We start from the raw sequence: 285014 nt of genomic DNA, 5'->3' as shown, positions 1-285014 counted from the left end.
CTGGTCTTGCTCGCTCTGGACGGGAGCTGGTTCCTGTGGGGCCTGGTCCTGGTGTAGCCCCGCGTGGACGAGATTGGCGGCGATCCGGGGATCGTACGGTGTCGCCGGGAATACTCTCGAGGGTCTGGCCGCGGGGCGGGTCTCGGGATCTCCCTGTGTAATGGCCGCCGGTTCCTCGGGGGAGCGGGGTCTCTTCGAGGGGCGGGTCTCAGGATCTCCCTGTGTAATGGCCGTCGGTTCCTCGGGGGAGTGGGGTCTCTTCAGGGGGAGGGGTTTGGGATCGCCCTGTGTAATGGCCGCCGGCTCCTCGGGGGAACGGGCCCTCCTCGAGGCGAGGGTCCTGGCTGCGGCCTGCCGGTGGGCCTGCATCGTGGCTGGGCCCTGGATTGGCTCCTTCCTCTTCCCAAGCCTGTGGAAGACCTGAACTGACTCCAGGATGTGACGGCTGAGGTGGGAGTGGGGCCTCTTGGCCAGGCTCTCCTCCGACGGCCACTCGCACTCTTCCGGAAGCTTCCTCTTGCGCCGGGTACCTCCCGCCTCCTTGGTGCCCGCCTCGCCCTCCGCTCTGCCTTTCCTGGGCGGGCCCTGGTTGGAGTTTCCCTCCGGGCCCTTACCTGCCTCAGACTTTCCTTGACTTGCCCGGGCAGCCTCGCTGTGGGGCGGCCCCTCCGAGCCGGCAGGGCTGGGCGAGTGAACGTCTGCAGCCTTCGGGGCGCTGGCTTGGGCATGGGGCGCCCAACGCCCCCTGTCGGTCGTGCCCGCCTGCAGCACCGCCTGTGGGGAATCAACTTCCAACTTCCTCCCCCTCGCTGCTCGGCCCGGCTTCGTGTCACCGCCATTCTCATCCCCGCCGGCCCCCTGGGTTTGCCCGCTGACCTTGGCGAGCCCCGTGGGCCGGGGTGGGGATCCCGGGGGTTGGCTCTCTCTCTGGGGCCCACGTTGGCAAACACAGGTGTGGGAGGAGGGGTGAGGGTGGGTCTGGGGCAGCGTGGGGGGAATCCTGCAGGAACACGTCCACTGTCGCCAGCCCCGGAAAACCTTCAGCCTTGCCTTGATCAGGCTCTCCGAGTGGCCGCTTAGCAGATTGGGAGCAGAGCAGAGGGTCACGGGGCCACGTCCAGGGGAGCTGAGGGTCACAGGACACCTTCCGGTGGACCTGAAGATCAAAGGGCATCTTGCAGTTGAGTCCAGGGTCACAGAGCGATTGGTCGAGCTGATTCTTCCAGAGTCTCCTCTTGTAGAGTTGGCGGCTACGGTGTCGCTGGTATTCCCCAATCCCCGAGCGGAGACGTGACCTAAGGAAAGAGGAGTCAACACAGTCAGAGGGTCAGTACTGAGGGAGTGCCGCACTGTCAGAGGGTCAGTACTGAGGGAGTGCTCACTGTCAGAGGGTCAGTACTGAGGGAGTGCTCACTGTCAGAGGGTCAGTACTGAGGGAGTGCTGCACTGTCAGAGGGTCAGTACTGAGGGAGTGCAGCACTGTCAGAGGGTCAGTACTGAGGGAGTGCCGCACTGTCAGACGGTCAGTACTGAGGGAGTGCCGCACTGTCAGAGGGTCAGTACTGAGGGAGTGCCGCACTGTCAGAGGGTCAGTACTGAGGGAGTGCTGCACTGTCAGAGGGTCAGTACTGAGGGAGTGCCGCACTGTCAGAGGGTCAGTACTGAGGGAGTGCCGCACTGTCAGAGGGTCAGTACTGAGGGAGTGCTGCACTGTCAGAGGGTCAGTACTGAGGGAGTGCCGCACTGTCAGAGGGTCAGTACTGAGGGAGTGCCGCACTGTCAGAGGGTCAGTACTGAGGGAGTGCCGCACTGTCAGAGGGTCAGTACTGAGGGAGTGCTGCACTGTCAGAGGGTCAGTACTGAGGGAGTGCCGTACTGTCAGAGGGTCAGTACTGAGGGAGTGCCGTACTGTCAGAGGGTCAGTACTGAGGGAGTGCCGTACTGTCAGAGGGTCAGTACTGAGGGAGTGCTGCACTGTCAGAGGGTCAGTACTGAGGGAGTGCCGCACTGTCAGAGGGTCAGTTCTGAGAGAGTGCTGCACTGTCAGAGGATCAGTACAGAGGGAGTGCTGCACTGTCAGAGGGTCAGTACTGAGGGAGTGCTGCACTGTCAGAGGGTCTGTACTGAGGGAGTGCTGCACTGTCAGAGGGTCAGTACTGAGGGAGTGCCGCACTGTCAGAGGGTCAGTACTGAGGGAGTGCTGCACTGTCAGAGGGTCAGTTCTGAGGGAGTGCCGCACTGTCAGAGGGTCAGTCCTGAGGGAGTTCTGCACTGTCAGAGGGTCAGTACTGAGGGAGTGCTGCACTGTCAGAGGGTCAGTACTGAGGGAGTGCTGCACTGTCAGAGGGTCAGTACTGAGGGAGCGCCGCACTGTCAGAGGGTCAGTACTGAGGGAGTGCCGCACTGTCAGAGGGTCAGTACTGAGGGAGTGCCGCACTGTCAGAGGGTCAGTACTGAGGGAGTGCCGCACTGTCAGAGGGTCAGTACTGAGGGAGTGCCGCACTGTCAGAGGGTCAGTACTGAGGGAGTGCCGCACTGTCAGAGGGTCAGTACTGAGGGAGTGCTGCACTGTCAGAGGGTCAGTACTGAGGGAGTGCCGCACTGTCAGAGGGTCAGTACTGAGGGAGTGCCGCACTGTCAGAGGGTCAGTACTGAGGGAGTGCTGCACTGTCAGTGGGTCAGTACTGAGGGAGTGCTGCACTGTCAGAGGGTCAGTACTGAGGGAGTGCCGCACTGTCAGAGGGTCAGTACTGACGGAGTGCCGCACTGTCAGAGGGTCAGTACTGAGGGAGTGCTGCACTGTCAGAGGGTCAGTACTGAGGGAGTGCTGCACTGCCAGAGGGTCAGTACAGAGTCTGTGTCTGGAGTCTGGGGGCAGAGTCTGTGTCTGGGGTCTGGGGGCAGAGTCTGTGACTGGGGTCTGGGTGAGGGGCAGAGTCTGTGTCTGGGGTCTGGGTGAGGGGCACAGTCTGTGTCTGGGGTCTGGGGGCAGAGTCTGTGTCTGGGGTCTGGGGGCAGAGTCTGTGTCTGGGGTCTGGGTGAGGGGCAGAGTCTGTGTCTGGGGTCTGGGGGCAGAGTCTGTGTCTGGGGTCTGGGGGCAGAGTCTGTGTCTGGGGTCTGGGGGCAGAGTCTGTGTCTGGGGTCTGGGGGCAGAGTCTGTGTCTGGGGTCTGGGGGCAGAGTCTGTGTCTGGGGTCTGGGGGCAGAGTCTGTGTCTGGGGTCTGGGGGCAGAGTCTGTGTCTGGGGTCTGGGGGCAGAGTCTGTGTCTGGGGTCTGGGGGCAGAGTCTGTGTCTGGGGTCTGGGGGCAGAGTCTGTGTCTGGGGTCTGGGGGCAGAGTCTGTGTCTGGGGTCTGGGTGAGGGGCAGAGTCTGTGTCTGGGGTCTGGGTGAGGGGCAGAGTCTGTGTCTGTTGTCTGGGAGAGGCGCACAGTCTGTGTCTGGAGTCTGGGTGAGGGGCAGAGACTGTGTCTGGAGTCTGGGTGAGGGGCAGAGTCTGCACCATCATGTCTGTGTCTGCGTCCTGGAAACCTCCATCAGTAGTAAAATGGCGGGGTATTCAGCGTTGTGGGACCCCTGATGTAAATGTGGGGTGGGGAAGCTCTGACATTGAGCATTTCGACTATTTTACGCAGGGAAACAAAATAAGTGAAGGCTTTACGAAGCTGCCTTTCCTGAGCGCGATGGGGAGGCACACGTTTAATCTCCTCTGCAGTTTAATGCAGGCTGAGTATCCCGGAGCCGAGGCTGACAAGCTGACTGCAGATCATTCACATGCATGTTTTTTACTGAAACCCTTGGGGGAGGGAGCGGGGGTTGGTGCAGGGGGAGAGGGGAGCATGCGGGGAGCGGCGGTGGTGCAGGGGGAGAGGGGAGCATGCGGGGAGTGGGGGTGGTGCAGGGGGAGAGGGGAGCATGCGGGGAGTGGGGGTGGTGCAGGGGGAGAGGGGAGCATGCGGGGAGTGAGATTGGTGCAGCGGGAGAGGGGAGCATGCGTGGAGCGGGGGTGGTGCAGGGGGAGAGGGGAGCATGCGGGGAGCGGGGGTGGTGCAGGGGGAGAGGGGAGCATGCGGGGAGTGAGATTGGTGCAGCGGGAGAGGGGAGCATGCGGGGAGCGGGGGTGGTGCAGGGGGAGAGGGGAGCATGCGGGGAGCGGGGGTGGTGCAGGGGGAGAGGGGAGCATGTGGGAAGCGGGGGTGGTGCAGGGGGAGAGGGGAGCATGCGGGGAGCGGGGGTGGGTGCAGGGGGAGAGGGGAGCATGCGGGGAGCGGGGGTGGTGCAGGGGGAGAGGGGAGCATGCGGGGAGCGGGGGTGGTGCAGGGGGAGAGGGGAGCATGCGGGGAGCGGGGGTGGTGCAGGGGGAGAGGGGAGCATGCGGGGAGCGGGGGTGGTGCAGGGGGAGAGGGGAGCATGCGGGGAGCGGGGGTGGTGCAGGGGGAGAGGGGAGCATGCGTGGAGCGGGGGTGGTGCAGGGGGAGAGGGGAGCATGCGTGGAGCGGGGGTGGTGCAGGGGAAGAGGGGAGCATGCGGGGAGCGGGGGTGGTGCAGGGGGAGAGGCGAGCATGCGGGGAGCGGGGGGTGGTGCAGGGGGAGGGGAGCATGCGGGGAGCGGGGGTGGTGCAGGGGGAGAGGGGAGCATGCGGGGAGCGGGGGTGGTGCAGGGGGAGAGGGCAGCATGCAGGGAGCGGGGGGGTGGTGCAGGGGGAGAGGGGAGCATGCGGGGAGCGGGGGGTGTTGCAGGGGGAGAGGGGAGTGGGGGGTGGAGCAGGGGCGGAGGGGGCGTGGGGGGAGCGGGGGGTGGAGCAGGGGCGGAGGGGGCGTGGGGGGAGCGGGGGTGCTGCAGGGGGAGAGGGGAGCATGCGGGGAGCGGGGGTGGTGCAGGGGGAGAGGGGAGCATGTGGGGAGCGAGGGGTGGTGCAGGGGGAGAGGGGAGCATGCGGGGAGCAGGGGTGGTGCAGGGGGAGAGGGGAGCATGCGGGGAGCGGGGGTGGTGCAGGGGGAGAGGGGAGCATGCGGGGAGCGGGGGGTGGTGCAGGGACGGAGGGGGCGTGGGGGGAGCGGGGGGTGGTGCAGGGGGAGGGGAGCATGCGGGGAGCGGGGGGTGGTGCAGGGGGAGAGGGGAGCATGCGGGGAGCGGGGGGTGGTGCAGGGGGAGAGGGGAGCATGCGGGGAGCGGGGGTGGTGCAGGGGGAGAGGGGAGCATGCGGGGAGCGGGGGGTGGTGCAGGGGGAGAGGGGAGTGGGGGGTGGAGCAGGGGCGGAGGGGGCGTGGGGGGAGCGGGGGTGGAGCAGGGGGAGAGGGGAGCATGCGGGGAGCGGGGGGTGGTGCAGGGGGAGAGGGGAGCATGCGGGGTCGGGGGGTGGTGCAGGGGGAGAGGGGAGCATGCGGGGAGCGGGGGTGGTGCAGGGGGAGAGGGGAGCATGCGGGGAGCGGGGGGTGGTGCAGGGGGAGAGGGGAGTGGGGGGTGGAGCAGGGGCGGAGGGGGCGTGGGGGGAGCGGGGGTGGAGCAGGGGGAGAGGGGGCGGAGGGGGTGGAGCAGGGGCGGAGGGGGCGTGGGGGGAGCGGGGGTGGAGCAGGGGGAGAGGGGGCGTGGGGGGTGGAGCAGGGGCGGAGGGGGCGGAGGGGGTGGAGCAGGGGCGGAGGGGGCGTGGGGGGTGGAGCAGGGGCGGAGGGGGCGGAGGGGGCGTGGGGGGAGCGGGGGTGGTGCAGGGGGAGAGGGGAGCGGGGGTGGAGGGGGCGGAGGGGGCGTGGGGGGAGCGGGGGGTGGTGCAGGGGCGGAGGGGGCGTGGGGGGAGCGGGGGTGGTGCAGGGGGAGAGGGGAGCGGGGGTGGAGGGGGCGTGGGGGAGCGGGGGTGGAGCAGGGGTGGAGGGGGTGTGGGGGGAGCGGGGGTGGAGCAGGGGGAGAGGGGGCGTGGGGGGAGCGGGGGTGGTGCAGGGGGAGAGGGGGCGGAGGGGGCGTGGGGGGAGCGGGGGGTGGAGCGGGGGCGGAGGGGGCGTGGGGGAATTAGTCAATCATACAATTCAAGGCTGTGTTAATTGATGACTTGCAGAATATATTCAGTTCGGAGCTATGTTGAATGACACTATTCGGGACAGATTGGTTTGCGGTCTACGCAGAAATGTTTACTCAGTGAGTCAGCTTCCTCTGCAGACGGCCAGGCAAATCTCTTCCTATGGAACTGGCTGCAAAAGGAAGCTCAGCAACTTAGTTGGTCTGCTCGAACACACAAAACGGCTGCTGCGTCGACACCCAAGAATCTCGTGGGTCGCACGAGCGCAAAACCAGGGTGTGCGTTTCTGCTGCTGAATGTTGGTGTAAAGACACGGGGCGGGATCCTCCGCCAGCGGGATCCTCCGTTTCGCCGGCAGCGCACTCACGCCCACGGTTTTCCCCGACGGCGCGGGGATGCCCACGGCGGGAAACCCCATTGGCCGGGATGGAGGAGGGGGGCCGCACCGCACCCGGAAACGGGAGCGGCCGGACGGAGAGCAAAAAATAACACATCTAACTTGTTGTTTCCTTCCTGCAGGGAAGCCCTCAGTAAAAACAATAAGCAGGAACAAACCAAGACAGCAGTTAAACAAAATAAAAGACATGTTGGTGCTGGACAAAAGGTTCGGAGATGAACAAAGTGAGTCACAGTCAGAGGAGGGGTTGTGACTCAATGTGTTCACCGTTACGACACTGTGATACTGGGTTACACCACTGCTGGATGGGCAGCCAGGAAGGATGGAAGTTGGCACTGTGGTAGCAGTCTCGTTGGTGCCAGAAACTCTCGACAAGGAGAAACTTAGACATATTCCCTGAAGGCCATCCAGGATAGTGCTGAAGACAGAGGCAGGAGAAGTGGTTCCCCTGAAGGAGCGCGTTGATGCACCTGAGCAACTTAATGGGCCAACAGCAGATTTGTCTCGACGCGTAGCAAAGGGAAGCCATCCAGCGTTGATGGGTGGACCATGGCTGGAGAAGATTCGACTGAACTGGGCTGAAGTCCACACGCTGACCAGTGGAGAATCCGTCCTTGGGGAAGTGTTGAAGTGTTCGATGGTGAATTCGGAAACACATGAAGATAGGAGGAGACAAAGCAAAACGCTCGAAGGCAAGGACTGCACCATCTGCTGCGAGGCCGAAGGTGGAGGCTGACTTGTGAAGACTGTTAGAATCAGTGATTGGACCACACCAATATCTCCAGTCCTCAGGAAAGATGGATCCGTAAGGATTTGCTGATCAACTCCCCCAACATCAATTGGGATAGTCGCAGCGTAAAGAGTTCAGAGGGGACGGATTTCTTGAGATGCATTCAGGGGAGTTATTTGTATCAACATGTCGAAGGTCCAACGAGAGATGGAGCAGTTACTGGATCTGGTTCTGGGGAATGAAGCTCGACAGGTGTTCAATGTGGCAGTGGGGGAGCATTTTAGTGATAGCGATCACAACACGGTACGGTTCGAGTTTGGTTTGGACAAGGTAAAAGATGTCCTGTAAAAGGCGGTTTTGGATTGGGGGCAAGGCAGATTTTACTAAAATAAGGCAGGATCTCCCAAAGTTGACTGGGCACAGCCTCTTGCGGGAAAATCTACAGCGGAGGAGTGGAGGGCATTCAAAAATGGGGAGAGTACAAGGTTCCCTGTCAGGGGAAATGTAGGAGCAATAAGTTCAGGGAAGCTTGGATGTCGATTGGATAAAGAGAAAGAGAAATGCTTTTAACAAGTCCAAAGAGAGAAATGCAACTGCGGCACTCGAGAAAAATGGAAAGTGCAAGAGGGAAGTTACAAAAGCAATTAGCGGAGCAAACAGGGCCATGAAAAAGGACTTGAGAATGAGGTCAGGGAGAACCCTAAGATATTCTACAAATACATTAAGGGGAAGAGGTTAACCAGAGAAAGAGTTGGGCCCATTAGAGACCAAGGGGGCAATCGGTGAAGCCAGAGGACGATGTGAGGGTGTGAAATGAATACTTCTCATTGGTCTTCACTCAGGAGAAGGATGACGTAGGTACAGAATTCAGGAAATGGGACTGTGAGGACCTTGAGAAGTTTGACACAGGAAGTGAGGAGGTCTTGGAGGCTTCGGGCTCAACAGTGGACAAGTCTCCAGGCCCGGATGAATTGCATCCCAGGATGCTATGGGAGGCGAGGCAGGAATTTGCTGGGTCTCTGAGGTGAGTTTTTAAATCCTCCCTGGCCACGGGGGGAGGTGCCAGAGGGCTGGAGAACAGCGAATGTTGTTCCACTTTTCAAGAAGGGTGGGAAAGATAAACCAGAGGATTACAGAGCGATGAATCTCACGTCAGTGGTGGGGAAACTAATGGAGGAAATTCTGAAGGAGAGAATTAATTTCCACTTGGAAAGACAGGGGTCGACCAGGAATAGTCAGCACGGCTTTGTCAGAGGGGGGTCGCGCCCAACAAATATGACGGAATGTTTTGACAACATGACGGAGTGTGTAGATGAGGGGAGTGTAGTTGATGTAGTTTATCTGGATCTCAGCAAAGCCTTTGACAAGGCCCCACATGGGAGACGGATTGAGAAGGCTGAAGAACACAGAATTCAAGAAAACGTTCCGAGGCGGATCTGAAATCGGACACAGAGGGTGATGGTTGGAGCTGGTTGGGTAACTGGAGGCCGGTGTCCAGGGGCGAACCCCAGGGATCAGTCTGGCTCACTTATTGTTTGTTAGAGATGTAACTGGTCGAGAGGAGAACGTGGGGGAATGATAAGTCAGTTTGCAGACGACACCACGATTGATAGGATGATTAACAGTGAAGAAGAGGGTTGTAGGTTACAGGAGGAGACAGATGGGTTAGTCAGATGGGCAGAGAAGTGGCAGATGGCGTTTAACCCGGATAAGAGAAAGGTGATGCACTTTGGAAGAAGAAACAGGGCAAGGGAGAACGTACTGAATGGCCAGACACAAGGAAGCTCAGAGAGAACAGATGGATCTTGGGGAACTTGTGCACAGACCGCTGAAGGTGGCAGAGGAGGTGAATAGGGTTAAGGAGGGCTATCGGACCCAGGTCTTTATCAGTCACGACATCGAGGACAAGAGCAGAGAGGTTATGATGGAGCTGTACAGAACATTGGTGAGACCACAGCTGTGACCAGAACTGTGTGCAGTTCTGGTCACCTCACTATCGGAAGGAGGTGACTGCACTGGAGGGGGTGCAGAGGAGATTCACCAGGATGTTTCCTGGGATGGAGCGTCGGAGCTAGAAGGAGTCTGGATAGGCTGGGAATGATTTGTTCAGACCAGAGAAGGCTGAGGGGGATAGGATTGAGGTGGACAAGAGTGTGAGGGGTTTGGACAGATAGGAAGCAGCAGTTCCCCTTGGGTGAGGGGGTCAATCACAAGGTGGAATAGCTTTAGGGTGAGGGGCAGGAGATTCCGAGGGGATTTGAGGATTTTGAGGGTGTTGAGAATCGGGAATGTGCGGCCTGGGGAGGTAGTGGAGGCTGGAAACCTCACAGCCTTTCAAAAGCACTCGGATGGACTACTGAAAGCCCCTCACATTGAAGGATACGAGCCAGTACTGGGAAGCAGGATTAGTGCGGGATTTGGGGGAGTTATTGTGCTGACTCGATGGGCCGAATAGTCTTTTCTGCTCAGTACGATTCTGTGACTCTGTGACTTCAAGGCCGCCACAAATCCATTGGAGTGAGCTGACCAAGCCCTTCGATCCCATCGAGGGAACGTTTGTGGGATTGGCTGGGGGGTCAACATTCCAGCCAATCGGATCCGAGCCAAGCTTGGCGGAGGAACGTGGACAAGCGGTCAGAGGAACCTCCGGACATTGCGACACATAGAGACCGTTTGGTGACACACCAGTGCCGGGAATGGGTCAGTGCCGGGAATGGGTCAGTGCCGGGAATGGGTCAGCGCCGGGAATGGGTGATGCCGGGAATGGGTCATGCCGGGAATGGGTCAGTGCCGGGAATGGGTCAGAGCCGGGAATGGGTCAGTGCCAGGAATGGGTCAGTGCCAGGAATGGGTCAGCGCCGGGAATGGGTCAGTGCCGGGAATGGGTCAGAGCCGGGAATGGGTCAGTGCCGGGAATGGGTCAGTGCCGGGAATAGGTCAGAGCTTGGAATGGGTCAGTGCCGGGAATGGGTCAGCGCCGGGAATGGGTCAGTGCCGGGAATGGGTCAGAGCCGGGAATGGGTCAGTGCCAGGAATGGGTCAGAGCCGGGAATGGGTCAGTGCCGGGAATGGGTCAGAGCCGGGAATGGGTCAGAGCCGGGAATGGGTCAGCGCCGGGAATGGGTCAGAGCCGGGAATGGGTCAGCGCCGGGAATGGGTCAGTGCTGGGAATGGGTCAGCGCCGGGAAAGGGAAAGTGCCGGGAAAGGGAAAGTGCCGGGAATGGATCAGCACCGGGAATGGGTCAGTGCCGGGAGTGGGTCAATGGGTCAGTGCCGGGAATGGGTCAGTGCCGGGAGTGGGTCAATGGTTCAGCGCTGGGAATGGGTCAGTGCCGGGAATGGGTCAGCGCCGGGAATGGGTCAGCGCCGGAAATGGGTCAGTGCTGGGAATGGGTGATGCCGGGAATGGGTGATGCCGGGAATGGGTCAGCGCCGGGAATGGGTCAGAGCCGGGAATGGGTCAGTGCCAGGAATGGGTCAGAGCCGGGAATGGGTCAGAGCCGGGAATGGGTGATGCCGGGAATGGGTGTTGCCGGGAATGGGTCAGCGCCGGGAATGGGTCAGTGCCGGGAATGGGTCAGCGCCGGGAATGGGTCAGAGCCGGGAATGGGTCAGTGCCAGGAATGGGTCAGAGCCGGGAATGGGTCTGCCGGGAATGGGTCAGCATCGGGAATGGGTCAGCGCCGGGAATGGGTCAGCATCGGGAATGGGTCAGTGTCGGGAATGGGTCAGTGCCGGGAATGGGTCAGTGCCGGGAATGGGTCAGTGCCGGGAATGGGTCAGCACCGGGAATGGGTCAGTGCCGGGAGTGGGTCAATGGGTCAGTGCCGGGAATGGGTTAGTGCCGGGAATGGGTCTGTGGCGGGAATGGGTCAGTGCCGGGAATGGATCAGCGCCGGGAATGGGTCAGAGCCGGGAATGGGTCAGTGCCGGGAATGTGTCAGAGCCGGGAATGGGTCAGTGCCAGGAATGGGTCAGAGCCGGGAATGGGTCAGTGCCGGGAGTGGGTCAGTGCTGGGAATGGGTCTGTGCCGGGAATGGGTCAGTGCCGGGAATGGGTCAGGGGGGAATGGGAAAGTGCCGGGAATGGGTCAGTGGCGGGAATGGGTCAGCGCCGGGAATGGGTCAGTGCCGGGAATGGGTCAGTGCCAGGAATGGGTCAGTGCCGGGAATGGGTCAGCGCCGGGAATGGGTCAGCGCCGGGAATGGGTCAGTGCCGGGAATGGGTCAACGCCAGGAATGGGTCAGTGCCGGGAATGGGTCAGTGCCAGGAATGGGTCAGTGCCGGGAATGGGTCAGCGCCGGGAATGGGTCAGTGCTGGGAATGGGTCAGTGCCAGGAATGGGTCAGTGCCGGGAATGGGTCAGAGCCGGGAATGGGTCAGGGCCGGGAATGGGTCAGTGCCGGGAATGTGTCAGCGCCGGGAATGGGTCAGTGCCGGGAATGGGTCAGTGCCGGGAATGGGTCAGAGCCGGGAATGGGAAAGTGCCGGGAATGGGTCAGTGCCGGGAATGGGTCAGTGCCGGGAATGGGAAAGTGCCGGGAATGGGTCAGGGCCGGGAATGGGTCAGTGCCGGGAATGGGTCAGTGCTGGGAATGGGAAAATGCCGGGAATGGGTCAGTGCCGGGAATGGGAAAGTGCCGGGAATGGGTCAGTGCCGGGAATGGGTCAGTGCCGGGAATGGGAAAGTGCCGGGAATGGGTCAGGGCCGGGAATGGGTCAGTGCTGGGAATGGGTCAGTGCCGGGAATGGGTCAGTGCCGGGAATGGGTCAGTGCTAGGAATGGGTCAGGGCCGGGAATGGGTCAGTGCCGGGAATGGGTCAGTGCCGGGAATGGGTCAGCGCCGGGAATGGGTCAGTGCCGGGAATGGGTCAAAGCCGGGAATGGGTCAGAGCTGGGAATGGGTCAGTGCCGGGAAAGGGTCAGTGCCGGGAATGGGTCAGAGCCGGGAATGGGTCAGTGCCGGGAATGGGTCAGAGCCGGGAATGGGTCAGAGCCGGGAAAGGGTCAGTGCCGGGAATGGGTCAGAGCCGGGAATGGGTCAGTGCCAGGAATGGGTCAGGGCCGGGAATGGGTCAGTGCCGGGAATGGGTCAGGGCCGGGAATGGGTCAGTGCCGGGAATGTGTCAGCGCCGGGAATGGGTCAGCGCCAGGAATGGGTCAGTGCCGGGAATGGGAAAGTGCCGGGAATGGGTCAGGGCCGGGAATGAGTCAGAGCCGGGAATGGGTCAGCGCCGGGAATGGGTCAGAGCCGGGAATGGGTCAGAGCCGGGAATGGGAAAGTGCCGGGAATGGGTCAGTGCCGGGAATGGGTCAGTGCCGGGAATGGGTCAGCGCCGGGAATGGGTCAGAGCCGGGAATGGGTCAGAGCCGGGAATGGGTCAGTGCCGGGAATGGGTCAGTGCCGGGAATGGGTCAGTGCCGGGAATGGGTCAGCGCCGGGAATGGGTCAGAGCCGGGAATGGGTCAGTGCCGGGAATGGGTCAGAGCCGGGAATGGGTCAGTGCCGGGAATGGGTCAGGGACGGGAATGGGTCAGTGCCGGGAATGGGTCAGAGCCGGGAATGGGTCAGCGCCGGGAATGGGTCAGGGACGGGAATGGGTCAGTGCCGGGAATGGGTCAGTGCCGGGAATGGGTCAGGGCCGGGAATGGGCCAGTGCCAGGAATGGGTCAGTGCCGGGAATGGGTCAGCGCCGGGAATGGGTCAGAGCCGGGAATGGGTCAGCGCCGGGAATGGGCCAGTGCCAGGAATGGGTCAGTGCCGGGAATGGGTCAGTGCCGGGAATGGGAAAGTGCCGGGAATGGGTCAGCGCCGGGAATGGGAAAGTGCCGGGAATGGGTCAGCGCCGCGAATGGGAAAGTGCCGGGAATGAGTCAGTGCTGGGAATGGGTCAGTGCCGGGAATGGGTCAGTGCCGGGAATGGGAAAGTGCCGTGAATGGGTCAGTGCCGGGAATGGGTCAACGCCGGGAATGGGTCAGTGCCGGGAATGGGAAAGTGCCGGGAATGGGTCAGTGCCGGGAATGGGTCAGTGCCGGGAATGGGTCAGGGCCGGGAATTTTTCAGCATCGGGAATGGGTCAGTGCCGGGAATGGGTCAGTGCCGGGAATGGGTCAGTGCTGGGAATGGGTCAGTGCCGGGAATGGGTCAGAGCCGGGAATGGGTCAGCACCGGGAATGGGTCAGTGCCGGGAATTGGTCAGCATCGGGAATGGGTCAGTGCCGGGAATGGGTCAGTGCTGGGAATGGGTCAGTGCTGGGAATGGGTCAGTGCCGGGAATGGGTCAGTGCTGGGAATGGGTCAGTGCCGGGAATGGGTCAGTGTCGGGAATGGGGCAGTGCCGGGAATGGGTCAGTGCTGGGAATGGGTCAGTGCCGGGAATGGGTCAGAGCCGGGAATGGGTCAGCGCCGGGAATGGATCCGGTCCGGGAATGGGTCAGTGCCGGGAATGGGTCAGTGCTGGGAATGGGTCAGTGCCGGGAATGGATAAGAGCCGGGAATGGGTCAGCGCCGGGAATGGGTCAGTGCCGGGAATTGGTCAGCATCGGGAATGGGTCAGTGCCAGGAATGGGTCAGTGCCGGGAATGGATCAGTGCTGGGAATGGGTCAGTGCCGGGAATGGGTCAGAGCCGGGAATGGGTCAGCGCCGGGAATGGATCCGGTCCGGGAATGGGTCAGTGCCGGGAATGGGTCAGTGCCGGGAATGGGTCAGCGCCGGGAATGGGTCAGTGCCGGGAATGGGTCAGAGCCGGGAATGGTTCAGAGCCGGGAATGGGTCAGGGACGGGAATGGGTCAGTGCCGGGAATGGGTCAGAGCCGGGAATGGGTCAGAGCCGGGAATGGTTCAGAGCCGGGAATGGGTCAGCGCCGGGAATGGGTCAGGGACGGGAATGGGTCAGTGCCGGGAATGGGTCAGAGCCGGGAATGGGTCAGCGCCGGGAATGGGTCAGGGACGGGAATGGGTCAGTGCCGGGAATGGGTCAGAGCCGGGAATGGGTCAGTGCCGGGAATGGGTCAGGGCCGGGAATGGGTCAGCGCCGGGAATGGGTCAGAGCCGGGAATGGGACAGCGCCGGGAATGGGCCAGTGCCAGGAATGGGTCAGTGCCGGGAATGGGTCAGTGCCGGGAATGGGAAAGTGCCGGGAATGGGTCAGCGCCGGGAATGGGAAAGTGCCGGGAATGGGTCAGCGCCGGGAATGGGAAAGTGCCGGGAATGAGTCAGTTCTGGGAATGGGTCAGCGCCGGGAATGGTTCAGCGCTGGGAATGGGTCAGTGCCGGGAATGGGTCAGTGCCGGGAATGAGTCAGTGCCAGGAATCGGTCAGGGCCGGGAATGGGTCAGGGCCGGGAATGGGTCAGTGCCAGGAATCGGTCAGGGCCGGGAATGGGTCAGCGCCGGGAATGGGTCAGTGCCGGGAATGGGTCAGTGCCGGGAATGGGTCAGGGCCGGGAATGGGTCAGGGCCGGGAATGAGTCAGTGCCGGGAATGGGTCAGGGCCGGGAATGGGTCAGTGCCGGGAATGGGTCAGCGCCGGGAATGGGTCAGGGCCGGGAATGGGTCAGGGCCGGGAATGGGTCAGGGCCGGGAATGGGTCAGTGGCGGGAATGGGTCAGGGCCGGGAATGCATCAGAGCCGGGAATGGGTCAGTGCCAGGAATGGGTCAGTGCCGGGAATGGGTCAGTGCCGGGAATGGGTCAGGGCCGGGAATGCGTCAGAGCCGGGAATGGGTCAGTGGCGGGAATGGGTCAGAGCCAGGAATGGGTCAGTGCCGGGAATGGGTCAGTGCCGGGAATGGGTCAGTGCCGGGAATGGGTCAGTGCTGGGAATGGGTCAGTGCCGGGAATGGGTCAGAGCCGGGAATGGGTCAGCACCGGGAATGGGTCAGTGCCGGGAATTGGTCAGCATCGGGAATGGGTCAGTGCCGGGAATGGGTCAGTGCTGGGAATGGGTCAGTGCTGGGAATGGGTCAGTGCCGGGAATGGGTCAGTGCTGGGAATGGGTCAGTGCCGGGAATGGGTCAGTGTCGGGAATGGGGCAGTGCCGGGAATGGGTCAGTGCTGGGAATGGGTCAGTGCCGGGAATGGGTCAGAGCCGGGAATGGGTCAGCGCCGGGAATGGATCCGGTCCGGGAATGGGTCAGTGCCGGGAATGGGTCAGTGCTGGGAATGGGTCAGTGCCGGGAATGGATAAGAGCCGGGAATGGGTCAGCGCCGGGAATGGGTCAGTGCCGGGAATTGGTCAGCATCGGGAATGGGTCAGTGCCGGGAATGGGTCAGTGCCGGGAATGGATCAGTGCTGGGAATGGGTCAGTGCCGGGAATGGGTCAGAGCCGGGAATGGGTCAGCGCCGGGAATGGATCCGGTCCGGGAATGGGTCAGTGCCGGGAATGGGTCAGTGCCGGGAATGGGTCAGCGCCGGGAATGGGTCAGTGCCGGGAATGGGTCAGAGCCGGGAATGGTTCAGAGCCGGGAATGGGTCAGGGACGGGAATGGGTCAGTGCCGGGAATGGATCAGAGCCGGGAATGGGTCAGCGCCGGGAATGGGTCAGGGACGGGAATGGGTCAGTGCCGGGAATGGGTCAGAGCCGGGAATGGGTCAGCGCCGGGAATGGGTCAGGGACGGGAATGGGTCAGTGCCGGGAATGGGTCAGAGCCGGGAATGGGTCAGTGCCGGGAATGGGTCAGGGCCGGGAATGGGTCAGCGCCGGGAATGGGTCAGAGCCGGGAATGGGACAGCGCCGGGAATGGGCCAGTGCCAGGAATGGGTCAGTGCCGGGAATGGGTCAGTGCCGGGAATGGGAAAGTGCCGGGAATGGGTCAGCGCCGGGAATGGGAAAGTGCCGGGAATGGGTCAGCGCCGGGAATGGGAAAGTGCCGGGAATGAGTCAGTTCTGGGAATGGGTCAGCGCCGGGAATGGTTCAGCGCTGGGAATGGGTCAGTGCCGGGAATGGGTCAGTGCTGGGAATGGGTCAGTGCTGGGAATGGGTCAGTGCCGGGAATGGGTCAGTGCTGGGAATGGGTCAGTGCTGGGAATGGGAAAGTGCCGGGAATGAGTCAGTTCTGGGAATGGGTCAGCGCCGGGAATGGTTCAGCGCTGGGAATGGGTCAGTGCTGGGAATGGGTCAGTGCCGGGAATGGGTCAGTGCCGGGAATGAGTCAGTGCCAGGAATCGGTCAGGGCCGGGAATGGGTCAGGGCCGGGAATGGGTCAGTGCCAGGAATCGGTCAGGGCCGGGAATGGGTCAGCGCCGGGAATGGGTCAGTGCCGGGAATGGGTCAGTGCCGGGAATGGGTCAGGGCCGGGAATGGGTCAGGGCCGGGAATGAGTCAGTGCCGGGAATGGGTCAGGGCCGGGAATGGGTCAGGGCCGGGAATGGGTCAGGGCCGGGAATGGGTCAGTGGCGGGAATGGGTCAGGGCCGGGAATGCATCAGAGCCGGGAATGGGTCAGTGCCAGGAATGGGTCAGTGCCGGGAATGGGTCAGTGCCGGGAATGGGTCAGGGCCGGGAATGCGTCAGAGCCGGGAATGGGTCAGTGGCGGGAATGGGTCAGAGCCAGGAATGGGTCAGTGCCGGGAATGGGTCAGTGCCGGGAATGGGTCAGTGCCGGGAATGGGAAAGTGCTGGGAATAGGTCAGAGCCGGGAATGGGTCAGAGCCGGGAATGGTCAGTGCCAGGAATGGGTCAGCGCCGGGAATGGGAAAGTGCCGGGAATGGGTCAGCGCTGGGAATGGGTCTGCGCTGGGAATGGGTCAGAGCCAGGAATGGGTCAGTGCCGGGAATGGGTCAGTGCCGGGAATGGGTCAGTGCCGGGAATGGGAAAGTGCCGGGAATGGGTCAGCGCTGGGAATTTGTCTGCGCTGGGAATGGGTCAGAGCCAGGAATGGGTCAGTGCCGGGAATGGGTCAGAGCCGGGAATGGGTCAGTGCCGGGAATGGATGAGAGCCGGGAATGGGTCAGTGCCGGGAATGGGTCAGCGCCGGGAATGGGTCAGAGCCGGGAATGGATCAGAGCCGGGAATGGGTCAGCGCCGGGAATGGGTCAGAGCCGGGAATGGATCAGAGCCGGGAATGGGAAAGTGCCGGGAATGGGTCAGCGCCGGGAATGGGAAAGTGCCGGGAATGGGTCAGCGCCGGGAATGGGAAAGTGCCGGGAATGAGTCAGTTCTGGGAATGGGTCAGCGCCGGGAATGGTTCAGCGCTGGGAATGGGTCAGTGCCGGGAATGGGTCAGTGCCGGGAATGAGTCAGTGCCAGGAATCGGTCAGGGCCGGGAATGGGTCAGGGCCGGGAATGGGTCAGTGCCAGGAATCGGTCAGGGCCGGGAATGGGTCAGCGCCGGGAATGGGTCAGTGCCGGGAATGGGTCAGTGCCGGGAATGGGTCAGGGCCGGGAATGGGTCAGGGCCGGGAATGAGTCAGTGCCGGGAATGGGTCAGGGCCGGGAATGGGTCAGTGCCGGGAATGGGTCAGTGCCGGGAATGGGTCAGTGCCGGGAATGGGTCAGCGCCGGGAATGGGAAAGTGCCGGGAATGGGTCAGCGCTGGGAATGGGTCAGAGCCCGGAATGGGTCAGTGCCGGGAATGGGTCAGTGCCGGGAATGGGTCAGTGCCGGGAATGGGAAAGTGCCGGGAATGGGTCAGCGCTGGGAATGGGTCTGCGCTGGGAATGGGTCAGAGCCAGGAATGGGTCAGTGCCGGGAATGGGTCAGTGCCGGGAATGGATCAGAGCCGGGAATGGGTCAGTGCCGGGAATGGGTCAGCGCCGGGAATGGGTCAGAGCCGGGAATGGATCAGAGCCGGGAATGGGTCAGAGCCGGGAATGGGTCAGAGCCGGGAATGGGTCAGTGCCGGGAATGGGTCAGCGCCGGGAATGGGTCAGTGCCGGGAATGGGTCAGCGCCGGGAATGGGTCAGAGCCGGGAATGGATCAGAGCCGGGAATGGGTCAGCGCCGGGAATGGGTCAGAGCCAAGAATGGGTCAGTGCCGGGAATGGATCAGAGCCGGGAATGGGTCAGCGCCGGGAATGGGTCAGAGCCGGGAATGGATCAGAGCCGGGAATGGGTCAGTGCCGGGAATGGGAAAGTGCCGGGAATGGGTCAGAGGCGGGAAAGGGTCAGTGCCGGGAATGGGTCAGTGCCGGGAATGGGTCAGCGCCGGGAATGGATCAGCGCCGGGAATGGGTCAGCGCCGGGAATGGATCAGCGCCGGGAATGGGTCAGTGCCGGGAATGGGTCAGCGCCGGGAATGGGTCAGAGCCGGGAATGGGTCAGAGGCGGGAAAGGGTCAGTGCCGGGAATGGGTCAGTGCCGGGAATGGGTCAGCGCCGGGAATGGGTCAGAGGGGAATGGGACTGTGCCGGGAATGGGTCAGTGCCGGGAATGGGTCAGTGCCGGGAATGGGAAAGTGCCGTGAATGGGTCAGTGCCGGGAATGGGTCAACGCCGCGAATGGGTCAGTGCCGGGAATGGGAAAGTGCCGGGAATGGGTCAGTGCCGGGAATGGGTCAGTGCCGGGAATGGGTCAGGGCCGGGAATTGGTCAGCATCGGGAATGGGTCAGTGCCGGGAATGGGTCAGTGCCGGGAATGGGTCAGTGCTGGGAATGGGTCAGTGCCGGGAATGGGTCAGAGCCGGGAATGGGTCAGCGCCGGGATTGGGTCAGTGCCGGGAATTGGTCAGCATCGGGAATGGGTCAGTGCCGGGAATGGGTCAGTGCCGGGAATGGGTCAGTGCTGGGAATGGGTCAGTGCCGGGAATGGGTCAGAGCCGGGAATGGGTCAGCGCCGGGAATGGATCCGGTCCGGGAATGGGTCAGTGCCGGGAATGGGTCAGTGCCGGGAATGGGTCAGTGCCGGGAATGGGTCAGTGCTGGGAATGGGTCAGTGCCGGGAATGGATAAGAGCCGGGAATGGGTCAGCGCCGGGAATGGGTCAGTGCCGGGAATGGGTCAGTGCCGGGAATGGATCAGTGCTGGGAATGGGTCAGTGCCGGGAATGGGTCAGAGCCGGGAATGGGTCAGCGCCGGGAATGGATCCGGTCCGGGAATGGGTCAGTGCCGGGAATGGGTCAGTGCCGGGAATGGGTCAGCGCCGGGAATGGGTCAGAAGGGAATGGGTCAGAGCTGGGAATGGGTCAGTGCCGGGAATGGGTCAGTGCCGGGAATGGGTCAGTGCCGGGAATGGGTCAGTGTCGGGAATGGGTTGGTGCCGGCATTGGGTCAGTGCCGGGAATGGGTCAGTGCCGGGAATGGGTCAGTGCCGGGAATGGGTCAGGGCCGGGAATGGGTCAGTGCCGGGAATGGGTCAGTGCCGGGAATGGGTCAGTGCCGGGAATGGGTCAGTGTCGGGAATGGGTCAGTGCCGGGAATGGGTCAGTGCCGGGAATGGGTCAGAGCTGGGAATGGGTCAGTGCCGTGAATGGGTCAGTGTCGGGAATGGGTCAGCGCCGGGAATGGGTCAGTGCCGGGAATGGGTCAGTGCCGGGAATGGGTCAGCGCCGGGAATGGGTCAGTGCCGGGAATGGGTCAGTGTCGGGAATGGGTTGGTGCCGGGAATGGGTCAGTGCCGGGAATGGGTCAGTGCCGGGAATGGGTCAGTGTCGGGAATGGGTTGGTGCCGGGAATGGGTCAGTGCCGGGAATGGGTCAGCGCCGGGAATGGGTCAGTGTCGGGAATGGGTTGGTGCCGGGAATGGGTCAGTGCCGGGAATGGGTCAGTGCCGGGAATGGGTCAGTGCCGGGAATGGGTCAGAGCCGGGAATGGGACAGTGCCGGGAATGGGTCAGTGTCGGGAATGGGTTGGTGCCGGGAATGGGTCAGTGCCGGGAATGGGTCAGTGCCGGGAATGGGTTGGTGCCGGGAATGGGTCAGTGCCGGGAATGGGTCAGCGCCGGGAATGGGTCAGTGCCGGGAATGGGTCAGCGCCGGGAATGGGTCAGTGCCGGGAATGGGAATGTGTCGGGAATGGGTCAGTGCCGGGAATGGGTCAGTGCCGGGAATGGATCAGCGCCGGGAATGGGTCAGAGCCGGGAATGGGTCAGTGTCGGGAATGGGTCAGTGCCGGGAATGGGTCAGAGTCAGGAATGGGTCAATGCCGGGAATGGAAAAGTGTCGGGAATGGGTCAGTGCCGGGAATGGGTCAGCGCCGGGAATGGAACCGCACCGGGAATGGGTCAGAGCCGGGAATGGTCAGTGCCAGGAATGGGTCAGTGCGGGGAATGGGAAAGTGTCGGGAATGGTCAGTGCCAGGAATGGGTCAGTGCCAGGAATGGGTCAGTGCCGGGAATGGGTCAGCGCCGGGAATGGGTCAGCGCCGGGAATGGGTCAGAGCCGGGAATGGGTCAGCGCCGGGAATGGATCAGCGCTGGGATTGGGTCAGTGCCAGGAATGGGTCAGTGCCGGGAATGGATCAATGTCGGGAATGGGTCAGTGCCGGGAATGGGTCAGTGCCAGGAATGGGTCAGAGCCGGGAATGGGTCAGGGCCGGGAATGGGTCAGCGCTGGGAATGGGTCAGTGCCGGGAATGGGTCAGCGCTGGGATTTGGTCAGTGCCGGGAATGGGTCAGTGCCGGTAATGGATCAGCGCCGGGAATGGGTCAGTGCCGGGTATGGGTCAGCGCTGGGATTTGGTCAGTGCCGGGAATGGGTCAGTGCCGGTAATGGATCAGCGCCGGGAATGGGTCAGTGCCGTGAATGGGTCAGTGCCGGGAATGGGTCAGCGCCGGGAATGGGTCAGCGCCGGGAATGGGTCAGTGCCGGGAATGGCAAAGTGTCGGGAATGGATCAGTGCCGGGAATGGGTCAGTGCCGGGAATGGGTCAGCGCCGGGAATGGCAAAGTGTCGGGAATGGATCAGTGCCGGGAATGGGTCAGTGCCGGGAATGGGAAAGTGTCGGGAATTGGTCAGTGCCGGGAATGGGTCATCACCGGGAATGGGTCAGGGCCGGGAATGGGTCAGTGCCGGGAATGGGAACGTGTCGGGAATGGGTCAGAGCCGGGAATGGGTCAGCGCCGGGAATGGGTCAGAGCCAGGAATGGGTCAGTGCCGGGAATGGGAAAGTGTCGGGAATGGGTCTGTGCTGGGAATGGGTCAGCGCCGGGAATGGGTCAGTGCCGGGAATGGGTCAGAGCCAGGAATGGGTCAGTGCCGGGAATGGGTCAGCGCCGGGAATGTGTCAGTGCCGGGAATGGGTCAGAGCCGGGAATGGGTCAGCGCCGGGAATGGGTCATAGTCAGGAATGGGTCAGTGCCGGGAATTGGTCAGAGCCGGGAATGGGTCAGTGCCGGGAATGTGTCAGAGCCGGGAATGGATCAGCTCCGGGAATGGGTCAGTGCCGGGAATGGGTCAGCGCCGGGAATGGGTCATAGTCAGGAATGGGTCAGTGCCGGGAATTGGTCAGAGCCGGGAATGGGTCAGTGCCGGGAATGTGTCAGAGCCGGGAATGGATCAGCTCCGGGAATGGGCCAGAGCCGGGAATGTTCAGTGCCAGGAATGGGTCAGTGCGGGGAATGGGAAAGTGTCGGGAATGGGTCAGAGGCGGGAAAGGGTCAGTGCCGGGAATGGGTCAGTGCCGGGAATGGGTCAGCGCCGGGAATGGGTCAGAGGGGAATGGGACTGTGCCGGGAATGGGTCAGTGCCGGGAATGGGTCAGTGCCGGGAATGGGAAAGTGCCGTGAATGGGTCAGTGCCGGGAATGGGTCAACGCCGGGAATGGGTCAGTGCCGGGAATGGGAAAGTGCCGGGAATGGGTCAGTGCCGGGAATGGGTCAGTGCCGGGAATGGGTCAGGGCCGGGAATTGGTCAGCATCGGGAATGGGTCAGTGCCGGGAATGGGTCAGTGCCGGGAATGGGTCAGTGCTGGGAATGGGTCAGTGCCGGGAATGGGTCAGAGCCGGGAATGGGTCAGCGCCGGGATTGGGTCAGTGCCGGGAATTGGTCAGCATCGGGAATGGGTCAGTGCCGGGAATGGGTCAGTGCCGGGAATGGGTCAGTGCTGGGAATGGGTCAGTGCCGGGAATGGGTCAGAGCCGGGAATGGGTCAGCGCCGGGAATGGATCCGGTCCGGGAATGGGTCAGTGCCGGGAATGGGTCAGTGCCGGGAATGGGTCAGTGCCGGGAATGGGTCAGTGCTGGGAATGGGTCAGTGCCGGGAATGGATAAGAGCCGGGAATGGGTCAGCGCCGGGAATGGGTCAGTGCCGGGAATTGGTCAGCATCGGGAATGGGTCAGTGCCGGGAATGGGTCAGTGCCGGGAATGGATCAGTGCTGGGAATGGGTCAGAGCCGGGAATGGGTCAGTGCCGGGAATGGGTCAGTGCCGGGAATGGGTCAGCGCCGGGAATGGGTCAGAAGGGAATGGGTCAGTGCCGGGAATGGGTCAGCGCCGGGAATGGGTCAGAAGGGAATGGGTCAGTGCCGGGAATGGGTCAGCGCCGGGACTGGGTCAGTGCCGGGAATGGGTCAGTGCCGGGAATGGGTCAGTGTCGGGAATGGGTTGGTGCCGGCATTGGGTCAGTGCCGGGAATGGGTCAGTGCCGGGAATGGGTCAGTGCCGGGAATGGGTCAGAGCTGGGAATGGGTCAGTGCCGTGAATGGGTCAGTGCCGGGAATGGGTCAGTGTCGGGAATGGGTCAGCGCCGGGAATGGGTCAGTGCCGGGAATGGGTCAGTGCCGGGAATGGGTCAGAAGGGAATGGGTCAGTGCCGGGAATGGGTCAGTGCCGGGAATGGGTCAGCGCCGGGAATGGGTCAGTGCCGGGAATGGGTCAGTGTCGGGAATGGGTCAGCGCCGGGAATGGGTCAGTGCCGGGAATGGGTCAGTGCCGGGAATGGGTCAGCGCCGGGAATGGGTCAGTGCCGGGAATGGGTCAGTGTCGGGAATGGGTTGGTGCCGGGAATGGGTCAGTGCCGGGAATGGGTCAGTGCCGGGAATGGGTCAGAGCTGGGAATGGGTCAGTGCCGGGAATGGGTCAGTGCCGGGAATGGGTCAGTGTCGGGAATGGGTTGGTGCCGGGAATGGGTCAGTGCCGGGAATGGGTCAGCGCCGGGAATGGGTCAGTGTCGGGAATGGGTTGGTGCCGGGAATGGGTCAGTGCCGGGAATGGGTCAGTGCCGGGAATGGGTCAGTGCCGGGAATGGGTCAGAGCTGGGAATGGGTCAGCGCCGGGAATGGGTCAGTGCCGGGAATGGGTCAGCGCCGGGAATGGGTCAGTGCCGGGAATGGGAATGTGTCGGGAATGGGTCAGTGCCGGGAATGGGTCAGTGCCGGGAATGGATCAGCGCCGGGAATGGGTCAGAGCCGGGAATGGGTCAGTGTCGGGAATGGGTCAGTGCCGGGAATGGGTCAGAGTCAGGAATGGGTCAGTGCGGGGAATGGGAAAGTGTCGGGAATGGTTCAGTGCCGGGAATGGGTCAGCGCCGGGAATGGAAAAGTGTCGGGAATGGGTCAGTGCCGGGAATGGGTCAGCGCCGGGAATGGAACCGCACCGGGAATGGGTCAGAGCCGGGAATGGTCAGTGCCAGGAATGGGTCAGTGCGGGGAATGGGAAAGTGTCGGGAATGGTTCAGTGCCGGGAATGGGTCAGCGCCGGGAATGGTCAGTGGCGGGAGTGGGTCAGTGCCGAGAATTTGTCAGTGCCGGGAATGGGTCAGCGCCGGGAATGGGTCAGAGCCGGGAATGGGTCAGCGCCGGGAATGGATCAGCGCTGGGATTGGGTCAGTGCCAGGAATGGGTCAGTGCCGGGAATGGATCAATGTCGGGAATGGGTCAGTGCCGGGAATGGGTCAGTGCCAGGAATGGGTCAGAGCCGGGAATGGGTCAGGGCCGGGAATGGGTCAGCGCTGGGAATGGGTCAGTGCCGGGAATGGGTCAGCGCTGGGATTTGGTCAGTGCCGGGAATGGGTCAGTGCCGGTAATGGATCAGCGCCGGGAATGGGTCAGTGCCGGGTATGGGTCAGCTCTGGGATTTGGTCAGTGCCGGGAATGGGTCAGTGCCGGTAATGGATCAGCGCCGGGAATGGGTCAGTGCCGGGAATGGGTCAGTGCCGGGAATGGGTCAGCGCCGGGAATGGGTCAGCGCCGGGAATGGGTCAGTGCCGGGAATGGCAAAGTGTCGGGAATGGATCAGTGCCGGGAATGGGTCAGTGCCGGGAATGGGTCAGCGCCGGGAATGGCAAAGTGTCGGGAATGGATCAGTGCCGGGAATGGGTCAGTGCCGGGAATGGGAAAGTGTCGGGAATTGGTCAGTGCCGGGAATGGGTCATCACCGGGAATGGGTCAGGGCCGGGAATGGGTCAGTGCCGGGAATGGGAACGTGTCGGGAATGGGTCAGAGCCGGGAATGGGTCAGCGCCGGGAATGGGTCAGAGCCAGGAATGGGTCAGTGCCGGGAATGGGAAAGTGTCGGGAATGGGTCTGTGCTGGGAATGGGTCAGCGCCGGGAATGGGTCAGTGCCGGGAATGGGTCAGAGCCAGGAATGGGTCAGTGCCGGGAATGGGTCAGCGCCGGGAATGTGTCAGTGCCGGGAATGGGTCAGAGCCGGGAATGGGTCATAGTCAGGAATGGGTCAGTGCCGGGAATTGGTCAGAGCCGGGAATGGGTCAGTGCCGGGAATGTGTCAGAGCCGGGAATGGATCAGCTCCGGGAATGGGTCAGTGCCGGGAATGGGTCAGCGCCGGGAATGGGTCATAGTCAGGAATGGGTCAGTGCCGGGAATTGGTCAGAGCCGGGAATGGGTCAGTGCCGGGAATGTGTCAGAGCCGGGAATGGATCAGCTCCGGGAATGGGCCAGAGTCGGGAATGTTCAGTGCCAGGAATGGGTCAGTGCGGGGAATGGGAAAGTGTCGGGAATGGGTCAGTGCCGGGAATGGGTCAGCGCCGGGAATGGGTCAGCGCCGGGAATGGGTCAGCGCCGGGAATGGGTCAGAGCCAGGAATGGGTCAGAGCCGGGAATGGGTCAGTGCCGGGAATGGGTCAGCGCCGGGAATGGATCAGAGCCGGGAATGGGTCAGCGCCGGGAATGGGTCAGAGCCAGGAATGGGTCAGAGCCGGGAATGGGTCAGTGCCGGGAATGGGTCAGTGCCGGGAATGGGTCAGAGCCGGGAATGGGACAGTGCCGGGAATGGGAAAGTGCCGGGAATGGGTCAGTGCCGGGAATGGATCAATGTCGGGAATGGGTCAGTGCCGGGAATGGGTCAGTGCCAGGAATGGGTCAGAGCCGGGAATGGGTCAGGGCCGGGAATGGGTCAGGGCCGGGAATGGGTCAGCGCTGGGAATGGGTCAGTGCCGGGAATGGGTCAGCGCTGGGATTTGAACAGTGCCGGGAATGGGTCAGAGCCGGGAATGGGAAAGTGTCGGGAATTGGTCAGTGCCGGAAATGGGTCAGCACCGGGAATGGTTCAGAGCCAGGAATGGTTCAGAGCCTTGAATGGGTCAGTGCCGGGAATGGGTCAGCGCCGGGAATGGAACCGCACCGGGAATGGGTCAGAGCCGGGAATGGTCAGTGCCAGGAATGGGTCAGTGCGGGGAATGGGAAAGTGTCGGGAATGGTTCAGTGCCGGGAATGGGTCAGCGCTGGGATTGGGTCAGTGCCAGGAATGGGTCAGTGCCGGGAATGGATCAATGTCGGGAATGGGTCAGTGCCGGGAATGGGTCAGTGCCAGGAATGGGTCAGAGCCGGGAATGGGTCGGTGCCGGGAATGGGTCAGTGCCGGGAATGGGTCAGCGCTGGGATTTGGTCAGTGCCGGGAATGGGTCAGTGCCGGTAATGGATCAGCGCCGGGAATGGGTCAGTGCCGGGAATGGGTCAGGGCCGGGAATGGGTCAGTGCCGGGAATGGGTCAGCGCCGGGAATGGGTCAGTACCGGTAATGGATCAGCGCCGGGAATGGGTCAGTGCTGGGAATGGGTCAGTGCCGGGAATGGGTCAGTGCCGGGAATGGCAAAGTGTCGGGAATGGATCAGTGCTGGGAATGGGTCAGTGCCGGGAATGGGTCAGCGCCGGGAATGGCAAAGTGTCGGGAATGGATCAGTGCCGGGAATGGGTCAGTGCCGGGAATGGGAAAGTGTCGGGAATTGGTCAGTGCCGGGAATGGGTCAGCACCGGGAATGGGTCAGGGCCGGGAATGGGTCAGTGCCGGGAATGGGAACGTGTCGGGAATGGGTCAGTGCCGGGAATGGGTCAGTGCCGGGAATAGGTCAGAGCCTGGAATGGGTCAGTGCCGGGAATGGGTCAGCGCTGGGAATGGGTCAGAGCCGGGAATGGGTCAGTGCCGGGAATGGGTCAGAGCCGGGAATGGGTCAGTGCCAGGAATGGGTCAGAGCCGGGAATGGGTCAGTGCCGGGAATGGGTCAGAGCCGGGAATGGGTCAGAGCCGGGAATGGGTCAGCGCCGGGAATGGGTCAGAGCCGGGAATGGGTCAGCGCCGGGAATGGGTCAGTGCTGGGAATGGGTCAGCGCCGGGAAAGGGAAAGTGCCGGGAAAGGGAAAGTGCCGGGAATGGATCAGCACCGGGAATGGGTCAGTGCCGGGAGTGGGTCAATGGGTCAGTGCCGGGAATGGGTCAGTGCCGGGAGTGGGTCAATGGTTCAGCGCTGGGAATGGGTCAGTGCCGGGAATGGGTCAGCGCCGGGAATGGGTCAGCGCCGGAAATGGGTCAGTGCTGGGAATGGGTGATGCCGGGAATGGGTGATGCCGGGAATGGGTCAGCGCCGGGAATGGGTCAGTGCCGGGAATGGGTCAGCGCCGGGAATGGGTCAGAGCCGGGAATGGGTCAGTGCCAGGAATGGGTCAGAGCCGGGAATGGGTCAGAGCCGGGAATGGGTGATGCCGGGAATGGGTGATGCCGGGAATGGGTCAGCGCCGGGAATGGGTCAGTGCCGGGAATGGGTCAGCGCCGGGAATGGGTCAGAGCCGGGAATGGGTCAGAGCCGGGAATGGGTCTGCCGGGAATGGGTCAGCATCGGGAATGGGTCAGCGCCGGGAATGGGTCAGCATCGGGAATGTGTCAGTGTCGGGAATGGGTCAGTGCCGGGAATGGGTCAGTGCCGGGAATGGGTCAGTGCCGGGAATGGGTCAGCACCGGGAATGGGTAAGTGCCGGGAGTGGGTCAATGGGTCAGTGCCGGGAATGGGTTAGTGCCGGGAATGGGTCAGTGCCGGGAGTGGGAAAGTGCCGGGAATGGGTCAGTGCCGGGAATGGGTCAGTGGCGGGAATGGGTCAGTGCCGGGAATGGATCAGCGCCGGGAATGGGTCAGAGCCGGGAATGGGTCAGTGCCGGGAATGTGTCAGAGCCGGGAATGGGTCAGTGCCAGGAATGGGTCAGAGCCGGGAATGGGTCAGCGCCGGGAATGGGTCAGTGCCGGGAATGGTAAAGTGCCGGGAATGGGTCAGCATCGGGAATGGGTCAGTGCCGGGAGTGGGTCAGTGCTGGGAATGGGTCTGTGCCGGGAATGGGTCAGTGCCGGGAATGGGTCAGGGGGGAATGGGAAAGTGCCGGGAATGGGTCAGTGGCGGGAATGGGTCAGTGCCGGGAATGGGTCAGTGCCGGGAATGGGTCAGTGCCAGGAATGGGTCAGTGCCGGGAATGGGTCAGTGCCGGGAATGGGTCAGTGCCGGGAATGGGTCAGTGGCGGGAATGGGTCAGTGCCGGGAATGGGTCAGTGCCGGGAATGGGTCAGTGCCGGGAATGGGTCAGTGCCAGGAATGGGTCAGTGCCGGGAATGGGTCAGCGCCGGGAATGGGTCAACGCCGGGAATGGGTCAGTGCCGGGAATGGGTCAGTGCCGGGAATGGGTCAGTGCCGGGAATGGGAAAGTGCCGGGAATGGGTCAGGGCCGGGAATGGGTCAGTGCCGGGAATGGGTCAGTGCTGGGAATGGGAAAATGCCGGGAATGGGTCAGCGCTGGGATTTGAACAGTGCCGGGAATGGGTCAGAGCCGGGAATGGGAAAGTGTCGGGAATTGGTCAGTGCCGGAAATGGGTCAGCACCGGGAATGGTTCAGAGCCAGGAATGGTTCAGAGCCTTGAATGGGTCAGTGCCGGGAATGGGTCAGCGCCGGGAATGGAACCGCACCGGGAATGGGTCAGAGCCGGGAATGGTCAGTGCCAGGAATGGGTCAGTGCGGGGAATGGGAAAGTGTCGGGAATGGTTCAGTGCCGGGAATGGGTCAGCGCTGGGATTGGGTCAGTGCCAGGAATGGGTCAGTGCCGGGAATGGATCAATGTCGGGAATGGGTCAGTGCCGGGAATGGGTCAGTGCCAGGAATGGGTCAGAGCCGGGAATGGGTCGGTGCCGGGAATGGGTCTGTGCCGGGAATGGGTCAGCGCTGGGATTTGGTCAGTGCCGGGAATGGGTCAGTGCCGGTAATGGATCAGCGCCGGGAATGGGTCAGTGCCGGGAATGGGTCAGGGCCGGGAATGGGTCAGTGCCGGGAATGGGTCAGCGCCGGGAATGGGTCAGTACCGGTAATGGATCAGCGCCGGGAATGGGTCAGTGCTGGGAATGGGTCAGTGCCGGGAATGGGTCAGTGCCGGGAATGGCAAAGTGTCGGGAATGGATCAGTGCTGGGAATGGGTCAGTGCCGGGAATGGGTCAGCGCCGGGAATGGCAAAGTGTCGGGAATGGATCAGTGCCGGGAATGGGTCAGTGCCGGGAATGGGAAAGTGTCGGGAATTGGTCAGTGCCGGGAATGGGTCAGCACCGGGAATGGGTCAGGGCCGGGAATGGGTCAGTGCCGGGAATGGGAACGTGTCGGGAATGGGTCAGTGCCGGGAATGGGTCAGTGCCGGGAATAGGTCAGAGCCTGGAATGGGTCAGTGCCGGGAATGGGTCAGCGCTGGGAATGGGTCAGAGCCGGGAATGGGTCAGTGCCGGGAATGGGTCAGAGCCGGGAATGGGTCAGTGCCAGGAATGGGTCAGAGCCGGGAATGGGTCAGTGCCGGGAATGGGTCAGAGCCGGGAATGGGTCAGAGCCGGGAATGGGTCAGCGCCGGGAATGGGTCAGAGCCGGGAATGGGTCAGCGCCGGGAATGGGTCAGTGCTGGGAATGGGTCAGCGCCGGGAAAGGGAAAGTGCCGGGAAAGGGAAAGTGCCGGGAATGGATCAGCACCGGGAATGGGTCAGTGCCGGGAGTGGGTCAATGGGTCAGAGCCGGGAATGGGTCAGCGCCGGGAATGGGTCAGTGCTGGGAATGGGTCAGCGCCGGGAAAGGGAAAGTGCCGGGAAAGGGAAAGTGCCGGGAATGGATCAGCACCGGGAATGGGTCAGTGCCGGGAGTGGGTCAATGGGTCAGTGCTGGGAATGGGTCAGTGCCGGGAATGGGTCAGCGCCGGGAATGGGTCAGCGCCGGAAATGGGTCAGTGCTGGGAATGGGTGATGCCGGGAATGGGTGATGCCGGGAATGGGTCAGCGCCGGGAATGGGTCAGTGCCGGGAATGGGTCAGCGCCGGGAATGGGTCAGAGCCGGGAATGGGTCAGTGCCAGGAATGGGTCAGAGCCGGGAATGGGTCAGAGCCGGGAATGGGTGATGCCGGGAATGGGTGATGCCGGGAATGGGTCAGCGCCGGGAATGGGTCAGTGCCGGGAATGGGTCAGCGCCGGGAATGGGTCAGAGCCGGGAATGGGTCAGAGCCGGGAATGGGTCAGTGCCGGGAATGGGTCAGTGCTGGGAATGGGTCAGTGCCGGGAATGGGTCAGAGCCGGGAATGGGTCAGAGCCGGGAATGGGTCAGTGCCGGGAATGGGTCAGCGCCGGGAATGGGTCAGAGCCGGGAATGGGTCAGAGCCGGGAATGGGTCAGCGCCAGGAATGGGTCAGTGCCGGGAATGGGAAAGTGCCGGGAATGGGTCAGTGCCGGGAATGGGTCAGTGCCAGGAATGGGTCAGTGCCGGGAATGAGTCAGTGCTGGGAATGGGTCAGTGCTGGGAATGGGTCAGTGCCGGGAATGGGTCAGGGCCGGGAATGGGTCAGTGCCGGGAATGTGTCAGCGCCGGGAATGGGTCAGCGCCAGGAATGGGTCAGTGCCGGGAATGGGAAAGTGCCGGGAATGGGTCAGTGCCGGGAATGGGTCAGTGCCAGGAATGGGTCAGTGTCAGGAATGGGTCAGGGCCGGGAATGGGTCAGTGCCGGGAATGGGTCAGTGCCAGGAATGGGTCAGGGCCGGGAATGGGTCAGTGCCGGGAATGGGTCAGTGCCGGGAATGGGTCAGGGCCAGGAATGGGTCAGTGCCAGGAATGGGTCAGTGCCGGGAATGAGTCAGTGCCAGGAATGGGTCAGGGCCGGGAATGGGTCAGTGCCGGGAATGGGTCAGGGCCAGGAATGGGTCAGTGCCGGGAATGAGTCAGTGCCGGGAATGGGTCAGGGCCAGGAATGGGTCAGGGCCGGGAATGAGTCAGTGCCGGGAATGGGTCAGGGCCGGGAATGGGTCAGTGCCGGGAATGGGTCAGTGCCGGGAATGGGTCAGAGCCGGGAATGGGTCAGAGCCGGGAATGGGTCAGTGCCGGGAATGGGTCAGTGCCGGGAATGGGTCAGTGCCGGGAATGGGTCAGCGCCGGGAATGGGTCAGTGCCGGGAATGGGTCAGCGCCGGGAATGGGTCAGAGCCGGGAATGGGTCAGTGCCGGGAATGGGTCAGAGCCGGGAATGGGTCAGTGCCGGGAATGGGTCAGGGACGGGAATGGGTCAGTGCCGGGAATGGGTCAGAGCCGGGAATGGGTCAGCGCCGGGAATGGGTCAGGGACGGGAATGGGTCAGTGCCGGGAATGGGTCAGAGCCGGGAATGGGTCAGTGCCGGGAATGGGTCAGCGCCGGGAATGGGCCAGTGCCAGGAATGGGTCAGTGCCGGGAATGGGTCAGTGCCGGGAATGGGAAAGTGCCGGGAATGGGTCAGCGCCGGGAATGGGAAAGTGCCGGGAATGGGTCAGCGCCGGGAATGGGAAAGTGCCGGGAATGAGTCAGTGCTGGGAATGGGTCAGCGCCGGGAATGGTTCAGCGCTGGGAATGGGTCAGTGCCGGGAATGGGTCAGGGCCGGGAATGGGTCAGTGCCAGGAATCGGTCAGGGCCGGGAATGGGTCAGCGCCGGGAATGGGTCAGTGCCGCGAATGGGTCAGTGCCGGGAATGGGTCAGGGCCGGGAATGGGTCAGGGCCGGGAATGAGTCAGTGCCGGGAATGGGTCAGGGCCGGGAATGGGTCAGTGCCGGGAATGGGTCTGCGCCGGGAATGGGTCAGCGCCGGGAATGGGTCAGGGCCGGGAATGGGTCAGGGCCGGGAATGGGTCAGGGCCGGGAATGGGTCAGGGCCGGGAATGGGTCAGTGGCGGGAATGGGTCAGGGCCGGGAATGGGTCAGTGCCGGGAATGCGTCAGACCTGGGAATGGGTCAGAGCCAGGAATAGGTCAGTGCTGGGAATGGGTCAGTGCCGGGAATGGGTCAGTGCCGGGAATGGGTCAGCGCCGGGAATGGGTCAGTGCCGGGAATGGGTCAGCGCCGGGAATGGGTCAGTGGCGGGAATGGGAAAGTGCTGGGAATAGGTCAGAGCCGGGAATGGGTCAGTGCTGGGAATAGGTCAGCGCCGGGAATGTGTCAGTGCCAGGAATGGGTCAGAGCCGGGAATGGGTCAGGGCCGGGAATGGGTCAGTGCTGGGAATGGGTCAGTGCCGGGAATGGGTCAGGGCCGGGAATGGGTCAGTGCCGGGAATGGGTCGGTGCCGGGAATGGGAAAGTGCCGGGAATGGGTCAGCATCGGGAATGGGTCAGTGCCGGGAATGGGTCAGGGCCGGGAATGGGTCAGTGCTGGGAATGGGTCAGTGGCGGGAATGGGAAAGTGCCGGGAATGGGTCAGCATCGGGAATGGGTCAGTGCCGGGAATGGGTCAGTGCCGGGAATGGGTCTGTGCCGGGAATGGGTCAGTGCCGGGAATGGGTCAGTGCCGGGAATGGGTCAGTGCCGGGAATGGGTCCAAGCCGGGAATGGGTCAGAGCCGGGAATGGGTCAGTGCCGGGAATGGGAAAGTGCCGGCAATGGATCAGCGCCGGGAATGGGTCAGTGCCGGGAATGGGTCAGAGCCGGGAATGGGTCAGAGCCGGGAATGGGTCAGAGCCGGGAATGGGTCAGAGCCAGGAATGGGTCAGTGCCGGGAATGGGTCAGAGCCGGGAAAGGGTCAGTGCCGGGAATGGATCAGAGCCGGGTATGGATCAGAGCCGGGAATGGGTCAGAGCCGGGAATGGGTCAGAGCCGGGAATGGGTCAGTGCCGGGAATGGATCAGAGCCGGGAATGGATCAGAGCCGGGAATGGGTCAGCGCCGGGAATGGGTCAGAGCCGGGAATGGGTCAGTGCCGGGAATGGGAAAGTGCCGGGAATGGATCAGCGCCGGGAATGGGTCAGTGCCGGGAATGGGTCAGAGCCGGGAATGGGTCAGAGGCGGGAAAGGGTCAGAGCCGGGAATGGGAAAGTGCCGGGAATGGGTCAGAGCCGGGAATGGGTCAGTGCCGGGAATGGGTCAGAGCCGGGAATGGGTCAGTGCCGGGAATGGGTCAGAGCCGGGAATGGGTCAGAGCCAGGAATGGGTCAGAGCCGGGAATGGGAAAGTGCCGGGAATGGATCAGCGCCGGGAATGGGTCAGTGCTGGGAATGGGTCAGCGCCGGGAATGGGTCAGAGGGGAATGGGACTGTGCCGGGAATGGGTCAGTGCCGGGAATGGGTCAGTGCCAGGAATGGGTCAGTGCCGGGAATGGGTCAGCACCGGGAATGGGTCAGAGCCGGGAATGGGTCTGCGCTGGGAATGGGTCAGAGCCAGGAATGGGTAAGTGCCGGGAATGGGTCAGCGCCGGGAATGGGTCAGAGCCGGGAATGGATCAGAGCCGGGAATGGGTCAGCGCCGGGAATGGGTCAGAGCCGGGAATGGGTCAGTGCCGGGAATGGATCAGAGCCGGGAATGGATCAGAGCCGGGAATGGGTCAGCGCCGGGAATGGGTCAGAGCCGGGAATGGATCAGAGCCGGGAATGGGAAAGTGCCGGGAATGGATCAGCGCCGGGAATGGGTCAGTGCCGGGAATGGGTCAGAGCCGGGAATGGGTCAGAGGCGGGAAAGGGTCAGTGCCGGGAATGGGTCAGTGCCGGGAATGGGTCAGCGCCGGGAATGGGTCAGAGGGGAATGGGACTGTGCCGGGAATGGGTCAGTGCCGGGAATGGGTCAGTGCCGGGAATGGGAAAGTGCCATGAATGGGTCAGTGCCGGGAATGGGTCAACGCCGGGAATGGGTCAGTGCCGGGAATGGGAAAGTGCCGGGAATGGGTCAGTGCCGGGAATGGGTCAGTGCCGGGAATGGGTCAGGGCCGGGAATTGGTCAGCATCGGGAATGGGTCAGTGCCGGGAATGGGTCAGTGCCGGGATGGGTCAGTGCTGGGAATGGGTCAGTGCCGGGAATGGGTCAGAGCCGGGAATGGGTCAGCGCCGGGAATGGGTCAGTGCCGGGAATTGGTCAGCATCGGGAATGGGTCAGTGCCGGGAATGGGTCAGTGCCGAGAATGGGTCAGTGCTGGGAATGGGTCAGTGCCGGGAATGGGTCAGAGCCGGGAATGGGTCAGCGCCGGGAATGGATCCGGTCCGGGAATGGGTCAGTGCCGGGAATGGGTCAGTGCCGGGAATGGGTCAGTGCTGGGAATGGGTCAGTGCCGGGAATGGATAAGAGCCGGGAATGGGTCAGCGCCGGGAATGGGTCAGTGCCGGGAATTGGTCAGCATCGGGAATGGGTCAGTGCCGGGAATGGGTCAGTGCCGGGAATGGATCAGTGCTGGGAATGGGTCAGTGCCGGGAATGGGTCAGAGCCGGGAATGGGTCAGCGCCGGGAATGGATCCGGTCCGGGAATGGGTCAGTGCCGGGAATGGGTCAGTGCCGGGAATGGGTCAGCGCCGGGAATGGGTCAGTGCCGGGAATGGGTCTGAGCCGGGAATGGGTCAGCGCCGGGAATGGGTCAGGGACGGGAATGGGTCAGTGCCGGGAATGGGTCAGAGCCGGGAATGGGTCAGCGCCGGGAATGGGTCAGGGACGGGAATGGGTCAGTGCCGGGAATGGGTCAGAGCCGGGAATGGGTCAGTGCCGGGAATGGGTCAGGGCCGGGAATGGGCCAGCGCCGGGAATGGGTCAGAGCCGGGAATGGGACAGCGCCGGGAATGGGCCAGTGCCAGGAATGGGTCAGTGCCGGGAATGGGTCAGTGCCGGGAATGGGAAAGTGCCGGGAATGGGTCAGCGCCGGGAATGGGAAAGTGCCGGGAATGGGTCAGCGCCGGGAATGGGAAAGTGCCGGGAATGAGTCAGTGCTGGGAATGGGTCAGCGCCGGGAATGGTTCAGCGCTGGGAATGGGTCAGTGCCGGGAATGGGTCAGTGCCGGGAATGAGTCAGTGCCAGGAATCGGTCAGGGCCGGGAATGGGTCAGGGCCGGGAATGGGTCAGTGCCAGGAATCGGTCAGGGCCGGGAATGGGTCAGCGCCGGGAATGGGTCAGTGCCGGGAATGGGTCAGTGCCGGGAATGGGTCAGGGCCGGGAATGGGTCAGGGCCGGGAATGAGTCAGTGCCGGGAATGGGTCAGGGCCGGGAATGGGTCAGTGCCGGGAATGGGTCAGCGCCGGGAATGGGTCAGTGCCGGGAATGGGTCAGGGCCGGGAATGGGTCAGGGCCGGGAATGGGTCAGGGCCGGGAATGGGTCAGTGGCGGGAATGGGTCAGGGCCGGGAATGCGTCAGAGCCGGGAATGGGTTAGTGCCGGGAATGGGTCAGTGCCGGGAATGGGTCAGGGCCGGGAATGCGTCAGAGCCGGGAATGGGTCAGTGCCAGGAATGGGTCAGAGCCGGGAATGGGTCAGTGCCGGGAATGGGTCAGTGCCGGGAATGGGTCAGTGCCGGGAATGGGTCAGTGCCGGGAATGGGTCAGCGCCGGGAATGGGTCAGTGGCGGGAATGGGTCAGAGCCGGGAATGGTCAGTGCCAGGAATGGGTCAGCGCCGGGAATGGGAAAGTGCCGGGAATGGGTCAGCGCTGGGAATGGGTCTGCGCTGGGAATGGGTCAGAGCCGGGAATGGGTCAGAGCCGGGAATGGTCAGTGCCAGGAATGGGTCAGCGCCGGGAATGGGAAAGTGCCGGGAATGGGTCAGCGCTGGGAATAGGTCAGAGCCGGGAATGGGTCAGAGCCGGGGATGGTCAGTGCCAGGAATGGGTCAGCGCCGGGAATGGGAAAGTGCCGGGAATGGGTCAGCGCTGGGAATGGGTCAGAGCCAGGAATGGGTCAGTGCCGGGAATGGGTCAGTGCCGGGAATGGGTCAGTGCCGGGAATGGGAAAGTGCCGGGAATGGGTCAGCGCTGGGAATGGGTCTGCGCTGGGAATGGGTCAGAGCCAGGAATGGGTCAGTGCCGGGAATGGGTCAGAGCCGGGAATGGGTCTGTGCCGGGAATGGATCAGAGCCGGGTATGGATCAGAGCCGGGAATGGGTCAGTGCCGGGAATGGGTCAGAGCCGGGAATGGATCAGAGCCGGGAATGGGTCAGAGTCAGGAATGGGTCAGAGCCAAGAATGGGTCAGTGCCGGGAATGGATCAGAGCCGGGAATGGATCAGAGCCGGGAATGGGTCAGCGCCGGGAATGTGTCAGTGCCGGGAATGGATCAGAGCCGGGAATGGGTCAGTGCCGGGAATGGGAAAGTGCCGGGAATGGATCAGCGCCGGGAATGGGTCAGTGCCGGGAATGGGTCAGAGCCGGGAATGGGTCAGAGGCGGGAAAGGGTCAGTGCCGGGAATGGGTCAGTGCCGGGAATGGGTCAGCGCCGGGAATGGGTCAGAGGGGAATGGGACTGTGCCGGGAATGGGTCAGTGCCGGGAATGGGTCAGTGCCGGGAATGGGAAAGTGCCGTGAATGGGTCAGTGCCGGGAATGGGTCAACGCCGGGAATGGGTCAGTGCCGGGAATGGGAAAGTGCCGGGAATGGGTCAGTGCCGGGAATGGGTCAGTGCCGGGAATGGGTCAGGGCCGGGAATTGGTCAGCATCGGGAATGGGTCAGTGCCGGGAATGGGTCAGTGCCGGGAATGGGTCAGTGCTGGGAATGGGTCAGTGCCGGGAATGGGTCAGAGCCGGGAATGGGTCAGCGCCGGGAATGGGTCAGTGCCGGGAATGGGTCAGAGCCGGGAATGGGTCAGAGCCGGGAATGGGTCTGCGCTGGGAATGGGTCAGAGCCGGGAATGGGTCAGAGCCGGGAATGGGTCAGAGCCGGGAATGGGTCAGTGCCGGGAATGGGTCAGAGCCGGGAATGGATCAGAGCCGGGAATGGGTCAGCGCCGGGAATGGATCAGAGCCGGGTATGGATCAGAGCCGGGAATGGGTCAGAGCCGGGAATGGGTCAGAGCCGGGAATGGGTCAGTGCCGGGAATGGATCAGAGCCGGGAATGGATCAGAGCCGGGAATGGGTCAGCGCCGGGAATGGGTCAGAGCCGGGAATGGATCAGAGCCGGGAATGGGTCAGTGCCGGGAATGGGAAAGTGCCGGGAATGGATCAGCGCCGGGAATGGGTCAGTGCCGGGAATGGGTCAGAGCCGGGAATGGGTCAGAGGCGGGAAAGGGTCAGTGCCGGGAATGGGTCAGTGCTGGGAATGGGTCAGTGCCGGGAATGGGTCAGAGCCGGGAATGGGTCAGAGGCGGGAAAGGGTCAGTGCCGGGAATGGGTCAGTGCCGGGAATGGGTCAGTGCCGGGAATGGGTCAGTGCCAGGAATGGGTCAGTGCCGGGAATGGGTCAGCACCGGGAATGGGTCAGAGCCGGGAATGGGTCTGCGCTGGGAATGGGTCAGAGCCAGGAATGGGTAAGTGCCGGGAATGGGTCAGCGCCGGGAATGGGTCAGTGCTGGGAATGGGTCAGTGCCGGGAATGGGTCAGAGCCGGGAATGGGTCAGCGCCGGGAATGGATCCGGTCCGGGAATGGGTCAGTGCCGGGAATGGGTCAGTGCCGGGAATGGGTCAGTGCCGGGAATGGATAAGAGCCGGGAATGGGTCAGCGCCGGGAATGGGTCAGTGCCGGGAATTGGTCAGCATCGGGAATGGGTCAGTGCCGGGAATGGATCAGTGCTGGGAATGGGTCAGTGCCGGGAATGGGTCAGAGCCGGGAATGGGTCAGCGCCGGGAATGGATCCGGTCCGGGAATGGGTCAGTGCCGGGAATGGGTCAGTGCCGGGAATGGGTCAGTGCCGGGAATGGGTCAGCCCCGGGAATGGGTCAGAAGGGAATGGGTCAGTGCCGGGAATGGGTCAGCGCCGGGACTGGGTCAGTGCCGGGAATGGGTCAGTGCCGGGAATGGGTCAGTGTCGGGAATGGGTTGGTCCCGGGAATGGGTCAGTGCCGGGAATGGGTCAGCGCCGGGAATGGGTCAGTGTCGGGAATGGGTCAGCGCCGGGAATGGGTCAGTGCCGGGAATGGGTCAGTGCCGGGAATGGGTCAGCGCCGGGAATGGGTCAGTGCCGGGAATGGGTCAGTGTCGGGAATGGGTTGGTGCCGGGAATGGGTCAGTGCCGGGAATGGGTCAGTGCCGGGAATGGGTCAGAGCTGGGAATGGGTCAGTGCCGGGAATGGGTCAGTGCCGGGAATGGGTCAGTGTCGGGAATGGGTCGGTGCCGGGAATGGGTCAGTGCCGGGAATGGGTCAGCGCCGGGAATGGGTCAGTGTCGGGAATGGGTTGGTGCCGGGAATGGGTCAGTGCCGGGAATGGGTCAGTGCCGGGAATGGGTCAGTGCCGGGAATGGGTCAGTGCCGGGAATGGGTCAGAGCTGGGAATGGGTCAGCGCCGGGAATGGGTCAGTGCCGGGAATGGGTCAGCGCCGGGAATGGGTCAGTGCCGGGAATGGGAATGTGTCGGGAATGGGTCAGTGCCGGGAATGGGTCAGTGCCGGGAATGGATCAGCGCCGGGAATGGGTCAGAGCCGGGAATGGGTCAGTGTCGGGAATGGGTCAGTGCCGGGAATGGGTCAGAGTCAGGAATGGGTCAATGCCGGGAATGGAAAAGTGTCGGGAATGGGTCAGTGCCGGGAATGGGTCAGCGCCGGGAATGGAACCGCACCGGGAATGGGTCAGAGCCGGGAATGGTCAGTGCCAGGAATGGGTCAGTGCGGGGAATGGGAAAGTGTCGGGAATGGTTCAGTGCCGGGAATGGGTCAGCGCCGGGAATGGTCAGTGGCGGGAGTGGGTCAGTGCCGAGAATTTGTCAGTGCCGGGAATGGGTCAGCGCCGGGAATGGGTCAGAGCCGGGAATGGGTCAGTGCCGGGAATGGATCAGCGCTGGGATTGGGTCAGTGCCAGGAATGGGTCAGTGCCGGGAATGGATCAATGTCGGGAATGGGTCAGTGCCGGGAATGGGTCAGTGCCAGGAATGGGTCAGAGCCGGGAATGGGTCAGGGCCGGGAATGGGTCAGCGCTGGGAATGGGTCAGTGCCGGGAATGGGTCAGCGCTGGGATTTGGTCAGTGCCGGGAATGGGTCAGTGCCGGTAATGGATCAGCGCCGGGAATGGGTCAGTGCCGGGTATGGGTCAGCGCTGGGATTTGGTCAGTGCCGGGAATGGGTCAGTGCCGGTAATGGATCAGCGCCGGGAATGGGTCAGTGCCGGGAATGGGTCAGTGCCGGGAATGGGTCAGTGCCGGGAATGGCAAAGTGTCGGGAATGGATCAGTGCCGGGAATGGGTCAGTGCCGGGAATGGGTCAGTGCCGGGAATGGCAAAGTGTCGGGAATGGATCAGTGCCGGGAATGGGTCAGTGCCGGGAATGGGTCAGCGCCGGGAATGGCAAAGTGTCGGGAATGGATCAGTGCCGGGAATGGGTCAGTGCCGGGAATGGGAAAGTGTCGGGAATTGGTCAGTGCCGGAAATGGGTCAGCACCGGGAATGGTTCAGAGCCAGGAATGGTTCAGAGCCTTGAATGGGTCAGTGCCGGGAATAGGTCAGTGCCGGGAATGGGTCAGAGCCGGGAATGGGACAGTGCCGGGAATGGGAAAGTGCCGGGAATGGGTCAGCGCCGGGAATGGATCAGCGCTGGGATTGGGTCAGTGCCAGGAATGGGTCAGTGCCGGGAATGGATCAATGTCGGGAATGGGTCAGTGCCGGGAATGGGTATGTGCCAGGAATGGGTCAGAGCCGGGAATGGGTCAGTGCCGGGAATGGGTCAGCGCTGGGATTTGGTCAGTGCCGGGAATGGGTCAGTGCCGGTAATGGATCAGCGCCGGGAATGGGTCAGTGCCGGGAATGGGTCAGGGCCGGGAATGGGTCAGTGCCGGGAATGGGTCAGCGCCGGGAATGGGTCAGTACCGGTAATGGATCAGCGCCGGGAATGGGTCAGTGCTGGGAATGGGTCAGTGCCGGGAATGGGTCAGTGCCGGGAATGGCAAAGTGTCGGGAATGGATCAGTGCTGGGAATGGGTCAGTGCCGGGAATGGGTCAGCGCCGGGAATGGCAAAGTGTCGGGAATGGATCAGTGCCGGGAATGGGTCAGTGCCGGGAATGGGAAAGTGTCGGGAATTGGTCAGTGCCGGGAATGGGTCAGCACCGGGAATGGGTCAGGGCCGGGAATGGGTCAGTGCCGGGAATGGGAACGTGTCGGGAATGGGTCAGTGCCGGGAATGGGTCAGCGCCGGGAATGGGTCAGAGCCAGGAATGGGTCAGTGCCGGGAATGGGAAAGTGTCGGGAATGGGTCTGTGCTGGGAATGGGTCAGCGCCGGGAATGGGTCAGAGCCAGGAATGGGTCAGTGCCGGGAATGGGTCAGCGCCGGGAATGTGTCAGTGCCGGGAATGGGTCAGAGCCGGGAATGGGTCAGTGCCGGGAATGGGTCAGCGCCGGGAATGGGTCATAGTCAGGAATGGGTCAGTGCCGGGAATTGGTCAGAGCCGGGAATGGGTCAGTGCCGGGAATGGGTCAGCGCCGGGAATGGGTCAGTCGGGAATGTGTCAGAGCCGGGAATGGATCAGCTCCGGGAATGGGCCAGAGCCGGGAATGTTCAGTGCCAGGAAAGGGTCAGTGCGGGGAATGGGAAAGTGTCGGGAGTGGGTCTGTGCCGGGAATGGGTCAGTGCCGGGAATGGGTCAGCGCCGGGAATGGGTCAGAGCCAGGAATGGGTCAGTGCCGGGAATGGGTCAGCGCCGGGAATGGGTCAGAGCCAGGAATGGGTCAGTGCCGGGAATTTGTCAGTGCCGGGAATGGGTCAGTGCCGGGAATGGGTCAGCGCCGGGAATAGTTCAGAGCCAGGAATGGTTCCGAGCCTTGAATGGGTCAGTGCCGGGAATGGGTCAGAGCCGGGAATGGGAAAGTGCCGGGAATGGGTCAGTGCCGCGAATGGGTCAGTGCTGAGAATGGGTCAGAACCGGGAATGGGTCAGAGCCGGGAATGGGAAAGTGCCGGGAATGGGTCAGTGCCGCGAATGGGTCAGCGCTGGGAATGGGTCAGTGGCGGGAATGGGTCAGAGCCGGGAATGGGTCAGAGCCGGGAATGGATCAGCGCCGGGAATGGGTCAGCACCGGGAATGGGACAGTTCTGGGATTGGGTCAGTGCCGGGAATGGGTCAGCGCCGGGAATGGGTCAGCGCCGGGAATGGGTCAGCGCCGGGAATGGGTCAGTGCCGGGAATGTTGTCCGGGCCGGAAATGGGTCAGTTCCAGGAATGGGTCAGAGACGGGATTGGGTCAGGGCCGGGAATGGTTCAGCGCTGGGAATGGGTCAGTGCCGAGAATGGGTCAGCGCCGGGAATGGGTCAGTGCCGGGAATGGGTCAGCGCCGGGAATGGGTCAGCGCCGGGAATGGGTCAGAGCCAGGAATGGGTCAGTGCCGGGAATGGGTCAGTGCCGGGAATGGGTCAGCGCTGGGAATGGGTCTGCGCTGGGAATGGGTCAGAGCCAGGAATGGGTCAGCGCCGGGAATGGATCAGAGCCGGGTATGGATCAGAGCCGGGAATGGATCAGCGCCGGGAATGGGTCAGCACCGGGAATGGGACAGTTCTGGGATTGGGTCAGTGCCGGGAATGGGTCAGCGCCGGGAATGGGTCAGCGCCGGGAATGGGTCAGCGCCGGGAATGGGTCAGTGCCGGGAATGTTGTCCGGGCCGGAAATGGGTCAGTTCCAGGAATGGGTCAGAGACGGGATTGGGTCAGGGCCGGGAATGGTTCAGCGCTGGGAATGGGTCAGTGCCGAGAATGGGTCAGCGCCGGGAATGGGTCAGTGCCGGGAATGGGTCAGCGCCGGGAATGGGTCAGCGCCGGGAATGGGTCAGAGCCAGGAATGGGTCAGTGCCGGGAATGGGTCAGTGCCGGGAATGGGTCAGTGCCGGGAATGGGTCAGCGCCGGGAATGGGTCAGAGCCAGGAATGGGTCAGTGCCGGGAATTTGTCAGTGCCGGGAATGGGTCAGCGCCGGGAATGGGTCAGAGCCGGGAATGGGTCAGTGCCGGGAATGGGTCAGCGCCGGGAATGGGTCAGAGCCAGGAATGATTCAGAGCCTTGAAAGGGTCATCGCCGGGAATGGGTCAGAGCCGGGAATGGGTCAGTGCCGGGAATGGGTCAGAGCCGGGAATGGGTCAGTGCCAGGAATGGGTCAGGGCCGGGAATGGATCAGCGCTTGGAATGGGTCAGAGACGGGAATGGGTCAGTGCCGGGAATGGGTCAGGGCCGGGAATGGGTCAGCGCCGGGAATGGGTCAGCGCCGGGAATGGGTCAGGGCCGGGAATGGATCAGCGCTTGGAATGGGTCAGAGACGGGAATGGGTCAGTGCCGGGAATGGGTCAGGGCCGGGAATGGGTCAGCGCCGGGAATGGGTCAGAGCCGGAAATGGGTCAGTGTCGGGAATGGGTCAGTGCCGGGAATGGGAAAGTGTTGGGAATGGGTCAGTGCCGGGAATGCGTCAGCGCCGGGAATGGGTCAGGGCCGGGAATGGGTCAGTGCCGGGAATGGGAAAGTGTCGGGAATGGGTTAGTGCCGGGAATGGATCAGCGTCGGGAATGGGTCAGAGCCGGGAATGGGTCAGGGCCGGGAATGGGTCAGCGCCGGGAATGAGTCAGTGCCGGGAATGGGTCAGGGCCGGGAATGGGTCAGTGCCGGGAATGGGTCTGCGCCGGGAATGGGTCAGCGCCGGGAATGGGTCAGGGCCGGGAATGGGTCAGGGCCGGGAATGGGTCAGGGCCGGGAATGGGTCAGGGCCGGGAATGGGTCAGTGGCGGGAATGGGTCAGGGCCGGGAATGGGTCAGTGCCGGGAATGCGTCAGAGCTGGGAATGGGTCAGAGCCAGGAATAGGTCAGTGCTGGGAATGGGTCAGTGCCGGGAATGGGTCAGTGCCGGGAATGGGTCAGCGCCGGGAATGGGTCAGTGCCGGGAATGGGTCAGCGCCGGGAATGGGTCAGTGGCGGGAATGGGAAAGTGCTGGGAATAGGTCAGAGCCGGGAATGGGTCAGTGCTGGGAATAGGTCAGCGCCGGGAATGTGTCAGTGCCAGGAATGGGTCAGAGCCGGGAATGGGTCAGGGCCGGGAATGGGTCAGTGCTGGGAATGGGTCAGTGCCGGGAATGGGTCAGGGCCGGGAATGGGTCAGTGCCGGGAATGGGTCGGTGCCGGGAATGGGAAAGTGCCGGGAATGGGTCAGCATCGGGAATGGGTCAGTGCCGGGAATGGGTCAGGGCCGGGAATGGGTCAGTGCTGGGAATGGGTCAGTGGCGGGAATGGGAAAGTGCCGGGAATGGGTCAGCATCGGGAATGGGTCAGTGCCGGGAATGGGTCAGTGCCGGGAATGGGTCTGTGCCGGGAATGGGTCAGTGCCGGGAATGGGTCAGTGCCGGGAATGGATCAGAGCCGGGAATGTGTCAGAGCCGGGAATGGGTCAGAGCCGGGAATGGGTCAGTGCCAGGAATGGGTCAGGGCCGGGAATGGATCAGCGCTTGGAATGGGTCAACGCTGGGAATGGGTCAGCGCCGGGAATGGGTCAGGGCCGGGAATGGATCAGCGCTTGGAATGGGTCAGAGACGGGAATGGGTCAGTGCCGGGAATGGGTCAGGGCCGGGAATGGGTCAGCGCCGGGAATGGGTCAGAGCCGGAAATGGGTCAGTGTCGGGAATGGGTCAGTGCCGGGAATGGGAAAGTGTTGGGAATGGGTCAGTGCCGGGAATGCGTCAGCGCCGGGAATGGGTCAGGGCCGGGAATGGGTCAGTGCCGGGAATGGGAAAGTGTCGGGAATGGGTTAGTGCCGGGAATGGATCAGCGTCGGGAATGGGTCAGAGCCGGGAATGGGTCAGTGCCGGGAATGGGTCAGCGCCGGGAATGGGTCAGAGCCGGGAATGGGTCAGAGCCGGGAATGGGTCAGTGCCGGGAATGGGTCAGTGCCGGGAATGGGTCAGCGCCGGGAATGGGTCAGTGCCGGGAATGGGTCAGCGCCGGGAATGGGTCAGAGCCGGGAATGGGTCAGTGCCGGGAATGGGTCAGAGCCGGGAATGGGTCAGTGCCGGGAATGGGTCAGGGACGGGAATGGGTCAGCGCCGGGAATGGGTCAGCATCGGGAATGGGTCAGTGCCGGGAATGGGTCAGTGCCGGGAATGGGAAAGTGCCGGGAATGGGTCAGTGCCGCGAATGGGTCAGTGCTGAGAATGGGTCAGAACCGGGAATGGGTCAGTGCCGGGAATGGGTCAGTGCCGGGAATGGTTCAGCGCCGGGAATGGGTCAGCGCCGGGAATGGGTCAGAGCCGGGAATGGGTCAGTGCCGGGAATGGTTCAGCGCCGGGAATGGGTCAGCGCCGGGAATGGATCAGCGCCGGGAATGGGTCAGCGCCGGGAATGGGACAGTTCAGGGATTGGGTCAGTGCCGGGAATGGGTCAGCGCCGGGAATGGGTCAGCGCCGGGAATGGGTCAGCGCCGGGAATGGGTCAGTGCCGGGAATGTTGTCCGGGCCGGAAATGGGTCAGTTCCAGGAATGGGTCAGAGACGGGAATGGGTCAGAGCCGGGAGTGGGTCAGCGCCGGGAATGGGTCAGAGCCGGGAATGGGTCAGTGCCGGGAATGGGTCAGTGCCGGGAATGGGTCAGTGCCGGGAATGGCAAAGTGTCGGGAATGGGTCAGAGCCGGAAATGGGTCAGTGCCGGGAATGGGTCAGAGCCGGGAATGGGTCAGTGCCGGGTATGGGTCAGCGCCGGGTATGGGTCAGCGGCGGGAATGGGTCAGAGTCAGGAATGGGTCAGTGCCGGGAATGGGTCAGAGCCGGGAATGGGTCAGTGCCGGGAATGGGTCAGTGCCGGGTATGGGTCAGCGGCGGGAATGGGTCAGAGTCAGGAATGGGTCAGTGCCGGGAATGGCAAAGTGTCGGGAATGGGTCAGAGCCGGAAATGGGTCAGTGCCGGGAATGGGTCAGAGCCAGGAATGGGTCAGTGCCGGGAATGGGTCAGCGCCGGGAATGGGTCAGAGCCAGGAATGGGTCAGTGCCGGGAATTTGTCAGTGCCGGGAATGGGTCAGCGCCGGGAATGGATCAGCGCTGGGATTGGGTCAGAGCCGGGAATGGGTCAGTGATGGGAATGGGTCAGTGCCAGGAATGGGTCCGAGCCAGGAATGGGTCAGAGCCGGGAATGGGTCAGTGCCGGGAATGGGTCAGAGCCGGAAATGGGTCAGCACCGGGAATGGGTCAGCGCCGGGAATGGGTCAGAGCCGGGAATGGGTCAGAGTCAGGAATGGGTCAGAGCCGGAAATGGGTCAGTGCCGGGAATGGGTCAGAGCCGGGAATGGGTCAGTGCCGGGTATGGTTCAGCGGCGGGAATGGGTCAGAGTCAGGAATGGGTCAGAGCCGGAAATGGGTCAGTGCCGGGAATGGGTCAGAGCCGGGAATGGGTCAGTGCCGGGAATGGGTCAGCGCCGGGAATGGGTCATAGTCAGGAATGGGTCAGTGCCGGGAATTGGTCAGAGCCGGGAATGGGTCAGTGCCGGGAATGGGTCAGAGCCGGGAATGGATCAGCTCCGGGAATGGGTCAGAGCCAGGAATGGGTCAGTGCGGGGAATGGGAAAGTGTCGGGAATGGGTCAGTGCCGGGAATTGGTCAGCGCCGGGAGTGGGTCTGTGCCGGGAATGGGTCAGTGCCGGGAATGGGTCAGCGCCGGGAATGGGTCAGAGCCAGGAATGGGTCAGTGCCGGGAATGGGTCAGCGCCGGGAATGGGTCAGAGGCGGGAATGGGTCAGCGGTGGGAATGGGTCAGTGCCGGGAATGGGTCAGAGCCGGGAATGGGTCAGCGCCGGGAATGGGTCAGAGCCGGAAATGGGTCAGCGCCGGGAATGGGTCAGTGCCGGGAATGGGTCAGCGCCGGGAATGTGTCAGCGCCGGGAATGGGTCAGAGCCAGGAATGGGTCAGTGCCGGGAATGGGTCAGTGCCGGGAATGGGTCAGAGCCAGGAATGGGTCAGTGCCGGGAATGGGTCAGTGCCGGGAATGGGTCAGTGCCGGGAATGGGTCAGCGCCGGGAATGGGTCAGAGCCAGGAATGGGTCAGTGCCGGGAATTTGTCAGTGCCGGGAATGGGTCAGTGCCGGGAATGGGTCATCGCCGGGAATGGGTAAGTGCCGGGAATGGGTCAGTGCCGGGAATGGGTCAGCGCCGGGAATAGTTCAGAGCCAGGAATGGTTCAGAGCCTTGAATGGGTCAGTGCCGGGAATGGGTCAGAGCCGGGAATGGGACAGTGCCGGGAATGGGAAAGTGCCGGGAATGGGTCAGTGCCGGGAATGGGTCAGTGCCGCGAATGGGTCAGTGCTGAGAATGGGTCAGAACCGGGAATGGGTCAGTGCCGGGAATGGGTCAGTGCTGGGAATGGGTCAGTGGCGGGAATGGGTCAGAGCCGGGAATGGGTCAGAGCCGGGAATGGATCAGCGCCGGGTATGGGTCAGCACCGGGAATGGGACAGTTCTGGGATTGGGTCAGTGCCGGGAATGGGTCAGCGCCGGGAATGGGTCAGCGCCGGGAATGGGTCAGCGCCGGGAATGGGTCAGTGCCGGGAATGTTGTCCGGGCCGGAAATGGGTCAGTTCCAGGAATGGGTCAGAGACGGGATTGGGTCAGGGCCGGGAATGGTTCAGCGCTGGGAATGGGTCAGTGCCGAGAATGGGTCAGCGCCGGGAATGGGTCAGTGCCGGGAATGGGTCAGCGCCGGGAATGGGTCAGCGCCGGGAATGGGTCAGAGCCAGGAATGGGTCAGTGCCGGGAATGGGTCAGTGCCGGGAATGGGTCAGAGCCAGGAATGGGTCAGTGCCGGGAATGGGTCAGTGCCGGGAATGGGTCAGCGCCGGGAATGGGTCAGAGCCAGGAATGGGTCAGTGCCGGGAATTTGTCAGTGCCGGGAATGGGTCAGTGCCGGGAATGGGTCAGCGCCGGGAATGGGTCAGAGCCAGGAATGGGTCAGTGCCGGGAATTTGTCAGTGCCGGGAATGGGTCAGAGCCGGGAATGGATCAGCGCTGGGATTGGGTCAGAGCCGGGAATGGGTCAGAGCCGGGAATGGGTCAGAGCCGGGAATGGGTCAGTGCCAGGAATGGGTCAGGGCCGGGAATGGATCAGCGCCGGGAATGGGTCAGTGCCGGGAATGGATCAGAGCCGGGAATGGGTCAGTGCCGGGAATGGGTCAGAGCCGGGAATGGGCCAGTGCCAGGAATGGGTCAGTGCCGGGAATGGGTCAGTGCCGGGAATGGGAAAGTGCCGGGAATGGGTCAGCGCCGGGAATGGGAAAGTGCCGGGAATGGGTCAGCGCCGGGAATGGGAAAGTGCCGGGAATGAGTCAGTTCTGGGAATGGGTCAGCGCCGGGAATGGTTCAGCGCTGGGAATGGGTCAGTGCCGGGAATGGGTCAGTGCCGGGAATGAGTCAGTGCCAGGAATCGGTCAGGGCCGGGAATGGGTCAGGGCCGGGAATGGGTCAGTGCCAGGAATCGGTCAGGGCCGGGAATGGGTCAGCGCCGGGAATGGGTCAGTGCCGGGAATGGGTCAGTGCCGGGAATGGGTCAGGGCCGGGAATGGGTCAGGGCCGGGAATGAGTCAGTGCCGGGAATGGGTCAGGGCCGGGAATGGGTCAGTGCCGGGAATGGGTCAGCGCCGGGAATGGGTCAGGGCCGGGAATGGGTCAGGGCCGGGAATGGGTCAGGGCCGGGAATGGGTCAGTGGCGGGAATGGGTCAGGGCCGGGAATGCATCAGAGCCGGGAATGGGTCAGTGGCGGGAATGGGTCAGGGCCGGGAATGCGTCAGAGCCGGGAATGGGTCAGTGGCGGGAATGGGTCAGAGCCAGGAATGGGTCAGTGCCGGGAATGGGTCAGTGCCGGGAATGGGTCAGTGCCGGGAATGGGAAAGTGCTGGGAATAGGTCAGAGCCGGGAATGGGTCAGAGCCGGGAATGGTCAGTGCCAGGAATGGGTCAGCGCCGGGAATGGGAAAGTGCCGGGAATGGGTCAGCGCTGGGAATGGGTCTGCGCTGGGAATGGGTCAGAGCCAGGAATGGGTCAGTGCCGGGAATGGGTCAGTGCCGGGAATGGGTCAGTGCCGGGAATGGGAAAGTGCCGGGAATGGGTCAGCGCTGGGAATTTGTCTGCGCTGGGAATGGGTCAGAGCCAGGAATGGGTCAGTGCCGGGAATGGGTCAGAGCCGGGAATGGGTCAGTGCCGGGAATGGATGAGAGCCGGGAATGGGTCAGTGCCGGGAATGGGTCAGCGCCGGGAATGGGTCAGAGCCGGGAATGGATCAGAGCCGGGAATGGGTCAGCGCCGGGAATGGGTCAGAGCCGGGAATGGATCAGAGCCGGGAATGGGAAAGTGCCGGGAATGGGTCAGCGCCGGGAATGGGAAAGTGCCGGGAATGGGTCAGCGCCGGGAATGGGAAAGTGCCGGGAATGAGTCAGTTCTGGGAATGGGTCAGCGCCGGGAATGGTTCAGCGCTGGGAATGGGTCAGTGCCGGGAATGGGTCAGTGCCGGGAATGAGTCAGTGCCAGGAATCGGTCAGGGCCGGGAATGGGTCAGGGCCGGGAATGGGTCAGTGCCAGGAATCGGTCAGGGCCGGGAATGGGTCAGCGCCGGGAATGGGTCAGTGCCGGGAATGGGTCAGTGCCGGGAATGGGTCAGGGCCGGGAATGGGTCAGGGCCGGGAATGAGTCAGTGCCGGGAATGGGTCAGGGCCGGGAATGGGTCAGTGCCGGGAATGGGTCAGTGCCGGGAATGGGTCAGTGCCGGGAATGGGTCAGCGCCGGGAATGGGAAAGTGCCGGGAATGGGTCAGCGCTGGGAATGGGTCAGAGCCAGGAATGGGTCAGTGCCGGGAATGGGTCAGTGCCGGGAATGGGTCAGTGCCGGGAATGGGAAAGTGCCGGGAATGGGTCAGCGCTGGGAATGGGTCTGCGCTGGGAATGGGTCAGAGCCAGGAATGGGTCAGTGCCGGGAATGGGTCAGAGCCGGGAATGGGTCAGTGCCGGGAATGGATCAGAGCCGGGAATGGGTCAGTGCCGGGAATGGGTCAGCGCCGGGAATGGGTCAGAGCCGGGAATGGATCAGAGCCGGGAATGGGTCAGCGCCGGGAATGGGTCAGAGCCAAGAATGGGTCAGTGCCGGGAATGGGTCAGTGCCGGGAATGGGTCAGTGCCGGGAATGGATCAGAGCCGGGAATGGGTCAGCGCCGGGAATGGGTCAGAGCCGGGAATGGATCAGAGCCGGGAATGGGTCAGTGCCGGGAATGGGAAAGTGCCGGGAATGGGTCAGAGGCGGGAAAGGGTCAGTGCCGGGAATGGGTCAGTGCCGGGAATGGGTCAGCGCCGGGAATGGATCAGCGCCGGGAATGGGTCAGCGCCGGGAATGGATCAGCGCCGGGAATGGGTCAGTGCCGGGAATGGGTCAGCGCCGGGAATGGGTCAGAGCCGGGAATGGGTCAGAGGCGGGAAAGGGTCAGTGCCGGGAATGGGTCAGTGCCGGGAATGGGTCAGCGCCGGGAATGGGTCAGAGGGGAATGGGACTGTGCCTGGAATGGGTCAGTGCCGGGAATGGGTCAGTGCCGGGAATGGGAAAGTGCCGTGAATGGGTCAGTGCCGGGAATGGGTCAACGCCGGGAATGGGTCAGTGCCGGGAATGTGAAAGTGCCGGGAATGGGTCAGTGCCGGGAATGGGTCAGTGCCGGGAATGGGTCAGGGCCGGGAATTGGTCAGCATCGGGAATGGGTCAGTGCCGGGAATGGGTCAGTGCCGGGAATGGGTCAGTGCTGGGAATGGGTCAGTGCCGGGAATGGGTCAGAGCCGGGAATGGGTCAGCGCCGGGATTGGGTCAGTGCCGGGAATTGGTCAGCATCGGGAATGGGTCAGTGCCGGGAATGGGTCAGTGCCGGGAATGGGTCAGTGCTGGGAATGGGTCAGTGCCGGGAATGGGTCAGAGCCGGGAATGGGTCAGCGCCGGGAATGGATCCGGTCCGGGAATGGGTCAGTGCCGGGAATGGGTCAGTGCCGGGAATGGGTCAGTGCCGGGAATGGGTCAGTGCTGGGAATGGGTCAGTGCCGGGAATGGATAAGAGCCGGGAATGGGTCAGCGCCGGGAATGGGTCAGTGCCGGGAATTGGTCAGCATCGGGAATGGGTCAGTGCCGGGAATGGGTCAGTGCCGGGAATGGATCAGTGCTGGGAATGGGTCAGTGCCGGGAATGGGTCAGAGCCGGGAATGGGTCAGCGCCGGGAATGGATCCGGTCCGGGAATGGGTCAGTGCCGGGAATGGGTCAGTGCCGGGAATGGGTCAGCGCCGGGAATGGGTCAGAAGGGAATGGGTCAGTGTCGGGAATGGGTCAGTGCCGGGACTGGGTCAGTGCCGGGAATGGGTCAGTGCCGGGAATGGGTCAGTGTCGGGAATGGGTTGGTGCCGGCATTGGGTCAGTGCCGGGAATGGGTCAGTGCCGGGAATGGGTCAGTGCCGGGAATGGGTCAGAGCTGGGAATGGGTCAGTGCCGTGAATGGGTCAGTGTCGGGAATGGGTCAGCGCCGGGAATGGGTCAGTGCCGGGAATGGGTCAGTGCCGGGAATGGGTCAGCGCCGGGAATGGGTCAGTGCCGGGAATGGGTCAGTGTCGGGAATGGGTTGGTGCCGGGAATGGGTCAGTGCCGGGAATGGGTCAGTGCCGGGAATGGGTCAGTGTCGGGAATGGGTTGGTGCCGGGAATGGGTCAGTGCCGGGAATGGGTCAGCGCCGGGAATGGGTCAGTGTCGGGAATGGGTTGGTGCCGGGAATGGGTCAGTGCCGGGAATGGGTCAGTGCCGGGAATGGGTCAGTGCCGGGAATGGGTCAGAGCCGGGAATGGGACAGTGCCGGGAATGGGTCAGTGTCGGGAATGGGTTGGTGCCGGGAATGGGTCAGTGCCGGGAATGGGTCAGTGCCGGGAATGGGTTGGTGCCGGGAATGGGTCAGTGCCGGGAATGGGTCAGCGCCGGGAATGGGTCAGTGCCGGGAATGGGTCAGCGCCGGGAATGGGTCAGTGCCGGGAATGGGAATGTGTCGGGAATGGGTCAGTGCCGGGAATGGGTCAGTGCCGGGAATGGATCAGCGCCGGGAATGGGTCAGAGCCGGGAATGGGTCAGTGTCGGGAATGGGTCAGTGCCGGGAATGGGTCAGAGTCAGGAATGGGTCAATGCCGGGAATGGAAAAGTGTCGGGAATGGGTCAGTGCCGGGAATGGGTCAGCGCCGGGAATGGAACCGCACCGGGAATGGGTCAGAGCCGGGAATGGTCAGTGCCAGGAATGGGTCAGTGCGGGGAATGGGAAAGTGTCGGGAATGGTCAGTGCCAGGAATGGGTCAGTGCCAGGAATGGGTCAGTGCCGGGAATGGGTCAGCGCCGGGAATGGGTCAGCGCCGGGAATGGGTCAGAGCCGGGAATGGGTCAGCGCCGGGAATGGATCAGCGCTGGGATTGGGTCAGTGCCAGGAATGGGTCAGTGCCGGGAATGGATCAATGTCGGGAATGGGTCAGTGCCGGGAATGGGTCAGTGCCAGGAATGGGTCAGAGCCGGGAATGGGTCAGGGCCGGGAATGGGTCAGCGCTGGGAATGGGTCAGTGCCGGGAATGGGTCAGCGCTGGGATTTGGTCAGTGCCGGGAATGGGTCAGTGCCGGTAATGGATCAGCGCCGGGAATGGGTCAGTGCCGGGTATGGGTCAGCGCTGGGATTTGGTCAGTGCCGGGAATGGGTCAGTGCCGGTAATGGATCAGCGCCGGGAATGGGTCAGTGCCGTGAATGGGTCAGTGCCGGGAATGGGTCAGCGCCGGGAATGGGTCAGCGCCGGGAATGGGTCAGTGCCGGGAATGGCAAAGTGTCGGGAATGGATCAGTGCCGGGAATGGGTCAGTGCCGGGAATGGTTCAGCGCCGGGAATGGCAAAGTGTCGGGAATGGATCAGTGCCGGGAATGGGTCAGTGCCGGGAATGGGAAAGTGTCGGGAATTGGTCAGTGCCGGGAATGGGTCATCACCGGGAATGGGTCAGGGCCGGGAATGGGTCAGTGCCGGGAATGGGAACGTGTCGGGAATGGGTCAGAGCCGGGAATGGGTCAGCGCCGGGAATGGGTCAGAGCCAGGAATGGGTCAGTGCCGGGAATGGGAAAGTGTCGGGAATGGGTCTGTGCTGGGAATGGGTCAGCGCCGGGAATGGGTCAGTGCCGGGAATGGGTCAGAGCTAGGAATGGGTCAGTGCCGGGAATGGGTCAGCGCCGGGAATGTGTCAGTGCCGGGAATGGGTCAGAGCCGGGAATGGGTCAGCGCCGGGAATGGGTCATAGTCAGGAATGGGTCAGTGCCGGGAATTGGTCAGAGCCGGGAATGGGTCAGTGCCGGGAATGTGTCAGAGCCGGGAATGGATCAGCTCCGGGAATGGGTCAGTGCCGGGAATGGGTCAGCGCCGGGAATGGGTCATAGTCAGGAATGGGTCAGTGCCGGGAATTGGTCAGAGCCGGGAATGGGTCAGTGCCGGGAATGTGTCAGAGCCGGGAATGGATCAGCTCCGGGAATGGGCCAGAGCCGGGAATGTTCAGTGCCAGGAATGGGTCAGTGCGGGGAATGGGAAAGTGTCGGGAATGGGTCAGAGGCGGGAAAGGGTCAGTGCCGGGAATGGGTCAGTGCCGGGAATGGGTCAGCGCCGGGAATGGGTCAGAGGGGAATGGGACTGTGCCGGGAATGGGTCAGTGCCGGGAATGGGTCAGTGCCGGGAATGGGAAAGTGCCGTGAATGGGTCAGTGCCGGGAATGGGTCAACGCCGGGAATGGGTCAGTGCCGGGAATGGGAAAGTGCCGGGAATGGGTCAGTGCCGGGAATGGGTCAGTGCCGGGAATGGGTCAGGGCCGGGAATTGGTCAGCATCGGGAATGGGTCAGTGCCGGGAATGGGTCAGTGCCGGGAATGGGTCAGTGCTGGGAATGGGTCAGTGCCGGGAATGGGTCAGAGCCGGGAATGGGTCAGCGCCGGGATTGGGTCAGTGCCGGGAATTGGTCAGCATCGGGAATGGGTCAGTGCCGGGAATGGGTCAGTGCCGGGAATGGGTCAGTGCTGGGAATGGGTCAGTGCCGGGAATGGGTCAGAGCCGGGAATGGGTCAGCGCCGGGAATGGATCCGGTCCGGGAATGGGTCAGTGCCGGGAATGGGTCAGTGCCGGGAATGGGTCAGTGCCGGGAATGGGTCAGTGCTGGGAATGGGTCAGTGCCGGGAATGGATAAGAGCCGGGAATGGGTCAGCGCCGGGAATGGGTCAGTGCCGGGAATTGGTCAGCATCGGGAATGGGTCAGTGCCGGGAATGGGTCAGTGCCGGGAATGGATCAGTGCTGGGAATGGGTCAGAGCCGGGAATGGGTCAGTGCCGGGAATGGGTCAGTGCCGGGAATGGGTCAGCGCCGGGAATGGGTCAGAAGGGAATGGGTCAGTGCCGGGAATGGGTCAGCGCCGGGAATGGGTCAGAAGGGAATGGGTCAGTGCCGGGAATGGGTCAGCGCCGGGACTGGGTCAGTGCCGGGAATGGGTCAGTGCCGGGAATGGGTCAGTGTCGGGAATGGGTTGGTGCCGGCATTGGGTCAGTGCCGGGAATGGGTCAGTGCCGGGAATGGGTCAGTGCCGGGAATGGGTCAGAGCTGGGAATGGGTCAGTGCCGTGAATGGGTCAGTGCCGGGAATGGGTCAGCGCCGGGAATGGGTCAGTGCCGGGAATGGGTCAGTGTCGGGAATGGGTCAGCGCCGGGAATGGGTCAGTGCCGGGAATGGGTCAGTGCCGGGAATGGGTCAGCGCCGGGAATGGGTCAGTGCCGGGAATGGGTCAGTGTCGGGAATGGGTTGGTGCCGGGAATGGGTCAGTGCCGGGAATGGGTCAGTGCCGGGAATGGGTCAGAGCTGGGAATGGGTCAGTGCCGGGAATGGGTCAGTGCCGGGAATGGGTCAGTGTCGGGAATGGGTTGGTGCCGGGAATGGGTCAGTGCCGGGAATGGGTCAGCGCCGGGAATGGGTCAGTGTCGGGAATGGGTTGGTGCCGGGAATGGGTCAGTGCCGGGAATGGGTCAGTGCCGGGAATGGGTCAGTGCCGGGAATGGGTCAGAGCTGGGAATGGGTCAGCGCCGGGAATGGGTCAGTGCCGGGAATGGGTCAGCGCCGGGAATGGGTCAGTGCCGGGAATGGGAATGTGTCGGGAATGGGTCAGTGCCGGGAATGGGTCAGTGCCGGGAATGGATCAGCGCCGGGAATGGGTCAGAGCCGGGAATGGGTCAGTGTCGGGAATGGGTCAGTGCCGGGAATGGGTCAGAGTCAGGAATGGGTCAGTGCGGGGAATGGGAAAGTGTCGGGAATGGTTCAGTGCCGGGAATGGGTCAGCGCCGGGAATGGAAAAGTGTCGGGAATGGGTCAGTGCCGGGAATGGGTCAGCGCCGGGAATGGAACCGCACCGGGAATGGATCAGAGCCGGGAATGGTCAGTGCCAGGAATGGGTCAGTGCGGGGAATGGGAAAGTGTCGGGAATGGTTCAGTGCCGGGAATGGGTCAGCGCCGGGAATGGTCAGTGGCGGGAGTGGGTCAGTGCCGAGAATTTGTCAGTGCCGGGAATGGGTCAGCGCCGGGAATGGGTCAGAGCCGGGAATGGGTCAGCGCCGGGAATGGATCAGCGCTGGGATTGGGTCAGTGCCAGGAATGGGTCAGTGCCGGGAATGGATCAATGTCGGGAATGGGTCAGTGCCGGGAATGGGTCAGTGCCAGGAATGGGTCAGAGCCGGGAATGGGTCAGGGCCGGGAATGGGTCAGCGCTGGGAATGGGTCAGTGCCGGGAATGGGTCAGCGCTGGGATTTGGTCAGTGCCGGGAATGGGTCAGTGCCGGTAATGGATCAGCGCCGGGAATGGGTCAGTGCCGGGTATGGGTCAGCTCTGGGATTTGGTCAGTGCCGGGAATGGGTCAGTGCCGGTAATGGATCAGCGCCGGGAATGGGTCAGTGCCGGGAATGGGTCAGCGCCGGGAATGGGTCAGCGCCGGGAATGGGTCAGTGCCGGGAATGGCAAAGTGTCGGGAATGGATCAGTGCCGGGAATGGGTCAGTGCCGGGAATGGGTCAGCGCCGGGAATGGCAAAGTGTCGGGAATGGATCAGTGCCGGGAATGGGTCAGTGCCGGGAATGGGAAAGTGTCGGGAATTGGTCAGTGCCGGGAATGGGTCATCACCGGGAATGGGTCAGGGCCGGGAATGGGTCAGTGCCGGGAATGGGAACGTGTCGGGAATGGGTCAGAGCCGGGAATGGGTCAGCGCCGGGAATGGGTCAGAGCCAGGAATGGGTCAGTGCCGGGAATGGGAAAGTGTCGGGAATGGGTCTGTGCTGGGAATGGGTCAGCGCCGGGAATGGGTCAGTGCCGGGAATGGGTCAGAGCCAGGAATGGGTCAGTGCCGGGAATGGGTCAGCGCCGGGAATGTGTCAGTGCCGGGAATGGGTCAGAGCCGGGAATGGGTCAGCGCCGGGAATGGGTCATAGTCAGGAATGGGTCAGTGCCGGGAATTGGTCAGAGCCGGGAATGGGTCAGTGCCGGGAATGTGTCAGAGCCGGGAATGGATCAGCTCCGGGAATGGGTCAGTGCCGGGAATGGGTCAGCGCCGGGAATGGGTCATAGTCAGGAATGGGTCAGTGCCGGGAATTGGTCAGAGCCGGGAATGGGTCAGTGCCGGGAATGTGTCAGAGCCGGGAATGGATCAGCTCCGGGCATGGGCCAGAGTCGGGAATGTTCAGTGCCAGGAATGGGTCAGTGCGGGGAATGGGAAAGTGTCGGGAATGGGTCAGTGCCGGGAATGGGTCAGCGCCGGGAATGGGTCAGCGCCGGGAATGGGTCAGCGCCGGGAATGGGTCAGAGCCAGGAATGGGTCAGAGCCGGGAATGGGTCAGTGCCGGGAATGGGTCAGCGCCGGGAATGGATCAGAGCCGGGAATGGGTCAGCGCCGGGAATGGGTCAGAGCCAGGAATGGGTCAGAGCCGGGAATGGGTCAGTGCCGGGAATGGGTCAGTGCCGGGAATGGGTCAGAGCCGGGAATGGGACAGTGCCGGGAATGGGAAAGTGCCGGGAATGGGTCAGTGCCGGGAATGGATCAATGTCGGGAATGGGTCAGTGCCGGGAATGGGTCAGTGCCAGGAATGGGTCAGAGCCGGGAATGGGTCAGGGCCGGGAATGGGTCAGGGCCGGGAATGGGTCAGCGCTGGGAATGGGTCAGTGCCGGGAATGGGTCAGCGCTGGGATTTGAACAGTGCCGGGAATGGGTCAGAGCCGGGAATGGGAAAGTGTCGGGAATTGGTCAGTGCCGGAAATGGGTCAGCACCGGGAATGGTTCAGAGCCAGGAATGGTTCAGAGCCTTGAATGGGTCAGTGCCGGGAATGGGTCAGCGCCGGGAATGGAACCGCACCGGGAATGGGTCAGAGCCGGGAATGGTCAGTGCCAGGAATGGGTCAGTGCGGGGAATGGGAAAGTGTCGGGAATGGTTCAGTGCCGGGAATGGGTCAGCGCTGGGATTGGGTCAGTGCCAGGAATGGGTCAGTGCCGGGAATGGATCAATGTCGGGAATGGGTCAGTGCCGGGAATGGGTCAGTGCCAGGAATGGGTCAGAGCCGGGAATGGGTCGGTGCCGGGAATGGGTCAGTGCCGGGAATGGGTCAGCGCTGGGATTTGGTCAGTGCCGGGAATGGGTCAGTGCCGGTAATGGATCAGCGCCGGGAATGGGTCAGTGCCGGGAATGGGTCAGGGCCGGGAATGGGTCAGTGCCGGGAATGGGTCAGCGCCGGGAATGGGTCAGTACCGGTAATGGATCAGCGCCGGGAATGGGTCAGTGCTGGGAATGGGTCAGTGCCGGGAATGGGTCAGTGCCGGGAATGGCAAAGTGTCGGGAATGGATCAGTGCTGGGAATGGGTCAGTGCCGGGAATGGGTCAGCGCCGGGAATGGCAAAGTGTCGGGAATGGATCAGTGCCGGGAATGGGTCAGTGCCGGGAATGGGAAAGTGTCGGGAATTGGTCAGTGCCGGGAATGGGTCAGCACCGGGAATGGGTCAGGGCCGGGAATGGGTCAGTGCCGGGAATGGGAACGTGTCGGGAATGGGTCAGTGCCGGGAATGGGTCAGTGCCGGGAATAGGTCAGAGCCTGGAATGGGTCAGTGCCGGGAATGGGTCAGCGCTGGGAATGGGTCAGAGCCGGGAATGGGTCAGTGCCGGGAATGGGTCAGAGCCGGGAATGGGTCAGTGCCAGGAATGGGTCAGAGCCGGGAATGGGTCAGTGCCGGGAATGGGTCAGAGCCGGGAATGGGTCAGAGCCGGGAATGGGTCAGCGCCGGGAATGGGTCAGAGCCGGGAATGGGTCAGCGCCGGGAATGGGTCAGTGCTGGGAATGGGTCAGCGCCGGGAAAGGGAAAGTGCCGGGAAAGGGAAAGTGCCGGGAATGGATCAGCACCGGGAATGGGTCAGTGCCGGGAGTGGGTCAATGGGTCAGTGCCGGGAATGGGTCAGTGCCGTGAGTGGGTCAATGGTTCAGCGCTGGGAATGGGTCAGTGCCGGGAATGGGTCAGCGCCGGGAATGGGTCAGCGCCGGAAATGGGTCAGTGCTGGGAATGGGTGATGCCGGGAATGGGTCAGCGCCGGGAATGGGTCAGTGCCGGGAATGGGTCAGCGCCGGGAATGGGTCAGAGCCGGGAATGGGTCAGTGCCAGGAATGGGTCAGAGCCGGGAATGGGTCAGAGCCGGGAATGGGTGATGCCGGGAATGGGTGATGCCGGGAATGGGTCACCGCCGGGAATGGGTCAGTGCCGGGAATGGGTCAGCGCCGGGAATGGGTCAGAGCCGGGAATGGGTCAGAGCCGGGAATGGGTCTGCCGGGAATGGGTCAGCATCGGGAATGGGTCAGCGCCGGGAATGGGTCAGCATCGGGAATGTGTCAGTGTCGGGAATGGGTCAGTGCCGGGAATGGGTCAGTGCCGGGAATGGGTCAGTGCCGGGAATGGGTCAGCACCGGGAATGGGTCAGTGCCGGGAGTGGGTCAATGGGTCAGTGCCGGGAATGGGTTAGTGCCGGGAATGGGTCAGTGCCGGGAGTGGGAAAGTGCCGGGAATGGGTCAGTGCCGGGAATGGGTCAGTGGCGGGAATGGGTCAGTGCCGGGAATGGATCAGCGCCGGGAATGGGTCAGAGCCGGGAATGGGTCAGTGCCGGGAATGTGTCAGAGCCGGGAATGGGTCAGTGCCAGGAATGGGTCAGAGCCGGGAATGGGTCAGCGCCGGGAATGGGTCAGTGCCGGGAATGGTAAAGTGCCGGGAATGGGTCAGCATCGGGAATGGGTCAGTGCCGGGAGTGGGTCAGTGCTGGGAATGGGTCTGTGCCGGGAATGGGTCAGTGCCGGGAATGGGTCAGGGGGGAATGGGAAAGTGCCGGGAATGGGTCAGTGGCGGGAATGGGTCAGTGCCGGGAATGGGTCAGTGCCGGGAATGGGTCAGTGCCAGGAATGGGTCAGTGCCGGGAATGGGTCAGTGCCGGGAATGGGTCAGTGCCGGGAATGGGTCAGTGGCGGGAATGGGTCAGTGCCGGGAATGGGTCAGTGCCGGGAATGGGTCAGTGCCGGGAATGGGTCAGTGCCAGGAATGGGTCAGTGCCGGGAATGGGTCAGCGCCGGGAATGGGTCAACGCCGGGAATGGGTCAGTGCCGGGAATGGGTCAGTGCCGGGAATGGGTCAGTGCCAGGAATGGGTCAGTGCCGGGAATGGGTCAGCGCCGGGAATGGGTCAGTGCTGGGAATGGGTCAGTGCCAGGAATGGGTCAGTGCCGGGAATGGGTGAGCGCCGGGAATGGGTCAGGGCCGGGAATGGGTCAGTGCCGGGAATGTGTCAGCGCCGGGAATGGGTCAGTGCCGGGAATGGGTCAGTGCCGGGAATGGGTCAGAGCCGGGAATGGGAAAGTGCCGGGAATGGGTCAGTGCCGGGAATGGGTCAGTGCCGGGAATGGGAAAGTGCCGGGAATGGGTCAGGGCCGGGAATGGGTCAGTGCCGGGAATGGGTCAGTGCTGGGAATGGGAAAATGCCGGGAATGGGTCAGCGCTGGGATTTGAACAGTGCCGGGAATGGGTCAGAGCCGGGAATGGGAAAGTGTCGGGAATTGGTCAGTGCCGGAAATGGGTCAGCACCGGGAATGGTTCAGAGCCAGGAATGGTTCAGAGCCTTGAATGGGTCAGTGCCGGGAATGGGTCAGCGCCGGGAATGGAACCGCACCGGGAATGGGTCAGAGCCGGGAATGGTCAGTGCCAGGAATGGGTCAGTGCGGGGAATGGGAAAGTGTCGGGAATGGTTCAGTGCCGGGAATGGGTCAGCGCTGGGATTGGGTCAGTGCCAGGAATGGGTCAGTGCCGGGAATGGATCAATGTCGGGAATGGGTCAGTGCCGGGAATGGGTCAGTGCCAGGAATGGGTCAGAGCCGGGAATGGGTCGGTGCCGGGAATGGGTCTGTGCCGGGAATGGGTCAGCGCTGGGATTTGGTCAGTGCCGGGAATGGGTCAGTGCCGGTAATGGATCAGCGCCGGGAATGGGTCAGTGCCGGGAATGGGTCAGGGCCGGGAATGGGTCAGTGCCGGGAATGGGTCAGCGCCGGGAATGGGTCAGTACCGGTAATGGATCAGCGCCGGGAATGGGTCAGTGCTGGGAATGGGTCAGTGCCGGGAATGGGTCAGTGCCGGGAATGGCAAAGTGTCGGGAATGGATCAGTGCTGGGAATGGGTCAGTGCCGGGAATGGGTCAGCGCCGGGAATGGCAAAGTGTCGGGAATGGATCAGTGCCGGGAATGGGTCAGTGCCGGGAATGGGAAAGTGTCGGGAATTGGTCAGTGCCGGGAATGGGTCAGCACCGGGAATGGGTCAGGGCCGGGAATGGGTCAGTGCCGGGAATGGGAACGTGTCGGGAATGGGTCAGTGCCGGGAATGGGTCAGTGCCGGGAATAGGTCAGAGCCTGGAATGGGTCAGTGCCGGGAATGGGTCAGCGCTGGGAATGGGTCAGAGCCGGGAATGGGTCAGTGCCGGGAATGGGTCAGAGCCGGGAATGGGTCAGTGCCAGGAATGGGTCAGAGCCGGGAATGGGTCAGCGCCGGGAATGGGTCAGAGCCGGGAATGGGTCAGCGCCGGGAATGGGTCAGTGCTGGGAATGGGTCAGCGCCGGGAAAGGGAAAGTGCCGGGAAAGGGAAAGTGCCGGGAATGGATCAGCACCGGGAATGGGTCAGTGCCGGGAGTGGGTCAATGGGTCAGTGCCGGGAATGGGTCAGTGCCGGGAGTGGGTCAATGGTTCAGCGCTGGGAATGGGTCAGTGCCGGGAATGGGTCAGCGCCGGGAATGGGTCAGCGCCGGAAATGGGTCAGTGCTGGGAATGGGTGATGCCGGGAATGGGTGATGCCGGGAATGGGTCAGCGCCGGGAATGGGTCAGTGCCGGGAATGGGTCAGCGCCGGGAATGGGTCAGAGCCGGGAATGGGTCAGTGCCAGGAATGGGTCAGAGCCGGGAATGGGTCAGAGCCGGGAATGGGTGATGCCGGGAATGGGTGATGCCGGGAATGGGTCAGCGCCGGGAATGGGTCAGTGCCGGGAATGGGTCAGCGCCGGGAATGGGTCAGAGCCGGGAATGGGTCAGAGCCGGGAATGGGTCTGCCGGGAATGGGTCAGCATCGGGAATGGGTCAGCGCCGGGAATGGGTCAGCATCGGGAATGTGTCAGTGTCGGGAATGGGTCAGTGCCGGGAATGGGTCAGTGCCGGGAATGGGTCAGTGCCGGGAATGGGTCAGCACCGGGAATGGGTCAGTGCCGGGAGTGGGTCAATGGGTCAGTGCCGGGAATGGGTTAGTGCCGGGAATGGGTCAGTGCCGGGAGTGGGAAAGTGCCGGGAATGGGTCAGTGCCGGGAATGGGTCAGTGGCGGGAATGGGTCAGTGCCGGGAATGGATCAGCGCCGGGAATGGGTCAGAGCCGGGAATGGGTCAGTGCCGGGAATGTGTCAGAGCCGGGAATGGGTCAGTGCTAGGAATGGGTCAGAGCCGGGAATGGGTCAGTGCCGGGAATGGGTCAGAGCCGGGAATGGGTCAGTGCCAGGAATGGGTCAGCGCCGGGAATGGGTCAGTGCCGGGAATGGGTCAGGGCCGGGAATGGGTCAGTGCCGGGAATGTGTCAGCGCCGGGAATGGGTCAGCGCCAGGAATGGGTCAGTGCCGGGAATGGGAAAGTGCCGGGAATGGGTCAGTGCCGGGAATGGGTCAGTGCCAGGAATGGGTCAGTGCCGGGAATGAGTCAGTGCTGGGAATGGGTCAGTGCTGGGAATGGGTCAGTGCCGGGAATGGGTCAGGGCCGGGAATGGGTCAGTGCCGGGAATGTGTCAGCGCCGGGAATGGGTCAGCGCCAGGAATGGGTCAGTGCCGGGAATGGGAAAGTGCCGGGAATGGGTCAGTGCCGGGAATGGGTCAGTGCCAGGAATGGGTCAGTGTCAGGAATGGGTCAGGGCCGGGAATGGGTCAGTGCCGGGAATGGGTCAGTGCCAGGAATGGGTCAGGGCCGGGAATGGGTCAGTGCCGGGAATGGGTCAGTGCCGGGAATGGGTCAGGGCCAGGAATGGGTCAGTGCCGGGCATGAGTCAGTGCCAGGAATGGGTCAGGGCCGGGAATGGGTCAGTGCCGGGAATGGGTCAGGGCCAGGAATGGGTCAGTGCCAGGAATGGGTCAGGGCCGGGAATGAGTCAGTGCCGGGAATGGGTCAGGGCCGGGAATGGGTCAGTGCCGGGAATGGGTCAGAGCCGGGAATGGGTCAGAGCCGGGAATGGGTCAGTGCCGGGAATGGGTCAGTGCCGGGAATGGGTCAGTGCCGGGAATGGGTCAGCGCCGGGAATGGGTCAGTGCCGGGAATGGGTCAGCGCCGGGAATGGGTCAGAGCCGGGAATGGGTCAGTGCCGGGAATGGGTCAGAGCCGGGAATGGGTCAGTGCCGGGAATGGGTCAGGGACGGGAATGGGTCAGTGCCGGGAATGGGTCAGAGCCGGGAATGGGTCAGCGCCGGGAATGGGTCAGGGACGGGAATGGGTCAGTGCCGGGAATGGGTCAGAGCCGGGAATGGGTCAGTGCCGGGAATGGGTCAGGGCCGGGAATGGGCCAGTGCCAGGAATGGGTCAGTGCCGGGAATGGGTCAGCGCCGGGAATGGGTCAGAGCCGGGAATGGGTCAGCGCCGGGAATGGGCCAGTGCCAGGAATGGGTCAGTGCCGGGAATGGGTCAGTGCCGGGAATGGGAAAGTGCCGGGAATGGGTCAGCGCCGGGAATGGGAAAGTGCCGGGAATGGGTCAGCGCCGGGAATGGGAAAGTGCCGGGAATGAGTCAGTGCTGGGAATGGGTCAGCGCCGGGAATGGTTCAGCGCTGGGAATGGGTCAGTGCCGGGAATGGGTCAGGGCCGGGAATGGGTCAGTGCCAGGAATCGGTCAGGGCCGGGAATGGGTCAGCGCCGGGAATGGGTCAGTGCCGGGAATGGGTCAGTGCCGGGAATGGGTCAGGGCCGGGAATGGGTCAGGGCCGGGAATGAGTCAGTGCCGGGAATGGGTCAGGGCCGGGAATGGGTCAGTGCCGGGAATGGGTCTGCGCCGGGAATGGGTCAGCGCCGGGAATGGGTCAGGGCCGGGAATGGGTCAGGGCCGGGAATGGGTCAGGGCCGGGAATGGGTCAGGGCCGGGAATGGGTCAGTGGCGGGAATGGGTCAGGGCCGGGAATGGGTCAGTGCCGGGAATGCGTCAGACCTGGGAATGGGTCAGAGCCAGGAATAGGTCAGTGCTGGGAATGGGTCAGTGCCGGGAATGGGTCAGTGCCGGGAATGGGTCAGCGCCGGGAATGGGTCAGTGGCGGGAATGGGAAAGTGCTGGGAATAGGTCAGCGCCGGGAATGTGTCAGTGCCAGGAATGGGTCAGAGCCGGGAATGGGTCAGGGCCGGGAATGGGTCAGTGCTGGGAATGGGTCAGTGCCGGGAATGGGTCAGGGCCGGGAATGGGTCAGTGCCGGGAATGGGTCGGTGCCGGGAATGGGAAAGTGCCGGGAATGGGTCAGCATCGGGAATGGGTCAGTGCCGGGAATGGGTCAGGGCCGGGAATGGGTCAGTGCTGGGAATGGGTCAGTGGCGGGAATGGGAAAGTGCCGGGAATGGGTCAGCATCGGGAATGGGTCAGTGCCGGGAATGGGTCAGTGCCGGGAATGGGTCAGTGCCGGGAATGGGTCAGTGCCGGGAATGGGTCCAAGCCGGGAATGGGTCAGAGCCGGGAATGGGTCAGTGCCGGGAATGGGAAAGTGCCGGGAATGGATCAGCGCCGGGAATGGGTCAGTGCCGGGAATGGGTCAGAGCCGGGAATGGGTCAGAGCCGGGAATGGGTCTGCGCTGGGAATGGGTCAGAGCCAGGAATGGGTCAGTGCCGGGAATGGGTCAGAGCCGGGAAAGGGTCAGTGCCGGGAATGGATCAGAGCCGGGTATGGATCAGAGCCGGGAATGGGTCAGAGCCGGGAATGGGTCAGAGCCGGGAATGGGTCAGTGCCGGGAATGGATCAGAGCCGGGAATGGATCAGAGCCGGGAATGGGTCAGCGCCGGGAATGGGTCAGAGCCGGGAATGGATCAGAGCCGGGAATGGGTCAGTGCCGGGAATGGGAAAGTGCCGGGAATGGATCAGCGCCGGGAATGGGTCAGTGCCGGGAATGGGTCAGAGCCGGGAATGGGTCAGAGGCGGGAAAGGGTCAGAGCCGGGAATGGGAAAGTGCCGGGAATGGGTCAGAGCCGGGAATGGGTCAGTGCCGGGAATGGGTCAGAGCCGGGAATGGGTCAGTGCCGGGAATGGGTCAGAGCCGGGAATGGGTCAGAGCCAGGAATGGGTCAGAGCCGGGAATGGGAAAGTGCCGGGAATGGATCAGCGCCGGGAATGGGTCAGTGCTGGGAATGGGTCAGCGCCGGGAATGGGTCAGAGGGGAATGGGACTGTGCCGGGAATGGGTCAGTGCCGGGAATGGGTCAGTGCCAGGAATGGGTCAGTGCCGGGAATGGGTCAGCACCGGGAATGGGTCAGAGCCGGGAATGGGTCTGCGCTGGGAATGGGTCAGAGCCGGGAATGGGTAAGTGCCGGGAATGGGTCAGCGCCGGGAATGGGTCAGAGCCGGGAATGGATCAGAGCCGGGAATGGGTCAGCGCCGGGAATGGGTCAGAGCCGGGAATGGGTCAGTGCCGGGAATGGATCAGAGCCGGGAATGGATCAGAGCCGGGAATGGGTCAGCGCCGGGAATGGGTCAGAGCCGGGAATGGATCAGAGCCGGGAATGGGAAAGTGCCGGGAATGGATCAGCGCCGGGAATGGGTCAGTGCCGGGAATGGGTCAGAGCCGGGAATGGGTCAGAGGCGGGAAAGGGTCAGTGCCGGGAATGGGTCAGTGCCGGGAATGGGTCAGCGCCGGGAATGGGTCAGAGGGGAATGGGACTGTGCCGGGAATGGGTCAGTGCCGGGAATGGGTCAGTGCCGGGAATGGGAAAGTGCCATGAATGGGTCAGTGCCGGGAATGGGTCAACGCCGGGAATGGGTCAGTGCCGGGAATGGGAAAGTGCCGGGAATGGGTCAGTGCCGGGAATGGGTCAGTGCCGGGAATGGGTCAGGGCCGGGAATTGGTCAGCATCGGGAATGGGTCAGTGCCGGGAATGGGTCAGTGCCGGGAATGGGTCAGTGCTGGGAATGGGTCAGTGCCGGGAATGGGTCAGAGCCGGGAATGGGTCAGCGCCGGGAATGGGTCAGTGCCGGGAATTGGTCAGCATCGGGAATGGGTCAGTGCCGGGAATGGGTCAGTGCCGAGAATGGGTCAGTGCTGGGAATGGGTCAGTGCCGGGAATGGGTCAGATCCGGGAATGGGTCAGCGCCGGGAATGGATCCGGTCCGGGAATGGGTCAGTGCCGGGAATGGGTCAGTGCCGGGAATGGGTCAGTGCTGGGAATGGGTCAGTGCCGGGAATGGATAAGAGCCGGGAATGGGTCAGCGCCGGGAATGGGTCAGTGCCGGGAATTGGTCAGCATCGGGAATGGGTCAGTGCCGGGAATGGGTCAGTGCCGGGAATGGATCAGTGCTGGGAATGGGTCAGTGCCGGGAATGGGTCAGAGCCGGGAATGGGTCAGCGCCGGGAATGGATCCGGTCCGGGAATGGGTCAGTGCCGGGAATGGGTCAGTGCCGGGAATGGGTCAGCGCCGGGAATGGGTCAGTGCCGGGAATGGGTCTGAGCCGGGAATGGGTCAGCGCCGGGAATGGGTCAGGGACGGGAATGGGTCAGTGCCGGGAATGGGTCAGAGCCGGGAATGGGTCAGCGCCGGGAATGGGTCAGTGCCGGGAATGGGTCAGGGCCGGGAATGGGTCAGTGCCGGGAATGTGTCAGCGCCGGGAATGGGTCAGCGCCAGGAATGGGTCAGTGCCGGGAATGGGAAAGTGCCGGGAATGGGTCAGTGCCGGGAATGGGTCAGTGCCAGGAATGGGTCAGTGCCGGGAATGAGTCAGTGCTGGGAATGGGTCAGTGCTGGGAATGGGTCAGTGCCGGGAATGGGTCAGGGCCGGGAATGGGTCAGTGCCGGGAATGTGTCAGCGCCGGGAATGGGTCAGCGCCAGGAATGGGTCAGTGCCGGGAATGGGAAAGTGCCGGGAATGGGTCAGTGCCGGGAATGGGTCAGTGCCAGGAATGGGTCAGTGTCAGGAATGGGTCAGGGCCGGGAATGGGTCAGTGCCGGGAATGGGTCAGTGCCAGGAATGGGTCAGGGCCGGGAATGGGTCAGTGCCGGGAATGGGTCAGTGCCGGGAATGGGTCAGGGCCAGGAATGGGTCAGTGCCAGGAATGGGTCAGTGCCGGGAATGGGTCAGTGCCGGGAATGGGTCAGAGCTGGGAATGGGTCAGGGCCGGGAATGGGTCAGTGCCGGGAATGGGTCAGGGCCAGGAATGGGTCAGGGCCGGGAATGAGTCAGTGCCGGGAATGGGTCAGGGCCGGGAATGGGTCAGTGCCGGGAATGGGTCAGTGCCGGGAATGGGTCAGAGCCGGGAATGGGTCAGAGCCGGGAATGGGTCAGTGCCGGGAATGGGTCAGTGCCGGGAATGGGTCAGTGCCGGGAATGGGTCAGCGCCGGGAATGGGTCAGTGCCGGGAATGGGTCAGCGCCGGGAATGGGTCAGAGCCGGGAATGGGTCAGTGCCGGGAATGGGTCAGAGCCGGGAATGGGTCAGTGCCGGGAATGGGTCAGGGACGGGAATGGGTCAGTGCCGGGAATGGGTCAGAGCCGGGAATGGGTCAGCGCCGGGAATGGGTCAGGGACGGGAATGGGTCAGTGCCGGGAATGGGTCAGAGCCGGGAATGGGTCAGTGCCGGGAATGGGTCAGGGCCGGGAATGGGCCAGTGCCAGGAATGGGTCAGTGCCGGGAATGGGTCAGCGCCGGGAATGGGTCAGAGCCGGGAATGGGTCAGCGCCGGGAATGGGCCAGTGCCAGGAATGGGTCAGTGCCGGGAATGGGTCAGTGCCGGGAATGGGAAAGTGCCGGGAATGGGTCAGCGCCGGGAATGGGAAAGTGCCGGGAATGGGTCAGCGCCGGGAATGGGAAAGTGCCGGGAATGAGTCAGTGCTGGGAATGGGTCAGCGCCGGGAATGGTTCAGCGCTGGGAATGGGTCAGTGCCGGGAATGGGTCAGGGCCGGGAATGGGTCAGTGCCAGGAATCGGTCAGGGCCGGGAATGGGTCAGCGCCGGGAATGGGTCAGTGCCGGGAATGGGTCAGTGCCGGGAATGGGTCAGGGCCGGGAATGGGTCAGGGCCGGGAATGAGTCAGTGCCGGGAATGGGTCAGGGCCGGGAATGGGTCAGTGCCGGGAATGGGTCTGCGCCGGGAATGGGTCAGCGCCGGGAATGGGTCAGGGCCGGGAATGGGTCAGGGCCGGGAATGGGTCAGGGCCGGGAATGGGTCAGGGCCGGGAATGGGTCAGTGGCGGGAATGGGTCAGGGCCGGGAATGGGTCAGTGCCGGGAATGCGTCAGACCTGGGAATGGGTCAGAGCCAGGAATAGGTCAGTGCTGGGAATGGGTCAGTGCCGGGAATGGGTCAGTGCCGGGAATGGGTCAGCGCCGGGAATGGGTCAGTGCCGGGAATGGGTCAGCGCCGGGAATGGGTCAGTGGCGGGAATGGGAAAGTGCTGGGAATAGGTCAGAGCCGGGAATGGGTCAGTGCTGGGAATAGGTCAGCGCCGGGAATGTGTCAGTGCCAGGAATGGGTCAGAGCCGGGAATGGGTCAGGGCCGGGAATGGGTCAGTGCTGGGAATGGGTCAGTGCCGGGAATGGGTCAGGGCCGGGAATGGGTCAGTGCCGGGAATGGGTCGGTGCCGGGAATGGGAAAGTGCCGGGAATGGGTCAGCATCGGGAATGGGTCAGTGCCGGGAATGGGTCAGGGCCGGGAATGGGTCAGTGCTGGGAATGGGTCAGTGGCGGGAATGGGAAAGTGCCGGGAATGGGTCAGCATCGGGAATGGGTCAGTGCCGGGAATGGGTCAGTGCCGGGAATGGGTCAGTGCCGGGAATGGGTCAGTGCCGGGAATGGGTCAGTGCCGGGAATGGGTCCAAGCCGGGAATGGGTCAGAGCCGGGAATGGGTCAGTGCCGGGAATGGGAAAGTGCCGGGAATGGATCAGCGCCGGGAATGGGTCAGTGCCGGGAATGGGTCAGAGCCGGGAATGGGTCAGAGCCGGGAATGGGTCTGCGCTGGGAATGGGTCAGAGCCAGGAATGGGTCAGTGCCGGGAATGGGTCAGAGCCGGGAAAGGGTCAGTGCCGGGAATGGATCAGAGCCGGGTATGGATCAGAGCCGGGAATGGGTCAGAGCCGGGAATGGGTCAGAGCCGGGAATGGGTCAGTGCCGGGAATGGATCAGAGCCGGGAATGGATCAGAGCCGGGAATGGGTCAGCGCCGGGAATGGGTCAGAGCCGGGAATGGATCAGAGCCGGGAATGGGTCAGTGCCGGGAATGGGAAAGTGCCGGGAATGGATCAGCGCCGGGAATGGGTCAGTGCCGGGAATGGTTCAGAGCCGGGAATGGGTCAGAGGCGGGAAAGGGTCAGAGCCGGGAATGGGAAAGTGCCGGGAATGGGTCAGAGCCGGGAATGGGTCAGTGCCGGGAATGGGTCAGAGCCGGGAATGGGTCAGTGCCGGGAATGGGTCAGAGCCGGGAATGGGTCAGAGCCAGGAATGGGTCAGAGCCGGGAATGGGAAAGTGCCGGGAATGGATCAGCGCCGGGAATGGGTCAGTGCTGGGAATGGGTCAGCGCCGGGAATGGGTCAGAGGGGAATGGGACTGTGCCGGGAATGGGTCAGTGCCGGGAATGGGTCAGTGCCAGGAATGGGTCAGTGCCGGGAATGGGTCAGCACCGGGAATGGGTCAGAGCCGGGAATGGGTCTGCGCTGGGAATGGGTCAGAGCCAGGAATGGGTAAGTGCCGGGAATGGGTCAGCGCCGGGAATGGGTCAGAGCCGGGAATGGATCAGAGCCGGGAATGGGTCAGCGCCGGGAATGGGTCAGAGCCGGGAATGGGTCAGTGCCGGGAATGGATCAGAGCCGGGAATGGATCAGAGCCGGGAATGGGTCAGCGCCGGGAATGGGTCAGAGCCGGGAATGGATCAGAGCCGGGAATGGGAAAGTGCCGGGAATGGATCAGCGCCGGGAATGGGTCAGTGCCGGGAATGGGTCAGAGCCGGGAATGGGTCAGAGGCGGGAAAGGGTCAGTGCCGGGAATGGGTCAGTGCCGGGAATGGGTCAGCGCCGGGAATGGGTCAGAGGGGAATGGGACTGTGCCGGGAATGGGTCAGTGCCGGGAATGGGTCAGTGCCGGGAATGGGAAAGTGCCATGAATGGGTCAGTGCCGGGAATGGGTCAACGCCGGGAATGGGTCAGTGCCGGGAATGGGAAAGTGCCGGGAATGGGTCAGTGCCGGGAATGGGTCAGTGCCGGGAATGGGTCAGGGCCGGGAATTGGTCAGCATCGGGAATGGGTCAGTGCCGGGAATGGGTCAGTGCCGGGAATGGGTCAGTGCTGGGAATGGGTCAGTGCCGGGAATGGGTCAGAGCCGGGAATGGGTCAGCGCCGGGAATGGGTCAGTGCCGGGAATTGGTCAGCATCGGGAATGGGTCAGTGCCGGGAATGGGTCAGTGCCGAGAATGGGTCAGTGCTGGGAATGGGTCAGTGCCGGGAATGGGTCAGAGCCGGGAATGGGTCAGCGCCGGGAATGGATCCGGTCCGGGAATGGGTCAGTGCCGGGAATGGGTCAGTGCCGGGAATGGGTCAGTGCTGGGAATGGGTCAGTGCCGGGAATGGATAAGAGCCGGGAATGGGTCAGCGCCGGGAATGGGTCAGTGCCGGGAATTGGTCAGCATCGGGAATGGGTCAGTGCCGGGAATGGGTCAGTGCCGGGAATGGATCAGTGCTGGGAATGGGTCAGTGCCGGGAATGGGTCAGAGCCGGGAATGGGTCAGCGCCGGGAATGGATCCGGTCCGGGAATGGGTCAGTGCCGGGAATGGGTCAGTGCCGGGAATGGGTCAGCGCCGGGAATGGGTCAGTGCCGGGAATGGGTCTGAGCCGGGAATGGGTCAGCGCCGGGAATGGGTCAGGGACGGGAATGGGTCAGTGCCGGGAATGGGTCAGAGCCGGGAATGGGTCAGCGCCGGGAATGGGTCAGGGACGGGAATGGGTCAGTGCCGGGAATGGGTCAGAGCCGGGAATGGGTCAGTGCCGGGAATGGGTCAGGGCCGGGAATGGGCCAGCGCAGGGAATGGGTCAGAGCCGGGAATGGGACAGCGCCGGGAATGGGCCAGTGCCAGGAATGGGTCAGTGCCGGGAATGGGTCAGTGCCGGGAATGGGAAAGTGCCGGGAATGGGTCAGCGCCGGGAATGGGAAAGTGCCGGGAATGGGTCAGCGCCGGGAATGGGAAAGTGCCGGGAATGAGTCAGTGCTGGGAATGGGTCAGCGCCGGGAATGGTTCAGCGCTGGGAATGGGTCAGTGCCGGGAATGGGTCAGTGCCGGGAATGAGTCAGTGCCAGGAATCGGTCAGGGCCGGGAATGGGTCAGGGCCGGGAATGGGTCAGTGCCAGGAATCGGTCAGGGCCGGGAATGGGTCAGCGCCGGGAATGGGTCAGTGCCGGGAATGGGTCAGTGCCGGGAATGGGTCAGGGCCGGGAATGGGTCAGGGCCGGGAATGAGTCAGTGCCGGGAATGGGTCAGGGCCGGGAATGGGTCAGTGCCGGGAATGGGTCAGCGCCGGGAATGGGTCAGTGCCGGGAATGGGTCAGGGCCGGGAATGGGTCAGGGCCGGGAATGGGTCAGGGCCGGGAATGGGTCAGTGGCGGGAATGGGTCAGGGCCGGGAATGCGTCAGAGCCGGGAATGGGTTAGTGCCGGGAATGGGTCAGTGCCGGGAATGGGTCAGGGCCGGGAATGCGTCAGAGCCGGGAATGGGTCAGTGCCAGGAATGGGTCAGAGCCGGGAATGGGTCAGTGCCGGGAATGGGTCAGTGCCGGGAATGGGTCAGTGCCGGGAATGGGTCAGTGCCGGGAATGGGTCAGCGCCGGGAATGGGTCAGTGGCGGGAATGGGTCAGAGCCGGGAATGGTCAGTGCCAGGAATGGGTCAGCGCCGGGAATGGGAAAGTGCCGGGAATGGGTCAGCGCTGGGAATGGGTCTGCGCTGGGAATGGGTCAGAGCCGGGAATGGGTCAGAGCCGGGAATGGTCAGTGCCAGGAATGGGTCAGCGCCGGGAATGGGAAAGTGCCGGGAATGGGTCAGCGCTGGGAATAGGTCAGAGCCGGGAATGGGTCAGAGCCGGGGATGGTCAGTGCCAGGAATGGGTCAGCGCCGGGAATGGGAAAGTGCCGGGAATGGGTCAGCGCTGGGAATGGGTCAGAGCCAGGAATGGGTCAGTGCCGGGAATGGGTCAGTGCCGGGAATGGGTCAGTGCCGGGAATGGGAAAGTGCCGGGAATGGGTCAGCGCTGGGAATGGGTCTGCGCTGGGAATGGGTCAGAGCCAGGAATGGGTCAGCGCCGGGAATGGATCAGAGCCGGGTATGGATCAGAGCCGGGAATGGGTCAGTGCCGGGAATGGGTCAGAGCCGGGAATGGATCAGAGCCGGGAATGGGTCAGAGTCAGGAATGGGTCAGAGCCAAGAATGGGTCAGTGCCGGGAATGGATCAGAGCCGGGAATGGATCAGAGCCGGGAATGGGTCAGCGCCGGGAATGTGTCAGTGCCGGGAATGGATCAGAGCCGGGAATGGGTCAGTGCCGGGAATGGGAAAGTGCCGGGAATGGATCAGCGCCGGGAATGGGTCAGTGCCGGGAATGGGTCAGAGCCGGGAATGGGTCAGAGGCGGGAAAGGGTCAGTGCCGGGAATGGGTCTGTGCCGGGAATGGGTCAGCGCCGGGAATGGGTCAGAGGGGAATGGGACTGTGCCGGGAATGGGTCAGTGCCGGGAATGGGTCAGTGCCGGGAATGGGAAAGTGCCGTGAATGGGTCAGTGCCGGGAATGGGTCAACGCCGGGAATGGGTCAGTGCCGGGAATGGGAAAGTGCCGGGAATGGGTCAGTGCCGGGAATGGGTCAGTGCCGGGAATGGGTCAGGGCCGGGAATTGGTCAGCATCGGGAATGGGTCAGTGCCGGGAATGGGTCAGTGCCGGGAATGGGTCAGTGCTGGGAATGGGTCAGTGCCGGGAATGGGTCAGAGCCGGGAATGGGTCAGCGCCGGGAATGGGTCAGTGCCGGGAATGGGTCAGAGCCGGGAATGGGTCAGAGCCGGGAATGGGTCTGCGCTGGGAATGGGTCAGAGCCGGGAATGGGTCAGAGCCGGGAATGGGTCAGAGCCGGGAATGGGTCAGTGCCGGGAATGGGTCAGAGCCGGGAATGGATCAGAGCCGGGAATGGGTCAGCGCCGGGAATGGATCAGAGCCGGGTATGGATCAGAGCCGGGAATGGGCCAGAGCCGGGAATGGGTCAGAGCCGGGAATGGGTCAGTGCCGGGAATGGATCAGAGCCGGGAATGGATCAGAGCCGGGAATGGGTCAGCGCCGGGAATGGGTCAGAGCCGGGAATGGATCAGAGCCGGGAATGGGTCAGTGCCGGGAATGGGAAAGTGCCGGGAATGGATCAGCGCCGGGAATGGGTCAGTGCCGGGAATGGGTCAGAGCCGGGAATGGGTCAGAGGCGGGAAAGGGTCAGTGCCGGGAATGGGTCAGTGCTGGGAATGGGTCAGTGCCGGGAATGGGTCAGAGCCGGGAATGGGTCAGAGGCGGGAAAGGGTCAGTGCCGGGAATGGGTCAGTGCCGGGAATGGGTCAGTGCCGGGAATGGGTCAGTGCCAGGAATGGGTCAGTGCCGGGAATGGGTCAGCACCGGGAATGGGTCAGAGCCGGGAATGGGTCTGCGCTGGGAATGGGTCAGAGCCAGGAATGGGTAAGTGCCGGGAATGGGTCAGCGCCGGGAATGGGTCAGTGCTGGGAATGGGTCAGTGCCGGGAATGGGTCAGAGCCGGGAATGGGTCAGCGCCGGGAATGGATCCGGTCCGGGAATGGGTCAGTGCCGGGAATGGGTCAGTGCCGGGAATGGGTCAGTGCCGGGAATGGATAAGAGCCGGGAATGGGTCAGCGCCGGGAATGGGTCAGTGCCGGGAATTGGTCAGCATCGGGAATGGGTCAGTGCCGGGAATGGATCAGTGCTGGGAATGGGTCAGTGCCGGGAATGGGTCAGAGCCGGGAATGGGTCAGCGCCGGGAATGGATCCGGTCCGGGAATGGGTCAGTGCCGGGAATGGGTCAGTGCCGGGAATGGGTCAGTGCCGGGAATGGGTCAGCCCCGGGAATGGGTCAGAAGGGAATGGGTCAGTGCCGGGAATGGGTCAGCGCCGGGACTGGGTCAGTGCCGGGAATGGGTCAGTGCCGGGAATGGGTCAGTGTCGGGAATGGGTTGGTCCCGGGAATGGGTCAGTGCCGGGAATGGGTCAGCGCCGGGAATGGGTCAGTGTCGGGAATGGGTCAGCGCCGGGAATGGGTCAGTGCCGGGAATGGGTCAGTGCCGGGAATGGGTCAGCGCCGGGAATGGGTCAGTGCCGGGAATGGGTCAGTGTCGGGAATGGGTTGGTGCCGGGAATGGGTCAGTGCCGGGAATGGGTCAGTGCCGGGAATGGGTCAGAGCTGGGAATGGGTCAGTGCCGGGAATGGGTCAGTGCCGGGAATGGGTCAGTGTCGGGAATGGGTCGGTGCCGGGAATGGGTCAGTGCCGGGAATGGGTCAGCGCCGGGAATGGGTCAGTGTCGGGAATGGGTTGGTGCCGGGAATGGGTCAGTGCCGGGAATGGGTCAGTGCCGGGAATGGGTCAGTGCCGGGAATGGGTCAGTGCCGGGAATGGGTCAGTGCCGGGAATGGGTCAGTGCCGGGAATGGGTCAGAGCTGGGAATGGGTCAGCGCCGGGAATGGGTCAGTGCCGGGAATGGGTCAGCGCCGGGAATGGGTCAGTGCCGGGAATGGGAATGTGTCGGGAATGGGTCAGTGCCGGGAATGGGTCAGTGCCGGGAATGGATCAGCGCCGGGAATGGGTCAGAGCCGGGAATGGGTCAGTGTCGGGAATGGGTCAGTGCCGGGAATGGGTCAGAGTCAGGAATGGGTCAATGCCGGGAATGGAAAAGTGTCGGGAATGGGTCAGTGCCGGGAATGGGTCAGCGCCGGGAATGGAACCGCACCGGGAATGGGTCAGAGCCGGGAATGGTCAGTGCCAGGAATGGGTCAGTGCGGGGAATGGGAAAGTGTCGGGAATGGTTCAGTGCCGGGAATGGGTCAGCGCCGGGAATGGTCAGTGGCGGGAGTGGGTCAGTGCCGAGAATTTGTCAGTGCCGGGAATGGGTCAGCGCCGGGAATGGGTCAGAGCCGGGAATGGGTCAGTGCCGGGAATGGATCAGCGCTGGGATTGGGTCAGTGCCAGGAATGGGTCAGTGCCGGGAATGGATCAATGTCGGGAATGGGTCAGTGCCGGGAATGGGTCAGTGCCAGGAATGGGTCAGAGCCGGGAATGGGTCAGGGCCGGGAATGGGTCAGCGCTGGGAATGGGTCAGTGCCGGGAATGGGTCAGCGCTGGGATTTGGTCAGTGCCGGGAATGGGTCAGTGCCGGTAATGGATCAGCGCCGGGAATGGGTCAGTGCCGGGTATGGGTCAGCGCTGGGATTTGGTCAGTGCCGGGAATGGGTCAGTGCCGGTAATGGATCAGCGCCGGGAATGGGTCAGTGCCGGGAATGGGTCAGTGCCGGGAATGGGTCAGTGCCGGGAATGGCAAAGTGTCGGGAATGGATCAGTGCCGGGAATGGGTCAGTGCCGGGAATGGGTCAGTGCCGGGAATGGCAAAGTGTCGGGAATGGATCAGTGCCGGGAATGGGTCAGTGCCGGGAATGGGTCAGCGCCGGGAATGGCAAAGTGTCGGGAATGGATCAGTGCCGGGAATGGGTCAGTGCCGGGAATGGGAAAGTGTCGGGAATTGGTCAGTGCCGGAAATGGGTCAGCACCGGGAATGGTTCAGAGCCAGGAATGGTTCAGAGCCTTGAATGGGTCAGTGCCGGGAATAGGTCAGTGCCGGGAATGGGTCAGAGCCGGGAATGGGACAGTGCCGGGAATGGGAAAGTGCCGGGAATGGGTCAGCGCCGGGAATGGATCAGCGCTGGGATTGGGTCAGTGCCAGGAATGGGTCAGTGCCGGGAATGGATCAATGTCGGGAATGGGTCAGTGCCGGGAATGGGTATGTGCCAGGAATGGGTCAGAGCCGGGAATGGGTCAGTGCCGGGAATGGGTCAGCGCTGGGATTTGGTCAGTGCCGGGAATGGGTCAGTGCCGGTAATGGATCAGCGCCGGGAATGGGTCAGTGCCGGGAATGGGTCAGGGCCGGGAATGGGTCAGTGCCGGGAATGGGTCAGCGCCGGGAATGGGTCAGTACCGGTAATGGATCAGCGCCGGGAATGGGTCAGTGCTGGGAATGGGTCAGTGCCGGGAATGGGTCAGTGCCGGGAATGGCAAAGTGTCGGGAATGGATCAGTGCTGGGAATGGGTCAGTGCCGGGAATGGGTCAGCGCCGGGAATGGCAAAGTGTCGGGAATGGATCAGTGCCGGGAATGGGTCAGTGCCGGGAATGGGAAAGTGTCGGGAATTGGTCAGTGCCGGGAATGGGTCAGCACCGGGAATGGGTCAGGGCCGGGAATGGGTCAGTGCCGGGAATGGGAACGTGTCGGGAATGGGTCAGTGCCGGGAATGGGTCAGCGCCGGGAATGGGTCAGAGCCAGGAATGGGTCAGTGCCGGGAATGGGAAAGTGTCGGGAATGGGTCTGTGCTGGGAATGGGTCAGCGCCGGGAATGGGTCAGAGCCAGGAATGGGTCAGTGCCGGGAATGGGTCAGCGCCGGGAATGTGTCAGTGCCGGGAATGGGTCAGAGCCGGGAATGGGTCAGTGCCGGGAATGGGTCAGCGCCGGGAATGGGTCATAGTCAGGAATGGGTCAGTGCCGGGAATTGGTCAGAGCCGGGAATGGGTCAGTGCCGGGAATGGGTCAGCGCCGGGAATGGGTCAGTCGGGAATGTGTCAGAGCCGGGAATGGATCAGCTCCGGGAATGGGCCAGAGCCGGGAATGTTCAGTGCCAGGAAAGGGTCAGTGCGGGGAATGGGAAAGTGTCGGGAGTGGGTCTGTGCCGGGAATGGGTCAGTGCCGGGAATGGGTCAGCGCCGGGAATGGGTCAGAGCCAGGAATGGGTCAGTGCCGGGAATGGGTCAGCGCCGGGAATGGGTCAGAGCCAGGAATGGGTCAGTGCCGGGAATTTGTCAGTGCCGGGAATGGGTCAGTGCCGGGAATGGGTCAGCGCCGGGAATAGTTCAGAGCCAGGAATGGTTCAGAGCCTTGAATGGGTCAGTGCCGGGAATGGGTCAGAGCCGGGAATGGGAAAGTGCCGGGAATGGGTCAGTGCCGCGAATGGGTCAGTGCTGAGAATGGGTCAGAACCGGGAATGGGTCAGAGCCGGGAATGGGAAAGTGCCGGGAATGGGTCAGTGCCGCGAATGGGTCAGTGCTGAGAATGGGTCAGAACCGGGAATGGGTCAGTGCCGGGAATGGGTCAGCGCTGGGAATGGGTCAGTGGCGGGAATGGGTCAGAGCCGGGAATGGGTCAGAGCCGGGAATGGATCAGCGCCGGGAATGGGTCAGCACCGGGAATGGGACAGTTCTGGGATTGGGTCAGTGCCGGGAATGGGTCAGCGCCGGGAATGGGTCAGCGCCGGGAATGGGTCAGCGCCGGGAATGGGTCAGTGCCGGGAATGTTGTCCGGGCCGGAAATGGGTCAGTTCCAGGAATGGGTCAGAGACGGGATTGGGTCAGGGCCGGGAATGGTTCAGCGCTGGGAATGGGTCAGTGCCGAGAATGGGTCAGCGCCGGGAATGGGTCAGTGCCGGGAATGGGTCAGCGCCGGGAATGGGTCAGCGCCGGGAATGGGTCAGAGCCAGGAATGGGTCAGTGCCGGGAATGGGTCAGTGCCGGGAATGGGTCAGTGCCGGGAATGGGTCAGCGCCGGGAATGGGTCAGAGCCAGGAATGGGTCAGTGCCGGGAATTTGTCAGTGCCGGGAATGGGTCAGTGTCGGGAATGGGTCAGAGCCGGGAATGGGTCAGTGCCGGGAATGGGTCAGCGCCGGGAATGGGTCAGAGCCAGGAATGATTCAGAGCCTTGAAAGGGTCATCGCCGGGAATGTGTCAGAGCCGGGAATGGGTCAGAGCCGGGAATGGGTCAGTGCCAGGAATGGGTCAGGGCCGGGAATGGGTCAGTGCCGGGAATGGGTCAGCGCCGGGAATGGGTCAGGGCCGGGAATGGGTCAGCGCCGGGAATGGGTCAGCGCCGGGAATGGGTCAGGGCCGGGAATGGATCAGCGCTTGGAATGGGTCAGAGACGGGAATGGGTCAGTGCCGGGAATGGGTCAGGGCCGGGAATGGGTCAGCGCCGGGAATGGGTCAGCGCCGGGAATGGGTCAGGGCCGGGAATGGATCAGCGCTTGGAATGGGTCAGAGACGGGAATGGGTCAGTGCCGGGAATGGGTCAGGGCCGGGAATGGGTCAGCGCCGGGAATGGGTCAGAGCCGGAAATGGGTCAGTGTCGGGAATGGGTCAGTGCCGGGAATGGGAAAGTGTTGGGAATGGGTCAGTGCCGGGAATGCGTCAGCGCCGGGAATGGGTCAGGGCCGGGAATGGGTCAGTGCCGGGAATGGGAAAGTGTCGGGAATGGGTTAGTGCCGGGAATGGATCAGCGTCGGGAATGGGTCAGAGCCGGGAATGGGTCAGTGCCGGGAATGGGTCAGCGCCGGGAATGGGTCAGAGCCGGGAATGGGTCAGAGCCGGGAATGGGTCAGTGCCGGGAATGGGTCAGTGCCGGGAATGGGTCAGCGCCGGGAATGGGTCAGTGCCGGGAATGGGTCAGCGCCGGGAATGGGTCAGAGCCGGGAATGGGTCAGTGCCGGGAATGGGTCAGAGCCGGGAATGGGTCAGTGCCGGGAATGGGTCAGGGACGGGAATGGGTCAGTGCCGGGAATGGGTCAGAGCCGGGAATGGGTCAGCGCCGGGAATGGGTCAGGGACGGGAATGGGTCAGTGCCGGGAATGGGTCAGAGCCGGGAATGGGTCAGTGCCGGGAATGGGTCAGGGCCGGGAATGGGCCAGTGCCAGGAATGGGTCAGTGCCGGGAATGGGTCAGCGCCGGGAATGGGTCAGAGCCGGGAATGGGTCAGCGCCGGGAATGGGCCAGTGCCAGGAATGGGTCAGTGCCGGGAATGGGTCAGTGCCGGGAATGGGAAAGTGCCGGGAATGGGTCAGCGCCGGGAATGGGAAAGTGCCGGGAATGGGTCAGCGCCGGGAATGGGAAAGTGCCGGGAATGAGTCAGTGCTGGGAATGGGTCAGCGCCGGGAATGGTTCAGGGCCGGGAATGGGAAAGTGCCGGGAATGAGTCAGTGCTGGGAATGGGTCAGCGCCGGGAATGGGAAAGTGCCGGGAATGAGTCAGTGCTGGGAATGGGTCAGTGCCGGGAATGGGTCAGGGCCGGGAATGGGTCAGTGCCAGGAATCGGTCAGGGCCGGGAATGGGTCAGCGCCGGGAATGGGTCAGTGCCGGGAATGGGTCAGTGCCGGGAATGGGTCAGGGCCGGGAATGGGTCAGCGCCGGGAATGAGTCAGTGCCGGGAATGGGTCAGGGCCGGGAATGGGTCAGTGCCGGGAATGGGTCTGCGCCGGGAATGGGTCAGCGCCGGGAATGGGTCAGGGCCGGGAATGGGTCAGGGCCGGGAATGGGTCAGGGCCGGGAATGGGTCAGGGCCGGGAATGGGTCAGTGGCGGGAATGGGTCAGGGCCGGGAATGGGTCAGTGCCGGGAATGCGTCAGAGCTGGGAATGGGTCAGAGCCAGGAATAGGTCAGTGCTGGGAATGGGTCAGTGCCGGGAATGGGTCAGTGCCGGGAATGGGTCAGCGCCGGGAATGGGTCAGTGCCGGGAATGGGTCAGCGCCGGGAATGGGTCAGTGGCGGGAATGGGAAAGTGCTGGGAATAGGTCAGAGCCGGGAATGGGTCAGTGCTGGGAATAGGTCAGCGCCGGGAATGTGTCAGTGCCAGGAATGGGTCAGAGCCGGGAATGGGTCAGGGCCGGGAATGGGTCAGTGCTGGGAATGGGTCAGTGCCGGGAATGGGTCAGGGCCGGGAATGGGTCAGTGCCGGGAATGGGTCGGTGCCGGGAATGGGAAAGTGCCGGGAATGGGTCAGCATCGGGAATGGGTCAGTGCCGGGAATGGGTCAGGGCCGGGAATGGGTCAGTGCTGGGAATGGGTCAGTGGCGGGAATGGGAAAGTGCCGGGAATGGGTCAGCATCGGGAATGGGTCAGTGCCGGGAATGGGTCAGTGCCGGGAATGGGTCTGTGCCGGGAATGGGTCAGTGCCGGGAATGGGTCAGTGCCGGGAATGGATCAGAGCCGGGAATGTGTCAGAGCCGGGAATGGGTCAGAGCCGGGAATGGGTCAGTGCCAGGAATGGGTCAGGGCCGGGAATGGATCAGCGCTTGGAATGGGTCAACGCTGGGAATGGGTCAGCGCCGGGAATGGGTCAGGGCCGGGAATGGATCAGCGCTTGGAATGGGTCAGAGACGGGAATGGGTCAGTGCCGGGAATGGGTCAGGGCCGGGAATGGGTCAGCGCCGGGAATGGGTCAGAGCCGGAAATGGGTCAGTGTCGGGAATGGGTCAGTGCCGGGAATGGGAAAGTGTTGGGAATGGGTCAGTGCCGGGAATGCGTCAGCGCCGGGAATGGGTCAGGGCCGGGAATGGGTCAGTGCCGGGAATGGGAAAGTGTCGGGAATGGGTTAGTGCCGGGAATGGATCAGCGTCGGGAATGGGTCAGAGCCGGGAATGGGTCAGTGCCGGGAATGGGTCAGCGCCGGGAATGGGTCAGAGCCGGGAATGGGTCAGAGCCGGGAATGGGTCAGTGCCGGGAATGGGTCAGTGCCGGGAATGGGTCAGCGCCGGGAATGGGTCAGTGCCGGGAATGGGTCAGCGCCGGGAATGGGTCAGAGCCGGGAATGGGTCAGTGCCGGGAATGGGTCAGAGCCGGGAATGGGTCAGTGCCGGGAATGGGTCAGGGACGGGAATGGGTCAGTGCCGGGAATGGGTCAGAGCCGGGAATGGGTCAGCGCCGGGAATGGGTCAGGGACGGGAATGGGTCAGTGCCGGGAATGGGTCAGAGCCGGGAATGGGTCAGTGCCGGGAATGGGTCAGGGCCGGGAATGGGCCAGTGCCAGGAATGGGTCAGTGCCGGGAATGGGTCAGCGCCGGGAATGGGTCAGAGCCGGGAATGGGTCAGCGCCGGGAATGGGCCAGTGCCAGGAATGGGTCAGTGCCGGGAATGGGTCAGTGCCGGGAATGGGAAAGTGCCGGGAATGGGTCAGCGCCGGGAATGGGAAAGTGCCGGGAATGGGTCAGCGCCGGGAATGGGAAAGTGCCGGGAATGAGTCAGTGCTGGGAATGGGTCAGCGCCGGGAATGGTTCAGCGCTGGGAATGGGTCAGTGCCGGGAATGGGTCAGTGCCGGGAATGGGTCAGTGCCAGGAATCGGTCAGGGCCGGGAATGGGTCAGCGCCGGGAATGGGTCAGTGCCGGGAATGGGTCAGTGCCGGGAATGGGTCAGGGCCGGGAATGGGTCAGCGCCGGGAATGAGTCAGTGCCGGGAATGGGTCAGGGCCGGGAATGGGTCAGTGCCGGGAATGGGTCTGCGCCGGGAATGGGTCAGCGCCGGGAATGGGTCAGGGCCGGGAATGGGTCAGGGCCGGGAATGGGTCAGGGCCGGGAATGGGTCAGGGCCGGGAATGGGTCAGTGGCGGGAATGGGTCAGGGCCGGGAATGGGTCAGTGCCGGGAATGCGTCAGAGCTGGGAATGGGTCAGAGCCAGGAATAGGTCAGTGCTGGGAATGGGTCAGTGCCGGGAATGGGTCAGTGCCGGGAATGGGTCAGCGCCGGGGATGGGTCAGTGCCGGGAATGGGTCAGCGCCGGGAATGGGTCAGTGGCGGGAATGGGAAAGTGCTGGGAATAGGTCAGAGCCGGGAATGGGTCAGAGCCGGGAATGGGTCAGTGCCGGGAATAGGTCAGCGCCGGGAATGTGTCAGTGCCAGGAATGGGTCAGAGCCGGGAATGGGTCAGGGCCGGGAATGGGTCAGTGCTGGGAATGGGTCAGTGCCGGGAATGGGTCAGGGCCGGGAATGGGTCAGTGCCGGGAATGGGTCGGTGCCGTGAATGGGAAAGTGCCGGGAATGGGTCAGCATCGGGAATGGGTCAGTGCCGGGAATGGGTCAGGGCCGGGAATGGGTCAGTGCTGGGAATGGGTCAGTGGCGGGAATGGGAAAGTGCCGGGAATGGGTCAGCATCGGGAATGGGTCAGTGCCGGGAATGGGTCAGTGCCGGGAATGGGTCTGTGCCGGGAATGGGTCAGTGCCGGGAATGGGTCAGTGCCGGGAATGGGTCCGAGCCGGGAATGGGTCAGAGCCGGGAATGGGTCAGTGCCGGGAATGGGAAAGTGCCGGGAATGGATCAGCGCCGGGAATGGGTCAGTGCCGGGAATGGGTCAGAGCCGGGAATGGGTCAGAGCCGGGAATGGGTCTGCGCTGGGAATGGGTCAGAGCCAGGAATGGGTCAGTGCCGGGAATGGGTCAGAGCCGGGAAAGGGTCAGTGCCGGGAATGGGTCAGAGCCGGGTATGGATCAGAGCCGGGAATGGGTCAGAGCCGGGAATGGGTCAGAGCCGGGAATGGGTCAGTGCCGGGAATGGATCAGAGCCGGGAATGGATCAGAGCCGGGAATGGGTCAGAGCCGGGAATGGGTCAGTGCCGGGAATGGATCTGAGCCGGGAATGGATCAGAGCCGGGAATGGATCAGAGCCGGGAATGGGTCAGTGCCGGGAATGGGAAAGTGCCGGGAATGGATCAGCGCCGGGAATGGGTCAGTGCCGGGAATGGGTCAGAGCCGGGAATGGGTCAGAGGCGGGAAAGGGTCAGTGCCGGGAATGGGTCAGTGCCGGGAATGGGTCAGCGCCGGGAATGGGTCAGAGGGGAATGGGACTGTGCCGGGAATGGGTCAGTGCCGGGAATGGGTCAGTGCCAGGAATGGGTCAGTGCCGGGAATGGGTCAGCACCGGGAATGGGTCAGTGCCGGGAATGGGTCAGCACCGGGAATGGGTCAGTGCCGGGAATGGGTCTGCGCTGGGAATGGGTCAGAGCCAGGAATGGGTAAGTGCCGGGAATGGGTCAGCGCCGGGAATGGGTCAGAGCCGGGAATGGATCAGAGCCGGGAATGGGTCAGCGCCGGGAATGGGTCAGAGCCGGGAATGGGTCAGTGCCGGGAATGGATCAGAGCCGGGAATGGATCAGAGCCGGGAATGGGTCAGCGCCGGGAATGGGTCAGAGCCGGGAATGGATCAGAGCCGGGAATGGGTCAGTGCCGGGAATGGGAAAGTGCCGGGAATGGATCAGCGCCGGGAATGGGTCAGTGCCGGGAATGGGTCAGAGCCGGGAATGGGTCAGAGGCGGGAAAGGGTCAGTGCCGGGAATGGGTCAGTGCCGGGAATGGGTCAGCGCCGGGAATGGGTCAGAGGGGAATGGGACTGTGCCGGGAATGGGTCAGTGCCGGGAATGGGTCAGTGCCGGGAATGGGAAAGTGCCGTGAATGGGTCAGTGCCGGGAATGGGTCAACGCCGGGAATGGGTCAGTGCCGGGAATGGGAAAGTGCCGGGAATGGGTCAGTGCCGGGAATGGGTCAGTGCCGGGAATGGGTCAGTGCCGGGAATGGGTCAGGGCCGGGAATTGGTCAGCATCGGGAATGGGTCAGTGCCGGGAATGGGTCAGTGCCGGGAATGGGTCAGTGCTGGGAATGGGTCAGTGCCGGGAATGGGTCAGAGCCGGGAATGGGTCAGCGCCGGGAATGGGTCAGTGCCGGGAATTGGTCAGCATCGGGAATGGGTCAGTGCCGGGAATGGGTCAGTGCCGGGAATGGGTCAGTGCTGGGAATGGGTCAGTGCCGGGAATGGGTCAGAGCCGGGAATGGGTCAGCGCCGGGAATGGATCCGGTCCGGGAATGGGTCAGTGCCGGGAATGGGTCAGTGCCGGGAATGGGTCAGTGCTGGGAATGGGTCAGTGCCGGGAATGGATAAGAGCCGGGAATGGGTCAGCGCCGGGAATGGGTCAGTGCCGGGAATTGGTCAGCATCGGGAATGGGTCAGTGCCGGGAATGGGTCAGAGCCGGGAATGGGTCAGTGCCGGGAATGGATCAGTGCTGGGAATGGGTCAGTGCCGGGAATGGATCAGTGCTGGGAATGGGTCAGTGCCGGGAATGGGTCAGAGCCGGGAATGGGTCAGCGCCGGGAATGGATCCGGTCCGGGAATGGGTCAGTGCCGGGAATGGGTCAGCGCCGGGAATGGGTCAGTGCCGGGAATGGGTCAGAGCCGGGAATGGGTCAGCGCCGGGAATGGGTCAGGGACGGGAATGGGTCAGTGCCGGGAATGGGTCAGAGCCGGGAATGGGTCAGCGCCGGGAATGGGTCAGGGACGGGAATGGGTCAGTGCCGGGAATGGGTCAGAGCCGGGAATGGGTCAGTGCCGGGAATGGGTCAGGGCCGGGAATGGGTCAGCGCCGGGAATGGGTCAGAGCCGGGAATGGGACAGCGCCGGGAATGGGCCAGTGCCAGGAATGGGTCAGTGCCGGGAATGGGTCAGTGCCGGGAATGGGAAAGTGCCGGGAATGGGTCAGCGCCGGGAATGGGAAAGTGCCGGGAATGGGTCAGCGCCGGGAATGGGAAAGTGCCGGGAATGAGTCAGTGCTGGGAATGGGTCAGCGCCGGGAATGGTTCAGCGCTGGGAATGGGTCAGTGCCGGGAATGGGTCAGTGCCGGGAATGAGTCAGTGCCAGGAATCGGTCAGGGCCGGGAATGGGTCAGTGCCAGGAATCGGTCAGGGCCGGGAATGGGTCAGTGCCGGGAATGGGTCAGGGCCGGGAATGGGTCAGGGCCGGGAATGAGTCAGTGCCGGGAATGGGTCAGGGCCGGGAATGGGTCAGTGCCGGGAATGGGTCAGCGCCGGGAATGGGTCAGTGCCGGGAATGGGTCAGGGCCGGGAATGGGTCAGGGCCGGGAATGGGTCAGGGCCGGGAATGGGTCAGTGGCGGGAATGGGTCAGGGCCGGGAATGCGTCAGAGCCGGGAATGGGTCAGTGCCGGGAATGGGTCAGTGCCGGGAATGGGTCAGTGCCGGGAATGGGTCAGCGCCAGGAATGGGTCAGAGCCAGGAATGGGTCAGTGCCGGGAATGGGTCAGTGCCGGGAATGGGTCAGCGCCGGGAATGGGTCAGTGGCGGGAATGGGTCAGAGCCGGGAATGGTCAGTGCCAGGAATGGGTCAGCGCCGGGAATGGGAAAGTGCCGGGAATGGGTCAGCGCTGGGAATGGGTCTGCGCTGGGAATGGGTCAGAGCCGGGAATGGGTCAGAGCCGGGAATGGTCAGTGCCAGGAATGGGTCAGCGCCGGGAATGGGAAAGTGCCGGGAATGGGTCAGCGCTGGGAATAGGTCAGAGCCGGGAATGGGTCAGAGCCGGGAATGGTCAGTGCCAGGAATGGGTCAGCGCCGGGAATGGGAAAGTGCCGGGAATGGGTCAGCGCTGGGAATGGGTCTGCGCTGGGAATGGGTCAGAGCCAGGAATGGGTCAGTGCCGGGAATGGGTCAGTGCCGGGAATGGGTCAGTGCCGGGAATGGGAAAGTGCCGGGAATGGGTCAGCGCTGGGAATGGGTCTGCGCTGGGAATGGGTCAGAGCCAGGAATGGGTCAGTGCCGGGAATGGGTCAGAGCCGGGAATGGGTCTGTGCCGGGAATGGATCAGAGCCGGGTATGGATCAGAGCCAGGAATGGGTCAGTGCCGGGAATGGGTCAGCGCCGGGAATGGGTCAGAGCCGGGAATGGATCAGAGCCGGGAATGGGTCAGAGTCAGGAATGGGTCAGAGCCAAGAATGGGTCAGTGCCGGGAATGGATCAGAGCCGGGAATGGATCAGAGCCGGGAATGGGTCAGCGCCGGGAATGGGTCAGAGCCGGGAATGGATCAGAGCCGGGAATGGGTCATTGCCGGGAATGGGAAAGTGCCGGGAATGGATCAGCGCCGGGAATGGGTCAGTGCCGGGAATGGGTCAGAGCCGGGAATGGGTCAGAGGCGGGAAAGGGTCAGTGCCGGGAATGGGTCAGTGCCGGGAATGGGTCAGCGCCGGGAATGGGTCAGAGGGGAATGGGACTGTGCCGGGAATGGGTCAGTGCCGGGAATGGGTCAGTGCCGGGAATGGGAAAGTGCCGTGAATGGGTCAGTGCCGGGAATGGGTCAACGCCGGGAATGGGTCAGTGCCGGGAATGGGAAAGTGCCGGGAATGGGTCAGTGCCGGGAATGGGTCAGTGCCGGGAATGGGTCAGGGCCGGGAATTGGTCAGCATCGGGAATGGGTCAGTGCCGGGAATGGGTCAGTGCCGGGAATGGGTCAGTGCTGGGAGTGGGTCAGCGCCGGGAATGGGTCAGAGGGGAATGGGACTGTGCCGGGAATGGGTCAGTGCCGGGAATGGGTCAGTGCCGGGAATGGGAAAGTGCCGTGAATGGGTCAGTGCCGGGAATGGGTCAACGCCGGGAATGGGTCAGTGCCGGGAATGGGAAAGTGCCGGGAATGGGTCAGTGCCGGGAATGGGTCAGTGCCGGGAATGGGTCAGGGTCGGGAATTGGCCAGCATCGGGAATGGGTCAGTGCCGGGAATGGGTCAGTGCCGGGAATGGGTCAGTGCCGGGAATGGGTCAGTGCCGGGAATGGGTCAGTGCAGGGAATGGGTCAGAGCCGGGAATGGGTCAGCGCCGGGAATGGGTCAGTGCCGGGTATTGGTCAGCATCGGGAATGGGTCAGTGCCGGGAATGGGTCAGTGCCGGGAATGGGTCAGTGCTGGGAATGGGTCAGTGCCGGGAATGGGTCAGAGCCGGGAATGGGTCAGCGCCGGGAATGGATCCGGTCCGGGAATGGGTCAGTGCCGGGAATGGGTCAGTGCCGGGAATGGGTCAGTGCCGGGAATGGATAAGAGCCGGGAATGGGTCAGCGCCGGGAATGGGTCAGTGCCGGGAATTGGTCAGCATCGGGAATGGGTCAGTGCCGGGAATGGATCAGTGCTGGGAATGGGTCAGTGCCGGGAATGGGTCAGAGCCGGGAATGGGTCAGCGCCGGGAATGGATCCGGTCCGGGAATGGGTCAGTGCCGGGAATGGGTCAGTGCCGGGAATGGGTCAGTGCCGGGAATGGGTCAGCCCCGGGAATGGGTCAGAAGGGAATGGGTCAGTGCCGGGAATGGGTCAGCGCCGGGACTGGGTCAGTGCCGGGAATGGGTCAGTGCCGGGAATGGGTCAGTGTCGGGAATGGGTTGGTGCCGGGAATGGGTCAGAGCCGGGAATGGGTCAGTGCCGGGAATGGGTCAGTGCCGGGAATGGGTCAGAGCTGGGAATGGGTCAGTGCCGTGAATGGGTCAGTGCCGGGAATGGGTCAGTGCCGGGAATGGGTCAGTGTCGGGAATGGGTCAGCGCCGGGAATGGGTCAGTGCCGGGAATGGGTCAGTGCCGGGAATGGGTCAGTGCCGGGAATGGGTCAGTGCCGGGAATGGGTCAGTGTCGGGAATGGGTTGGTGCCGGGAATGGGTCAGTGCCGGGAATGGGTCAGTGCCGGGAATGGGTCAGTGCCGGGAATGGGTCAGAGCTGGGAATGGGTCAGTGCCGGGAATGGGTCAGTGCCGGGAATGGGTCAGTGTCGGGAATGGGTCGGTGCCGGGAATGGGTCAGTGCCGGGAATGGGTCAGCGCCGGGAATGGGTCAGTGTCGGGAATGGGTCAGTGCCGGGAATGGGTCAGTGCCGGGAATGGGTCAGTGCCGGGAATGGGTCAGAGCTGGGAATGGGTCAGCGCCGGGAATGGGTCAGTGCCGGGAATGGGTCAGCGCCGGGAATGGGTCAGTGCCGGGAATGGGAATGTGTCGGGAATGGGTCAGTGCCGGGAATGGGTCAGTGCCGGGAATGGATCAGCGCCGGGAATGGGTCAGAGCCGGGAATGGGTCAGTGTCGGGAATGGGTCAGTGCCGGGAATGGGTCAGAGTCAGGAATGGGTCAATGCCGGGAATGGAAAAGTGTCGGGAATGGGTCAGTGCCGGGAATGGGTCAGCGCCGGGAATGGAACCGCACCGGGAATGGGTCAGAGCCGGGAATGGTCAGTGCCAGGAATGGGTCAGTGCGGGGAATGGGAAAGTGTCGGGAATGGTTCAGTGCCGGGAATGGGTCAGCGCCGGGAATGGTCAGTGGCGGGAGTGGGTCAGTGCCGAGAATTTGTCAGTGCCGGGAATGGGTCAGCGCCGGGAATGGGTCAGAGCCGGGAATGGGTCAGTGCCGGGAATGGATCAGCGCTGGGATTGGGTCAGTGCCAGGAATGGGTCAGTGCCGGGAATGGATCAATGTCGGGAATGGGTCAGTGCCGGGAATGGGTCAGTGCCAGGAATGGGTCAGAGCCGGGAATGGGTCAGGGCCGGGAATGGGTCAGCGCTGGGAATGGGTCAGTGCCGGGAATGGGTCAGCGCTGGGATTTGGTCAGTGCCGGGAATGGGTCAGTGCCGGTAATGGATCAGCGCCGGGAATGGGTCAGTGCCGGGTATGGGTCAGCGCTGGGATTTGGTCAGTGCCGGGAATGGGTCAGTGCCGGTAATGGATCAGCGCCGGGAATGGGTCAGTGCCGGGAATGGGTCAGTGCCGGGAATGGGTCAGTGCCGGGAATGGCAAAGTGTCGGGAATGGATCAGTGCCGGGAATGGGTCAGTGCCGGGAATGGGTCAGTGCCGGGAATGGCAAAGTGTCGGGAATGGATCAGTGCCGGGAATGGGTCAGTGCCGGGAATGGGTCAGCGCCGGGAATGGCAAAGTGTCGGGAATGGATCAGTGCCGGGAATGGGTCAGTGCCGGGAATGGGAAAGTGTCGGGAATTGGTCAGTGCCGGAAATGGGTCAGCACCGGGAATGGTTCAGAGCCAGGAATGGTTCAGAGCCTTGAATGGGTCAGTGCCGGGAATAGGTCAGTGCCGGGAATGGGTCAGAGCCGGGAATGGGACAGTGCCGGGAATGGGAAAGTGCCGGGAATGGGTCAGCGCCGGGAATGGATCAGCGCTGGGATTGGGTCAGTGCCAGGAATGGGTCAGTGCCGGGAATGGATCAATGTCGGGAATGGGTCAGTGCCGGGAATGGGTCAGTGCCAGGAATGGGTCAGAGCCGGGAATGGGTCAGTGCCGGGAATGGGTCAGCGCTGGGATTTGGTCAGTGCCGGGAATGGGTCAGTGCCGGTAATGGATCAGCGCCGGGAATGGGTCAGTGCCGGGAATGGGTCAGGGCCGGGAATGGGTCAGTGCCGGGAATGGGTCAGCGCCGGGAATGGGTCAGTACCGGTAATGGATCAGCGCCGGGAATGGGTCAGTGCTGGGAATGGGTCAGTGCCGGGAATGGGTCAGTGCCGGGAATGGCAAAGTGTCGGGAATGGATCAGTGCTGGGAATGGGTCAGTGCCGGGAATGGGTCAGCGCCGGGAATGGCAAAGTGTCGGGAATGGATCAGTGCCGGGAATGGGTCAGTGCCGGGAATGGGAAAGTGTCGGGAATTGGTCAGTGCCGGGAATGGGTCAGCACCGGGAATGGGTCAGGGCCGGGAATGGGTCAGTGCCGGGAATGGGAACGTGTCGGGAATGGGTCAGTGCCGGGAATGGGTCAGCGCCGGGAATGGGTCAGAGCCAGGAATGGGTCAGTGCCGGGAATGGGAAAGTGTCGGGAATGGGTCTGTGCTGGGAATGGGTCAGCGCCGGGAATGGGTCAGAGCCAGGAATGGGTCAGTGCCGGGAATGGGTCAGCGCCGGGAATGTGTCAGTGCCGGGAATGGGTCAGAGCCGTTAATGGGTCAGTGCCGGGAATGGGTCAGCGCCGGGAATGGGTCATAGTCAGGAATGGGTCAGTGCCGGGAATTGGTCAGAGCCGGGAATGGGTCAGTGCCGGGAATGGGTCAGCGCCGGGAATGGGTCAGTCGGGAATGTGTCAGAGCCGGGAATGGATCAGCTCCGGGAATGGGCCAGAGCCGGGAATGTTCAGTGCCAGGAAAGGGTCAGTGCGGGGAATGGGAAAGTGTCGGGAGTGGGTCTGTGCCGGGAATGGGTCAGTGCCGGGAATGGGTCAGCGCCGGGAATGGGTCAGAGCCAGGAATGGGTCAGTGCCGGGAATGGGTCAGCGCCGGGAATGGGTCAGAGCCAGGAATGGGTCAGTGCCGGGAATTTGTCAGTGCCGGGAATGGGTCAGTGCCGGGAATGGGTCAGCGCCGGGAATAGTTCAGAGCCAGGAATGGTTCAGAGCCTTGAATTGGTCAGTGCCGGGAATGGGTCAGAGCCGGGAATGGGACAGTGCCGGGAATGGGAAAGTGCCGGGAATGGGTCAGTGCCGCGAATGGGTCAGTGCTGAGAATGGGTCAGAACCGGGAATGGGTCAGTGCCGGGAATGGGTCAGCGCTGGGAATGGGTCAGTGGCGGGAATGGGTCAGAGCCGGGAATGGGTCAGAGCCGGGAATGGATCAGCGCCGGGAATGGGTCAGCACCGGGAATGGGACAGTTCTGGGATTGGGTCAGTGCCGGGAATGGGTCAGCGCCGGGAATGGGTCAGCGCCGGGAATGGGTCAGCGCCGGGAATGGGTCAGTGCCGGGAATGTTGTCCGGGCCGGAAATGGGTCAGTTCCAGGAATGGGTCAGAGACGGGATTGGGTCAGGGCCGGGAATGGTTCAGCGCTGGGAATGGGTCAGTGCCGAGAATGGGTCAGCGCCGGGAATGGGTCAGTGCCGGGAATGGGTCAGCGCCGGGAATGGGTCAGCGCCGGGAATGGGTCAGAGCCAGGAATGGGTCAGTGCCGGGAATGGGTCAGTGCCGGGAATGGGTCAGTGCCGGGAATGGGTCAGCGCCGGGAATGGGTCAGAGCCAGGAATGGGTCAGTGCCGGGAATTTGTCAGTGCCGGGAATGGGTCAGTGCCGGGAATGGGTCAGCGCCGGGAATGGGTCAGAGCCAGGAATGATTCAGAGCCTTGAAAGGGTCATCGCCGGGAATGGATCAGCGCTTGGATTGGGTCAGAGCCGGGAATGTGTCAGAGCCGGGAATGGGTCAGAGCCGGGAATGGATCAGCGCTTGGAATGGGTCAACGCTGGGAATGGGTCAGCGCCGGGAATGGGTCAGTGCCAGGAATGGGTCAGGGCCGGGAATGGATCAGCGCTTGGAATGGGTCAACGCTGGGAATGGGTCAGCGCCGGGAATGGGTCAGTGCCGGGAATGGGTCAGTGCTGGGAATGGGTCAGAGACGGGAATGGGTCAGTGCCGGGAATGGGTCAGGGCCGGGAATGGGTCAGCGCCGGGAATGGGTCAGAGCCGGAAATGGGTCAGTGTCGGGAATGGGTCAGTGCCGGGAATGGGAAAGTGTTGGGAATGGGTCAGTGCCGGGAATGCGTCAGCGCCGGGAATGGGTCAGGGCCGGGAATGGGTCAGTGCCGGGAATGGGAAAGTGTCGGGAATGGGTTAGTGCCGGGAATGGATCAGCGTCGGGAATGGGTCAGAGCCGGGAATGGGTCAGTGCCGGGAATGGGTCAGCGTCGGGAATGGGTCAGAGCCAGGAATGGGTCAGTGCCGGGAATGGGAAAGTGTCGGGAATGGGTCTGTGCCGGGAATGGGTCAGCGCCGGGAATGGGTCAGGGCCGGGAATCGGTCAGAGCTGGGAATGAGTCAGTGCCGGGAATGGGTCAGAGCCGGGAATGGGAAAGTGTCGGGAATGGGTCAGTGCCGGGAATGGGTCAGCGCCGGGAATGGGTCAGCGCTGGGATTGGGTCAGAGCCGGGAATGGGTCAGCGCTGGGATTGGGTCAGTGCCGGGAGTGGGTCAGTGCCGGGAATGGGAAAGTGCCGGGAATGGGTCAGAGCCAGGAATGGGTCAGAGCCGGGAATGGGTCAGTGCCAGGAATGGGTCAGAGCCGGGAATGGGTCAGTGCCGGGAATGGGTCAGAGCCGGGAATGGGTCAGCGCCGGGAATGGGTCAGTGCCGGGAATGGGTCAGTGGCGGGAATGGGTCAGAGCCGGGAATGGGTCTGTGCCGGGAATGGGTCAGTGGCGGGAATGGGTCTGTGCCGGGAATGGGTCAGAGCCGGGAATGGGTCAGAGCCGGGAATGAGTCAGTGCCAGCAATGGGTCAGAGCCGGGAATGGGTCTGTGCCGGGAATGGGTCAGTGGCGGGAATGGGTCAGAGCCGGGAATGGGTCAGAGCCGGGAATGGGTCAGAGCCGGGAATGGGTCTGTGCCGGGAATGGGTCAGTGGCGGGAATGGGTCAGAGCCGGGAATGGGTCAGCGCCAGGAATGGGTCAGCGCCGGGAATTGTAAAGTGCCGGGAATGGGACAGTGCCGGGAATGGGAAAGTGCCGGGAATGGGTCAGTGCCGCGAATGGGTCAGTGCTGAGAATGGGTCAGAACCGGGAATGGGTCAGTGCCGGGAATGGGTCAGTGCCGGGAATGGTTCAGCGCCGGGAATGGGTCAGCGCCGGGAATGGGTCAGAGCCGGGAATGGGTCAGTGCCGGGAATGGTTCAGCGCCGGGAATGGGTCAGCGCCGGGAATGGATCAGCGCCGGGAATGGGTCAGCGCCGGGAATGGGACAGTTCAGGGAATGGGTCAGCGCCGGGAATGGGTCAGCGCCGGGAATGGGTCAGCGCCGGGAATGGGTCAGTGCCGGGAATGTTGTCCGGGCCGGAAATGGGTCAGTTCCAGGAATGGGTCAGAGACGGGAATGGGTCAGCGCCGGGAATGGGTCAGAGCCGGGAATGGGTCAGTGCCGGGAATGGGTCAGTGCCGGGAATGGGTCAGTGCCGGGAATGGCAAAGTGTCGGGAATGGGTCAGAGCCGGAAATGGGTCAGTGCCGGGAATGGGTCAGAGCCGGGAATGGGTCAGTGCCGGGTATGGGTCAGCGCCGGGTATGGGTCAGCGGCGGGAATGGGTCAGAGTCAGGAATGGGTCAGTGCCGGGAATGGGTCAGAGCCGGGAATGGGTCAGTGCCGGGAATGGGTCAGAGTCGGGAATGGGTCAGCGGCGGGAATGGGTCAGAGTCAGGAATGGGTCAGTGCCGGGAATGGCAAAGTGTCGGGAATGGGTCAGAGCCGGAAATGGGTCAGTGCCGGGAATGGGTCAGAGCCAGGAATGGGTCAGTGCCGGGAATGGGTCAGGGCCGGGAATGGGTCAGTGCCGGGAATTTGTCAGTGCCGGGAATGGGTCAGCGCCGGGAATGGATCAGCGCTGGGATTGGGTCAGAGCCGGGAATGGGTCAGTGATGGGAATGGGTCAGTGCCAGGAATGGGTCCGAGCCAGGAATGGGTCAGAGCCGGGAATGGGTCAGTGCCGGGAATGGGTCAGAGCCGGGAATGGGTCAGCGCCGGGAATGGGTCAGAGCCGGGAATGGGTCAGAGTCAGGAATGGGTCAGAGCCGGAAATGGGTCAGTGCCGGGAATGGGTCAGAGCCGGGAATGGGTCAGTGCCGGGTATGGTTCAGCGGCGGGAATGGGTCAGAGTCAGGAATGGGTCAGAGCCGGAAATGGGTCAGTGCCGGGAATGGGTCAGAGCCGGGAATGGGTCAGTGCCGGGAATGGGTCAGCGCCGGGAATGGGTCATAGTCAGGAATGGGTCAGTGCCGGGAATTGGTCAGAGCCGGGAATGGGTCAGTGCCGGGAATGGGTCAGTGCGGGGAATGGGAAAGTGTCGGGAATGGGTCAGTGCCGGGAATTGGTCAGCGCCGGGAGTGGGTCTGTGCCGGGAATGGGTCAGTGCCGGGAATGGGTCAGCGCCGGGAATGGGTCAGAGCCAGGAATGGGTCAGTGCCGGGAATGGGTCAGCGCCGGGAATGGGTCAGAGGCGGGAATGGGTCAGCGGTGGGAATGGGTCAGTGCCGGGAATGGGTCAGAGCCGGGAATGGGTCAGCGCCGGGAATGGGTCAGAGCCGGAAATGGGTCAGCGCCGGGAATGGGTCAGTGCCGGGAATGGGTCAGCGCCGGGAATGTGTCAGCGCCGGGAATGGGTCAGAGCCAGGAATGGGTCAGTGCCGGGAATGGGTCAGTGCCGGGAATGGGTCAGAGCCAGGAATGGGTCAGTGCCGGGAATGGGTCAGTGCCGGGAATGGGTCAGTGCCGGGAATGGGTCAGCGCCGGGAATGGGTCAGAGCCAGGAATGGGTCAGTGCCGGGAATTTGTCAGTGCCGGGAATGGGTCAGTGCCGGGAATGGGTCATCGCCGGGAATGGGTAAGTGCCGGGAATGGGTCAGTGCCGGGAATGGGTCAGCGCCGGGAATAGTTCAGAGCCAGGAATGGTTCAGAGCCTTGAATGGGTCAGTGCCGGGAATGGGTCAGAGCCGGGAATGGGACAGTGCCGGGAATGGGAAAGTGCCGGGAATGGGTCAGTGCCGCGAATGGGTCAGTGCTGAGAATGGGTCAGAACCGGGAATGGGTCAGTGCCGGGAATGGGTCAGTGCTGGGAATGGGTCAGTGGCGGGAATGGGTCAGAGCCGGGAATGGGTCAGAGCCGGGAATGGATCAGCGCCGGGTATGGGTCAGCACCGGGAATGGGACAGTTCTGGGATTGGGTCAGTGCCGGGAATGGGTCAGCGCCGGGAATGGGTCAGCGCCGGGAATGGGTCAGCGCCGGGAATGGGTCAGTGCCGGGAATGTTGTCCGGGCCGGAAATGGGTCAGTTCCAGGAATGGGTCAGAGACGGGATTGGGTCAGGGCCGGGAATGGTTCAGCGCTGGGAATGGGTCAGTGCCGAGAATGGGTCAGCGCCGGGAATGGGTCAGTGCCGGGAATGGGTCAGCGCCGGGAATGGGTCAGCGCCGGGAATGGGTCAGAGCCAGGAATGGGTCAGTGCCGGGAATGGGTCAGTGCCGGGAATGGGTCAGAGCCAGGAATGGGTCAGTGCCGGGAATGGGTCAGTGCCGGGAATGGGTCAGTGCCGGGAATGGGTCAGCGCCGGGAATGGGTCAGAGCCAGGAATGGGTCAGTGCCGGGAATTTGTCAGTGCCGGGAATGGGTCAGTGCCGGGAATGGGTCAGCGCCGGGAATGGGTCAGAGCCAGGAATGGGTCAGTGCCGGGAATTTGTCAGTGCCGGGAATGGGTCAGAGCCGGGAATGGATCAGCGCTGGGATTGGGTCAGAGCCGGGAATGGGTCAGAGCCGGGAATGGGTCAGAGCCGGGAATGGGTCAGTGCCAGGAATGGGTCAGGGCCGGGAATGGATCAGCGCTTGGAATGGGTCAACGCTGGGAATGGGTCAGCGCCGGGAATGGGTCAGTGCCGGGAATGGGTCAGTGCTGGGAATGGGTCAGAGCCGGGAATGGGTCAGTGCCGGGAATGGGTCAGGGCCGGGAATGGGTCAGCGCCGGGAATGGGTCAGAGCCGGAAATGGGTCAGTGTCGGGAATGGGTCAGTGCCGGGAATGGGAAAGTGTTGGGAATGGGTCAGTGCCGGGAATGCGTCAGCGCCGGGAATGGGTCAGGGCCGGGAATGGGTCAGTGCCGGGAATGGGAAAGTGTCGGGAATGGGTTAGTGCCGGGAATGGATCAGCGTCGGGAATGGGTCAGAGCCGGGAATGGGTCAGTGCCGGGAATGGGTCAGCGTCGGGAATGGGTCAGAGCCAGGAATGGGTCAGTGCCGGGAATGGGAAAGTGTCGGGAATGGGTCTGTGCCGGGAATGGGTCAGCGCCGGGAATGGGTCAGTGCCGGGAATGGGTCAGAGCCGGGAATGGGAAAGTGTCGGGAATGGGTCAGTGCCGGGAATGGGTCAGCGCCGGGAATGGCCAGTGCCGGGAGTGGATCAGTGCCGGGAATGGGTCAGTGCCGGGAATTTGTCAGTGACAGGAATGGGTCAGTGCCGGGAATGGGTCAGTGCTGGGAATGGGTCAGTGGCGGGAATGGGTCAGAGCCAGGAATGGGTCAGTGCCGGGAATTTGTCAGTGCCGGGAATGGGTCAGTGCCGGGAATGGGTCAGTGCCGGGAATGGGTCAGAGCCAGGAATGGGTCAGTGCCGGGAATGGGTCAGTGCCGGGAATGGATCAGTGCTGGGAATGGGTCAGTGCCGGGAATTTGTCAGTGACAGGAATGGGTCAGTGCCGGGAATGGGTCAGTGCTGGGAATGGGTCAGTGGCGGGAATGGGTCAGAGCCGGCAATGGGTCAGCGCCGGGAATTTGTCAGTGACAGGAATGGGTCAGTGCCGGGAATGGGTCAGTGCCGGGAATTTGTCAGTGACAGGAATGGGTCAGAGCCGGCAATGGGTCAGCGCCGGGAATGGGTCAGTGCCGGGAATGGGTCAGTGCCGGGAATGGGTCAGAGCCAGGAATGGGTCAGTGCCGGGAATTTGTCAGTGCCGGGAATGGGTCAGTGCCGGGAATGGATCAGTGCTGGGATTGGGTCAGAGCCGGGAATGGATCAGCGCTGGGATTGGGTCAGTGCCGGGAGTGGGTCAGTGCCGGGAATGGGTCAGTGCCAGGAATGGGTCAGAGCCGGGAATGGGTCAGTGCCGGGAATGGGTCAGAGCCGGGAATGGGTCAGCGCCGGGAATGGGTCAGTGCTGGGAATGGGTCAGTGCCGGGAATGGGTCAGTGCCAGGAATGGGTCAGAGCCGGGAATGAGTCAGTGCCAGGAATGGGTCAGTGCCGGGAATGGGTCTGTGCCGGGAATGGGTCAGTGGCGGGAATGGGTCAGAGCCGGGAATGGGTCAGAGCCGGGAATGGGTCAGCGCCAGGAATGGGTCAGCGCCGGGAATGGGAAAGTGCCGGGAATGGGTCAGTGCTGAGAATGGGTCAGAACCGGGAATGGGTCAGTGCCGGGAATGGGTCAGTGCCGGGAATGGGTCAGTGCCGGGAATGGGAAAGTGCCGGGAATGGGTCAGTGCTGAGAATGGGTCAGAACCGGGAATGGGTCAGTGCCGGGAATGGGTCAGTGCCGGGAATGGTTCAGCGCTGGGAATGGGTCAGCGCCGGGAATGGGTCAGAGCCGGGAATGGGTCAGTGCCGGGAATGGTTCAGTGCCGGGAATGGGTCAGTGCCGGGAATGGGTCAGTGCCGGGAATGGGTCAGCGCCGGGAATGGATCAGCGCCGGGAATGGGTCAGCGCCGGGAATGGGACAGTTCAGGGATTGGGTCAGCGCTGGGAATGGGTCAGCGCCGGGAATGGGTCAGCGCTGGGAATGGGTCAGCGCCGGGAATGGGTCAGCGCCGGGAATGGGTCAGCGCCGGGAATGGGTCAGCGCTGGGAATGGGTCAGTGCCGGGAATGTTGTCCGGGCCGGAAATGGGTCAGTTCCAGGAATGGGTCAGCGCCGGGAATGGGTCAGCGCCGGGAATGGGTCAGAGCCGGGAATGGCTAAGTGCCGGGTATGGGTCAGCGGCGGGAATGGGTCAGAGTCAGGAATGGGTCAGTGCCGGGAATGGCAAAGTGTCGGGAATGGGTCAGAGCCGGAAATGTGTCAGTGCCGGGAATGGGTCAGAGCCAGGAATGGGTCAGTGCCGGGAATGGGTCAGAGCCGGGAATGGATCAGCGCCGGGAATGGATCAGCGCTGGGATTGGGTCAGAGCCGGGAATGGGTCAGTGATGGGAATGGGTCAGAGCCGGGAATGGGTCAGTGCCGGGAATTGTTCAGGGCCGGGAATGGGTCAGCGCCGGGAATGGGTCAGAGCCGGAAATGGGTCAGCACCGGGAATGGGTCAGCGCCGGGAATGGGTCAGAGCCGGGAATGGCTAAGTGCCGGGTATGGGTCAGCGGCGGGAATGGGTCAGAGTCAGGAATGGGTCAGTGCCGGGAATGGCAAAGTGTCGGGAATGGGTCAGAGCCGGAAATGGGTCAGTGCCGGGAATGGGTCAGAGCCAGGAATGGGTCAGTGCCGGGAATGGGTCAGTGCCGGGAATGGGTCAGCGCCGGGAATGGGTCAGCGCCGGGAATGGGTCAGAGCCAGGAATGGGTCAGTGCCGGGAATTTGTCAGTGCCGGGAATGGGTCAGCGCCGGGAATGGGTCATCGCCGGGAATGGGTCATCGCCGGGAATGGGTCAGTGTCGGGAATGGGTCAGTGCCGGGAATGGGTCAGTGCCGGGAATGGGAAAGTGCCAGGAATGGGAAGGTGCCGGGAATGGGTCAGTGCCGGGAATGTGTCAGTGCCGGGAATGGGTCATTGCCGGGAATGGGAAAGTGCCGGGAATGGGTCAGAGCCGGGAATGGGTCAGTGCCGGGAATGGGTCAGGGCCGGGAATGGGTCAGTGCCGGGAATGGGTCAGTGCCGGGAATGGGTCAGCGCTGGGAATGGGTCAGAGCCGGGAATGGGTCAGAGCCGGGAATGGGTAAGAGCCAGGAATGGGTCAGCGCCGGGAATGGGTCAGAGCCAGGAATGGGTCATTGCCGGGAATGGGTCAGAGCCGGGAATGGGTCAGCGCTGGGAATGGGTCAGCGCCGGGAATGTGTCAGTGCCGGGAATGGGTCAGTGCCGGGAATGGGTCAGAGCCGGGAATGGGCCAGCGCCGGGAATGGGTCAGTGCCAGATATGGGTCAGCGCCGGGAATGGGTCAGTGCCGGGAATGGGTCAGTGCCGGGAATGGGTCAGTGCCGGGAATGGGAAAGTGCCGGGAATGGTTCAGCGCTGGGAATGGGTCAGAGCCGGGAATGGGTCAGTGCTGAGAATGGGTCAGCGCCGGGAATGGGTCAGAGCCGGGTATGGGTCAGCGGCGGGAATGGGTCAGAGTCAGGAATGGGTCAGTGCCGGGAATGGCAAAGTGTCGGGAATGGGTCAGAGCCGGAAATGGGTCAGTGCCGGGAATGGGTCAGAGCCAGGAATGGGTCAGTGCCGGGAATGGGTCAGCGCCGGGAATGGGTCAGCGCCGGGAATGGGTCAGAGCCAGGAATGGATCAGTGCCGGGAATTTGTCAGTGCCGGGAATGGGTCAGAGCCGGGAATGGATCAGCGCTGGGATTGGGTCAGAGCCGGGAATGGGTCAGTGATGGGAATGGGTCAGTGCCGGGAATGGGTCAGAGCCAGGAATGGGTCAGAGCCAGGAATGGGTCAGAGCCGGGAATGGGTCAGTGCCGGGAATGGGTCAGGGCCGGGAATGGGTCAGCGCCGGGAATGGGTCAGAGCCGGGAATGGGTCAGTGCCGGGAATGGGTCAGGGCCGGGAATGGGTCAGTGCCGGGAATGGGAAAGTGTTGGGAATGGGTCAGTGCCGGGAATGCGTCAGCGCCGGGAATGGGTCAGGGCCGGGAATGGGTCAGTGCCGGGAATGGGAAAGTGTCGGGAATGGGTTAGTGCCGGGAATGGGTCAGCGTCGGGAATGGGTCAGTGCCGGGAATGGGAAAGTGTCGGGAATGGGTCTGTGCCGGGAATGGGTCAGCGCCGGGAATGGGTCAGGGCCGGGAATCGGTCAGAGCTGGGAATGGGTCAGTGCCGGGAATGGGTCAGAGCCGGGAATGGGAAATTGTCGGGAATGGGTCAGTGCCGGGAATGGGTCAGCGCCGGGAATGGTCAGTGCCGGGAGTGGGTCAGTGCCGGGAATTTGTCAGTGACGGGAATGGGTCAGTGCCGGGAATGGGTCAGAGCCAGGAATGGGTCAGTGCTGGGAATGGGTCAGTGGCGGGAATGGGTCAGCGCCGGGAATGGGTCAGAGCCAGGAATGGGTCAGTGCCGGGAATTTGTCAGTGCCGGGAATGGGTCAGTGCCGGGAATGGATCAGCGCTGGGATTGGGTCAGAGCCGGGAATGGGTCAGCGCCGGGAATGGGTCAGTGCCGGGAATTTGTCAGTGCCGGGAATGGGTCAGTGCTGGGAATGGGTCAGTGCCAGGAATGGGTCAGAGCCGGGAATGAGTCAGTGCCGGGAATGGGTCAGTGCCGGGAATGGGTCAGAGCCGGGAATGGGTCAGAGCCGGGAATGGGTCAGTGTCGGGAATGGGTCAGCGCCGGGAATGGGTCAGGCCAGGAATGGGTCAGCGCCGGGAATGGATCAGCGCTGGGAATGGGTCATTGCCGGGAATGGGTCAGAGCCGGGAATGGGTCAGCGCTGGGAATGGGTCAGCGCCGGGAATGGGTCAGTGCCGGGAATGGGTCTGTGCCGGGAATGGTTCAGAGCCGGGAATGTGCCAGCGCCGGGAATGGGTCAGTGCCGGGAATGGGTCAGCGCCGGGAATGGGTCAGCGCCGGGAATGGGTCAGCGCCGGGAATGGGAAAGTGCCGGGAATGGGTCAGTGCCGGGAATGGGTCAGTGCCGGGAATGGGAAAGTGCCGGGAATGGGTCAGTGCCGGGAATGGGTCAGTGCCGGGAATGGGTCAGAGCCAGGAATGGTTCAGCGCTGGGAATGGGTCAGAGCCAGGAATGGTTCAGCGCTGGGAATGGGTCAGTGTCGGGAATGGGTCAGCGCCGGGAATGGGTCAGCACCGGGAATGGGTCAGAGCCGGGAATGGGTCAGTGCCGGGAATGGGTCAGAGCCGGGAATGGGTCAGTGCCGGGAATGGGTCAGTGCCGGGAATGGGTCAGAGCCGGGAATGGGTCAGAGCCGGGAATGGGTCAGTGCCGGGAATGGGTCAGTGCCGGGAATGGTTCAGCGCTGTGAAAGGGTCAGCACCGGGAATGGGTCAGTGCCGGGAATGGGTCAGCACCGGGAATGGGTCAGCGCCGGGAATGGGACAGAGCCGGGAATGGGTCAGAGCCGGGAATGGCTAAGTGCCGGGAATGGGTCAGTGCCGGGAATGGGCCAGCGCCGGGAATGGATCAGAGCCGGGAATGGGTCAGAGCCGGGAATGGGTCAGCGGCGGGAATGGATCAGAGCCGGGAATGGGTCAGAGCCGGGAATGGGTCAGCGCCGGGAATGGGTCAGAGCTGGGAATGGGTCAGAGCCGGGAATGGCAAAGTGTCGGGAATGGGTCAGCGCCGGGAATGGGTCAGTGCCGGGAATGGGTCAGTGCCGGGACTGGGTCAGCGCCGGGAATGGGTCAGTGCCGGGAATGGGTCAGCGCCGGGAATGGGTCAGTGCCGGGAATGGGTCAGCGCCGGGAATGGGTCAGTGCCGGGAATGGGTCAGCGCCGGGAATGGGTCAGTGCCGGGAATGGGTCAGTGCTGGGAATGGGAAAGTGCCGGGAATGGGTTAGTGCCGGGAATGGGCCAGCGCCGGGAATGGATCAGCGCCGGGAATGGGTCATTGCCGGGAATGGGTCAGAGCCGGGAATGTGTCAGAGCCGGGAATGGGTCAATGCCGGGAATGGGCCAGTGCCGGGAATTGGTCAGAGCCGGGAATGGGTCATTGCCGGGAATGGGTCAGAGCCGGGAATGTGTCAGAGCCGGGAATGGGTCAATGCCGGGAATGGGTCAATGCCGGGAATGGGTCAATGCCGGGAATGGGTTAGTGCCAGGAATGGGTCAGCGTCGGGAATGGGTCAGAGCCAGGAATGGGTCAGTGCCGGGAATGGGAAAGTGTCGGGAATGGGTCTGTGCCGGGAATGGGTCAACGCCGGGAATGGGTCAGAGCCGGGAATGTGAAAGTGTCGGGAATGGGTCTGTGCCGGGAATGGGTCAGTGCCGGGAATGGGTAAGAGCCGGGAATGGGTCAGTGCCGGAAATGGGTCAGCGCCGGGAATGGGTCAGAGTCAGGAATGGGTCAGTGCCGGGAATGGGTCAGAGCCAGGAATGGGTCAGTGCCGGGAATGGGAAAGTGTCGGGAATGGGTCAGTGCCGGGAATGGGTCAGCGCCGGGAATGGGTCAGCGCCAGGAATGGGTCAGCGCTGGGAATGGGTCAGAGCCGGGAATGGGTCAGCGCCGGGAATGAGAAAGTGTCGGGAATGGGTCAGCGCCGGGAATGGTCAGTGCCGGGAGTGGGTCAGTGCCAGGAATTTGTCAGTGCCGGGAATGGGTCAGCGCCGGGAATGGGTCAGAGCTGGGAATGGGTCAGAGCCGGGAATGGGTCAGTGCCGGGAATGGGTCAGAGCCAGGAATGGGTCAGTGCCGGGAATGGGTCAGCGCCGGGAATGGGTCAGAGCCGGGAATGGGTCAGCGCCGGGAATGGGTCAGTGCCGGGAATGGGTCAGCGCCGGGAATGGGTCAGAGCCAGGTATGGATCAGAGCCAGGAATGGGTCAGTGCCGGGAATGGGTCAGGGCCGGGAATGGGTCAGTGCCGGGAATGGGTCAGAGCCGGGAATGGGTCAGCGCCGGGAATGGGTCAGTGCCAGGAATGGGTCAGTGCCGGGAATGGGTCAGTGCCGGGAATGGGTCAGTGCCGGGAATGGGTCAGCGCTGGGAATGGGTCAGTGCCGGGAATGGGAAAGTGCCGGGAATGGTTCAGTGCCGCGAATGGGTCAGTGCTGGGAATGTGTCAGAACCGGGAATGGGTCAGTGCCGGGAATGGGTCAGTGCCAGGAATGGGTCAGCGCCGGGAATGGGTCAGCGCCGGGAATGGGAACGTGCCGGGAATGGGTCAGTGCCGGGAATGGGTCAGTGCCGCGAATGGGTCAGTGCTGAGAATGGGTCAGAACCGGGAATGGGTCAGTGCCGGGAATGGGTCAGTGCGGGGAATGGGTCAGTGCCGGGAATGGGTCAGTGTCGGGAATGGGTCAGTGCCGGGAATGGGTCAGCGCTGGGAATGGGTCTGCGCTGGGAATGGGTCAGCGCTGGGAATGGGTCAGTGCCGGGAATGGGTCAGTGCCGGGAATGGGTCAGCGCTGGGAATGGGTCAGTGCCGGGAATGGGTCAGCGCTGGGAATGGGTCAGTGCCGGGAATGGGTCAGTGCCGGGAATGGGTCAGTGCCGGGAATGGTCAGTGCCGGGAGTGGGTCAGTGCCGGGAATTTGTCAGTGCCGGGAATGGGTCAGAGCCGGGAATGGGTCAGAGCCAGGAATGGGTCAGCGCCGGGAATGGGTCAGAGCCGGCAATGGGTCAGAGCCGGGAATGGGTCAGGGCCGGGAATGGGTCAGAGCCAGGAATGGGTCAGTGCCGGGAATGGGTCAGGGCCGGGAATGGGTCAGAGCCGGGAATGGGTCAGTGCCGGGAATGGGTCAGAGCCGGGAATGGGTCAGAGCCGGGAATGGGTCAGTGCCGGGAATGGGAAGGTTTCGGGAATGGGTCAGTGCCGGGAATGGGTCAGTGCCGGGAATGGGAAAGTGTCGGGAATGGGTCAGTGCCGGGAACGGGTCAGCGCCGGGAATGGGTCAGCGCCGGGAATGGGTCAGTGCCGGGAATGGGAAGGTTTCGGGAATGGGTCAGTGCCGGGAATGGGTCAGCGCCGGGAATGGGTCAGAGCCAGGAATGGGTCAGTGCCGGGAATGGGAAAGTGTCGGGAATGGGTCAGTGCCGGGAATGGGTCAGTGCCGGGAATGGGTCAGCGCCTGGAATGGGTCAGGGCCGGGAATCGGTCAGAGCCGGAAATGGGTCAGTGCCGGGAATGGGTCAGAGCCGGGAATGGGTCAGCGCCGGGAATGGGTCAGCGCCGGGAATGGGTCAGAGTCAGGAATGGGTCAGCGCCGGGAATGGGTCAGCGCCGGGAATGGGTCAATGCCGGGAATGGGTCAGTGCCGGGAATGGGTCAGAGCCGGGAATGGGTCAGTGCCGGGAATGGTCAGTGCCGGGAGTGGGTCAGTGCCGGGAATGGGTCAGTGCCGGGAGTGGGTCAGAGCCGGGAATGGGTCAGTGGGGGGAATGGGTCAGCGCCAGGAATGGGTCAGAGCCGGGAATGGGTCAGTGCCGGGAATTTGTCAGTGCCGGGAATGGGTCAGTGCCGGGAATGGGTCAGCGCCGGGAATGGGTCAGCGCCGGGAATGGGTCAGAGCCGGGAGTGGGTCAGAGCCGGGAATGGGTCAGAGCCGGGAATGGGAAAGTGTCGTGAATGGGTCAGTGCTGGGAATGGGTCAGCGGCGGGAATGGTCAGTGCCGGGAATGGGTCAGTGCCAGGAATGGGTCAGAGCCGGGAATGGGTCAGTGCCGGGAATGGGTCAGAGCCGGGAATGGGTCAGCGCCGGGAATGGTCAGTGCCGGGAATGGTCAGTGCGGGGAATGGGTCAGGGCCGGGAATGGGTCAGTGCCGGGAATGATTCAGTGCCGGGAATGGGTCAGCGCCGGGAATGGGTCAGTGCCGGGAATGGGTCAGTGCCGGGAATGGGTCAGTGCCGGGAATGGGTCAGTGCTCAGAATGGGTCAGTGCCGGGAATGGGTCAGAGCCAGGAATGGGTCAGTGGCGGGAATGGGTCAGGGCCGGGAATGGGTCAGTGGCGGGAATGGGTCAGTGCCGGGAATGGGTCAGTGCTGAGAATGGGTCAGTGCCGGGAATGGGTCAGTGCCGGGAATGGGTCAGTGCCGGGAATGGGTCAGAGCCGGGAATGGGTCAGTGGCGGGAATGGGTCAGCGCTGAGAATGGGTCAGTGCCGGGAATGGGTCAGTGCCGGGAATGGGTCAGTGCCGGGAATGGGTCAGTGCCGGGAATAGGTCAGAGCCGGGAATGGGTCAGAGCCGGGAATAGGTCAGAGCCGGGAATGGGTCAGTGCCGGGAATGGGTCAGTGCTGAGAATGGGTCAGTGCCGGGAATGGGTCAGTGCCGGGAATGGGTCAGTGCCGGGAATGGGTCAGTGCCGGGAATGGGTCAGCGCCGGGAATGGGTCAGCGCCGGAAATGGGTCAGTGCCGGGAATGGGTCAGAGCCGGGAATGGGTCAGCACCGGGAATGGGTCAGAGCCGGGAATGGGTCAGCGCCGGGAATGGGAAAGTGTCGGGAATGGGTCAGTGCCGGGAATGGGTCAGCGCCGGGAATGGTCAGTGCCGGGAGTGGGTCAGTGCCGGGAATTTGTCAGTGCCGGGAATGGGTCAGCGCCGGGAATGGGTCAGAGCCGGGAATGGGTCAGAGCCGGGAATGGGTCAGTGCCGGGAATGGGTCAGTGCCGGGAATGGGTCAGCGCCGGGAATGGGTCAGTGCCGGGAATGGGTCAGAGCCGGGAATGGGTCAGTGCCGGGAATGGGTCAGTGCCAGGAATGGGTCAGAGCCGGGAATGGGTCAGCACCGGGAATGTGTCAGTGCCGGGAATGGGTCAGTGCCGGGAATGGGTCAGAGGGGAATGGGTCAGAGCTGGGAATGGGTCAGTACCGGGAATGGGTCAGAGCCGGGAATGGGTCAGCGCCGGGAATGGGTCAGAGCCGGGATTGGGTCAGCGCCGGGAATGGGTCAGTGCCAGGAATGGGTCAGCGCCGGGAATGGGTCAGTGCCGGGAATGTGTCAGAGCCGGGAATGGGTCAGAGCCGGGAATGGGTCAGTGCCAGGAATGGGTCAGAGCCGGGAATGGGTCAGAGCCGGGAATGGGTCAGTGCCGGGAATGGGTCAGTGCCGGGAATGTGTCAGAGCCGGGAATGGGTCAGAGCCGGGAATGGGTCAGTGCCAGGAATGGGTCAGAGCCGGGAATGGGTCAGTGCCGGGAATGGGTCAGCGCCGGGAATGGGTCAGTGCCGGGAATGGGTCAGCGCCGGGAATGGGTCAGTGCCAGGAATGGGTCAGAGCCGGGAATGGGTCAGAGCCGGGAATGGGTCAGTGCCGGGAATGGGTCAGCGCCGGGAATGGGTCAGCGCCGGGAATGGGTCAGCGCCGGGAATGGGTCAGTGCCGAGAATGGGTCAGAGCCGGGAATGGGTCAGTGCCGGGAATGGGTCAGTGCCGGGAATGGGTCAGAGCCGGGAATGGGTCAGAGCCGGGAAAGGGTCAGAGCCGGGAATGGGTCAGTGCCGGGAATGGGTCAGAGCCGGGAATGGGTCAGTGCCGGGAATGGGTCAGAGCCGGGAATGGGTCAGTGCCGGGAATGGGTCAGTGCCGGGAATGGGTCAGTGCCGGGAATGGGTCAGTGCCAGGAATGGGTCAGTGCCGGGAATGGGTCAGAGCCGGGAATGGGTCAGTGCCAGGAATGGGTCAGAGCCGGGAATGGGTCAGTGCCGGGAATGGGTCAGAGCCGGGAATGGGTCAGTGCCGGGAATGGGTCAGTGCCGGGAATGGATCAGCGCCGGGAAAGGGTCAGAGCCGGGAATGGGTCAGTGCCGGGAATGGGTCAGTGCCGGGAATGGGTCATCACCGGGAATGGGTCAGTGCCGGGAATGGGTCAGTGCCGGGAATGTGTCAGCGCCGGGAATGGGTCAGTGCCGGGAATGGATCAGTGCCGGGAATGGGTCATCACCGGGAATGGGTCAGTGCCGGGAATGGATCAGCGCCGGGAATGGGTCAGCGCCGGGAATGGGTCAGTGCCGGGAATGGGTCAGTGCCGGGAATGGGTCATCACCGGGAATGGGTCAGTGCCGGGAATGGGTCAGTGCCGGAAATGGGTCAGTGCCGGGAATGGGTCAGCGCCGGGAATGGGTCAGAGCTGGGAATGGGTCAGTGCCGGGAATGGGTCAGTGCCGGGAATGGATCAGCGCCGGGAATGGGTCAGCGCCGGGAATGGGACAGTTCTGGGATTGGGTTAGTGCCGGGAATGGGTCAGAGCCGGGAATGGGTCAGTGCCGGGAATGGGTCAGAGCTGGGAATGGGTCAGTGCCGGGAATGGGTCTGTGCCGGGAATGGGTCAGTGCTGGGAATGGGTCAGTGCCGGGAATGGGTCTGTGCCGGAAATGGGTCAGTGCCGGGAATGGGTCAGCGCCGGGAATGGGTCAGTGCCGGGAATGGGTCAGAGCCGGGAATGGGTCAGAGCCGGGAATGGGTCAGTGCCGGGAATGTGTCAGTGCCGGGAATGGGTCAGTGCCGGGAATGGGTCAGCGCCAGGAATGGGTCAGCGCCGGGAATGGGTCAGTGCCGGGAATGGGTCAGAGCCGGGAATGGGTCAGAGCCGGGAATGGGTCAGTGCCGGGAATGGGTCAGAGCCGGGAATGGGTCAGTGCCGGGAATGGGTCAGCGGCGGGAATGGGTCAGAGTAAGGAATGGGTCAGCGGCGGGAATGGGTCTGAGTAAGGAATGGGTCAGACCCGGGAATGGGTCAGTGCCGGGAATGGGTCAGTGCCGGGAATGGGTCAGAGCTGGGAATGGGTCAGAGCCGGGAATGGGTCAGAGTCAGGAATGGGTCAGTGCCGGGAATGGGCCAGCACCGGGAATGGGTCAGAGCTGGGAATGGGTCAGTGCCGGGAATGGGTCTGTGCCGGGAATGGGTCAGTGCCGGGAATGGGTCAGCGCCGGGAATGGGTCAGCGCCGGGAATGGGTCAGTGCCGGGAATGGGTCAGTGCCGAGAATGGGTCAGCGCCGGGAATGGGTCAGCGCCAGGAATGGGTCAGCGCCGGGAATGGGTCAGAGCCGGGAATGGGTCAGCGCCGGGAATGAGTCAGTGCCGGGAATGGGAGAGTGTAGGGAATGGGTCAGCGCCGGGAATGGTCAGTGCCGGGAGTGGGTCAGTGCCGGGAATTTGTCAGTGCCGGGAATGGGTCAGCGCCGGGAATGGGTCAGAGCCGGGAATGGGTCAGAGCCGGGAATGGGTCAGAGCCGGGAATTTGTCAGTGCCGGGAATGGGTCAGTGCCGGGAATGGGTCAGAGCCGGGAATGGGTCAGAGCCGGGAATGGGTCAGCGCCGGGAATGGGTCAGAGCCGGGAATGGGTCAGTGCCGGGAATGGGTCAGTGCCGGGAATGGGTCAGAGTCGGGAATGGGTCAGTGTCGGGAATGGGTCAGTGCCGGGAATGGGTCAGCGCCGGGAATGGGTCAGAGCCAGGAATGGGTCAGTGCCGGGAATGGGTCAGCGCCGGGAATGGGTCAGAGCCAGGAATGGGTCAGTGCCGGGAATGGGTCAGTGACGGGAATGGGTCAGTGCCGGGAATGGGTCAGAGCCGGGAATGGGTCAGCGCCGGGAATGGGTCAGAGCCAGGAATGGGTCAGTGCCGGGAATGGGTCAGTGACGGGAATGGGTCAGTGCCGGGAATGGGTCAGAGCCGGGAATGGGTCAGCGCCGGGAATGGGTCAGAGCCAGGAATGGGTCAGTGCCGGGAATGGGTCAGTGACGGGAATGGGTCAGTGCCGGGAATGGGTCAGAGCCGGGAATGGGTCAGTGACGGGAATGGGAAAGTGCCGGGAATGGTTCAGTGCCGCGAATGGGTCAGTGCTGAGAATGGGTCAGCGCTGGGAATGGGTCAGCGCTGGGAATGGGTCAGTGCCGGGAATGGGAAAGTGCCGGGAATGGGTCAGAACCGGGAATGGGTCAGTGCCGGGAATGGGTCAGTGCCAGGAATGGGTCAGCGCCGGGAATGGGTCAGCGCCGGGCATGGGAAAGTGCCGGGAATGGGTCAGTGCCGGGAATGGGAAGTAGCCGGGAATGGGTCAGAGTCGGGAATGGGTCAGTGCCGGGAATGGGTCATCACCGGAAATGGGTCAGTGCCGGGAATGGGTCAGAGCCGGGAATGGGTCAGTGCCGGGAATGGGTCAGAGCCGGGAATGGGTCAGTGTCGGGAATGGGTCAGTGCGGGGAATGGGAAGGTGCCGGGAATGGGTCAGAGCCGGGAATGGGTCAGAGCCGGGAATGGATCAGTGCCGGGAATGGGTCCGAGCCGGGAATGGGTCAGTGCCGCGAATGTGTCAGTGCCGGGAATGGGAATGTGCCAGGAATGGGTCAGTGCCGGGAATGGGTCAGAGCCGGGAATGGGTCAGAGCCGGGAATGGGTCAGCGGCGGGAATGGGTCAGAGTCAGGAATGGGTCAGTGCCGGGAATGGGTCAGAGCTGGGAATGGGTCAGTGCCGGGAATGGGTCTGTGCCGGGAATGGGTCAGTGCCGGGAATGGGTCATTGCCGGGAATAGGTCAGTGCCGGGAATGGGAAAGTGCCGGGAATGGGTCAGTGCCGGGAATGGGTCAGAGCCGGGAATGGGTCAGAGCCGGGAATGGGTCAGAGCCGGGAATGGGTCAGTGCCGGGAATGGGTCAGAGCCAGGAATGGGTCAGAGCCGGGAATGGGTCAGTGCCGGGAATGGGTCAGAGCCGGGAATGGGTCAGAGCCGGGAATGGGTCAGCGCCAGGAATGGGTCAGTGCCGGGAATGGGTCCGAGCCGGGAATGGGTCAGACCCGGGAATGGGTCAGCGCCGGGAATGGGTCAGTGCCGCGAATGGGTCAGAGCCGGGAATGGGAAAGTGCCAGGAATGGGTCAGTGCCGGGATTGGGACAGTTCTGGGATTGGGTCAGTTCCGGGAATGGGTCAGTGCCGGGAATGGGTCAGAGCCGGGAATGGGTCAGCGCCGGAAATGGGTCAGTGCCGGGAATGGGTCAGTGGCGGGAATGGGTCAGTGCCGGGAATGGGAAAGTGCCAGGAATGGATCAGAGCCGGGATTGGGACAGTTCTGGGATTGGGTCAGTTCCGGGAATGGGTCAGAGCCGGGAATGGGTCAGCGCCGGGAATGGGTCAGTGCCAGGAATGGGTCAGCACCGAGAATGGGTCAGAGCCGGGAATGGGTCAGTGCCGGGAATGGGTCAGCGCCGGGAATGGGTCAGCGCCAGGAATGGGTCAGTGTCGGGAATGTTGTCCGAGCCGGAAATGGGTCAGGTCCAGGAATGGGTCAGAGCCAGGAATGGGTCAGCGCCGGGAATGGGTCAGTGTCGGGAATGGGTCAGTGCCAGGAATGGGTCAGTGCCGGGAATGGGTCAGAGCCAGGAATGGGTCAGCGCCGGGAATGGGTCAGCGCCGGGAATGGGTCAGAGCCGGGAATGGGTCAGAGCCGGGAATGGGTCAGAGTCGGGAATGGGTCAGTGTCGGGAATGGGTCAGGGCCGGGAATGGGTCAGTGCCGGGAATGGGTCAGCGCCGGGAATGGGTCAGTGCCGGGAATGGGTCAGAGCCGGGAATGGGTCAGTGCCGGGAATGGGTCAGTGCCGGGAGTGGGTCAGAGCCGGGAATGGGTCAGAGCCGGGAATGGGTCAGTGCCGGGAGTGGGTCAGCGCCAGGAATGGGTCAGAGCCGGGAATGGGTCAGCGCCGGGAATGGGTCAGTGCCGGGAATGGGTCAGTGCCGGGAATGGGTCAGTGCCGGGAATGGGTCAGAGCCGGGAATGGGTCAGTGCCGGGAATGGGTCAGTGCCGGGAATGGGTCAGAGCCGGGAATGGGTCAGTGCCGGGAATGGGTCAGAGCCGGGAATGGGTCAGCGCCAGGAATGGGTCAGTGCCGGGAATGGGTCAGAGCCGGGAATGGGTCAGTGTCGGGAATGGGTCAGGGCCGGGAATGGGTCAGTGCCGGGAATGGGTCAGCGCCGGGAATGGGTCAGTGCCGGGAATGGGTCAGAGCCGGGAATGGGTCAGTGCCGGGAATGGGTCAGTGCCGGGAGTGGGTCAGAGCCGGGAATGGGTCAGAGCCGGGAATGGGTCAGTGCCGGGAGTGGGTCAGCGCCAGGAATGGGTCAGAGCCGGGAATGGGTCAGCGCCGGGAATGGGTCAGTGCCGGGAATGGGTCAGTGCCGGGAATGGGTCAGTGCCGGGAATGGGTCAGAGCCGGGAATGGGTCAGTGCCGGGAATGGGTCAGTGCCGGGAATGGGTCAGAGCCGGGAATGGGTCAGTGCCGGGAATGGGTCAGAGCCGGGAATGGGTCAGCGCCAGGAATGGGTCAGTGCCGGGAATGGGTCAGAGCCGGGAATGGGTCAGAGCCGGGAATGGGTCAGTGCCGGGAATGGGTAAGAGCCGGGAATGGGTCAGTGCCAGGAATGGGTCAGTGCCGGGAATGGGTCCGAGCCGGGAATGGGTCAGTGCCAGGAATGGGTCAGTGCCGGGAATGGGTCAGTGCCGCGAATGGGTCAGCACCGGGAATGGGTCAGTGCCGGGAATGGGTCAGCGCCAGGAATGGGTCAGAGCCGGGAATGGGTCAGAGCCGGGAATGGGTCAGCACCGGGAATGGGTCAGAGCCGGGAATGGGTCAGTGCCGGGAATGGGTCAGTGCCGCGAATGGGTCAGTGCCGGGAATGGGAAAGTGCCAGGAATGGGTCAGTGCCGGGAATGGGTCAGAGCCCGGAATGGGTCAGTGCCGGGAATGGGTCAGTGCCGGGAATGGGTCAGTGCCGGGAATGGGTCAGAGCCGGGAATGGGACAGTGCCGGGAATGGGTCAGTGCCGGGAATGGGTCAGAGCCCGGAATGGGTCAGTGCCGGGAATGGGTCAGAGCCGGGAATGGGTCAGTGCCGGGAAAGGGCCAGCACCGGGAATGGGTCAGAGCCGGGAATGGGTCAGAGCCGGGAATGGGTCAGTGCCGGGAATGGGCCAGCACCGGGAATGGGTAAGAGCCGGGAATGGGTCAGTGCCGGGAATGGGTCCGAGCCGGGAATGGGTCAGTGCCAGGAATGGGTCAGTGCCGCGAATGGGTCAGTGCCGGGAATGGGTCAGTGCCGGGAATGGGAAAGTGCCAGGAATGGGTCAGTGCCGGGATTGGGACAGTTCTGGGATAGGGTCAGTTCGGGGAATGGGTCAGAGCCGGGAATGGGTCAGTGCCGGGAATGGGTCAGAGCCGGGAATGGGTCAGAGCCGGGAATGGGTCAGAGCCGGGAATGGGTCAGCGGCGGGAATGGGTCAGAGTCAGGAATGGGTCATTGCCGGGAAAAGGTCAGCGCCGGGAATGGGTCAGTGCCGGGAATGGGCCAGCACCGGGAATGGGTCAGAGCTGGGAATGGGTCAGTGCCGGGAATGGGTCAGTGCCGGGAATGGGTCATTGCCGGGAAAAGGTCAGTGCCGGGAATGGGTCAGTGCCGGGAATGGGAAAGTGCCGGGAATGGGTCAGTGCCGGGAATGGGTAAGAGCCGGGAATGGGTCAGTGCCGGGAATGGGTCAGTGCCGGGAATGGGTCAGAGCCGGGAATGGGTCAGTGCCGGGAATGGGTCAGAGCCAGGAATGGGTCAGCGCCGGGAATGGGTCAGAGCCGGGAATGGGTCAGCGCCGGGAATGGGTCAGCGCCAGGAATGGGTCAGTGCCGGGAATGGGTCAGTGCCGGGAATGGGTCAGAGCCGGGAATGGGTCAGTGCCGGGAATGGGTCAGAGCCGGGAATGGGTCAGACCCGGGAATGGGTCAGTGCCAGGAATGGGTCAGTGCCGCGAATGGGTCAGTGCCGGGAATGGGAAAGTGCCAGGAATGGGTCAGTGCCGGGATTGGGACAGTTCTGGGATTGGGTCAGTTCCGGGAATGGGTCAGAGCCGGGAATGGGTCAGTGCCAGGAATGGGTCAGTGCCGGGAATGGGTCCGAGCCGGGAATGGGTCAGACCCGGGAATGGGTCAGTGCCAGGAATGGGTCAGTGCAGCGAATGGGTCAGTGCCGGGAATGGGAAAGTGCCAGGAATGGGTCAGTGCCGGGATTGGGACAGTTCTGGGATTGGGTCAGTTCCGGGAATGGGTCAGAGCCGGGAATGGGTCAGTGCCGGGAATGGGTCAGCGCCGGGAATGGGTCAGTGCCGGGAATGGGTCAGTGCCGGGAATGGGTCAGCGCTGGGAATGGGTCAGAGCCGGGAATGGGTCAGTGCCAGGAATGGGTCAGTGCCGGGAATGGGTCAGTGCCGGGAATGGGTCAGAGTCGGGAATGGGTCAGAGCCGGGAATGGGTCAGTGCCGGGAGTGGGTCAGCGCCGGGAATGGGTCAGTGCCGGGAATGTGTCAGTGCCGCGAATGGATCAGCGCCAGGAATGGGTCAGTGCCGGGAATGGGTCAGTGCCGGGAGTGGGTCAGCGCCAGGAATGGGTCAGCGCCGGGAATGGGTCAGTGCCGGGAATGTGTCAGTGCCGCGAATGGATCAGCGCCAGGAATGGGTCAGTGCCGGGAATGGGTCAGAGCCGGGAATGGGTCAGTGCCGGGAATGGGTCAGAGCCGGGAATGGGTCAGAGCCGGGAATGGGTCAGAGCCGGGAATGGGTCAGTGCCGGGAATGGGTCAGCGCCAGGAATGGGTCAGTGCCGGGAATGGGTCAGAGCCGGGAATGGGTCAGTGCCAGGAATGGGTCAGAGCCGGGAATGGGTCAGCGCCGGGAATGGGTCAGTGCCAGGAATGGGTCAGTGCCGCGAATGGGTCAGTGCCGGGAATGGGTCAGTGCCGGGAATGGGTCAGTGCCAGGAATGGGTCAGTGCCGCGAATGGGTCAGTGCCGGGAATGGGTCAGTGCCGGGAATGGGTCAGTGCCAGGAATGGGTCAGTGCCGCGAATGGGTCAGTGCCGGGAATGGGTCAGTGCCGGGAATGGGTCAGTGCCGCGAATGGGTCAGTGCCGCGAATGGGTCAGTGCCGGGAATGGGTCAGTGGCGGGAATGGGTCAGTGCCGGGAATGGGTCAGTGCCGGGAATGGGTCAGTGCCGGGAATGGGAATGTGCCAGGAATGGGTCAGTGCCGGGATTGGGACAGTTCTGGGATTGGGTCAGTTCCGGGAATGGGTCAGAGCCGGGAATGGGTCAGAGCCGGGAATGGGTCAGTGCCGGGAATGGGTCAGTGCCGGGAATGGGTCAGTGCCGGGAATGGTTCAGTGCCGGGATTGGGACAGTTCTGGGATTGGGTCAGTTCCGGGAATGGGTCAGAGCCGGGAATGGGTCAGCGCTGGGAAAGGGTCAGTGCCGGGAATGGGTCAGCACCGGGAATGGGTCAGAGCCGGGAATGGGTCAGTGCCGGGAATGGGTCAGAGCTGGGAATGGGTCAGAGCCGGGAATGGGTCAGAGCCGGGAATGGTTCAGAGCCGGGAATGGGTCAGCGGCGGGAATGGGTCAGATTCAGGAATGGGTCAGTGCCGGGAATGGGTCAGAGCCGGGAATGGGTCAGTGCCGCGAATGGGTCAGTGCCGGGAATGGGAAAGTGCCAGGAATGGGTCAGTGCCGGGAATGGGTCAGTGCCGGGAATGGGTCAGTGCCGGGAATGGGTCAGAGCCGGGAATGGGTCAGAGCCGGGAATGGGACAGTTCTGGGATAGGGTCAGTTCCGGGAATGGGTCAGAGCCGGGAATGGGTCAGTGCCGGGAATGGGTCAGAGCCGGGAATGGGTCAGAGCCGGGAATGGGTCAGCGGCCGGAATGGGTCAGAGTCAGGAATGGGTCAGTGCCGGGAATGGGCCAGCACCGGGAATGGGTCAGAGCTGGGAATGGGTCAGTGCCGGGAATGGGTCTGTGCCGGGAATGGGTCAGTGACGGGAATGGGTCATTGCCGGGAATAGGTCAGTGCCGGGAATGGGAAAGTGCCGGGAATGGGTCAGTGCCGGGAATGGGTCAGAGCCGGGAATGGGTCAGAGCCGGGAATGGGTCTGTGCCGGGAATGGGTCAGTGTCGGGAATGGGTCATTACCGGGAATAGGTCAGTGCCGGGAATGGGAAAGTGCCGGGAATGGGTCAGTGCCGGGAATGGGTCAGCGCCGGGAATGGGTCAGCGCCGGGAATGGGTCAGGGCCAGGAATGGGTCAGCGCCGGGAATGGGTCAGTGCCGGGAATGGGTCAGAGCCGGGAATGGGTCAGAGCCGGGAATGGGTCAGTGCCGGGAATGGGTCAGCGCCCGGAATGGGTCAGTGCCAGGAATGGGTCAGTGCCGGGAATGGGTCAGAGCCGGGAATGGGTCAGTGCCGGGAATGGGTCAGTGCCGGGAATGGGTCCGAGCCGGGAATGGGTCAGACCCGGGAATGGGTCAGTGCCGGGATTGGGACAGTTCTGGGATTGGGTCAGTTCCGGGAATGGGTCAGAGCCGGGATTGGGACAGTTCTGGGATTGGGTCAGTTCCGGGAATGGGTCAGAGCCGGGAATGGGTCAGAGCCGGGAATGGGTCAGCGCCGGGAATGGTTCAGCGCTGGGAAAGGGTCAGTGCCGGGAATGGGTCAGCACCGGGAATGGGTCAGTTCTGGGATTGGGTCAGTTCTGGGAATGGGTCAGAGCCGGGAATGGGTCAGAGCCGGGAATGGGTCAGCGCCGGGAATGGGTCAGTGCCGGGAATGGGTCAGTGGCGGGAATGGGTCAGTGCCGGGAATGGGTCAGTGCCGGGAATGGGTCAGAGCCAGGAATGGGTCAGTGCCGGGATTGGGACAGTTCTGGGATTGGGTCAGTTCCGGGAATGGGTCAGAGCCGGGAATGGGTCAGCGCTGGGAAAGGGTCAGTGCCGGGAATGGGTCAGCACCGGGAATGGGTCAGAGCCGGGAATGGGTCAGTGCCGGGAATGGGTCAGTGGCGGGAATGGGTCAGAGCCGGGAATGGGTCAGAGCCGGGAATGCGTCAGAGCCGGGAATGGGTCAGCGGCGGGAATGGGTCAGAGTCAGGAATGGGTCAGTGCCGGGAATGGGCCAGCACCGGGAATGGGTCAGAGCCGGGAATGGGTCAGTGCCGGGAATGGGTCCGAGCCGGGAATGGGTCAGTGCCGGGAATGGGTCAGTGCCGGGAATGGGAAAGTGCCAGGAATGGGTCAGTGCCGGGAATGGGAAAGTGCCAGGAATGGGTCAGTGCCGGGATTGGGACAGTTCTGGGATAGGGTCAGTTCCGGGAATGGGTCAGAGCCGGGAATGGGTCAGTGCCGGGAATGGGTCAGAGCCGGGAATGGGTCAGAGCCGGGAATGGGTCAGCGGCGGGAATGGGTCAGAGTCAGGAATGGGTCAGTGCCGGGAATGGGCCAGCACCGGGAATGGGTCAGAGCTGGGAATGGGTCAGTGCCGGGAATGGGTCTGTGCCGGGAATGGGTCAGTGCCGGGAATGGGTCATTGCCGGGAATAGGTCAGTGCGGGGAATGGGTCAGAGCCGGGAATGGGTCAGAGCCGGGAATGGGTCAGTGCCGGGAATGGGTCAGAGCCGGGAATGGGTCAGTGCCGGGAATGGGTCAGAGCCGGGAATGGGTCAGAGCCGGGAATGGGTCAGAGCCGGGAATGGGTCAGTGCCGGGAATGGGTCAGAGCCAGGAATGGGTCAGCGCCGGGAATGGGTCAGAGCCGGGAATGGGTCAAAGCCGGGAATGGGTCAGTGCCGGGAATGGGTCAGAGCCGGGAATGGGTCAGAGCCGGGAATGGGTCAGTGCCGGGAATGGGTCCGAGCCGGGAATGGGTCAGTGCCGGGAATGGGTCAGAGCCGGGAATGGGTCAGAGCCGGGAATGGGTTAGTGCCGGGAATGGGTCAGCGCCAGGAATGGGTCAGTGCCGGGAATGGGTCAGAGCCGGGAATGGGTCAGTGCCAGGAATGGGTCAGTGCCGGGAATGGGTCAGTGCCGGGAATGGGTCAGAGCCGGGAATGGGTCAGTGCCAGGAATGGGTCAGTGCCGGGAATGGGTCCGAGCCGGGAATGGGTCAGACCCGGGAATGGGTCAGTGCCGGGATTGGGACAGTTCTGGGATTGGGTCAGTTCCGGGAATGGGTCAGAGCCGGGATTGGGACAGTTCTGGGATTGGGTCAGTTCCGGGAATGGGTCAGAGCCGGGAATGGGTCAGAGCCGGGAATGGGTCAGTGCCGGGAATGGGTCAGGGCCGGGAATGGGTCAGTGCCGGGAATGGGTCAGCGCCGGGAATGGGTCAGTGCCGGGAATGGGTCAGTGCCGGGAATGGGTCAGCGCCGGGAATGGGTCAGTGCCGGGAATGGGTCAGAGCCGGGAATGGGTCAGTGCCAGGAATGGGTCAGTGCCGGGAATCGGTCAGTGCCGGGAATGGGTCAGTTCCGGGAATGGGTCAGAGCCGGGATTGGGACAGTTCTGGGATTGGGTCAGTTCCGGGAATGGGTCAGAGCCGGGAATGGGTCAGAGCCGGAAATGGGTCAGCGCTGGGAAAGGGTCAGTGCCGGGAATGGGTCAGCACCGGGAATGGGTCAGAGCCGGGAATGGGTCAGTGCCGGGAATGGGTCAGAGCCGGGAATGGGTCAGTGCCGGGAATGGGTCAGCGCCGGGAATGGGTCAGCGCCAGGAATGGGTCAGTGTCGGGAATGTTGTCCGAGCCGGAAATGGGTCAGGTCCAGGAATGGGTCAGAGCCTGGAATGGGTCAGTGCCAGGAATGGGTCAGTGCCGGGAATGGGTCAGAGCCAGGAATGGGTCAGCGCCGGGAATGGGTCAGCGCCGGGAATGGGTCAGAGCCGGGAATGGGTCAGAGCCGGGAATGGGTCAGGGCCGGGAATGGGTCAGTGCCGGGAATGGGTCAGCGCCGGGAATGGGTCAGTGCCGGGAATGGGTCAGTGCCGGGAATGTGTCAGCGCTGGGAATGGGTCAGAGCCGGGAATGGGTCAGTGCCAGGAATGGGTCAGTGCCGGGAATGGGTCAGTGCCGGGAATGGGTCAGAGCCGGGAATGGGTCAGAGCCGGGAGTGGGTCAGTGCCGGGAATGGGTCAGAGCCGGGAATGGGTCAGAGCCGGGAATGGGTCAGAGCCGGGAATGGGTCAGAGCTGGGAATGGGTCAGAGCCGGGAATGGGTCAGTGCCGGGAATGGGTCAGACCCGGGAATGGGTCAGTGCCGGGAATGGGTCAGCACCGGGAATGGGTCAGTGCCGGGAATGGGAAAGTGCCAGGAATGGGTCAGTGCCGGGATTGGGACAGTTCTGGGATTGGGTCAGTTCCGGGAATGGGTCAGAGCCGGGAATGGGTCAGCGCTGGGAAAGGGTCAGTGCCGGGAATGGGTCAGAGCCGGGAATGGGTCAGAGCCGGGAATGGGTCAGCGCCGGGAATGGGTCAGTGCCGGGAATGGGTCAGTGGCGGGAATGGGTCAGTGCCGGGAATGGGTCAGTGCCGGGAATGGGTCAGTGGCGGGAATGGGTCAGAGCCGGGAATGGGTCAGTGCCGGGAATGGGTCAGAGCCGGGAATGGGTCAGTGCCGGGAATGGGTCAGTGCCGGGATTGGGACAGTTCTGGGATTGGGTCAGTTCCGGGAATGGGTCAGAGCCGGGAATGGGTCAGCGCTGGGAAAGGGTCAGTGCCGGGAATGGGTCAGCACCGGGAATGGGTCAGAGCCGGGAATGGGTCAATGCCGGGAATGGGTCAGTGGCGGGAATGGGTCAGAGCCGGGAATGGTTCAGTGCCGGGAATGGGTCAGAGCCGGGAATGGGTCAGTGCCGGGAATGGGTCAGAGCCAGGAATGGGTCAGAGCCGGGAATGGGTCAGAGCCGGGAATGGGTCAGTGCCGGGAATGGGTCAGAGCCGGGAATGGTTCAGAGCCAGGAATGGGTCAGAGCCGGGAATGGGTCAGAGCCGGGAATGGGTCAGAGCCGGGAATGGGTCAGTGCCGGGAATGGGTCAGAGCCGGGAATGGGTCAGAGCCGGGAATGGGTCAGCGGCCGGAATGGGTCAGAGTCAGGAATGGGTCAGTGCCGGGAATGGGCCAGCACCGGGAATGGGTCAGAGCTGGGAATGGGTCAGTGCCGGGAATGGGTCTGTGCCGGGAATGGGTCAGTGCCGGGAATGGGTCAGTGCCGGGAATGGGTCAGAGCCGGGAATGGTTCAGAGCCAGGAATGGGTCAGAGCCGGGAATGGGTCAGAGCCGGGAATGGGTCAGTGCCGGGAATGGGTCAGTGCCGGGAATGGGTCAGAGCCGGGAATGGTTCAGAGCCGGGAATGGGTCAGTGCCGGGAATGGGTCAGTGGCGGGAATGGGTCAGTGCCGGGAATGGGTCAGTGCCGGGAATGGGTCAGAGCCGGGAATGGGTCAGTGCCGGGATTGGGACAGTTCTGGGATTGGGTCAGTTCCGGGAATGGGTCAGAGCCGGGAATGGGTCAGCGCTGGGAAAGGGTCAGTGCCGGGAATGGGTCAGCACCGGGAATGGGTCAGAGCCGGGAATGGGTCAGTGCCGGGAATGGGTCAGTGGCGGGAATGGGTCAGAGCCGGGAATGGGTCAGAGCCGGGAATGGGTCAGAGCCGGGAATGCGTCAGAGCCGGGAATGGGTCAGCGGCGGGAATGGGTCAGAGTCAGGAATGGGTCAGTGCCGGGAATGGGTCAGCACCGGGAATGGGTCAGAGACGGGAATGGGTCAGTGCCGGGAATGGGTCAGAGCCGGGAATGGGTCAGAGCCGGGAATGGTTCAGAGCCGGGAATGGGTCAGCGGCGGGAATGGGTCAGATTCAGGAATGGGTCAGTGCCGGGAATGGGTCAGAGCCGGGAATGGGTCCGAGCCGGGAATGGGTCAGTGCCAGGAATGGGTCAGTGCCGCGAATGGGTCAGTGCCGGGAATGGGAAAGTGCCAGGAATGGGTCAGTGCCGGGAATGGGTCAGTGCCGGGAATGGGTCAGTGCCGGGAATGGGTCAGAGCCGGGAATGGGTCAGAGCCGGGAATGGGACAGTACTGGGATAGGGTCAGTTCCGGGAATGGGTCAGAGCCGGGAATGGGTCAGTGCCGGGAATGGGTCAGAGCCGGGAATGGGTCAGAGCCGGGAATGGGTCAGCGGCCGGAATGGGTCAGAGTCAGGAATGGGTCAGTGCCGGGAATGGGCCAGCACCGGGAATGGGTCAGAGCTGGGAATGGGTCAGTGCCGGGAATGGGTCTGTGCCGGGAATGGGTCAGTGCCGGGAATGGGTCATTGCCGGGAATAGGTCAGTGCCGGGAATGGGAAAGTGCCGGGAATGGGTCAGTGCCGGGAATGGGTCAGAGCCGGGAATGGGTCAGAGCCGGGAATGGGTCTGTGCCGGGAATGGGTCAGTGCCGGGAATGGGTCATTGCCGGGAATAGGTCAGTGCCGGGAATGGGAAAGTGCCGGGAATGGGTCAGTGCCGGGAATGGGTCAGCGCCAGGAATGGGTCAGCGCCGGGAATGGGTCAGTGCCGGGAATGGGTCAGAGCCGGGAATGGGTCAGAGCCGGGAATGGGTCAGTGCCGGGAATGGGTCAGCGCCCGGAATGGGTCAGTGCCAGGAATGGGTCAGTGCCGGGAATGGGTCAGAGCCGGGAATGGGTCAGTGCCGGGAATGGGTCAGTGCCGGGAATGGGTCCGAGCCGGGAATGGGTCAGACCCGGGAATGGGTCAGTGCCGGGATTGGGACAGTTCTGGGATTGGGTCAGTTCCGGGAATGGGTCAGAGCCGGGATTGGGACAGTTCTGGGATTGGGTCAGTTCCGGGAATGGGTCAGAGCCGGGAATGGGTCAGAGCCGGGAATGGGTCAGCGCCGGGAATGGTTCAGCGCTGGGAAAGGGTCAGTGCCGGGAATGGGTCAGCACCGGGAATGGGTCAGTTCTGGGATTGGGTCAGTTCTGGGAATGGGTCAGAGCCGGGAATGGGTCAGAGCCGGGAATGGGTCAGCGCCGTGAATGGGTCAGTGCCGGGAATGGGTCAGTGGCGGGAATGGGTCAGTGCCGGGAATGGGTCAGTGCCGGGAATGGGTCAGAGCCGGGAATGGGTCAGTGCCGGGATTGGGACAGTTCTGGGATTGGGTCAGTTCCGGGAATGGGTTAGAGCCGGGAATGGGTCAGCGCTGGGAAAGGGTCAGTGCCGGGAATGGGTCAGCACCGGGAATGGGTCAGAGCCGGGAATGGGTCAGTGCCGGGAATGGGTCAGTGGCGGGAATGGGTCAGAGCCGGGAATGGGTCAGAGCCGGGAATGGGTCAGAGCCGGGAATGCGTCAGAGCCGGGAATGGGTCAGCGGCGGGAATGGGTCAGAGTCAGGAATGGGTCAGTGCCGGGAATGGGCCAGCACCGGGAATGGGTCAGAGCCGGGAATGGGTCAGTGCCGGGAATGGGTCTGAGCCGGGAATGGGTCAGTGCCGGGAATGGGTCAGTGCCGGGAATGGGAAAGTGCCAGGAATGGGTCAGTGCCGGGAATGGGAAAGTGCCAGGAATGGGTCAGTGCCGGGATTGGGACAGTTCTGGGATAGGGTCAGTTCCGGGAATGGGTCAGAGCCGGGAATGGGTCAGTGCCGGGAATGGGTCAGAGCCGGGAATGGGTCAGAGCCGGGAATGGGTCAGCGGCGGGAATGGGTCAGAGTCAGGAATGGGTCAGTGCCGGGAATGGGCCAGCACCGGGAATGGGTCAGAGCTGGGAATGGGTCAGTGCCGGGAATGGGTCTGTGCCGGGAATGGGTCAGTGCCGGGAATGGGTCATTGCCGGGAATAGGTCAGTGCGGGGAATGGGTCAGAGCCGGGAATGGGTCAGAGCCGGGAATGGGTCAGTGCCGGGAATGGGTCAGAGCCGGGAATGGGTCAGTGCCGGGAATGGGTCAGACCCGGGAATGGGTCAGTGCCGGGATTGGGACAGTTCTGGGATTGGGTCAGTTCCGGGAATGGGTCAGAGCCGGGATTGGGACAGTCTGGGATTGGGTCAGTTCCGGGAATGGGTCAGAGCCGGGAATGGGTCAGCGCTGGGAATGGGTCAGCGCCGGGAATGGGTCAGAGCCGGGAATGAGTCAGGGCCGGGAATGGGTCAGTGCCGGGAATGGGTCAGCGCCGGGAATGGGTCAGTGCCGGGAATGGGTCAGTGCCGGGAATGGGTCAGCGCTGGGAATGGGTCAGAGCCGGGAATGGGTCAGCGCCGGGAATGGTTCAGCGCTGGGAATGGGTCAGTGCCGGGAATGGGTCAGCACCGGGAATGGGTCAGAGCCGGGAATGGGTCAGTGCCGGGAATGGGTCAGAGCCGGGAATGGGTCAGTGCCGGGAATGGGTCAGCGCCGGGAATGGGTCAGCGCCAGGAATGGGTCAGTGTCGGGAATGTTGTCCGAGCCGGAAATGGGTCAGGTCCAGGAATGGGTCAGAGCCTGGAATGGGTCAGTGCCAGGAATGGGTCAGTGCCGGGAATGGGTCAGAGCCAGGAATGGGTCAGCGCCGGGAATGGGTCAGCGCCGGGAATGGGTCAGAGCTGGGAATGGGTCAGAGCCGGGAATGGGTCAGGGCCGGGAATGGGTCAGTGCCGGGAATGGGTCAGCGCCGGGAATGGGTCAGTGCCGGGAATGGGTCAGTGCCGGGAATGGGTCAGCGCTGGGAATGGGTCAGAGCCGGGAATGGGTCAGTGCCAGGAATGGGTCAGTGCCGGGAATGGGTCAGTGCCGGGAATGGGTCAGAGCCGGGAATGGGTCAGAGCCGGGAGTGGGTCAGTGCCGGGAATGGGTCAGAGCCGGGAATGGGTCAGAGCCGGGAATGGGTCAGAGCCGGGAATGGGTCAGAGCTGGGAATGGGTCAGAGCCGGGAATGGGTCAGTGCCGGGAATGGGTCAGACCCGGGAATGGGTCAGTGCCGGGAATGGGTCAGCACCGGGAATGGGTCAGTGCCGGGAATGGGAAAGTGCCAGGAATGGGTCAGTGCCGGGAATGGGTCAGTTCTGGGATTGGGTCAGTTCCGGGAATGGGTCAGAGCCGGGAATGGGTCAGAGCCGGGAATGGGTCAGCGCCGGGAATGGGTCAGTGCCGGGAATGGGTCAGTGGCGGGAATGGGTCAGTGCCGGGAATGGGTCAGTGCCGGGAATGTGTCAGTGGCGGGAATGGGTCAGAGCCGGGAATGGGTCAGTGCCGGGAATGGGTCAGAGCCGGGAATGGGTCAGTGCCGGGAATGGGTCAGTGCCGGGATTGGGACAGTTCTGGGATTGGGTCAGTTCCGGGAATGGGTCAGAGCCGGGAATGGGTCAGCGCTGGGAAAGGGTCAGTGCCGGGAATGGGTCAGCACCGGGAATGGGTCAGAGCCGGGAATGGGTCAATGCCGGGAATGGGTCAGTGGCGGGAATGGGTCAGAGCCGGGAATGGTTCAGTGCCGGGAATGGGTCAGAGCCGGGAATGGGTCAGTGCCGGGAATGGGTCAGAGCCGGGAATGGGTCAGAGCCGGGAATGGGTCAGAGCCGGGAATGGGTCAGAGCCGGGAATGGTTCAGAGCCGGGAATGGGTCAGTGCCGGGAATGGGTCAGTGCCGGGAATGGGTCAGCGCCAGGAATGGGTCAGAGCCGGGAATGGGTCAGAGCCGGGAATGGGTCAGTGCCGGGAATGGGTCCGAGCCGGGAATGGGTCAGCGCCGGGAATGGGTCAGTGCCGGGATTGGGTCAGTGCCGCGAATGGGTCAGTGCCGGGAATGGGTCAGTGCCAGGAATGGGTCAGTGCCGGGAATGGGTCAGAGCCCGGAATGGGTCAGTGCCGGGAATGGGTCAGTGCCAGGAATGGGTCAGTGCCGGGAATGGGTCAGAGCCGGGAATGGGACAGTGCCGGGAATGGGTCAGTGCCGGGAATGGGTCAGAGCCCGGAATGGGTCAGTGCCGGGAATGGGTCAGAGCCGGGAATGGGTCAGAGCCGGGAATGGGTCAGCGGCGGGAATGGGTCAGAGTCAGGAATGGGTCAGTGCCGGGAATGGGCCAGCACCGGGAATGGGTCAGAGCTGGGAATGGGTCAGTGCCGGGAATGGGTCTGTGCCGGGAATGGGTCAGTGCTGGGAATGGGTCAGTTCTGGGATTGGGTCAGTTCCGGGAATGGGTCAGAGCTGGGAATGGGTCAGCGCCGGGAATGGGTCAGTGCCGGGAATGGGTCAGCACCGGGAATGGGTCAGAGCCGGGAATGGGTCAATGCCGGGAATGGGTCAGTGGCGGGAATGGGTCAGAGCCGGGAATGGTTCAGTGCCGGGAATGGGTCAGAGCCGGGAATGGGTCAGTGCCGGGAATGGGTCAGAGCCGGGAATGGTTCAGAGCCGGGAATAGGTCAGAGCCGGGAATGGGTCTGTGCCGGAAATGGGTCAGTGCCGGGAATGGGTCAGAGCCGGGAATGGGTCAGAGCCGGGAATAGGTCAGAGCCGGGAATGGGTCAGTGCCGGGAATGGGTCAGAGCCGGGAATGGGTCAGAGCCGGGAATGGGTCAGAGCCGGGAATGGGAAAGTGCCAGGAATGGGTCAGTGCCGGGATTGGGACAGTTCTGGGATTGGGTCAGTTCCGGGAATGGGTCAGAGCCGGGAATGGGTCAGAGCCGGGAATGGGTCAGCGCCGGGAATGGGTCAGAGCCGGGAATGGGTCAGTGCCGGGAATGGGTCAGTGCCGGGAATGGGAAAGTGCCAGGAATGGGTCAGTGCCGGGAATGGGTCAGTGCCGGGAATGGGTCAGAGCCGGGAATGGGTCAGGTCCAGGAATGGGTCAGAGCCGGGAATGGGTCAGTGCCGGGAATGGGTCAGCGCCGGGAATGGGTCAGCGCCAGGAATGGGTCAGTGTCCGGAATGGGTCAGAGCCGGGAATGGGTCAGAGCCGGGAATGGGTCAGGTCCAGGAATGGGTCAGTGCCAGGAATGGGTCAGTGCCGGGAATGGGTCAGCGCCGGGAATGGGTCAGCGCCAGGAATGGGTCAGTGTCCGGAATGGGTCAGAGCCGGGAATGGGTCAGAGCCGGGAATGGGTCAGGTCCAGGAATGGGTCAGAGCCTGGAATGGGTCAGTGCCAGGAATGGGTCAGTGCCGGGAATGGGTCAGAGCCAGGAATGGGTCAGCGCCGGGAATGGGTCAGCGCCGGGAATGGGTCAGAGCCGGGAATGGGTCAGAGCCGGGAATGGGTCAGAGTCGGCAATGGGTCAGTGCCGGGAATGGGTCAGTGCCGGGAATGGGTCAGGTCCAGGAATGGGTCAGAGCCGGGAATGGGTCAGTGCCGGGAATGGGTCAGTGCCGGGAATGGGTCAGAGCCGGGAATGGGACAGTGCCGGGAATGGGTCAGTGCCGGGAATGGGTCAGAGCCCGGAATGGGTCAGTGCCGGGAATGGGTCAGAGCCGGGAATGGGTCAGAGCCGGGAATGGGTCAGCGCCGGGAATGGGTCAGTGCCGGGAATGGGTCAGAGTCAGGAATGGGTCAGTGCCGGGAAAGGGCCAGCACCGGGAATGGGTCAGAGCCGGGAATGGGTCAGAGCCGGGAATGGGTCAGTGCCGGGATTGGGTCAGCGCCGGGAATGGGTCAGAGCCGGGAATGGGTCAGTGCCGGGAATGGGTCCGAGCCGGGAATGGGTCAGTGCCAGGAATGGGTCAATGCCGGGAATGGGAAAGTGCCAGGAATGGGTCAGTGCCGGGATTGGGACAGTTCTGGGATTGGGTCAGTGCCGGGAATGGGTCAGAGCCGGGAATGGGTCAGTGCCGGGAATGGGTCAGAGCCGGGAATGGGTCAGTGCCGGGAATGGGTCAGAGCCGGGAATGGGTCAGAGCCGGGAATGGGTCAGAGCCGGGAATGGGTCAGAGCCGGGAATGGGTCAGCGGCGGGAATGGGTCAGAGTCAGGAATGGGTCAGTGCCGGGAATGGGTCAGTGCCGGGAATGGGAAAGTGCCGGGAATGGGTCAGTGCCGGGAATGGGTAAGAGCCGGGAATGGGTCAGAGCCGGGAATGGGTCAGAGCCGGGAATGGGTCAGTGCCGGGAATGGGTCAGAGCCGGGAATGGGTCAGTGCCGGGAATGGGTCAGAGCCGGGAATGGGTCAGTGCCGGGAATGGGTCAGGGCCGGGAATGGGTCAGCGCCGGGAATGGGTCAGAGCCGGGAATGGGTCAGCGCCGGGAATGGGTCAGCGCCAGGAATGGGTCAGTGCCGGGAATGGGTCAGTGCCGGGAATGGGTCAGAGCCGGGAATGGGTCAGTGCCAGGAATGGGTCAGTGCCGGGAATGGGTCCGAGCCGGGAATGGGTCAGACCCGGGAATGGGTCAGTGCCAGGAATGGGTCAGAGCCGGGAATGGGTCAGTGCCGGGAATGGGTCAGTGCCGGGAATGGGTCAGAGCCGGGAATGGGTCAGAGCCGGGAATGGGTCAGTGCCGGGAATGGGTCAGCGCCAGGAATGGGTCAGCGCCGGGAATGGGTCAGTGCCGCGAATGGGTCAGTGCCGGGAATGGGAAAGTGCCAGGAATGGGTCAGTGCCGGGATTGGGACAGTGCCGGGAATGGGTCAGAGCCGGGAATGGGTCAGTGCCAGGAATGGGTCAGTGCCGGGAATGGGTCCGAGCCGGGAATGGGTCAGACCCGGGAATGGGTCAGTGCCAGGAATGGGTCAGTGCCGCGAATGGGTCAGTGCCGGGAATGGGAAAGTGCCAGGAATGGGTCAGTGCCGGGAATGGGTCAGTGCCGGGAATGGGTCAGTGCCGGGATTGGGACAGTTCTGGGATTGGGTCAGTTCCGGGAATGGGTCAGAGCCGGGAATGGGTCAGGGCCGGGAATGGGTCAGTGCCGGGAATGGGTCAGCGCCGGGAATGGGTCAGTGCCGGGAATGGGTCAGTGCCGGGAATGGGTCAGCGCTGGGAATGGGTCAGAGCCGGGAATGGGTCAGTGCCAGGAATGGGTCAGTGCCGGGAATGGGTCAGTGCCGGGAATGGGTCAGAGTCGGGAATGGGTCAGAGCCTGGAATGGGTCAGTGCCGGGAGTGGGTCAGCGCCAGGAATGGGTCAGCGCCGGGAATGGGTCAGTGCCGGGAATGTGTCAGTGCCGCGAATGGATCAGCGCCAGGAATGGGTCAGTGCCGGGAATGGGTCAGAGCCGGGAATGGGTCAGTGCCGGGAATGGGTCAGAGCCGGGAATGGGTCAGAGCCGGGAATGGGTCAGAGCCGGGAATGGTTCAGTGCCGGGAATGGGTCAGCGCCGGGAATGGGTCAGTGCCGGGAATGGGTCAGTGCCAGGAATGGGTCAGTGCCGCGAATGGGTCAGAGCCGGGAATGGGTCAGAGCCGGGAATGGGTCAGTGCCAGGAATGGGTCAGAGCCGGGAATGGGTCAGTGCCGCGAATGGGTCAGTGCCGGGAATGGGTCAGTGCCGGGAATGGGTCAGTGCCAGGAATGGGTCAGTGCCGCGAATGGGTCAGTGCCGGGAATGGGTCAGTGGCGGGAATGGGTCAGTGCCGGGAATGGGTCAGTGCCGGGAATGGGAATGTGCCAGGAATGGGTCAGTGCCGGGATTGGGACAGTTCTGGGATTGGGTCAGTTCCGGGAATGGGTCAGAGCCGGGAATGGGTCAGAGCCGGGAATGGGTCAGCGCCGGGAATGGGTCAGTGCCGGGAATGGGTCAGTGCCGGGAATGGTTCAGTGCCGGGATTGGGACAGTTCTGGGATTGGGTCAGTTCCGGGAATGGGTCAGAGCCGGGAATGGGTCAGCGCTGGGAAAGGGTCAGTGCCGGGAATGGGTCAGCACCGGGAATGGGTCAGAGCCGGGAATGGGTCAGTGCCGGGAATGGGTCAGAGCTGGGAATGGGTCAGAGCCGGGAATGGGTCAGAGCCGGGAATGGTTCAGAGCCGGGAATGGGTCAGCGGCGGGAATGGGTCAGATTCAGGAATGGGTCAGTGCCGGGAATGGGCCAGCTCCGGGAATGGGTCAGAGCCGGGAATGGGTCAGTGCCGGGAATGGGTCCGAGCCGGGAATGGGTCAGTGCCGGGAATGGGTCAGTGCCGGGAATGGGTCAGTGCCGGGAATGGGTCAGTGCCAGGAATGGGTCAGTGCCGGGAATGGGTCAGTGCCGGGAATGGGTCAGTGCCGGGAATGGGTCCGAGCCGGGAATGGGTCAGTGCCGGGAATGGGTCAGTGCCGGGAATGGGTCAGTGCCGGGAATGGGTCCGAGCCGGGAATGGGTCAGTGCCGCGAATGGGTCAGTGCCGGGAATGGGAAAGTGCCAGGAATGGGTCAGTGCCGGGAATGGGTCAGTGCCGGGAATGGGTCAGTGCCGGGAATGGGTCAGAGCCGGGAATGGGACAGTTCTGGGATAGGGTCAGTTCCGGGAATGGGTCAGAGCCGGGAATGGGTCAGTGCCGGGAATGGGTCAGAGCCGGGAATGGGTCAGAGCCGGGAATGGGTCAGCGGCCGGAATGGGTCAGAGTCAGGAATGGGTCAGTGCCGGGAATGGGCCAGCACCGGGAATGGGTCAGAGCTGGGAATGGGTCAGTGCCGGGAATGGGTCTGTGCCGGGAATGGGTCAGTGCCGGGAATGGGTCATTGCCGGGAATAGGTCAGTGCCGGGAATGGGAAAGTGCCGGGAATGGGTCAGTGCCGGGAATGGGTCAGAGCCGGGAATGGGTCAGAGCCGGGAATGGGTCTGTGCCGGGAATGGGTCAGTGCCGGGAATGGGTCATTGCCGGGAATAGGTCAGTGCCGGGAATGGGAAAGTGCCGGGAATGGGTCAGTGCCGGGAATGGGTCAGCGCCAGGAATGGGTCAGCGCCGGGAATGGGTCAGTGCCGGGAATGGGTCAGAGCCGGGAATGGGTCAGAGCCGGGAATGGGTCAGTGCCGGGAATGGGTCAGCGCCAGGAATGGGTCAGTGCCGGGAATGGGTCAGTGCCGGGAATGGGTCAGAGCCGGGAATGGGTCAGTGCCAGGAATGGGTCAGTGCCGGGAATGGGTCCGAGCCGGGAATGGGTCAGACCCGGGAATGGGTCAGTGCCGGGATTGGGACAGTTCTGGGATTGGGTCAGTTCCGGGAATGGGTCAGAGCCGGGATTGGGACAGTTCTGGGATTGGGTCAGTTCCGGGAATGGGTCAGAGCCGGGAATGGGTCAGAGCCGGGAATGGGTCAGCGCCGGGAATGGTTCAGCGCTGGGAAAGGGTCAGTGCCGGGAATGGGTCAGCACCGGGAATGGGTCAGTTCTGGGATTGGGTCAGTTCTGGGAATGGGTCAGAGCCGGGAATGGGTCAGAGCCGGGAATGGGTCAGCGCCGGGAATGGGTCAGTGCCGGGAATGGGTCAGTGGCGGGAATGGGTCAGTGCCGGGAATGGGTCAGTGCCGGGAATGGGTCAGAGCCGGGAATGGGTCAGTGCCGGGATTGGGACAGTTCTGGGATTGGGTCAGTTCCGGGAATGGGTCAGAGCCGGGAATGGGTCAGCGCTGGGAAAGGGTCAGTGCCGGGAATGGGTCAGCACCGGGAATGGGTCAGAGCCGGGAATGGGTCAGTGCCGGGAATGGGTCAGTGGCGGGAATGGGTCAGAGCCGGGAATGGGTCAGAGCCGGGAATGGGTCAGAGCCGGGAATGCGTCAGAGCCGGGAATGGGTCAGCGGCGGGAATGGGTCAGAGTCAGGAATGGGTCAGTGCCGGGAATGGGCCAGCACCGGGAATGGGTCAGTGCCGGGAATGGGTCCGAGCCGGGAATGGGTCAGTGCCAGGAATGGGTCAGTGCCGGGAATGGGTCAGTGCCGGGAATGGGTCAGTGCCGGGAATGGGTCAGAGCCAGGAATGGGTCAGTGCCGGGAATGGGTCCGAGCCGGGAATGGGTCAGAGCCGGGAATGGGTCAGACCCGGGAATGGGTCAGTGCCGGGATTGGGACAGTTCTGGGATTGGGTCAGTTCCGGGAATGGGTCAGAGCCGGGATTGGGACAGTTCTGGGATTGGGTCAGTTCCGGGAATGGGTCAGAGGCGGGAATGGGTCAGGGCCGGGAATGGGTCAGTGCCGGGAATGGGTCAGCGCCGGGAATGGGTCAGTGCCGGGAATGGGTCAGTGCCGGGAATGGGTCAGCGCTGGGAATGGGTCAGAGCCGGGAATGGGTCAGTGCCGGGAATGGGTCAGTGCCGGGAATGGGTCAGAGCCAGGAATGGGTCAGTGCCGGGAATGGGTCCGAGCCGGGAATGGATCAGACCCGGGAATGGGTCAGTGCCGGGATTGGGACAGTTCTGGGATTGGGTCAGTTCCGGGAATGGGTCAGAGCCGGGATTGGGACAGTTCTGGGATTGGGTCAGTTCCGGGAATGGGTCCGAGCCGGGAATGGGTCAGACCCGGGAATGGGTCAGTGCCGGGATTGGGACAGTTCTGGGATTGGGTCAGTTCCGGGAATGGGTCAGAGCCGGGATTGGGACAGTTCTGGGATTGGGTCAGTTCCGGGAATGGGTCAGAGCCGGGATTGGGACAGTTCTGGGATTGGGTCAGTTCCGGGAATGGGTCAGAGCCGGGAATGGGTCAGGGCCGGGAATGGGTCAGTGCCGGGAATGGGTCAGCGCCGGGAATGGGTCAGTGCCGGGAATGGGTCAGTGCCGGGAATGGGTCAGCGCTGGGAATGGGTCAGAGCCGGGAATGGGTCAGTGCCAGGAATGGGTCAGTGCCGGGAATGGGTCAGTGCCGGGAATGGGTCAGTTCCGGGAATGGGTCAGAGCCGGGATTGGGACAGTTCTGGGATTGGGTCAGTTCCGGGAATGGGTCAGAGCCGGGAATGGGTCAGACCCGGGAATGGGTCAGTGCCGGGATTGGGACAGTTCTGGGATTGGGTCATTGCCGGGAATAGGTCAGTGCCGGGAATGGGAAAGTGCCGGGAATGGGTCAGTGCCGGGAATGGGTCAGCGCCAGGAATGGGTCAGCGCCGGGAATGGGTCAGTGCCGGGAATGGGTCAGAGCCGGGAATGGGTCAGAGCCGGGAATGGGTCAGTGCCGGGAATGGGTCAGCGCCAGGAATGGGTCAGTGCCGGGAATGGGTCAGTGCCGGGAATGGGTCAGAGCCGGGAATGGGTCAGTGCCAGGAATGGGTCAGTGCCGGGAATGGGTCCGAGCCGGGAATGGGTCAGACCCGGGAATGGGTCAGTGCCGGGATTGGGACAGTTCTGGGATTGGGTCAGTTCCGGGAATGGGTCAGAGCCGGGATTGGGACAGTTCTGGGATTGGGTCAGTTCCGGGAATGGGTCAGAGCCGGGAATGGGTCAGAGCCGGGAATGGGTCAGCGCCGGGAATGGTTCAGCGCTGGGAAAGGGTCAGTGCCGGGAATGGGTCAGCACCGGGAATGGGTCAGTTCTGGGATTGGGTCAGTTCTGGGAATGGGTCAGAGCTGGGAATGGGTCAGAGCCGGGAATGGGTCAGCGCCGGGAATGGGTCAGTGCCGGGAATGGGTCAGTGGCGGGAATGGGTCAGTGCCGGGAATGGGTCAGTGCCGGGAATGGGTCAGAGCCGGGAATGGGTCAGTGCCGGGATTGGGACAGTTCTGGGATTGGGTCAGTTCCGGGAATGGGTCAGAGCCGGGAATGGGTCAGCGCTGGGAAAGGGTCAGTGCCGGGAATGGGTCAGCACCGGGAATGGGTCAGAGCCGGGAATGGGTCAGTGCCGGGAATGGGTCAGTGGCGGGAATGGGTCAGAGCCGGGAATGGGTCAGAGCCGGGAATGGGTCAGAGCCGGGAATGCGTCAGAGCCGGGAATGGGTCAGCGGCGGGAATGGGTCAGAGTCAGGAATGGGTCAGTGCCGGGAATGGGCCAGCACCGGGAATGGGTCAGTGCCGGGAATGGGTCCGAGCCGGGAATGGGTCAGTGCCAGGAATGGGTCAGTGCCGGGAATGGGTCAGTGCCGGGAATGGGTCAGTGCCGGGAATGGGTCAGAGCCAGGAATGGGTCAGTGCCGGGAATGGGTCCGAGCCGGGAATGGGTCAGACCCGGGAATGGGTCAGTGCCGGGATTGGGACAGTTCTGGGATTGGGTCAGTTCCGGGAATGGGTCAGAGCCGGGATTGGGACAGTTCTGGGATTGGGTCAGTTCCGGGAATGGGTCAGAGCCGGGAATGGGTCAGGGCCGGGAATGGGTCAGTGCCGGGAATGGGTCAGCGCCGGGAATGGGTCAGTGCCGGGAATGGGTCAGTGCCGGGAATGGGTCAGCGCTGGGAATGGGTCAGAGCCGGGAATGGGTCAGTGCCAGGAATGGGTCAGTGCCGGGAATGGGTCAGTGCCGGGAATGGGTCAGTTCCGGGAATGGGTCAGAGCCGGGATTGGGACAGTTCTGGGATTGGGTCAGTTCCGGGAATGGGTCAGAGCCGGGAATGGGTCAGAGCCGGGAATGGGTCAGCGCCGGGAATGGTTCAGCGCTGGGAAAGGGTCAGTGCCGGGAATGGGTCAGCACCGGGAATGGGTCAGAGCCGGGAATGGGTCAGTGCCGGGAATGGGTCAGAGCCGGGAATGGGTCAGAGCCGGGAATGGGTCAGCGCCGGGAATGGGTCAGCGCCAGGAATGGGTCAGTGTCGGGAATGTTGTCCGAGCCGGAAATGGGTCAGGTCCAGGAATGGGTCAGAGCCTGGAATGGGTCAGTGCCAGGAAAGGGTCAGTGCCGGGAATGGGTCAGAGCCAGGAATGGGTCAGCGCCGGGAATGGGTCAGCGCCGGGAATGGGTCAGAGCCGGGAATGGGTCAGAGCCGGGAATGGGTCAGGGCCGGGAATGGGTCAGAGCCGGGAATGGGTCGGAGCCGGGAATGGGTCAGGGCCGGGAATGGGTCAGAGCCGGGAATGGGTCAGCGCCGGGAATGGGTCAGTGCCAGGAATGGGTCAGAGCCGGGAATGGGTCAGCGCTGGGATTGGGTCAGTGCCAGGAATGGGTCAGAGCCGGGAATGGGTCAGAGCCGGGAATGGGTCAGTGCCGGGAATGGGTCAGGGCCGGGAATGGGTCAGTGTCGGGAATGGGTCAGAGCCGGGAATGGGTCAGCGCTGGGATTGGGTCAGTGCCAGGAATGGGTCAGAGCCGGGAATGGGTCAGAGCCGGGAATGGGTCAGTGCCGGGAATGGGTCAGGGCCGGGAATGGGTCAGTGTCGGGAATGGGTCAGTGCGGGGAATGGGAAAGTGCCGGGAATGGGTCAGAGCCGGGAATGGGTCAGAGCCGGGAATGGGTCAGGGCCGGGAATGGGTCAGTGCCGGGAATGGGTCAGCGCTGGGAATGGGTCAGAGCCGGGAATGGGTCAGTGCCAGGAATGGGTCAGTGCCGGGAATGGGTCAGTGCCGGGAATGGGTCAGTGCCTGGAATGGTTGAGAGCCGGGAATGGGTCAGAGCCGGGAGTGGGTCAGTGCCGGGAATGGGTCAGAGCTGGGAATGGGTCAGAGCCGGGAATGGGTCAGTGCCGGGAATGGGTCAGCGCCAGGAATGGGTCAGCGCCAGGAATGGGTCAGAGCCGGGAATGGGTCAGTGCCGGGAATGGGTCAGCACCGGGAATGGGTCAGTGCCGGGAATGGGTCAGTGCCGGGAATGGGTCAGAGCTGGGAATGGGTCAGAGCCGGGAATGGGTCAGTGCCGGGAATGGGTCAGCGCCAGGAATGGGTCAGCGCCAGGAATGGGTCAGAGCCGGGAATGGGTCAGTGCCGGGAATGGGTCAGACCCGGGAATGGGTCAGTGCCGGGAATGGGTCAGCACCGGGAATGGGTCAGTGCCGGGAATGGGAAAGTGCCAGGAATGGGTCAGTGCCGGGATTGGGACAGTTCTGGGATTGGGTCAGTTCCGGGAATGGGTCAGAGCCGGGAATGGGTCAGCGCCGGGAATGGGTCAGTGCCGGGAATGGGTCAGTGGCGGGAATGGGTCAGTGCCGGGAATGGGTCAGTGCCGGGAATGGGTCAGTGGCGGGAATGGGTCAGAGCCGGGAATGGGTCAGTGCCGGGAATGGGTCAGAGCCGGGAATGGGTCAGTGCCGGGAATGGGTCAGAGCCGGGAATGGGTCAGTGCCGGGAATGGGTCAATGCCGGGAATGGGTCAGTGGCGGGAATGGGTCAGAGCCGGGAATGGGTCAGTGCCGGGAATGGGTCAGAGCCGGGAATGGGTCAGTGCCGGGAATGGGTCAGAGCCGGGAATGGGTCAGAGCCGGGAATGGGTCAGTGCCGGGAATGGGTCAGAGCCGGGAATGGTTCAGAGCCAGGAATGGGTCAGAGCCGGGAATGGGTCAGAGCCGGGAATGGGTCAGTGCCGGGAATGGTTCAGAGCCGGGAATGGGTCAGTGCCGGGAATGGGTCAGTGCCGGGAATGGGTCAGCGCCAGGAATGGGTCAGAGCCGGGAATGGGTCAGAGCCGGGAATGGGTCAGTGCCGGGAATGGGTCCGAGCCGGGAATGGGTCAGCGCCGGGAATGGGTCAGTGCCGGGATTGGGTCAGTGCCGCGAATGGGTCAGTGCCGGGAATGGGAAAGTGCCAGGAATGGGTCAGTGCCGGGAATGGGTCAGAGCCCGGAATGGGTCAGTGCCGGGAATGGGTCAGTGCCGGGAATGGGTCAGTGCCGGGAATGGGTCAGAGCCAGGAATGGGTCAGTGCCGGGAATGGGTCAGAGCCGGGAATGGGACAGTGCCGGGAATGGGTCAGTGCCGGGAATGGGTCAGAGCCCGGAATGGGTCAGTGCCGGGAATGGGTCAGAGCCGGGAATGGGTCAGGGCCGGGAATGGGTCAGTGCCGGGAATGGGCCAGCACCGGGAATGGGTCAGAGCTGGGAATGGGTCAGTGCCGGGAATGGGTCTGTGCCGGGAATGGGTCAGTGCCGGGAATGGGTCAGTGCCGGGAATGGGTCTGTGCCGGAAATGGGTCAGTGCCGGGAATGGGTCAGAGCCGGGAATGGGTCAGAGCCGGGAATGGGTCAGAGCCGGGAATGGGTCAGAGCCGGGAATGGGTCAGTGCCGGGAATGGGTCAGAGCCGGGAATGGGTCAGAGCCGGGAATGGGTCAGTGGCGGGAATGGGTCAGTGGCGGGAATGGGAAAGTGCCAGGAATGGGTCAGTGCCGGGATTGGGACAGTTCTGGGATTGGGTCAGTTCCGGGAATGGGTCAGAGCCGGGAATGGGTCAGAGCCGGGAATGGGTCAGCGCCGGGAATGGGTCAGAGCCGGGAATGGGTCAGTGCCGGGAATGGGTCAGTGCCGGGAATGGGTCAGTGCCGGGAATGGGTCAGTGCCGGGAATGGGTCAGACCCGGGAATGGGTCAGTGCCGGGAATGGGTCAGCACCGGGAATGGGTCAGCGCCGGGAATGGGAAAGTGCCAGGAATGGGTCAGTGCCGGGAATGGGTCAGAGCCGGGAATGGGTCAGTGCCGGGAATGGGTCAGAGCCAGGAATGGGTCAGCGCCGGGAATGGGTCAGAGCCGGGAATGGGTCAGAGCCGGGAATGGGTCAGAGCCGGGAATGGGTCAGTGCTGAGAATGGGTCAGTGCCGGGAATGGGTCAGTGCCAGGAATGGGTCAGAGCCGGCAATGGGTCAGTGCCGGGAATGGGTCAGGGCCGGGAATGGGTCAGCGCCGGGAATGGGTCAGCGCTGGGAATGGGTCAGAGCCGGGAATGGGTCAGAGCCGGGAATGAGTCAGTGCCAGGAATGGGTCAGTGCCGGGAATGGGTCTGTGCCGGGAATGGGTCAGTGCCGGGAATGGGTCAGAGCCGGGAATGGGTCAGAGCCGGGAGTGGGTCAGTGCCGGGAGTGGGTCAGCGCCGGGAATGGGTCAGCGCCGGGAATGGGTCAGTGCCGGGAATGGGTCAGAGCCGGGAATGGGTCAGAGCCGGGAATGGGTCAGTGCCGGGAATGGGTCAGTGCCGGGAATGGGTCAGAGCCGGGAATGGGTCAGTGCCGGGAATGGGTCAGTGCCGGGAATGGGTCAGAGCCGGGAATGGGTCAGCGCCGGGAATGGGTCAGAGCCGGGAATGGGTCAGCGCCAGGAATGGGTCAGAGCCGGGAATGGGTCAGAGCCGGGAATGGGTCAGAGCCGGGAATGGGTCAGTGCCGGGAATGGGTCAGACCCGGGAATGGGTCAGTGCCGGGAATGGGTCAGCACCGGGAATGGGTCAGTTCCCGGAATGGGAAAGTGCCAGGAATGGGTCAGTGCCGGGATTGGGACAGTTCTGGGATTGGGTCAGTTCCGGGAATGGGTCAGAGCCGGGAATGGGTCAGAGCCGGGAATGGGTCAGCGCCGGGAATGGGTCAGTGCCGGGAATGGGTCAGTGGCGGGAATGGGTCAGTGCCGGGAATGGGTCAGTGCCGGGAATGGGTCAGAGCCGGGAATGGGTCAGTGCCGGGAATGGGTCAGTGCCGGGATTGGGACAGTTCTGGGATTGGGTCAGTTCCGGGAATGGGTCAGAGCCGGGAATGGGTCAGCGCTGGGAAAGGGTCAGTGCCGGGAATGGGTCAGCACCGGGAATGGGTCAGAGCCGGGAATGGGTCAATGCCGGGAATGGGTCAGTGGCGGGAATGGGTCAAAGCCGGGAATGGGTCAGTGCCGGGAATGGGTCAGAGCCGGGAATGGGTCAGTGCCGGGAATGGGTCAGAGCCGGGAATGGGTCAGAGCCGGGAATGGGTCAGTGCCGGGAATGGGTCAGTGCCGGGAATGGGTCAGAGCCGGGAATGGTTCAGAGCCGGGAATGGGTCAGTGCCGGGAATGGGTCAGCGCCAGGAATGGATCAGAGCCGGGAATGGGTCAGAGCCGGGAATGGGTCAGTGCCGGGAATGGGTCCGAGCCGGGAATGGGTCAGCGCCGGGAATGGGTCAGTGCCGGGAATGGGTCAGTGCCGCGAATGGGTCAGTGCCGGGAATGGGAAAGTGCCAGGAATGGGTCAGTGCCGGGAATGGGTCAGAGCCCGGAATGGGTCAGTGCCGGGAATGGGTCAGTGCCGGGAATGGGTCAGAGCCCGGAATGGGTCAGTGCCGGGAATGGGTCAGAGCCGGGAATGGGTCAGTGCCGGGAATGGGTCAGAGCCAGGAATGGGTCAGTGCCGGGAATGGGTCAGAGCCTGGAATGGGTCAGTGCCGGGAATGGGTCAGTGCCGGGAATGGGTCAGAGCCCGGAATGGGTCAGTGCCGGGAATGGGTCAGAGCCGGGAATGGGTCAGTGCCGGGAATGGGTCAGAGCCAGGAATGGGTCAGTGCCGGGAATGGGTCAGAGCCGGGAATGGGTCAGTGGCGGGAATGGGTCAGTGCCGGGAATGGGTCAGTGCCGGGAATGGGTCAGCGCCGGGAATGGGTCAGAGCCGGGAATGGGTCAGAGCCGGGAATGGGTCAGTGGCGGGAATGGGTCAGTGCCGGCAATGGGTCAGTGCCGGGAATGGGTCAGGGCCGGGAATGGGTCAGTGCCGGGAATGGGTCAGCGCCGGGAATGGGTCAGTGCCGGGAATGGGTCAGTGCCAGGAATGGGTCAGTGCCGGGAATGGGTCAGTGCCGGGAATGGGTCAGAGCCGGGAATGGGTCAGAGCCGGGAGTGGGTCAGTGCCGGGAGTGGGTCAGCGTCAGGAATGGGTCAGCGCCGGGAATGGGTCAGTGCCAGGAATGGGTCAGTGCCGGGAATGGGTCAGTGCCGGGAATGGGTCAGAGCCGGGAATGGGTCAGAGCCGGGAATGGGTCAGAGCCGGGAGTGGGTCAGTGCCGGGAGTGGGTCAGCGCCAGGAATGGGTCAGTGCCGGGAATGGGTCAGGGCCGGGAATGGGTCAGTGCCGGGAATGGGTCAGAGCCGGGAATGGGTCAGAGCCGGGAATGGGTCAGAGCCGGGAGTGGGTCAGTGCCGGGAGTGGGTCAGAGCCGGGAATGGGTCAGCGGCCGGAATGGGTCAGAGTCAGGAATGGGTCAGTGCCGGGAATGGGCCAGCACCGGGAATGGGTCAGAGCCGGGAATGGGTCAGAGCCGGGAATGGGTCAGCGCCGGGAATGGGTCAGTGCCGGGAATGGGTCAGTGGCGGGAATGGGTCAGTGCCGGGAATGGGTCAGTGCCGGGAATGGGTCAGTGGCGGGAATGGGTCAGAGCCGGGAATGGGTCAGTGCCGGGAATGGGTCAGAGCCGGGAATGGGTCAGTGCCGGGAATGGGTCAGTGCCGGGATTGGGACAGTTCTGGGATTGGGTCAGTTCCGGGAATGGGTCAGAGCCGGGCATGGGTCAGCGCTGGGAAAGGGTCAGTGCCGGGAATGGGTCAGCACCGGGAATGGGTCAGAGCCGGGAATGGGTCAATGCCGGGAATGGGTCAGTGGCGGGAATGGGTCAGAGCCGGGAATGGGTCAGTGCCGGGAATGGGTCAGAGCCGGGAATGGGTCAGTGCCGGGAATGGGTCAGAGCCGGGAATGGGTCAGAGCCGGGAATGGGTCAGTGCCGGGAATGGGTCAGAGCCGGGAATGGTTCAGAGCCAGGAATGGGTCAGAGCCGGGAATGGGTCAGAGCCGGGAATGGGTCAGTGCCGGGAATGGTTCAGAGCCGGGAATGGGTCAGTGCCGGGAATGGGTCAGTGCCGGGAATGGGTCAGCGCCAGGAATGGGTCAGAGCCGGGAATGGGTCAGTGCCGGGAATGGGTCAGAGCCGGGAATGGGTCAGTGCCGGGAATGAGTCCGAGCCGGGAATGGGTCAGCGCCGGGAATGGGTCAGTGCCGGGATTGGGTCAGTGCCGCGAATGGGTCAGTGCCGGGAATGGGAAAGTGCCAGGAATGGGTCAGTGCCGGGAATGGGTCAGAGCCCGGAATGGGTCAGTGCCGGGAATGGGTCAGTGCCGGGAATGGGTCAGAGCCAGGAATGGGTCAGTGCCGGGAATGGGTCAGAGCCGGGAATGGGACAGTGCCGGGAATGGGTCAGTGCCGGGAATGGGTCAGAGCCCGGAATGGGTCAGTGCCGGGAATGGGTCAGAGCCGGGAATGGGTCAGAGCCGGGAATGGGTCAGGGCCGGGAATGGGTCAGTGCCGGGAATGGGCCAGCACCGGGAATGGGTCAGAGCTGGGAATGGGTCTGTGCCGGGAATGGGTCAGTGCCGGGAATGGGTCAGTGCCGGGAATGGGTCTGTGCCGGAAATGGGTCAGTGCCGGGAATGGGTCAGAGCCGGGAATGGGTCAGAGCCGGGAATAGGTCAGAGCCGGGAATGGGTCAGAGCCGGGAATGGGTCAGAGCCGGGAATGGGTCAGTGCCGGGAATGGGTCAGAGCCGGGAATGGGTCAGAGCCGGGAATGGGTCAGTGGCGGGAATGGGTCAGTGGCGGGAATGGGAAAGTGCCAGGAATGGGTCAGTGCCGGGATTGGGACAGTTCTGGGATTGGGTCAGTTCCGGGAATGGGTCAGAGCCGGGAATGGGTCAGAGCCGGGAATGGGTCAGCGCCGGGAATGGGTCAGTGCCGGGAATGGGTCAGTGCCGGGAATGGGTCAGTGCCGGGAATGGGAAAGTGCCAGGAATGGGTCAGTGCCGGGAATGGGTCAGTGCCGGGAATGGGTCAGAGCCGGGAATGGGTCAGTGCCGGGAATGGGTCAGCGCCGGGAATGGGTCAGCGCCAGGAATGGGTCAGCGCCGGGAATGGGTCAGCGCCAGGAATGGGTCAGTGTCGGGAATGTTGTCCGAGCCGGAAATGGGTCAGGTCCAGGAATGGGTCAGTGCCGGGAATGGGTCAGTGCCGGGAATGGGTCAGTGCCGGGAATGGGTCAGAGCCAGGAATGGGTCAGCGCCGGGAATGGGTCAGCGCCGGGAATGGGTCAAAGCCGGGAATGGGTCAGAGCCGGGAATGGGTCAGAGTCGGGAATGGGTCAGTGCCAGGAATGGGTCAGAGCCGGCAATGGGTCAGTGCCGGGAATGGGTCAGGGCCGGGAATGGGTCAGTGCCGGGAATGGGTCAGCGCCGGGAATGGGTCAGTGCCGGGAATGGGTCAGTGCCAGGAATGGGTCAGTGCCGGGAATGGGTCAGTGCCGGGAATGGGTCAGAGCCGGGAATGGGTCAGAGCCGGGAACGGGTCAGAGCCGGGAGTGGGTCAGTGCCGGGAGTGGGTCAGCGTCAGGAATGGGTCAGCGCCGGGAATGGGTCAGTGCCAGGAATGGGTCAGTGCCGGGAATGGGTCAGTGCCGGGAATGGGTCAGAGCCGGGAATGGGTCAGAGCCGGGAATGGGTCAGAGCCGGGAGTGGGTCAGTGCCGGGAGTGGGCCAGCACCGGGAATGGGTCAGAGCCGGGAATGGGTCAGAGCCGGGAATGGGTCAGCGCCGGGAATGGGTCAGTGCCGGGAATGGGTCAGTGGCGGGAATGGGTCAGTGCCGGGAATGGGTCAGTGCCGGAAATGGGTCAGTGGCGGGAATGGGTCAGAGCCGGGAATGGGTCAGTGCCGGGAATGGGTCAGAGCCGGGAATGGGTCAGTGCCGGGAATGGGTCAGTGCCGGGATTGGGACAGTTCTGGGATTGGGTCAGTTCCGGGAATGGGTCAGAGCCGGGAATGGGTCAGCGCTGGGAAAGGGTCAGTGCCGGGAATGGGTCAGCACCGGGAATGGGTCAGAGCCGGGAATGGGTCAATGCCGGGAATGGGTCAGTGGCGGGAATGGGTCAGAGCCGGGAATGGGTCAGTGCCGGGAATGGGTCAGTGCCGGGAATGGGTCAGAGCCGGGAATGGGTCAGAGCCGGGAATGGGTCAGTGCCGGGAATGGGTCAGAGCCGGGAATGGTTCAGAGCCAGGAATGGGTCAGAGCCGGGAATGGGTCAGAGCCGGGAATGGGTCAGTGCCGGGAATGGTTCAGAGCCGGGAATGGGTCAGTGCCGGGAATGGGTCAGTGCCGGGAATGGGTCAGCGCCGGGAATGGGTCAGTGCCGGGAATGGGTCCGAGCCGGGAATGGGTCAGCGCCGGGAATGGGTCAGTGCCGGGATTGGGTCAGTGCCGCGAATGGGTCAGTGCCGGGAATGGGAAAGTGCCAGGAATGGGTCAGTGCCGGGAATGGGTCAGAGCCCGGAATGGGTCAGTGCCGGGAATGGGTCAGTGCCGGGAATGGGTCAGTGCCGGGAATGGGTCAGAGCCAGGAATGGGTCAGTGCCGGGAATGGGTCAGAGCCGGGAATGGGACAGTGCCGGGAATGGGTCAGTGCCGGGAATGGGTCAGAGCCCGGAATGGGTCAGTGCCGGGAATGGGTCAGAGCCGGGAATGGGTCAGAGCCGGGAATGGGTCAGGGCCGGGAATGGGTCAGTGCCGGGAATGGGCCAGCACCGGGAATGGGTCAGAGCTGGGAATGGGTCAGTGCCGGGAATGGGTCAGAGCCGGGAATGGGTCAGTGCCGGGAATGGGTCAGACCCGGGAATGGGTCAGTGCCGGGAATGGGTCAGCACCGGGAATGGGTCAGTGCCGGGAATGGGAAAGTGCCAGGAATGGGTCAGTGCCGGGATTGGGACAGTTCTGGGATTGGATCAGTTCCGGGAATGGGTCAGAGCCGGGAATGGGTCAGAACCGGGAATGGGTCAGTGCCGGGAATGGGTCAGTGCCGGGAATGGGTCAGAGCCGGGAATGGGTCAGAGCCGGGAATGGGTCAGCGCTGGGAAAGGGTCAGAGCCGGGAATGGGTCAATGCCGGGAATGGGTCAGTGGCGGGAATGGGTCAGAGCCGGGAATGGGTCAGAGCCGGGAATGGGTCAGCACCGGGAATGGGTCAGAGCCGGGAATGGGTCAATGCCGGGAATGGGTCAGTGCCGGAAATGGGTCAGGTCCAGGAATGGGTCAGTGCCGGGAATGGGTCAGTGCCGGGAATGGGTCAGCGCCGGGAATGGGTCAGCGCCAGGAATGGGTCAGTGTCCGGAATGTTGTCCGGGCCGGAAATGGGTCAGGTCCAGGAATGGGTCAGAGACGGGAATGGGTCAGAGCCAGGAATGGGTCAGCGCCGGGAATGGGTCAGAGCCGGGAATGGGTCAGAGCCGGGAATGGGAAAGTGTCGGGAATGGGTTAGTGCCGGGAATGGGTCAGTGCCGGGAATGGGAAAGTGTCGGGAATGGGTCAGTGCCGGGAATGGGTCAGCGCCGGGAATGGGTCAGGGACGGGAATGGGTCAGCGCCGGGAATGGGTCAGTGCCGGGAATGGGTCAGAGCCGGGAATGGCAAAGTGTCGGGAATGGGTCAGTGCCGGGAATGGGTCAGTGCCGGGAATGGGAAAGTGTCGGGAATGGGTCAGTGCCGGGAATGGGTCAGCGCCGGGAATGGGTCAGGGCCGGGAATGGGTCAGTGCCGGGAATGGGAAAGTGTCGGGAATGGGTTAGTGCCGGGAATGGGTCAGCGTCGGGAATGGGTCAGAGCCAGGAATGGGTCAGTGCCGGGAATGGGAAAGTGTCGGGAATGGGTCTGTGCCGGGAATGGGTCAGCGCCGGGAATGGGTCAGGGCCGGGAATCGGTCAGTGCCGGGAATGGGTCAGAGCCGGGAATGGGTCAGTGCCGGGAATGGGTCAGAGCCGGGAGTGGGTCAGTGCCGGGAATGGGTCAGAGCCGGGAATGGGTCAGCGCCGGGAATGGGTCAGTGCGGGGAACGGGAAAGTGTCGGGAATGGGTCAGCGCCGGGAATGGGTCAGTGCCGGGAATGGGTCAGTGCGGGGAACGGGAAAGTGTCGGGAATGGGTTAGTGCCGGGAATGGGTCAGAGCCGGGAATGGGTCAGTGCCGGGAATGGGTCAGTGCCGGGAATGGGTCAGTGCCGGGAATTGGTCAGTGCGGGGAACGGGAAAGTGTCGGGAATGGGTTAGTGCCGGGAATGGGTCAGCGCCGGGAATGGGTCAGCGCCGGGAATGGGTCAGTGCCGGGAATGGGTCAGTGCGGGGAACGGGAAAGTGTCGGGAATGGGTTAGTGCCGGGAATGGGTCAGAGCCGGGAATGGGTCAGTGCCGGGAATGGGTCAGTGCCGGGAATGGGTCAGTGCGGGGAACGGGAAAGTGTCGGGAATGGGTTAGTGCTGGGAATGGGTCAGAGCCGGGAATGGGTCAGTGCCGGGAATGGGTCAGTGCGGGGAACGGGAAAGTGCCGGGAATGGGTCAGTGCCGGGAATGGGTCAGAGCCAGGAATGGGTCAGTGCCGGGAATGGGAAAGTGTCGGGAATGGGTCTGTGCCAGGAATGGGTCAGCGCCGGGAATGGTTCAGTGCCGGGAATCGGTCAGAGCCGGGAATGGGTCAGTGCCGGGAATGGGTCAGAGCCGGGAATGTGTCAGTGCCGGGAATGGGAGAGCCAGGAATAGGTCAGAGCCGGGAACGGGTCAGAGCCGGGAATGGGTCAGTGTCGGGAATGGGTCAGAGCCGGGAATGGGTCAGAGCCGGGAATAGGTCAGTGCCGGGAATGGGTCAGCGCCGGGAATGGGTCAGAGCCGGGAATAGGTCAGTGCCGGGAATAGGTCAGTGCCGGGAATGGGTCAGTGCCGGGAATGGGTCAGTGCCGGGAATGGGTCAGGGCTGGCAATGGGTCAGTGCCAGGAATGGGTCAGTGCCGGGAATGGGTCAGAGCCAGGAATGGGAACGTGCCGGGAATTGGTCACCGCCGGGAATGGGTCAGTGCCGGGAATGGGTCAGAGCCGGGAATGGGTCAGTGCCAGGAATGGGAACGTGCCGGGAATTGGTCACCGCCGGGAATGGGTCAGTGCCGGGAATGGGTCAGCGCCGGGAATGGGTCAGCGCCGGGAATGGGTCAGTGCAGGGAATGGGTCATTGCCGGGAATGGGTCAGTGCCGGGAATGGGAAAGTGCCGGGAATGTGTCAGTGCCGGGAATGGGTCAGCGCGGGAATGCGTCAGTGCCGGGAATGGGTCAGTGCCGGGAATGGATCAGCGCCGGGAATGGGTCAGAGCTGGGAATGGGTCAGTGCCGGGAATGGATCAGCGCCGGGAATGGGTCAGCGCTGGGAATTGGTCAGTGCCGGGAATGGGGCATTGCCGGGAATGTGTCAGGGCTGGGAATGGGGCAGTGCCGGGAATGGGTCAGCGCTGGGATTGGGTCAGTGCCGGGAATGGGTCAGAGCTGGGAATGGGTCAGTGCCGGGAATGGGGCATTGCCGGGAATGGGTCAGGGCCGGTAATGTGTCAGAGCCGGGAATGGGTCAGTGCTGGGAATGGGTCAGAGCCGGGAATGGGAAAGTGCCGGGAATGGGTCAGGGTCGGGAATGGGTCAGTGCCGGGAATGGGTCAGTGCCGGGAATGGGTCAGAGACGGGAATGTGTCAGAGCCGGGAATGTGTCAGGGCCGGGAATGAGTCAGAGCCGGGAATGGGTCAGTGCCGGGAATGTGTCAGGGTCGGGAATGGGTCAGTGCCGGGAATGGGTCAGTTCCGGGAATAGGTCAGTGCCGGGAATGGGTCAGTGCCGGGAATGTGTCAGAGCCGGGAATGGGTCAGAGCCGGGAATGGGAAAGTGCCGGGAATGGGTCAGTGCCGGGAATGGGTCAGAGATGGGAATGTGTCAGAGCCGGGAATGTGTCAGGGCCGGGAATGGGTCAGAGCCGGGAATGGGTCAGCGGTGGGAATGGGTCAGGGCCGGGAATGGGTCAGAGCCAGGAATGGGTCAGTGCCGGAATGGGAGAGCCGGGAATGGGTCGGAGCCGGGAATGGGTCAGTGCCGGGAATGGGTCAGAGCCGGGAATGGGTCAGAGCCGGGAATGGGTCAGCGGTGGGAATGGTTCAGGGCCGGGAATGGGTCAGAGCCAGGAATGGGTCAGTGCCGGAATGGGAGAGCCGGGAATGGGTCAGAGCCGGGAATGGGTCAGTGCCGGGAATGGGTCAGAGCCGGGAATGGGTCAGTGCTGGGAATGGGAGAGCCGGGAATGGGTCAGAGCCGGGAATGTGTCAGAGCCGGGAATGGGTCAGAGCCGGGAATGGGAGAGCCGGGAATGGGTCAGAGCCGGGAATGGGTGAGCCGGGAATGGGTCAGAGCCGGGAATGGGTCAGTGCCGTGAATGGGTCAGAGCCGGGAATGGGTCAGAGCCGGGAATGGGTCAGTGCCGGGAATGCGTCAGTGCCGGGAATGGGTCAGTTCCGGGAATGGGTCAGTGCCGGGAATGGGTCAGTGCCGGGAATGCGTCAGTCCCGGGAATGGGTCAGTGCCGGGAATGGGTCAGTGCCGGGAATGCGTCAGCGCCGGGAATGGGTCAGTACCGGGAATGCGTCAGTGCCGGGAATGGGTCAGTGCCGGGAATGGGTCTGTGCCGGGAATGGGTCAGCGCCGGGAATGGGTCAGTACCGGGAATGCGTCAGTGCCGGAAATGGGTCAGAGCCGGGAATGGGTCAGTGCCGGGAATGGGTCAGCGCCGGGAATGGGTCAGTGCCGGGAATGGGAAAGTGCCAGGAATGGGTCAGAGCCGGGAATGGGTCTGTGCCGGGAATGGGTCAGTGCCGGGAATGGGAAAGTGCCAGGAATGGGTCAGAGCTGGGAATGGGTCAGTCCCGGGAATGGGTCATTGCCGGAAATGGGTCAGAGCCGGGAATGGGTCTGTGCCGGGAATGGGTCAGCGCCGGGAATGGGTCAGTGCCGGGAATGGGTCAGAGCCGGGAATGGGTCAGTGCCGGGAATGGGTCAGCGCCGGGAATGGGTCAGTGCCGGGAATGGGTCAGCGCCGGGAATGGGTCAGTGCCGGGAATGGGTCAGCGCCGGGAATGGGTCAGTGCCGGGAATGGGTCAGCGCCGGGAATGGGTCAGTGCCGGGAATGGGAAAGTGCCAGGAATGGGTCAGAGCCGGGAATGGGTCAGTACCGGGAATGCGTCAGTGCCGGAAATGGGTCAGAGCCGGGAATGGGTCAGTGCTGGGAATGGGTCAGTGCCGGGAATGCGTCAGGGCCGGGAATAGGTCAGTGCCGGGAATGGGTCAGTGCCGGGAATGGTTCAGTGCCGGGAGTGGGTCAGAGCCGGGAATGGGTCAGTGCCGGGAATGGGTCAGTGCCGGGAATGGGTCAGTGCCGGGAATGGGTCAGCATCGGGAATGGGTCAGTGCCAGGAATGGGTCAGTGCCGGGAATGCGTCAGTGTCGGGAATGGGTCAGTGCCGGGAATGCGTCAGTGACGGGAATGGGTCAGTGCCGGGAATGCGTCAGTGCCGGGAATGCGTCAGTGCCGGGAATGGGTCAGAGCCGGGAATGGGTCAGTGCCGGGAATGGGTCAGTGCCGGGAATGAGTCAGTGCCGGGAATGGGTCAGAGCCAGGAATGGGTCAGAGCCGGGAATGGGTCAGAGCCGGGAATGGGTCAGAGCCAGGAATGGGTCAGTGCCGGGATTGGGACAGTTCTGGGATTGGGTCAGTTCCGGGAATGGGTCAGAGCCGGGAATGGGTCAGCGCCGGGAATGGGTCAGAGCCGGGAATGGGTCAGTGCCGGGAATGGGTCAGTGCCGGGAATGGGTCAGTGCCGGGAATGGGAAAGTGCCAGGAATGGGTCAGTGCCGGGAATGGGTCAGTGCCGGGAATGGGTCAGAGCCGGGAATGGGTCAGTGCAGGGAATGGGTCAGCGCCGGGAATGGGTCAGCGCCGGGAATGGGTCAGAGCCGGGAATGGGTCAGCGCCGGGAATGGATCAGAGCCGGGAATGGGTCAGAGCCGGGAATGGGTCAGAGTCGGGAATGGGTCAGTGCCGGGAATGGGTCAGAGCCGGAAATGGGTCAGTGCCAGGAATGGGTCAGAGCCGGGAATGGGTCAGTGCCGGGAATGGGTCAGAGCCGGGAATGGGTCAGAGTCGGGAATGGGTCAGTGCCAGGAATGGGTCAGAGCCGGCAATGGGTCAGTGCCGGGAATGGGTCAGGGCCGGGAATGGGTCTGTGCCGGGAATGGGTCAGCGCCGGGAATGGGTCAGCGCTGGGAATGGGTCAGCGTCGGGAATGGGTCAGTGCCGGGAATGGGTCAGTGCCGGGAATGGGTCAGAGCCGGGAGTGGGTCAGTGCCGGGAATGGGTCAGCGCCAGGAATGGGTCAGTGCCGGGAATGGGTCAGTGCCGGGAATGGGTCAGAGCCGGGAATGGGTCAGAGCCGGGAATGGGTCAGTGCCGGGAGTGGGTCAGCGCCAGGAATGGGTCAGCGCCGGGAATGGGTCAGAGCCGGGAATGGGTCAGTGCCGGGAATGGGTCAGTGCCAAGAATGGGTCAGTGCCGGGAATGGGTCAGTGCCGGGAATGGGTCAGTGCCAGGAATGGGTCAGTGCCGGGAATGGGTCAGAGCCGGGAATGGGTCAGTGCCGGGAATGGGTCAGTGCCAGGAATGGGTCAGTGCCGGGAATGGGTCAGAGCCGGGAATGGGTCAGCGCCAGGAATGGGTCAGAGCCGGGAATGGGTCAGCGCCGGGAATGGGTCAGAGCCGGGAATGGGTCAGAGCCGGGAATGGGTCAGCGCCGGGAATGGGTCAGAGCCGGGAATGGGTCAGAGCCGGGAATGGGTCAGTGCCGGGAATGGGTCAGACCCGGGAATGGGTCAGTGCCGGGAATGGGTCAGCACCGGGAATGCGTCAGCGCCGGGAATGGGTCAGAGCCGGGAATGGGTCAGTGCCGGGAATGGGTCAGCGCCGGGAATGGGTCAGAGCCGGGAATGGGTCAGAGCCGGGAATGGGTCAGTGCCGGGAATGGGTCAGACCCGGGAATGGGTCAGTGCCGGGAATGGGTCAGCACCGGGAATGCGTCAGCGCCGGGAATGGGAAAGTGCCAGGAATGGGTCAGTGCCGGGATTGGGACAGTTCTGGGATTGGGTCAGTTCCGGGAATGGGTCAGAGCCGGGAATGGGTCAGCGCCGGGAATGGGTCAGCGCCGGGAATGGGTCAGTGGCGGGAATGGGTCAGTGCCGGGAATGGGTCAGTGCCGGGAATGGGTCAGTGCCGGGATTGGGACAGTTCTGGGATTGGGTCAGTTCCGGGAATGGGTCAGAGCCGGGAATGGGTCAGCGCCGGGAATGGGTCAGCGCCGGGAATGGGTCAGCGCCGGGAATGGGTCAGTGGCGGGAATGGGTCAGTGCCGGGAATGGGTCAGTGCCGGGAATGGGTCAGTGCCGGGATTGGGACAGTTCTGGGATTGGGTCAGTTCCGGGAATGGGTCAGAGCCGGGAATGGGTCAGCGCTGGGAAAGGGTCAGTGCCGGGAATGGGTCAGCACCGGGAATGGGTCAGAGCCGGGAATGGGTCAATGCCGGGAATGGGTCAGTGGCGGGAATGGGTCAGAGCCGGGAATGGGTCAGAGCCGGGAATGGGTCAGAGCCGGGAATGGGTCAGTGCCGGGAATGGGTCAGAGCCGGGAATGGTTCAGAGCCAGGAATGGGTCAGAGCCGGGAATGGGTCAGAGCCGGGAATGGGTCAGTGCCGGGAATGGGTCAGTGCCGGGAATGGGTCAGAGCCGGGAATGGTTCAGAGCCGGGAATGGGTCAGTGCCGGGAATGGGTCAGTGCCGGGAATGGGTCAGCGCCAGGAATGGATCAGAGCCGGGAATGGGTCAGAGCCGGGAATGGGTCAGTGCCGGGAATGGGTCCGAGCCGGGAATGGGTCAGCGCCGGGAATGGGTCAGTGCCGGGAATGGGTCAGAGCCGGGAATGGGTCAGCGCCGGGAGTGGGTCAGTGCCGGGAATGGGTCAGAGCCGGGAATGGGTCAGCGCCAGGAATGGGTCAGTGCCGGGAATGGGTCAGAGCCGGGAATGGGAAAGTGCAAGGAATGGGTCAGTGTCGGGAATGGGTCAGAGCCCGGAATGGGTCAGTGCCGGGAATGGGTCAGTGCCAGGAATGGGTCAGTGCCGGGAATGGGTCAGAGCCTGGAATGGGTCAGTGCCGGGAATGGGTCAGTCCCGGGAATGGGTCAGAGCCCGGAATGGGTCAGTGCCGGGAATGGGTCAGAGCCGGGAATGGATCAGAGCCGGGAATGGGTCAGCGGCGGGAATGGGTCAGAGTCAGGAATGGGTCAGTGCCGGGAATGGGTCAGAGCCGGGAATGGGTCAGTGCCGGGAATGGGTCAGAGCCGGGAATGGGTCAGTGCCGGGAATGGGTCAGTGCCGGGAATGGGTCAACGCCGGGAATGGGTCAGTGCCGGGAATGGGTCAGTGCCGGGAATGGGTCAGCGCCGGGAATGGGTCTGTGCCGGGAATGGGTCAGTGGCGGGAATGGGTCCGAGCCGGGAATGGGTCAGTGCCGGGAATGGGTCAGTGCCGGGAATGGGTCAGAGCCGGGAATGGGTCAGAGCCGGGAATGGGTCAGAGCCGGGAATGGGTCAGCGCCGGGAATGGGTCAGAGCCGGGAATGGGTCAGTGCCGGGAATGGGTCAGAGCCGGGAATGGGTCAGCGCCGGGAATGTGTCAGAGCCGGGAATGGGTCAGAGCCGGGAATGGGTCAGTGCCGGGAATGGGTCAGTGCCAGAAATGGGTCAGTGCCGGGAATGGGTCAGCGCCGGGAATGGGTCAGTGCCGGGAATGGGTCAGTGCCGGGAATGGGTCAGCGCCGGGAATGGGTCAGTGCCGGGAATGGGTCAGTGCCGGGAATGGGAAAGTGCCAGGAATGGGTCAGTGCCGGGAATGGGTCAGTGCCGGGAATGGGTCAGAGCCGGGAATGGGAAAGTGTCGGGAATGGGTTAGTGCCGGGAATGGGTCAGCGTCGGGAATGGGTCAGGGACGGGAATGGGAAAGTGTCGGGAATGGGTTAGTGCCGGGAATGGGTCAGCGTCGGGAATGGGTCAGAGCCAGGAATGGGTCAGTGCCGGGAATGGGTCAGAGCCGGGAATGGGAAAGTGTCGGGAATGGGTTAGTGCCGGGAATGGGTCAGTGCCGGGAATGGGAAAGTGTCGGGAATGGGTCAGTGCCGGGAATGGGTCAGCGCCGGGAATGGGTCAGGGACGGGAATGGGTCAGCGCCGGGAATGGGTCAGAGCCGGGAATGGGAAAGTGTCGGGAATGGGTTAGTGCCGGGAATGGGTCAGCGTCGGGAATGGGTCAGAGCCAGGAATGGGTCAGTGCCGGGAATGGGAAAGTGTCGGGAATGGGTCTGTGCCGGGAATGGGTCAGCGCCGGGAATGGGTCAGGGCCGGGAATCGGTCAGTGCCGGGAATGGGTCAGAGCCGGGAATGGGTCAGTGCCGGGAATGGGTCAGTGCGGGGAACGGGAAAGTGTCGGGAATGGGTCAGCGCCGGGAATGGGTCAGTGCCGGGAATGGGTCAGTGCGGGGAACGGGAAAGTGTCGGGAATGGGTTAGTGCCGGGAATGGGTCAGAGCCGGGAATGGGTCAGTGCCGGGAATGGGTCAGTGCCGGGAATGGGTCAGTGCCGGGAATTGGTCAGTGCGGGGAACGGGAAAGTGTCGGGAATGGGTCAGCGCCGGGAATGGGTCAGCGCCGGGAATGGGTCAGCGCCGGGAATGGGTCAGTGCCGGGAATGGGTCAGTGCCGGGAATGGGTCAGTGCGGGGAACGGGAAAGTGTCGGGAATGGGTTAGTGCCGGGAATGGGTCAGAGCCGGGAATGGGTCAGTGCCGGGAATGGGTCAGTGCCGGGAATGGGTCAGTGCGGGGAACGGGAAAGTGTCGGGAATGGGTTAGTGCCGGGAATGGGTCAGAGCCGGGAATGGGTCAGTGCCGGGAATGGGTCAGTGCCGGGAATGGGTCAGTGCGGGGAACGGGAAAGTGTCGGGAATGGGTTAGTGCCGGGAATGGGTCAGAGCCGGGAATGGGTCAGTGCCGGGAATGGGTCAGTGCGGGGAACGGGAAAGTGCCGGGAATGGGTCAGTGCCGGGAATGGGTCAGAGCCAGGAATGGGTCAGTGCCGGGAATGGGAAAGTGTCGGGAATGGGTCTGTGCCAGGAATGGGTCAGCGCCGGGAATGGTTCAGTGCCGGGAATCGGTCAGAGCCGGGAATGGGTCAGTGCCGGGAATGGGTCAGAGCCGGGAATGTGTCAGTGACGGGAATGGGAGAGCCGGGAATAGGTCAGAGCCGGGAACGGGTCAGAGCCGGGAATGGGTCAGTGCCGGGAATGGGTCAGCGCCGTGAATGGGTCAGTGCCGGGAATGGGTCAGAGCCGGGAATGGGTCAGAGCCGGGAATGGGTCAGAGCCGGGAATAGGTCAGTGCCGGGAATGGGTCAGCGCCGGGAATGGGTCAGAGCCGGGAATAGGTCAGTGCCGGGAATAGTTCAGTGCCGGGAATGGGTCAGTGCCGGGAATGGGTCAGTGCCGGGAATGGGTCAGGGCTGGCAATGGGTCAGTGCCAGGAATGGGTCAGGGCTGGCAATGGGTCAGAGCCGGGAATGGGTCAGTGCCAGGAATGGGAACGTGCCGGGAATTGGTCACCGCCGGGAATGGGTCAGTGCCGGGAATGGGTCAGCGCCGGGAATGGGTCAGCGCCGGGAATGGGTCAGTGCTGGGAATGGGTCATTGCCGGGAATGGGTCAGTGCCGGGAATGGGAAAGTGCCGGGAATGTGTCAGTGCCGGGAATGGGTCAGCGCGGGAATGCGTCAGTGCCAGGAATGGGTCAGCGCTGGGATTGGGTCAGTGCCGGGAATGGATCAGCGCCGGGAATGGGTCAGAGCTGGGAATTGGTCAGTGCCGGGAATGGGGCATTGCCGGGAATGTGTCAGGGCTGGGAATGGGGCAGTGCCGGGAATGGGTCAGCGCTGGGATTGGGTCAGTGCCGGGAATGGGTCAGAGCTGGGAATGGGTCAGAGCTGGGAATGGGAAAGTGCCGGGAATGGGTCAGGGTCAGGAATGGGTCAGTGCTGGGAATGGGTCAGAGCCGGGAATGGGAAAGTGCCGGGAATGGGTCAGGGTCGGGAATGGGTCAGTGCCGGGAATGGGTCAGAGCCGGGAATGGGTCAGTGCCGGGAATGGGTCAGTGCCGGGAATGGGTCAGAGACGGGAATGGGTCAGAGCCGGGAATGTGTCAGGGCCGGGAATGAGTCAGAGCCGGGAATAGGTCAGTGCCGGGAATGGGTCAGTGCCGGGAATGTGTCAGAGCCGGGAATGTGTCAGAGCCGGGAATGGGAAAGTGCCGGGAATGGGTCAGTGCCGGGAATGGGTCAGAGACGGGAATGTGTCAGAGCCGGGAATGTGTCAGGGCCGGGAATGGGTCAGAGCCGGGAATGGGTCAGCGGTGGGAATGGGTCAGTGCCGGGAATGGGTCAGAGCCAGGAATGGGTCAGTGCCGGAATGGGAGAGCCGGGAATGGGTCGGAGCCGGGAATGGGTCAGTGCCGGGAATGGGTCAGAGCCGGGAATGGGTCAGTGCTGGGAATGGGAGAGCCAGGAATGGGTCAGAGCCGGGAATGTGTCAGAGCCGGGAATGGGTCAGAGCCGGGAATGGGAGAGCCGGGAATGGGTCAGAGCCGGGAATGGGTGAGCCGGGAATGGGTCAGAGCCGGGAATGGGTCAGTGCCGTGAATGGGTCAGAGCCGGGAATGGGTCAGTGCCGGGAATGGGTCAGGGCCGGGAATGGGTCAGAGCCGGGAATGGGTCAGTGCCGGGAATGCGTCAGTGCCGGGAATGGGTCAGTGCCGGGAATGGGTCAGTGCGGGGAACGGGAAAGTGTCGGGAATGGGTTAGTGCCGGGAATGGGTCAGAGCCGGGAATGGGTCAGTGCCGGGAATGCGTCAGTGCCGGGAATGGGTCAGTGCCGGGAATTGGTCAGTGCGGGGAACGGGAAAGTGTCGGGAATGGGTCAGCGCCGGGAATGGGTCAGCGCCGGGAATGGGTCAGCGCCGGGAATGGGTCAGTGCCGGGAATGGGTCAGTGCCGGGAATGGGTCAGTGCGGGGAACGGGAAAGTGTCGGGAATGGGTTAGTGCCGGGAATGGGTCAGAGCCGGGAATGGGTCAGTGCCGGGAATGGGTCAGTGCCGGGAATGGGTCAGTGCGGGGAACGGGAAAGTGTCGGGAATGAGTCAGAGCCGGGAATAGGTCAGTGCCGGGAATGGGTCAGTGCCGGGAATGTGTCAGAGCCGGGAATGTGTCAGAGCCGGGAATGGGAAAGTGCCGGGAATGGGTCAGTGCCGGGAATGGGTCAGAGACGGGAATGTGTCAGAGCCGGGAATGTGTCAGGGCCGGGAATGGGTCAGAGCCGGGAATGGGTCAGCGGTGGGAATGGGTCAGTGCCGGGAATGGGTCAGAGCCAGGAATGGGTCAGTGCCGGAATGGGAGAGCCGGGAATGGGTCGGAGCCGGGAATGGGTCAGTGCCGGGAATGGGTCAGAGCCGGGAATGGGTCAGTGCTGGGAATGGGAGAGCCAGGAATGGGTCAGAGCCGGGAATGTGTCAGAGCCGGGAATGGGTCAGAGCCGGGAATGGGAGAGCCGGGAATGGGTCAGAGCCGGGAATGGGTGAGCCGGGAATGGGTCAGAGCCGGGAATGGGTCAGTGCCGTGAATGGGTCAGAGCCGGGAATGGGTCAGAGCCGGGAATGGGTCAGTGCCGGGAATGCGTCAGTGCCGGGAATGGGTCAGTTCCGGGAATGGGTCAGTGCCGGGAATGGGTCAGTGCCGGGAATGGGTCAGTGCCGGGAATGGGTCAGTGCCGGGAATGCGTCAGTCCCGGGAATGGGTCAGTGCCGGGAATGGGTCAGTGCCGGGAATGGGTCAGTGCCGGGAATGCGTCAGTACTGGGAATGCGTCAGTGCCGGGAATGGGTCAGAGCCGGGAATGGGTCAGTGCCGGGAATGCGTCAGTCCCGGGAATGGGTCAGTGCCGGGAATGCGTCAGTGCCGGAAATGGGTCAGTGCCGGGAATGCGTCAGTACTGGGAATGCGTCAGTGCCGGGAATGGGTCAGAGCCGGGAATGGGTCAGTGCCGGGAATGGGTCAGTACTGGGAATGCGTCAGGGCCGGGAATGAGTCAGAGCCGGGAATAGGTCAGTGCCGGAAATGGGTCAGAGCCGGGAATGGGTCAGTGCCGGGAATGGGTCAGCGCCGGGAATGGGTCAGTGCCGGGAATGGGTCAGTGCCGGGAATGGGTCAGCATCGGGAATGGGTCAGTGCCGGGAATGCGTCAGTGCTGGGAATGGGTCAGTGCCGGGAATGCGTCAGTGCCGGGAATGGGTCAGTGCCGGGAATGCGTCAGTGCCGGGAATGGGTCAGTGCCGGGAATGGTTCAGTGCCGGGAGTGGGTCAGAGCCGGGAATGGGTCAGTGCCGGGAATGGGTCAGTGCCGGGAATGGGTCAGTGCCGGGAATGGGTCAGCATCGGGAATGGGTCAGTGCCGGGAATGCGTCAGTGCTGGGAATGGGTCAGTGCCGGGAATGCGTCAGTGCCGGGAATGGGTCAGTGCCGGGAATGCGTCAGTGCCGGGAATGGGTCAGTGCCGGGAATGGGTCAGTGCCGGGAATGCGTCAGTGCCGGGAATGGGTCAGAGCCGGGAATGGCTCAGTGCCGGGAATGGGTCAGTGCCGGGAATGGGTCAGTGCCGGGAATGAGTCAGTGCCGGGAATGGTTCAGCGCCGGGAATGCGTCAGTGCCGGGAATGGGTCAGTGCCGGGAATGGGTCAGTGCCGGGAATGCGTCAGTGCCGGGAATGGGTCAGAGCCGGGAATGGGTCAGTGCCGGGAATGGGTCAGTGCCGGGAATGGGTCAGTGCCGGGATGGGTCAGTGCCGGGAATGGGTCAGTGCCGGGAATGCGTCAGTGCCGGGAATGCGTCAGTGCCGGGAATGGGTCAGTGCTGGGAATGCGTCAGTGCCGGGAATGGGTCAGTGCCGGGAATGGGTCAGTGCCGGGAATGCGTCAGTGCCGGGAATGGGTCAGTGCCGGGAATGCGTCAGTGCCGGGAATTGGTCAGTGCCGGGAATGCGTCAGTGCCGGGAATGGGTCAGTGCCGGGAATGCGTCAGTGCCGGGAATGGGTCAGTGCCGGGAATGCGTCAGTGCCGGGAATGTGTCAGTGCCGGGAATGCGTCAGTGCCGGGAATGGGTCAGTGCCGGGAATGGGTCAGTGCCGGGAATGCGTCAGTGCCGGGAATGGGTCAGTGCCGGGAATGCGTCAGTGCCGGGAATGGGTCAGTGCCGGGAATGCGTCAGTGCCGGGAATGGGTCAGTGCCGGGAATGGGTCAGTGCCGGGAATGCGTCAGTGCCGGGAATGCGTCAGTGCCGGGAATGGGTCAGTGCCGGGAATGGGTCAGTGCCGGGAATGGGTCAGAGCCGGGAATGGGTCAGTGCCGGGAATGGGTCAGAGCCGGGAATGGGTCAGAGCCGGGAATGCGTCAGTGCCGGGAATGGGTCAGTGCCGGGAATGGGTCAGAGCCGGGAATGGGTCAGTGCCGGGAATGGGTCAGAGCCGGGAATGGGTCAGAGCCGGGAATGGGTCAATGCCGGTATGGACCGGGCATTCCCTTTGGATGACATCCCAGCCACTGGACACGATGAAGAGGAACACCTTCGGAATCTGCAAACCACTCTCCAAAGGTCAGGAGACTGTACGGACCATAGAACATGGACCCGGGGCCGCACAGGGTTAGCACTGCTGCCTCACAGTGCCAGGGACCCGGGGCCGCACAGGGTTAGCACTGCTGCCTCACAGTGCCAGGGACCCGGGGCCGCACAGGGTTAGCACTGCTGCCTCACAGTGCCAGGGACCCGGGTCAGCACGGGGGTTAGCACTGCTGCCTCACAGCGCCAGGGACCCGGGCCAGCACGGGGGTTAGCACTGCTGCCTCACAGCGCCAGGGACCCGGGGCAGCACGGGGGTTAGCACTGCTGCCTCACAGCGCCAGGGACCCGGGCCAGCACGGGGATTAGCACTGCTGCCTCACAGTGCCAGGGACCCAGGCCAGCACGGGGATTAGCACTGCTGCCTCACAGTGCCAGGGACCCGGGGCAGCACGGGGGTTAGCACTGCTGCCTCACAGTGCCAGGGACCCGGGGCAGCACGGGGGTTAGCACTGCTGCCTCACAGCGCCAGGGACCCGGGCCAGCACGGGGGTTAGCACTGCTGCCTCACAGTGCCAGGGACCCGGGGCAGCACGGGGGTTAGCACTGCTGCCTCAGTGCCAGGGACCCGGGGCAGCACGGGGGTTAGCACTGCTGCCTCACAGTGCCAGGGACACGGGGCAGCACGGGGGTTAGCACTGCTGCCTCACAGTGCCAGGGACCCAGGGCAGCACGGGGGTTAGCACTGCTGCCTCACAGTGCCAGGGACCCGGGGCAGCACGGGGGTTAGCACTGCTGCCTCACAGTTCCAGGGACCCGGGGCAGCACGGGGGTTAGCACTGCTGCCTCACAGTGCCAGGGACCCGGGGCAGCACGGGGGTTAGCACTGCTGCCTCACAGTGCCAGGGACCCAGGGCCGCACGGGGTTAGCACTGTTGCCTCACAGCGCCAGGGACCCGGGTTCGATTCCCCGCTGGGTCACTGTCTGTGCGGAGTCTGCACGTTCTCCCCGTGTGTGCGTGGGTTTCCTCCGGGTGCTCCGGTTTCCTCCCACAGTCCAAAGATGTGCTGGTTAGGTGGATTGGCCGTGATCAATGCTGGGTTACGGGGATAGGTTGCCGGGGTTGGGGAGGGCTGGCGTGTCTCTCGGTAGGATGTTCAATCGGAGGATCGGTGAAGACTCGATGGGCTGAATGGCCTCCTTCTGCACTGCAGGGTTTCTGTGGAATCTCCGAATTCCGTGATTTCACACCCCCATCGTGAGCCTGTCTGCTCTCCCGTTCCTGGGGAATGTCCGGCCCTCCTCCTCAGAGACAGGAATGATCTGGGCAGGAGAGGATCCCCCATATTCCTGCCTCCGCTACACTTCCACGAGTTGCGCTCCGTCAATTATCCCAGTAACCAGCTCCCTGTCTTCCTGATCCATTGTCCAATCCGGATAGACCCCGGGTCTGGGTTCCTGTTAGCTCGGGAAGGGGAGGGGGGGGGGTGTCGCACGGTTGGGAAGTGCTTCAAGGGGGTGAATTCCCCGGGTTTGGCAGGATGGTGGGATGGGCGTCGGGACACCGGTGGGGTGTGAGGGGGAGTGATGAAGGTGTTTGGATTCCCGATGATGGAGGATGGGAAGAGGCGAGGTGAGAGAGGGAGGGAGTGAGGGAGGTGGGAGGAGAGTGAGGTCGGTCAGAGGGCGAGGCCACCCGGATCCGGAACGCCGTGTCCCACCCACCTTGAACGGGCTTCTCCCGGGCGACCGGGCTTGCGGCCGGAATCGGGGCGGACACCAGCGTCTGCTCCATCGGGGTTCGATCCCGAGCCTCTTTGGGAAGCAGAGTCCGATCCATCCTCACGTCCGGGACCAACCCATCCGCTGAGTGGGGCAGCAAATGGTCAATATTTATGGGAACCATGGCAACGGGGGGGATGTGTGTGACCTCACAGAGCCAGCTGATGACCTGGGCGGGGCCTAACCGTGGCAGGGGGCTGCAGGGTCCTAGAGGGAGGGTTGTGGGTGGGCCGAGGGTTTGGACACGCGCGGTGGGAGGGCACCTCCGCGGTGAGGCAGGGCCAGAGCGAGGGAGGGCACCTCCGCGATGAGGCACAGACAGAGCGAGGGGGGGCACCTCCGCGGTGAGGCAGGGCCAGAGCGAGGGAGGGCACCTCCGCGGTGAGGCAGAGACAGAGCGAGGGAGGGCACCTCCGCGGTGAGGCAGGGCCAGAGCGAGGGAGGGCACCTCCGCGGTGAGGCACAGACAGAGCGAGGGAGGGCCCCTCCGCGGTGAGGCAGGGCCAGAGCGAGGGAGGGAACCTCCGCGCTGAGGCACAGACAGAGCGAGGGAGGGCACCTCCGCGGTGAGGCAGGGCCAGAGCGAGGGAGGGCACCTCCGCGTTGAGGCACAGACAGAGCGAGGGAGGGCACCTCCGCGGCGAGGCACAGACAGAGCGAGGGAGGGCACCTCCGCGGTGAGGCAGGGCCAGAGCGAGGGAGGGAACCTCCGCGGTGAGGCACAGACAGAGCGAGGGAGGGAACCTCCGCGGTGAGGCAGGGCCAGAGCGAGGGAGGGCACCTCCGCGGTGAGGCAGGGCCAGAGCGAGGGAGGGCACCTCCGCGGTGAGGCACAGACAGAGCGAGGGAGGGCACCTCCGCGGTGAGGCAGGGACAGAGCGAGGGAGGGAACCTCCGCGGTGAGGCAGAGACAGAGCGAGGGAGGGAACCTCCGCGGTGAGGCACAGACAGAGCGAGGGAGGGAACCTCCGCGGTGAGGCAGGGACAGAGCGAGGGAGGGAACCTCCGCGGTGAGGCAGGGCCAGAGCGAGGGAGGGCACCTCCGCGGTGAGGCAGGGCCAGAGCGAGGGAGGGCACCTCCGCGGTGAGGCACAGACAGAGCGAGGGAGGGCACCTCCGCGGTGAGGCAGAGACAGAGCGAGGGAGGGAACCTCCGCGGTGAGGCACAGACAGAGCGAGGCGCAGTGAGGCACAGACAGAGCGAGGGAGGGCACCTCCGCGGTGAGGCAGGGCCAGAGCGAGGGAGGGCACCTCCGCGGTGAGGCACAGACAGAGCGAGGGAGGGCACCTCCGCGGTGAGGCACAGACAGAGCGAGGGAGGGAACCTCCGCGATGAGGCACAGACAGAGCGAGGGAGGGCACCTCCGCGGTGAGGCACAGACAGAACGAGGGAGGGCACCTCCGCGGTGAGGCAGGGCTAGAGTGAGGGAGGGCACCTCCGCGGTGAGGCACAGACAGAGCGAGGGAGGGAACCTCCGCAGTGAGGCAGGGCCAGAGCGAGGGAGGGAACCTCCGCGGTGAGGCAGGGCCAGAGCGAGGGAGGGCACCTCCGCGGTGAGGCAGGGCCAGAGCGAGGGAGGGCACCTCCGCGGTGAGGCAGGGCCAGAGCGAGGGAGGGCACCTCCGCGGTGAGGCACAGACAGAGCGAGGGAGGGAACCTCCGCGGTGAGGCACAGACAGAGCGAGGGAGGGCACCTCCGCAGTGAGGCACAGACAGAGCGAGGGAGGGCACCTCCGCGGTGAGGCAGGGCCAGAGCGAGGGAGGGCACCTCCGCGGTGAGGCAGGGCCAGAGCGAGGGAGGGCACCTCCGCGGTGAGGCACAGACAGAGCGAGGGAGGGCACCTCCGCGGTGAGGCAGGGCCAGAGCGAGGGAGGGCACCTCCGCGGTGAGGCAGGGCCAGAGCGAGGGAGGGCACCTCCGCGGTGAGGCACAGACAGAGCGAGGGAGGGCACCTCCGCGGTGAGGCACAGACAGAGCGAGGGAGCGCACCTCCGCGGTGAGGCACAGACAGAGCGAGGGAGGGCACCTCCGCGGTGAGGCAGGGCCAGAGCGAGGGAGGGCACCTCCGCGGATAGGCACAGACAGAGCGAGGGAGGGCACCTCCGCGGTGAGGCAGGGCCAGAGCGTGGGAGGGCTCCTCCGCGGTGAGGCAGGGCCAGAGCGAGGGAGGGAACCTCCGCGGTGAGGCAGGACAGAGCGAGGGAGGGAACCTCCGCAGTGAGGCAGGGCCAGAGCGAGGGAGGGCACCTCCGCGGTGAGGCAGGACAGAGCGAGGGAGGGAACCTCCGCAGTGAGGCAGGGCCAGAGCGAGGGAGGGCACCTCCGCGGTGAGGCACAGACAGAGCGAGGGAGGGCACCTCCGCGGTGAGGCAGGGCCAGAGCGAGGGAGGGCACCTCCGCGGTGAGGCGCAGACAGAGCGAGGGAGGGCACCTCCGCGGTGAGGCACAGACAGAGCGTGGGAGGGCACCTCCGCGGTGAGGCAGGGCCAGAGCGAGGGAGGGCACCTCCGCGGTGAGGCACAGACAGAGCGAGGGAGGGCACCTCCGCGGTGAGGCAGGGCCAGAGCGAGGGAGGGCACCTCCGCGGTGAGGCACAGACAGAGCGAGGGAGGGCACCTCCGCGGTGAGGCAGGGCCAGAGCGAGGGAGGGCACCTCCGCGGTGAGGCAGGGACAGAGCGAGGGAGGGCACCTCCGCGGTGAGGCAGGGACAGAGCGAGGGAGGGAACCTCCGCGGTGAGGCAGGGCCAGAGCGAGGGAGGGCACCTCCGCGGTGAGGCAGGGCCAGAGCGAGGGAGGGCACCTCCGCGGTGAGGCACAGACAGAGCGAGGGAGGGCACCTCCGCGGTGAGGCAGGGCCAGAGCGAGGGAGGGCACCTCCGCGGTGAGGCAGGGACAGAGCGAGGGAGGGCACCTCCGCGGTGAGGCAGGGACAGAGCGAGGGAGGGCACCTCCGCGGTGAGGCACAGACAGAGCGAGGGAGGGCACCTCCGCGGTGAGGCACAGACAGAGCGAGGGAGGGCACCTCCGCGGTGAGGCAGGGCCAGAGCGAGGGAGGGCCCCTCCGCGGTGAGGCAGGGCCAGAGCGAGGGAGGGCACCTCCGCGGTGAGGCACGGACAGAGCGAGGGAGGGCACCTCCGCGGTGAGGCAGGGCCAGAGCGAGGGAGGGCACCTCCGCGGTGAGGCAGGGACAGAGCGAGGGAGGGCACCTCCGCGGTGAGGCACAGACAGAGCGAGGGAGGGCACCTCCGCGGTGAGGCACAGACAGAGCGAGGGAGGGCACCTCCGCGGTGAGGCACAGACAGAGCGAGGGAGGGCACCTCCGCGGTGAGGCAGGGCCAGAGCGAGGGAGGCACCTCCGCGGTGAGGCAGGGCCAGAGCGAGGGAGGGCACCTCCGCGGTGAGGCAGGGCCAGAGCGAGGGAAGGAACCTCCGCGGTGAGGCAGAGCCAGAGCGAGGGAGGGCACCTCCGCGGTGAGGCAGGGCCAGAGCGAGGGAGGCACCTCCGCCGTGAGGCAGGGCCAGAGCGAGGGAAGGAACCTCCGCGGTGAGGCAGGGCCAGAGCGAGAGAGGGCACCTCCGCGGTGAGGCAGGGCCAGAGCGAGGGAAGGAACCTCCGCGGTGAGGCAGGGCCAGAGCGAGAGAGGGCACCTCCGCGGTGAGGCAGGGCCAGAGCGAGGGAGGCACCTCCGCCGTGAGGCAGGGCCAGAGCGAGGGAGGGCACCTCCGCGGTGAGGCAGGGCCAGAGCGAGGGAGGGCACCTCCGCGGTGAGACACAGACAGAGCGAGGGAGGGAACCTCCGCGGTGAGGCAGGGCCAGAGCGAGGGAGGGAACCTCCGCGGTGAGGCAGGGCCAGAGCGAGGGAGGGCACCTCCGCAGTGAGGCAGGGCCAGAGCGAAGGAGGGCACCTCCGCAGTGAGGCAGGGCCAGAGCGAGGGAGGGAACCTCCGCGGTGAGGCAGGGCCAGAGCGAGGGAGGGAACCTCCGCGGTGAGGCAGGGCCAGAGCGAGGGAGGGCACCTCCGCAGTGAGGCAGGGCCAGAGCGAGGGACGGCACCTCCGCGGTGAGGCACAGACAGAGCGAGGGGGGGAACCTCCGCGGTGAGGCAGAGACAGAGCGAGGGAGGGCACCTCCGCGGTGAGGCAGGGCCAGAGCGAGGGAGGGCACCTCCGCGGTGAGGCACAGACAGAGCGAGGGAGGGCCCCTCCGCGGTGAGGCACAGACAGAGCGAGGGAGGGCCCCTCCGCGGTGAGGCACAGACAGAGCGAGGGAGGGCACCTCCGCGGTGAGGCACAGACAGAGCGAGGGAGGGCACCTCCGCGGTGAGGCAGGGCCAGAGCGAGGGAGGGCACCTCCGCGGTGAGGCAGGGCCAGAGCGAGGGAGGGCACCTCCGCGGTGAGGCAGGGCCAGAGCGAGGGAGGGCACCTCCGCGGTGAGGCACAGACAGAGCGAGGGAGGGCACCTCCGCGGTGAGGCAGGGCCAGAGCGAGGGAGGGAACCTCCGCGGTGAGGCACAGACAGAGCGAGGGAGGGCACCTCCGCGGTGAGGCAGGGCCAGAGCGAGGGAGGGAACCTCCGCGATGAGGCACAGACAGAGCGAGGGTGGGAACCTCCGCGATGAGGCACAGACAGAGCGAGGGAGGGCACCTCCGCGGTGAGGCAGGGCCAGAGCGAGGGAGGGCACCTCCGCGGTGAGGCACAGACAGAGCGAGGGAGGGCACCTCCGCGGTGAGGCACAGACAGAGCGAGGGAGGCACCTCCGCGGTGAGGCAGGGCCAGAGCGAGGGAGGGCACCTCCGCGGTGAGGCACAGACAGAGCGAGGGAGGGCTCCTCCGCAGTGAGGCACAGACAGAGCGAGGGAGGGAACCTCCGCGATGTGGCAGGGCCAGAGCGAGGGAGGGCACCTCCGCGGTGAGGCAGGGCCAGAGCGAGGGAGGGAACCTCCGCGATGAGGCACAGACAGAGCGAGGGTGGGAACCTCCGCGATGAGGCACAGACAGAGCGAGGGAGGGCACCTCCGCGGTGAGCCAGGGCCAGAGCGAGGGAGGGCACCTCCGCGGTGAGGCACAGACAGAGCGAGGGAGGGCACCTCCGCGGTGAGGCAGGGCCAGAGCGAGGGAGGGCTCCTCCGCGGTGAGGCACAGACAGAGCGAGGGAGGGCACCTCCGCGGTGAGGCACGGACAGAGCGAGGGAGGGCACCTCCGCGGTGAGGCACAGACAGAGCGAGGGAGGGCACCTCCGCGGTGAGGCAGGGCCAGAGCGAGGGAGGGCACCTCCGCGGTAAGGCAGGGCCCGAGCGAGGGAGGGCACCTCCGCGGTGAGGCACAGACAGAGCGAGGGAGGGCACCTCCGCGGTGAGGCAGGGCCAGAGCGAGGGAGGGAACCTCCGCGGTGAGGCACAGACAGAGCGAGGGAGGGCACCTCCGCGGTGAGGCAGGGCCAGAGCGAGGGAGGGCACCTCCGCGGTGAGGCAGGGCCAGAGCGAGGGAGGGAACCTCCGCGATGAGGCACAGACAGAGCGAGGGAGGGAACCTCCGCGGTGAGGCAGGGCCAGGGCGAGGGAGGGCACCTCCGCGGTGAGGCACAGACAGAGCGAGGGAGGGCATCTCCGCGGTGAGGCAGAGACAGAGCGAGGGAGGGCACCTCCGCGGCGAGGCAGGGCCAGAGCGAGGGAGGGCACCTCCGCGGTGAGGTACAGACAGAGCGAGGGAGGGAACCTCCGCGGTGAGGCAGGGACAGAGCGAGGGAGGGCACCTCCGCGGTGAGGCACAGACAGAGCGAGGGAGGGAACCTCCGCGGTGAGGCAGGGCCAGAGCGAGGGAGGGCACCTCCGCGGTGAGGCACAGACAGAGCGAGGGAGGGAATCTCCGCGGTGAGGCAGGGACAGAGCGAGGGAGGGCACCTCCGCGGTGAGGCACAGACAGAGCGAGGGAGGGCACCTCCGCGGTGAGGCAGGGCCAGAGCGAGGGAGGGCACCTCCGCGGTGAGGCACAGAGAGAGCGAGGGAGGGCACCTCCGCAGTGAGGCAGAGCCAGAGCGAGGGAGGGAACCTCCACGGTGAGGCAGGGCCAGAGCGAGGGAGGGCACCTCCGCGGTGAGGCAGGGCCAGAGCGAGGGAGGGCACCTCCGCGGTGAGGCAGGGCCAGAGCGAGGGAGGGCACCTCCGCGGTGAGGCACAGACAGAGCGAGGGAGGGAACCTTCGCGGTGAGGCAGGGCCAGAGCGAGGGAGGGCACCTCCGCGGTGAGGCAGAGCCAGAGCGAGGGAGGGCACCTCCGCGGTGAGGCAGGGCCAGAGCGAGGGAGGGCACCTCCGCCGTAAGGCACAGACAGAGCGAGGGAGGGCCCCTCCGCGGTGAGGCACAGACAGAGCGAGGGAGGGCACCTCCGCGGTGAGGCACAGACAGAGCGAGGGAGGGCACCTCCGCGGTGAGGCAGGGCCAGAGCGAGGGAGGGCACCTCCGCGGTGAGGCACAGACAGAGCGAGGGAGGGCACCTCCGCGGTGAGGCAGGGCCAGAGCGAGGGAGGGCACCTCCGCCGTGAGGCACAGACAGAGCGAGGGAGGGCACCTCCGCGGTGAGGCAGGGCCAGAGCGAGGGAGGGCACCTCCGCCGTGAGGCAGGGCCAGAGCGAGGGAGGGCACCTCCGCCGTGAGGCAGGGCCAGAGCGAGGGAGGGCACCTCCGCGGTGAGGCACAGACAGAGCGAGGGAGGGCACCTCCGCCGTGAGGCAGGGCCAGAGCGAGGGAGGGCTCCTCCGCAGTGAGGCACAGACAGAGCGAGGGAGGGAACCTCCGCGATGTGGCAGGGCCAGAGCGAGGGAGGGCACCTCCGCGGTGAGGCAGGGCCAGAGCGAGGGAGGGCACCTCCGCGGTGAGGCACAGACAGAGCGAGGGAGGGCACCTCCGCGGTGAGGCAGGGCCAGAGCGAGGGAGGGCACCTCCGCCGTGAGGCAGGGCCAGAGCGAGGGAGGGCACCTCCGCGGTGAGGCACAGACAGAGCGAGGGAGGGAACCTCCGCGGTGAGGCAGGGCCAGAGCGAGGGAGGGCACCTCCGCGGTGAGGCACAGACAGAGCGAGGGAGGGCACCTCCGCGGTGAGGCACGGACAGAGCGAGGGAGGGAACCTCCGCGGTGAGGCACAGACAGAGCGAGGGAGGGCACCTCCGCGGTGAGGCACAGACAGAGCGAGGGAGGGAACCTCCGCGGTGAGGCAGGGCCAGAGCGAGGGAGGGAACCTCCGCGGTGAGGCAGGGCCAGAGCGAGGGAGGGAACCTCCGCGGTGAGGCAGGGCCAGAGCGAGGGAGGGCACCTCCGCGGTGAGGCACAGACAGAGCGAGGGAGGGCACCTCCGCGGTGAGGCAGAGCCAGAGCGAGGGAGGGAACCTCCGCGGTGAGGCAGGGCCAGAGCGAGGGAGGGCACCTCCGCGGTGAGGCAGGGCCAGAGCGAGGGAGGGAACCTCCGCGGTGAGGCACAGACAGAGCGAGGGAGGGCACCTCCGCCGTGAGGCAGGGCCAGAGCGAGGGAGGGCACCTCCGCGGTGAGGCAGGGCCAGAGCGAGGGAGGGCATCTCCGCGGTGAGGCAGAGACAGAGCGAGGGAGGGCACCTCCGCGGCGAGGCAGGGCCAGAGCGAGGGAGGACACCTCCGCGGTGAGGCACAGACAGAGCGAGGGAGGGAACCTCCGCGGTGAGGCAGGGACAGAGCGAGGGAGGGCACCTCCGCGGTGAGGCACAGACAGAGCGAGGGAGGGAACCTCCGCGGTGAGGCAGGGACAGAGCGAGGGAGGGCACCTCCGCGGTGAGGCACAGACAGAGCGAGGGAGGGCACCTCCGCGGTGAGGCAGGGCCAGAGCGAGGGAGGGCACCTCCGCGGTGAGGCACAGAGAGAGCGAGGGAGGGCACCTCCGCAGTGAGGCAGAGCCAGAGCGAGGGAGGGAACCTCCGCGGTGAGGCAGGGCCAGAGCGAGGGAGGGCACCTCCGCGGTGAGGCAGGGCCAGAGCGAGGGAGGGCACCTCCGCGGTGAGGCAGGGCCAGAGCGAGGGAGGGCACCTCCGCGGTGAGGCACAGACAGAGCGAGGGAGGGAACCTCCGCGGTGAGGCAGGGCCAGAGCGAGGGAGGGCACCTCCGCGGTGAGGCAGAGCCAGAGCGAGGGAGGGCACCTCCGCGGTGAGGCAGGGCCAGAGCGAGGGAGGGCACCTCCGCCGTGAGGCACAGACAGAGCGAGGGAGGGCCCCTCCGCGGTGAGGCACAGACAGAGCGAGGGAGGGCACCTCCGCGGTGAGGCACAGACAGAGCGAGGGAGGGCACCTCCGCGGTGAGGCAGGGCCAGAGCGAGGGAGGGCACCTCCGCGGTGAGGCACAGACAGAGCGAGGGAGGGCACCTCCGCGGTGAGGCAGGGCCAGAGCGAGGGAGGGCACCTCCGCCGTGAGGCACAGACAGAGCGAGGGAGGGCACCTCCGCGGTGAGGCAGGGCCAGAGCGAGGGAGGGCACCTCCGCCGTGAGGCAGGGCCAGAGCGAGGGAGGGCACCTCCGCCGTGAGGCAGGGCCAGAGCGAGGGAGGGCACCTCCGCGGTGAGGCACAGACAGAGCGAGGGAGGGCACCTCCGCCGTGAGGCAGGGCCAGAGCGAGGGAGGGCACCTCCGCGGTGAGGCAGGGCCAGAGCGAGGGAGGGAACCTCCGCGGTGAGGCAGGGCCAGAGCGAGGGAGGGCACCTCCGCCGTGAGGCAGGGCCAGAGCGAGGGAGGGCACCTCCGCGGTGAGGCACAGACAGAGCGAGGGAGGGCACCTCCGCGGTGAGGCAGGGCCAGAGCGAGGGAGGGCACCTCCGCCGTGAGGCAGGGCCAGAGCGAGGGAGGGCACCTCCGCGGTGAGGCACAGACAGAGCGAGGGAGGGAACCTCCGCGGTGAGGCAGGGCCAGAGCGAGGGAGGGCACCTCCGCGGTGAGGCACAGACAGAGCGAGGGAGGGCACCTCCGCGGTGAGGCACAGACAGAGCGAGGGAGGGCACCTCCGCGGTGAGGCACAGACAGAGCGAGGGAGGGCACCTCCGCGGTGAGGCACAGACAGAGCGAGGGAGGGAACCTCCGCGGTGAGGCAGGGCCAGAGCGAGGGAGGGAACCTCCGCGGTGAGGCAGGGCCAGAGCGAGGGAGGGCACCTCCGCGGTGAGGCAGAGCCAGAGCGAGGGAGGGAACCTCCGCGGTGAGGCAGGGCCAGAGCGAGGGAGGGCACCTCCGCGGTGAGGCAGGGCCAGAGCGAGGGAGGGAACCTCCGCGGTGAGGCACAGACAGAGCGAGGGAGGGCACCTCCGCGGTGAGGCAGGGCCAGAGCGAGGGAGGGCACCTCCGCGGTGAGGCAGGGCCAGAGCGAGGGAGGGAACCTCCGCGGTGAGGCAGGGCCAGAGCGGCACCGACCGGCACGGCTCAGACCCCCTCCGGCACCGACCGGCACGGCTCAAACCCCCTCCGGCACCGGCACGGCTCAAACCCCCTCCGGCACCGGCACGGCTCAAACCCCCTCCGGCACCGACACGGCTCAAACCCCCTCCGGCACCGGCCGGCACGGCTCAAACCCCCTCCGGCACCGGCACGGCTCAGACCCCCTCCGGCACCGGCACGGCTCAAACCCCCTCCGGCACCGGCACGGCTCAAACCCCCTCCGGCACCGGCCGGCACGGCTCAAATCCCCTCCGGCACCGGCCGGCACGGCTCAAACCCCCTCCGGCACCGGCACGGCTCAAACCCCCCCCGGCACCGGCCGGCACGGCTCAAATCCCCTCCGGCACCGGTCGGCTCAAACCCACTCCGGCACCGGTCGGCTCAAACCCACTCCGGCACCGGCACGGCTCAAACCCCCTCCGGCAGCGGCCGGCACGGCTCAAACCCCCTCCGGCACTGGCACGGCTCAAACCCCCTCCGGCACCGGCCGGCACAGCTCAAACCCCCTCCGGCACCAGCCGGCACGGCTCAAACCCCCTCCGGCTCCGGCACGGCTGAAACCCCCTCCGGCACTGGCACGGCTCAATCCCCCTCCGGCACCGGCCGGCACGGCTCAGACCCCCTCCGGCACCGGCTGGCACGCCTCAGACCCCCTCCGGCACCGGCACGGCTCAAACCCCCTCCGGCACCGGCACGGCTCAAACCCCCTCCGGCACCGGCTGGCACGGATCAAACCCCCTCCGGCACCGGCACGGCTCAAAACCCCTCCGGCACCGGCCGGCACGGATCAAACCCCCTCCGGCACCGGCACGGCTCAAACCCCCTCCGGCACCGGCACGGCTCAGACCCCCTCCGGCACCGGCCGGCACGGCTCAAACCCCCTCTGGCACCGGCAAGGCTCAGACCCCCACCGGCACCGACCGGCACGGCTCAAACCCCCTCTGGCACCGGCCGGCACGGCTCAAACCCCCTCCGGCACCGGCACGGCTCAAACCCCCTCCGGCACCGACCGGCACGGCTCAAACACCCTCCGGCACCGGCCGGCACGGCTCAGATCCCCTCCGGCACCGACCGGCACGGCTCAAACACCCTCCGGCACCGGCCGGCACGGCTCAAACCCCCTCCGGCACCGACGGGCACGGCTCAAACCCCCTCCGGCACCGGCCGGCACGGCTCAAACACCCTCCGGCACCGGCCGGCACGGCTCAGACCCCCTCCGGCACCGACCGGCACGGCTCAAACCCCCTCCGGCACCGGCACGGCTCAAACCCCCTCCGGCACCGGCACGGCTCAGACACCCTCCGGCACCGGCACGGCTCAAACCCCCTCTGGCACCGGATGGCACGGCTCAGACCCCCTCCGGCACCGGCCGGCACGGCTCAGACCCCCTCCGGCACCGGCACGGCTCAAACCCCCTCCGGCACCGACCGGCACGGCTCAAACCCCCTCCGGCACCGACCGGCACGGCTCAAACCCCCTCCGGCACCGGCCGGCACGGCTCAGACCCCCTCCGGCACCGGCACGGCTCAAACCCCCTCCGGCACCGACCGGCACGGCTCAAATCCCCTCCGGCACCGGCACGGCTCAAACCCCCTCCGGCACCGGCTGGCACGGCTCAGACCCCCTCCGGCACCGGCCGGCACGGCTCAAACCCCCTCCGGCACAGGCCGGCACGGCTCAAATCCCCTCCGGCACCGGCACGGCTCAAACCCCCTCCGGCACCGGCACGGCTCAAACCCCCTCCGGAACCGGCCGGCACGGCTCAAACCCCCTCCGGCACTGGCACGGCTCAGACCCCCTCCGGCACCGGCACGGCTCAAACACCCTCCGGCACCGGCACGGCTCAAACCCCCTCCGGCACCGGCCGGCACGGCTCAAACCCCCTCCGGCACCGACCGGCACGGCTCAGACCCCCTCCGGCACCGACCGGCACGGCTCAGACCCCCTCCGGCACCGACCGGCACGGATCAAACCCCCTCCGGCACCGGCCGGCACAGCTCAAACCCCCTCCGGCACCAGCACGGCTCAAACCCCCTCCGGCACCGGCACGGCTCAAACCCCCTCCGGCACCGGCACGGCTCAAACACCCTCCGGCACCGGCACGGCTCAAACCCCCTCCGGCACCGGCACGGCTCAAACACCCTCCGGCACCGGCACGGCTCAAACCCCCTCCGGCACCGGCCGGCATGGCTCAGACCCCCTCCGGCACCGGCACGGCTCAGACCCCCTCCGGCACCGGCACGGCTCAAACCCCCTCCGGCACCGACCGGCACGGCTCAGACCCCCTCCGGCACCGACCGGCACAGCTCAAACACCCTCCGGCACCGGCACGGCTCAAACCCCCTCCGGCACCGGCACGGCTCAAACCCCGTCCGGCACCGGCTGGCAGGGCTCAGACCCCCACCGGCACCGGCTGGCACGGCTCAGACCCACTCCGGCACCGGCACGGCTCAAACCCCCTCCGGCACCGGCACGGCTCAGACCCCCTCCGGCACCGGCTGGCACGGCTCAGACCCCATCCGGCACCGGGACTGCTCAAACCCCCTCCGGCACCGGCACGGCTCAAACCCCCTCCGGCACCGGCACGGCTCAAACCCCCTCCGGCACCGGCACGGCTCAGACCCCCTCCGGCACCGGCACGGCTCAGACCCCCTCCGGCGCCGGCTGGCACGGCTCAGACCCCCTCCGGCACCGGCACTGCTCAAACCCCCTCCGGCACCGGCTGGCACGGCTCAAACCCCCCCCGGCACCGGCACGGCTCAAACCCCCTCCGGCACCGGCCGGCACTGCTCAAACCCCCTCCGGCACCGGCCGGCACGGCTCAAACCCCCTCCGGCACCGGCACGGCCCAAACCCCCTCTGGCACCGGCCGGCACGGCTCAAACCCCCTCCGGCACCGGCCGGCACGGCTCAAACCCCCTCCGGCACCGGCCGGCACGGCTCAAACCCCCTCCGGCACCGGCACGGCCCAAACCCCCTCTGGCACCGGCCGGCACGGCTCAAACCCCCTCCGGCACTGGCACGGCTCAAACCCCCTCCGGCACCGGCTGGCACGGCTCAAACCCCCCCCGCGCACCGGCACGGCTCAAACCCCCTCCGGCACCGGCACGGCTCAAACCCCCTCCGGCACCGGCACGGCTCAAACCCCCCCGGCACCGGCACGGCTCAAACCCCCTCCGGCACTGGCACGGCTCAAACCCCCTCCGGCACCGGCTGGCACGGCTCAAACCCCCCCGGCACCGGCACGGCTCAAACCCCCTCCGGCACCGGCACGGCTCAAACCCCCTCCGGCACCGGCATGGCTCAAACCCCACCCGGCACCGGCACGGCTCAAACCCCCTCCGGCACTGGCACGGCTCTAACCCCCTCCGGCACCGGCTGGCACGGCTCAAACCCCCCCCGGCACCGGCACGGCTCAGACCCCCTCCGGCGCCGGCTGGCACGGCTCAGACCCCCTCCGGCACCGGCACTGCTCAAACCCCCTCCGGCACCGGCTGGCACGGCTCAAACCCCCCCCGGCACCGGCACGGCTCAAACCCCCTCCGGCACCGGCCGGCACTGCTCAAACCCCCTCCGGCACCGGCCGGCACGGCTCAAACCCCCTCCGGCACCGGCACGGCCCAAACCCCCTCTGGCACCGGCCGGCACGGCTCAAACCCCCTCCGGCACCGGCCGGCACGGCTCAAACCCCCTCCGGCACCGGCCGGCACGGCTCAAACCCCCTCCGGCACCGGCACGGCCCAAACCCCCTCTGGCACCGGCCGGCACGGCTCAAACCCCCTCCGGCACTGGCACGGCTCAAACCCCCTCCGGCACAGGCTGGCACGGCTCAAACCCCCCCCGCGCACCGGCACGGCTCAAACCCCCCCGGCACCGGCACGGCTCAAACCCCCTCCGGCACTGGCACGGCTCAAACCCCCTCCGGCACCGGCTGGCACGGCTCAAACCCCCCCGGCACCGGCACGGCTCAAACCCCCTCCGGCACCGGCACTGCTCAAACCCCCTCCGGCACCGGCTGGCACGGCTCAAACCCCCTCCGGCACCGGCACGGCCCAAACCCCCTCTGGCACCGGCCGGCACGGCTCAAACCCCCTCCGGCACCGGCCGGCACGGCTCAAACCCCCTCCGGCACCGGCCGGCACGGCTCAAACCCCCTCCGGCACCGGCACGGCCCAAACCCCCTCTGGCACCGGCCGGCACGGCTCAAACCCCCTCCGGCACCGGCCGGCACGGCTCAAACCCCCTCCGGCACCGGCACGGCTCAGACCCCCTCCGGCACCGACCGGCACGGCTCAAACCCCCTCCGGCACCGGCCGGCACGGCTCAGACCCCCTCCGGCACCGGCACGGCTCAAACCCCCTCCGGCACCGGCCGGCACGGTTCATACCCCCTCCGGCACCGGCACGGCTCAAACCCCCTCCGGCACCGGCACGGCTCAAACCCCCTCCGGCACTGGCACGGCTCTAACCCCCTCCGGCACCGGCTGGCACGGCTCAAACCCCCCCCGGCACCGGCACGGCTCAAACCCCCTCCGGCACCGGCCGGCACGGCTCAAACCCCCTCCGGCACCGGCACTGCTCAAACCCCCTCCGGCACTGCTCAAACCCCCTCCGGCACCGGCTGGCACGGCTCAAACCCCCTCCGGCACCGGCACGGCCCAAACCCCCTCTGGCACCGGCCGGCACGGCTCAAACCCCCTCCGGCACCGGCCGGCACGGCTCAAACCCCCTCCGGCACCGGCCGGCACGGCTCAAACCCCCTCCGGCACCGGCACGGCCCAAACCCCCTCTGGCACCGGCCGGCACGGCTCAAACCCCCTCCGGCACCAGCCGGCACGGCTCAAACCCCCTCCGGCACCGGCACGGCTCAAACCCCCTCCGGCACCGGGACGGCTCAAACCCCCTCCGGCACCGGCACGGCTCAAACCCCCTCCGGCACCGACACGGCTCAAACCCCCTCCGGCACCGGCACTGCTCAAACCCCCACCGGCCGGCACGGCTCAAACCCCCTCCGGCACCGGTTCGGCTCAAACCCCCTCCGGCACCGGCCGGCACGGCTCAAACCCCCACCGGCCGGCACGGCTCAAACCCCCTCCGGCACCGGCACGGCTCAGACCCCCTCCGGCACCGGTTCGGCTCAAACCCCCTCCGGCACCGGGACGGCTCAAACCCCCTCCGGCACCGGCACGGCTCAGACCCCCTCCGGCACCGGCACGGCTCAAACCCCCTCCGGCACCGGCTGGCACGGCTCAAACCCCCCCCGGCACCGGCACGGCTCAAACCCCCTCCGGCACCGGCCGGCACGGCTCAAACCCCCTCCGGCACCGGCACGGCCCAAACCCCCTCTGGCACCGGCCGGCACGGCTCAAACCCCCTCCGGCACCGGCCGGCACGGCTCAAACCCCCTCCGGCACCGGCACGGCCCAAACCCCCTCTGCCACCGGCCGGCACGGCTCAAACCCCCTCCGGCACCGGCCGGCATGGTTCATACCCCCTCCGGCACCGGCACGGTTCATACCCCCTCCGGCACCGGCACGGCTCAGACCCCCTCCGGCACCGGTTCGGCTCAAACCCCCTCCGGCACCGGCCGGCACGGCTCAAACCCCCTCCGGCACCGGCCGGCACGGCTCAAACCCCCTCCGGCACCGGCACGGCTCAGACCCCCTCCGGCACCGGTTCGGCTCAAACCCCCTCTGGCACCGGCCGGCACGGCTCAAACCCCCTCCGGCACCGGCCTAGCCCCCGGAGGCGCGGGGGATTCTGGCTCTCCGGGGCGGCCCGACGCCGGAGGGGTTCACTCCGCCGATTCCCACAGAATCCCGCCCCAAGAGGGAGCATTATCCTATTCCCAAGACAGAAGAAGTCACAGGCGAGACGTCAGGGGTGTAAAGCTTCCGCAGACGAGGTGATCGCGGGGTTTTTGGGAACTGGCGCGTTGGGTGAGGGGAACGCGAAGCTGAGCAGCGTCCACACTCCAGTCGGCCGAGACGGTTTTCTCAGATTGTCACCCGGTATTATTCCCGCATCGGAAATGCCCCTCGGACAGTGGAACGCGCGGACGGAGTTGCAGGCGCCACACGTGACATTACCGTTTGGGGTTCACCCACAGACGAGCACAATTTTAGGCTCATCAATGGTCTGAACTTAAACAAAGCCAAATGCCAGTTCGGTGTCGGCAATCTCGCCAGCTGGTTTCTCCGCTGCCCGGCGATCGGGCGGAGACTAGGTTTCCGTGCTGAGATCGGGTCCGGCGGCAGTCTGATGCCAGCCCGGCCTGCTCCGGCCCCTCAAACCCGGCGTTGTGGTGGCGCCGGCCGTTTCCACGGCATTGTCGGTCGGCCCACCCCTCGATGCTCCGGCCTCCGTGGGCTGAATTCCCAACGGCGCGGGGACCCTTGCGGTCTCAGCCGTGCGGAAACCCGGTGTGGCAGCCGCGGACTGTGCCCGCCGCCGCCGCGCTCGGCCGGGGGCAGTGCCGCTGGCCGGGGGGGAGGGAGGGGCGCTTCTGCTCGGGCGGAGGGGACCGGTGGGGGGTGGCCAGTGGGTGGGCTGTGGGGTTATCAGCAGTGCCCATGCGCAGTCTGGGACACGCGCAATCCCGGCCGTTTCTGGCACGATCCGCGGGCGTTACATGCAATGCCGGTGCCCGCCCCTCACCAGCACCAAAATCGGTGAGGGGTTCAGGCCAAACTCTGCTCGAGGTGTACAACCGGAGCAGGAGAAGATAAAGGCGATATTAAACACACCACGGCCAACAGACAAGGAAATAGTCCTCATGATGCTCGGTATGGTAAACTTCAGCCAAAAACGGCGCGAATCAGTCCGGCATCGCGCCGCCCCAAAGGTGCGGAATCCTCCGCATCTTGGTGGCCGAGCCCTCACATTGAGGGGCTAGGCTCGCGCCGGACTGATTTCCGCCCCGCCAGCTGGCGGGAAATGACATCTCCAGGCGGAGCATGCGCGGGAGCGCCAGCGGCCGCTCACGGCATCCCCGCGCATGCGCAGTGGAGGAGGGGGTCTCTTCCGCCTCCGCCATGGTGGAGACCGCGGTGAAGGCGGAAGGAAAAGTGTGCCCCCACAGCACAGGCCCGCTCGCGGATCGGTGGGCCCCGATCGCGGGCCAGGCCACCGTGGGGGCACCCCCCGGGGCCGGATCGCCCCGCGCCCCCCCCCCAGGACCCCGGAGCCCGCCCGCGCCGCCTGGTCCCGCCGTTCAAAAGGTGGTTTAATCCACGCCGGCGGGACAGGCATTCCAGCAGCGGGACTTCGGCCCATCGCGGGCCGGAGAATCGCCGGGAGTGGGGGGGGGGGGCGCCAACCGGCGCGATTCCCGCCCCCGCCGAATCTCCGGTGCCGGAGAATTCGGCAACCGGCGGGGGCGGGATTCACGCCAGCCCTCGCCGATTCTCCGACCCGGCGGGGGGGGTCGGAGAATCCCGCCCAGGGTCTACCGACATTCTTAGTGGAAACTGACCGCAGGCCACTTGTGACCACAGTAAAGAGAAAGTGAAACGAGATGTCAACAAGGATACAACGGATGGTGATGAAGTTACAACGATTTGAATCTGAAACCAGGAAACCCAATCTCGTCGTAGCTGATTCCTCGAGCTGGGGACCAGAAGTCAGAGGAGCACATTGATGATGGTGTGCAAATCCACGTGAGCCTTGTGACGGAATCCCTTCCAGCGTCCCAGCAGAAGTCAAAACTAATCAGAGAGAAAACCAACAAAGATGAAATCTGAGAGAAGGTAATGAAATCTCACTGGGCAATGGGCAATGGGATCCTGTTCCAAATATTATATTATAACATCAGACAGGCAACCAGCATTGTTCTCCCACAATCGGTACGTTCCATGATTCTACAGATGATTGTTGAAGGGTACTTAGGCATGGAAACGTGTAGCGAAGAGCAAGGGGATTGGTGTACTGGCCAGACAGCAGCCAGAACATTCCGATGGAAAACCGAAAAGTCAATTTCAGCGGGAGCGGAGCAGGCTAGTCAATTTAGTATAGACCCCTGCTCAGCCTATAGAGACAATGTCTATATAACACACTGTACCGAAGAGAGACACAGTATAGACCCCTGCTCACCCTATAGAGACAGTGTCTATATAACACACTGTACCGAAGAGAGACACAGTATAGACCCCAGCTCACCCTATAGAGACAGTGTCTATATAACACACTGTACCGAAGAGAGACACAGTATAGACCCCTGCTCACCCTATAGAGACAGTGTCTATATAACACACTGTACCGAAGAGAGACACAGTATAGACCCCTGCTCACCCTATAGAGACAGTGTCTATATAACACACTGTACCGAAGAGAGACACAGTATAGACCCCTGCTCAGCCTATAGAGACAATGTCTATATAACACACTGTACCGAAGAGAGACACAGTATAGACCCCTGCTCAGCCTATAGAGACAATGTCTATATAACACACTGTACCGAAGAGAGACACAGTATAGACCCCAACACACCCTACAGAGACAGTGCCTATATAACACATTGTACAGACTAGAGACACAGTATAGACCCCTGCTCAGCCTATAGAGACAATGTCTATATAACACACTGTACCGAAGAGAGACACAGTATAGACCCCTGCTCACCCTATAGAGACAGTGCCTATATAACACACTGTACAGACTAGAGACACAGTATAGACCCCTGCTCACCCTATAGAGACAGTGTCTATATAACACACTGTACCGACTAGAGACACAGTATAGACCCCTGCTCACCCTATAGAGACAGTGTCTATATAACACACTGTACCGAAGAGAAACACAGTATAGACCTCAGCTCACCCTATAGAGACAGTGCCTATATAACACACTGTACCAACTAGAGGCACAGTATAGACCCTTGCTCACCCTATAGAGACAGTGTCTATATAACACAATGTCCCGACTGGAGACACAGTATAGACCCCTGCTCACCCTATAGATACAGTGTCTATATAACGCACTGTGCCGACTAGAGACACAGTATAGACCCCAGCTCACCCTATAGAGACAGTGTCTATATAACACACTGTACCGACTAGAGACACAGTATAGACCCCAGCTCACACTATAGAGACAGTGTCTATATAACACACTGTACCGACTAGAGACACATTATAGACCCCAGCTCATCCTATAGAGACAGTGACCGTATAATACACAGTACCGAAGAGAAACACAGTATAGACCCCAGCTCACCCTATAGCGACAGTGTCTATATAACACACTGTACCGAAGGGAGACACAGTATAGACTCCAGCGCACTCTATTGGGATAGTGTCTACATAACACTCTGTGCCGAAGGGAGACACAGTATAGACCCCTGCGCACCCTATAGAGACAGTGTCTATATAGCACACTGTACCGAAGGGAGAAACAGTATAGACCCCAGCCCACCCTATAGAGACAGTGTCTATATAACACACTGTACCGACTAGAGACACAGTATAGACCCCAGCCCACCCTATAGAGACAGTGTCTATATAACACACTACCGACTAGAGACACAGTATAGACCCCAGCTCACCCTATAGAGACAGTGCCTATATAACACACTGTACCGACTAGAGACACACTATAGACCCCTGCTCACCCTATAGAGACAATGTCTAATTAAGACACAGTACCGACTAGAGACACAGTATAGACCACTGCTCACCCTATAGAGACAATGTCTATGTAACACACTGTACCAAAGAGAGACACAGTATAGACCCCAGCTCACCCTATAGAGACAGTGCCTATATAACACACTGTACCGAAGAGAGACACAGTATAGACCCCAGCTCACCCTATAGAGACAGTGCCTATATAACACACTGTACCGAAGAGAGACACAGTATAGACCCCAGCTCACCCTATAGAGACAGTGCCTATATAACACACTGTACCGACTAGAGACACAGTATAGACCCCAGCTCACCCTATAGAGACAGTGTCTATATAACACGCTGTACCGACTAGAGACACAGTATAGACCACTGCTCACCCTATAGATACAGTGTCTATATAACACACTGTACCGACTAGAGACACAGTATAGACCCCTGCTCACCCTATAGAGACAGTGCCTATATAACACACTGTACCGAAGAGAGACACAGTATAGACCCCAGCTCACCCTATAGAGACAGTGCCTATATAACACACTGTACCGAAGAGAGACACAGAAGAGACCCCAGCTCACCCTATAGAGACAGTGCCTATATAACACACTGTACCGACTAGAGACACAGTATAGACCCCAGCTCACCCTATAGAGACAGTGTCTATATAACACACTGTACCGACTAGAAACACAGTATAGACCCCAGCCCACCCTATAGAGACAGTGTCTATATAACACACTGTACCGACTAGAGACACAGTATAGACCCCAGCTCACCCTATAGAGACAGTGTCTATATAACACACTGTACCGACTAGAAACACAGTATAGACCCCAGCCCACCCTATAGAGACAGAGTCTATATAACACACTGTACCGACTAGAGACACAGTATAGACCCCTGCTCACCCTATAGAGACAGTGTCTATATAACACACTGTACCGACTAGAGACACAGTATAGACCCCAGCTCACCCTATAGAGACAGTGTCTATATAACACACTGTACCGACTAGAGACACAGTATAGACCCCAGCTCACCCTATAGAGACAGTGTCAATATAAGACACAGTACCGACTAGAGACACAGTATAGACCCCTGCTCACCCTATAGAGACAATGTCTATGTAACACACTGTACCGAAGAGAGACACAGTATAGACCCCAGCTCACCCAATAGAGACAGTGCCTATGTAGCACACTGTACCGACTAGAGACACAGTATAGACCCCTGCTCACCCTATAGAGACAGTGTCTATATAACACGCTGTACCGACTAGAGACACAGTATAGACCCCTGCTCACCCTATAGAGACAGTGTCTATATAACACACTGTACCGACTAGAGACACAGTATAGACTCCAGCGCACCCTATCGAGACAGTGTCTATATAACACACTGTACCGACTAGAGACACAGTATAGACCCCTGCTCACCCTATAGAGCCAGTGTCTATATAACACGCTGTACCGACTAGAGACACAGTATAGACCCCTGCTCACCCTAAAGAGACAGTGTCTATATAACACACTGTACCGACTAGAGACACAGTATAGACCCCAGCTCACCCTATAGAGACTGTGTCTATATAACACACTGTACCGACTAGAGACACAGTATAGACCCCTGCTCACCCTTTAGAGACAGTGCCTATATAACACACTGTACTGACTAGAGAAACAGTATAGACCCCTGCTCACCCTATAGAGACAGTGTTTATATAACACACTGTACCGAAAAGAAACACAGTATAGACCCCAGCTCACCCTATAGCGACAGTGTCTATATAACACGCTGTACCGACTAGAGACACAGTATAGACCCCTGCTCACCCTATAGATACAGTGTCTATATAACACACTTTACCGACTAGAGACACAGAATAGACCCCTGCTCACCCTATAGAGACATTGCCTATATAACACACTGTACCGAAAAGAAACACAGTATAGACCCCAGCTCACCCTATAGCGACAGTGTCTATATAACACACTGTACCGACTAGAGACACAGTATAGACCCCTGCTCACCCTATAGATACAGTGTCTATATAACACACTGTACCGACTAGAGACACAGTATAGACCCCTGCTCACCCTATAGAGACAGTGTCTATATAACACACTGTACCGAAGACAAACACAGTATAGACCCCAGCCCACCCTATAGAGACAATGTCTATATAACACACTGTACCGACTAGAGACACAGTATAGACCTCAGCTCACCCTATAGAAACAGTGTCTATATAACACACTGTACCGACTAGAGACACAGTATAGACCCCTGCTCACCCTATAGAGACAATGTCGATGTAACACACTTTACCGAAGAGAGACAGAGTATAGACCCCAGCTCACCCTATAGAGACAGTGCCTATATAACACACTTTACCGACTAGAGACACAGAATAGACCCCTGCTCACCCTATAGAGACAGTGTCTATATAACACACTGTACCGACTAGAGACACAGTATAGACCCCTGCTCACCCTATAGAGACAGTGTCTATATAACACACTGTACCGAAGAGAAACACAGTATAGACCTCAGCTCACCCTATAGAGACAGTGCCTATATAACACACTGTACCAACTAGAGGCACAGTATAGACCCTTGCTCACCCTATAGAGACAGTGTCTATATAACACAATGTCCCGACTGGAGACACAGTATAGACCCCTGCTCACCCTATAGATACAGTGTCTATATAACGCACTGTGCCGACTAGAGACACAGTATAGACCCCAGCTCACCCTATAGAGACAGTGTCTATATAACACACTGTACCGACTAGAGACACAGTATAGACCCCAGCTCACACTATAGAGACAGTGTCTATATAACACACTGTACCGACTAGAGACACATTATAGACCCCAGCTCATCCTATAGAGACAGTGACCGTATAATACACAGTACCGAAGAGAAACACAGTATAGACCCCAGCTCACCCTATAGCGACAGTGTCTATATAACACACTGTACCGAAGGGAGACACAGTATAGACTCCAGCGCACTCTATTGGGATAGTGTCTACATAACACTCTGTGCCGAAGGGAGACACAGTATAGACCCCTGCGCACCCTATAGAGACAGTGTCTATATAGCACACTGTACCGAAGGGAGAAACAGTATAGACCCCAGCCCACCCTATAGAGACAGTGTCTATATAACACACTGTACCGACTAGAGACACAGTATAGACCCCAGCACACCCTATAGAGACAGTGTCTATATAACACACTACCGACTAGAGACACAGTATAGACCCCAGCTCACCCTATAGAGACAGTGCCTATATAACACACTGTACCGACAAGAGACACACTATAGACCCCTGCTCACCCTATAGAGACAATGTCTAATTAAGACACAGTACCGACTAGAGACACAGTATAGACCACTGCTCACCCTATAGAGACAATGTCTATGTAACACACTGTACCAAAGAGAGACACAGTATAGACCCCAGCTCACCCTATAGAGACAGTGCCTATATAACACACTGTACCGAAGAGAGACACAGTATAGACCCCAGCTCACCCTATAGAGACAGTGCCTATATAACACACTGTACCGAAGAGAGACACAGTATAGACCCCAGCTCACCCGATAGAGACAGTGCCTATATAACACACTGTACCGACTAGAGACACAGTATAGACCCCAGCTCACCCTATAGAGACAGTGTCTATATAACACGCTGTACCGACTAGAGACACAGTATAGACCACTGCTCACCCTATAGATACAGTGTCTATATAACACACTGTACCGACTAGAGACACAGTATAGACCCCTGCTCACCCTATAGAGACAGTGCCTATATAACACACTGTACCGAAGAGAGACACAGTATAGACCCCAGCTCACCCTATAGAGACAGTGCCTATATAACACACTGTACCGAAGAGAGACACAGAAGAGACCCCAGCTCACCCTATAGAGACAGTGCCTATATAACACACTGTACCGACTAGAGACACAGTATAGACCCCAGCTCACCCTATAGAGACAGTGTCTATATAACACACTGTACCGACTAGAAACACAGTATAGACCCCAGCCCACCCTATAGAGACAGAGTCTATATAACACACTGTACCGACTAGAGACACAGTATAGACCCCAGCTCACCCTATAGAGACAGTGTCTATATAACACACTGTACCGACTAGAGACACAGTATAGACCCCAGCCCACCCTATAGAGACAGAGTCTATATAACACACTGTACCGACTAGAGACACAGTATAGACCCCAGCTCACCCTATAGACACAGTGTCTATATAACACACTGTACCGACTAGAGACACAGTATAGACCCCTGCTCACCCTTTAGAGACAATGTCTATATAACACACTGTACCGACTAGAGACACAGTATAGACCCCAGCTCACCCTATAGAGACAGTGTCAATATAAGACACAGTACCGACTAGAGACACAGTATAGACCCCTGCTCACCCTATAGAGACAGTGTCTATATAACACACTGTACCGACTAGAGACACAGTATAGACTCCAGCGCACCCTATAGAGACAGTGTCTATATAACACACTGTACCGACTAGAGACACAGTATAGACCCCTGCTCACCCTATAGAGCCAGTGTCTATATAACACGCTGTACCGACTAGAGACACAGTATAGACCCCTGCTCACCCTAAAGAGACAGTGTCTATATAACACACTGTACCGACTAGAGACACAGTATAGACCCCAGCTCACCCTATAGAGACTGTGTCTATATAACACACTGTACCGACTAGAGACACAGTATAGACCCCTGCTCACCCTTTAGAGACAGTGCCTATATAACACACTGTACTGACTAGAGAAACAGTATAGACCCCTGCTCACCCTATAGAGACAGTGTTTATATAACACACTGTACCGAAAAGAAACACAGTATAGACCCCAGCTCACCCTATAGCGACAGTGTCTATATAACACGCTGTACCGACTAGAGACACAGTATAGACCCCTGCTCACCCTATAGATACAGTGTCTATATAACACACTTTACCGACTAGAGACACAGAATAGACCCCTGCTCACCCTATAGAGACATTGCCTATATAACACACTGTACCGAAAAGAAACACAGTATAGACCCCAGCTCACCCTATAGCGACAGTGTCTATATAACACACTGTACCGACTAGAGACACAGTATAGACCCCTGCTCACCCTATAGATACAGTGTCTATATAACACACTGTACCGACTAGAGACACAGTATAGACCCCTGCTCACCCTATAGAGACAGTGTCTATATAACACACTGTACCGAAGACAAACACAGTATAGACCCCAGCCCACCCTATAGAGACAATGTCTATATAACACACTGTACCGACTAGAGACACAGTATAGACCTCAGCTCACCCTATAGAAACAGTGTCTATATAACACACTGTACCGACTAGAGACACAGTATAGACCCCTGCTCACCCTATAGAGACAATGTCGATGTAACACACTTTACCGAAGAGAGACACAGTATAGACCCCAGCTCGCCCTATAGAGACAGTGCCTATATAACACACTGTACCGAAGAGAGACACAGTATAGACCCCAGCTCACCCTATAGAGACAGTGTCTATATAACACACTGTACCGAAGAGAAACACAGTATAGAGCTCAGCTCACCCTATAGAGACAGTGCCTATATAACACACTGTACCAACTAGAGGCACAGTATAGACCCTTGCTCACCCTATTGAGACAGTGTCTATATAACACAATGTCCCGACTGGAGACATAGTATAGACCCCTGCTCACCCTATAGATACAGTGTCTATATAACGCACTGTACCGACTAGAGACACAGTATAGACCCCAGCTCACCCTATAGAGACAGTGTCTATATAACACACTGTACCGACAAGAGACACAGTATAGACCCCAGCTCACCTTATAGAGACAGTGCCTATATAACACACTGTACCGAAGAGAGACACAGTATAGACCCCAGCTCACGCTATAGAGACAGTGCCTATATAACACACTGTACCGAAGAGAGACACAGTATAGACCCCAGCTCACCCTATAGAGACAGTGCCTATATAACACACTGTACCGACTAGAGACACAGTATAGACCCCAGCTCACCCTATAGAGACAGTGTCTATATAACACACTGTACCGACTAGAAACACAGTATAGACCCCAGCCCACCCTATAGAGACAGTGTCTATATAACACACTGTACCGACTAGAGACACAGTATAGACCCCAGCTCACCCTATAGAGAGAGTGTCTATATAACACACTGTACCGACTAGAGACACAGTATAGACCCCTGCTCACCCTTTAGAGACAATGTCTATATAACACACTGTACCGACTAGAGACACAGTATAGACCCCAGCTCACCCTATAGAGACAATGTCAATATAAGACACAGTACCGACTAGAGACACAGTATAGACCCCTGCTCACCTTATAGAGACAATGTCTATGTAACACACTGTACCGAAGAGAGACACAGTATAGACCCCAGCTCACCCTATAGAGACAGTGCCTATGTAGTACACTGTACCGACTAGAGACACAGTATAGACCCCTGCTCACCCTATAGAGACAGTGCCTATATAACACACTGTACCGAAGAGAGACACAGTATAGACCCCAGCTCACCCTATAGAGACAGTGTCTATATAACACACTGTACCGAAGAGAAACACAGTATAGAGCTCAGCTCACCCTATAGAGACAGTGCCTATATAACACACTGTACCAACTAGAGGCACAGTATAGACCCTTGCTCACCCTATTGAGACAGTGTCTATATAACACAATGTCCCGACTGGAGACACAGTATAGACCCCTGCTCACCCTATAGATACAGTGTCTATATAACGCACTGTACCGACTAGAGACACAGTATAGACCCCAGCTCACCCTATAGAGACAGTGTCTATATAACACACTGTACCGACAAGAGACACAGTATAGACCCCAGCTCACCTTATAGAGACAGTGCCTATATAACACACTGTACCGAAGAGAGACACAGTATAGACCCCAGCTCACGCTATAGAGACAGTGCCTATATAACACACTGTACCGAAGAGAGACACAGTATAGACCCCAGCTCACCCTATAGAGACAGTGCCTATATAACACACTGTACCGACTAGAGACACAGTATAGACCCCAGCTCACCCTATAGAGACAGTGTCTATATAACACACTGTACCGACTAGAAACACAGTATAGACCCCAGCCCACCCTATAGAGACAGTGTCTATATAACACACTGTACCGACTAGAGACACAGTATAGACCCCAGCTCACCCTATAGAGAGAGTGTCTATATAACACACTGTACCGACTAGAGACACAGTATAGACCCCTGCTCACCCTTTAGAGACAATGTCTATATAACACACTGTACCGACTAGAGACACAGTATAGACCCCAGCTCACCCTATAGAGACAATGTCAATATAAGACACAGTACCGACTAGAGACACAGTATAGACCCCTGCTCACCTTATAGAGACAATGTCTATGTAACACACTGTACCGAAGAGAGACATAGTATAGACCCCAGCTCACCCTATAGAGACAGTGCCTATGTAGTACACTGTACCGACTAGAGACACAGTATAGACCCCTGCTCACCCTATAGAGACAGTGTCTATATAACACGCTGTACCGACTAGAGACACAGTATAGACCCCTGCTCACCCTATAGAGACAGTGTCTATATAACACACTGTACCGACTAGAGACACAGTATAGACTCCAGCGCACCCTATAGAGACAGTGTCTATATAACACACTGTACCGACTAGAGACACAGTATAGAACCCTGCTCACCCTATAGAGACAGTGTCTATATAACACGCTGTACCGAAGAGAGACACAGTATAGACCCCTGCTCACCCTAAAGAGACAGTGTCTATATAACACACTGTACCGACTAGAGACACAGTATAGACCCCAGCTCACCCTATAGAGACTGTGTCTATCTAACACACTGTACCGACTAGAGACACAGTATAGACCCCTGCTCACCCTTTAGAGACAGTGCCTATATAACACACTGTACTGACTAGAGAAACAGTATAGACCCCTGCTCACCCTATAGAGACAGTGTTTATATAACACACTGTACCGAAAAGAAACACAGTATAGACCCCAGCTCACCCTATAGCGACAGTGTCTACATAACACGCTGTACCGACTAGAGACACCGTATAGACCCCTGCTCACCCTATAGATACAGTGTCTATATAACACACTTTACCGACTAGAGACACAGTATAGACCCCTGCTCACCCTATAGAGACATTGCCTATATAACACACTGTACCGAAAAGAAACACAGTATAGACCCCAGCTCACCCTATAGCGACAGTGTCTATATAACACACTGTACCGACTAGAGACACAGTATAGACCCCTGCTCACCCTATAGATACAGTGTCTATATAACACACTGTACCGACTAGAGACACAGTATAGACCCCTGCTCACCCTATAGAGACAGTGTCTATATAACACACTGTACCGAAGAGAAACACAGTATAGACCCCAGCCCACCCTATAGAGACAATGTCTATATAACACACTGTACCGACTAGAGACACAGTATAGACCTCAGCTCACCCTATAGAAACAGAGTCTATATAACACACTGTACCGACTAGAGACACAGTATAGACCCCTGCTCACCCTATAGAGACAATGTCGATGTAACACACTTTACCGAAGAGAGACACAGTATAGACCCCAGCTCGCCCTATAGAGAAAGTGCCTATATAACACACTGTACCGAAGAGAGACACAGTATAGACCCCAGCTCACCCTATAGAGACAGTGTCTATATAACACACTGTACCGAAGAGAAACACAGTATAGACCTCAGCTCACCCTATAGAGACAGTGCCTATATAACACACTGTACCAACTAGAGGCACAGTATAGACCCTTGCTCACCCTATAGAGACAGTGTCTATATAACACAATGTCCCGACTGGAGACACAGTATAGACCCCTGCTCACCCTATAGATACAGTGTCTATATAACGCACTGTACCGACTAGAGACACAGTATAGACCCCAGCTCACCCTATAGAGACAGTGTCTATATAACACACTGTACCGACAAGAGACACAGTATAGACCCCAGCTCACACGATAGAGACAGTGACCGTATAATACACAGTACCAAAGAGAAACACAGTATAGACCCCAGCTCACCCTATAGCGACAGTGTCTATATAACACACTGTACCGAAGGGAGACACAGTATAGACTCCAGCGCACTCTATTGGGATAGTGTCTACATAACACTCTGTGCCGAAGGGAGACACAGTATAGACCCCTGCGCACCCTATAGAGACATTGTCTATATAGCACACTGTACCGAAGGGAGAAACAGTATAGACCCCAGCCCACCCTATAGAGACAGTGTCTATATAACACACTGTACCGACAAGAGACACAGTATAGACCCCAGCTCACACGATAGAGACAGTGTCTATATAACACACTGTACCGACTAGAGACACATTATAGACCCCAGCTCATCCTATAGAGACAGTGACCGTATAATACACAGTACCAAAGAGAAACACAGTATAGACCCCAGCTCACCCTATAGCGACAGTTTCTATATAACACACTGTACCGAAGGGAGACACAGTATAGACTCCAGCGCACTCTATTGGGATAGTGTCTACATAACACTCTGTGCCGAAGGGAGACACAGTATAGACCCCTGCGCACCCTATAGAGACAGTGTCTATATAGCACACTGTACCGAAGGGAGAAACAGTATAGACCCCAGCCCACCCTATAGAGACAGTGTCTATATAACACACTGTACCGACTAGAGACACAGTATAGACCCCAGCCCACCCTATAGAGACAGTGTCTATATAACACACTGTACCGACTAGAGACACAGTATAGACCCCAGCTCACCCTATAGAGACAGTGCCTATATAACACACTACCGACTAGAGACACACTATAGACCCCTGCTCACCCTATAGAGACAATGTCTATATAAGACACAGTACCGACTAGAGACACAGTATAGACCACTGCTCACCCTATAGAGACAATGTCTATGTAACACACTGTACCAAAGAGAGACACAGTATAGACTCCAGCGCACTCTATTGGGATAGTGTCTACATAACACTCTGTGCCGAAGGGAGACACAGTATAGACCCCTGCGCACCCTATAGAGACAGTGTCTATATAGCACTCTGTACCGAAGGGAGAAACAGTATAGACCCCAGGCACCTGAAACGCATCTTCAGCACGCCAAAGCACCTCTCTATCACTCCCCTTGTCGCTGCATGGGCATCATTGTAGCGGTTCTCCGCCTCATTGCGTGGCCTCCGTATAGGCGTCATCAGCCACGATCGCAATGGGTAGCCCCTGTCGCCCAGCAACCAGCCCCTCAGCCGGGGATGGCGTCCCTCGTACATGCCGGGGATGGATGACCGCGACAACACGAATGAGTCGTGTACACTGCCTGGGTGACGGGCGCAGACGTGCAGGATCATCATGCGGTGGTCGCAGACCACCTGTACGTTCATCGAATAGGTCCCCTTCCTATTAGTGAACACGGCCCTGTTATCTGCAGGTGGCCGCACGGCGACGTGCATCCCATCGATCGCGCCCTGGACCATGGGGAACCCGGCAACGGCAGAGAAGCCCACGGCCCGGGCATCTTGGCTGGCCCGGTCCACGGGGAAGCGGATGTAGCGGTGCGCCATGGCATAAAGGGCATCTGTCACTGCCCGGATGCACCGATGCACCGATGTCTGCGATATGCCGGACAGGTCCCCACTCGGTGCCTGGAATGACCCCGTTGCATAAAAGTTCAGGGCCACCGTAACCTTGACGGACACGGGGAGAGGGTGTCCCCCGCCAGTGCCACGCGGTGACAGGTGTGCCAGCAGGTGGCAGATGTGTGCCACGGTTTCCCGGCTCATCCGGAGTCTCCTCCTGCATTCCCGGTCCGTGAGGTCCTGGTATGACTGCCGGGGCCGGTACACACGGGGCGCCCTCGGGTGCCTCCGTTGCCGTGGGGCCGCGACGTCCTCCTCCCCCTCCTCGTCCTGTCGGTCAGGTGTCCCTCCAGCCTGGGCGGCTGCCGCCTGCCCCTCTGAGGCAGCCTGCACCGCCTCTCTGGCACGCTCCTCCTCCTCCTCCTCCTCCTCCTCATCCAGGGCAACATAGACATGAGCGGCTGCCGCCACGGCGGCCAACATCGCTGGATGGTCTGAAAACATGACGGCCTGGTGGGGGGGAGGGAAACGACGACATGTCATCATTGCCCATATCCCCTCCTCCCCCCAGCCAGGTGGCATGGACCGCATGGGTCCAACTGTTGGAGGCTGGCACCTGACCAGGTGGACCAACTCACTTGCCCCCGCATCCCCCTCCCCGGCACGGCCCCCCCCCCCCCAACCTCCACCCCAGCACGGACCCCCTCCCCAACACCCACCCCAGCACGGACCCCCCCCCAACCTCCACCCCGGCACGGACCCCCTCCCCAATCCCCAACCTCCACCCCAGCACGGACCCCCCCCCAACCTCCACCCCAGCACGGACCCCCTCCCCAACCCCCAACCTCCACCCCAGCACGGACCCCCCCAACCTCCACCCCAGCACGGACCCCCCCCCCTCAACCTCCACCCCAGCACGGACCCCCCCCAACCTCCACCCCAGCACGGACCCCCCCCCCAACCTCCACCCCAGCACGGACCCCCCCCCCAACCTCCACCCCAGCACGGACCCCCCCAAACCCCCAACCTCCACCCCAGCACGGACCCCCCCCCAACCTCCACCCCGGCACGGACCCCCCCCAACCTCCACCCCAGCACGGACCCCCCCCAACCTCCACCCCGGCATGGACCCCCCCCAACCTCCACCCCAGCACGGACCCCCCCCAACCTCCACCCCAGCACGGACCCCCCCCCCCCAACCTCCACCCCAGCACGGACCCCCCCCCAACCTCCACACCAGCACGGACCCCCTCCCCAACCTCCACCCCGGCACGGACCCCCCCCCCAACCCCCAACCTCCACCCCAGCACGGACCCCCCCCCAACCTCCACCCCAGCACGGACCCCCCCCAACCTCCACCCCAGCACGGACCCCCCCCCCAACCCCCAACCTCCACCCCAGCACGGACCCCCCCAACCTCCACCCCGGCACGGCCCCCTCCCCAACCCCCAACCTCCACCCCGGCACGGACCCCAACCCCCAACCTCCACCCCGGCACGGACCCCCCCCCCAACCCCCAACCTCCACCCCGGCACGGACCCCCCCCAACCTCCACCCCAGCACGGACCCCCCCCAACCTCCACCCCAGCACGGACCCCCCCCCAACCTCCACCCCAGCACGGACCCCCTCCCGGCACTCCCCCGGAGCCCAGCCTACTCTAACCACCCCACCCCCCGCCGCACACACACACACACAAGCCGAGACACACCTCTCCTCACGCAATCAGTCTGCGGCCACGCCATTTCCTGCCCAGAGCCAACCCCCCAGGCCGTCACTCACCTCCTCGCTGGTCGGCGTGAGCCTGGAGCACCGGGTCACGCCGATGAAAAGGAGGTTTGATTCACGTCGACGTGAACGGTCATCACGTCAACGGGACTTCGGCCCATCCGGAAGGGAGAATATCGGCAGGCCGAAAATCGGCTGCCTTGCGCAGACCCGTGACATTCTCCGCGGCAGCGGCGCCATTAACGCCCCGCCGACTTTTCTCCCTTCGGAGACTTCGGCAACCGGCGGGGGCGGGATTCACGGCGGCCAACGGCCATTCTCCGACCCGGCGGGGGGTCGGAGAATGACGCCCAGTGTCTATATAACATACTGTACCGACTAGAGACACATTATAGATGCCAGCTCACCCTATAGCGACAGTGTCTATATAACGCACTATACCGAAGGGAGACACAGTATAGACCCCAGCTCAGCCGATAGAGACAGTGTCTATTTAACACACTGTACCGAAGGGAGACACAGTATAGACCACTGCGCACCCTATAGAGACAGTGTCTATATAGCACACTGTGCCGAAGGGAGACACAGTATAGAATCCAGCGCACCCTATAGAGACAGTGTCTATATAGCACACTGTACCGAAGAGAGACACAGTATAGACTCCAGCGCACCCTATAGAGACAGTGTCTATATAGCACACTGTACCGAAGGGAGACACAGTATAGACTCCAGCACACCCTATGGAGACAGCGTCTATATAACACACAGTACCGAAGAGGGACACAGTATAGACTCCAGCGCACCCTATAGAGACAGTGTCTATATAGCACACTGTACCGAAGGGAGACACAGTATAGACCACTGCGCACCCTATAGAGACAGTGTCTATATAGCACACTGTGCCGAAGGGAGACACAGTATAGAATCCAGCGCACCCTATAGAGACAGTGTCTATATAGCACACTGTACCGAAGGGAGACACAGTATAGACCCCAGCGCACTCTATAGAGACAGCGTCTATATAACACACAGTACCGAAGAGAGACACAGTATAGACTCCAGCGCACCCTATAGAGACAGTGTCTATATAGCACACTGTACCGAAGTGAGACACAGTTTAGACTCCAGCCCACCCTATCGAGATAGTGTCTATATAACACACTGTACCGAAGTGAGAAACAGTATAGACTCCAGCGCACCCTATAGAGACAGTGTCTATATAACATACTGTACCGACTAGAGACACAGTATAGACTCCAGCGCACACTATAGAGACAGTGTCTATATAACACACTGTACCGACTAGAGACACAGTATAGACTCCAGCGCACCCTATAGAGACAGTGTCTATATAACACACTGTACCGACTAGAGACACAGTATAGACTCCAGCGCACCCTATAGAGACAGTGTCTATATAACATACTGTACCGACTAGAGACACAGTATAGACTCCAGCGCACCCTATAGAGACAGTGTCTATATAACACACTGTACCGACTAGAGACACAGTATAGACCCCAGCTCACCCTATAGAGACAGTGTCTATATAACACACTGTACCGACTAGAGACACAGTATAGACTCCAGCGCACCCTATAGAGACAGTGTCTATATAACATACTGTACCGACTAGAGACACAGTATAGACTCCAGCGCACACTATAGAGACAAATTCTATGTCAGACACTGTACCGAAGAGAGACACAGTATAGACCCCAGCTCGCCCTAGAGAGACAGTGCCTATATAACACACTGTACCGAAGAGAAACACAGTATAGACCTCAGCTCACCCTATAGAGACAGTGCCTATGTAACACACTGTACCGACTAGAGACACAGTATAGACCCCAGCTCACCCTATAGATACAGTGTCTATATAACACACTGTACCGAATAGAGACACAGTATAGGCCCCTGCTCACCCTATAGGGACAGTGTCTATATAATACACTGTACCGAAGAGAAACACAGTATAGACCACAGCTCACCCTATAGAGACAGTGCCTATGTAGCACACTGTACCGACTAGAGACACAGTATAGACCCCAGCTCACCCTATAGAGACAGTGTCTATAACACACTGTACCGACTAGAGACACAGTATAGACCCCTGCTCACCCTATAGAGACAGTGTCTATATAACACACTGTACCGACTAGAGACACAGTATAGGCCCCTGCTCACCCTATAGAGACAGTGTCTATATAACACACTGTACCGAAGAGAAACACAGTATAGACCCCAGCCCACCCTATAGAGACAGTGTCTATATAACACATTGTACAGACTAGAGACACAGTATAGACCCCTGCTCACCCTATAGAGACAGTGTCTATATAACACACTGTACTGAAGAGAAACACAGTATAGACCCCAGCTCACCCTATAGAGACAGTGTCTATATAACACACAGTACGGAAGTGAGACACAGTATAGACTCCAGCACACCCGATAGAGACAGTGTCTATATAACACACTGTACCGAAGGGAGACACAGTATAGACCCCAGCTCAGCCTATAGAGACAGTGTCTATTTAACACACTGTACCGAAGAGAGACACAGTATAGACTCCAGCCCACCCTATAGCGACAGTGTCTATATAACACACTGTACCGAAGGGAGACACAGTATAGACTCCAGCGCACCCTATAGAGGCAGTGTCAATATAAGACACAGTACCGAAGTGAGACACAGTATAGACTCCAGCTCACCATATAGAGACAGTGTCTATATAACACACAGTACCGAAGTGAGACACAGTATAGACTCAAGCTCACCCTATAGAGACAGTGCCTATATAACACACTGTACCGAAGGGAGACACAGTATAGACTCCAGTTCACCCTGTAGAGACAGTGTCTATATAACGCAGTATACCGAAGGGAGACACAGTATAGATTCCAGCGCACCCTATAGAGACAGTGTCTAAAAAACACACTGTACCGAAGGGAGACACAGTATAGACTCCAGCACACCCTTTAGAGACAGTGTCTATATAACACACTGTACCGAAGGGAGACACAGTATAGACTCCAGCGCACCCTATAGAGACAGTGTCTATATAACGCACTATACCGTAGGGAGACACAGTATAGACTCCAGTTCACCCTGTAGAGACAGTGCCTATATAACACACTGTTCCGAAGGGAGACACAGTATAGACCCCAGCTCACCCTATAGAGACAGTGTCTATATAACACACTGTACCGAAGAGAGACACAGTATAGACTCCAGCGCACCCTATAGAGACAGTGTCTATATAACACACTGTACCGAAGGGAGACACAGTATAGACTCCAGTTCACCCTACAGAGACAGTGTCTATATAACACACTATACCGAAGGGAGACACAGTATAGACTCCAGCGCACCCTATAGAGACAGTGTCTATTTAACACACTGTACCGAAGGGAGACACAGTATAGACTCCAGCGCACCCTATAGAGACAGTGTCTATTTAACACACTGTACCGAAGGGAGACACAGTATAGACTCCAGCGCACCCTATAGAGACAGTGTCTATATAACACACTGTACCGAAGGGAGACACAGTAAAGACTCCAGCGCACCCTATAGAGACAGTGTCTATTTAACACACTGTACCGAAGGGAGACACAGTATAGACTCCAGCGCACCCTATAGAGACAGCGTCAATATAACACACTGTACGGAAGTGAGACACAGTATAGACTCCAGCGCACCCTATAGAGACAGTGCCTATATAACACACTGTACCGAAGTGAGACACAGTATAGACTCCAGCACACCCGATAGAGACAGTGTCTATATAACACACTGTACCGAAGTGAGACACAGTATAGATTCCAGCACACCCTATAGAGACAGTGTCTATATAACACAGTGTACCGAAGGGAGACACAGTATAGACTCCAGCGCACCCTATAGAGACAGTGTCTATATAACACACTGTACCGACTAGAGACACAGTATAGACTCCAGCGCACCCTATAGAGACAGTGTCTATATAACACACTGTACCGACTAGAGACACAGTATAGACTCCAGCCCACCCTCTAGAGACAGTGTCTATATAACACACTGTACCGACTAGAGACACAGTATAGACCCCAGCCCACCCAAGAGAGCCAGTGTCTATATAACACACTGTACCGACTAGAGACACAGTATAGACTCCAGCGCACCCTATAGAGACAGTGTCTATATAACACACTGTACCGACTAGAGACACAGTATAGACTCCAGCCCACCCTCTAGAGACAGTGTCTATATAACACACTGTACCGAAGGGAGACACAGTATAGACTCCAGCGCACCCTATAGAGACAGTCTCAATGTTTACATTGCCCTGGAGTGGGAGCTCTGGGACTGGACACCGTCAATGGAATCATGACTTTCTGTTTTCACAGTGAGATTTTATAGCAAATCAAAGTATCAATTCATTAAAAAGACAAGGATTTGATTGTTAAATATTCCGACTGAATCATGTGTATTTTATCCAAAATAAATACGAACTTTAAAATTGTATCTCCGTGAATTTAATAACAACTGGGGAGAGGGAGAGGACACGGGGAGAGTTCCCAGTCCCGAGGGAGAGGACGGGGAGAGTTCCCAGTGTCGAGGGAGAGGACACGGGGAGAGTTCCCAGTCAGCAGGGAGAGGACACGGGGAGAGTTCCCAGCCCCGAGTGAGAGGACACGGGGAGAGTTCCCAGTGCCGAGGGAGAGGACACGGGGAGAGTTCCCAGTCAGCAGGGAGAGGACACGGGGAGAGTTCCCAGTCAGCAGGGAGAGGACACGGGGAGAGTTCCCAGCCCCGAGTGAGAGGACACGGGGAGAGTTCCCATTGCCGAGGGAGAGGACACGGGGATAGTTCCCAGTGTCGAGGGAGAGGACACGAGGAGAGTTCCCAGTCCCGAGGGAGAGGACACGAGGAGAGTTCCCAGTCCCGAGGGAGAGGACACGGGGAGAGTTCCCATTGCCGAGGGAGAGGACACGGGGAGAGTTCCCAGTCCCGAGGGAGAGGACACGGGGAGAGTTCCCATTGCCGAGGGAGAGGACACGGGGAGAGTTCCCAGTCCCGAGGGAGAGGACACGAGGAGAGTTCCCAGTCCCGAGGGAGAGGATACGGGGAGAGTTCCCAGTCAGCAGGGAGAGGACACGAGGAGAGTTCCCAGTCCTGAGGGAGAGGACACGGGGAAAGTTCGCAGTCCCGAGGTAGAGGACACGGGGAGAGTTCCCAGTCAGCAGGGAGAGGACACGAGGAGACTTCCCAGTCCCGAGGGGAGGACACGGGGAGAGTTCCAAGTCCCGAGGGAGAGGACACGGGGAGAGTTCCCAGTGCCGAGGGAGAGGACACGGGGAGAGTTCCCAGTGCCGAGGGAGATGACACGGGGAGAGTTCCCAGTCAGCAGGGAGAGGACACGGGTAGAGTTCCCAGTCCTGAGGGAGAGGACACGGTGAGAGTTCCCAGTGCCGAGGGAGAGGACACGGGGAGAGTTCCCAGTCAGCAGGGAGAGGACACGGGGAGAGTTCCCAGTGCCGAAGGAGAGGACACGGGGAGAGTTCCCAGTCCCGAGGGAGAGGTTACGGGGAGAGTTCCCAGTCAGCAGGGAGAGGATACGGGGAGAGTTAACAGTCCTGAGGGAGAGGACACGGGGAGAGTTCCCAGTCACGAGGGAGAGGATACGGGGAGAGTTCCCAGTCAGCAGGGAGAGGACACGGGGAGAGTTCTCAGTCCCGAGGGAGAGGACACGGGGAGAGTTCCCAGTCCCGAGGGAGAGGACACGGGGAGAGTTACCAGTCCCGAGGGAGAGGACACGGGGAGAGTTCCCAGTGCCGAGGGAGAGGACACTGGGAGAGTTCCCAGTCAGCAGGAAGAGGTCACGGGGAGAGTTCCATGTCCCGAGGGAGAGGACATGGGGAGAGTTCCCAGTGCCGCGGGAGAGGACACGGGGAGAGTTCCCAGTCAGCAGGAAGAGGTCACGGGGAGAGTTCCCAGTCCCGAGGGAGAAGACACGGGGAGAGTTCCCAGTCAGCAGGGAAAGGACACGGGCTGAGTTCCCTGTGCCGAGGGAGAGGACACGGGGAGAGTTCCCAGTCCCGAGGGAGAGGACACGGGGAGAGTTCCCAGTCCCGAGGGAGAGGACTCGGGGAGAGTTCCCAGTCAGCATGGAGAGGACACGGGGAGAGTTCCCAGTCAGCAGGGAGAAGACACGGGGAGAGTTCCCACTCCCGAGGGAGAGGACACGGGGAGAGTTCCCAGTGCCGAGGGAGAGGACACGGGGAGAGTTCCCAGTCCCGAGGGAGAGGACACGGGGAGAGTACCCAGTCAGCTGGGAGAGGACACGGGGAGAGTTCCCAGTCCCGAGGGAGCGGACACGGGGAGAGTTCCCAGTGCCGAGGGAGAGGACACGGGGAGAGTTCCCAGTGCCGAGGGAGAGGACACGGGGAGACTTCCCAGTCAGCAGGGAGAGGACACGGGGAGTGTTCCCAATGCCGAGGGAGAAGACACGGGGAGAGTTCCCAGTAAGCAGGGGGAGGACACGGGGAGAGTTCCCAGTCCCGAGGGAGAGGGCACGGGGAGAGTTCCCAGTGCCAAGGGAGACGACGTGGGGAGTGTTCCCAGTGCCGAAGGAGAGGGCACGGGGAAAGTTTCCAGTCCCGAGGGAGAGGACACGGGGAGAGTACCCAGTCAGCAGGGAGAGGACACGTGGAGAGTTCCCAGTCCCGAGGGATTGGACATGGGGAGAGTTCCCAGCCCCGAGGGAGAGGACACGGGGAGAGTTCCCAGTCAGCAGTGAGAGGACACGGGGAGAGTTCCCAGTCCCGAGGGTGAGGACACGGGGAGAGTTCCCAGTCCCGAGGGGAGGACACGGGGAGTGTTCCCAGTCCCGAGGGAGAGTTCCCAGTCAGCAGGGAGAGGATATGGGGGAGTTCCCAGTCCAGAGGGAGAGGACACGGGGAGAGTTCCCAGTCCCGAGGGAGAGGACACGGGGAGAGTTCCCAGTGCCGAGGGAGAGGACACGGGGAGAGTTCCCAGTCCCGAGGGAGAGGACACGGCGAGAGTTCCCAGTGCCGAGGGAGAGGACACGGGGAGAGTTCCCAGTCCCGAGGGAGAGGACACGGGGAGAGTTCCCAGTCAGCAGGGAGAGGACACGGGGAGAGTTCCCAGTCAGCAGGGAGAGGTCACGGGGAGAGTTTCCAGTGCCGAGGGAGAGGACACGGCGAGAGTTCCCAGTCAGCAGGGAGAGGACACGGGGAGAGTTCCCAGTCAGCAGGGAGAAGACACGGGGAGAGTTCCCAGTCAGCAGGGAGTGGACACGGGGAGAGTTCCCAGTCCCGAGGGAGAGGTTACGGGGAGAGTTACCAGTCAGCATGGAGAGGACACGGGGAGAGTACCCAGTCAGCTGGGAGAGGACACGGGGAGAGTTCCCAGTCCCGAGGGAGCGGACACGGGGAGAGTTCCCAGTGCCGAGGGAGAGGACACGGGGAGAGTTCCCAGTGCCGAGGGAGAGGACACGGGGAGACTTCCCAGTCAGCAGGGAGAGGACACGGGGAGTGTTCCCAATGCCGAGGGAGAAGACACGGGGAGAGTTCCCAGTAAGCAGGGGGAGGACACGGGGAGAGTTCCCAGTCCCGAGGGAGAGGGCACGGGGAGAGTTCCCAGTGCCAAGGGAGACGACGTGGGGAGTGTTCCCAGTGCCGAAGGAGAGGGCACGGGGAAAGTTTCCAGTCCCGAGGGAGAGGACACGGGGAGAGTACCCAGTCAGCAGGGAGAGGACACGTGGAGAGTTCCCAGTCCCGAGGGATTGGACATGGGGAGAGTTCCCAGCCCCGAGGGAGAGGACACGGGGAGAGTTCCCAGTCAGCAGTGAGAGGACACGGGGAGAGTTCCCAGTCCCGAGGGTGAGGACACGGGGAGAGTTCCCAGTCCCGAGGGGAGGACACGGGGAGTGTTCCCAGTCCCGAGGGAGAGTTCCCAGTCAGCAGGGAGAGGATATGGGGGAGTTCCCAGTCCAGAGGGAGAGGACACGGGGAGAGTTCCCAGTCCCGAGGGAGAGGACACGGGGAGAGTTCCCAGTGCCGAGGGAGAGGACACGGGGAGAGTTCCCAGTCCCGAGGGAGAGGACACGGCGAGAGTTCCCAGTGCCGAGGGAGAGGACACGGGGAGAGTTCCCAGTCCCGAGGGAGAGGACACGGGGAGAGTTCCCAGTCAGCAGGGAGAGGACACGGGGAGAGTTCCCAGTCAGCAGGGAGAGGTCACGGGGAGAGTTTCCAGTGCCGAGGGAGAGGACACGGCGAGAGTTCCCAGTCAGCAGGGAGAGGACACGGGGAGAGTTCCCAGTCAGCAGGGAGAGGACACGGGGAGAGTTCCCAGTCAGCAGGGAGTGGACACGGGGAGAGTTCCCAGTCCCGAGGGAGAGGTTACGGGGAGAGTTACCAGTCAGCATGGAGAGGACACGGGGAGAGTTCCCAGTCAGCAGGGAGAGGACACGGGGAGAGTTCCCAGTCCCGAGGGAGAGGTTACGGGGAGAGTTCCCAGTCAGCAGGGAGAGGACACGGGGAGAGTTTCCAGTCCAGATAGAGAGGACACGGGGAGAGTTCCCACTCAGCAGGGAGAGGACACGGGGAGAGTTCCCAGTCCAGATAGAGAGGACACGGCGAGAGTTCCCAGTCCCGATGGAGAGGACATGGGGAGAGTTCCCAGTGCCGAGGGAGAGGACACGGGGAGAGTTCCCATTCAGCATGGAGAGGACATGGGGAGAGTTCCCAGTCAGCAGGGAGAGGACACGGGGAGAGTTCCCAGCCCCGAGTAAGAGGACACGGGGAGAGTTCCCAGTGCCGAGGGAGAGGACACGGGGAGAGTTCCCAGTCAGCATGGAGAGGACACGGGGAGAGTTCCCAGTCCCGAGGGAGAGGACACGGGGAGAGTTCCAGTGCCGAGGGAGAGGACACGGGGAGAGTTCCCAGCCCCGAGTGAGAGGACACGGGGAGAGTTCCCAGCCCCGAGTGAGAGGACACGGGGAGAGTTCCCAGTGCCGAGGGAGAGGACACGGGGAGAGTTCCCAGTCAGCAGGGAGAGGACACGGGGAGAGTTCCCAGCCCCGAGTGAGAGGACACGGGGAGAGTTCCCAGTGCCGAGGGAGAGGACACGGGGAGAGTTCCCAGTCAGCAGTGAGAGGACACGGGGAGAGTTCCCAGTCCCGAGGGTGAGGACACGGGGAGAGTTCCCAGTCCCGAGGGAGAGGACACGGGGAGAGTTCCCAGTGCCGAGGGAGAGGACACTGGGAGAGTTCCCAGTCCCGAGGGAGAGGACATGGCGAGAGATCCCAGTCAGCAGGGAGAGGACACGGGGAGAGTTCCCAGTCAGCAGGGAGAGTACACGGGGAGAGTTCCCAGTCAGCAGGGAGAGGACACGGGGAGAGTTCCCAGTCAGCAGGGCGAGGACACGGGGAGAGTTCCCAGTCAGCAGGGAGAGGACACGGGGAGAGTTCCCAGTCAGCAGGGAGAGGACACGGGGAGAGTTCCCAGTCAGCAGGGAGTGGACACGGAGAGTGTTCCCAGTCCCAAGGGAGAGGTTAAGGGGAGAGTTCCCAGTCAGCAGGGAGAGGACACGGGGAGAGTTTCCAGTCCAGATAGAGAGGACACGGGGAGAGTTCCCAGTCCCGATGGAGAGGACATGGGGAGAGTTCCCATTCAGCATGGAGAGGACACGGGGAGAGTTCCCAGTCAGCAGGGAGAGGACACGGGGAGAGTTCCCAGCCCCGAGTGAGAGGACACGGGGAGAGTTCCCAGTGCCGAGGGAGAGGACACGGGGAGAGTTCCCAGTCAGCATGGAGAGGACACGGGGAGAGTTCCCAGTCCCGAGGGAGAGGACATGGCGAGAGTTCCCAGTCAGCAGGGAGAGGACACGGGGAGAGTTCCCAGTCCCGAGGGAGAGGACACGGGGAGAGTTCCCAGTCAGCAGGGAGAGGACACGGGGAGAGTTCCCAGCCCCGAGTGAGAGGACACGGGGAGAGTTCCCAGTGCCGAGGGAGAGGACACGGGGAGAGTTCCCAGTCAGCAGGGAGAGGACACGGGGAGAGTTCCCAGCCCCGAGTGAGAGGACACGGGGAGAGTTCCCAGTGCCGAGGGAGAGGACACGGGGAGAGTTCCCAGTCAGCAGGGAGAGGACACGGGGAGAGTTCCCAGTCAGCAGGGAGAGGACACAGGGAGAGTTCCCAGCCCCGAGTGAGAGGACACGGGGAGAGTTCCCATTGCCGAGGGAGAGGACACGGGGAGAGTTCCCAGTCAGGAGGGAGAGGACACGGGGAGAGTTCCCAGCCCCGAGTGAGAGGACACGGGGAGAGTTCCCAGTGCCGAGGGAGAGGACACGGGGAGAGTTCCCAGTCAGCAGGGAGAGGACACGGGGAGAGTTCCCAGTCAGCAGGGAGAGGACACGGGGAGAGTTCCCAGCCCCGAGTGAGAGGACACGGGGAGAGTTCCCAGTGCCGAGGGAGAGGACACGGGGACCCCCAGTCCGGGAGTAACTGGAACCCCCAGTCCGGGACTGACGGGAACTCCCAGCCCCGGACTAACAGGAACTCCCAGTCCGGGACTAACGGGATCTCCCAGTCCGGGACTAATGGGAAACCCCAGTCCGGGACTACCAGGAACTCCCAGTCCGGGACTAACGGGAACTCCCAGTCCGGGACTAACGGGAACCCCCAGCCCGGGAGTAACCGGAACCCCCAGTCCGGGACTAACGGGAACTCCCAGTCCGGGACTAACGGGAACTCCCAGTCCGGGACTAATGGGAACTCCCAGCCCGGGACTAACGGGAACTCCCAGCCCGGGACTAACAGGAACTCCCAGTCCGGGACTAACGAGAACTCCCAGCCCAGGACTAACGGGAACTCCCAGTCCGGGACTAACGGGAACTCCCAGTCCGGGACTAACGAGAACTCCCAGCTCGGGACTAATGGGAACTCCCAGCCCGGGACTAACGGGAACTCCCAGCCCGGGACTAACGTGAACTTCCAGTCCGGGACTAACGGGAACTCCCAGTCCGGGACTAACAGGAACTCCCAGTCCGGGACTAACGATAACTCCCAACCCAAGTCTAACGGGAACTCCCAGTCCGGGACTAACAGGAACTCCCAGCCCGGGAGTAACGGGAACTCCCAGTCCGGGACTAACAGGAACTCCCAGTCCGGGACTAACGGGAACTCCCAGCCCGGGACTAACAGGAACTCCCAGCCCAGGACTAACGGGAACTCCCAGTCCGGGACTAACAGGAACTCCCAGCCCGGGACTAACGGGAACTCCCAGCCCGGGACTAACGTGAACTTCCAGTCCGGGACTAACGGGAACTCCCAGTCCGGGACTAACAGGAACTCCCAGTCCGGGACTAACGATAACTCCCAACCCAAGTCTAACGGGAAATCCCAGTCCGGGACTAACGGGAACTCCCAGTCCGGGACTAACAGGAACTCCCAGCCCGGGAGTAACGGGAACTCCCAGTCCGGGACTAACAGGAACTCCCAGTCCGGGACTAACGGGAACTCCCAGCCCGGGACTAACAGGAACTCCCAGCCCAGGACTAACGGGAACTCCCAGCCCTGGACTAACAGGAACTCCCAGTCCGGGACTAGCGGGAACTCCCAGTCCGGGACTAACAGGAACTCCCAGCCCAGGACTAACGGGAACTCCCAGTCCGGGACTAACGGGAACTCCCAGTCCGGGACTAACGAGAACTCCCAGCTCGGGACTAATGGGAACTCCCAGCCCGGGACTAACGGGAACTCCCAGCCCGGGACTAACGTGAACTTCCAGTCCGGGACTAACGGGAACTCCCAGTCCGGGACTAACAGGAACTCCCAGTCCGAGACTAACAGGAACTCCCAGTCCGGGACTAACAGGAACTCCCAGCCCGGGGCTAACGGGAACTCCCAGTCCGGGACTAACGATAACTCCCAACCCAAGTCTAACGGGAAATCCCAGTCCGGGACTAACGGGAACTCCCAGTCCGGGACTAACAGGAACTCCCAGTCCGGGACTAACGGGAAACCCCAGTCCGGGACTAATGGGATCTCCGAGTCCGGGACTAACGGGAACTCCCAGTCTGGGACTAACGGGAAACCCCAGCCCTGGACTAACGGGAACTCCCAGTCCAGGACTAACGGGAACTCCCAGTCCGGGACTAACGGGAACTCCCAGTCCGGGACTAACGGGAACTCCCAGTCCGGGACTATCAGCAACTCCCAGCCCGGGACTAACCGGAACTCCCAGTCCGGGAATACCGGGAACTCCCAGTCCGGGACTAACGGGATCTCCCAGCCCGGGACTAACAGGAACTCCCAGTCCGGGACTAACGGGAACTCCCAGTCCGGGACTAACAGGAACTCCCAGCCCGGGACTAACAGGAACTCCCCGTCCGGGACTAACGGGATCTCCCAACCCAGGACTAACGGGAACTCCCAGTCCGGGACTAACAGCAACTCCCAGCCCGGGACTAACGGGAACTCCCAGCACGGGATTAACGGGAACTCCCAGTCCGGGAGTACCGGGAACTCCCAGTCCGGGACTAACGGGAACTCCCAGGCCGGGACTAACCGGAACTCCCAGCCCGGGACTAACGGGAACTCCCAGCACGGGATTAATGGGAACTCCCAGTCCGGGATTACCGGGAACTCCCAGTCCGGGACTAACGGGAACCCCCAGCCCGGGACTAACGGGAACTCCCAGCCCGGGACTAACGTGAACTCCCAGCCCGGGACTAACGGGAACTCCCAGCCCGGGACTAACAGGAACTCCTAGCCCGGGACTAACGGGAACTCCCAGTCCGGGACTAACAGGAACTCCCAGTCCGGGACTAACGGGAACTCCCAGCCCGGGACTAACAGGAACTCCCAGCCCGGGACTAACGGGAACTCCCAGCCCGGGACTAACCGGAACTCCCAGTCCGGGACTAACAGGAACTCCCAGTCCGGGACTAATGGGATCTCCGAGTGCGGGACTAACGGGAACTCCCAGTCTGGGACTAACGGGAAACCCCAGCCCTGGACTAATGGGATCTCCGAGTCCGGGACTAACGGGAACTCCCAGTCTGGGACTAACGGGAAACCCCAGCATTGGACTAACGGGAACTCCCAGTCCGGGACTAACGGGAACTCCCAGTCCGGGACTAACGGGAACTCCCAGTCTGGGACTAACGGGAACTCCCAGTCCAGGACTAACGGGAACTCCCAGTCCGGGACTAACAGGAACTCCCAGTCCGGGACTAACGGGAACTCCCAGTCCGGGACTAACGGGAACTCCCAGTCCGGGACTAACGGGAACTCCCAGTCCGGGACTAACAGGAACTCCCAATCCGGGACTAACGGGAACTCCCAGCCCGGGACTAACGGTATCTCCCAGCCCGGGACTATCAGCAACTCCCAGCCCGGGACTAACAGGAACTCCCAGTCCGGGACTAACGGTATCTCCCAGCCCGGGACTAACAGGAACTCCCAGTCCGGGACTAACGGGAACTCCCAGTCCGGGACTAACGGGAACTCCCAGTCCGGGACTAACAGGAACTCCCAGCCCGGGACTAACGGGATCTCCCAGTCCGGGACTAACGGGATCTCCCAGTCCGGGACTAACGGGATCTCCCAGTCCGGGACTAACAGGAACTCCCAGCCCGGGACTAACAGGAACTCCCAGCCCGGGACTAACAGGAACTCCCAGTCCGGGACTAACGGGAACTCCCAGTCCGGGACTAACGGGATTCCCAGTCCGGGACTAACGGGAACTCCCAGTCCGGGACTAACGGGAACCCCCAGCCCGGGACTAACAGGAACTCCCAGTCCGGGACTAACGGGAACTCCCAGTCCGGGACTAACGGGAACTCCCAGTCCGGGACTAACGGGAACTCCCAGTCCGGGACTAACGGGAACTCCCAGTCCGGGGCTAACGGGAACTCCCAGTCCGGGACTAACAGGAACTCCCAGCCCGGGACTAACGGGATCTCCCAGTCCGGGACTAACGGGATCTCCCAGTCCGGGACTAACGGGATCTCCCAGTCCGGGACTAACAGGAACTCCCAGCCCGGGACTAACAGGAACTCCCAGCCCGGGACTAACAGGAACTCCCAGTCCGGGACTAACGGGAACTCCCAGTCCGGGACTAACGGGATTCCCAGTCCGGGACTAACGGGAACTCCCAGTCCGGGACTAACGGGAACCCCCAGCCCGGGACTAACAGGAACTCCCAGTCCGGGACTAACGGGAACTCCCAGTCCGGGACTAACCGGAACTCCCAGTCCGGGACTAACGGGAACTCCCAGTCCGGGACTAACGGGAACTCCCAGTCCGGGGCTAACGGGAACTCCCAGTCCGGGACTAACAGGAACTCCCAGCCCGGGACTAACAGGAACTCCCAGTCCGGGACTAACGGGAACTCCCAGTCCGGGACTAACGGGAACTCCCAGTCCGGGACTAACGGGAACCCCCAGCCCGGGACTAACGGGAACTCCCAGCCCGGGACTAACAGGAACTCCCAGCCCGGGACTAACAGGAACTCCCAGCCCGGGACTAACGGGAACTCCCAGCCCGGGACTAACGGGAACTCCCAGCCCGGGACTAACGGGAACTCCCAATCCGGGACTAACGGGAACTCCCAGTCCGGGACTAACGGGAACTCCCAGTCCGGGACTAACAGGAACTCCCAGCCCGGGACTAACGGGAATTCCCAGTCCGGGACTAACGGGAACTCCCAGCCCGGGACTAACGGGAACTCCCAGCCCGGGACTAACGGGAACTCCCAATCCGGGACTAACGGGAACCCCCAGCCCGGGGCTAACGGGAACTCCCTGCCCGGGACTAACGGGAACTCCCAGCCCGGGACTAACAGGAACTCCCAGCCCGGGACTAACGGGAACTCCCAGTCCGGGACTAACGGGAACTCCCAGTCCGGGACTAACAGGAACTCCCAGCCCGGGACTAACAGGAACTCCCAGCCCGGGACTAACGGGAACTCCCAATCCGGGACTAACGGGAACCCCCAGCCCGGGGCTAACGGGAACTCCCTGCCCGGGACTAACGGGAACTCCCAGCCCGGGACTAACAGGAACTCCCAGCCCGGGACTAACAGGAACTCCCAGCCCGGGACTAACGGGAACTCCCAGTCCGGGACTAACAGGAACTCCCAGTCCGGGACTAACGGGAACTCCCAGTCCGGGACTAACGGGAACTCCCAGCCCGGGACTAACGGGAACTCCCAGCCCGGGACTAACAGGAACTCCCAGTCCGGGACTAACAGGAACTCCCAGTCCGGGACTAACAGGAACTCCCAGCCCGGGACTAACAGGAACTCCCAGCCCGGGACTAACGGGAACTCCCAGCCCGGGACTAACGGGAACTCCCAGCCCGGGACTAACAGGAACTCCCAGCCCGGGACTAACGGGAACTCCCAGTCCGGGACTAACGAGAACTCCCAGTCCGGTACTAACGGGAACTCCCAGTCCGGGACTAACCGGAACTCCCAGTCCGGGACTAACGGGAACTCCCAGTCCGGGACTAACAGCAACTCCCAGTCCGGGACTAACGGGAACTCCCAGCCCGGGACTAACGGGAACTCCCAGTCCGGGACTAACGGGAACTCCCAGTCCGGGACTAACAGGAACTCCCAGTCCGGGACTAACAGGAACTCCCAGTCCGGGACTAACAGGATCTCCCAGTCCGTGACTAACGGGAACTCCCAGCCCGGGACTAACAGGAACTCCCAGCCCGGGACTAACGGGAACTCCCAGTCAGGGACTAACGGGAACTCCCAGCCCGGGACTAACGGGAACTCCCAGCCCGGGACTAACAGGAACTTCCAGCCCGGGACTAACGGGAACTCCCAGTCCGGGACTAACGGGAACTCCCAGCCCGGGACTAACGGGAACTCCCAGCCCGGGACTAACGGGAACTCCCAGTCGGGGACTAACAGCAACTCCCAGTCCGGGACTAACGGGAACTCCCAGTCCGGGACTAACGAGAACTCCCAGTCCGGGACTAACGGGAACTCCCAGTCCGGGACTAACGAGAACTCCCAGTCCGGGACTAACAGGAACTCCCAGCCCGGGACTAACGGGAACTCCCAGTCAGGGACTAACGAGAACTCCCAGCCCGGGACTAACGGGAAGTCCCAGTCCGGGACTAACGGGAACTCCCAGTCCGAGACTAACGGGAACTCCCAGCCCGGGACTAACAGGAACTCCCAGCCCGGGACTAACAGGAACTCCCAGCCCGGGACTAACAGGAACTCCCAGTCAGGGACTAACAGGAACTCCCAGTCCGGGACTAACAGGAACTCCCAGTCCGGGACTAACGGGAACTCCCAGCCCTGGACTAACAGGAACTCCCAGCCCGGGACTAACGGGAACTCCCAGTCCGGGACTAACTGGAACTCCCAGTCCGGGACTAACGGGAACTCCCAGTCCCGGACTAACGGGAACTCCCAGTTCGGGACTAACAGGAACTCCCAGTCCGGGACTAACGGGAACTCCCAGCCCGGGACTAACGGGAACTCCCAATCCGGGACTAACAGGAACTCCCAGCCCGGGAGTAACAGGAACTCCCAGTCCGGGACTAACGGGAACTCCCAGCCCGGGACTAACGGGAACTCCCAGTCCGGGACTAACGGGAACTCCCAGTCCGGGACTAACAGGAACTCCCAGCCCGGGACTAACCGGAACTCCCAGCCCGGGACTAACAGGAACTCCCAGCCCGGGACTAACGGGAACTCCCAGTCCGGGACTAACTGGAACTCCCAGTCCGGGACTAACGGGAACTCCCAGTCCCGGACTAACGGGAACTCCCAGTTCGGGACTAACAGGAACTCCCAGTCCGGGACTAACGGGAACTCCCAGCCCGGGACTAACGGGAACTCCCAATCCGGGACTAACGGGAACTCCCAGCCCGGGACTAACGGGAACTCCCAGTCCGGGACTAACGGGAACTCCCAGTCCCGGACTAACGGGAACTCCCAGTTCGGGACTAACAGGAACTCCCAGTCCGGGACTAACGGGAACTCCCAGCCCGGGACTAACGGGAACTCCCAATCCGGGACTAACGGGAACTCCCAGCCCGGGACTAACGGGAACTCCCAGTCCGGGACTAACGGGAATTCCCAGCCCGGGACTAACAGGAACTCCCAGCCCGGGACTAACAGGAACTCCCAGTCCGGGACTAACGGGAACTCCCAGTCCGGGACTAGCGGGAACTCCCAGCCCGGGACAAATGGGAACTCCCAGTCCGGGACTAACGGGAACTCCCAGTCCGGGACTAACGGGAACTCCCAGTCCGGGACTAGCGGGAACTCCCAGCCCGGGACAAATGGGAACTCCCAGCCCTGGATTTTCCCAGTACAGCCTTAGTTCCTACGCTCATTCCCTTCGACTCTTTTCCCTTAGACCTCTGCATCCCGGAGATTTCCTGTATCTGCGGGATGTCAGGAAGTCACGCTGAGAGGGGCTAGGAGCAAAGGAGAGCCCAGAGATTCGGGAATTTGGTCCACAGACCGGGACCTTTGACGAACATTATTGGTGTTGCGGGCTGGGGGAGATCTGGCCAGAGAAGATGTGAAGCAAGTTACGTGTTTCGCCTGCTATCAGAGGGAGCACATTATGTGGAAACCGTTACTGGTTCAGGAGAACATCGCAGGGTCAGGCGGACACCTCAGAGGGCACACACAGCGAGGCTACATGGGGAGAGCTCAGGAATAGGAAGGGTGCAGTCACAATGTTTGTTTACTACAGGCCTCCCAACAGCCAGCGGGAGATAGCGGAACAGATAGGTAGACAGGGATTGGAAAAGAGTAAAAACAACAGGGTTGTGGTGATGGGAGACTTCAACTTCCCCAATATTGACTGGGACTCACTTAGTGCCAGGGGCTGAGACGGGGCGGAGTTTGTAAGGAGCATCCAGGAGGGCTTCTTAAAACAATATGTAGACAGTCCAACTGGGGAAGGGGCGGTACTGGACCTGGTATTGGGGAATGAGCCCGGCCAGGTGGTAGATGTTTCTGCAGGGGAGCGTTTGAGAATAGTGAGTATAATTCAGTAACCTTTAAGGTGTTGGTGGACAAAGATAGGAGTCCTCGGGTTAAGGTGCTAAATTGGGGGAAGGCTAATTATAACAATATTAGGCAGGAAACGAAGGGGCTAGATTGGGGGCGGCTGTTTGAGGGCAAATCAACATCTGGCATGTGGGAGGCTTTCAAATGCCAGTTGATAGAAATTCAGAACCGGCATTTTCCTGTGAGGAAAAAGGGTGTGCAGGTCCACAGGTCACTGAAAGGGGCAACACAGGTGGAGAAGGTAGTCAAGAAGGCATACGGCATGCTTGCCTTCATTGGCCGGGGCATTGAGTATAAGAATTGGCAAGTCATGTTGCAGCTGTATGGAACCTTAGTTAGGCCACACTTGGAGTATAGTGTTCAATTCTGGTCGCCACACTACCAGAAGGATATGGAGGCTTTAGAGAGGGTGCAGAAGAGATTTACCAGGATGTTGCCTGGTATGGAGGGCATTATCTATGAGGAGAGGTTGAATAAACTTGGTCTGTTCTCACTGGAACGAAGGAGGTTGAGGGGAGACCTGATAGAGGTCTACAAAATTATGAGGGGCATAGACAGAGTGGATAGTCAGAGGCTTTTCCCCAGGGTAGAGGGGTCAATTACTAGGGGGCATAGGTTTAAGGTGAGAGGGGCAAGGTTTAGAGTAGATGTACAGGGCAAGTTTTTTTACACAGAGGGCAGTTGGTGCCTGGAACTCACTACCGGAGGTGGTGGTGGAAGCAGGGACGATAGGGACATTTAAGGGGCATCTTGACAAATACATGAATAGGATGGGAATAGAGGGATACGGACCCAGGAAGTGTAGAAGATTGTAGTTTAGTCGGGCAGCATGGTCGGCACGGGCTTGGAGGGTCGAAGGGCCTGTTCCTGTGCTGTACATTTCTTTGTTCTTTGTTCCTTGTCAGATTAGGCAGAGCCCAGAGGGGGGAGGGAGGGGCACCAAATAAAACTCTGACTCCAGTTCACGTGTTGAAATTCACCCTGAAAACATCTGAAATTTTCAGTTTCTAGAACCTAATAGTGTGTTGATGGTCAATGGTCAGCCAATCGTGATGGAGGGGAACAAGGGGCCTCCGCTCTGGTTGTGGGAGAACAAATGGATCGTTATTTACAAGGTGGGGTCCAGTTCCCTGAAGTTGAGAAGCAGGAAGACCAGGCTGGCCGTGTATAGCGGGGAAGCTTTAATGATCCTGGGAACCACCCCACACTGGCATCAGTCAGGGTCTCATGGTAGTGAGGAGGAGGGGGAGAGGCAAGGGCCAAGTCTGATGGTCGAAGATTGCCTTTTGCAAAATTAGATTACTTTGCTGGACATCTTCGAAATGAACGAAGGAGGTTTTCATGATGTCTCAAAAAATACCAGGGGATTTTCCCGGACGAATTCGGCAAGATAGAAAACCTTAAATTAAAGATTTATGTGGATCCTCAGGCTACACCCAGATTTGACAGAGCTCGACACATCCCCTATGACTTACGCGAGAAGATTGAGTCTGAACTCAATCAACTTGAAGAATTTGGTACCCTCAAACCTGTGCAGTTTTCAGAGTGGGCAGCTCCTATCGTGCCTGTGGTGAAGCCAGATGGGAACATCAGAATATGCGGGGACTACAAACTAACTGTGAATCAGGCAGTCAGATTGGATCCTGGGAATGGCTGTGACCAAAACAGGTCCAGTGTGTCTTCTGCTCAAGGAAGATGGTTAAAAAGAAAGTCTGGACCATTTGAGAGGAAGAGTACTGCTACACAGGACCATTGGGACAGCCTGGCCCTCGTTGGCTTGTCAGTGACACATGAATGTGATGCTGCACTGAGCTACCTCGAGGAAGAGCCTCGAGATGTTCCGGGGTAAACTGGGGAAACTATCTGCACCTTCACAAATCGAGAGGTTCAAACCGAAGTTACCTCTACTACTGAAGCACCTGTTAGTGACTCAGGCTGCTCTCAAAGGATCAAGAGATCCCCAGAATGGCTTACTTTCTAAGAGACTGTGTCGAGATCCATTTGTTTGTATAAAATTGTCAATTGAAATGTGTTAATTAGTAACTTAAGTAGTGAGGGACATGGTAGCATACCCCTTTAAATGATGAGGGAACGTGGGAGCCTGCCCCTTTAAATGGTGAGGGATGTAGCAGCCTGTCCCTTTAAATAGTGAGGGATGTGGTAGCCTGCCCCTTTAAATGATGAGGGATGTGGGAGCCTACCCCTTTAAATAGTGAGGGATGTGGTAGCCTGCCCCTTTAAATGGTGAGGGATGTGGGAGCCTGCACCTTTAAATGGTGAGGGATGTGGGAGCCTGCCCCTTTGAATAGTGAGGGATGTGGTAGCCTGCCCCTTTAAATGGTGAGGGAACGTGGGAGCCTGCCCCTTTAAATGGTGAGGGAACGTGGGAGCCTGCCCCTTTAAATGGTGAGGGAACGTGGGAGCCTGCCCCTTTAAATGGTGAGGGAACGTGGGAGCCTGCCCCTTTAAATGGTGAGGGAACGTGGGAGCCTGCCCCTTTAAATGGTGAGGGAACATGGGAGCCTGCCCCTTTAAATGGTGAGGGAACATGGGAGCCTGCCCCTTTAAATGGTGAGGGAACGTGGGGGCCTGCCCCTTTAAATGGTGAGGGAACGTGGGAGCCTGCCCCTTTAAATGGTGAGGGAACGTGGGAGCCTGCCCCTTTAAATGGTGAGGGAACGTGGGAGCCTGCCCCTTTAAATGGTGAGGGAACGTGGGAGCCTGCCCCTTTAAATGGTGAGGGAGCGTGGGAGCCTGCCCCTTTAAATGGTGAGGGAACGTGGGAGCCTGCCCCTTTAAATGGTGAGGGAACGTGGGAGCCTGCCCCTTTAAATGGTGAGGGAACGTGGGAGCCTGCCCCTTTAAATGGTGAGGGAACGTGGGAGCCTGCCCCTTTAAATGGTGAGGGAGCGTGGGAGCCTGCCCCTTTAAATGGTGAGGGAACGTGGGAGCCTGCCCCTTTAAATGGTGAGGGAACGTATGAGCCTGCCCCTTTAAATGGTGAGGGAACGTGGGAGCCTGCCCCTTTAAATGGTGAGGGAACATGGGAGCCTGCCCCTTTAAATGGTGAGGGAACGTGGGAGCCTGCCCTTTAAATGGTGAGGGAATGTGGGAGCCTGCCCTTTAAATGGTGAGGGAATGTGGGAGCCTGCCCCTTTAAATGGTGAGGGATGTGGGAGCCTGCCCCTTTAAATTGTGAGGGAACGTGGGAGCCTGCCCCTTTAAATGGTGAGGGAACATGGGAGCCTGCCCCTTTAAATGAGTTTCCGGAGAGTTAAGTGACCTGAGTGACCGATCGGGTTGGACTGTGCGGACCCTGGGGGCTGAGCCTGGGGTGTCCAGGTAGTGAGGTGTTTGGAGTTGTGGGGTGATGATAACTTGTTACCTCACTCCCTGCATCAAGTTACTCGTTAAATAAACGGTTAGCCCTGAACCGACCTGGTGGTCTTGCCTCCGCAGTCCTGCTCGATAAACCCATCGCTAACTGACTCAGCGAGCTCTCGCCCTCACCATCTCTTACCCAGTGTAGGTACTGACCCAGGTCGCCGCTGATCGCTGTCATCCCCATACGGCACTCTTCCCTCCTCACTAATACCTCACCGACACATCATCACCACTGTGAGGCGGCCCAAACTACTCCCACCACTCATCGCTTCCTCGTGCTCTTTCCCACTCCACCCAAACACATGTTGCTCCTCCGAACGAGGCCCTCCCTGACTCGTGTACTCATCCCATCTCCCATTCCCAGCCCGGCTCCACCTCAGAATCATCACACAGAAGAGGCTATTTGACCCATCGAATCTACACCTACGCTTGAGACCTGCCCACCTCACCCCATTGGCCAGCACCGGGCCCAGGAACTCGAATGTTCAGACGTGCCAAGTACTTTGTAAAGGATGCGAGGCCTCCCGCCTCTACCCCCCTCCCAGGCAGAGCGTTCCAGACCCTCACCTCCCTCCGGGGAAAACATGTTATCCTCAAATCCCCCTTAACCTCCCCCCCCATCACCTTGAACTTGTGCCCCCCTCGTAACTGACCCTTCAACTCAGGGGAACAGCTGCTCCCTCTCCACCCTGTCCAGGCCCCTCAGAATCTTGTCCACCTCGATCAGGTCGCCCCTCAGTCTTCTCTGCTCCAGAGAAAACAACCCCAACCTATCCAACCCCCCTCCATAACTGAAACGCTCCATCCCAGGAACATCCTGGTGAATCTCCTCTGCCCCCCCTCCAGTCCAATCACATCCTTCCTATAATGTGGCGACCAGAACTGCGCACAGTGCTCCCGCTGTGACCTCACCCATACAACTCCAACATGACTTCCCTGCTGTTGTGGGCAGCACGGTAGCACAGCGGTTAGCACCGTTGCTTCACAGCTCCAGGGTCCCGGGTTCGATTCCCGGCTCGGGTCACTGTCTGCGCGGAGTCTCCACGCTCTCCCTGTGTCTGCGTGGGTTTCCTCCGGGTGCTCCGGTTTCCTCCCACAAGTCCCGAAAGACGTGCTGTTGGGTGAATTGGACATTCTGAATTCCCCCTCCGTGTGCCCGAACAGGCGCCGGAATGTGGCGACGAGGGGATTTTCACAGTAACTTCATCGCGGTGTTAATGTAAGCCTACTTGTGACAATAAAGATTATTATTATAATCTAGGCCCCGATTGATAAAGGCACGTGTCCCAAATGCCTGCTTTTCCGTTCCGTCTGTTCCTTCCCGAACGTCGCAGATCCTTGAATATTCAGCTCTCAGTCTTGGCCACCCTGTAGCCATGTTTCGGGAATGGCTAACTGAGCGGAGGCCGTTACCTCCATCAGTGCTGTCAGACTGGATGAACCTCTCTTGAACGTCAGTCCCTCCGTGTCGGGACTGGGTTGAGCAAAAACGCTGTCAGCTGCTTCTCACGTAGTCATATCTTCACATCAATCAACAAAGCAGAAGCAGGCAGAGTACCCCGGATGTGGTCACACCAACGCCCCATACACATGTCGCAAACACACCCCTGCTTTTTCATTCCGCTCCCCTTGTAATAAACGCCTTTGCTTTGTGTCCTCGTCGCCTGCTGCCCCTCCCGATCCCTGCCCTCGGGCACGCAGAGCCCGCTGCCCCTCAACAGCTCTGCACCCCCTCCCCCCCCTCAAATCCTTTCCACTTGTCAAATTCCTGCCTGCTGACGTCATCTCTCTACGTCCCCCTGCAGATTCCTTTCCGTCACCTTCACAGTTTAATCTCCGACTAATCTTCGTACGATCGAGGGGCAGCACGGTAGCACAAGTGGATAGCACTGTGGCTTCACAGCGCCAGGGTCCCGGGTTCGATTCCCCGCTGGGTCACTGATGTGCGGAGTTTGCAAGTTCTCCCCGTGACTTTGTGGGTTTCCTCCGGGTGCTCCGGTTTCCTCCCACAGTCCAAAGATGTGCAGGTTAGGTGGATTGGCCGTGTTAAATTGCCCTTAGTGTCCAAAAAGGTTAGGAGGGGTTGTGGGGATAGGGTGGAAGTGAGTGTCATGATATCCACATTAACATATCACAGTGCAGTCACACACACACTGATGGACAGGTAGTTGGACCAATCAACACACACACAACATCGCAGCCAATCACCAGTGAGAGCACACGCACTATAAAACAGGGAACACCACAGTTCCTGCTCATTCTACCAGGAGCTAGCTCAGAGCACAGAGCTCACAGCGCGCCACTCAGACATACACCATGTGCTGAGTGCCTCACTAAGATAGTGCTAGGGCTGGGTCCACAGGTTAGCTGGTGAAGTACGAACCACAGCCACAGTTATTATTGTACAGAATAATAAAACAGAGTTGTACCATCTACAACCGTGTTGGTTGGTTTGTGTAGCGGAACACCCAACACAACATGATACCAGTAGTGGACGCAAACCAGCGACTGTGAGACCGACCTGCACCCTTTCAGAAATCCGCCATCCTGCTCCATGGACACCATCAGCCCGCCGCAGCCGCTCCGAATCGCTGGCAATCTCGGCGTAAACTGGAAGCTGTTTAAACAGCACTTCCAGCTCTTCCTCGAAACCACAGACAGGGAGAAGGCATCGGACACCAGGAAGATCGCCCTCCTCCTCTCCACGGCGGGGCAACACGCCATCCACACCTACAACTCCGAGGCCGAGAGGGTCCAGACGATCGAGTTCCTCCCGGCCCGCGGCCCGGACGAGGGCGGCCATTTCGCGCGCTTTCCGAGGCCTCCCGGGCTTGTACGCGCCAAAAGAGGGGACGTCGACGCAGAGGGACGTGACGCGCAGGCGCGCTCTACGCAGGACCGCACCGCGCATGCGCGGTGGCGCAACGAACGCCATGACGTCACGACGTGCGGCAACTGTGGCTCCGCACATTTAAAGCAGCAATGTCCGGACAAAGCGCGACAATGCCTCCGCTGTGGCAGGATGGGCCACGACGCTGCCCGCTGTCGAGCAGCTCAACCTGCCAACGCTCCCCAATTCCGGCAGCCTCGCAGGGACGTGCGGACCATTCAGCCCCCATACACCGAGTCATACCCGGACCATGTACAGACCGGTACCGACGACCAGGAAACCTTCCGCGTCGCGGTCATCGACAGGAACCGGATGTCTCCAGGCAGGACCCACCAGCCGATGCCAGTGAACCGCGTCAATCCGGGCGATGAATGGTGTGCCACCCTAACGGTCAACCGATCACCGATAACATTCCGTCTGGACACTGGCGCCTCCGCCAACCTGATAGCACGGTCAGCCTTCCAGACCTTGGAGGTCAGACCACCAATTCGGCCGTCCCGTTGTCAGATGGTCGATTACAGCGGAAATGTTATTCCGGCCACGGGGTCCTGCCAGCTCGAGGTGACACACAAAACGCACACACGGCCACACTGTCCTTCGAGATAGTTGGATCATCGAAGGACTCCCTGCTGGGCGCACAGGCGTGCAAGATCCTCCACCTCGTTCAGCGGGTCCACGCTCTGTCTCCAGAACGCACGTCCGATTTCCCGGATGCAGACTTCAGGGCGCAGCTCCACTCGCTCCTCGCCCACAACCTGGAGGCATTCGAGGGCATGGGCACACTGCCCTACACTTACAGAATACGGCTCAAACCGGACGCCACCCCGGTCATTCACGCACCTCGCAGGGTCCCAGCACCACTCAAAGACCGCCTCAAGCAGCAGCTGCAGGATCTCCAGGACCAAGGGGTCCTATCCCGGGTCACGGAGCCCACGCCGTGGGTCAGCTCCATGGTGTGTGTCAAGAAGCCCTCCGGCGAGCTCCGGATCTGCATCGACCCGAAAGACCTGAGCAACAACATCATGAGGGAACACTACCCCAGACCCAAACGGGAAGAGATCACGAGCGAAATGGCCCGGGCTAAAATATTTACCAAGCTTGATGCCTCGAAGGGTTTTTGGCAGATTCAGCTGGATCAGTCCAGCAGGAAGCTGTGCACCTTCAACACTCCCTTTGGCAGGTTCTGCTACAATAGGATGCCGTTTGGCATCATCTCGGTCTCCATCGCATCATGGAACAGATGATGGAGGGCATCGGAGGGGTACGCGTCTACGTAGACGACGTTATCATCTGGTCCACCACACCACAGGAGCACATCAGTCGTCTCCAGCGCGTCGTCGCGTGGATACGGGAAAACGGCCTGCGTCTCAACCGAGCCAAGTGCTCCTTTGGCCAAACTGAGCTGAAGTTTCTGGGGGACCACATTTCCCGGTCAGGGGTCCGTCCGGATGCAGACAAGGTCAGCGCCATCACAGCCATGCCGCAGCCGGCAGACAAGAAGGCAGTGCTACGCTTTCTCGGGATGGTCAACTTCCTGGGGAAGTTCATTCCCAACCTTGCCTCCCACACGATGGCTCTTCGCCACCAGGTCACAAAGACCACAGAGTTCCAGTGGCTGCCCGCACACCAGAGTGAATGTGAGGAGCTCAAGATTAAGCTCACCACAGCCCCGGTATTGCCGTTTTTCGATGCCACACGGGAACAATGATCTCGACGGATGCCAGCCAGTCCGGCATTGGGGCGGTGCTCCTGCAACGGGACGACACCACATCATGGGCCCCGGTCGCCTATGCCTCGCGGGCCATGACCCCCACAGAACAGCGCTATGCGCAGATCGAGAAGGAGTGCCTGGGCTTGCTAACCGGCTTTGATAAGTTCCACGACTACGTGTATGGTCTCCCCCAGTTCACTGTGGAAACCGACCATCGCCCCCTGGTCAGCATCATACATAAGGACCTGAATGAGATGACCCCTCGCCTCCAGCGCATTCTGCTCAAGCTCCGGAGGTACGACTTCCAACTGGTCTACACCCCGGGAAAGGACCTCATCGTGGCGGATGCCCTATCCAGAGCAGTGAGCACACCGCCCGACTCGGAGGGGTTCGTCTGTCAGGTCGAGGCGCAGGTGGCCTTCACATCGGCCAATCTGCCGGCTGACGACTCCAGTCTGGCCCGTATTCGCCGGGAGACTGCGGCTGACCCCCTTCTACAACGTGTGATGCACCACATGACGGGAGGGTGGCTCAAAGGGCAGTGCCCACAATTCTACAATGTCCGGGACGACTTGGCCGTCATTGACGGTGTCCTCCTGAAGCTGGGCCGGATTGTGATTCCGCACAGCATGCACAAGCTGGTCCTCGACCTACTACACGAAGGCCACCTGGGGGTCGAGAAGTGCAGACGGAGGGCCCGAGAGGCGGTATACTGGCCGGGCATCAGCGACGACATCGCCAACATGGTGCTCAACTGCCCCACCTGCCAAAGGTTTCAGCCGGCACAGCCCCCTGAGACACTTCAGCCCCATGAGCTGGTGACGTCCCCCTGGGCGAAGGTGGGTGTGGACCTTTTTCACACGCTCGGCAGGGTCTACGTCATCGTCACAGATTACTTTTCAAACTATCCAGAGGTCATACGCCTGCACGATTTACATCGTCCGCTGTCATCAGGGCCTGCACAGACACCTTCGCTCGCCACGGCATTCCGATCACTGCCATGTCGGACAATGGGCCCTGTTTTGCCAGCCAGGAACGGTCGTCCTTTGCCACTTCATACAACTTCACACACGTGACATCCAGCCCTCTGCATCCCCAGTCCAATGGAAAGGCGGAGAAGGGCGTTCACATTGTGAAGCGGCTCCTCTGCAAGGCTGCTGCTGCCGGATCGGATTTCTGCCTCGCCCTGCTGGCCTATCGCTCGGCCCCACTGTCCACGGGCCTCTCGGCAGCCCAGCTGCTGATGGGTCGCACCCTCAGGACCACTGTGCCGTCCATTCTGGCACCCACAATAGACCATGCTCCGGTACTACACAGAATGCAACAGCAGCGTGTTCGACAGAAGATGGCACATGACACACGGGCAACTGATCTTCCCGCCCTGGCGCCTGGAGACAACGTCCGCATCCACCTACCAGAAGGTGGCCAGTCGGCAACCGCCGAAGTTCTCCGACGCGTGGCTCCCTGCTCGTTCCTGGTTCGCCTGCCTGATGGATCCATTCGCCGGCGTAATCGCCGGGCTCTTCGCCTGCTTCCACGCTCGCTACGTGATCATACGCCGGTGCCACGCCCTCCTGTTGTTCCTGATGTCGACTTCGTGGAGCTTCCTGCTACCATGCCCCTTCCGTCGTCGCCCGTGGCCAGGCCCGTTCCTCAGCCAGTGGATCCTGACCCACCCTTGAGGCGGTCAACCCGAATTCGTCGCCCACCTACTCGGCTGGACTTATGAGCCTGTTTGTACATTGGACTCACTGAATTGTTTTACAGACTGTTAACGAGTTTCTTTCCTTGTCGTTCATTGTTCCAGAAGTTTTCTCTCGTCGTTTGATGATTGCATTTGTTCTGTTATTGGTACAACCTCGTTGCTCTGTTGCACCTGACACCTTCCTCGGTATATAGTTTAGCCTCATGTACATGTTGTAAATATTGCACACACATACTCAGATGCACTCAGTACACATTTATATTTATTAGATGTCGGCACATATCCTTGTGAAAAGGGGGGATGTCATGATATCCACATTAACATATCATGGTGCAATCACACACTCACTGATGGACAGGTAGTTGGACCAATCAACACACACACAACATCGCAGCCAATCACCAGTGAGAGCACACGCACTATAAAACAGGGAACACCACAGTTCCCGCTCACTCTACCAGGAGATAGCTCAGAGCACAGAGCTCACAGCGCGCCACTCAGACATACACCATGTGCTGAGTGCCTCACTAGGATAGTGATAGGGCTGGGTCCACAGGTTAGCTGGTGAAGCACGTACCCAAGCCAGCAGTTAGTTGTTACCGTTGTTTAGACAATAAAACAGAGTTGTACCATCTACAGCCGTGTTGGATCATTTGTGCATCGGAACACCCAACACGACAGTGAGGGCTTGAGTGGGTCGGTGCAGATGATGGGCCGAACGGCCTCCTTCTGCACTGTATGTTCTATGTACTGTGTTTCATTGCAGAACTGTGCTCAGGTCACTGCACGTCCCCTGCGGGTATTTAACCAGGTGCCCCTTGGCTGTGTGGCTAAGCTTTGCGAGTGAGGCCCGGCTCTCAGGGGGGCAGCCTATGCATTGCTCACTGGTGCCAGGATGTGGTTGGCGGTTTTATTTAAAGAAATATTCAGTTATGATTTGGCTGCTTTTAGAAGTGTGAGAGGAAATGAGAGCTCGAGAGAGAGCTCGAGAGAGAGCTCGAGAGGGAGAGAGATAGCACAGCCAAGCTTCTCCGAGATGGAAACCAGCCCGGGCGGTTCGATCGAGTTCCGGAACGTTCTGCGCCGCAGCCGGCTCAGTTGAGGAGGTCTCGGAGGGGGGGGGGCGGGGTTTTCAAAAGGGGTTTTCAAACCGGCACGGGACGAGGGGGAACGCGGCGGGGCCGGGATCGTTCCTCCTGGGAGCGGGGAGGGCTACGTTTGGAAGATTGAATCGAGTCGCTCAGGATCGGGGAGACGAGGAGAAAGTGTGTCCATTGGCGGGAGTGTTCGGGAAGCAAAGGGACACGGAGAGCGATGGAGGGGGCAGTGTGGCGTTGGATGACATTCTCACACAGACGGAGCGGGATGGACGGAGCGGGATGGACTCCTCGGGTGTGCTACCGTCCTGCCATTATATGTTCGGTTCGATGTTGGTCTGACCATGCTGTTGGACGATCATCGAACCTTCACACGCCCAACACCCTACAAACATATCGAAACACCTGTCCAAATGTGCACGCACACATCAGAATCATTGAACGGTTACTGCACATAATGGTTACAGAGCATTCAGCCCATCCACTCTGTGCTGTCGCTCTGACTGAGAAATTAACCTTGGACGAACATAAGAACTCGGAGCAGGAGTCGGCCATCTGACCCCTCGAGCCTCCTCCACCATTCAATGAGATCGTGGCTGATCTTTTGTGGACTCAGCTCCACTTTCCGGCCCGAACACCATAACCCTTAATCCCTTTATTCTTCAAAAAACTATCTATCTTTATCTTAAAAACATTTAATGAAGGAGCCTCTACTGCTTCACTGGGCAAGGAATTCCATAGATTCACAACCCTTTGGGTGAAGAAGTTCCTCCTAAACTCAGTCCTAAATCTACTTCCCCTTATTTTGAGGCTATGCCCCCTAGTTCTGCTTTCACCCGCCAGTGGAAACAACCTGCCCGCATCTATCCTATCGATTCCCTCCATAATTTTATATGTTTCTATAAGATCCCCCCTCATCCTTCTAAATTCCAACGAGTACAGTCCCAGTCTACTCAACCTCTCCTCGTAATCCCTGTAACCCTCGCCCAGTCTCCCCGTTCACACAACAATCTAATTCTCTCTGCAAAGCCTCGAATGACCCTGCCTCCATTCCACACCCTAACCACTCGCTGTGTGACCCTGCCTCCTCCACAATCTCACACAGTCCATACCACACCCTAACCACTCGCTGTGTGACCCTGCCTCCTCCACACTCTCACACAGTCCATACCACACCCTAACCACTCGCTGTGTGACCCTGCCTCCTCCACACTCTCACACACTCCATTCCCCACCCTAACCACTCGCTGTGTGACCCTGCCTCCTCCACACTCTCACACAGACCATTCCACACCCTAACCACTCGCTGTGTGACCCTGCCTCCTCCACACTCTCACACACTCCATTCCACACCCTAACCACTCGCTGTGTGACCCTGCCTCCTCGTCACTCTCACACAGTCCATTCCACACCCTAACCACTCGCTGTGTGACCCTGCCTCCTCCACACTCTCACACAGACCATTCCACACCCTAACCACTCGCTGTGTGACCCTGCCTCCTCCACACTCTCACACACTCCATTCCACACCCTAACCACTCGCTGTGTGACCCTGCCTCCTCGTCACTCTCACACAGTCCACACCCTAACCACTCGCTGTGTGACCCTGCCTCCTCCACACTCTCACACAGTCCATTCCACACCCTAACCACTCACTGTGTGACCCTGCCTCCTCCACACTCTCACACAGTCCATTCCACACCCTAACCACTCGCTGTGTGACCCTGCCTCCTCCACACTCTCACACTGTCCACACCCTAACCACTCGCTGTGTGACCCTGCCTCCTCCACACTCTCACACAGTCCACACCCTAACCACTCGCTGTGTGACCCTGCCTCCTCCACACTCTCACACTGTCCATTCCACACCCTAACCACTCGCTGTGTGACCCTGCCTCCTCCACACTCTCACACAGTCCATTCCACACCCTAACCACTCGCTGTGTGACCCTGCCTCCTCCACACTCTCACACAGTCCATTCCACACCCTAACCACTCGCTGTGTGACCCTGTCTCCTCCACACTCTCACACTGTCCATTCCACACCCTAACCACTCGCTGTGTGACCCTGCCTCCTCCACACTCTCACACAGTCCATTCCACACCCTAACCACTCGCTGTGTGACCCTGCCTCCTCCACACTCTCACACAGTCCATTCCACACCCTAACCACTCGCTGTGTGACCCTGTCTCCTCCACACTCTCACACTGTCCATTCCACACCCTAACCACTCGCTGTGTGACCCTGCCTCCTCCACACTCTCACACTGTCCATTCCACACCCTAACCACTCGCTGTGTGACCCTGCCTCCTCCACACTCTCACACAGTCCATTCCACACCCTAACCACTCGCTGTGTGACCCTGCCTCCTCCACACTCTCACACAGTCCATTCCACACCCTAACCACTCGCTGTGTGACCCTGCCTCCTCCACACTCTCACACAGTCCATTCCACACCCTAACCACTCGCTGTGTGACCCTGCCTCCTCCACACTCTCACACAGTCCATTCCACACCCTAACCACTCGCTGTGTGACCCTGCCTCCTCCACACTCTCACACAGTCCATTCCACACCCTAACCACTCGCTGTGTGACCCTGCCTCCTCCACACTCTCACACAGTCCATTCCAAACCCTAACCACTCGCTGTGTGACCCTGCCTCCTCCACACTCTCACACTGTCCATTCCACACCCTAACCACTCGCTGTGTGACCCTGCCTCCTCCACACTCTCACACAGTCCATTCCACACCCTAACCACTCGCTGTGTGACCCTGCCTCCTCCACACTCTCACACAGTCCACACCCTAACCACTCGCTGTGTGACCCTGCCTCCTCCACACTCTCACACTGTCCATTCCACACACTAACCACTCGCTGTGTGACCCTGTCTCCTCCACACTCTCACACTGTCCATTCCACACCCTAACCCCTCGCTGTGTGACCCTGCCTCCTCCACTCTCTCACACAGTCCATTCCACATCCTAACCACTCGCTGTGTGACCCTGCCTCCTCCACACTCTCACACAGTCCATTCCACACTCTAACCTCTCGCTGTGTGACCCTGCCTCCTCCACACTCTCACACAGTCCATTCCACACCCTAACCACTCGCTGTGTGACCCTGCCTCCTCCACACTCTCACACAGTCCATTCCACACCCTAACCACTCGCTGTGTGACCCTGCCTCCTCCACACTCTCACACAGTCCATTCCACATCCTAACCACTCGCTGTGTGACCCTGCCTCCTCCACACTCTCACACAGTCCATTCCACACCCTAACCACTCGCTGTGTGACCCTGCCTCCTCCACACTCTCACACAGTCCATTCCACACCCTAACCACTCGCTGTGTGACCCTGCCTCCTCCACACTCTCACACAGTCCACACCCTAACCACTCACTGTGTGACCCTGCCTCCTCCACACTCTCACACAGTCCATTCCAAACCCTAACCACTCGCTGTGTGACCCTGCCTCCTCCACACTCTCACACAGTCCACACCCTAACCACTCGCTGTGTGACCCTGCCTCCTCCACACTCTCACACTGTCCATTCCACACCCTAACCACTCGCTGTGTGACCCTGTCTCCTCCACACTCTCACACTGTCCATTCCACACCCTAACCCCTCGCTGTGTGACCCTGCCTCCTCCACACTCTCACAGTCCATTCCACACCCTAACCCCTCGCTGTGTGACCCTGCCTCCTCCACACTCTCACACAGTCCATTCCACACCCTAACCACTCGCTGTGTGACCCTGCCTCCCCGCACTCTCACACAGTCCATTCCACACCCTAACCACTCGCTGTGTGACCCTGCCTCCTCCACACTCTCACAGTCCATTCCACACCCTAACCCCTCGCTGTGTGACCCTGCCTCCTCCACACTCTCACACAGTCCATTCCACACCCTAACCACTCGCTGTGTGACCCTGCCTCCTCCACACTCTCACACAATCCATTCCACACCCTAACCACTCGCTGTGTGACACTGCCTCCTCCACACTCTCACACAGTCCATTCCACACCCTAACCACTCGCTGTGTGACCCTGCCTCCTCCACACTCTCACACAGTCCATTCCACACCCTAACCACTCGCTGTGTGACCCTGCCTCCTCCACACTCTCACACAGTCCATTCCACACCCTAACCACTCGCTGTGTGACCCTGCCTCCTCCACACTCTCACACACTCCATTCCACACCCCAACCACTCGCTGTGTGACCCTCCCTCCTCCACACTCTCACACAGTCCATTCCACACCCTAACCACTCGCTGTGTGACCCTGCCTCCTCCACACTCTCACACAGACCATTCCACACCCTAACCACTCGCTGTGTGACCCTGCCTCCTCCACACTCTCACACACTCCATTCCACACCCTAACCACTCGCTGTGTGACCCTGCCTCCTCCTCACTCTCACACAGTCCACACCCTAACCACTCGCTGTGTGACCCTGCCTCCTCCACACTCTCACACAGTCCATTCCACACCCTAACCACTCACTGTGTGACCCTGCCTCCTCCACACTCTCACACAGTCCATTCCACACCCTAACCACTCGCTGTGTGACCCTGCCTCCTCCACACTCTCACACAGTCCATTCCACACCCTAACCACTCGCTGTGTGACCCTGCCTCCTCCACACTCTCACACACTCCATTCCACACCCTAACCACTCGCTGTGTGACCCTGCCTCCTCCACACTCTCACACAGTCCATTCCACGCCCTAACCACTCGCTGTGTGACCCTGCCTCCTCCACACTCTCACACAGTCCACACCCTAACCACTCGCTGTGTGACCCTGCCTCCTCCACACTCTCACACAGTCCATTCCACACCCTAACCACTCGCTGTGTGACCCTGCCTCCTCCACACTCTCACACAGTCCATTCCAAACCCTAACCACTCGCTGTGTGACCCTGCCTCCTCCACACTCTCACACAGTCCATTCCACACCCTAACCACTCGCTGTGTGACCCTGCCTCCTCCACACTCTCACACAGTCCATTCCACACCCTAACCACTCGCTGTGTGACCCTGCCTCCTCCACACTCTCACACAGTCCATTCCACACCCTAACCACTCGCTGTGTGACCCTGCCTCCTCCACACTCTCACACAGTCCACACCCTAACCACTCGCTGTGTGACCCTGCTTCCTCCACACTCTCACACTGTCCACACCCTAACCACTCGCTGTGTGACCCTGCCTCCTCCACACTCTCACACAGTCCATTCCACACCCTAACCACTCGCTGTGTGACCCTGCCTCCTCCACACTCTCACACAGTCCACACCCTAACCACTCGCTGTGTGACCCTGCCTCCTCCACACTCTCACACTGTCCATTCCACACACTAACCACTCGCTCTATGACCCTGTCTCCTCCACACTCTCACACTGTCCATTCCACACCCTAACCCCTCGCTGTGTGACCCTGCCTCCTCCACTCTCTCACACAGTCCATTCCACACTCTAACCACTCGCTGTGTGACCCTGCCTCCTCCACACTCTCACACAGTCCATTCCACACCCTAACCTCTCGCTGTGTGACCCTGCCTCCTCCACACTCTCACACAGTCCATTCCACACCCTAACCACTCGCTGTGTGACCCTGCCTCCTCCACACTCTCACACAGTCCATTCCACACCCTAACCACTCGCTGTGTGACCCTGCCTCCTCCACACCCTCACACAGTCCATTCCACACCCTAACCACTCGCTGTGTGACCCTGCCTCCTCCACACTCTCACACAGTCCACACCCTAACCACTCGCTGTGTGACCCTGCCTCCTCCACACTCTCACACAGTCCATTCCAAACCCTAACCACTCGCTGTGTGACCCTGCCTCCTCCACACTCTCACACAGTCCACACCCTAACCACTCGCTGTGTGACCCTGCCTCCTCCACACTCTCACACAGTCCATTCCACACCCTAACCACTCGCTGTGTGACCCTGCCTCCTCCACACTCTCACACAATCCATTCCACACCCTAACCACTCGCTGTGTGACCCTGCCTCCTCCACACTCTCACACAGTCCATTCCACACCCTAACCACTCGCTGTGTGACCCTGCCTCCTCCACACTCTCACACAGTCCATTCCACACCCTAACCACTCGCTGTGTGACCCTGCCTCCTCCACACTCTCACACAGACCATTCCACACCCTAACCACTCGCTGTGTGACCCTGCCTCCTCCACACTCTCACACACTCCATTCCACACCCTAAACACTCGCTGTGTGACCCTGCCTCCTCCTCACTCTCACACAGTCCACACCCTAACCACTCGCTGTGTGACCCTGCCTCCTCCACACTCTCACACAGTCCATTCCACTCCCAAACCACTCACTGTGTGACCCTGCCTCCTCCACACTCTCACACAGTCCATTCCACACCCTAACCACTCGCTGTGTGACCCTGCCTCCTCCACACTCTCACACAGTCCATTCCACACCCTAACCACTCGCTGTGTGACCCTGCCTCCTCCACACTCTCACACAGTCCACACCCTAACCACTCGCTGTGTGACCCTGCCTCCTCCACACTCTCACACAGTCCATTCCACACCCTAACCACTCGCTGTGTGACCCTGCCTCCTCCACACTCTCACACAGTCCATTCCAAACCCTAACCACTCTCTGTGTGACCCTGCCTCCTCCACACTCTCACACTGTCCATTCCAAACCCTAACCACTCGCTGTGTGACCCTGCCTCCTCCACACTCTCACACAGTCCATTCCACACCCTAACCACTCGCTGTGTGACCCTGCCTCCTCCACACTCTCACACAGTCCATTCCAAACCCTAACCACTCGCTGTGTGACCCTGCCTCCTCCACACTCTCACACAGTCCATTCCAAACCCTAACCACTCGCTGTGTGACCCTGCCTCCTCCACACTCTCACACAGTCCACACCCTAACCACTCGCTGTGTGACCCTGCCTCCTCCACACTCTCACACTGTCCATTCCACACACTAACCACTCGCTGTGTGACCCTGTCTCCTCGACACTCTCACACTGTCCGTTCCACACCCTAACCCCTCGCTGTGTGACCCTGCCTCCTCCACTCTCTCACACAGTCCATTCCACACCCTAACCACTCGCTGTGTGACCCTGCCTCCTCCACACTCTCACACAGTCCATTCCACACCCTAACCTCTCGCTGTGTGACCCTGCCTCCTCCACACTCTCACACAGTCCATTCCACACCCTAACCACTCGCTGTGTGACCCTGCCTCCTCCACACTCTCACACAGTCCATTCCACACCCTAACCACTCGCTGTGTGACCCTGCCTCCTCCACACTCTCACACAGTCCATTCCACACCCTAACCACTCGCTGTGTGACCCTGCCTCCTCCACACTCTCACACAGTCCACACCCTAACCACTCGCTGTGTGACCCTGCCTCCTCCACACTCTCACACAGTCCATTCCAAACCCAAACCACTCGCTGTGTGACCCTGCCTCCTCCACACTCTCACACAGTCCACACCCTAACCACTCGCTGTGTGACCCTGTCTCCTCCACACTCTCACACTGTCCATTCAACACCCTAACCCCTCGCTGTGTGACCCTGCCTCCTCCACACTCTCACAGTCCATTCCACACCCTAACCCCTCGCTGTGTGACCCTGCCTCCTCCACACTCTCACACAGTCCATTCCACACCCTAACCACTCGCTGTGTGACCCTGCCTCCCCGCACTCTCACACAGTCCATTCCACACCCTAACCACTCGCTGTGTGACCCTGCCTCCTCCACACTCTCACACAGTCCATTCGACACCCTAACCACTCGCTGTGTGACCCTGCCTCCTCCACACTCTCACACAATCCATTCCACACCCTAACCACTCGCTGTGTGACCCTGCCTCCTCAACACTCTCACACAGTCCATTCCACACCCTAACCACTCGCTGTGTGACCCTGCCTCCTCCACACTCTCACACAGTCCATTCCACACCCTAACCACTCGCTGTGTGACCCTGCCTCCTCCACACTCTCACACAGTCCATTCCACACCCTAACCACTCGCTGTGTGACCCTGCCTCCTCCACACTCTCACACAGTCCATTCCACACCCTAACCACTCGCTGTGTGACCCTGCCTCCTCCACACTCTCACACAGTCCATTCCACACCCTAACCACTCGCTGTGTGACCCTGGCTCCTCCACACTCTCACACACTCCATTCCACACCCTAACCACTCGCTGTGTGACCCTGCCTCCTCCACACTCTCACACAGTCCATTCCACACCCTAACCACTCGCTGTGTGACCCTGCCTCCTCCACACTCTCACACAGTCCATTCCAAACCCTAACCACTCGCTGTGTGACCCTGCCTCCTCCACACTCTCACACAGTCCACACCCTAACCACTCGCTGTGTGACCCTGCCTCCTCCACACTCTCACACAGTCCATTCCACACCCTAACCCCTCGCTGTGTGACCCTGCCTCCTCCACACTCTCACACAGTCCATTCCACACCCTAACCCCTCGCTGTGTGACCCTGCCTCCTCCACACTCTCACACAGTCCATTCCACACCCTAACCACTCGCTGTGTGACCCTGCCTCCTCCACACTCTCACACAGTCCATTCCACACCCTAACCACTCGCTGTGTGACCCTGGCTCCTCCACACTCTCACACACTCCATTCCACACCCTAACCACTCGCTGTGTGACCCTGCCTCCTCCACACTCTCACACAGTCCACACCCTAACCACTCGCTGTGTGACCCTGCCTCCTCCACACTCTCACACAGTCCATTCCACACCCTAACCACTCGCTGTGTGACCCTGCCTCCTCCACACTCTCACACAGTCCATTCCACACCCTAACCACTCGCTGTGTGACCCTGCCTCCTCCACACTCTCACACAGTCCATTCCACACCCTAACCACTCGCTGTGTGACCCTGCCTCCTCCACACTCTCACACAGTCCATTCCACACCCTAACCACTCGCTGTGTGACCCTGCCTCCTCCACACTCTCACACAGTCCATTCCACACCCTAACCACTCGCTGTGTGACCCTGCCTCCTCCACACTCTCACACAGTCCACACCCTAACCACTCGCTGTGTGACCCTGCCTCCTCCACACTCTCACACAGTCCATTCCACACCCTAACCACTCGCTGTGTGACCCTGCCTCCTCCACACTCTCACACAGTCCATTCCAAACCCTAACCACTCGCTGTGTGACCCTGCCTCCTCCACACTCTCACACTGTCCATTCCAAACCCTAACCACTCGCTGTGTGACCCTGCCTCCTCCACACTCTCACACAGTCCATTCCACACCCTAACCACTCGCTGTGTGACCCTGCCTCCTCCACACTCTCACACAGTCCACACCCTAACCACTCGCTGTGTGACCCTGCCTCCTCCACAGTCTCACACAGTCCATTCCACACCCTAACCACTCGCTGTGTGACCCTGCCTCCTCCACACTCTCACACAGTCCATTCCAAACCCTAACCACTCGCTGTGTGACCCTGCCTCCTCCACACTCTCACACAGTCCATTCCAAACCCTAACCACTCGCTGTGTGACCCTGCCTCCTCCACACTCTCACACAGTCCACACCCTAACCACTCGCTGTGTGACCCTGCCTCCTCCACACTCTCACACTGTCCATTCCACACACTAACCACTCGCTGTGTGACCCTGTCTCCTCCACACTCTCACACTGTCCTTTCCACACCCTAACCCCTCGCTGTGTGACCCTGCCTCCTCCACTCTCTCACACAGTCCATTCCACACCCTAACCACTCGCTGTGTGACCCTGCCTCCTCCACACTCTCACACAGTCCATTCCACACCCTAACCTCTCGCTGTGTGACCCTGCCTCCTCCACACTCTCACACAGTCCATTCCACACCCTAACCACTCGCTGTGTGACCCTGCCTCCTCCACACTCTCACACAGTCCATTCCACACCCTAACCACTTGCTGTGTGACCCTGCCTCCTCCACACTCTCACACAGTCCATTCCACACCCTAACCACTCGCTGTGTGACCCTGCCTCCTCCACACTCTCACACAGTCCACACCCTAACCACTCGCTGTGTGACCCTGCCTCCTCCACACTCTCACACAGTCCATTCCAAACCCTAACCACTCGCTGTGTGACCCTGCCTCCTCCACACTCTCACACAGTCCACACCCTAACCACTCGCTGTGTGACCCTGTCTCCTCCACACTCTCACACTGTCCATTCCGCACCCTAACCACTCGCTGTGACCCTGCCTCCTCCACACTCTCACACAGTCCATTCCACACCCTAACCACTCGCTGTGTGACCCTGCCTCCTCCACACTCTCACACAGTCCATTCCACACCCTAACCACTCGCTGTGTGACCCTGCCTCCTCCACACTCTCACACAATCCATTCCACACCCTAACCACTCGCTGTGTGACCCTGCCTCCTCAACACTCTCACACAGTCCATTCCACACCCTAACCACTCGCTGTGTGACCCTGCCTCCTCCACACTCTCACACAGTCCATTCCACACCCTAACCACTCGCTGTGTGACCCTGCCTCCTCCACACTCTCACACAGTCCATTCCACACCCTAACCACTCGCTGTGTGACCCTGCCTCCTCCACACTCTCACACAGTCCATTCCACACCCTAACCACTCGCTGTGTGACCCTGCCTCCTCCACACTCTCACACAGTCCACACCCTAACCACTCGCTGTGTGACCCTGCCTCCTCCACACTCTCACACAGTCCATTGCACACCCTAACCACTCGCTGTGTGACCCTGCCTCCTCCACACTCTCACACAGTCCATTCCACACCCTAACCACTCGCTGTGTGACCCTGGCTCCTCCACACTCTCACGCACTCCATTCCACACCCTAACCACTCGCTGTGTGACCCTGCCTCCTCCACACTCTCACACAGTCCATTCCACACCCTAACCACTCGCTGTGTGACCCTGGCTCCTCCACACTCTCACACACTCCATTCCACACCCTAACCACTCGCTGTGTGACCCTGCCTCCTCCACACTCTCACACAGTCCATTCCACACCCTAACCACTCGCTGTGTGACCCTGCCTCCTCCACACTCTCACACAGTCCATTCCAAACCCTAACCACTCGCTGTGTGACCCTGCCTCCTCCACACTCTCACACAGTCCACACCCTAACCACTCGCTGTGTGACCCTGCCTCCTCCACACTCTCACACAGTCCATTCCACACCCTAACCCCTCGCTGTGTGACCCTGCCTCCTCCACACTCTCACACAGTCCATTCCACACCCTAACCCCTCGCTGTGTGACCCTGCCTCCTCCACACTCTCACACAGTCCATTCCACACCCTAACCACTCGCTGTGTGACCCTGCCTCCTCCACACTCTCACACAGTCCATTCCACACCCTAACCACTCGCTGTGTGACCCTGGCTCCTCCACACTCTCACACACTCCATTCCACACCCTAACCACTCGCTGTGTGACCCTGCCTCCTCCACACTCTCACACAGTCCATTCCACACCCTAACCACTCGCTGTGTGACCCTGCCTCCTCCACACTCTCACACAGTCCATTCCAAACCCTAACCACTCGCTGTGTGACCCTGCCTCCTCCACACTCTCACACAGTCCACACCCTAACCACTCGCTGTGTGACCCTGACTCCTCCACACTCTCACACAGTCCATTCCACACCCTAACCCCTCGCTGTGTGACCCTGCCTCCTCCACACTCTCACACAATCCATTCCACACCCTAACCCCTCGCTGTGTGACCCTGCCTCCTCCACACTCTCACACAGTCCATTCCACACCCTAACCCCTCGCTGTGTGACCCTGCCTCCTCCACACTCTCACACAGTCCATTCCACACCCTAACCACTCGCTGTGTGACCCTGCCTCCTCCACACTCTCACACAGTCCATTCCACACCCTAAGAGTTATTCTCTTCATTTTCTATATTGCTTTTAATTCTTTCACGGGACGTGAGCGTGGCCGCTAGGTTAGCATCAATTGCCCATCCCAAGTTGCCCTTCAGAAGTTGGGGGGGGGGTGAGCTGCCTTCTTGAAGGTGTAGGTACACCCACTGTGCTGTTAGGGAGGGACTTCCAGGATTTTGACCCATGCTCTTCGTACTAAAAATGCATCACTTCACACCTCTCGCGTTGAACATCGCCTGCCACCTCTCTGCCCCCTCCACCAACCCGCCTGTGCCCTCTGCGAGGTCTACACTATCCTTCTCACAGTTTGCAATAATTCCAGGTTCTCTATCTTCCACAGATTTAGAAATTGTCCCCTGCACACACGTGAGCCCAGGTGATCAGATTCGCTAGGTCAATCCCAGAGCTGAAGGGGTTGGATTACGAGGAGAGGTTGAGTAGACTGGGACTGTACTCGTTGGAATTTAGAAGGATGAGGGGGGATCTTATAGAAACATATAAGATTATGAAGGGAATAGATAGGATAGATGCGGGCAGGTTGTTTCCACTGGCGGGTGAAAGCAGAACTAGGGGGCATAGCCTCAAAATAAGGGGAAGTAGATTTAGGACTGAGCTTAGGAGGAACCTCTTCACCCAAAGAGTTATGAATCTATGGAATTCCTTGCCCAGTGAAGCAGTTGAGGCTCCTTCATTAAATGTTTTTAAGATCAAGATAGTTTTTTGAAGAATAAAGGGATTAAGGGTTATGGTGTTCGGGCCGGAAAGTGGAGCTGAGTCCACAAAAGATCAGCCATGATCTCATTAAATGGCGGAGCAGGCTCGAGGGGCCAGATGGCCGACTCCTGCTCCTCGTTCTCATGTTTCTCAGGAAAAGCAGGAATCCCAGCACTGACCCCCTCGGGAACTTTGTTACAAATCATCGCCCAGCCTGAAAACCATGAAAACTGAACATTCATTTTCCTTCCTCGTCTGGAACAATCTAGAACGAGGGGGTTAGAAATAAAGGGGACGTCCATTTCTAACGGAGAAGAGGAGAATTTAATTCCCTCAGGGAGCGGCGAGTCTCTGGAATTCTCTTCCTCAAAAGCGGGAGCAGAATCTGGGAATATTCTTGAGGCAGAGCAGGAGAGATTGATCATTGACGAGGGGGGTGAAAGGTTATTGGGAGGGTCGGCAGGAATGTGGGGTCGAGTTATAATCCGATCGGCCGATGATCCAGTAGAATGGGGCGAGAGGCCGTCCTGCCCCGATTCACTTCTCAGTCAATTCTGCGTCTACGTTTCTATTGTCCCTTTTATTCCACGAGGTATAACTTTGCTCATCAGTCAATCGTGTCATCTCGTGACAAATGCCTTTTGAAAGTCCACGAACACCACATCTACAGGAATACCCTCATCGACCCCCTCTGCTGCCTTTTCAACAAAGCTCCCGCGAGTAACATAACCGAGCCGAGCCCAGAAATGAATCAGCGCTGGACTTCACCGACACCTGGCCAGGGTGATGGGGCGGGATTCTCTGCTGGGGGGATGCTCCGTTTTGCCAGCGCTCGGGGGCTTCCGACCGCGTGGGGCTGCCCCACGATGGGAAACCGCATTGGCCGGCTGGCGTAACGGAGTCTCTCCCCGGCGGGACGGAGAATCCCCCCGGCGGGACGGAGAATCCCCCCGGCGGGACGGAGAACCCCCCCGGCGGGACGGAGAGTCCCCCCGGCGGGATGGAGAATCCCCCCGGCGGGATGGAGAATCCCCCCGGTGGGACGGAGTATCCCCCCGGCGGGACGGAGAATCCCCCCGGCGGGACGGAGAATCCCCCCGGCGGGACGGAGAATCCCCCCGGCGGGACGGAGAATCCCCCCGGCGGGACGGAGAATCCCCCCGGCGTAACGGAGTCTCCCCCCCGGCGGGACGGAGCGTCCCCCCGGCGGGACGGAGAATCCCCCCGGCGGGACGGAGAATCCCCCCGGCGGGGTGTAACAGAACACTGGCTCGGCGGGACGGAGAATCCCCCCGGCGGGGTGAACCAGGAAACTGGCTCGGCGGGACGGAGAATCCCCCCGGCGGGGTGAACCTGGAAACTGGTTCGGTGGGACGGAGAATCCCCCCGGCGGGGTGTAACAGAACACTGGCTCGGCGGGACGGAGAATCCCCCCGGCGGGACGGAGTATCCCCCCGGCGGGGTGTAACAGAAAACTGGCTCGGCGGGACGGAGAATCCCCCCGGCGGGACGGAGTATCCCCCCGGCGGGACGGAGAATCCCCCCGGCGGGGTGTAACAGAAAACTGTCTCGGCGGGACGGAGAATCCCCCCGGCGGGGTGAACCAGGAAACTGGCTCGGCGGGACGGAGAATCCCCCCGGGGGGGTGTAACAGAACACTGGCTCGGCGGGACGGAGAATCCCCCCGGCGGGGTGTAACAGAACACTGGCTCGGCGGGACGGAGAATCCCCCGGCGGGGTGAACCAGGAAACTGGCTCGGCGGGACGGAGAATCCCCCCCGCGGGACGGAGAATCCCCCCGGCGGGGTGTAACAGAAAACTGTCTCGGCGGGACGGAGAATCCCCCCGGCGGGGTGTGACAGAACACTGGCTCGGCGGGACGGAGTATCCCCCCGGCGGGGTGTAACAGAACACTGGCTCGGCGGGACGGAGAATCCCCCCGGCGGGGTGAACCAGGAAACTGGCTCGGCGGGACGGAGAATCCCCCCGGCGGGGTGAACCAGGAAACTGGCTCGGCGGGACGGGGAATCCCCCCGGCGGGGTGTAACAGAACACTGGCTCGGCGGGACGGAGAATCCCCCCGGCGGGGTGTAACAGAAAACTGGCTCGGCGGGACGGAGAATCCCCCGGCGGGGTGTAACAGAAAACTGGCTCGGCGGGACGGAGAATCCCCCCGGCGGGGTGAACCAGGAAACTGGCTCGGCGGGACGGAGAATCCCCCCGGCGGGGTGTAACAGAACACTGGCTCGGCGGGACGGAGAATCCCCCCGGCGGGGTGTAACAGAAAACTGGCTCGGCGGGACGGAGAATCCCCCCGGCGGGGTGAACCAGGAAACTGGCTCGGCGGGACGGAGAATCCCCCCGGCGGGGTGTAACAGAACACTGGCTCGGCGGGACGGAGAATCCCCCCGGCGGGGTGAACCAGGAAACTGGCTCGGCAGGACGGAGAATCCCACCGGCGGGGTGTAACAGAACACTGGCTCGGCGGGACGGAGAATCCCCCCGGGGGGGTGTAACAGAACACTGGCTCGGCGGGACGGAGAATCCCCCGGCGGGGTGAACCAGGAAACTGGCTCGGCGGGACGGAGAATCCCCCCCGCGGGACGGAGAATCCCCCCGGCGGGGTGTGACAGAACACTGGCTCGGCGGGACGGAGTATCCCCCCGGCGGGGTGTAACAGAAAACTGTCTCGGCGGGACGGAGAATCCCCCCGGCGGGGTGTAACAGAAAACTGTCTCGGCGGGACGGAGAATCCCCCCGGCGGGGTGTAACAGAACACTGGCTCGGCGGGACGGAGAATCCCCCCGGCGGGGTGTAACAGAACACTGGCTCGGCGGGACGGAGAATCCCCCCGGCGGGGAGAACCAGGAAACTGGCTCGGCGGGACGGAGAATCCCCCCGGCGGGGTGTAACAGAAAACTGTCTCGGCGGGACGGAGAATCCCCCCGGCGGGGTGAACCAGGAAACTGGCTCGGCAGGACGGAGAATCCCCCCGGCGGGGTGTAACAGAACACTGGCTCGGCGGGACGGAGAATCCCCCCGGCGGGGTGTAACAGAACACTGGCTCGGCGGGACGGAGAATCCCCCGGCGGGGTGAACCAGGAAACTGGCTCGGCGGGACGGAGAATCCCCCCGGCGGGACGGAGAATCCCCCCGGCGGGGTGAACCAGGAAACTGGCTCGGCGGGACGGAGAATCCCCCCGGCGGGGTGTAACAGAACACTGGCTCGGCGGGACGGAGAATCCCCCGGCGGGGTGAACCAGGAAACTGGCTCGGCGGGACGGAGAATCCCCCCCGCGGGACGGAGAATCCCCCCGGCGGGGTGTAACAGAAAACTGTCTCGGCGGGACGGAGAATCCCCCCCGCGGGACGGAGAATCCCCCCGGCGGGGTGTAACAGAACACTGGCTCGGTGGGACGGAGAATCCCCCCGGCGGGGTGTAACAGGAAACTGGCTCGGTGGGACGGAGAATCCCCCCGGCGGGGTGAACCAGGAAACTGGCTCGGCGGGACGGAGAATCCCCCCGGCGGGGTGTAACAGAACACTGGCTCGGTGGGACGGAGAATCCCCCCGGCGGGGTGTAACAGAACACTGGCTCGGCGGGACGGAGAATCCCCCCGGCGGTGTGAACCAGGAAACTGGCTCGGCGGGACGGAGTATCCCCCCGGCGGGGTGTAACAGGAAACTGGCACGGCGGGACGGAGAATCCCCCCGGCGGGGTGAACCAGGAAACTGGCTCGGCGGGACGGAGAATCCCCCCGGCGGGGTGTAACAGAACACTGGCTCGGCGGGACGGAGAATCCCCCCGGCGGAGTGAACCAGGAAACTGGCTCGGCGGGACGGAGAATCCCCCCGGCGGGGTGAACCAGGAAACTGGCTCGGCTGAACGGAGAATCCCCCCGGCGGAGTGAACCAGGAAACTGGCTCGGCGGGACGGAGAATCCCCCCGGCGGGGTGTAACAGAACACTGGCTCGGCGGGACGGAGAATCCCCCCGGCGGGGTGTAACAGGAAACTGGCTCGGCGGGACGGAGAATCCCCCCGGCGGGGTGAACCAGGAAACTGGCTCGGTGGGACGGAGAATCCCCCCGGCGGAGTGAACCAGGAAACTGGCTCGGCGGGACGGAGAATCCCCCCGGCGGGGTGTAACAGGAAACTGGCTCGGTGGGACGGAGAATCCCCCCGGCGGAGTGAACCAGGAAACTGGCTCGGCGGGACGGAGAATCCCCCCGGCGGGGTGAACCTGGAAACTGGCTCGGCGGGACGGAGAATCCCCCCGGCGGAGTGAACCAGGAAACTGGCTCGGCGGGACGGGGAATCCCCCCGGCGGGGTGTAACAGGAAACTGGCTCGGCGGGACGGAGAATCCCCCCGGCGGAGTGAACCAGGAAACTGGCTCGGCGGGACGGGGAATCCCCCCGGCGGGGTGTAACAGGAAACTGGCTCGGCGGGACGGAGAATCCCCCCGGGGGGGTGAACCAGGAAACTGGCTCGGCGGGACGGAGAATCCCCCCGGCGGGGTGTAACAGAACACTGGCTCAGCGGGACGGAGAATCCCCCCGGCGGGGTGTAACAGAACACTGGCTCGACGGGACGGAGAATCCCCCCGGCGGGGTGAACCAGGAAACTGGCTCGGTGGGACGGAGAATCCCCCCGGCGGGGTGAACCAGGAAACTGGCTCGGCGGGACGGAGAATCCCCCCGGCGGGGTGTAACAGAACACTGGCTCGACGGGACGGAGAATCCCCCCGGCGGGGTGTAACAGAACACTGGCTCGGCGGGACGGAGAATCCCCCCGGCGGGGTGTAACAGAACACTGGCTCGGCGGGACGGAGAATCCCCCCGGCGGGGTGTAACAGAACACTGGCTCGGCGGGACGGAGAATCCCCCCGGCGGGGTGAACCAGGAAACTGGCTCGGTGGGACGGAGAATCCCCCCGGCGGGGTGTAACAGAACACTGGCTCGGCGGGACGGAGAATCCCCCCGGCGGGGTGTAACAGGAAACTGGCTCGGCGGGACGGAGTATCCCCCCGGCGAAGTGAACCAGGAAACTGGCTCGGCGGGACGGAGAATCCCCCCGGCGGGGTGTAACAGAACACTGGCTCGGCGGGACGGAGAATCCCCCCGGCGGGGTGTAACAGGAAACTGGCTCGGCGGGACGGAGTATCCCCCCGGCGGGGTGTAACAGAAAACTGTCTCGGCGGGACGGAGAATCCCCCCGGCGGGGTGAACCAGGAAACTGGCTCGGTGGGACGGAGAATCCCCCCGGCGGGACGGAGAATCCCCCCGGCGGGGTGTAACAGGAAACTGGCTCGGCGGGACGGAGAATCCCCCCGGCGGGGTGTAACAGAACACTGGCTCGGCGGGACGGAGAATCCCCCCGGGGGGGTGAACCAGGAAACTGGCTCGGCGGGACGGAGAATCCCCCCGGCGGGGTGTAACAGAACACTGGCTCGACGGGACGGAGAATCCCCCCGGCGGGGTGTAACAGAACACTGGCTCGGCGGGACGGAGTATCCCCCCGGCGGGGTGTAACAGAACACTGGCTCGGCGGGACGGAGAATCCCCCCGGCGGGGTGTAACAGAACACTGGCTCGGCGGAACGGAGAATCCTCCCGGCGGGGTGTAACAGAACACTGGCTCGACGGGACGGAGAATCCCCCCGGCGGGGTGTAACAGAACACTGGCTCGGCGCGACGGAGAATCCCCCCGGCGGGGTGTAACAGAACACTGGCTCGGCGGGACGGAGAATCCCCCCGGCGGGGTGAACCAGGAAACTGGCTCGGTGGGACGGAGAATCCCCCCGGCGGGACGGAGAATCCCCCCGGCGGGGTGTAACAGGAAACTGGCTCGACGGGACGGAGAATCCCCCCGGCGGGGTGAACCAGGAAACTGGCTCGGTGGGACGGAGAATCCCCCCGGCGGGGTGAACCGGGAAACTGGCTCGGCGGGACGGAGTATCCCCCCGGCGGGGTGTAACAGAACACTGGCTCGGCGGGACGGAGAATCCCCCCGGCGGGGTGTAACAGAACACTGGCTCGGCGGGACGGAGAATCCCCCCGGCGGGGTGTAACAGAACACTGGCTCGGCGGGACGGAGAATCCCCCCCGGGGGGGTGAACCAGGAAACTGGCTCGGCGGGACGGAGAATCCCCCCGGCGGGGTGTAACAGAACACTGGCTCAGCGGGACGGAGAATCCCCCCGGCGGGGTGTAACAGAACACTGGCTCGACGGGACGGAGAATCCCCCCGGCGGGGTGTAACAGAACACTGGCTCGGCGGGACGGAGAATCCCCCCGGCGGGGTGTAACAGAACACTGGCTCGGCGGGACGGAGAATCCCCCCGGCGGGGTGTAACAGAACACTGGCTCGGCGGGACGGAGAATCCCCCCGGCGGGGTGAACCAGGAAACTGGCTCGGTGGGACGGAGAATCCCCCCGGCGGGGTGTAACAGAACACTGGCTCGGCGGGACGGAGAATCCCCCCGGCGGGGTGTAACAGGAAACTGGCTCGGCGGGACGGAGTATCCCCCCGGCGAAGTGAACCAGGAAACTGGCTCGGCGGGACGGAGAATCCCCCCGGCGGGGTGTAACAGAACACTGGCTCGGCGGGACGGAGAATCCCCCCGGCGGGGTGTAACAGGAAACTGGCTCGGCGGGACGGAGTATCCCCCCGGCGAAGTGAACCAGGAAACTGGCTCGGCGGGACGGAGAATCCCCCCGGCGGGGTGTAACAGAACACTGGCTCGGCGGGACGGAGAATCCCCCCGGCGGGGTGTAACAGAAAACTGGCTCGGCGGGACGGAGAATCCCCCCGGCGGGGTGTAACAGAAAACTGGCTCGGTGGGACGGAGAATCCCCCCGGCGGGGTGTAACAGAAAACTGGCTCGGCGGGACGGAGAATCCCCCCGGCGGGGTGAACCAGGAAACTGGCTCGGCGGGACGGAGAATCCCCCCGGTGGGGTGTAACAGAACACTGGCTCGGCGGGACGGAGATTCCCCCCGGCGGGGTGTAACAGAACACTGGCTCGGCGGGACGGAGAATCCCCCTGGCGGGGTGTAACAGGAAACTGGCTCGGCGGGACGGAGAATCCCCCCGGCGGGGTGTAACAGAACACTGGCTCGGTGGGACGGAGAATCCCCCCGGCGGGGTGTAACAGGAAACTGGCTCGGTGGGACGGAGTATCCCCTTGGCGGGGTGTAACAGGAAACTGGCTCGGCGGGACGGAGAATCCTCCCGGCGGGGTGTAACAGGAAACTGGCTCGGCGGGATGGAGAATCCCCCCGGCGGGGTGTAACAGAACACTGGCTCGGTGGGACGGAGAATCCCCCCGGCGGGGTGTAACAGAACACTGGCTCGGCGGGACGGAGAATCCCCCCGGCGGGACGGGGAATCCCCCCGGCGGGACGGAGAATCCTCCCGGCGGGGTGTAACAGGAAACTGAATCCCCCCGGCGGGGTGTAACAGAACACTGGCTCGGTGGGACGGAGAATCCCCCCGGCGGGGTGAACCAGGAAACTGGCTCGGCGGGACGGAGAATCCCCCCGGCGGGGTGTAACAGAAAACTGGCTCGGTGGGACGGAGAATCCCCCCAGCGGGACGGAGAATCCCCCCGGCGGGGTGTAACTGGAAACTGGCTCGGCGGGACGGAGAATCCCCCCCGCGGGACGGAGAATCCCCCCGGCGGGGTGTAACAGAACACTGTCTCGGCGGGACGGAGTATCCCCCCGGCGGGGTGAACCAGGAAACTGGCTCGGTGGGACGGAGAATCCCCCCAGCGGGACGGAGAATCCCCCCGGCGGGGTGTAACTGGAAACTGGCTCGGCGGGACGGAGAATCCCCCCCGCGGGACGGAGAATCCCCCCGGCGGGGTGTAACAGAACACTGTCTCGGCGGGACGGAGAATCCCCCCGGTGGGGTGAACCGGGAAACTGGCTCGGCGGGACGGAGTATCCCCCCGGCGGGACGGAGAATCCCCCCGGCGGGGTGTAACAGAACACTGGCTCGGCGGGACGGAGAATCCCCCCGGCGGGACGGAGAATCCCCCCGGCGGGGTGTAACAGAACACTGGCTCGGCGGGACGGAGAATCCCCCCGGCGGGGTGTAACAGGAAACTGGCTCGGCGGGACGGAGAATCCCCCCGGCGGGGTGTAACAGGAAACTGGCTCGGCGGGACGGAGAATCCCCCCCGGGGGGGTGAACCAGGAAACTGGCTCGGCGGGACGGAGAATCCCCCCGGCGGGGTGTAACAGAACACTGGCTCAGCGAGACGGAGAATCCCCCCGGCGGGGTGTAACAGAACACTGGCTCGGCGGGACGGAGAATCCCCCCGGCGGGGTGTAACAGAACACTGGCTCGGCGGGACGGAGAATCCCCCCGGCGGGGTGTAACAGAACACTGGCTCGGCGCGACGGAGAATCCCCCCGGCGGGGTGAACCAGGAAACTGGCTCGGTGGGACGGAGAATCCCCCCGGCGGGGTGTAACAGGAAACTGGCTCGGCGGGACGGAGAATCCCCCCGGCGGGACGGAGAATCCCCCCGGCGGGGTGTAACAGGAAACTGGCTCGGCGGGACGGAGCATCCCCCCGGCGGGGTGAACCAGGAAACTGGCTCGGCGGGACGGAGAATCCCCCCGGCGGGGTGTAACAGGAAACTGGCTCGGCGGGACGGAGAATCCCCCCGGCGGGACGGAGAATCCCCCCGGCGGGGTGTAACAGGAAACTGGCTCGGCGGGACGGAGCATCCCCCCGGCGGGGTGAACCAGGAAACTGGCTCGGTGGGACGGAGAATCCCCCCGGCGGGGTGTAACAGAACACTGGCTCGGCGGGACGGAGAATCCCCCCGGCGGGGTGTAACAGGAAACTGGCTCGGCGGGACGGAGTATCCCCCCGGCGGAGTGAACCAGGAAACTGGCTCGGCGGGACGGAGAATCCCCCCGGCGGGGTGTAACAGAACACTGGCTCGGCGGGACGGAGAATCCCCCCGGCGGGGTGTAACAGAAAACTGGCTCGGCGGGACGGAGAATCCCCCCGGCGGGGTGTAACAGAAAACTGGCTCGGCGGGACGGAGAATCCCCCCGGCGGGGTGTAACAGAACACTGGCTCGGTGGGACGGAGAATCCACCCGGCGGGGTGTAACAGAAAACTGGCTCGGCGGGACGGAGAATCCCCCCGGCGGGGTGAACCAGGAAACTGGCTCGGCGGGACGGAGAATCCCCCCGGCGGGGTGTAACAGAACACTGGCTCGGTGGGACGGAGAATCCCCCCGGCGGGGTGTAACAGAAAACTGGCTCGGCGGGACGGAGAATCCCCCCGGCGGGGTGTGACAGAACACTGGCTCGGCGGGACGGAGAATCCCCCCGGCGGGGTGTAACAGAACACTGGCTCGGCGGGACGGAGAATCCCCCTGGCGGGGTGTAACAGGACACTGGTTCGGCGGGACGGAGAATCCCCCCGGCGGGGTGTAACAGAACACTGGCTCGGCGGGACGGAGAATCCCCCCGGCGGGGTGTAACAGGAAACTGGCTCGGTGGGACGGAGTATCCCCTTGGCGGGGTGTAACAGGACACTGGTTCGGCGGGACGGAGAATCCCCCCGGCGGGGTGTAACAGAACACTGGCTCGGCGGGACGGAGAATCCCCCCGGCGGGGTGTAACAGGAAACTGGCTCGGTGGGACGGAGTATCCCCTTGGCGGGGTGTAACAGGAAACTGGCTCGGCGGGACGGAGAATCCTCCCGGCGGGGTGTAACAGGAAACTGGCTCGGCGGGACGGAGAATCCCCCCGGCGGGGTGTAACAGAACACTGGCTCGGTGGGACGGAGAATCCCCCCGGCGGGGTGTAACAGAACACTGGCTCGGCGGGACGGAGAATCCCCCCGGCGGGACGGGGAATCCCCCCGGCGGGACGGAGAATCCTCCCGGCGGGGTGTAACAGGAAACTGGCTCGGCGGGACGGAGAATCCCCCCGGCGGGGTGTAACAGAACACTGGCTCGGCGGGACGGAGAATCCCCCCGGCGGGGTGTAACAGAACACTGGCTCGGCGGGACGGAGAATCCCCCCGGCGGGGTGAACCAGGAACCTGGCTCGGCGGAACGGAGAATCCCGCCCTTGGTTTCCAGAATGTTCCCCAAAACCAAAGTTAATGACTTCCGCAGAAACATGGAGACACCTGGGCACTAACACGCATGTACACACTCACCTGGGCACTAACACGCATGTACACACTCACATGGGCACTAACACGCATGTACACACTCACCTGGGCACTAACACGCATGTACACACTCACATGGGCACTAACACGCATGTACACACTCACCTGGGCACTAACACGCATGTACACACTCACATGGGCACTAACACGCATGTACACACTCACCTGGGCTCTAACACGCATGTACACACTCACCTGGGCACTAACACGCATGTACACACTCACCTGGGCACTAACACGCATGTACACACTCACCTGGGCACTAACACGCATGTACACACTCACCTGGGCACTAACACGCATGTACACCCTCACCTGGGCACTAACACGCATGTACACACTCACCTGGGCACTAACACGCATGTACACACTCACCGTGGCACTAACACGCATGTACACACTCACCTGGGCACTAACACGCATGTACACACTCACCTGGGCACTAACACGCATGTACACACTCACCTGGGCACTAACACGCATGTACACACTCACCTGGGCACTAACACGCATGTACACACTCACCTGGGCTCTAACACGCATGTACACCCTCACCTGGGCACTAACACACATGTACACACTCACATGGGCACTAACACGCATGTACACACTCACCTGGGCACTAACACGCATGTACACACACATGGGCACTAACACGCATGTACACACTCACCTGGGCACTAACACGCATGTACACACTCACATGGGCACTAACACGCATGTACACACTCACCTGGGCTCTAACACGCATGTACACACTCACCTGGGCACTAACACGCATGTACACACTCACCTGGGCACTAACACGCATGTACACACTCATCTGGGCACTAACACGCATGTACACACTCACCTGGGCACTAACACACATGTACACCCTCACCTGGGCACTAACACGCATGTACACACTCACCTGGTTTGACAGGGGGGTGGGAATCAGAGTGTGAGCTTAGAAGGTGTCAGAACTGAAGGGGAAATACAGAACCAAAATAAAAGAACACCATCACCCTCAGGCAGAGCAGAAAAGGTGACAAGTGTGAGACGGGAGGTGGCCAATGCAGGACTGAGGGTGTTGTACATAAATGCGCGCAGTATACGGAACAAGGTCAATGAGCTTGTTGCGCACATTGAAATTGGCCGGTACGATGTTGTGGGCATCACAGAGACGTGGCTGCAAGGGGCTCAGGGCTGGGATCTAAATATCCAAGATATGTGTCCTATCGAAAGGACAGGCAGATGGGCAAAGGGGGCGGGGTTGCATTGTTAGTAAGGAATGAAGTTAAATCGATAGCAAGGAGCGAGATAGGATCAGAAGGCAGAGAATCTCTGTGGGTAGGGTTGAGGAACCGCAAAGGTAAAATGACCCTGACGGGAGTTATGTACAGGCCCCTGAGCAGTAGTCAGGATGTGGGGCAGAAAATAAATCAGGAGATAGAAAAGGCTGTAAAAACGGCAATATTACAATAATCATGGGGGACTTCAATATGCAGGTGGACTGGGAAAATCAGGGTGGTCGTGGATCCCAAGAAAAGAAATTTGTGGAATGTCTAAGAGATGTTTTTTTGGGAGCAGCTTGTGACAGAGCCGACTAGGGAACAGGCAATTCTGGATTTGGTGATGTGTAATGAGGCAGACTTGATTAGGGATCTTAAGGTGAAGGAACCCTTAGGGAGCAGTGACCACAATATGATAGAATTTACCCTGCAGTTTGAGAGGGAGAAGCTGGATTCAGATGTAACAGGATTACAATTACATAAGGTTATCTACAAAGACATGAGGGAGGAGCTGGCCAGAGTTGATTGGAGAAGGGGCCTGGCAGGGAAGACAGTGGAACAGCAATGGCAGGAGTTTTTGGGGGTTATTCGGGAGGCACAACAGAAATTCACCCCAAGGAGGAGGAAACATGCTAAGGGGAGGACAAGGCATCCATGGCTGACGAGGGATGTCAAGGACAACATAAAGGCTAAAGAAAAAGCATACAAAGTGGCGAGCATTAGTGGGAAGCCAGAGGATTGGGAAGCCTTTAAAAGCAAGCAGAGGACAACCAAAAAAGCAATAAGGGGGAGAAGATGAAGTACGAGTACAAGCTAGCTAGTAATACAAAGGAAGATAGGAAGAGTTTTTTCAATATATAAAAGGTGAGAGAGAGGCAAAAATAGACATTGGGCCACTGGACAACGTGGCTGGAGAAGTAATAATAGGAAACAAAGAAATGGCAGAGGAACTGAATAGTTACTTTGCATCAGTCTTCACGGCGGAAGACACCAGTGGGATGTCAGAGCTCCAGGAGAACCAGGGGGCAGAGGTGAGTGCAGTGACCATTACTAAGGAGAAGGTTCTGGGGAAACTGAAAGGTCTGAAGGTGGATAAATCACCTGGACCAGATGGACTACACCCCAGGGTTCTAAAAGAGATAGCTGAGGAAATTGTGGAGGCACTGGTGATGATCTTTCAGGAATCACTGGAGGCAGGAAGGGCCCCAGAGGACTGGAAAGTGGCGAATGTAACACCACTGTTTAAGAAGGGAGGGAGGCAGAAGACCGGTTAGCCTGACTTCGGTCATTGGTAAGATTTTATAGTCTGTTATTAAAGTTGAGATCGCGAAGTACTTCGAAGTGCATCGTGAAATAGGACTGAGTCAGCACGGTTCGTCAAGGGGAGGTCATGTCTGACAAATCTGTTGGAGTTCTTTGAGGAGGTAACAGGGAAGTTAGACAAAGGAGAACCAGTGGACGTGATTTATTTAGATTTCCAGAAGGCCTTTGACAAGGTGCCGCATAGGAGACTGTTCAATAAGTTAAGAGCCCATGGTGTTCAGGGTAAGATCCTGGCATGCATAGAGGATTGGTGACTGGCAGAAGGCAGAGAGTGGGGATAAAGGGGTCTTTTTCAGGATGGCAGCTGGTGACTAGTGGTGTGCCTCAGGGGTCTGTGCTGGGACCACAACTTTTCACAATATCCATTAATGATCTGGAAGAAGGAACTGAAGGTGCTGTTGCTAAGTTGCAGATGATACAGAGATCTGTAGAGGGACAGGTAGTATTGAGGAAGCAGGGGGGCTGCAGAAGGATTTGGACAGGCTAGGAGAGTGGGCAATGAAGTGGCAGATGGAATACAATGTGGAAAAATGTGAGGTTATGCACTTTGGAAGAAGGAATTTAGGCACAGACTATTTTCTAAATGGGGAAATGCTTCGGAAATCAGAAGCACAAAGGGACTTGGGAGTCCTTGTTCACGATTCTCTTGAGGTTAACGTGCAGGTTCAGTCGGCAGGTAGGAAGGCAAATGCAATGTTAGCATTCATGTCGAGAGGGCTGGAATACAAGACCAGGGATGTACTTCTGAGGCTGTATAAGGCTCTGGTCAGACCCCATGTGGAGTACTGTGAGCAGTTTTGGGCCCCGTATCTAAGGGAGGATGTGCTGGCCTTGGAAAGGGTCCAGAGGAGGTTCACAAGAATGATCCCTGGATTGAAGAGCTTGTCGTATGAGGAACGGTTGAGGACTCTGGGTCTGTACTCGTTGGAGTTTAGAAGGATGAGGGGGGATCTTATTGAAACTTACAGGATACTGCGTGGCCTGGATAGAGGGGACGTGGAGAGGATGTTTCCACTTGTAGGAAAAACTAGAAGCAGAGGACACCATCTCAGACTAAAGGGACGATCCTTTAAAACAGAGATGAGGAGGAATTTCTTCAGCCAGAGGGTGGTGAATCTGTGGAACTCTTTGCCGCAGAAGGCTGTGGAGGCCAAATCACTGAGTGTCTTTAAGACAGAGATAGATAGGTTCTTGATCAATAAGGGGATCAGGGGTTATGGGGAGGAGGCAGGAGAATGGGGATGAGAAAATATCAGCCATGATTGAATGGCGGAGCAGACTCGATGGGCCGAGTGGCCTAATTCCTGTCCTATGTCTTATGGTCTTACGGTACGCACACATGGGCATAAACTGTTATGCACACACACACACAGACACATACGGGCACAAACAGTCATGCACACATATATACAAAGAAGAAAGAAATGTACAGCACAGGAACAGGCCCTTCGGCCCTCCAAGCCCGTGCCGACCATGCTGCCCGACTAAACTACAATCTTCTACACTTCCGGGGTCCGTATCCCTCTATTCCCATCCTATTCACGTATTTAAATATAGGCACAAACAGTTATGTACACTGTTATGGGCCAGGGTTTAAAAACACCAAGTATATTATGGAGTTCACCTGACATAGAAATCCCACACGGCTACAGCAATCTATGTATGACCCTTAATGAATTTCCCCTTAACTGTTCCAATTCAGAAACAATATCCAAGTATAAACCCCTTTTCAAAGACATGGCCCAGCACACGGCATTCTCACTGGTATAAGACTTGTTATCGATACTCTGTCCCCCTTTTCAAACAGCAGATTTGAGTTCCTTACAGAATGCAATTCTCTCTTTTAAGTTGCCAAGCCGTCTGGAAACAGCTTTAAAAAGGAAGATAGGGAGGCAGGCCCCCCCCAAAAAAATCTGTTTTCTGTCTGAGCCCACAGTAGCCCAATGTGAAAGTCCCCAAAACTCAGAGCCACACCCACATAATGACACTGAAGTCATGTGAAAAATTAAAATCGCTTATTGTCACAAGTAGGCTTCAATTGAAATTACTGTGAAAAGCCCCTAGTCGCCACATTCCGGCGCCTGTTCGGGGAGGCTGGTACGGGAATTGAACCGTGCTGCTGGCCTGCCTTGGTCTGCTTTCAAAGCCAGCGATTTAGCCCAGTGAGCTAAACCAGCCTGTGATGAGTCAAAAAGCTTTCTTAAAGGGGCACTCCCATGAAAACACACACATGGACACTAATAGGAGTGCACAGGCACATGGGCAGAAATCAGTGTGCACACACATGGGCACAGACACGCATGTACACACACATGGACACAGACACTCATGTACACACACATGGGCATAGACAAGCATGTACACACACATGGACACAGACACTCATGTACACGCACATGGACACAGACACTCATGTACACACACATGGGCACAGACACGCATGTACACACACATGGACACAGACACTCATGTACACACACATGGGCACAGACACGCATGTACACACACATGGACACAGACACTCATGTACACACACATGGGCACAGACACGCATGTACACACACATGGGCACAGACACGCATGTACACACACATGGGCACAGACACACATGTACACACATGGGCACACACATGATGCAGAAACATGTCGCTGTGTGAGATTATCGGCCAGTGTCCACGCACCAAGTGAAAGCGGATGCTGCCCACCTAGTTTTAAGCTTGTTTATAGTTCATGTTGGGCTTGTGCGGAAGGTTTAACACAGCGATGATCAGCGACAGGAAATCTTGAGGTGTCACCGTGTATGCGACTAACTGAAACTCAGATCAACTTCGCCGCCTTCAACAGGCCAGCTCAGCTCAGAAAGAAAGCAGGGATTTTAACCCGATTCTAACCTGCCACGATCAACATTCCGCTCGGTAAGTCCCGTTTTACATTAACTCCACTGATTTTAAACAGATAAATATATTCACTATATATATTTAAAACAGCCAGGCCTATGTAATCAAGGCAATGTCTGATTAATACCTCCTCTACATCCCTCACACTCACCCTCTCTAACACTACCTCTCCACTCTCTCTCCCACTCTCTCTCACTAACCCTCTATCCCTCCACTCCCTCTCCCTCTCCCTATCTTCCACTCTCTCTCTCATGAACCCTCTATCTCTCCACTCCCTATCCCACTCTCCCTCTCTCCCTCTCTCTCTCTCTCTCACTAACCCTCTATCCCTCCACTCCCTCTCCCTCTCCCTATCTTCCACTCTCTCGCTCATCAGCCCTCTATCTCTCCACTCCCTATCCCACTCTCCCTCTCTCCCTCTCTCTCTCTCTCACTAACCCTCAATCCCTCCATTCCCTCTCCCTCTCCCACTCTTAAAGAACTTAAGCAAGGAGTCAGGAGGGCTAGAAGGGGTCACGAAAAGTCATTGGCAAATAGGGTTAAGGAAAATCCCAAGGCTTTTTACACGTTCATAAAAAGCAAGAGGGTAGCCAGGGAAAGGGTTGGCCCACTGAAGGATAGGCAAGGGAATCTATGTGTGGAGCCAGAGGAAATGGGCGAGGTACTAAATGAATACTTTGCATCGGTATTCACCAAAGAGAAGGAATTGGTAGATGTTGAGTCTGGAGAAGGGTGTGTAGATAGCCTGGGTCACATTGAGATCCAAAAAGACGAGGTGTTGGGTGTCTTAAAAAATATTACGGTAGATAAGTCCCCAGGGCCTGATGGAATCTACCCCAGAATACTGAAGGAGGCTGGAGAGGAAATTGCTGAGGCATTGACAGAAATCTTTGGATCCTCACTGTCTTCAGGGGATGTCCCAGAGGACTGGAGAATAGCCAATGCTGTTCCTCTGTTTAAGAAGGGTAGCAAGGATAATCCAGGGAACTACAGGCCGGTGAGCCTTACTTCAGTGGTAGGGAAATTACTGGAGACAATTCTTCGAGACAGGATCTACTCCCATTTGGAAGCAAATGGATGTATTAGTGAGAGGCAGCATGGTTTTGTGAAGGGGAGGTCGTGTCTCACTAACTTGATAAGAGTTTTTCGAGGAGGTCACTAAGATAATTGATGCAGGTAGGGCAGTGGATGTTGTCTATATGGACTTCAATAAGGCCTTTGACAAGGTCCCTAATGGTAAACTAGTACAAAAGGTGAAGTCACACGGGATCAGGGGTGAGCTGGCAAGGTGGATACAGAACTGGCTAGGTCATAGAAGGCAGCGAGTAGCAATGGAGGGATGCTTTTCTAATTGGAGGGCTGTGACCAGTAGTGTTCCACAGGAATCAGTGCTGGGACCTTTGCTCTTTGTAGTATACATAAATGATTTGGAGGAAAATGTAACTGGTCTGATTAGTAAGTTTGCAGACGACACAAAGGTTGGTGGAATTGCGGATAGCGATGAGGACTGTCAGAGGATACAGCAGGATTTAGATTGTTTGGAGACTTGGGCGGAGAGATGGCAGATGGAGTTTAATCCGGACAAATGTGAGGTAATGCATTTTGGAAGGTCTAATGCAGGTAGGGAATATACAGTGAATGGTAGAACCCTCAAGAGTATTGAAAGTCAGAGATTTCTAGGTGTACAGGTCCACAGGTCACTGAAAGGGGCAACACAGGTGGAGAAGGTAGTCAAGAAGGCATACGGCATGCTTGCCTTCATTGGCCGGGGCATTGAGTATAAGAATTGGCAAGTCATGTTGCAGCTGTATAGAACCTTAGTTCGGCCACACTTGGAGTTCCTGCTCCTGATCACTGTCCAGTAATCCCTGGGTTAGAGAGAGAGGGGAAATCAGCCAGGGTTCCTGCTCCTGATCACTGTCCAGTGAACCCTGGGCTACAGAGAGAGAGGGGAAATCAGCCAGGGTTCCTGCTCCTGATCACTGTCCAGTGATCCCTGGTTTAGAGAGAGAGAGGGGAAATCAGCCAGGGTTCCTGCTCCTGATCACTGTCCAGTGATCTCTGGGTTAGAGAGAGAGAGGGGAAATCAGCCAGGGTTCCTGCTCCTCATCACTGTCCAGTGACCCCTGGGTTAGAGAGAGAGAGAGGAAATCAGCCAGGGTTCCTGCTCCTGATCACTGTCCAGTGATCCCTGGGTTAGAGAGAGAGGGGAAATCAGCCAGGGTTCCTGCTCCTGATCACTGTCCATTGATCCCTGGTTTAGAGAGAGGGGAAATCAGCCAGGGTCCCTGCTCCTGATCACTGTCCAGTGATCCCTGGGTTAGAGAGAGAGGGGAAATCAGTCAGGGTTCCTGATCACTGTCCAGTGATCCCTGGGTTAGAGAGAGAGGGGAAATCAGCCAGGGTTCCTGCTCCTGATCACTGTCCAGTGATCCCTGGGTTAGAGAGAGAGGGGAAATCAGCCAGGGTTCCTGCTCCTGATCACTGTCCAGTGACCCCTGGGTTAGAGAGGGAGAGGGGAAATCAGCCAGTGTTCCTGCTCCTGATCACTGTCCAGTGATCCCTGGGTTAGAGAGAGAGGGGGGAAATCAGCCAGGGTTCCTGCTCCTGATCACTGTCCAGTGATCCCTGGGTTAGAGAGAGAGGGGGGAAATCAGCCAGGGTTCCTGCTCCTGATCACTGTCCAGTGATCCCTGGGTTAGAGAGAGAGGGGAAATCAGCCAGGGTTCCTGCTCCTGATCACTGTCCACTGATCCCTGGGTTCGAGAGAGAGAGTGGGGAAATCAGCCAGGGTTCCTGCTCCTGATCACTGTCCAGTGATCCCTGGGTTAGAGAGAGAGAGGGGAAATCAGCCAGGGTTCCTGCTCCTGATCACTGTCCAGTGATCCCTGGATTAGAGAGAGAGGGGAAATCAGCCAGGCTTCCTGCTCCTGATCACTGTCCAGTGATCCCTGGGTTAGAGAGAGAGGGGGGAAATCAGCCAGGGTTCCTGCTCCTGATCACTGTCCGGTGCTCCCTGGGTTAGAGAGAGAGAGGGGAAATCAGCCAGGGTTCCTGCTCCTGATCACTGTCCAGTGATCCCTGGGTTAGAGAGAGAGAGGGGAAATCAGCCAGGGTTCCTGCTCCTGATCACTGTCCAGTGATCCCTGGGTTAGAGAGAGGGGGGAAATCAGCCAGGGTTCCTGCTCCTGATCACTGTCCAGTGATCCCTGAGTTAGAGAGAGAGGGGAAATCAGCCAGATTTCCTGCTCCTGATCACTGTCCAGTGATCCCTGGGTTAGAGAGAGAGAGGGGAAGTCAGCCAGGGTTCCTGCTCCTGATCACTGTCCAGTGATCCCTGGGTTAGAGAGAGAGACGGGAAATCAGCCAGGGTTCCTGCTCCTGATCTCTGTCCAGTGACCCCTGGGTTAGAGAGCGAGAGGGGAAATCAGCCAGGGTTCCTGCTCCTGATCACTGCCCAGTGATCCCTGGGTTAGAGAGAGAGAGGGGAAATCAGCCAGGGTTCCTGCTCCTGATCACTGTCCAGTGATCTCTGGGTTAGAGAGAGAGAGAGGGGAAATCAGCCAGGGTTCCTGCTCCTGATCACTGTCCAGTGATCCCTGGGTTAGAGAGAGAGGGGAAATCAGCCAGGGTTCCTGCTCCTGGTCACTGTCCAGTGATCCCTGGGTTAGAGAGCGAGGGGGGAAATCAGCCAGGGTTCCTGCTCCTGATCACTGTCCAGTGATCCCTGGGTTAGGGAGAGAGAGGGGAAATCAGCCAGGGCTCCTGCTCCTGATCACTGTCCAGTGATCCCTGGGTTAGAGAGAGAGAGTGGAAATCAGCCAGGGTTCCTGCTCCTGATCACCGTCCAGTGACCCCTGGGTTAGTGAGAGAGAGGGGAAATCAGCCAGGGTTCCTGCTCCTGATCACTGTCCAGTGATCCCTGGGTTAGAGAGAGAGGGGAACTCAGCCAGGGTTCCTGCTCCTGATCACTGTCCAGTGATCCCTGGGTTAGAGAGAGGGGAAATCAGCCAGGGTTCCTGCTCCTGATCACTGTCCAGTGATCCCTGGGTTAGAGAGAGAGGGGAACTCAGCCAGGGTTCCTGCTCCTGATCACTGTCCAGTGATCCCTGGGTTAGAGAGAGAGGGGAAATCAGCCAGGGTTCCTGCTCCTGATCACTGTCCAGTGATCCCTGGGATAGAGAGAGAGAGGGGAAATCAGCCAGGGTTCCTGCTCCTGATCACTGTCCAGTGATCCCTGGGTCAGAGAGAGAGAGGGGAAATCAGCCAGGGTTCCTGCTCCTGATCACTGTCCAGTGATACCTGGGTTACGGAGAGGGGAAATCAGCTGAAGAAACAGGAGTAGAATGAGACCATTCAACCCCTCGAGCCCTTTACACAGAATACGTATATCTGCTCTCTGAGTGAATTCCCTGTGCCGTGGAATGTTGTTGAAACCATTATCAAAGATGTTGTTGCAAGTTATTCCAGGATATCAGGCAGAGTCAACATGGTTTAGTGAAAGGGAAACCTCGTTTAGCCAATTTATTGGAGCTCTTTGAAGGAGTGACCCGTGTTGTGGGTAGAGGGGAACCGGTGGATGTACTGTGTTGAGATCTCCGGAAGACATTTGACAAGGTGCCTCATTAAAGGTTATTGCAGAAAGTAAAAGCTTATTGTGTAAGGGGGTAACGTGGATTGCGGATTGGCGAACAGGAAACAGAGAGGAGGTCTAAATGGGCCATTTTCTGATTGCCAGGAAGTGACGATTGGTGAGTCACAGGGATCAGCGCTGGGGCATCAACTCTCTACAATTTATATCAATGACGTGGATGGCGGGACTGAAGGGCTGGATATTAAATTCACTGACGGCACAGAGATAGGTCGGACAGTAAGGTGTGAAGAGGACGTAAGGAGGTTACAAAGAGACACAGAGAGGCTCAGTGAGTGGGTAAAGAGCTGGCAAATGGGGGAAATGTGACATTGTCCAATTGGTCAGGAAGGATACAAAATACACTGATTGTCTAAATGGTGGAGATTACAGAACTCTGAGGTACAGAGGGATCTGGGGGTCCGAGTGGATGGATCACAAACGGCTGGAGTACAGGAGCAGCGAGTCACTGGGAACGTTAACAGTGTTATTGTTTATTGGGGGGGGAATTGAATATAAAAGTCGGGAGGATGTGCTTCAGTTGTCCAGGGCATTGGGGCGAGCACATCTGGAGGAGTGTGGACAGAATCCGTCTCCTTAGTGAAGGAAAGATGTCAATGTTTTGGAATCAGTTCCCAGAAGGTTTCCTGGACTAACACCAGGAATGGGCGGGATTTCCCCTGAGGAAAGGATGGAGAGGTTGGGATTGTGTCCGCTGGAGTTTATCAGACTGAGAGGAGACTTGGTCCAAACCTTTCAGAGGCTGAGGGGTGTTGACAGGGTGGATGTGGAGAGGATGTTTCCTCGTCTGGAACAATCTAGAACGAGGGGGTTAGAAATAAAGGGGACGTCCATTTCTAACGGAGATGAGGAGAATTTAATTCCCTCAGGGAGCGGCGAGTCTCTGGAATTCTCTTCCTCAAAAGCGGGAGCAGAATCTGGGAATATTATTCAGGCAGAGCCGGAGAGATTGATCATTGACGAGGGGGGTGAAAGGTTATCGCGGGGGTCGGCAGGAATGTGGGGTCGAGGTTACAGTCAGGTCAGCCGACGATCGTATAGAATGGTGGGGCAGGCTGGAGGGCCCGAGCGGCCTCTGCTGGGTTTGGATGGTTGTCAGAACATCCAGAATCCTCTGCCTTTTTTTGGGGTGAATTCATCGTCAGTGGAACCCCGCCTTTGCGGGAATAGTAACTGCAAATCATTGAAGACCAACTGTTGGCCAAGTAACTAAGGACAGGTTTATTACAAATTCAAACCAAAGGTAGAGGCTCCATCTCAGTACGAGGATTAAAATCTGGCTTCAGACCTGCCCGCTCTGCACCGAGGTCCCTGCGTTGGTTCCCCCACTGTTTCCCTGGTTGAAGTTGCACTGGTGAGGTCGGATCTGCTTGACCTCCTTCACTGGGAGTCTCCCCTGGTACCGGCCCCTCCCACTGTTCACTGGGAGCGAGCTCAGGCAGTGGGCCTGTCTCCCATCTCCGTCAATGGCCAAAGTGTCGCTTCAAAATCCTACCCTGTGCCGTCGCTTGGCAGGACAGTGGCCCCCGTCTTGGACGTTCTCAGTACCAAGACCAATCGGCCCCTCAGCTGGAGCTACGCTAGGCGTGGCGCGTGGGGTAGCCTGTGTGGGCTAACTGGAAGCATGCTATCGCTGTCCTTAGTGACACAGACAATGGCCTCTCCAGATCAACGTTGGACGTCTGAACTGCGCGATCCATTTGACGAGGGGCGTGAGGGCGCAGTCTGAATGTTCTATCCCGTTAAACGTCCCCACCTTCTGGAATTCCGTTCCATTGCCCCAGGCAACCACTCCTGTTTCGCCTTAGCCAGTGAAACATTGGCGCAGTTAAATTGGCTTAAATTGCTTTTAGATTCATCTACGGGGTGTGGGAGTCGCTGGTGAGGCCCAGCATTTATTACCCGTCCCTAGTTGCCCTTCAGAAGGTGGGGGTGAGCTGCCTTCTTGAACCCGCTGCAGTCCCCGAGGTGTAGGTGCACCCACTGTGCTGTTAGGGAGGGAGTTCCAGGCTGTTGCCCCGGCGACAGTGAAGGAACGGCCGATATATTTCCCAGTCGGGGTGGGGAGTGACTCGGAGGGGAGCCTCCAGGGGGGGGGGGGGTTCCCAGGTATCTACTGCTCTTGTCCTTCTAGATGGAGGTGGGCGTGGGTTTGGAAGGTGCTGCCTGAGGAACCTCGGTGAGTTGCTGCGGGGCATCTTGTAGATGGGACACACGGCTGACACTGTGCGCCGGGGGGGGTGGGGGGGAGGGAGTGAATGTTTGTGGAAGGGGAGCGATCAAGTGGGGCTGCTTTGTCCTGGATGGTGTCGAGCGTTTTATAGAATCATAGTACTTACAGAGCAGAAGGAGGCCATTTGACCCATCGAGTCTGCACCGGCCCTTGGAAAGAGCTCCCTGCTCAAGCCCACACCTCCCTATCCCCATAACCCAGTAGCCCCACCTAATCTTTTCGACACAAAGGGACAATTTATCATGGCCAATTCACCTACCCTGCAAATCTTTGGACTGTGTGAGGGAACCGGAGCACCCGGAGGAAACCCACGCAGACAGGGGGAGGACGTGCAGACTCCGCACAGACAGAGACCCAGCGTGGAATCGAACCCAGGTCCCTCGCGGTGTGAGGCAGCAGTGCTAACCACTCGATGCGACCATCAATTCACTCGAAGACATGTGGAGAAGTAAACCATGGTTTACATCAGCTTAGAACTGAGCCTGCCTGTGACCGGGTACAACACTGAAGGCGGCCCCGCAGGTCAGCAGCTCTTATACTTCCTGTAAAGGGGCTGGAGCCATGGGCACAGCCCGTACATGTCCCAACATATCCCCTGTGGGTGAAGCCACACAATGGCCCATAGGCAGAGCTCACAGGGTTAATAACCTCACACAGTGCACTGGAGAATTATCAGTAATTCTACATTCACCACACCACTTAAGGTGTGTGCATTGGTTTTGTGAACCTTGGCCGTCGGTCGAAGAGTTCTTCCTGCCAGGCTGTAGCTGATCAGAAGCAATTGGTGAATCGCTTCGTGTTCTTTGAAGAAGGCTCTCAGCGTCTGTGGTCTGCGTTGAGAGTCAAATGCCTCCCGTGTCGAAATGTCAGTGAATCATCGCCAGGCCTCCTTTATCTGTTTAGGAATATCCCCCTTCCGAGGCTGGAAGAGTCCTTGATAACAAGCCAACTCTGGGAGCTGTCTGGGAGAACACAGCCCCTTCCCCTAGCCCCCTGTGTTGATGCATCGTCTGTACGTCCCGGCTTCAGAGAGAGTGGACGAAACGCACCAATAACCATGAAGGTGCAGTGCCTGCAGAACGTGGTTAGAAGCCTCTTCCTGCCGCGCTTTCCAACGCCACCTCGAGCACTGAACAAACAGCACATGTAACGGTGGCTCCGCAGAGCTGATCGACTCGGGAGGAAGCGCCCAGAATAGGGGGCCATCGCCTGGAAGGATGGGAATTCTGAGGGGTCCCCAGGGGCCGCTTTGGCCGGGCATGGGGCGTAAACCCTGAGAACCCACCCACCCAAAATCCATCACCGCATTGGCTCGGAAGGTGCACCACTCTCTTTTTCAGCACACTTCCCCCCCCACCACCACCCCCTCCCCCTCTCCTGAAATCTCTTCAAAACTTTGTCCAAATTGGCCAGTTGTTGCTCCACAGCCGATCCCGTGATTAAAATATTGTCCAATTCACCAAGACCCTGGGGAAACCCGACAGCAAGCTCTCCAGAATCTGCTGGAAAACAGCTTGTGGGGCTGGGGCTGATGTATCCTCTTGGTGTAGCACCCAGTTCGAACTGCAGGTCGCAGTAGTCATGTCCAACCAGGTTAATGTCAAACCGCAAGTCAACTTGGCACAGAGAATTACTATTTTGGGGAAGGGGGAATGTATCTAGATTCATGGCATGATTTACCATCACCATGCAAGCTCCATAGATAGAGCACGTTTTATCCTGTTTGTGAACAGGCACAATAGGTGCCGCCCATTCAGTAAATTGTATGTCCTAATGATGCCCAAGTCGATTAGTAGTTGTAGTTCTGCGTCTAGCTTCTCCACTGAGATTTAGGGCACAGATCTTGCTCTAGAAAATCTTTGGCTGGCTTACAACATGGATTTTTGAAATAAATCCTCAGCAATCCTCTGACAGTGAAGCACTCCCTCAGTACTGACCCTCTGACAGTGCGGCACTCCCTCAGTACTGACCCTCTGACAGTGCGGCACTCCCTCAGTACTGACCCTCTGACAGTGCAGCACTCCCTCAGTACTGACCCTCTGACAGTGCGGCACTCCCTCAGTACTGACCCTCTGACAGTGCGGCACTCCCTCAGTACTGACCCTCTGACAGTGAGGCACTCCCTCAGTACTGACCCTCTCACAGTGCAGCACTCCCTTAGTACTGACCCTCTGACAGTGCAGCACTCCTTCAGTACTGACCCTCTGACAGTGCGGCACTCCCACAGTACTGACCCTCTGACAGTGCAGCACTCCCTCAGTACTGACCCTCTGACAGTACAGCACTCCCTCAGTACTGACCCTCTGACAGTGCGACACTCCCTCAGTACTGACCCTCTGACAGTGCGGCACTCCCTCAGTACTGACCCTCTGACAGTGCGGCACTCCCTCAGTACTGACCCCCTGACAGTGCAGCACTCCCTCAGTACTGAGCCTCTGACAGTGCGGCACTCCCTCAGTACTGACCCTCTGACAGTGCGGCACTCCCTCAGTACTGAGCCTCTGACAGCGCAGCACTCCCTCAGTACTGACCCTCTGACAGTGCGGCACTCCCTCAGTACTGACCCTCTGACAGTGCGACACTCCCTCAGTACTGACGCTCTGACAGTGCAGCACTCTCTGTTGAAGTCAGGTATTTCGAATACAACTAGTATAGGTAAAAGATAGCTGTTTAAGCATAAATATTAAGCCCCAGTTTTAAATACCCATTTATACAGCATAATTCACTTTTACTGAGGTCTGTTGTTCTGGCAAATGCATATTTTCAAAGTCAGTGTGACATTAAAACAGCACAGTTGCAAAACAATTTGACACTGCTTGTGCTAATTGTCAAGGACAAGGACTGAGTTCCATGGCAACGAGGTGGCAGGAGTCCAGTGCAGTTTGTAAAGCATTGAATCATATATATATTTTACTCAATCTTTCTCGATATGAAGTCTCCATTGTTACATTAGCCAAGCTAGCTTAAAACCAGTTTATTGCTGGTAAAGATTAGCAGAATATCACATTCCATAACATGCAGACATGAAAGAATTAAAAGCTGATGTTGCACATTGAAGATGGACGGCTTGCCATCAAATCAAATGTCTTTGAGTCTAACCCAAACCAATTCGGATTATATTGGGGGGTGATTAGATGACTTAAGACAGATATGGAAGGGTATAACTGAAAAGCTTCCGCCCGCCATTTTAGTATTGTCTGTCCTTAATTGCTGCCTTTAATTCTCAGAGTCTTTGTGCAGTGTATTGTGTGGTGTTGTGATGTTGTGTTGTGTTGTCTTTCTGTTAGTTAGTGTTGAGTTGTCTTTTGGGGGTACTGTCTTTGATTTTTTGATTCTGTCAGTCTGTTTTGTACTTGAGTTTGAGTTTAGCTGAAGTTTACCTCTCTCTCTCTCTCTCTCTTCATGTTTCATTGCCAGACTTTGACCTATTAAAAGTTACTTTCGAGCTGTCTGCCTAAGCAAAAAAGATAATGGGCGAAATTCTCCGGAAACGGCGCGATGTCCACCGACTGGCGCCCAAAACGGCGCCAATCAGTCGGGCATCGCGCCGCCCCAAAGGTGCGGAATGCACTGCATCTTTGGGAGCCGGGCCCCAACCTTAAGGGGCTAGGTCGGCGCCGGACGAATTTCCGCCCCGCCAGCTGGCGGAAACGGCCTTTGTTGCCCCACCAGCTGGCGCGGAAATGACATCCCCGGGCGGGGAATGCGCGGGAGCGTCAGCGGCCGCTCACGGCATCCCCGCGCATGCGCAGTGGAGGAGGGGGTCTCTTCCCCCTCCGCCATGGTGGAGACCGTGGCGGAGGCGGAAGGGAAAGAGTGCCCCCACGGCACAGGCCCGCCCGCGGATCGGTGGGCCCCGATCGCGGGCCAGGCCACCGTGGGGGCACCCCCCGGGGCCAGATCGCCCCGCCCCCCCAGGACCCCGGAGCCCGCCCGCGCCGCCTTGTCCCGCCGGTAAGGTAGGTGGTTTAATCTACGCCGGTGGGACAGGCATTTTAGCGGCGGGACTTCGGCCTATCCGGGCCAGAGAATCGCGCGGGGGGGGGCCCGCCGACCGGCGCGGCGCGATTCACGCCAGCCCCCCCAGCGATTCTCCGACCCGGTGGGGGCTCGGAGAATCTCGCCCCATGTCTGTAATTCTCTGAAAGCTTCGAATTGTCTACGAATTGCCTTTTAAATGACTTTCAAATTGTAATCAAGCGACTACAAATAAAACAATTCTTTTTGGCACCTGAGAAGTTTTAACTGAAGTTCCTGCTGAGTTCCAGTATTCGCAAAGTGCTTCTGGTAACCGAATAGCAGAAATAATATAAATTTCTTCAACTTTACGCAGTCGAATAATACTAGGAATCGAACAACTTGGCAGAGTCCAGAAATATTACAAATCTTACAACTTGTCGTATTGCGCCAGGACTTTGATTCATCAACTAAGCTTCCCACAAACTTCGCGTAGTTCGACAGGTTAAGATCCTTAAATTACAGATTTCAACAATTGGCGATACAGCCAGGAGTCAACATTATTTCAAATACAAGATTTCCCTCACTACTGACCCTCCGACAGTGCGGCACTCCCTCAGTACTGACCCTCTGACAGTGCAGCACTCCCTCAGTACTGACCCTCTGACAGTGCGGCACTCCCTCAGTACTGACCCTCCGACAGTGCGGCACTCCCTCAGTACTGACCCTCCGACAGTGCGGCACTCCCTCAGTACTGACCCTCTGACAGTGCGGCGCTCCCTCAGTACTGACCCTCTGACAGTGCAGCACTCCCTCAGTACTGACCCTCTGACAGTGCGGCACTCCCTCAGTACTGACCCTCTGACAGTGCAGGACTCCCTCAGTACTGACCCTCTGACAGTGCGGCACTCCCTCAGTACTGACCCTCTGACAGTGCAGCACTCCCTCAGTACAGACCCTCTGACAGTGCGGCACCCCCTCAGTACTGACCCTCTGACAGTGCTGCACTCCCTCATTACTGACCCTCTGACAGTGCGGCACTCCCTCAGTACTGACCCTCTGACAGTGCAGCACTCCCTCCGTACTGACCATCTGACAGGACAGTGCGGCACTCCCTCAGTACTGACCCTCTGACAGTGCAGCACTCCCTCAGTACTGACCCTCTGACAGTGCAGGACTCCCTCAGTACTGACCCTCTGACAGTGCGGCACTCCCTCAGTACTGACCCTCTGACAGTGCGGCACTCCCTCAGTACTGACCGTCTGACAGTGCGGCACTCACTCAGTACAGACCCTCTGACAGTGCGGCACTCCCTCAGTACTGACCCTCTGACAGTGCAGCACTCCCTCAGTACTGACCCTCTGACAGTGCAGCACTCCCTCAGTACTGACCCTCTGGCAGTGCAGCACTCCCTCAGTACTGACCCTCTGACAGTGCGGCACTCCCTCAGTACTGACCCTCTGACAGTGCGGCACTCCCTCAGTACTGACCCTCTGACAGTGCAGCACTCCCTCAGTACTGATAGTCTGACAGTGCAGCACTACCTCAGTACTGACACTCTGACAGTGCGGCACTCCCTCAGTACTGACCCTCTGACAGTGCAGCTCTCCCTCAGTACTGACCCTCTGACAGTGCGGCACTCCCTCACTAATGACCCTCCGACAGTGCGGCACTCCCTCAGTACTGACCCTCTGACAGGGCAGCACTCCCTCAGTACTGACCCTCTGGCAGTGCGGCACTCCCTCAGTACTGACCCTCTGACAGTGCAGCACTCCCTCAGTACTGACCCTCTGACAGTGCGGCACTCCCTCAGTACTGACCCTCTGACAGTGCGGCACTCCCTCAGTACTGACCCTCTGACAGTGCGGCACTCCCTCAGTACTGACCATCTGACAGTGCAGCACTCCCTCAGTACTGACCCTCTGACAGTGCGGCACTCCCTCAGTACTGACCCTCTGACAGTGCGGCACTCCCTCAATACCGACCCTCTGACAGTGCGGCACTACCTCAGTACTGACCATCTGACAGTGCAGCACACCCTCAGTACTGACCCTCTGACAGTGCGGCACTCCCTCAGTACTGACCCTCTGACAGTGCAGCACTCCCTCAGTACTGACTCTCTGACAGTGCAGCACTCCCTCAGTCCTGACCCTCTGACAGTGCCGCACTCCCTCAGTACTGACCCTCCGACAGTGTAGCACTCCCTCAGTACTGACCCTCTGACAGTGCAGCACTTCCTCAGTACTGACCCTCTGACAGTGCGGCACTGCCTCAGTACTGACCCTCTGAGAGTGCAGCACTCCCTCAGTATTGACCCTCCGACAGTGCAGCATTCCCTCAGTACTGACCCTCTGACAGTGCGGCACTCCCTCAGTATTGAACCTCTGACAGTGCGGCACTCCATCAGTACTGACCCCCTGACAGTGCGGCACTCCCTCAGTACTGACCCTCTGACAGTGCGGCACTCCCTCAGTATTGACCCACTGACAGTGCGGCACTCCCTCAGTACTGACCCTCTGACAGTGCGGCACTCCCTCAGTACTGACCCTCTGACAGTGCGGCACTCACTCAGTACTGACCCTCTGACAGTGCGGCACTACCTCAGTACTGACCCTCTGACAGTGCTGCACTCCCTCAGTACTGACCCTCTGACAGTGCGGCACTCCCTCAGTACTGATCCTCTGACAGTGCGGCACTCCCTCAGTACTGACCCTCTGACAGCGCGGCACTCCCTCAGTACTGACCCACTGTCAGTGCGGCGCTGCCTCAGTACTGACCCTCTGACAGTGCAGCGCTCCCTCAGTACTGACCCTCTGACAGTGCAGCGCTCCCTCAGAACTGACACTCTGACAGTGCTGCATTCCCTCAGTACTGACCCTCTGACAGTGCGGCACTCCCTCAGTACTGACCCTCTGACATTGCTGCACACCCTCAGTACTGACCCTCTGACAGTGCGGCACTACCTCAGTACTGACACTCTGACAGTGCTGCACACCCTCAGTACTGACCCTCTGACAGTGCAGCAATCCCTCAGTACTGACTCTCTGACAGTGCAGCACTCCCTCAGTCCTGATTCTCTGACAGTGCCGCACTCCCTCAGTACTGACCCTCCGACAGTGCAGCACTCCCTCAGTACTGACCCTCTGACAGTGCGGCACTCCCTCAGTACTGACCCTCTGACAGTGCGGCACTCCCTCAGTACTGAACCTCTGACAGTGCGGCTCTCCCTCAGTACTGACCCTCTGACAGTGCAGCACTCCCTCAGTACTGACCCTCTGACAGTGCGGTGTTCCCTCAGTACTGATCCTCTGACAGTGCGGCACTCCCTCTGTACTGACCATCTGACAGTGCGGCACTCTCTCAGTACTGACCCTCTGACAATGTGGCACTCCCTCAGGACTGACCCTCTGACAGTGCAGCACTCCCTCAGTACTGACCCTCTGACAGTGCGGCACTCCCTCAGTACTGACCATCTGACAGTGCGGCACTCTCTCAGTACTGACCCTCTGACAGTGCGGCACTCCCTCAGCACTGACCCTCTGACAGTGCAGCACTCCCTCAGTACTGACCCTCTGACAGTGCAGCACTCCCTCAGTACTGACCCTCTAACTTGCGGTACTCCCTCAGTACTGACCCTCTGACAGTGCGGCACTCCCTCAGTACTGACCCTCTGACAGTGCGGCACTCCCTCAGTACTGACCCTCTGACAGTGCGGCACTCCCTCAGTACTGACCCTCTGACAGTGCGGCACTCCCTCAGGACTGACCCTCTGACAGTGCGGCACTCCCTCAGTACTGACCCTCTGAGAGTGCGGCACTCCCTCAGTACTGATCCTCTGACAGTGCAGAACTCCCTCAGTACTGACCCACTGACAGTGCGGCACTCCCTCAGTACTGACCCTCTGACAGTGCAGCACTCCCTCAGTACTGACCCTCTGACAGTGCGGCACTCCCTCAGTACTGACCCTCTGACAGTGCGGCACTCCCTCAGCGCTTACCCTCTGACAGTGCGGCACTCCCTCAGTACTGACCCACTGACAGTGCGGCACTCCCTCAGTACTGACCCTCTGACAGTGCAGCACTCCCTCAGTACTGACCCTCTGACAGCGCGGCACTCCCTCAGTACTGACCCTCTGACAGTGCAGCGCTACCTCAGTACTGAACATCTGACAGTGCAGCACTCCCTCAGCACTGACCCTCTGACAGTGCGGCACTTCCTCAGTACTGACCCACTGACAGTGCGGCACTCCCTCAGTACTGACCGTCTGACAGTGCAGCACTCCCTCAGTACTGACCCTCTGACAGTGCGGCACTCCCTCAGTACTGACACTCTGACAGTGCAGCACTCCCTCAGTACTGACCCTCTGACAGTGAGGAACTCGCTCAGTACTGACACTCTGACAGTGCGGCACACCCTCAGTGCTGACCCTCTGACAGTGCAGAACTCCCTCAGTACTGAACCTCTGACAGTGCGGCACTCCCTCAGCACTGACCCTCTGACAGTGCAGCACTCCCTCAGGACAGACCCTCTGACAGTGCGGCAGTCCCTCAGTACTGACCCTCTGACAGTGCGGCACTCCCATAGTACTGACCCTGTGACAGTCCAGCACTCGCTCTGTACTGACCCTCTGACAGTGCAGCACTCCCTCAGCACTGACCCTCTGACAGTGCAGCACTCCCACAGTACTGACCCTCTGACAGTGCGGCACTCCCTCAGTACTGACCCTCTGACAGTGCAGCTCTCCCTCAGTACTGACACTCAGACAGTGCGGCACTCCCTCACTAATGACCCTCCGACAGTGCGGCACTCCCTCAGTACTGACCCTCTGACAGGGCAGCACTCCCTCAGTACTGACCCTCTGGCAGTGCGGCACTCCCTCAGTACTGACCCTCTGACAGTGCAGCACTCCCTCAGTACTGACCCTCTGACAGTGCGGCACTCCCTCAGTACTGACCCTCTGACAGTGCGGCACTCCCTCAGTACTGACCCTCTGACAGTGCGGCACTCCCTCAGTACTGACCATCTGACAGTGCAGCACTCCCTCAGTACTGACCCTCTGACAGTGCGGCACTCCCTCAGTACTGACCCTCTGACAGTGCGGCACTCCCTCAATACCGACCCTCTGACAGTGCGGCACTACCTCAGTACTGACCATCTGACAGTGCAGCACACCCTCAGTACTGACCCTCTGACAGTGCGGCACTCCCTCAGTACTGACCCTCTGACAGTGCAGCACTCCCTCAGTACTGACTCTCTGACAGTGCAGCACTCCCTCAGTCCTGACCCTCTGACAGTGCCGCACTCCCTCAGTACTGACCCTCCGACAGTGTAGCACTCCCTCAGTACTGACCCTCTGACAGTGCAGCACTTCCTCAGTACTGACCCTCTGACAGTGCGGCACTGCCTCAGTACTGACCCTCTGAGAGTGCAGCACTCCCTCAGTATTGACCCTCCGACAGTGCAGCATTCCCTCAGTACTAACCCTCTGACAGTGCGGCACTCCCTCAGTATTGAACCTCTGACAGTGCGGCACTCCCTCAGTTCTGACCCCCTGACAGTGCGGCACTCCCTCAGTACTGACCCTCTGACAGTGCGGCACTCCCTCAGTATTGACCCACTGACAGTGCGGCACTCCCTCAGTACTGACCCTCTGACAGTGCGGCACTCCCTCAGTACTGACCCTCTGACAGTGCGGCACTCACTCAGTACTGACCCTCTGACAGTGCGGCACTACCTCAGTACTGACCCTCTGACAGTGCGGCACTCCCTCAGTACTGACCCTCTGACAGTGCGGCACTCCCTCAGTACTGACCCTCTGACAGTGCGGCACTACCTCAGTACTGACACTCTGACAGTGCTGCACACCCTCAGTACTGACCCTCTGACAGTGCAGCAATCCCTCAGTACTGACTCTCTGACAGTGCAGCACTCCCTCAGTCCTGATTCTCTGACAGTGCCGCACTCCCTCAGTACTGACCCTCCGACAGTGCAGCACTCCCTCAGTACTGACCCTCTGACAGTGCGGCACTCCCTCAGTACTGACCCTCTGACAGTGCGGCACTCCCTCAGTACTGAACCTCTGACAGTGCGGCTCTCCCTCAGTACTGACCCTCTGACAGTGCAGCACTCCCTCAGTACTGACCCTCTGACAGTGCGGTGTTCCCTCAGTACTGATCCTCTGACAGTGCGGCACTCCCTCTGTACTGACCATCTGACAGTGCGGCACTCTCTCAGTACTGACCCTCTGACAATGTGGCACTCCCTCAGGACTGACCCTCTGACAGTGCAGCACTCCCTCAGTACTGACCCTCTGACAGTGCGGCACTCCCTCAGTACTGACCATCTGACAGTGCGGCACTCTCTCAGTACTGACCCTCTGACAGTGCGGCACTCCCTCAGCACTGACCCTCTGACAGTGCAGCACTCCCTCAGTACTGACCCTCTGACAGTGCAGCACTCCCTCAGTACTGACCCTCTAACTTGCGGTACTCCCTCAGTACTGACCCTCTGACAGTGCGGCACTCCCTCAGTACTGACCCTCTGACAGTGCGGCACTCCCTCAGTACTGACCCTCTGACAGTGCGGCACTCCCTCAGTACTGACCCTCTGACAGTGCGGCACTCCCTCAGGACTGACCCTCTGACAGTGCGGCACTCCCTCAGTACTGACCCTCTGAGAGTGCGGCACTCCCTCAGTACTGATCCTCTGACAGTGCAGAACTCCCTCAGTACTGACCCACTGACAGTGCGGCACTCCCTCAGTACTGACCCTCTGACAGTGCAGCACTCCCTCAGTACTGACCCTCTGACAGTGCGGCACTCCCTCAGTACTGACCCTCTGACAGTGCGGCACTCCCTCAGCGCTTACCCTCTGACAGTGCGGCACTCCCTCAGTACTGACCCACTGACAGTGCGGCACTCCCTCAGTACTGACCCTCTGACAGTGCAGCACTCCCTCAGTACTGACCCTCTGACAGCGCGGCACTCCCTCAGTACTGACCCTCTGACAGTGCAGCGCTACCTCAGTACTGAACATCTGACAGTGCAGCACTCCCTCAGCACTGACCCTCTGACAGTGCGGCACTTCCTCAGTACTGACCCACTGACAGTGCGGCACTCCCTCAGTACTGACCGTCTGACAGTGCAGCACTCCCTCAGTACTGACCCTCTGACAGTGCGGCACTCCCTCAGTACTGACACTCTGACAGTGCAGCACTCCCTCAGTACTGACCCTCTGACAGTGAGGAACTCGCTCAGTACTGACACTCTGACAGTGCGGCACACCCTCAGTGCTGACCCTCTGACAGTGCAGAACTCCCTCAGTACTGAACCTCTGACAGTGCGGCACTCCCTCAGCACTGACCCTCTGACAGTGCAGCACTCCCTCAGGACAGACCCTCTGACAGTGCGGCAGTCCCTCAGTACTGACCCTCTGACAGTGCGGCACTCCCATAGTACTGACCCTGTGACAGTCCAGCACTCGCTCTGTACTGACCCTCTGACAGTGCAGCACTCCCTCAGCACTGACCCTCTGACAGTGCAGCACTCCCACAGTACTGACCCTCTGACAGTGCGGCACTCCCTCAGTACTGACCCTCTGACAGTGCAGCTCTCCCTCAGTACTGACACTCAGACAGTGCGGCACTCCCTCACTAATGACCCTCCGACAGTGCGGCACTCCCTCAGTACTGACCCTCTGACAGGGCAGCACTCCCTCAGTACTGACCCTCTGGCAGTGCGGCACTCCCTCAGTACTGACCCTCTGACAGTGCAGCACTCCCTCAGTACTGACCCTCTGACAGTGCGGCACTCCCTCAGTACTGACCCTCTGACAGTGCGGCACTCCCTCAGTACTGACCCTCTGACAGTGCGGCACTCCCTCAGTACTGACCATCTGACAGTGCAGCACTCCCTCAGTACTGACCCTCTGACAGTGCGGCACTCCCTCAGTACTGACCCTCTGACAGTGCGGCACTCCCTCAATACCGACCCTCTGACAGTGCGGCACTACCTCAGTACTGACCATCTGACAGTGCAGCACACCCTCAGTACTGACCCTCTGACAGTGCGGCACTCCCTCAGTACTGACCCTCTGACAGTGCAGCACTCCCTCAGTACTGACTCTCTGACAGTGCAGCACTCCCTCAGTCCTGACCCTCTGACAGTGCCGCACTCCCTCAGTACTGACCCTCCGACAGTGTAGCACTCCCTCAGTACTGACCCTCTGACAGTGCAGCACTTCCTCAGTACTGACCCTCTGACAGTGCGGCACTGCCTCAGTACTGACCCTCTGAGAGTGCAGCACTCCCTCAGTATTGACCCTCCGACAGTGCAGCATTCCCTCAGTACTGACCCTCTGACAGTGCGGCACTCCCTCAGTATTGAACCTCTGACAGTGCGGCACTCCCTCAGTTCTGACCCCCTGACAGTGCGGCACTCCCTCAGTACTGACCCTCTGACAGTGCGGCACTCCCTCAGTATTGACCCACTGACAGTGCGGCACTCCCTCAGTACTGACCCTCTGACAGTGCGGCACTCCCTCAGTACTGACCCTCTGACAGTGCGGCACTCACTCAGTACTGACCCTCTGACAGTGCGGCACTACCTCAGTACTGACCCTCTGACAGTGCGGCACTCCCTCAGTACTGACCCTCTGACAGTGCGGCACTCCCTCAGTACTGACCCTCTGACAGTGCGGCACTACCTCAGTACTGACACTCTGACAGTGCTGCACACCCTCAGTACTGACCCTCTGACAGTGCAGCAATCCCTCAGTACTGACTCTCTGACAGTGCAGCACTCCCTCAGTCCTGATTCTCTGACAGTGCCGCACTCCCTCAGTACTGACCCTCCGACAGTGCAGCACTCCCTCAGTACTGACCCTCTGACAGTGCGGCACTCCCTCAGTACTGACCCTCTGACAGTGCGGCACTCCCTCAGTACTGAACCTCTGACAGTGCGGCTCTCCCTCAGTACTGACCCTCTGACAGTGCAGCACTCCGTCAGTACTGACCCTCTGACAGTGCGGTGTTCCCTCAGTACTGATCCTCTGACAGTGCGGCACTCCCTCTGTACTGACCATCTGACAGTGCGGCACTCTCTCAGTACTGACCCTCTGACAATGTGGCACTCCCTCAGGACTGACCCTCTGACAGTGCAGCACTCCCTCAGTACTGACCCTCTGACAGTGCGGCACTCCCTCAGTACTGACCATCTGACAGTGCGGCACTCTCTCAGTACTGACCCTCTGACAGTGCGGCACTCCCTCAGCACTGACCCTCTGACAGTGCAGCACTCCCTCAGTACTGACCCTCTGACAGTGCAGCACTCCCTCAGTACTGACCCTCTAACTTGCGGTACTCCCTCAGTACTGACCCTCTGACAGTGCGGCACTCCCTCAGTACTGACCCTCTGACAGTGCGGCACTCCCTCAGTACTGACCCTCTGACAGTGCGGCACTCCCTCAGTACTGACCCTCTGACAGTGCGGCACTCCCTCAGGACTGACCCTCTGACAGTGCGGCACTCCCTCAGTACTGACCCTCTGAGAGTGCGGCACTCCCTCAGTACTGATCCTCTGACAGTGCAGAACTCCCTCAGTACTGACCCACTGACAGTGCGGCACTCCCTCAGTACTGACCCTCTGACAGTGCAGCACTCCCTCAGTACTGACCCTCTGACAGTGCGGCACTCCCTCAGTACTGACCCTCTGACAGTGCGGCACTCCCTCAGCGCTTACCCTCTGACAGTGCGGCACTCCCTCAGTACTGACCCACTGACAGTGCGGCACTCCCTCAGTACTGACCCTCTGACAGTGCAGCACTCCCTCAGTACTGACCCTCTGACAGCGCGGCACTCCCTCAGTACTGACCCTCTGACAGTGCAGCGCTACCTCAGTACTGAACATCTGACAGTGCAGCACTCCCTCAGCACTGACCCTCTGACAGTGCGGCACTTCCTCAGTACTGACCCACTGACAGTGCGGCACTCCCTCAGTACTGACCGTCTGACAGTGCAGCACTCCCTCAGTACTGACCCTCTGACAGTGCGGCACTCCCTCAGTACTGACACTCTGACAGTGCAGCACTCCCTCAGTACTGACCCTCTGACAGTGAGGAACTCGCTCAGTACTGACACTCTGACAGTGCGGCACACCCTCAGTGCTGACCCTCTGACAGTGCAGAACTCCCTCAGTACTGAACCTCTGACAGTGCGGCACTCCCTCAGCACTGACCCTCTGACAGTGCAGCACTCCCTCAGGACAGACCCTCTGACAGTGCGGCAGTCCCTCAGTACTGACCCTCTGACAGTGCGGCACTCCCATAGTACTGACCCTGTGACAGTCCAGCACTCGCTCTGTACTGACCCTCTGACAGTGCAGCACTCCCTCAGCACTGACCCTCTGACAGTGCGGCACTCCCTCAGTACTGACCCTCTGACAGTGCAGCTCTCCCTCAGTACTGACACTCAGACAGTGCGGCACTCCCTCACTAATGACCCTCCGACAGTGCGGCACTCCCTCAGTACTGACCCTCTGACAGGGCAGCACTCCCTCAGTACTGACCCTCTGGCAGTGCGGCACTCCCTCAGTACTGACCCTCTGACAGTGCAGCACTCCCTCAGTACTGACCCTCTGACAGTGCGGCACTCCCTCAGTACTGACCCTCTGACAGTGCGGCACTCCCTCAGTACTGACCCTCTGACAGTGCGGCACTCCCTCAGTACTGACCATCTGACAGTGCAGCACTCCCTCAGTACTGACCCTCTGACAGTGCGGCACTCCCTCAGTACTGACCCTCTGACAGTGCGGCACTCCCTCAATACCGACCCTCTGACAGTGCGGCACTACCTCAGTACTGACCATCTGACAGTGCAGCACACCCTCAGTACTGACCCTCTGACAGTGCGGCACTCCCTCAGTACTGACCCTCTGACAGTGCAGCACTCCCTCAGTACTGACTCTCTGACAGTGCAGCACTCCCTCAGTCCTGACCCTCTGACAGTGCCGCACTCCCTCAGTACTGACCCTCCGACAGTGTAGCACTCCCTCAGTACTGACCCTCTGACAGTGCAGCACTTCCTCAGTACTGACCCTCTGACAGTGCGGCACTGCCTCAGTACTGACCCTCTGAGAGTGCAGCACTCCCTCAGTATTGACCCTCCGACAGTGCAGCATTCCCTCAGTACTGACCCTCTGACAGTGCGGCACTCCCTCAGTATTGAACCTCTGACAGTGCGGCACTCCCTCAGTTCTGACCCCCTGACAGTGCGGCACTCCCTCAGTACTGACCCTCTGACAGTGCGGCACTCCCTCAGTATTGACCCACTGACAGTGCGGCACTCCCTCAGTACTGACCCTCTGACAGTGCGGCACTCCCTCAGTACTGACCCTCTGACAGTGCGGCACTCACTCAGTACTGACCCTCTGACAGTGCGGCACTACCTCAGTACTGACCCTCTGACAGTGCGGCACTCCCTCAGTACTGACCCTCTGACAGTGCGGCACTCCCTCAGTACTGATCCTCTGACAGTGCGGCACTCCCTCAGTACTGACCCTCTGACAGCGCGGCACTCCCTCAGTACTGACCCACTGTCAGTGCGGCGCTGCCTCAGTACTGACCCTCTGACAGTGCAGCGCTCCCTCAGTACTGACCCTCTGACAGTGTGGCACTCCCTCAGTACTGACCCTCTGACAGTGCAGCACTCCCTCAGTACTGACCCTCTGACAGGGCGGCACTCCCTCAGTACTGACCCTCTGACAGTGCGGCACTCCCTCAGTACTGACCCTCTGACAGTGCAGCACTCCCTCAGTACTGACACTCTGACAGTGCTGCATTCCTCAGCACTGACCCTCTGACAGTGCAGCACTCCCTCAGTACTGACCCTCTGACAGTGCGGCACTCCCTCAGTACTGACCCTCTGACAGTGCGGCACTCCCTCAGTACTGACCCTCTGACAGTGCAGCTCTCCCTCAGTACTGACCCTCTGACAGTGCGGCACTCCCTCACTAATGACCCTCCGACAGTGCGGCACTCCCTCAGTACTGACCCTCTGACAGGGCAGCACTCCCTCAGTACTGACCCTCTGGCAGTGCGGCACTCCCTCAGTACTGACCCTCTGACAGTGCAGCACTCCCTCAGTACTGACCCTCTGACAGTGCGGCACTCCCTCAGTACTGACCCTCTGACAGTGCGGCACTCCCTCAGTACTGACCCTCTGACAGTGCGGCACTCCCTCAGTACTGACCATCTGACAGTGCAGCACTCCCTCAGTACTGACCCTCTGACAGTGCGGCACTCCCTCAGTACTGACCCTCTGACAGTGCGGCACTCCCTCAATACCGACCCTCTGACAGTGCGGCACTACCTCAGTACTGACCATCTGACAGTGCAGCACACCCTCAGTACTGACCCTCTGACAGTGCGGCACTCCCTCAGTACTGACCCTCTGACAGTGCAGCACTCCCTCAGTACTGACTCTCTGACAGTGCAGCACTCCCTCAGTCCTGACCCTCTGACAGTGCCGCACTCCCTCAGTACTGACCCTCCGACAGTGTAGCACTCCCTCAGTACTGACCCTCTGACAGTGCAGCACATCCTCAGTACTGACCCTCTGACAGTGCGGCACTGCCTCAGTACTGACCCTCTGAGAGTGCAGCACTCCCTCAGTATTGACCCTCCGACAGTGCAGCATTCCCTCAGTACTGACCCTCTGACAGTGCGGCACTCCCTCAGTATTGAACCTCTGACAGTGCGGCACTCCATCAGTACTGACCCCCTGACAGTGCGGCACTCCCTCAGTACTGACCCTCTGACAGTGCGGCACTCCCTCAGTATTGACCCACTGACAGTGCGGCACTCCCTCAGTACTGACCCTCTGACAGTGCGGCACTCCCTCAGTACTGACCCTCTGACAGTGCGGCACTCACTCAGTACTGACCCTCTGACAGTGCGGCACTACCTCAGTACTGACCCTCTGACAGTGCTGCACTCCCTCAGTCCTGACCCTCTGACAGTGCGGCACTCCCTCAGTACTGATCCTCTGACAGTGCGGCACTCCCTCAGTACTGACCCTCTGACAGCGCGGCACTCCCTCAGTACTGACCCACTGTCAGTGCGGCGCTGCCTCAGTACTGACCCTCTGACAGTGCAGCGCTCCCTCAGTACTGACCCTCTGACAGTGCGGCACTCCCTCAGTACTGACACTCTGACAGTGCTGCATTCCTCAGCACTGACCCTCTGACAGTGCAGCACTCCCTCAGTACTGACCCTCTGACAGTGCGGCACTCCCTCAGTACTGACCCTCTGACAGTGCGGCACTCCCTCAGTACTGACCCTCTGACAGTGCAGCACTCCCTCAGTACTGACCCTCTGACAGTGCAGCACTCCCTCAGTACTGACCCTCTGACAGTGCAGCACTCCCTCAGTACTAACCCTCTGACAGTGCGGCACTCCCTCAGTACTGACCCTCTGACAGTGCGGCACTCCCTCAGTACTGACCCTCTGACAGTGCAGCACTCCCTCAGTACTGACCCTCTGACAGTGCGGCACTCCCTCAGTACTGACCCTCTGACAGTGCTGCACACCCTCAGTACTGACCCTCTGACAGTGCGGCACTCCCTCAGTACTGACCCTCTGACAGTGCTGCACACCCTCAGTACTGACCCTCTGACAGTGCAGCAATCCCTCAGTACTGACTCTCTGACAGTGCAGCACTCCCTCAGTCCTGATTCTCTGACAGTGCCGCACTCCCTCAGTACTGACCCTCCGACAGTGCAGCACTCCCTCAGTACTGACCCTCTGACAGTGCGGCACTCCCTCAGTACTGACCCTCTGACAGTGCGGCACTCCCTCAGTACTGAACCTCTGACAGTGCGGCTCTCCCTCAGTACTGACCCTCTGACAGTGCAGCACTCCCTCAGTACTGACCCTCTGACAGTGCGGTGTTCCCTCAGTACTGATCCTCTGACAGTGCGGCACTCCCTCTGTACTGACCATCTGACAGTGCGGCACTCTCTCAGTACTGACCCTCTGACAATGTGGCACTCCCTCAGGACTGACCCTCTGACAGTGCAGCACTCCCTCAGTACTGACCCTCTGACAGTGCGGCACTCCCTCAGTACTGACCATCTGACAGTGCGGCACTCTCTCAGTACTGACCCTCTGACAGTGCGGCACTCCCTCAGCACTGACCCTCTGACAGTGCAGCACTCCCTCAGTACTGACCCTCTGACAGTGCAGCACTCCCTCAGTACTGACCCTCTAACTTGCGGTACTCCCTCAGTACTGACCCTCTGACAGTGCGGCACTCCCTCAGTACTGACCCTCTGACAGTGCGGCACTCCCTCAGTACTGACCCTCTGACAGTGCGGCACTCCCTCAGTACTGACCCTCTGACAGTGCGGCACTCCCTCAGTACTGACCCTCTGACAGTGCGGCACTCCCTCAGTACTGACCCTCTGAGAGTGCGGCACTCCCTCAGTACTGATCCTCTGACAGTGCAGAACTCCCTCAGTACTGACCCACTGACAGTGCGGCACTCCCTCAGTACTGACCCTCTGACAGTGCAGCACTCCCTCAGTACTGACCCTCTGACAGTGCGGCACTCCCTCAGTACTGACCCTCTGACAGTGCGGCACTCCCTCAGCGCTTACCCTCTGACAGTGCGGCACTCCCTCAGTACTGACCCACTGACAGTGCGGCACTCCCTCAGTACTGACCCTCTGACAGTGCAGCACTCCCTCAGTACTGACCCTCTGACAGCGCGGCACTCCCTCAGTACTGACCCTCTGACAGTGCAGCGCTACCTCAGTACTGAACATCTGACAGTGCAGCACTCCCTCAGCACTGACCCTCTGACAGTGCGGCACTTCCTCAGTACTGACCCACTGACAGTGCGGCACTCCCTCAGTACTGACCGTCTGACAGTGCAGCACTCCCTCAGTACTGACCCTCTGACAGTGCGGCACTCCCTCAGTACTGACACTCTGACAGTGCAGCACTCCCTCAGTACTGACCCTCTGACAGTGCGGAACTCGCTCAGTACTGACACTCTGACAGTGCGGCACACCCTCAGTGCTGACCCTCTGACAGTGCAGAACTCCCTCAGTACTGAACCTCTGACAGTGCGGCACTCCCTCAGCACTGACCCTCTGACAGTGCAGCACTCCCTCAGGACAGACCCTCTGACAGTGCAGCACTCCCTCAGGACAGACCCTCTGACAGTGCGGCAGTCCCTCAGTACTGACCCTCTGACAGTGCGGCACTCCCTCAGCACTGACCCTCTGACAGTGCAGCACTCCCTCAGGACAGACCCTCTGACAGTGCGGCAGTCCCTCAGTACTGACCCTCTGACAGTGCGGCACTCCCATAGTACTGACCCTGTGACAGTCCAGCACTCGCTCTGTACTGACCCTCTGACAGTGCAGCACTCCCTCAGCACTGACCCTCTGACAGTGCAGCACTCCCACAGTACTGACCCTCTGACAGTGCGGCACTCCCTCAGTACTGACCCTCTGACAGTGCAGCTCTCCCTCAGTACTGACCCTCTGACAGTGCGGCACTCCCTCACTAATGACCCTCCGACAGTGCGGCACTCCCTCAGTACTGACCCTCTGACAGGGCAGCACTCCCTCAGTACTGACCCTCTGGCAGTGCGGCACTCCCTCAGTACTGACCCTCTGACAGTGCAGCACTCCCTCAGTACTGACCCTCTGACAGTGCGGCACTCCCTCAGTACTGACCCTCTGACAGTGCGGCACTCCCTCAGTACTGACCCTCTGACAGTGCGGCACTCCCTCAGTACTGACCATCTGACAGTGCAGCACTCCCTCAGTACTGACCCTCTGACAGTGCGGCACTCCCTCAGTACTGACCCTCTGACAGTGCGGCACTCCCTCAATACCGACCCTCTGACAGTGCGGCACTACCTCAGTACTGACCATCTGACAGTGCAGCACACCCTCAGTACTGACCCTCTGACAGTGCGGCACTCCCTCAGTACTGACCCTCTGACAGTGCAGCACTCCCTCAGTACTGACTCTCTGACAGTGCAGCACTCCCTCAGTCCTGACCCTCTGACAGTGCCGCACTCCCTCAGTACTGACCCTCCGACAGTGTAGCACTCCCTCAGTACTGACCCTCTGACAGTGCAGCACTTCCTCAGTACTGACCCTCTGACAGTGCGGCACTGCCTCAGTACTGACCCTCTGAGAGTGCAGCACTCCCTCAGTATTGACCCTCCGACAGTGCAGCATTCCCTCAGTACTGACCCTCTGACAGTGCGGCACTCCCTCAGTATTGAACCTCTGACAGTGCGGCACTCCCTCAGTACTGACCCCCTGACAGTGCGGCACTCCCTCAGTACTGACCCTCTGACAGTGCGGCACTCCCTCAGTATTGACCCACTGACAGTGCGGCACTCCCTCAGTACTGACCCTCTGACAGTGCGGCACTCCCTCAGTACTGACCCTCTGACAGTGCGGCACTCACTCAGTACTGACCCTCTGACAGTGCGGCACTACCTCAGTACTGACCCTCTGACAGTGCGGCACTCCCTCAGTACTGACCCTCTGACAGTGCGGCACTCCCTCAGTACTGATCCTCTGACAGTGCGGCACTCCCTCAGTACTGACCCTCTGACAGCGCGGCACTCCCTCAGTACTGACCCACTGTCAGTGCGGCGCTGCCTCAGTACTGACCCTCTGACAGTGCAGCGCTCCCTCAGTACTGACCCTCTGACAGTGCGGCACTCCCTCAGTACTGACCCTCTGACAGTGCAGCACTCCCTCAGTACTGACCCTCTGACAGGGCGGCACTCCCTCAGTACTGACCCTCTGACAGTGCGGCACTCCCTCAGTACTGACCCTCTGACAGTGCAGCACTCCCTCAGTACTGACACTCTGACAGTGCTGCATTCCTCAGCACTGACCCTCTGACAGTGCAGCACTCCCTCAGTACTGACCCTCTGACAGTGCGGCACTCCCTCAGTACTGACCCTCTGACAGTGCGGCACTCCCTCAGTACTGACCCTCTGACAGTGCAGCACTCCCTCAGTACTGACCCTCTGACAGTGCAGCACTCCCTCAGTACTGACCCTCTGACAGTGCAGCACTCCCTCAGTACTAACCCTCTGACAGTGCAGCACTCCCTCAGTACTGACCCTCTGACAGTGCGGCACTCCCTCAGTACTGACCCTCTGACAGTGCTGCACACCCTCAGTACTGACCCTCTGACAGTGCGGCACTACCTCAGTACTGACCCTCTGACAGTGCTGCACACCCTCAGTACTGACCCTCTGACAGTGCAGCAATCCCTCAGTACTGACTCTCTGACAGTGCAGCACTCCCTCAGTCCTGATTCTCTGACAGTGCCGCACTCCCTCAGTACTGACCCTCCGACAGTGCAGCACTCCCTCAGTACTGACCCTCTGACAGTGCGGCACTCCCTCAGTACTGACCCTCTGACAGTGCGGCACTCCCTCAGTACTGAACCTCTGACAGTGCGGCTCTCCCTCAGTACTGACCCTCTGACAGTGCAGCACTCCCTCAGTACTGACCCTCTGACAGTGCGGTGTTCCCTCAGTACTGATCCTCTGACAGTGCGGCACTCCCTCTGTACTGACCATCTGACAGTGCGGCACTCTCTCAGTACTGACCCTCTGACAATGTGGCACTCCCTCAGGACTGACCCTCTGACAGTGCAGCACTCCCTCAGTACTGACCCTCTGACAGTGCGGCACTCCCTCAGTACTGACCATCTGACAGTGCGGCACTCTCTCAGTACTGACCCTCTGACAGTGCGGCACTCCCTCATCACTGACCCTCTGACAGTGCAGCACTCCCTCAGTACTGACCCTCTGACAGTGCAGCACTCCCTCAGTACTGACCCTCTAACATGCGGTACTCCCTCAGTACTGACCCTCTGACTGTGCGGCACTCCCTCAGTACTGACCCTCTGACAGTGCGGCACTCCCTCAGTACTGACCCTCTGACAGTGCGGCACTCCCTCAGTACTGACCCTCTGACAGTGCGGCACTCCCTCAGTACTGACCCTCTGACAGTGCGGCACTCCCTCAGTACTGACCCTCTGAGAGTGCGGCACTCCCTCAGTCCTGATCCTCTGACAGTGCAGAACTCCCTCAGTACTGACCCACTGACAGTGCGGCACTCCCTCAGTACTGACCCTCTGACAGTGCAGCACTCCCTCAGTACTGACCCTCTGACAGTGCGGCACTCCCTCAGTACTGACCCTCTGACAGTGCGGCACTCCCTCAGCGCTTACCCTCTGACAGTGCGGCACTCCCTCAGTACTGACCCACTGACAGTGCGGCACTCCCTCAGCACTGACCCTCTGACAGTGCGGCACTCCCTCAGTACTGACACTCTGACAGTGCAGAACTCCCCCAGTACTGAACCTCTGACAGTGCGGCACTCCCTCAGCACTGACCCTCTGACAGTGCAGCACTCCCTCAGTACTGACCCTCTGACAGTGCGACACTCCCTCAGTACTGACCCTCTGACAGTGCAGAACTCCCCCAGTACTGAACCTCTGACAGTGCGGCACTCCCTCAGCACTGACCCTCTGACAGTGCAGCACTCCCTCAGCACTGACCCTCTTACAGTGCGGCACGCCCTCAGTACTGACCCTCTGACAGTGCAGCACTCCCTCAGTACTGACCCTCTGACAGCGCGGCACTCCCTCAGTACTGACCCTCTGACAGTGCAGCGCTACCTCAGTACTGAACATCTGACAGTGCAGCACTCCCTCAGCACTGACCCTCTGACAGTGCGGCACTTCCTCAGTACTGACCCACTGACAGTGCGGCACTCCCTCAGTACTGACCGTCTGACAGTGCAGCACTCCCTCAGTACTGACCCTCTGACAATGCGGCACTCCCTCAGTACTGACCCTCTGACAGTGCGGCACTCCCTCAGTACTGACACTCTGACAGTGCAGCACTCCCTCAGTACTGACCCTCTGACAGTGCGGAACTCGCTCAGTACTGACACTCTGACAGTGCGGCACACCCTCAGTGCTGAACCTCTGACAGTGCGGCACTCCCTCAGCACTGTTCCTCTGACAGTGCAGCACTCCCTCAGGACAGACCCTCTGACAGTGCGGCAGTCCCTCAGTACTGACCCTCTGACAGTGCGGCACTCCCTCAGTACTGACCCTCTGACAGTGCGGCACTCCCTCAGTACTGACTCTCTGACAGTGCAGCACTCCCTCAGTCCTGATTCTCTGACAGTGCCGCACTCCCTCAGTACTGACCCTCCGACAGTGCAGCACTCCCTCAGTACTGACCCTGTGACAGTCCAGCACTCGCTCTGTACTGACCCTCTGACAGTGCAGCACTCCCTCAGCACTGACCCTCTGACAGTGCAGCACTCCCACAGTACTGACCCTCTGACAGTGCGGCACTCCCTCAGTACTGACCCTCTCACAGTGCGACACTCCCTCGGTACTGACCCTCTGACAGTGCAGCACTCCCTCAGCACTGACCATCTGACAGTGCGGCACTCCCACAGTACTGACCCTGTGACAGTCCAGCACTCGCTCTGTACTGACCCTCTGACAGTGCAGCACTCCCTCAGCACTGACCCTCTGAAAGTGCAGCACTCCCTCAGTACTGACCCTCTGACAGTGCGGCACTCCCACAGTACTGACCCTCTGACAGTGCGGCACTCCCTCAGTACTGACCCTCCTACAGTGCAGCACTCCCTCAGTACTGACCCTCTGACAGTGCGTCACTCCATCTGTACTGACCCTCTGACGTGCGGAGCTCCCTCAGTACTGACCCTCTGACAGTGCGGCGCTACCTCAGTACTGACCCTCTGACAGTGCGGCACTCCCTCAGTACTGACCCTCTGACAGTGCGGCACTCCCTCAGTACTGACCCTCTGACAGTGCAGCGCTACCTCAGTACTGAACCTCTGACAGTGCGGCACTCCCTCAGTACTGACCCTCTGACAGTGCAGCGCTACCTCAGTACTGACCCTCTGACAGTGCGGCACTCCCTCAGTACTGACCCTCTGACAGTGCGGCACTCCCTCAGTACTGAACCTCTGACAGTGCAACACTCCCTCAGCAGTGACCCTCTGACAGTGCGGCACTCCCTCAGTACTGACCCTCTGACAGTGCAGCACTCCCTCAGCACTGACCCTCTGACAGTGCAGCACTCCCTCAGTACTGACCCTCTGACAGTGCAGCGCTCCCTCAGTACTGACCCTCTGACAGTGCCGCACTCCCTCAGTACTGACCCTCTGACAGTGCGGCACTCCCTCAGTACTGACCCTCTGACAGTGCAGCACTCCCTCAGTACTGACCCTCTGACAGTGCGGCACTCCCTCAGTACTGACCCTCTGACAGTGCGGCACTCCCTCAGTACTGACCCTCTGACAGTGCGGCACTCCCTCAGTACTGACCCTCTGACAGTGCAGCACTCCCTCAGCACTGACCCTCTGACAGTGCGGCACTCCCTCAGTACAGACCCTCTGACAGTGCGGCACTACCTCAGTACTGACCCTCTGACAGTGCTGCACACCCTCAGTACTGACCCTCTGACAGTGCAGCACTCCCTCAGTACTGACTCTCTGACAGTGCAGCACTCCCTCAGTCCTGACCCTCTGACAGTGCCGCACTCCCTCAGTACTGACCGTCTGACATTGCGGCACACCCTCAGTACTGACCCTCCGACAGTGCAGCTCTCCCTCAGTACCGACCCTCTGACAGTGCGGCACTCCCTCAGTACTGACCCTCTGACAGTGCAGCACTCCCTCAGTACTGACCCTCTGACAGTGCGGCACTCCCTCAGTACTGAACCTCTGACAGTGCGGCACTCCCTCAGTACTGACCCTCTGACAGTGCGGCGCTCCCTCAGTACTGACCCTCTGACAGTGCGGCACTCCCTCAGTACTAATCATCTGACAGTGCGGCACTCTCTCAGTACTGACCCTCTGACAGTGCGGCACTCCCTCATTACTGACCCTCTGACAGTGCAGCACTCCCTCAGTACTGACCCTCTGACAGTGCAGCACTCCCTCAGTACAGACCCTCTGACAGTGCAGCACTCCCTCAGCACTGACGCTCTGACAGTGTGGCACTCCCTCAGTACTGATCCTCTGACAGTGCAGAACTCCCTCAGGACAGACTCTCTGACAGTGCGGCACTCCCTCAGTACTGACCCTCTGACAGTGCGGCACTCCCTCAGTACTGACCCTCTGACAGTGCGGCACTCCCTCAGTACTGACCCACTGACAGTGCGGCACTCCCTCAGTACTGACCCTCTGACAGTGCGGCACTCTCTCAGTACTGACCCTCTGACAGTGCGGCACTCCCTCAGTACTGACCCTCTGACAGTGCAGCACTCCCTCAGTACTGAACCTCTGACAGTGCGGCACTCCCTCAGTACTGACCCTCTGACAGTGCGGCACTCCCTCAGTACTGACCCTCTGACAGAGCGGCACTCCCTCAGTACTGACCCTCTGACAGTGCGGCACTCCCTCGGTACTGACCCTCTGACAATGCAGCACTCCCTCAGCACTGACCCTCTGACAGTGCGGCACTCCCACAGTACTGACCCTCTGACAGTCCAGCACTCGCTCTGTACTGACCCTCTGACAGTGCAGCACTCCCTCAGCACTGTCCCTCTGACAGTGCAGCACTCCCACAGTACTGACCCTCTGACAGTGCGGCGCTCCCTCAGTACTGACCCTCTGACAGTGCAGCACTCCCTCAGTACTGACCCTCTGACAGTGCAGCACTCCCTCAGTACTGACCCTCTGACGTGCGGAGCTCCCTCAGTACTGAAACTCTGACAGTGCGGCACTCCCTCAGTACTGACCCTCTGACAGTGTGGCACTCCCTCAGTACTGACCCTCTGACAGTCCGACATTCGCTTAGTACTGACCCTCTGACGGTGCGGCACTCCCTCAGTACTGAAACTCTGACAGTGCGGCACTCCCTCAGTACTGACCCTCTGACAGTCCGACATTCGCTTAGTACTGACCCTCTGACGGTGCGGCACTCCCTCAGTACTGATCCTCTGACAGTGCGGCACTCCCACAGTACTGACGCTCTGACAGTCCAGCACTCCCTCAGCACTGACCCCCTGACAGTGCAGCACTCCCACAGTACTGACCCTCTGACAGTGCGGCACTCCCTCAGTACTGACCCTCTGACAGTGCAGCACTCCCTCAGTACTGACCCTCTGACAGTGCAGCACTCCCTCAGTACTGACCCTCTGACAGTGCGGCACTCCCTCTGTGCTGACCCTCTGACGTGCGGAGCTCCCTCAGTACTGACCCTCTGACAGTGCGGCACTCCCTCAGTACTGACCCTCTGACAGTGCGGCACTCCCTCAGTACTGACACTCTGACAGTGCAGCACTCCCTCAGTACTGACCCTCTGACAGTGCGGCATTCCCTCAGTACTGACCCTCTGACAGTGCGACACTCCCTCAGTACTGACCTTCTGACAGTGCGGCACTCCCTCAGTACTGACCCTCTGACAGTGCAGCATTCCCTCAGTACTGACCCTCTGACAGTGCAGTACTCCCTCAGTACTGATCCTCTGACAGTGCAGCACTCCCTCAGTACTGACCCTCTGACAGTGCGGCACTCCCTCAGTACTGACCCTCTGACAGTGCAGCACTCCCTCAGTACTGACCCTCTGACAGTGCAGCACTCCCTCAGTACTGACCCTCTGACAGTGCAGCACTCCCTCAGTACTGACCCTCTGACAGTGCGGCACTCCCTCAGTACTGACCCTCTGACAGTGCAGCACTCCCTCAGTACTGACTCTCTGACAGTGCAGCACTCCCTCAGTACTGACTCTCTGACAGTGCGGCACTCCCTCAGTACTGACTCTCTGACAGTGCGGCACTCCCTCAGTACTGACCCTCTGACAGTGCGGCACTCCCTCAGTACTGACCTTCTGACAGTGCGGCACTCCCTCAGCACTGACCCTCTGACAGTGCGGTACTCCCTCAGTACTGACCCTCTGACAGTGCGGCGCTCCCTCAGTACTGACCCTCTGACAGTGCGGCACTCCCTCAGTACTGACCCTCTGACAGTGCAGCACTCCCTCAGTACTGACCCTCTGACAGTGCAACACTCCCTCAGTACTGACCCTCTGACAGTGCGGCACTCCCTCAGTACTGACCCTCTGACAGTGCGGCACTCCGTCAGTACTGACCCTCTGACAGTGCGGCACTCCCTCAGCACTGACCCTCTGACAGTGCAGCACTCCCTCAGTACTGACCCTCTGACAGTGCGGCACTCCCTCAGTACTGACCCTCTGACAGTGCGGCACTCTCTCAGTGTTGATCCCCAAATTTCTTTCTCTGTCAGTCTGGCCTCAATAAAAGTTGAGATGGATTCGCACGTAAAAAGAAGTTATTTATTTAGCTTGCAAGCTTGAATCATCTTACAGAAACGTAAGAGACATCCAGCCTCTTACACCCCAGAAAACGACTGAACTAAAAGACAAAGGGATCTCTGCAAAATCAATTCAAATGGTATCAAGTTTCACATACTCGACGGACATAGGTCAGCCTATGTCCCTCCTGACCTGTTCGATCTATTCTGATTGGCTCACTTCCAATCCCTTTCTCTGGCCCCTATCAATGCAGCATCACTCTCATAGACCCACCTCTTCCTGCTTTTTCCATGCGGTCTCAAACCCCTTTGTCCCTAACTGCCAGAATCAAAGTGGCTTATTTCTACATTACATTAACTAGTATCTCTAAAGTAACTATTTTATATCACATTCGTCACTCCCTCCTTTTATCATTCCATGATAACCGAACTATCCAATCTATAGCTACGGTTCCTCATCTAAAAAGATTCGTCGCTGCATTTCCAATTCCTGTCTTAGCCCCCCTTCATCTGCCTCACCCTCATGGATTTTAACAGTTAAATTTTTTTTCCGGTGATTGGGGCGGTGATCTGATCCAGTGCACCCCGCATTCTACCCATCACACATTTAAGGATGGCCAGGCCCACAAAGATGCAGCCGATAGCTACCACTAGATACATGGCCATATTTATCAACCAGTCCTTCCATCCTCCAAATCCCCAGTTACCCCAAGAGTCAGGATCCTGCATCCCGTCCAAGTGATCCCGTATGCGATCCATAAATTTAGTGATGTTAGCGATCAAGTCCTGAACACCCATGATACACTTGCCCTGTACTATGGCGCATACCCCACCCTCACGGGCCAGAAGATAGTCAAGAGCATACCGGTTCTGCATTGCAAACAACCGTAGCTGAGACAACTCCTTGGTTATTGCCCCGAGGGCTCCCAAGGTTTACTACCCGGGTTTTCCTCAGTTTGGCCTTTAACTAACTTAAGTGTATCTCCCGGTAACCTACGTTCTAGCTGTACTTCCCTTCTCACACGCCCCGTCCTCTCTCTAGTCCCTTTCTCTTTCTCATGGTCTCTTCCTACACTCTTCTGACAGCCTGATTTTACCTTTATTGTACCACTTTTAACACATCCAAAATCAAATTTACATGTATTCCAAAAACAAGGCAATGTCCATATAATGTTCCCTTCCCATCGCCGGGACCGGTGCAGCTGCTTCATGACTCCCGCATTCTCCTTAACTTTGATGACCTTCCATGAGTCGATACCATGTCCTCGTATATGGGGGCAGTGAAGAACATCACCTGTGCATAGGTGATGTATCCTTGTAGATTGGTTGGGGCTACACAGATACATAATATTCCCCTTTTCCATATCCATCGCCAATAACACGCCAAGCGAAGTGAGGCCAAATATCAGACAGACGATGCGTAGCCACTCCATCATGCTCCACACCTGTAAAATAGCACTGGAGAAGGGAGGCAGGTTAGTATCCGACCTTTTACAGTAGTGGAGATGGACTCAATTTACAGTGATGTAGGTGGACCCAAGCACTTCGCCCCTCCACTTTAACTGCTGTGGGGGTGGTAAGGAGAACTTGGAAGGGCCCGTCCCATCGCGGCTCCGACCCCTTCCTAGTCCAATTTTTTGACCATGACATAACTACCGGGCTGGACTGAAAGTGAGCTAGGTACTGGGGCAATGGCTGGTGAGCCGCGCGGACTGGGCCATGGAGTTCCTTGAGCACTTGCGTAAGGGCCAGAACATAGGTGGTCATTTCTTCAGTCATCTGATGAAACTGAACCAGTCTGGGAACCTGCAGGCTCCAGGGAGTTCTAAGAGGCCTGCCATAAAGAATCTCGGCGGGAGAGAGCCGGGCCGGTCCCGCAGGTGTAACCCGCAGCTGGAAGAGGGCAACGGGGAGCAACTTAAGCCATGTCAGTCCCGTGTCTGCTCTTAATTTAGCCAATTTAGTTTTGAGGGTCTGATTGTGTCTCTCAACCACCCCGGCTGCCTGCGGTCTGTAAGCACAGTGTAACTGCTGGCGTATGCCCAACTGGGAGCAAAACTCCTTGTTAATTTGTCCAATAAAATGAGGCCCATTATCAGAACTTAACTGAGCTGGTATACCGTACCGGGGAATGATTTCCCTCATCAAGACTTTAACCACAGGAGCAGCTTTATTATCGATAGTCGGATACGCCTCGACCCATCTGCTGAACACATCCACAATGACCAAAACATATTTGTAACATTGACACCTTTCCAACTCAATGTAATCCATTTGGAGCGTCTCAAAGGGACCACTGGGCAACGGGGTTTGCCCCTTCCCACAAGGGATACCTTTTCCGGTGTTATATTGCTGACAAATCAAACACCGATTACTGATACTTTGGGCCAACCCCTGCATTTTAGGGTGCCACCAAGTGTCCAGCAACAAATCACTAGTCCCCCGAGCCCCACAATGAGTTGCAAAGTGTACACATTCAATGACCCATAAAGCCAGTACATCAGACATACAAGTCTGATGTGCAGGCGTGGTCCATAAAGAGGAAACAGGATCATATGTACAACCTAACCGTTTCCACATTTGTTTATCACTCTCAGGAGCGTCCTCCTGTAACCTTATGACGTCTTGGATGGTTGGCATTGACTTGTCAGAAGCAGACATATTCATAGTAGATCGTTTAGTCTGACTTAACATCTTAGGCACCATCACTTGCTGAATTTGTGCGGCTGTGCGCGCTGCACAACCTGCTTGTTCATTACCAACGTCAACTGGGGTTGTACCATTCGTGTGGGCAGCGCATTTAATAACGGAAATCTGCGCGGGCATAAGGAGGGCCTGCAGTAGGTCATTAACTAAACCCCGGTGGGATATTTGACCACACATAATCATGTCAGGTTGTTCTGACGAAATGTCACTCAAATCGTCCCTTATTGTGGTAGTTTCCTGAATCAAGGCTAAACAGTCGTGACCAGGTGCGTCTTCATGGACAGGGGGACCACTAAGAAAACAGGCTGGATTGATAGTGGTACAGTATTTAAATGTCAGACGTGGATTGTTCAAAAGGTATATCTCATACCTATTCTGACGAGCTGCGGTAAGATGCTGACCATTCGCCCCATATCCCTGGCATGGTACTGGTCATGGACCTGACGTGTAATATGAGGGCTTACCGAAGCTGACTGTGGCCATAAATGTGGTGATATTGTAACAAAATCGGCTGTACCTTCTTTTCCCGTGACTGTGGCTGTAACCTCGACTGGCCATTCGGTCTCAAGTAATGGCCGGTATTTGTCCTCCAACTCCCTGTTTCGTCCAGTTCTGTCATAGGCCAGGGTAACGTGATGCAGTGACTGTTCAACGTCTAACGTCCACCACTGGGGGGGTGATAGAAATATAGCACTGTTGTCTCATCCTCCTCTTCGCTGATCCACCCACCCAAAGTCACTACATTGGAGCTCCTGCTGGTAAACTACCATTTCTGCCGCTTGTTGGGGTCGCAGATCATCCTTTTTCGTTACATACTCAGTCTTAACCTTTGTAACTGAGCCTCCTTCTTGGCCTACACCCTCCTTCCAGTAAAATCTGACTGCCCTTGCCATCTGGGAAGGGTCGTTCTCTGTCCAATTCATGTTATGACATTTCACAGCAGTAACCACAGAAGGTGGTAGGCAATGCATTAACATAGCACAGTACTGAGGGGAATTCTGACCAGTTTGATACAGCAAATCGCCTGACTGCCCCCGGTAGATTTCATTAAAACGCTCCAGAAATTCCTCTGGCTCGTCAATCTTCCTAGGTTTTAGGTCTAAGATAACAGAAAGATTTATGGGCCTTTGAAATGTGCTATTCAACGCATTCAAGATCTGTGTCCTTCTTTTCTCTATTTGCTCTCTTTTTTTTTTTTAAACTTAAAAATGTTTGAAAATTCAAATTGAATTACTGCAACTTGCAAGCTTAGCTCTGATCTCAACTCAGAACTAAATTTACAATTTGCTTAACACAAACTTGTATAACATTTACAACTTAATTATTTCTTTATCTTAACAATTTTTCTTTTAACAAGTTTTTTTTCTGTTACATACACATAAGTATTAGCAAAATCAACTATCATCTCCAGATTGACACTTTTTAAAATGGTGTCCATGATCTTCTTTAAGTTTCTATTAATCTCCAGATAAAATGAGATAAACCTTATTTCAAGTAAGTAAAACTTAAGATTCTGGCAATTTCAATCAATTGCTTTCGAAAATAATAACTTTTATCAAAGAGGTGGAGAAACCCACTGGTTTCCTTTAATTAATTCAAAACATAACTTTGCTGGTGTTCACTGACTCAAAGGAAAGGTATCCGATTACACTACGGCTGCTGCTGTTATCTCAAAGCCTGACTGAGAAGCACTGTCTGTTTTCAACTCCGCCTGCTGCTGTTAACCCTTTGAGAGACTTCTGCTTCAACCAATATGCAGCATTCCTCACAATTTCAACTAGACCTCGGAACTTTACAGTCCAAGGAGACAATTTTAGCTTAATCAACTATATATTTAAAACACTCACACATAGAGTTGAACCATCTTCAGATTTAAAAACAGTTATACTGGACTGAACCTCCATCTATTGAAGTCCCATCAGCTCCTGAACCCATATAATAGACTGAACCTTCATTAATGAAGTCACATCAGCCTCTGAACCCTTATAATAGACTGAACCTTCATTAATGAAGTCACATCAGCCTCTGAACCCTTATAATAGACTGAACCTTCATTATTAAAGTCCCATCAGCCCAAAACCCTAACCCAAGCCGAAACAACAATATGAAATCCCATCAATTAAAGTGCTAATCCCCAGACTGACCTGTGATTTCGTCGAGGCGGTCTTTCTGTGCCAACCACGAGTGACCAGACTAATCAGACGATAAGAAGAGGGGAACAATCAATGCGCGGTCGTTTTCCAGTTCTACATTGAGGGCCCTTTGTTCCCGTCCTCCTGTTCATAATCAGTCTAATTCTGATTTCGCAGTTGGATCAGGATCGCCCAGAGAAATCCCGGTTTTCGGCACCAAATGTTGATCCCCAAATGTCTTTCTCTGTCAGTCTGGCCTCAATAAAAGTTGAGATGGATTTGCACGGAAAAAGAAGTTATTTATTTAGCTTGCAAGCTTGAATCATCTTACAGAAACGTAAGAGACATCCAGCCTCTTACACCCCAGAAAACGACTGAACTAAAAGACAAAGGGATCTCTGCAAAATCAATTCAAATGGTATCAAGTTTCACATACTCGATGGACATAGGTCAGCCTATGTCCCTCCTGACCTGTTCGATCTATTCTGATTGGCTCACTTCCAATCCCTTTCTCTGGCCCCTATCAATGCAGCATCACTCTCATAGACACACCTCTACCTGCTTTTTCCATGCGGTCTCAAACGCCTTTGTCCCTAACTGCCAGAATCAAAGTGGCTTATTTCTACATACATTAACTAGTAACTCTAAAGTAACTATTTTATATCACATTCGTCATCAGTACTGACCCTCTGACAGTCCGGCACTCCCTCAGTACTGACCCTCTGACGGTGCGGCACTCCCTCAGTACTGACCCTCTGACAGTCCGGCATTCGCTCAGTACTGACCCTCTGACAGTGCGGCACTCCCTCAGTACTGACCCTCTGACAGTGCGGCACTCCCTCAGTACTGACCCTCTGACAGTGCGGCACTCCCTCGGAACTGACCCTCTGACAGTGCGGCACTCCCTCAGTACTGACCCTCTGACAGTACGGCACTCCCTCAGTACTGACTCTCTGACAGTGCAGCACTCCCTCAGCACTGACGCTCTGACAGTGCGGCACTCACTCAGTACTGACACTCTGACAGTGCAGCACTCACTCAGTACTGACACTCTGACGTGCGGAGGTCCCTCAGTACTGACCCTCTGACAGTGCGGCACTCCCTCAGTACTGACCCTCTGTTAGTGCGGCATTCCCTCAGTACTGACCCTCTGACAGTGCTGCACTCCCTCAGTACTGACCCTCTGACAGTGCGGCACTCCCTTAGTACTGACCCTCTGACAGTGCGGCACTCCCTCAGCACTGACCATCTGACAGTGCAGCACTCCCTCAGTACTGACCCTCTGACAGTGCGGCACTCCCTCAGTACTGACGCTCTGACAGTGTGGCACTCCCTCAGTACTGACGCTCTGACAGTGTGGCACTCCCTCAGTACTGACCCTCTGACAGTGCAGCACTCCCTCAGCACTGACGCTCTGACAGTGTGGCACTCCCTCAGTACTGACCCTCTGACAGTGCGGCACTCCCTCAGTACTGACCCTCTGACAGTGCGACACTCCCTCATTACTGACCCTCTGACAGTGCGACACTCCCTCAGTACTGACACTCTGACAGGGCTGCACTCCCTCAGTACTGACCCTCTGACAGTGCAGCACTTCCTCAGTACTGACCCTCTGACAGTGCGGCACTCCCTCAGTACTGACCCTCTGACAGTGCGGCACTCCCTCAGTACTGACCCTCTGACTGCAGCACTCCCTCAGTACTGACCCTCTGACAGTGCAGCACTCCCTCAGTACTGACCCTCTGACAGTGCAGCATTTCCTCAGTACTGACCCTCTGACAGTGCGGCACTCCCTCAGTACTGACCCTCTGACAGTGCAGCACTCCCTCAGTACTGACCCTCTGACAGTGCGGCACTCCCTCAGTACTGACCCTCTGACAGTGCAGCACTCCCTCAGTACTGACCCTCTGACAGTGCGGCACTCCCTCAGTACTGACCCTCTGACAGTGTGGCACTCCCTCAGTACTGACCCTCTGACAGTACGGCACTCCCTCAGTACTGACCCTCTGACAGTGCGACACTCCCTCATTACTGACCCTCTGACAGTGCGACACTCCCTCAGTACTGACACTCTGACAGGGCGGCACTCCCTCAGTACTGACCCTCTAACGGTGCGGCACTCCCTCAATACTGACCCTCTGACAGTGCGACACTCCCTCAATACTGACCCTCTGACAGTGCGGCACTCCCTCAGTACTGACCCTCTGACAGTGCAGCACTCCCTCAGTACTGACCCTCTGACAGTGTGGCACTCCCACAGTACTGACCCTCTGACAGTGCGGCACTCCCTCAGTACTGACCCTCTGACAGTGCGGCACTCCCTCAGTACTGACCCTCTGACAGTGCGGCACTCCCTCAGTACTGACCCTCTGACAGTGCAGCTCTCCCTCAGTACTGACCCTCTGACAGTGCGGCACTTCCTGTACTGACCCTCTGACTGTGTGGCACTCCCTCAGCACTGACCCTCTGACAGTGCAGCACTCCCTCAGTACTGACCCTCTGACAGTGCGGCACTCCCTCAGTACTGACCCTCTGACAGTGCAGCTCTCCCTCAGTACTGATCCTCTGACAGTGCAGCACTCCCTCAGTACTAACCCTCTGACAGTGCAGCACTCCCTCAGTACTGACC

The sequence above is a fragment of the Scyliorhinus torazame genome, chromosome 4 (assembly GCF_047496885.1).
Source record: "Scyliorhinus torazame isolate Kashiwa2021f chromosome 4, sScyTor2.1, whole genome shotgun sequence".
NCBI classification, from domain to species: Eukaryota; Metazoa; Chordata; class Chondrichthyes; order Carcharhiniformes; family Scyliorhinidae; genus Scyliorhinus; species Scyliorhinus torazame.
Note: the sequence above shows the minus strand (reverse complement) of the source record.